This window comes from Solanum verrucosum, unplaced genomic scaffold (genome assembly GCF_900185275.1).
Source record: "Solanum verrucosum unplaced genomic scaffold, falcon-dt-bn FXZP01000238.1, whole genome shotgun sequence".
Lineage (NCBI taxonomy): Eukaryota > Viridiplantae > Streptophyta > Magnoliopsida > Solanales > Solanaceae > Solanum > Solanum verrucosum.
Genome location: NW_026020630.1, coordinates 831,812 through 1,078,815, shown reverse-complemented (window position 1 = coordinate 1,078,815; position 247,004 = coordinate 831,812). Strand labels below are relative to the sequence as shown.

At 31.1% G+C, this 247,004-nt stretch overlaps 17 protein-coding genes and 1 non-coding gene across 27 annotated transcripts; 9 read left to right on the top strand and 9 right to left on the bottom strand.

Annotated features, from left to right (window-relative positions):
* Positions 1–2,551: 2,551 nt before the first annotated feature.
* LOC125811444 (leucine-rich repeat extensin-like protein 4) lies at positions 2,552–5,651 on the bottom strand. Its single transcript, XM_049490936.1, has one exon. The coding sequence runs from the start codon at positions 5,470–5,472 to the stop codon at positions 3,199–3,201; it is 2,274 nt and encodes a 757-aa protein (XP_049346893.1). The 5' UTR covers positions 5,473–5,651; the 3' UTR covers positions 2,552–3,198.
* A 14,002-nt stretch (positions 5,652–19,653) lies between these two features.
* Positions 19,654–22,424, top strand: LOC125811450 (leucine-rich repeat extensin-like protein 4). The gene is made up of 3 exons (XM_049490943.1): positions 19,654–21,245; positions 21,348–21,369; positions 21,442–22,424. Exons 1-3 carry the CDS (start codon positions 19,883–19,885, stop codon positions 21,998–22,000), a joined length of 1,944 nt encoding a protein of 647 aa, XP_049346900.1. The 5' UTR covers positions 19,654–19,882; the 3' UTR covers positions 22,001–22,424.
* An 8,372-nt stretch (positions 22,425–30,796) lies between these two features.
* Positions 30,797–38,899, top strand: LOC125811451 (probable sulfate transporter 3.5). Its single transcript, XM_049490944.1, has 13 exons — positions 30,797–30,974; positions 32,367–32,691; positions 33,285–33,492; positions 34,309–34,480; positions 35,151–35,216; positions 35,310–35,423; positions 35,691–35,807; positions 36,089–36,215; positions 36,639–36,925; positions 37,353–37,540; positions 38,102–38,184; positions 38,355–38,431; positions 38,714–38,899. The coding sequence occupies exons 2-13, from the start codon at positions 32,382–32,384 to the stop codon at positions 38,885–38,887; spliced, it is 1,923 nt and encodes a 640-aa protein (XP_049346901.1). The 5' UTR covers positions 30,797–30,974; positions 32,367–32,381; the 3' UTR covers positions 38,888–38,899.
* Positions 38,900–40,503: 1,604 nt separating this feature from the next.
* On the top strand, positions 40,504–44,817 carry LOC125811473 (probable sulfate transporter 3.5). Its single transcript, XM_049490972.1, has 12 exons — positions 40,504–40,813; positions 41,164–41,371; positions 41,672–41,843; positions 42,084–42,149; positions 42,239–42,352; positions 42,651–42,767; positions 43,020–43,146; positions 43,225–43,511; positions 43,747–43,934; positions 44,053–44,135; positions 44,296–44,372; positions 44,635–44,817. Exons 1-12 carry the CDS (start codon positions 40,504–40,506, stop codon positions 44,806–44,808), a joined length of 1,923 nt encoding a protein of 640 aa, XP_049346929.1. The 3' UTR covers positions 44,809–44,817.
* A 2,111-nt stretch (positions 44,818–46,928) lies between these two features.
* Positions 46,929–55,978, bottom strand: LOC125811461 (E3 ubiquitin-protein ligase At1g63170-like). 4 transcript variants are annotated; one of them, XM_049490957.1, is made up of 6 exons: positions 55,837–55,978; positions 52,637–52,787; positions 50,486–51,203; positions 49,489–49,614; positions 49,111–49,402; positions 46,929–47,741 (listed from the first exon to the last, which is right to left on the bottom strand). In XM_049490957.1, exons 3-6 carry the CDS (start codon positions 51,130–51,132, stop codon positions 47,547–47,549), a joined length of 1,260 nt encoding a protein of 419 aa, XP_049346914.1. In that variant the 5' UTR covers positions 51,133–51,203; positions 52,637–52,787; positions 55,837–55,978; the 3' UTR covers positions 46,929–47,546. The 4 variants fall into 4 exon arrangements, with proteins under 4 accessions (XP_049346914.1, XP_049346915.1, XP_049346913.1 ...); XM_049490958.1 differs by having other exon boundaries at positions 52,629–52,761; XM_049490956.1 differs by having other exon boundaries at positions 52,637–52,761.
* On the bottom strand, positions 53,538–53,640 carry LOC125811984 (U6 spliceosomal RNA). The gene has a single exon (XR_007441936.1). It is a non-coding gene; the product is annotated as a U6 spliceosomal RNA (small nuclear RNA).
* Positions 55,979–72,844: 16,866 nt separating the features above from the next.
* Positions 72,845–78,042, top strand: LOC125811432 (palmitoyl-acyl carrier protein thioesterase, chloroplastic). The gene is made up of 7 exons (XM_049490914.1): positions 72,845–73,106; positions 73,995–74,610; positions 74,710–74,843; positions 75,586–75,699; positions 75,959–76,130; positions 76,215–76,283; positions 77,352–78,042. The coding sequence occupies exons 2-7, from the start codon at positions 74,101–74,103 to the stop codon at positions 77,613–77,615; spliced, it is 1,263 nt and encodes a 420-aa protein (XP_049346871.1). The 5' UTR covers positions 72,845–73,106; positions 73,995–74,100; the 3' UTR covers positions 77,616–78,042.
* Positions 78,043–83,363: 5,321 nt separating this feature from the next.
* On the top strand, positions 83,364–88,271 carry LOC125811435 (serine/threonine protein phosphatase 2A 57 kDa regulatory subunit B' kappa isoform-like). Of its 6 annotated transcripts, XM_049490916.1 has the most exons (6): positions 83,364–83,797; positions 83,897–83,941; positions 84,028–84,084; positions 84,593–84,649; positions 85,137–86,355; positions 87,702–88,271. In XM_049490916.1, exons 5-6 carry the CDS (start codon positions 85,198–85,200, stop codon positions 88,062–88,064), a joined length of 1,521 nt encoding a protein of 506 aa, XP_049346873.1. In that variant the 5' UTR covers positions 83,364–83,797; positions 83,897–83,941; positions 84,028–84,084; positions 84,593–84,649; positions 85,137–85,197; the 3' UTR covers positions 88,065–88,271. The 6 variants fall into 6 exon arrangements, with proteins under 6 accessions (XP_049346873.1, XP_049346877.1, XP_049346874.1 ...); XM_049490920.1 differs by lacking the exon at positions 84,593–84,649 and having other exon boundaries at positions 85,141–86,355; XM_049490917.1 differs by lacking the exon at positions 84,593–84,649.
* A 4,323-nt stretch (positions 88,272–92,594) lies between these two features.
* On the bottom strand, positions 92,595–226,901 carry LOC125811554 (uncharacterized). Its single transcript, XM_049491059.1, has 3 exons — positions 226,891–226,901; positions 97,301–97,418; positions 92,595–94,763 (listed from the first exon to the last, which is right to left on the bottom strand). The coding sequence occupies exon 3, from the start codon at positions 94,653–94,655 to the stop codon at positions 92,925–92,927; it is 1,731 nt and encodes a 576-aa protein (XP_049347016.1). The 5' UTR covers positions 94,656–94,763; positions 97,301–97,418; positions 226,891–226,901; the 3' UTR covers positions 92,595–92,924.
* On the top strand, positions 97,846–104,247 carry LOC125811572 (deSI-like protein At4g17486). 2 transcript variants are annotated; one of them, XM_049491085.1, is made up of 4 exons: positions 97,846–98,209; positions 101,529–101,816; positions 102,842–102,922; positions 103,748–104,247. In XM_049491085.1, the coding sequence occupies exons 1-4, from the start codon at positions 98,044–98,046 to the stop codon at positions 103,885–103,887; spliced, it is 675 nt and encodes a 224-aa protein (XP_049347042.1). In that variant the 5' UTR covers positions 97,846–98,043; the 3' UTR covers positions 103,888–104,247. The 2 variants fall into 2 exon arrangements, with proteins under 2 accessions (XP_049347042.1, XP_049347043.1); XM_049491086.1 differs by having other exon boundaries at positions 97,960–98,209; positions 103,751–104,247.
* Positions 104,796–116,594, bottom strand: LOC125811570 (uncharacterized). The gene is made up of 10 exons (XM_049491082.1): positions 116,529–116,594; positions 114,388–114,464; positions 113,670–113,784; positions 110,483–110,519; positions 110,224–110,293; positions 109,828–109,932; positions 108,629–108,779; positions 108,465–108,547; positions 105,033–105,126; positions 104,796–104,952 (listed from the first exon to the last, which is right to left on the bottom strand). The coding sequence occupies exons 2-10, from the start codon at positions 114,416–114,418 to the stop codon at positions 104,868–104,870; spliced, it is 771 nt and encodes a 256-aa protein (XP_049347039.1). The 5' UTR covers positions 114,419–114,464; positions 116,529–116,594; the 3' UTR covers positions 104,796–104,867.
* On the bottom strand, positions 128,840–133,129 carry LOC125811555 (cytochrome P450 734A1-like). The gene is made up of 5 exons (XM_049491061.1): positions 132,788–133,129; positions 131,364–131,587; positions 130,557–130,798; positions 129,713–130,163; positions 128,840–129,347 (listed from the first exon to the last, which is right to left on the bottom strand). Exons 1-5 carry the CDS (start codon positions 133,053–133,055, stop codon positions 128,889–128,891), a joined length of 1,644 nt encoding a protein of 547 aa, XP_049347018.1. The 5' UTR covers positions 133,056–133,129; the 3' UTR covers positions 128,840–128,888.
* On the top strand, positions 174,318–181,522 carry LOC125811585 (potassium channel AKT1-like). The gene is made up of 11 exons (XM_049491105.1): positions 174,318–174,655; positions 177,872–178,237; positions 178,425–178,482; positions 178,560–178,877; positions 178,973–179,218; positions 179,308–179,406; positions 179,507–179,539; positions 179,670–179,855; positions 179,951–180,145; positions 180,233–180,308; positions 180,511–181,522. The coding sequence occupies exons 1-11, from the start codon at positions 174,465–174,467 to the stop codon at positions 181,398–181,400; spliced, it is 2,658 nt and encodes an 885-aa protein (XP_049347062.1). The 5' UTR covers positions 174,318–174,464; the 3' UTR covers positions 181,401–181,522.
* LOC125811546 (G-type lectin S-receptor-like serine/threonine-protein kinase CES101) lies at positions 181,901–185,554 on the bottom strand. Its single transcript, XM_049491052.1, has 8 exons — positions 184,393–185,554; positions 184,069–184,185; positions 183,535–183,624; positions 183,121–183,305; positions 182,838–183,048; positions 182,522–182,759; positions 182,285–182,435; positions 181,901–182,209 (listed from the first exon to the last, which is right to left on the bottom strand). The coding sequence occupies exons 1-8, from the start codon at positions 185,522–185,524 to the stop codon at positions 181,901–181,903; spliced, it is 2,433 nt and encodes an 810-aa protein (XP_049347009.1). The 5' UTR covers positions 185,525–185,554.
* LOC125811579 (probable histone H2A variant 3) lies at positions 187,960–191,458 on the top strand. Its single transcript, XM_049491099.1, has 2 exons — positions 187,960–188,154; positions 190,971–191,458. Exons 1-2 carry the CDS (start codon positions 188,044–188,046, stop codon positions 191,265–191,267), a joined length of 408 nt encoding a protein of 135 aa, XP_049347056.1. The 5' UTR covers positions 187,960–188,043; the 3' UTR covers positions 191,268–191,458.
* On the bottom strand, positions 191,641–193,489 carry LOC125811558 (3-ketoacyl-CoA synthase 11-like). Its single transcript, XM_049491063.1, has one exon. It carries the CDS (start codon positions 193,461–193,463, stop codon positions 191,928–191,930), a length of 1,536 nt encoding a protein of 511 aa, XP_049347020.1. The 5' UTR covers positions 193,464–193,489; the 3' UTR covers positions 191,641–191,927.
* LOC125811565 (uncharacterized) lies at positions 194,797–198,808 on the bottom strand. The gene is made up of 8 exons (XM_049491072.1): positions 198,387–198,808; positions 197,389–197,526; positions 197,233–197,301; positions 197,033–197,104; positions 196,636–196,718; positions 196,407–196,538; positions 195,859–196,072; positions 194,797–195,119 (listed from the first exon to the last, which is right to left on the bottom strand). Exons 1-8 carry the CDS (start codon positions 198,786–198,788, stop codon positions 195,075–195,077), a joined length of 1,155 nt encoding a protein of 384 aa, XP_049347029.1. The 5' UTR covers positions 198,789–198,808; the 3' UTR covers positions 194,797–195,074.
* A 5,313-nt stretch (positions 226,902–232,214) lies between the features above and the next one.
* Positions 232,215–235,406, top strand: LOC125811561 (myb family transcription factor EFM). The gene is made up of 4 exons (XM_049491066.1): positions 232,215–232,668; positions 233,316–233,906; positions 234,439–234,515; positions 234,689–235,406. Exons 1-4 carry the CDS (start codon positions 232,464–232,466, stop codon positions 235,148–235,150), a joined length of 1,335 nt encoding a protein of 444 aa, XP_049347023.1. The 5' UTR covers positions 232,215–232,463; the 3' UTR covers positions 235,151–235,406.
* Positions 235,407–247,004: the final 11,598 nt, after the last annotated feature.

Below are 247,004 nucleotides of genomic sequence, written 5' to 3'. Positions count from 1 at the left end.
ATTTCATATCGTGATAATTTATTATAAACCATTTCCCCATAACTTATGTCACTTTTTTTCTGTGGCAACAAATAGCAAAGTAGAATCGAGGGCCATAAAGAACATTTTTCAAACTTAAAGGTGCACCCTGCAAGATTTGCACAAAAAAAATTAACTATGTTATATCAACGGCTAGAAGGAATTAAGAGGCTCTCTTCATTTTCTTTTAACACACGTAAATATCGAATCCGAATAAATACTAAAGTTTCAATTCTATTAGATTGAACTCAAAGATATATAATTTAGGGGAAGCGTTCACTTCGATTTCAAATTGGAATCTTTGTTCACCAAGAAGCGCTAAAATCCTTGTAATGAAAAGTGTAAATTTAAATTAATCGAAACATTGAATTCTCGATACAAAATATTTGAATAAAAAAAGGTAGATATAAGTGAAACAATGACACAAAAGATTGAGAATGTTAGTAGCTTAATTGATTGACTACCTAAACATTTACCTTATTGATGAGAGTTCGTTTCTGAGTACATATAAGTTGATTCGAACATCACCATTATTCGGGGAAAAAAAAAAAGGCATGACTATTGAGGAATCCTGAAAATCTGTAAACCTCTCTTTAATTTTAAAAATTAGTAATTGATTAAAGAAATCCAAGTGAGTTTGAAATTTGAATCCAATTAGCAAAGTGATAGTGGAATTAATTACTTTTCCCTAAATTAATGATGGAGACTTCCAATTTAAGACTGAATTTATACTATTTCCCCTTCATCAAAGGAAGACTTGATTAATTTGGTCATTTTTTTCAACTACACCCAAAATAGACATAGATAAAAAGGCCTAAAAATAAAATTAAGCTGGATTTATAAGAATGAGTGTGAATTTAGTGTAAGGACAAAGTTTTACTTTTATACACAATTCGTTCAATGTTTGACGTAACACACATTTTTAAAAATAATAAGTAGAATGATAATTTTATTAAACCATCTTTGATTATTATAAGTCGTGTTAAATGTTATTTATGATAAATATTTCACAATAAAAATAATATATAGGTATAAAATAATAAATTATATCTTGATTTTTCAAACTACACAAATAAAATTGAATGAGAAGAGAATAAACTGACAACATTAAAAGAATTCCCCCGCTATTTAATCACTCAAGAGTATAATGTCCAATAGTTATTCATAATATGTGAAATTCAAAATTTGAAAAAATCACTCTCTCTTATCCAAATTATATGAACTTAGATCAATTTTTTTTGGTCATATTGATATGAAAAGAATTGTAGTATTCAATACTTTTCGTATAGTTTTATAATATCTAATTTGTTATTTTTATGATTAAACTAACTCAATTCAATTTTAATAATTCATTACATTGACTTTTATAATAAGAAAAATAAATAAATATTTATTTTGAGGTGAAGAAAATATTATTTTAAAAAAATTAATTTTGGTGGATCAAAAAGGTCCAAGTGTTGACATCATACACGTTTCCAACAACTGTAAAGTATAGTAGCAATTTGAATCAAATTACCTCAATTCCAGCATATGAGTCCGGAAGAATCTTGACCCTTGAAATATGTAAGGTCAAGATTTTTGCTTTTACTTTTTTTACCAATTGGTATCAATAAAGTTATTATTTTATTTTTTTCATAATCATGATGCTTGAATTAGTTTATCACACATCTTAACTATTTTGTTAGAATAAATATTACGTACATCTCAATGTCATAGGTAAATCACCTAGAGTTTTTTTTCCGTCTATATTGATCTTTGGACCCTGGTTGCTAAGATTTTCTTTTTTATAAGCAAGAAGTTTCTCGCGCATCTTGAAACTCGATTAGTAATATGTTTGTCTTTCTAACCTTAACCACTTAAATACAAGATTGTTGAATGCAACAAGGTCTAAACATTGAGTTTGTGACGTGCTTGTCCCTCTTACTTTCTCCACTTGAATACAAGACTTTTATATGTCTGCGTTTCTAACATAATATGTTTGTCTTTCTAACCTTAACCACTTAAATACAAGATTGTTGAATGCAACAAGGTCTAAACATTGAGTTTGTGACGTGCTTGTCCCTCTTACTTTCTTCACTTGAATACAAGACTTTTATATGTCTGCATTTCTTACATGCTCGTTCTTCTTACCTTCTCCACTTAAATTCTGCAACAAGGTTTAAATCCCTAAGTTTTTAACATACTCATCCCTCTTACCTTCTCCGCTTAAATACAAGATTTTTATCTACAACAAAGTCTAAACCTGCGAGTCCTTCTTACCTTCCCCACTTATATACCAGACTAACAACAAGGTCTAAACCCCTAGTTCATGACGGGGGCCAAACCCTAAACCTTGAGATTTTCACCTATTTCATTGTCTATCCTTTATTTTCAAAATTTTCACCCGCTTCATTAACTGCTAAGTCGCACATTTATTACAACAATGAAGTTGTTGTTTTTAAACCAAAAGATAAGAAGGACCACCATCCAAGTGCAACAATTAACAACTAGAGGTGGTATAAATTTGTAATCAATGAACAAACCACATGTACTTTCCACCTTTAGCATTGATAATAGACCAACTACCCAAAAACTTTACTTGAAATAAATGCAATTTGTACATATTCAACACTATGAAAACAAAACTAGATTTGGAACTTTGCAAGATCAAGAAGATATACATACACTACTACTATAAGAGAAGAAACACAAAGGAATAATCTGAATTCTGAGAATCAATACAAGTAAAACATAAAATGCTCATCATTATACTATAGTTTGAAAAAAAAAAAACCCAAAAAAATAAAAATACAAAGAAAACAAAGTATGATGAAGCTAAAATCTAACAATAAAAACTCACAAAATAGAAAAACCAGATGCAGCAAGCACTGTAAACTGGATTTAAGCCCAGATTATGATCTCTATACATACAATTTCCTGCAAAGTTTCTATCTTTTCTTTGCCAATTTATTCTCTCCACAACTTCAATCTATTTGATAACAATTAAAAAATAAAATCTTCGGAGATTGAATCTTTCTCTCCTCTTTACCTCCTCTTTTTTCTTTCTTTCTGTCACGCCATTTTAACTTTGTGATCACGTATTAGCTCGATTTTGTTGATGGCTTGAAGAGTTCGAGGAAATAATAATTGTAGGGATAATTTTGTGCTTTGAGGATAAGTTAGTGGAAATTTCTGAAAGAATTAATAAAAGGGTGGTGGAGGTGGTGAAGCATATTGAACTCCTATTATTGGTGGCAATGGCCCTTCATATACTGGAGTAGGTGGTGGTGATGGTGGGGGTGGAGAATTGTAATAATAAACTGGTGGTGGAGGAGATGGAGATGGTGGGGGCGGAGAATTGTAATGATAAACTGGTGGTGGAGGAGATGGAGATGGTGGGGGCGGAGAATTGTAATGATAAACTGGTGGTGGAGGAGATGGAGATGGTGGGGGCGGAGAATTGTAATAATAAACTGGTGGTGGAGGAGATGAAGATGGTGGGGGCGGAGAATTGTAATGATAAACTGGTGGTGGAGGAGGAGATGGTGAAGGGGAGGGGGGTGGGGGTGGTTCAATGCAAGGAGGAGGTGGTGGAGGGGGTTCTATACAAGGCAATGGGGAAGGAGGTGGAGGAGGTGAAGAATATACGTATGTTGGTGGTGGAGGAGGAGGTGAATTTGGTGGCGGAGGTGATGAGTATATGTATACTGGTGGAGGAGGAGGCGAATTTGGTGGTGGAGGCGGCGAATTTGGGGGCGGAGGTGGTGGTGAATTGTAATAGTAAGGTGAAGGGGGTGGAGGCGAGTGAGCAAGCGGTGGAGGTGGAGAATTAGGAGGTGGGGAATTTGGTGGTGGAGGTGGAGGTGGAGGTGAGCGTACACAATAAGGCAATGGTGATGGAGGAGGTGGAGATGGTGGTGGCGAATAAACGGGTGGGGGAGGAGGTGGAGGTGATGGTGGAGGGGGAGATGGTGGCGGTGGTGGTGGTGAATAAATTGGTGGTGGGGGTGATGGTGGAGGTGGAGATGGCGGGGGTGGAGGTGGAGGTGATGGTGGAGGAGGAGATGGAGGTGGGGGTGGAGGTGAATAGACTGGTGGTGGAGGCGGAGGAGGTGATGGAGGAGGTGGAGAGGGTGGTGGTGGCGGTGGTGAATAAACTGGAGGTGGAGGAGGAGTATAAACTGGTGGCGGAGGCGAATAAACAGGTGGTGGAGGGGCAGGCAAGGGGGGTGAAAGTGGCGGAGGAGGTGGCAAAACAGGAACAAATTTATGACACCTGAAAGCACTGCAATGAATTTTTTTAGACAAAAAGGCCTTACACTGTCCCTGAGAGCGTTGCACCGGTCTGTTGGGCAAACAATTCCGTTCATCATGAAACTCCGGCAACCCCAAACACACCGGCGGTTCACCAGTGAAGAAATTATAAGAATACGTAAAATTCTCAAGCTTAGGAAGCTGACAAATACTTTTCGGAATTGTTCCAGAAAGCATATTATGTGCCACATTCAATTGCTCCAAATTCACCAAATCACCAAAATTCTCCGGCAACGGACCCATCAACTGATTAAAGCTCACATCAAATACAGTCAGATTTTTCAACAACCCAATCTCCGCCGGCAAACAAGAACGCAACCCATTGTTCATTAAAATCGCCTCATTAAGATTACTCATATTCCCAATACTCGCCGGAAGACACCCATGGAAACTGTTACTCGCCAGAACTATCACAGAAACCGGCGAATTCCCAAAATTATCCGGTAACTCAAACGCAAACCGATTATGATTAATAAAAATGGCGTCTAATGGCTTATCAAAAAGCTGTGAAGGTACATTACCTTCAAATTCATTGAACCTAATATCCAAAAATATCAACTTGGGTAAACTCAAAACAACATAAGGAAACTTCCCAGCAAACCTGTTATTACTCAGATCCAGCTCGAACAGTATCTTCAACTTGCTGAACTTTCTCGGTATTGTACCACAGAAACGGTTTGAATTGATATGGAAAATCCCAAGATCTGTAAGAAGCCCAAGTTCTTCCGGGAGGTACCCTGCAATGTCACCATGGTTAAGGTCAATGCCGGCAACTGTACGGATTTTGGGGTTATCCAACGCCGGAGCACAGAAGATTCCAGTGTAGCTGCATACATTAGGACCAACCCAATTCAGAGTGATATTAAAGGGATCTGAAATGATAGCTTGTTTCCATGCTTGTAAAGCAATATAAGCATTCTTGATTCTATCATTCTCAAACACCATAGATGGATCAATTTTCACATTTTCACCTCTATCACCAAACTCATCTCTGTAATACAAAAGCTGCCTGTGTTTGATGAACTGAGCTTCAGAATCAGTTAAAGGGCCATTTTCAGAAACAGTAAACTCAGCATTTGTGTGTTCAGCAAAGACTGAACACAACAAACAGAGCACAAGAAAAAACAGAGAACAAATGGGTGTTTGTGTTTTCTCCTTCATCTCACATGAGTCATCTGAAAATCAAGAATGCTTGTTTTTTTTATGCTTTTTTTGGTTCAAAGATTGAATCTTTAACCAAATGTGAGATGAAAAAAGTGGAGAAAAAAAGGGATACTGGAAATGGGGTTGGTTCTTTGAGATCTGAGAAGGAGAGAGATAAAGGGGAAGAAGAAGTTGAATTTATTTTAGGGATTTTTGGTGCGTGTGTGTGAATGAATATAGAGAAGAGAGAAAGAGAAACATGAAATTTCCAACTTAAAAAAGGACAGCTAAGTCACAGCTCAAAGCCCACTATTCTCTCACTTTCTTTGTAATAGGTCTTAGCTAGCTGGCTAAACTTCTTTATGTTTCTCCCTCTAATTTGGTTCTTTATTCTTCTAGTAATAACCATTAAGAACCACATGTCTAGATACAACAATTTAGAGGTCGAGGATTAAGGTAAAAGATAAGAAGGTTAAGTATGATCTAATTCATTATAGTAAGATTTAGAGATTGAGTATTAAGGTAGAAGGTTAAGTGTTGTCTAGTTCATTTACAGTCTAGATAGAAAGATTTGGATGTCGAGGATTAAGGTAGAAAGTACGAAGGTGAAGCGTTGTCTAGTTTAGTTCCAGTCTAGATAGAAAGGCTTAGAGGTCGAGGATTAAGGTAAAAAGTAAGAAGGTTAAGCATGGTCTAGTAATAACCATTAAGAACCACATGTCTAGATAGAACAATTTAGAGGTCGAGGATTAACGTAGAAGGTAAGAAGGTTAAGCATGGTCTAGTTCATTTCGAGGTTAGATAGAAAGATTTGGAGGTTGAGTATTAAGGTAGAAGGTAAGAAGGTTAAGCATGGTCTAGTTCATTTCCAGTCTAGATGGAAAAATTTGGAGGTCGAAGATTGAGGTAGAAAGTAAGAAGGTTAAGCGTTGTCTAGTTTAGTTTATGTCTAGATAGAAATATTTAAAGGTCGAGAATTGAGGTAGAAAGCTAAAAGATTAAGCGTTGTTTAATTCCCTTTTTAGTATTGTTATGATTACTTAGCTTTCTTAAGTTAATAGGTAAGTGTTTCTAGTTAACTGTTCAATATTGTTTGTTATCATTAATTTGTTACTATCTTATTTTAGATTTTAGTGCTTATTACTTGTTGTTTTTGTTGCTTCGGTTATTATTTTGTTTGGCTATTGCTACAAATGCTCTTCTTCGTTGTTTGCAACATGACTTTTTTGTGAATTTATTTGTTTTACATGCTTTTTTTTGTTGATATATTTTATTTGATTCGAGGATTTATCAGAAACAATCTCTCTGCCTTTATAATACACGAATAAGATTGTGTACATCCAAATTTCACTTGTGAGATTACATTGATATATTATTATAAATTAATTTTTTTTTTAAAACTTTTAAGATATGTATGATATTCACTAGTTCGTACTATATGTTCCTTGTACATTATCATTACTCATAGGAAGAGAAGGAGACAAGTTTAACCTTTTGGTCTTCAATATTGAATATGAAAAAGAAATGTATTTTTTTGTGTTAATCTTAAATTTGTGTATCCTTACATTAAAATCAAGAGTCATCTAGTGTTTTGTATCTAGATTGGCGTCTGATTGGGTTCACGCTATGTAGGGTCCTATTCGAAAGGAAGCGTTTCCTTCTAAGAATTTTTGTATATCCAAAGTTCAAATCCAAAATTGCTGATTAAGTATCGATTACTCGTTTCTTGTATAAATTTTTTCACCTCTCCACTCAGTGTCCCTTTTTGACTTTGAGATAATTCCTCTTCCGCCATCTACGCCACAAGTGCCTTTGGTTTCTTTTTCTCATTAATGAGAAATAAAGGAAGGAACCTTCTCTCATGGAAAAACTACTTATTGTGAGTAACAACTCACTCTCAAAAAACACTCACACGTAAGAGTGTTAAATGAACGGGTCAAATTAGATATAGATTAATTAAAAATTAGTTAAATTAAAATGAATAACATATTTGATTCGTCTATATATATTTCATCATACTAATAGAATTGGATTAATTAACGAATAATATGAATATCTATTATGTATAGTCAGATGAGAACACAAGCTAAAAATCAAAATTGAAAATATTGTTCATGAAATTTGATTAGTTTCTCAAAATTTCTCTTCAAAGAAATTCGAGTTCCAAAACGGACTCATACTAGTTTCTGAGTGTAATTTTACTTTCACTCACAAAACTTTTAAAAAAAACTGTAAGTAAAATTCATGTCCAAACACAACTTCAAGTTTCAAAAAGTATTTTCAACACATCTTCAAAAATTCATTCATTTCGAACTTCAACTAAATCTATGATTGAACCGTAGCAAAATATATGGTACACAAATTTTGATCCTTCCTTCCAACTTTGTGGTATTTATTTTTATTTCCCTATTGTATAGTTTCCAAATTACCAAACAAACCTAGTCATATCATCATTTAATTTTCATTCATATTTTGGTATCACTATCAACTATTTCCTACTTCTTGTAAATTTTTGGTGAGATTGCACAGCAGATCATAGTACTCTATGGTAGGTACACTTTTAACTTGTGCCTTTGATACATTTTCTGGTTGTAGAAAAAAAAACATTCAATTATCACTTGCAAGTATCATTGCTCGAGGCCATTTATTGAGTTGAAGTACTCACCATCACAGGGTCGGGTTATGGCGGAACAGATAAGATCTCTTTGCTCTTAATTAGAAGCTTCAAATTTTCAAGCTCCGGAAATGAAAAGAATCTTAATAGGGAGTCTTTTTTCTTTTAATGAGTCTTAACTCTTACTCGATACGAATTTGAATTTATTAAGATTTCTCAGGGTTTAAAAAAGTAAAAAGAGATCATAAGAATTAGTATATTTGCTTCTTTAAGAGATCATACTTTTATTTAATTAATTATATCTAATATACATCTTTCATGCATTTTTAAAAAAAGAATTATGGCCAAAACATAAATTTTCTATTATCTTCGATCAGTGGCGGAGCCAGAAATTTTAATAAAGGGATTTAAAATCTGAGAAGTAAACACACGAACTAGTGAAAGGAAGTTCGACATCTATTATACATATTTAAAAAATAATTTTAACCATGTATAAATAGTAATATTTTTCGCCAAAGGGTACAGATAAACCCCCTCATCATATGTTGCCTCCGCCGCTGTCTTCGATGGTAATGATGAGGTCCGATATTCATATATTTGTTTGTTCTGATGTCATATTAAAATTGTGGTCATTTCATAGAAAAATACATTTTGATCTGATTAAATGTGTCTTATGAACTTATTATAATTATACGTTCAAGTGAATGATTATTCAATATATAATAAGTGATAACACTTTTTTTTTATAACAAGAAAATTCGCAATCGCTATTTTTAAAATACGCATAACCCTCAAACCATGCAGAAAAAGATAAAATGGATGTACAAAATAAGCTTCATACGATGAACTCAATTAAGAAAACATTCGATTAACAAGAAAATTCGAAAATAAGCTTCATACGATGAACTCAATTAAGAAAACACCCGATTAACAAGAAAATTCGAATTAAAAAAAAAAATACACGGCTCCATCAACTCAGCCACCAATAATTCTATAATAATTAACATCACAAAGCTTCCTTATATCACATTAAAGTAATTAAATTTAATCCATAACATTATATTACTATTATAATCATATAATACAGTAACTTTTTAGATTTTTTCCCTCTCAATTTAGTGGTTTGCATGTGACTACCTATAGTTTTAGCTTTTATCTTATTAGTACTAAAATAATTGTCAAGTGCTCTTTCAAATCATATATTCCTTTGACAAGTTCTCTATGCCCCCCATGAGATATCTTAGGTAGCTTGATATTTATCTTTGGGTCCATTGTCCACAGTATAAATCATAAATATAAGACGAGTTGAGTTTAATTTGAACAATTTAAAATAGATTAAATTTTATCAAAGTTTAATATGAAAAATATATATGAATTGTGTCGAAATAGATTAAATAATAAATTATATTCCAATTCGTTCAGCAAATTCAATTTCTCACTCTTTACAATTTGCATTTTTAAAGAAAAATGTAAAATCCAATTTATTTTTTCTTAAAATTATTAAGTTCTTTGAAATGAGCTTGTATTAAGTTCTATGAAATTTCCTATTACAAATTTAGTTTTGTATGTTAGAATTTAGGTTGCATTATTTGACCCAATTTTACTCAATAATTCATAGGTCATTTCTAGTTTGATTCCTTGAGTCAATTACACAAATCAATCATAATTTAATCCGTTTAAATTTGAGCAATTTTTTAATTTTCCATTCAACGTTAGATATTCGAATTGAATCTTATTAATTCTTGAATTGTATATTATAGGATCCATTTCTGGAGACGGTATTACTCTTAACATATTTCTTTTTCATTCTTAGGAGCTCAAATTCGATCAAGAACTCTGATTAAGAGTGACAAAATTATATTCATCGAGAGATTTGAACAAAGTTACTACAAAATGAATTTACTTTGCCACCTATTGTTCAAAAAAGCAGTTCTTTGGTGTGTTACAGCCTAGAGGAAGAACCAACTACTTCTCCACTGTGTTAGAAAATATTATCATATATATTTGCTTAAATTGTTTAATCTTGTAGTCAAAATTCTATGAACAAATAATTTGAAAGTAGTTCATAAATTATTATTATTATTATTATTTCCTTAGTTTAACATAGTGTAATTTATTATAAGAGAATGTTCCAAGCTTCCAATCATACCCAATCATTTGATTCCTTCTAAGGTATCAAACATAATTTTTCAAATTTTTGTTGCTAAACTTAGCTGGCTATATACTTTTCTTTCATCTTTTTGGCTGTTTTTAGTAGTTACATTTAGTATTCTTTTCTTGATTCTTTATTTTTTTTAAAAATGAAAATATACAATATTATAACTATATCCAAATATTTGTTGATAAGAGCGCAACATGTGATAGATATATTAGCACACATTGTAGGTTCGAATCTTATCTGTCACAAACAAATGTCTGGTACTTAAGTGGAGAATGACGAACAAATAGATTTATTATTCACCAATTTTCAAATCGTGTATAATTGGTCCTCGGTGTTTCTTGATTATAATTTTTCTACTTTTTGGTTGTTCTTAGTACTTTCTTCTTGTGTTGTTTTCTTGATTCTTTTAATTCTTGTGTAAAAATAATACTATAACTATTCCCCGAAAATCTGATACTAAGAGCACAATATGTTATGTGTAAATTAAGCACGTGTCATGAGTTTGAATCTCATCACAAATAAAAACTTAGCACTTAATGAAGTATAGAATTAGAGAAGATCGGTTTATTATTCACCAATTTTAAGACAATATTAGTTAAACACATATGACATATCATAGGCTCGAATTTTATCACAGACAAAAACCTGAACAAAAAATGATACAAAGGGGCGAGTCTATCATTCACTAATTTCCAAACTGAGTGAGTACTTAAGCAAATGTTGTAGGCTCGAATCATACCACAAACAAAAAATTGACATTTAAATAAAGACCAAAGAATGATAAAGATGTGGGTCTATATTATTCACTGATTTCTAAACTGTGTGAATTAACTCCATGTTGGGTTCAAATCGTACCACAAACAAAAGTTGGCACTAAATTAAGCAGAACAATAGAGGGATGATCCTAATTATTCATCGATTTTCAAACCGTGTAAACTTAGTCCTCGAATATTTCTCGATTATTAAACAATAGTACAATATTATCATAACCAAACTATTTGGTGATGGATTTATGATCTTAATAATGTAAGATTGACAAAAGAATATGGGCCTATATCTTCTCAATTCTTAGCAACTTCCACATGGCTTCAACAACTTTAGGATATTGTAGGAATAATGGTATATACACTAAGATGTTTGTGTATGTGTCAAAAATTAAAACTAGTTTAATGAAATGGGAATATTGATCAAGTCCAATGAATGGAAATACAATTATATTCTTTTGTCTATAATAATTATAATTAGACAAATATTAATCATATTAATATTCTAATTTCATTTTTGTAATAATATACTATTTGGTTTCATACTTGTACCAAATTCTTTATTAAGTATTTAATTGAACTTTGAACATATCTAGAACAAGTAAAACAACTCCCCTATTTTTTTTTATTTTTTTTTGTGGGGTGGAGGGTGGGGTGGGGGGGGGGGGTCATTAAGAGTAAGAAATTAAAGAAGGTATACGTGTTTCATTTGAACAAAATATTGTATCTGCAATATAGCTGTTTAATGAAGAGTAAAGTAATATATCAATCTCATATTTTAATTTTCAACAAATATTATATTGAAATTTGATTCGTCAATAAGAGATGTTTCACACAAAATTTATCAAAAATCCAATTTTTTATAAACTTCATAAAAGATTAACATTATTTGATAATGACAATTAATAATGATATATTTATCTTTAAAAATAACATGTATTCGATGAAATAATGTCACAATAAGGAAAAGACAATGTGGGAGCCAAAAAATCATATGGAAATTGTTATGTGAAAAGATATATGGGTCCCAAAATTCTGTGGCAAAAAATAAAACTTTTGGAATTGAAAGGTTGTCTGCCTATTTGCCTCCTCTACCGACGAAAATAGAACCAAGAATATCGTGAAATAAGTTAACACCACAAACATCAAGGCTCCTCTATGTTTTTACTTTTGATAATAGTGATGTTCGAGTCAGTATTTTACGTATCACAAATAATTTTATGTGATGTTTATTTATTATCTTCCACTAATAATAGATACTAATAATTTGATTAGTTTTATGAGATACTGCATGTTTGTCACCTTCTATTCGAGAAATATACGAGATAAATCTATTGAAATTTGATCTTGAAATTAAACTTCATGATTCTCGACCAACTTCTTTAATCACTAGGTCACACTCTTGAATTTTTTATGTTATTTTCTAGTCGCCTTCAATGTTTGTATTAAATGTATTGTAATTAAGCTATTAATTAATGGGAGAATGTGAATAAATCGACTATGATTAAATAAAAGGTACGCAATAGACATATGGTCATGTATATATTGGTTTGACGTCGTACAATCCTTTTCTTTTTTGAATTTTTATTCTCCCTAGAGCATTGATATAGTAAAATTTACTTTCAAAATATAAAGAAGTCGGAAATTCGACATAGGTTATATAAACGATTAAAAAAGAAGAAGTTAACCTTATATAAATATATAACGTTTCGACAAAAGTGATTCATAGTACCAATCATGACCGTGTACATTTCTTTTAATTTTTAACTATGATTTAATATAAACATCGAGTTCGAATAAATATTACTACATTCTTATTGCTAATATTTTCCCCAAAACTTACATGGCTTTTTCTTCTCTATGAAGCTCCCTTCCTTTTTCATTTATGTTCTTTGTTTGCATTTTTTTTCTTCCTTTTTTTTTATACTTTTTAGATATTTCTTTATGTGGCTGGCTCTTTTTTTTGTTTTTGTTTTTCCCACCTAACTATTTAAATTAATTGTCCCCAACTTTACATCAACCAAACAGTACTTCTGCTTTTGTTCTGGCCATTATACTTATTTTGAACTTTGACCAATGTAATGCTAGCCCCCACCCCCACCCCACATTTAAAAAAAAAAATGTATATATAATATTTGATGAAAGGTAAATCAATTTAACGTATGATATTATTAAAGATGGATTTAAAATTTAAAGATGTTCGAAGCACGATTAAAATGATTTATTTATGATAGTCTAGTCTTCAAGTTAAAAATGAACAAGGGTCATCTAACACAAACATCCTTTGTATATCTTGATGTTCAATCAAATGTATATTCATCTTTTGGAGTATATCTTGATATATTTATTTTGAGATTATCAAGGTCCGATTACTTCTACCTTTCATATAAGTCGACCTTAGGTCACCACTCACCATCAGTGTCTGTTCATCACGGGCTCACAAATAAATAAATTAAATTATTTAATTTATTATATATATACATAAGAATAATTTTAACTATATATATAGTCTAATTTTTGACAAGGAAGATTTTCGATCCCCATACGATAATTTTGACCTTATAAAAACTTTTTATAAATTGAAAAACAAGTGCAGAAAACTCCATGCATGCATGAGTTAGTTATACACAGCTGGAATTGCCAGCTGGCAATTTTTATCTTAAATGACAACGTGGCATATTGGTTATTGACTTGGAATTCCCTTTGATAATTAATAATGTGTCGCGATACACACTCTTGTCCGTTTATATTCTTGTCGTTAGCAAATTATTTCGTATTCGCTCTTATCATTAAAAAATGTTCAATTTTCTTAAGAACGATTAAGATTGTTATTCAAAAGGCTCTATATATGTAGATTATGAAGATCGTTTTATTTAATTTTATTTTTAAAATTTTCAGAAAAATATTTAGTCGTTTTTCTTTGGATGGGTATTGACTAAGCCAACTTTTGTGATGTAGCTTGTAAATCAAATCTGAGTATTTTTGAGAGAAAAAATTATAAGAGAAAAATATGACGACGAACAAAATTATTCAATTTTAACAATAGTTTTTGAAATATGATAAACTTTTTTCTCCGTATTTAATTAAATTATGTCACGTAAATTTGAACGGAATCGGTAAGATAGGTCCCATTTTCCCTCTCATAAAGAGGCGATCCAGCTGTACAAGACGCGTCACGTGTGGGTCCAACGTAACCTTTATTTCGTATAGCTTCTGTTAGTATTATTATGAGCTTATCCATGCATTTACAAATTTATTTATTTTTTAAAAAATTTCGTGTTTGTCTATTCAGTATTTATATCGAAGTCCAATTAAATTAGAATTGCATTGTAAAAGTTTAATATTGGAGGGTAAAATACTTATGAACAAAGACGACTTCTTACCCAGGGTCAGAGGGACTCAAATTCGAAACCTCTGATTAAAGATGAAATCCATGGATACATTTGCAAGTTGCATATACATATTCACTTATACACCTTTTTGTTATATTTTATTTGTCATTTTAGTTCAATAATAAATTAATTAATATAATTTCATGAGTAATATTTGAATAGATAATAAAATGTTTGCAGAGGTTGATCCAATGTACACGTGAAATAACAAAAATTCAATAACTTTTGTCTATATTTTATAAAGGTATCAAGAAAATATTTATCTGTAAATTACCTTATTATTGTATATTAGCTCGAAATCATAGTAAATATTTATAAAATTCAAATTTTAAATTGTTCGTGAATGTATTCAGACTTTATCCCTATTTTTATGGGATGAAAAAGCTATTTTCGATAGATTATTGGATCAATCCACACTCGTTAAAAAATAACAAATATACATATAATTTATTAAATTATCTCTATTAATTAGATATTTTTTTAAATTAAAAGTAGTTGGAAACAATTATCAACTTTGATCTTAATTTTTTTTTAAATATTAATTATTTTGGGATAGTTTTCTTAAGCTAAAGCAATAATTAAAGTGGGTAAGATGGGGTATATGTGTGTATCACACATAAATAAGGGAGTTATAACTTTCATTTTCAAATACAAAATTAATTTTTTGAGTCAAAGTTCAAAATTAATAAATATCCGATATACTCTTGTTTGAAATAGAGAAACTTATTTGACTATTATTACAAAAAAAATAGTAATTTTATTGTAAATTTATGTGACTTTTTTTTAATTGGTCTAAAAATAATATTATTTTTCTTCTAATAAAAAACAATATGCATTGCTCTTTCCTTTATCGTTCATCCATATATTTGCCTTATCACTAATAGTTATTTTTTATTCGGCGTACTTTAAAAAATTATCGTAGTAAAGTGATTTATAATAATATAGATATTTAATATTTGTTACATTTCAAATCACAAATTTTAAAAGTCATTTTTTTAATTTAAATAATCTGTCAAGTCAAACAGCACTACACAAATTAAGATGAGGAAAAAATATTTTTCACTCACACAACTTTAACATCCAAGCTCGCAGTTAAGTTAGAGATCAAGGCACGAGTTTGATCGCACTCGGTACTTTTAGTTTAAATTGTGTTCATTTAAAAATAAAAATAAATTTAGAACTTAATAATTTAAAAATACTTAAAATTTAAAATCATAAATTTTAAATTTTGATACTAAATATGATGAGGATTATGTGCACCTCGCTACAACATATACATTGGCAAGCCTAAGTAACAAATGATTCTTACTAAAAGAAATTAAATTCACCCGATGTTCGATATCTATATAAGAGTCTGAGGGACTTGAAGGAAAATATTTTTATTTACAAACTCTAAAGTTCCATATGTTTATGTATATTTCTATATATTAAAAATAACAGTAACATCCCTACATATAAAAGTAAAAATCAAATTAAACTAGAATTAGGAACCACTCTAACTAACAAATCCTAATTAAACATAATAAGTAAATACCATAAATAATAAATTCTAATCAACTTAGGATTTCTACTGCAACTTTGAATTATTATTTTCAACAGGACTCGCCCTGAAAACTCTCACAGTAAGGTAAAACACTTCTTAACAAAGGTGAGTCCCTGCTCAGAAGAACTCAAATTCAAAACTTTTAATTAAGGATGAAAAATACTTATCATCCCACCATGACCCTTTTCAAATTATTCTTACTAATTGATGTTTGATGAAGCTTTAGTTTCAAGCTAATTTGTGTCAATTCTTAAGTTTCCATCAACCAATTCTTGTCCTTTTATCATGATGATGTGATGATTACTTTGTTTGAATTCCATTTTGACTTATTATCAGTGGATAAAAAAGAGAGTTTGAAATCGACACTATGGGTGGGGGTGGGCGTGGGGGGGTTAAATTAGTGACGGCAATTAGAAGAAGCAATGGTTCAAATTCACGTCGTGAAGTGGTTTGGCATGTAGATAAGAAAAAAAATATTTGTATATTATTTTTTGTATAACTTAATAATGTTTGATAGATATATATGAAATAAGTTATTTATATATTAAAATAATATGTTATTTGATTGATAATGTAGAAATCAGTATACTAATACATATATAAGTTATGAGAAAATCTGTATAGTATTATTTTATGCATGATAAATGGTGAAATCTCCGATTTTCTTAATTTGAGATAGGAATCTTGATGACAAGTCGTGTGTATAGTTGGTCATAAACATAAATGAAGTAGGATGAGAACAATAACATATATCATAAATCTCATGGTGTTAAAAGTTAATTACATTATTTCCATACTCTTTTTCAAATTACAAAAATCCCTTAAAATTTATGAATTTTGAATACATCACTAGACTTCTGGATCTATCATTGGACTTCCAGGTACATCAATAGACGTCCGGATACATAGGGGAGGGATGTATTCGAGAGGGGAGGAATGTATCAGAGAAGGGATAGGACATCTGAATACGAAGGGAGGGATGTATCCGAAAGGGAGATAGAGATGTATAAGTGAGAGGAGAGTGATATATTCGAGAGGGAATTTTTGATTCTTTTTAAATTATAAGAAATTTTAGAGATTATGATAAAATAAGATATATATTTCAGTAATTTTTTCATATATTAAGTAGTTTCTTTTGATTTATTTAAATCTTTCAAAATAAAAATTATTTTTGCTGATGAAGGACAACATATATTTGTAATATAATTAAGGTAAATGCAAACTAACATGATTCCACTATCATTAATTAAAAAAAACATTTAGTGTATCACTAAAAGTCTATATTCTAATGATATTAGTCATAATTTCCCACGCAATATAAATTAGAAAGTCGTGTTTTTTTTTTCTTTTTCTTCCTTTCCTTATTTCCCCATGTTACGCAAAAATGTTTACCGCGTCCAAAATTGTGCATGTAACGAGAACTTGAAAAACAAGTTTCTCTGTTTCAAATTATCTGTCACTCTTGATCTTTCTAAATTTAAATTATATGAGCTTTATGAGTATTTTAAAATATATATTTTTTATCATTTATCTCTATGAAAAAATTTCCACTAGTGATACTAATTGTATAATTTTTAAATATTTAAATTGACTAAATCATTTTAAGTTTAAAAGTTAATTAGATCAATATTTTTAAAAGAGAAAAATATGTATTTATTTTAAAAGGTAGAAAATATTATAGTTGTTAGAAGAATTGAGAAGTCAATTTCATGTTGTTATTACTCGTTACGTTATTGCCAAAAACAGTTCATTAACTGGCCTTCCACTTGTTTGACATTTTGTCATTCTTTGTTTCTTGATTTTCCGCTTGATGTTAGGTATTCGTTTTAAAAATTTATTAATTTAAATCTGTGTCATATAAAATTTAAATTGATATAACATGTGCTATTATATTAGAAAGATTAGAGATCAATTTCTCCTCGTCAATACCTTTTCAATTGAGATTATATATCACATCAAACTTATCTAATGCGATTTATATTTCTAGTGATCTATAAATTTGTTATATATAATTTTATCTAGAGCGCGCTAAAAAGAATAATGACTATAAATTTTCAAAAAAAAGGACTCATTTAAGTGGAAAATACTCCTTAACGATATAAAAAATTTCTAAAATCAAATTCAGAAATCTATCACACAATTCTTATCGGTGACATTTTGTTACTCAGAAAAAGTTTAAAAAATGAGAAATTTTATATATTTTTTCTAATCCTAGATATACTTCAACTACACAAACAAACAAAAATTAACAAACCCCACTTAGTTTTAATTTATAAATTAAAACAAGAACCCTGTCTTTACCTCGCCAAAAAGCCAAAAAGAAACTAAATATAATAAAACAGAAACTAATTGCCGGCCTCATCTCACGGACTAACCTTTAAACCAACACCTAACGTAAGGACCAAAAAAAATAAAAATACGATAACAATCAACTATTTATTATCATTTTATTTTACTTCACGATTTTTATATCTTTTTATTTAGGGAGAAGTTTAAATATTCTATCAACCTTTGAGAAAATGGCATGTTTATGGTATTTGTTAAAAGTTTGGCATGACTATGCTATTTCCGTTTGAGAAAATGTTCATTTATATCATATGTTAAAAGTTTGACTCACCATTATTATTTCCATTTGAGAAAAGACTCATTCATGTACATTATTTGTTAACCGATAATACTTCCGATTTTGTAAAATTATTTTTACACGTCTTTTCCCTTTTATCTATGATCATATATTTAGTTTCAATTCTTCTTCACCTTATCTCTATCTCTCTTAAAATCTATTATGCTAAAATTAATTAATTTTCAAAAAAGAAAGTGACCTTAACTTGGCTTCAACTATGTCCTCAAATTTTGAGTGTGCACAAGTACGCACTTAAAGTTACATAAAATTGAACAATTAGACATATGTGTCCTACATGACATAATACATACATGATGCCACATAGGACACAAAAAATTGTCATGTAGGATGAATGCGCCTATTTGTTCAATTTTATATAAGTTTAAGCGTCTACGTGCGCATATCTAAAGTTAAAGTAATTGTCACCTAAACCAAGTTAAAGATCATATTTATGTATTATGCCAAATAAAATTGATGGATAGCAATTAACTACTATCACTAATAGGTTTTCTTTTTTCTTCTTCTTTTGATGGTGAAACATAGATCCCTATTTTTGTCATGGGAGAAGCTAACAAGAGGAAAATGTCTACAAGTGTTGCTAAAAGTCATAACCATTAGATTATAAATTTACAATTCTCATTTCATCTCTTAAATCCTTAATTCTTTTTCTTTTAAAAAATAAAATAATTGACTCTTAATTATTGACTTAATTATTTGATTATAAATTATTCCAAAACCCTAATGCTTATATTAGTAGAATAAAGATCAACATTGTAAAGTCACACACTTTTTATTATTAAAGTGAAAAAACATTTTTATTTTTATTTTTAAAAAGAGGGAGAATATATAGTAAGCTACTAATAGCTACTCCACATACAACTAATAGAGAAAGTGAGAGGATCTAGTGGGTTTTGAGCTGTGATTTAGCTGTCCTTTTTTATTTTGGAAATTTCTTGCTTCTTACAATAAATAAATAAATAAATTTGTTTTAAAAAAAAATAATTTAAAAAGAATTCCTTTATTCTTTATTCACACAACCCCAAAATCCCTAATCTAAAAATAAATTCAACCTCTCTCTCTTCAAATCTCAAAAACACCATTTTCATTATCTCTTCTTCTCCACAAAACTTCATCTCTCTCATCTCACATTTTGCTTAAAGATTCCATTTTTAAACCAAAAATAAAAAAATTCCCCAAACCCCATTTCTCAAATCCATTTTTCTTCATAGATCTTCACTTTTTTCATCTCACATTTGGTTAAAGATTCAATCTTTGAACAGAAAAACGCATAAAAAAACAAGCATTCTTGATTATCAGATGACTTATGTGAGATGAAGGAGAAAACTCAAACACCCATTTGCTCTCTGTTTTTTCTTGTGCTCTGTTTTTTGTGTTCAGTTTTTACTGAACACACAAATGCTGAGTTTACTGTCTCTGAAAATGGCCCTTTAACTGATTCTGAAGCTCAGTTCATCAAACACAGGCAGCTTTTGTATTACAGAGATGAGTTTGGTGATAGAGGTGAAAATGTGAAAATTGATCCATCTATGGTGTTTGAGAATGATAGAATCAAGAATGCTTATATTGCTTTACAAGCATGGAAACAAGCTATCATTTCAGATCCCTTTAATATCACTCTTAATTGGGTTGGTCCTAATGTATGCAGCTACACCGGAATCTTCTGTGCTCCGGCGTTGGATAACCCCAAAATCCGTACAGTTGCCGGCATTGACCTTAACCATGGTGACATTGCAGGGTACCTCCCGGAAGAGCTTGGGCTTCTTACAGATCTTGGGATTTTCCATATCAATTCAAACCGTTTCTGTGGTACAATACCGAGAAAGTTCAGCAAGTTGAAGATACTGTTCGAGCTGGATCTGAGTAATAACAGGTTTGCTGGGAAGTTTCCTTATGTTGTTTTGAGTTTACCCAAGTTGATATTTTTGGATATTAGGTTCAATGAATTTGAAGGTAATGTACCTTCACAGCTTTTTGATAAGCCATTAGACGCCATTTTTATTAATCATAATCGGTTTGCGTTTGAGTTGCCGGAGAATTTTGGGAATTCGCCGGTTTCTGTGATAGTTCTGGCGAGTAACAGTTTCCATGGGTGTCTTCCGGCGAGTATTGGAAATATGAGTAATCTTAATGAGGCAATTTTAATGAATAATGGGTTGCGTTCTTGTTTGCCGGCGGAGATTGGGTTGTTGAAAAATTTGACTGTATTTGATGTGAGCTTTAATCAGTTGATGGGTCCGTTGCCGGAGAATTTTGGTGATTTGGTGAATTTGGAGCAATTGAATGTGGCACATAATATGCTTTCTGGAACAATTCCGAAAAGCATTTGTCAGCTTCCTAAGCTTGAGAATTTTACGTATTCTTATAATTTCTTCACTGGTGAACCGCCGGTGTGTTTGGGGTTGCCAGAGTTTCATGATGAACGGAATTGTTTGCCCAACAGACCGGTGCAACGCTCTCCGGGACAGTGTAAGGCCTTTTTGTCTAAAAAAATTCATTGTAGTGCTTTCAGATGCCATAAATTTGTTCCTGTTTTGCCACCTCCTCCGCCACTTTCACCCCCCTTGCCTGCCCCTCCGCCACCTGTTTATTCGCCTCCGCCACCAGTTTATACTCCTCCTCCACCTCCAGTTTATTCACCACCGCCACCACCGCCCTCTCCACCTCCTCCATCACCTCCACCACCAGTCTATTCACCACCGCCACCACCACCCTCTCCACCTCCTCCATCACCTCCTCCACCCCCAGTCTATTCACCTCCGCCATCACCCCCACCACCAGTTTATTCACCACCACCACCGCCACGATCTCCCCCTCCACCATCACCTCCACCTCCTCCCCCACCCGTTTATTCGCCACCACCATCTCCACCTCCTCCATCACCATTGCCTTATTGTGTACGCTCACCTCCACCTCCACCACCAAATTCCCCACCTCCTCCACCACCTAATTCTCCACCTCCACCGCTTGCTCACTCACCTCCACCCCCTTCACCTTACTATTACAATTCACCACCACCTCCGCCCCCAAATTCGCCGCCTCCACCACCAAATTCGCCTCCTCCTCCACCAGTATACATATACTCATCACCTCCGCCACCAAATTCACCTCCTCCTCCACCACCAACATACGTATATTCTTCACCTCCTCCACCTCCTTCCCCATTGCCTTGTATAGAACCCCCTCCACCACCTCCTCCTTGCATTGAACCACCCCCACCCCCACCCCCCTCCCCTTCACCATCTCCTCCTCCACCACCAGTTTATCATTACAATTCTCCGCCCCCACCATCTCCATCACCTCCACCACCAGTTTATTATTACAATTCTCCACCCCCACCATCACCACCACCTACTCCAGTATACGAAGGGCCATTACCACCAGTAATAGGAGTTCAATATGCTTCACCACCTCCACCACCCTTTTATTAATTCTTTCAGAAATTTCACTAACTCTTATCCTCAGAGCACAAAATAGTTCCTACAATTATTATTTCCTAAACTGTTCAAGCCATCAACAAAATCGAGCTAATATGTGATCACGAACCTTCAATGGTATGACAGAAAGAAAGATAGAGGAGGTAAAGAGGAGAAAGATTCAATCTCCAATGATTTTATTTTTGAATTGTTATAATTAGGTTGAAGTTGTGGAGAGAATAAATTGGCAAAGTAAAGATTGAAACTTTGCTGGAAAATGTATGTATAGAGAGATCATAATCTTGAATTAGAAACCAGTTTACAGTGCTTGCTGCAACTGGTTTTATTTAATGATCATACTTTGATTTCTTTGTAATTTTTCTTTTTTTTGGTTCTTCCAAACTATAGTATAAGATGAGCTTTTTATTTTCTTTTAAAACTTGTATTGATTCCTCATAATTCAGATGATTTCTTTCTATATCTAATAGGTGTTCTTCTGTATGTAACTTCTTGATCTTACAATCCTCCCACTTGATGTTTTATTTTTTCTTGATGAACAATATTGGTTATTTGAAATTTATTGATTCGATTAACTTGAGTTTGAGTGGGATAGAGCTTTGTGTATCGAAATGTTATCAATTTTTTCAGTCGTTTGTTAAAGGTGAAGAGATTTCAACTATTTTATATGTTTGGACTCAAAAGCAAGAACACCATAAGTAGCAATTCATGATTCGATTTGAGTTGATTTTGTTTTTCATTAACCATCTAAATCGATGTTTTGAATATTAAAATCATATCAAACAAATTGAAGCGATTATTCTAAAAATGTGTGTTATATAATGTCAAAAGGATTATATTCTTGCATAACACGATCAATTCAATTATACTCTTAAGAAAAAAAAACACTATACATATAATCAAGCTACTCCGTCTTTATTTGTTTTTCTTGATTCTTATTGACTTGACACTACATGTTATCGTAAATTAGGTTCATTTTTACAAAACTAATTTCAACAATGTACCTTTTTTTTGTGTGTGTGTGTTGGGGTTTGGGGTGGGGGGGTTGGGGTGATTGAAGTCTCCCTTTGATTGAGGGAAAGTAGTTGAATTGTGTCCTAAATTGGATGTCTTTATCATTTATTTATTTAAAAACTTAGGAAAAGTGAAAGATTCCATTATCATCTAGCTAATTGAGAATTTTGTATTATGAGCATGTGACTTGAGCCCCCGCTATAACATTATCACCAAAAGTTTTATTTGTAGAAATAAAGTACACGAGTTATTTTCGATATTATCTTTACAAAAATAAATAGTATTTTATTTTAAAATTCTAGAAGAAAAAAAAAAGTCTGTCGAGTTCGATTCTTCTTAGTTGGGTTGGACGAATTCAACCAGAAATGTTATGTTTACACACAAGATTACTCTACGTGCGATTATTTAAGGACGACGGACGACTTCCAATGGGAGATGATTCACTGCACAAGGACACTGTAAAGGAAGAGCTTTATCCTAGTGAATAGATGATACTTAGCTCCGCTCAACATAGATAGAAGATCAGACTAATAGAACATGATGGTCATTATAAATTCATGAATTAAAAATATTGTATTATACTCTTTCATTTGTAAATTTTACTTGATATGTTAAAATTTCAAATTAGTTTGGTTGATTTTATCTTCACTCGGTTCAAAAAGACTTTTCTGCCATACCTTATGTAATTCTTTGAATCATTCATAATATTATCGTCCAAAAATTATTTTGTATTTATTCTTGATCATGACACAATTCCACCGGTGAAGTATAACACAAGATCATTGTGTATTATAGTCGATTAAAATTTCATTTATAAAATTTGAAACTCAAAGACAATAAATGTATTACAATTATAAAGGCGTAAAAAGAAATTATTTGTGAATTTTACCATTTGTAAAATTTGAAACTCAAAAGGAGTATGTAACTTGTGTTTTTCTTGACACTATTTTCAATAATGTGCTTTCATTTATTTGTTTTTCCTACACCACAAGTGACCCCACCTCCAGACAGTTACCCTCTTTTTTGGGTCACTTATAAATTATAATTTCGATATTTGTCTTAATGACTCGATGAAATTTGAATTTGTGTATTGCATAGCTTATTTCTAAAGATGTTGCTTTTAACATGATTTTTCATTAAGAGTTTCAATTCGAAATTTCTAATTAAGAGCAAATGAATATCAATCATCCAACCACAATTCATGTTGATAGTTGATTTCATTTCAAACTATAAACATAACTCATTAACATAATATAGTTTGCTTTGTGATGATAAATTAATTATAATTTTTCTCATATTACTATTGTGATATTTGTTATAGAGATTTTATTTAACAATTGTTTTACAAGTAATTTGATTGTGTAAAAGAATATTTTACAAGTAAATTCCTTTGCTTTGTTGTCTTTATTTATTTTTGTCAATATCCTGAAATTCTTTTTCCCTTTGTTTAAATATTCTACAACACCAAGGAAATAATAAAAAAATGTAATCAATTTTCTAATAGTTGGTTGACATTTGAGTCCTTTTCAAAGCACAAAAAAAAGCATATACTATCACATTTTAGGGTGAATTAATTTTTTTTTATCAACCTGCTTTAAATTTTCGATAGAAATTAGCAACAGGTAAATAATGTTTCTAAACAATAAAATTCATTTCTAATTCTGTAAGTGACAGATACTCTATAATTCTATTAGCTATGAGTAAATCAATGATGAAGTTCGTGGTCTAAAAACTTCATAAGTTGCAAGAACAATAAAAAGTGAAGATCATTTACTAAATAATTATCCTACAAAATTTTACATAAAAATGTCGTTATAGCTATCAATTTGTAAACTCTATACAAATCATAAGATTGTAAAGTGTATTATAACACATTAATGGAAGTGATTTTTTTTTATTGCTCATTTGATGTTCGATATTTATATTGAAACACTAATTAATTTGAATTCATACTGTGTAACCTATTTAAGAGGAAGACACTCCTTAACTTGATTTTTTCATACACATGACTCAAACTCAAAAATTCTAATTAAAAATGAAGAATCGTAATTTCTATTCATCTCACCAGAATCGTTATTGCGATTTAATACTGAAAATGGGGTCCAAATCAACATTATACTCATATCACATGGTTTTGCTAAGGGAATTCTCACATCATGTCTACTCTTTCTTGGTGTTTGGATTTGTATGGTTGCATATTAATTAATTAGTTGGTTGACTAAGTGTATTTATACATTTTTAAATCTTGAAAAATAATTAGTGGTCATTTATTTAAAGCCTTAAAAATACAGCCTGTGAGTAGGTCAAGCATTTTAATAATCGATAGGTCAAAAATCTCACATACCCCATTTGTACTTTTTTTTCTTTTTCTTTTTCTTTTTCACTCGAGGTTCGATACTTATAATGGGAGTCAATTAAATTTGAATTTACGTATTAAATGGCTCATTTCTGGAGTGATGTTTCCAACAATATTTTTTTTTTTTAATTTTATTTTAAGAATTCAAACATGAAACGATTTTTTCAAAAAGAATATCATCCACTACCAACCATGTTGGTATACCCCATTATACTGACTCTCCTCCAAACATACTATAGAAAACATAAATAATAATAATAATAACGTATTAATTTCAATAAATTAAAATTGACTATAAATTTTTGCCAATCATGTTATTTTATTTAAATTCGTCAAGGCTTAAATAACCAAGCTTGCTCCAACCGTTAGGTTTGTTTCTTCCGGCTGGTATACATATTTAATTCTTGGAAATCGATAAACCCTAATGATAATATTTTATGTATATATTTTTTAAAATGTAGTGTATAAACTTCTTTAACATTGCTGTCTTTCTAAGCAAATTGCAAATCTCCATGCCTAGAGTTATGTTGAAATTTGTGTCTAAAAGAATGAAAATGCCAAAGTATGGAAATTAAGAATATTAAAAAGGGAGTTGTTGGTAAGAATAAAGATTAAATAATGTAATTTCAAACACATTCTATGATGACACTTGGAGGATAATCAAAACGGACTGCGATAGAAGGTTGAGATTCTTCGACCTTTAATATATTAAGAGTTCGATTGATCGATTGTGAGATGGTATTAGGAGCAATATAAGATTAATATTTGAAATATAAAATATACTAAGAAATATTTGAACTATGATTCATACTTAATATTCAAACCTCGTGTCCAGGTTTCAAAATCCATGGCGTGACCACATATTCCAGGTGTGCATAGGTCAGTTTGGTTCAGTTTTATGTATTATCGGTTCGGTTTATCGATTTTTGATTTTTAAATATGTTAAACCAATAACCAAATCAATAAGAATTTTTTTATCGATTTTGGTCCTTCACGGTTCGATTTTCGGTTTAACCAATAAAAAAAATACTTATAAAACAAGTATATGACTTCTCTAATAAATTTGACGCGACAACACAATAATGTAATGAAAAAAAACTATACAAGTGTAACACAAAGAGAAATTAAGAGGAATATGGTTCTTACTTTAGATTTTGACGTTTTGTATAATGTGAAGTTGTGAACTAAAAGTCACCTTGAAGTGTGAATTGAAGGCTAAAGGATAAAGAGAGTAACTAGTAAGATATTGAGATTAATATATAATATTTATGTACAAGTAAATGTAGTAAATTACTAGTCTTAATGGACTATCGATTTATCCATTAACCCAATATTAAAAATCAATGCCGAACCGACAACTCAATAGTAATTTTTTATTATAAAACCATTAAAAACCCGTTAATCCAATAACCCAATAACATTTTTTTCGATTCGATTTATCGATCGGTTTGATTTTTCACACCCCTACCACACATGCATTGTAGAGCTAGATCAAAGTTATCAACGGACAATTGAAAAGAATACGACCCATGACCTCCCTCTACTCGTGCATGCGTGCAAACGTTCGATGCACGTGTTATTGAAGATATAATTAACTGTAAAAAATAAGATGGTTACATACTTCAATATAATATTACATCGGACAACTATACTGAGTTCAAGTCTCATCATCACCTAAACTTTTTAAAAAAAATCACCTACATGACCCGAAATCAAATCAAACCTTAACGTGAAGGTAACATGTCAATCAGTGAGTAAACTGGATCTTTTTCTACAACAAGAGAAATTGTACATCCAAGGCGCAAATTAAAATTGAGCCTACATGTCTGCAACAACTGAAATTTGGTGCAATATCAGCCAAAATATTACAAGTAGTTGGAAATAGTTGATAGTGATATCAAAATATCAAGGAAATTAAATGGTGATATGACTAGATTTCTTTCACTTGGTTGTTGGGGTAGATTTTTAGTCTGCCTTTCGCCGAATATAAAAATTTTTAGAGTTGTTTATTCTATTGACGTCTCGATGAACAGAGCCATTATTTGTGTCACATCGTCAAATTCGAATAAGGACTTTTATGTTTTCTTATCTCTCAAATGATAAGAATTGAAGCGATTGAGAAAAAGAAAAAAACTATTGCATACACTCCCATTTGGCGGCCTTTATTAAGACAAAAGTAAGAGTGAAACTACGAATCATATATAACATGGTATTCATTCAGAGACAGAATATGTTGTTGTTGTTATTGCTGAATCACTTTCATTACTATGTTGTTATTATTATTTTTATTATTACCTACTTAGTATTATTATATAGTGTGTTTAAATTTTTTAATGAATTTGATCGAACTTAGAAGCACAAAGAAATATAAATGAGAAAGGGGGTTTAAAATACAAAATTAGGTCCAAATTTTCATCACAATTGACCCATTTGATTTAGGCCCAATCTACCTATTAATTGGGCTAGGCCTTTAGCCCATTACATGGACCTCAATTCAGCCCAAAACATCATCCAAACCACTATTTTAGAAGGTAAATAATCTTATAATCTTATTTTAAGTAAGATTTTAAGATTTAAATTATCTTTTTTACTTTCTTAAATTCGTATTAGGATAAAAGTAAAAATGTAAGCATGCACAAGCAGAGCAGAAAACTTAAGTATGAAATGAAAGTATTTATAGAAGGAGTTGGGTAAAAGATAAAAATAAAATTATCATCATTATATTTACTCTTAAGTACAAAATTAAATTACAAAAACACCCATTAAAAATTAAACCATCATATTATCCTTCGCTTATCGATCCTATTTCTATTATATTTTGTACCATAAAGTTTAATATATATCTCGTTCAATAAATAAAAATATTATAAATGAATGAGGTAAATAAAAAGACATTGGCGTGGAGTTTTCCTTCTGTTTCATATTACTTGTTTGTCTTATAAAATAGTTGTTTTAAATTATTTTTCAATTTACAAAATCAAGATGAAACTAATTATTTTATTTTATCTTAACAATTAATAATTTTTAAAAGTGTAATTTAAAATAAAAATAAAATATCAGAAGGTAAATTAGTAAAACTAAAGGAGTAAATGAGGATGAAGTGTGAACAACTAATATAAAGTCAAGAGAGTATTAAATTCAGTAACTAATTCATCTACAAAATGCTATTATTAATTACCTATATATTGTGAAAAATGTTTGAGAAGAATTGTCTAACCTACAATTTTTAAGTTTTTTCTATTTTTGTGGCAAGTGATGCTTATTTATTCACCATCATTTGAAGGTACTTTTCATTTTTTTTTTCCTCTCCAACTCTATATATTTAAGCAATTTTATGTGTGTGGTTGTAATGTTGGCGATGAATTTTCAATTGTCTTTCGATTTAGTATTTTTATTTTTAATTTTATATATTTGGATCGGAGGTTGTCATGAATTCATCTAAATTTAAAAATTTTCAATTTTTTTTGATGGGGTGGCCTGGATTGGTGGTGGTGGGGGGAGTGGCTAAAAAAGGATTTTTTTTTTAATTTGAATTTTTTTCCAAACACTACTTTTAAAAAAAAATAAAAAATTATGAGGTGGCCTAGGTGGGGTAGGGGGTAGAGGGTGGCGTAAAAATGTTTGTTTTTTAATAAAATTGAAATATTTTCCAAAAAATATTTAAAAATTAATTTTTTTGACGGGGTGGCTTAGGTAGGGGTTGGCGGGCCGGGGGTGGGGTTGAGAGGTGTAAGAAATGAAAATAATTTAAATTTGAACTAATTTCCAAAAAGATTTAAAAAAAAAAAAAAATGACGGGGTGGCCTGGGTGGGGGTGGCGGGGGGGGGGGGGTTCGTTTGGAGGTAGGAATAAAAATATTTTTGAAATTTAAAATTTTGATATTTTTTGGATGGGGAGGGTCGGGTATGACGTACGAGGTAGGGTAAGAAAAAAAATATTGAAGGATGAAGTAGAGTTTTGAAAAATATTTTCCTTAATTTTTGAAGGGAATGACTTTTTCTTAAATTTGAGGAAATGAGTTGATTTGGAAAACACTTAAGTCAAATCAAACATGAAAAATTGAAAAACTTTATACCAAACACACCCTTAGATTTAGATTTAGGATTCGAGAAAGTAGTTAATTCTATTAGATTAACAGTAAGACAATTATAACTACTGATTTCTGTTAGATTAGTGAATAGTGGTAGATTTCAATCACTCAACTTGTAATCAATCAACTCATTGTACAATTATGAAAATACAAAATTGTTCTCTCTTCTTAAACTCTCTTATTCTCTCTTAATTTTTATACAAATACAATGTATAATTTGTGTTTGTATAAAGAGAAAGAGAGATTTGATATACAAATACAAATGTTTTAACTCGATTCAATTGTATATGAATTCAAATTTTATGCAGATATACAAACACAATCATTGATACATATATATATAGGTTACATATATATAATTATCTAACCGATATACATATACAATTCACCTCTATCCACTCTCTGTCCTCTCTTGCTCGCCTCTCTCACCTCTCTCCTAATATTGCTCGCCTCTCTCACCTCTCTCACCTCTCTCCTAATCTTGCTCGCCACTCTCACCTCTCTCCTAGTCTTGCTCGCCACTCTAGCCTAACACAAAGAACATATACATATACAAACACAATTTTCATAGACAAAGACGCCCGATTTATATAAATCGCCATGATTTATACAAATCAGATGCTCCATATCAAATATAATTGGGAAAAAGGACAAATATACCCTAAAACTATCGTGAATGGTATGCAAATATCTTCCGTCATATTTTTGGGACATTGGTGCCCCTGTCATCCAAAAACTAGAGCATATATGCTCTTCACTCTAATGGAAGACTAAATATATGGACACGTGACACAATCTTATCCGTCGATCCGATATTTAATAGATGTCGAATCTGTGGATAAGATTATGACATGTGTATGCCCGTTAGTATAAAGGGTATATATGCTCTAGTTTTTAGACGGCAGGGGCACCAATGTCCCAAAAATATGATGGAGGGTATCTGCATACCATTTACAATAGTTCGGGGGTATATTTGTTCTTTTTCCCAACATAATTTGGCTATGGAGTGCAAATAGCAAAATTGTAGCTATAGTTTGTTAATATGATTTTTGCTATTCTTAAAATTTACTTATTATATTTTAAGTGACTTGACCGTATAAAAATTCTTTTACATTACTTAAATTATTGTGATTAATTATGTTAAAGCAATTCTTAGATTCTTATAATCCATTGTCGTTGGGTTATCTTTAGCTATTAACATTTAATCTTTATTTGACATATAATTAGTGGTAGAACTAAATGATTGTTTATCCATATTTATAGCATTTTCCTCCCTTATCTTAACCAGTAATTCCTCTTTAATTAGCAATGTTTCACTTGTGAACTAATCAATTGTTATCTTCAATTTATAATTAGTTACGTATTATATAGGGTGTCCCAGAAACACTGGGACATTCTCAGATTCTATCCTTAATTATCTTATTATCCATGTTAATTTATAATTAATCATATATCTTCTTTTAATCTCCAACATCTGCTACACAAGTACAAAGAGCCAACATTAATCCTGGTATTTATTCATATCATTATTTTCTGCAAATGAATTATGATTACAATAATACTCTTTATTTTAAATACGCAAATTTTCGAGGAATGTTCTTCTGGGAATGTTGTCAAAAATATGAAATTTTCGATGAAAATGTCTCTGAGGAGCCAATTTTTTGATGGATTTCATCGAGAATTCACTTATGTATTATATAAATATTCAAAAGTTACTGGTATTTTAAAAGATATATTGATTCCAAAAATAGGAATTGTTGTTGGTATTTTCAAAAATGAGTTTTTTTTTTTTTTGGCATTACGGAAACACGCAAATTTTCGAGGGTATTCTTATGGGAATATTGTCAGAAATATGAAATTTTTTCTGGAAATTCTGTCGAAAATATCTCCAACAAGTCAATTTTTTTTATGGATTTTGTTGGGAATTCACGTGTAACTTTTTTGTTATTTGTTTATTTAGTATGACAATATTCAATAGTTATTGGTATTTTAAAAGATATATTGATTTTAAAAAATAGGAATTGTTGTTGGTATTTTCAAATATGAGAAAATAAAGATCATACAAAAACAACAACAAAAGTTAATTTTTTTTGTCGGAACTGACTTTTTTATGTTATATTTTACTCTTTTATAACAATTTTTTTAAATCTATAACAATAACATTCATCTTTGAGTTGGGATGAGATAACACAGAGTTTGAATTATAAATTTTATCCTGAATTTAGCTATATCTTTCGCTAAATAAAGTATAAATTTAATTTCAAACGTAATTATGAATTTGCACCAAATGACCAATCCCCATGCCCCATTTATATCTTTTCCTAATTCATTAAAAAAGCACATCGATGCACTACAATAAAAATAACATTTAGCGACAATAAATATACACATTATTAAAGACTATTAAAATATTATCGATATTTATTAATTGTCATTAGATGAATTGATTTATTATATACTCCATTCCGCTTCTACATGTAACTAGTCATGTTACATGCTAAACAAATTTCTTCTTTTCTTTCTTTTGCAAAAATAGCCGGTTATAAAAATTGAGATTAACGAAATACACCTTCCGTTTAATATTAGTTGTCCACTATACTAAAAATAGTTGTCCAATTTAGAAAATAAAGAGATAATTTACCATTTGCGTCTATTTTACCCTTGCTATTAAATACTTTTTATCATCTAACACATTTTTCAAAGCATTAAATTTAATAAAGTCAAAGGATAATATAGTAATATTAACCCCTATTATTTATTATTTCTTAAGGAGTGTGTTAAGTCAACAGTGTACAAATTACCTACTATAACAATCCTTTTATTCTTCTATAAATACATGCATAAACTCCTCATGCTAATCAAATTCCCCCTTAAAAAATTTTTAATTTTTTTTTCTTTGCAGAAATAGCCACTTGTAATGGGTTCTCCAAAGTCTTTACATGGAGTGAACTTTGCACCACCACGTAGCTTTGGGACAGTTCTTAAAGCAAATCTCAAAGAAACACTATTTCCAGATGATCCATTTTATGAATTCAAGAATGAAAAATTATCAAAAAGAATTTTAAAGGGAATTCAATATTTTGTACCAATTTGTCAATGGTTACCAAAATACAATTTTGGGCTATTTAAGTTTGATCTTCTTGCTGGAATTACAATTGCTAGTCTTGCAATCCCACAAGGAATAAGCTATGCAAAACTTGCTGAACTTCCTCCAATTATCGGACTCTGTAAGTTACATTTACTGACAGTATATTCTCGTTCATGTTTATTAATTATTACTACTCCCTCCTTACAAAAAAAATGGTCTTAGTTACTATTTAAACGGTCAAAAGCATATATATTTTTTTAAGATTTTGTAATATTTTGAATTGTTGACTAGTTTGACTTATATTAGTACTTTTTATATTTATTCTAAATATGTATATTTATTTTAAACAGATTGAAGATTCTATGTCTGAATTCACACGAAATATAATATTAGTTAATTTGACCCTCAACAATCTTTTTTGAATGGAGGGAGTAATATTTTGTACATTATTTGTGTAACTTAAACTTTTTATAGCACATTACGTACTACTTATTATCGATTACTCATCAATTTTATTAGATAGAGGTATATATGAATTGAAGAAGAAAAATAAATAGTTTTTCATCCAGTAGAGATTGATCGAGAAGTTAAAGTTTATGGGGTACCTACATTGATTTAACATTATTATATTATACAATAATAATTTTGGTTCACGGTAAAATATTTATAGATTTTTAATACAAATTATTGATTAATTGGTTACTTAATTTATATAAATGATATTTTTTGCAGATTCAAGTTTTGTTCCCCCTCTAGTTTATGCTATTTTTGGGAGTTCAAAACATCTTGCTGTTGGAACAGTGGCAACTTGTTCATTGATTATGGCTGAATCAATTCAACAAAAAGTTAAGCCTGAAGACAATATGCAATTGTATGTTGGTTTGTTCTACACAGCCACCCTTATATCTGGTTTGCTACAAACAGCTTTGGGGGTATTCAGGTAATTATACACACCAAACTAGTCGTTTAACTTTTATATACTGACAAATAGAAAAAAAAAGAAGGCAAATTGCAGAAATCATATACTTTTAAAGTAAAATTACAATTTATCCCTTAAAAGTTTATAATTACAGAAATCCCTCATTTTCGCGCATCAAATTAGTGTATCAGCGCTTATATTATTGTATCTCGCGCATCAAATTAATGTATCAACGCTTATATTATTGTATCTCGCGCATGTATCATCACTTATATAGCTCTGATACATTAATTTGATGCGCGAGATACAATAATATAAGCATTGATACATTAATCTGATGCGCGAGATACAATAATATAAGCGCTAATACACTAATCTGATGCGCGAAAATGAGGAATTTTGGAGATTTGTAAAATTTATAGGGGATAATGGTAATAAGTAAACTAAAAGGTGGGATTTTTGTAATTTTTCCAAAAAAAAATTGTATATTAAAATTATGTTGATTGGACTCTTCGAATATGTGAATGATTGCGTGTTGAATCAACCAAAAATAATAGAGAAAATGGTCAAATGCCCCCTAACTTATATTCGCATTTCCAACTACACACTTCAATTTTACGGTTGTCCTATTATCCATCCTTAACAAGAGGTCTTTAGCCTTTAGTAGAGATCATAAATCTTGATAGGGAACATATACTCCTCTAATGAGCCTTTTGGGGCGTGAATTCAAATTATTTGAAATCTCAAAACGAGTATCAAACATCGAATGGAATAATTATTTACATCTATCATCTAATTAGTTTTTTTTTTTTTCTTTGGTGTGTGTGTGTGATGTAGGCTTGGATTTTTGGTTGATTTTCTATCACATTCAACAATTACTGGATTTATGGGAGGGACAGCACTAGTTATTTGCCTACAACAATTGAAGGGCATGCTTGGCTTGAAGCATTTCACTAGCCATACTGATGTTGTTCATGTTTTACGTGCTGTTTTTGAAAACAGAAAAGAGGTTAGTTAATTTTACAGAGTAAAAAATAGTTTGGTGCACAAAATATTCTACGTTCACGTAGGGTTCGAGGAATAACCGCACTTCAAGGTGTGTGATTAGAAAGTCCACCCTAATACAAACATTAGTGTTTGCTTTTATGGTTCGTGTCCATAAACTATATGTCACACAAAGACAAATTTCATAGAGTATTTAACTAAATTAATTCTATGTAGGATCGAAATTTTGGTCCGTTATTTCTTTTTGTGTTCGACTGTTTAGTAAATGACTCTCTTTTTACTTGCCTTGTAATTTATGGACCTTTTAGGTCATGACGGTCTAAAGATTTCTTTTGAGCAAATTAAAAATCTTACGAAAAAAAGTTTAGATCACGTTATAAAATATTTTAGACGTTAAAAGACAGTCTAATATTTTATCGATTACAAAGACTATATTTGCATAACTTTCTAAATAAGAATAAATAAATTTAAATGATGACCTGAAAGAGGATATTTGCGTAAATCAGACCATGTTCAATATATAAGGAAAAACAAAACTAAAAATGTATTAAGCCAAATTTCACACACAAAAAAATTCTATTTTTTTTGTTACCAATGTGATTTATTTATTTTAATTTTTTTTGCTTTGATACTGACTTGATTTTTTTTTCTATTTTCTATTTATATATAAACAGTGGACATGGCAGTGTGCAGTTGTTGGAGTAATCTTCCTTACTTTCTTACAATTATCTAGATATGTGGTAAGTTTTTTTATACGATATTTTAATTTATATATACTGGCAATATAAAAAATAATTTTAAATTAACCAAAAAAAATAATATTTTTTTTGCAGAGAAAGAAGAAACCAAATCTATTTTGGGTATCAGCCATTGCTCCAATAATTGTTGTTGTAGTTGGCTGCCTTTTTGCTTATTTATTCAATGCTGAAAAACATGGCATAGCTATTGTAAGTTAAATTGCCCTCTTTTTTTAAAAAATAAAAATAAAATTCATTTTGGATATTTTTATTAAATATGATCGCGAAAAATAATCATATGAGAAATTGTCTGATGAAGAGTTCCCTAGCTAGACGATTTTTCATGTGAAATAACTTATAAAATAATAGCATGACATATTGACATGAGTCATTTCGAGTTTAAAATTTAGAACTTCTTTACCATATGTTATCTTATATTTGATTTTTATTTTTTATTTTTTTTTAAACTCAATGCAGGTGGGAAAATTGAGTAAAGGAATTAATCCACCCTCTCTTAATCTTATAAATTTTAGTCCAGAATATATATCTGTTGTTTTAAAAGCTGGGATCGTTACAGCTATGGTTTCACTAGCAGTAAGTACATTTTAATTATTCTCGTTTTTTATTCTTCAATTAATTTATATCGTATTTACTTGTTGTTTTTTTGCTTTGTTATCATATTATTTTGTTGTTGTTATAGTTATTTATGCACTTTTGATTTTCTCTTTCCAAATTGCTCTATCGAAAACAACATTAGTATGCATATACGTTATACACTATCCTTCCTAGATTTTACGTGTGAGAATATTACATCGAGTATGTTGTTGATGTTATTCAATTATTATTTTTGTTTTTTGCAATGGGATATTTTATAGGAAGGAATAGCTATTGGGAGGAGTTTCTCTATGATGGATAATGAACAAATTGATGGCAACAAAGAGATGGTAGCCATTGGACTCATGAATATTGTTGGCTCTTTAACTTCTTGCTACTTAAGTACAGGTAATTAGTTTCTTTGTTATAAATCAAATATTAAATTTTGAACTTATCTATTCAAATTTTTCATTTGGAACTCATATAATTTAAATCTTGGATCTGTCTCTCTCGACAAATAAATCATACTTCCTACTAAGAAGCGAGTGAGAGTTATAAGCATCTCACAGAGGTTGAATCAGAATTTTTAATTTATGAAATCTGGATCACATCTTTTTGTTTACTAACTTCTCGATAGATCATTTATACATATTAAAATAAATATTTCAACACTAATACAAGGTTTAAGCCAAAGTTATTGTGTTCTACTGAACCAAAACTATCACTTACGACTAACATATATGTCCCTAGTTAGTAAATAGTTTCTTTAACTTTTATACACTGATAGTATACCGTAAACATCTACTAATGATTTCTTTTATTTTTTATTAGGGCCATTTTCAAAAACAGCAGTGAACCACAATGCTGGATGCAGGAGCCAAATGTCAAATGTAGTTATGTCATTGTGCATGTTGCTAACTTTATTGTTTTTGGCTCCACTTTTTGGCTACACACCACTTGTTGCCTTGGCTGCTATCATCATGTCAGCAATGCTTGGGTTAATTGACTATGAGAAGGCATATCATCTCTACAAGACTGACAAATTTGATTTCTTGATTTGTATGGCTGCTTTCTTTGGTGTTGCCTTCATTAGCATGGACATGGGACTCATGATGTCGGTACGTAAGCAAAAAAATATTACAGTTATTCAGAATTTTGTTCAAACCCCAGTCGTGAAACTACATTAAGTATCTTCTTCTTATTGTTATTACTTGGGATCTGATTGATACAACAAAAGTCATTTTCTAGTGATTGACCGTAAGAAAAACACTTTTCATCGAATGTTTCTATAGTTCCACTTGTGAAATTTAAAACTTTACGATAATGGCTCAGTTGGATTTATTTTTCTTACAATTATCTTTAACTCTTAACTTTATATTATTTGCTACAACTAACAGTTACACATTCTTCAAAACACCATTTAGTTCTTTTTCTCGTCCATCAAACTATTTTTTAGGAATATATATATTTCATGAAAATGACTTTTATCATACTAAACATGATAAAAACTTACGCGTACTCGATATATGATTATTTTTTTTGTAGGTTGGACTTGCCTTGGTAAGGGCACTTCTATATGTTGCTAGGCCACCTACTTGCAAACTTGGAACCATTACGAATACTGCATTTCGTGATGTAGAACAATATCCTGGTTCTAAACAAACTCCAGGAATGTTGATTTTGAAGCTTGGTTCTCCAATTTACTTCCCTAATAGCAATTATGTTAGAGAAAGGTAAGAAATCTTAACGTCGTTTGTCTGGATATTATTTTGTTGTTGTAGTGAAAATTGCTATACACAACTTATAGGCATCTTAACTTGGCATCAACTGAAAACTAAACCTTCCGTCTTTGATGATGCAGATCTAGACATCTAAGTTCGTTTTCATCGTGTCTATTAAATACTCCAACTTATAAAATAATCGTCTAGACACCTCTAAAATTTATGTATCACGTCAGCGGTTACTACTAAAAGTCATTATTTTCCCATTGAAGTTTCCCACCGGAAAATGTTCAGTGGTTATTCCCACACATATATATACACATATATATGGTAGCTAGATATGCATCCCTAAAGTTGATGTGTTTACTTGTCAGTTAAGGTCTGCAAGTTGGAGTGTCTCTATATATATTATTTCGATAATATAATATGAAAAAAATTTGACCATTATAATAAAATATTATTATAGCATATGAACATTATAGAGAGATCCGACTTAAAACATCTTTATGAATTTCCAAAGTTTAATTATTTTTCTAATGGTAAGATGTTATTTTTGATGGATATATTGAGCAGGATTCTGAGATGGGTTAGAGATGAGCAATCTCTTGAAAATTCCAAAAGAAATGAGATTGAATACTTGATACTTGATTTTGGAGGTATGATTTATGAGCTTAAAATTATTTATTTGAGTTATGACTACTTAACAAATAAAAGGTATAGTTATTTAAAAGAGAAATTTAATAAAAGGTCTTTCAAAATTTTATTTTATTTATTTATTTTTCAATATGTTACTAAATCAAAGAAAATTTTAATGACAATATTGTAGGTGTTACATCAATTGACATAACTGGTGTTGAAACTTTATTTGAAACTCGTAGATCACTAGCAGCAAAATCCATCAAGGTATGTATAATTATATACACTTTCTCATTATTATTTACTCCCTCGTTTTACGTTTGCTTCTCGAGAGTCAAATTACATTTATTTTTACCAAGATTTTGAAAAAGTATTTTTTAACATGAAAGGGATTATAACTTACAGTATTTTCGTATAATTTTCAAACATCAATTAAACAACTGACTACCTCATGTAGCAAAACGTAACAAGTAAAAGTTCTGAAAGGAGATTATATATTGTTGGAAATTCACAACTTTCTAATATGCTTTTTTTTGTTTGTTTGTGTAGATTATATTGGTTAATCCAAGATTAGGGGTGATGGAAAAATTAATTGTGACAAGATTTATTGATGTGATTGGGAAAGAATCAGTGTTTTTAACAATTGAAGAAGCAATTGAAAGTTGCAGATTTTCACTAAATTCTTCAAGCCAGACAAAAAGAGAAGATGTGGAAATTGCTTAGTCTACAAAGAAATTCATTATGTAATATTTTATTTACAATAGGAGGGAAAAAAATAGTTTTAATTTCTGCCAATTGAACTTTTTTTTTTTTGTTTTAATGTTTTTCTACCTTTCTTCCGTTTGTTTGTTAGAATAGATTTTGTAACTTTGATTTTCAATAGTTTTATTATCTTGTTCTTTTCTTTTCTTTTTTGGTATAAATAAACTTCTTGATAGAGTTTATAAGCTATATGACTGAAGTCTATGAGAAGAATAACTATAATTTTTAGCACGTCTTTTCATATTAGCCAAAAAAAAATTTATTATTTATGTTTGTGACCTTTATTCAATAGAAAATCAGCACATTAGTTTGTCTTTCTATATAATAATATATACATATGATAGTGGCTTTGTTTACTTTCGATTAAAAAAAAAAAAACTACCCCAAATTATTATTTTTCAAGTTTTTATTGCATAAAAGATAATTAAAAAAAATGAGAGAATAGAAAGTGTGTACATTTTAAATTTCTCATATTCCAGGTTCACAATAGTTTTTCTTATGTTTCAATTAGTGCTAAAGCTATGTTTCTAATACAATATATTTTACTAATTACTTTTTGGTTGTTATAAATAATAAATACATAGATAGATATTTGCATTAGGTTATTATTGTAAAGAGATAATTTCACAATATTCAAAAGTTATTTTTTGATGGATTTCGTCGGGAATTCACGTTTAATTTTTTTGTTATTTTCTTATCTAGAATGACAATATTCAAAAGTTATTGGTATTTTAAAAGATATATTGATTCTGAAAATAGGAATTGTTGTTAGTATTTTCAAACATGAGATCAGAATAAATATCATACAAAAACAACAACTAGAGTTAAAAAAATAATAGTAATCGGAACTGACTTTTTATGTTACATTTTATCGTTTTGTAACGGTTTAAAAAAAATTATAACAATTTTCATCTTTGAGGTGAGATAAAATAACACAAAATTTGAAGTATAAATTTATCCTGGATTTAGCTATATATCTTCAACTAAATAAAGTACAAATTTAATTTCCAAAGTAATTCTGAATTATCTCACCTTATTTTATGCATCAAATGACCGAACCCCCTATATTTATATATATCTTTGCCTTATTCATGAAAAAAGCACATCGATGTACTATAACAAAAAAATAACGTTTAGCGATAATAATATGAATTGTGTATATTAATATGAGAATCTTAATAATTAGTTATATGATGCAAAACGTTAAACCTTAAACCTTAATTAAAGATGAAAGTTTTATATATGAATTATCTGAATCTTAATTAGTTATATGATGCAAAACCTTAAACCTTAATTAAAGATGAATTTTGTAGTTTATTTCTGCTTTTTTCTCTCTTTCTTTGTGGTGTTGAATTAAATTTTAGGGTAAAATGATTTTACATAGATGCGTATATTTATGTGCTTTTACAAAGTCTAGATTAGTTTCATTTTTTGTAGCATTATATTTTTGACCTTAGATCAAAAAAGTAATAGATTCAGATGAATCGATACACTATATAAGACATTCCACTTCCACATATAACTTGTCACATTAATTATTACATACTAATTAATTAACAACTTTCTTACATATAATCATGAGTTCTCCAAAGTCTTTACATGGAGTGAACTATGCACCACCACGTAGCTTTAAGACAGTTCTTAAAGCAAATCTCAAAGAAACACTATTTCCAGATGATCCATTTTATGAATTCAAGAATGAAAAATTATCAAAAAGAATTTTAAAGGGAATTCAATATTTTGTACCAATTTGTCAATGGTTACCAAAATACAAGTTTGGGTTATTTATGTATGATCTTCTTGCTGGAATTACAATTGCTAGTCTTGCAATCCCACAAGGAATAAGTTATGCAAAACTTGCTGAACTTCCTCCCATTATCGGACTCTGTAAGTTACATACACTGACAACATATTTTTAAAAAGATTTTGAACTGTTAACTATTGTAACTTATATTACTTTTTATGTTTATTCTAAATATGTAAAATTTTATTTTTTAAAAAAATTAAAGATTCTATGTCTAAATTCACACTGAATATTAGTTAATTTGACCTCGTATTTTGGATCAAGACAATCTTTTTTTCGGACGGAGGGAGTAATACTTTGTACATTAAACTTTTTATAGCACATTATGCGAGGGGCGTAGCTATAATTAGTCAATAAGTGATCTGATTGTGTAAATATTTTTAAATGAGTAACATGACTAACTTGTTATGACAAATTATTAATTTTTTTGCAGATTCAAGTTTTGTTCCCCCTCTAATTTATGCTATTTTTGGGAGTTCAAAACATCTTGCTGTTGGAACAGTAGCAACTTGTTCATTGATTATTGCTGAAGCAGTTCAACATAAAGTTAAGCCTGAAGACAATATGGAATTGTATGTTGGTTTGTTTTACACAGCTGCCCTTATATCTGGTTTGCTACAAACAGCTTTGGGGGTACTAAGGTAATTATACATACCAATCGTTTAACTTTTATATACTGACAGTTAAAAAAAATATTGTATTTTCAAAAAATCTTCTAATATGTCAATGATTTCATGTTGAATCAACCAAAAATAATACATTTTATTTTTGAAGGATTCGACATGAAAAGCAACAATTTATTTGAAGAGTCTGAGCAATATAATTTTTTGATCACTTAAAATGTTACCCCTATAATGAGTATTTTGGGGTGAGAATTTGAAATATCAAAATGAGTATTGAACATCGAATGAATTAATTTATTTTGTGTGTGTGTGATGTAGGCTTGGATTTTTGGTGGATTTTCTATCACATTCAACAATTACTGGATTTATGGGAGGGACAGCATTAATTATTTGCTTACAACAATTGAAAGGCATGCTTGGCTTAAAGCATTTCACTAGTCGTACTGATGTTTATCATGTTTTACGTGCTGTTATTGAAAATAGAAAAGAGGTTAGTTAATTTTAATTAATTTGATAAAGTGATCATTTTATAGTTTGGTGCACAAAGTATTTACGTTCATATAGAATTCAAGGAACGACTGCACTTCAAGGGGTGTGATTAGACAGTACCCTAATGCAAACATAAATGGTTATTTTTATGGTTCGAGCTCGTGACCTATATATCACACAAAGATACTAACTTGATATTTTTTTTCGTTCTATTTATATATAAAAAAAAAAAAAAAATCAGTGGACATGGCAGTGTGCAGTTGTTGGAGTAATCTTCCTTGCTTTCCTACAATTATCTAGATATGTGGTAAGTTATTTTTATACAATATTTTAATTTATATACATTGACAGTGTAAATTTTTTTATTTAAATTAACTTTTTTTTTTTAATTTGCAGAGAAAGAAGAAACCAAATCTATTTTGGGTTTCAGCCATTTCTCCAATACTTGTTGTTGTAGTTGGCTGCCTTTTTGCATATTTTTTCAATGCTGAGAAACATGGCATAGCTATTGTAAGTTAAATTGCCCTCTTTTTTCTTTTTTTTATAATTTTATTTTGGATATTTTTATTAAATATGATCAAATTCGTGAAAATAATCTTATGAGAAAGTGTCAAATGAAGAGTTCCCTAGTTAGACCATTTTTCATGTGGAATGAATTATAAAATAATTTGTCAGCTTACACTATTTTGACCTATTCTAACTCGAGTTTGATGAGTCATTTCAAGTTAAAAACTTATATCTTTTTTACCATATGTTTTCTTATATTTGATTTTTAAAAAATAATTTCTTTTTTTTTAACTCAATGCAGGTGGGAAAATTAAATAAAGGAATTAATCCATCCTCCATTCATCTTATAAATTTTAGTCCAGAATATCTACCTGCTGTTGTAAAAGCTGGGATCATTACAGCTATGATTGCAATAGCAGTAAGTACATTTTAATTACTCTCGTAGTTTTTATTCTTCGATTAATTCTGTTATTTCTTGTGCTTCGTTATCATATTATTTTATCATTGTTACTGTTATTTATGCACTTTTTATTTTCTCTTTCCAAATTGCTCAATCGAAAACAACATTAGTATGCATATATATACACTATCCTCTCTAGATTTTACGTGTGAGAATATCACATCGAGTATATTGTTGATGTTATTCAAATTTTTTTTGTAATATTTATAGGAAGGGATAGCTATTGGGAGGAGTTTTGCTATCATGGATAATGAACAAATTGATGGTAACAAAGAGATGGTAGCCATTGGACTCATGAATATTGTTGGCTCTTTAACTTCTTGCTACTTAAGTACAGGTAATTTCTTTTAACTTTTATACACTGACAGTATAACGTAAACATGTACTAATGATTTTTTTCATATTTTTTTATTAGGGCCATTTTCAAAAACAGCAGTGAACTACAATGCTGGATGCAAGAGCCAAATGTCAAATGTAGTTATGTCATTGTGCATGTTGCTAACTTTATTATTTTTGGCACCACTTTTTGGCTACACACCACTTGTTGCTTTGGCTGCTATCATTATGTCAGCTATGATTGGGTTAATGGACTATGAAAAAGCTGTTCACCTTTACAAGACTGACAAATTTGATTTCTTGATTTGTATGGTTGCTTTCTTTGGTGTTGCCTTCATTAGCATGGACATGGGACTCATCCTCTCGGTACGTAATCAAAAAATATTATTATTTGGAATTTGATTCAGATCCTAGTCGTGAAATTACACTAAGTATCTTGTGTGGAATCTGATTGATATGACGAAAGTCATTTTCATCATAAATAACCATTTTTAGTCCGTCTAATTGAAAAATAGTCATTGTCGTGACTTGTGACCTTCTATCATACTATACTAAACATGGTAAAAACTTACGCGTACTCAATATTTTTTATTTTTTGTAGGTTGGACTTGCCTTGATAAGGGCACTTCTATATGTTGCTAGGCCACCAACATGCAAACTTGGAACTATAACAAATACAGCATTTCGTGACATAGAACAATATCCTGGTTCTAATGAAACTCCAGGAATGTTGATTTTGAAACTTGGTTCTCCAATTTACTTCCCAAATAGCAATTATGTAAGAGAAAGGTAAAGAAATCTCTCTGTAATAACGTCATTTGTCTGGATATTGTTTTGTTGTTGTAGTGAAAATTGCTATATATTGAACTAATGGTAAGATGTTATTTTTGATGAATATATTGAACAGGATTCTAAGATGGGTTAGAGATGAGCAATCTCTTGAAAATTCTCAAAGAAATGAGATTGAATACTTGTTACTTGATTTTGGAGGTATGATTTATGCCCTTAAAATTCACAAATAAAAACGCAAGGACGACTCAATAAAATTAGTTATTTAAAAGAAAAATTTAATAAAAGGTCTTCCAAAATTAATTTATTTGCTTTTCAATATGTTACTAAAGCAAAGAAAATTTCAATGACAATATTGTAGGTGTTACATCAATTGACATTACTGGTGTTGAAACTTTAAAAGAACTTCGTAGATGCTTAGCAGCAAAATCCATCAAGGTATGTATAATTATATACACTTTTCTCATTATTTACTTCCTCTTTTCACGTTCGCTTCTCGAGAGTCAAACTACAAATTAAACTTTCACCAAGATTTTTAAGTATTTTTTTCATCATATAATACGAAAAGGATTACTAACTTATAGTATTTCTCGTATAATTAAATTTTAACAGATTGACTCTCATAAAGCGAAACGTAACAGGTGTATATATAGTGTTTGAGATTCACTAACTTTCTAATATACTTCTTTTTTGTGTGTAGATTATATTGATTAATCCAAGATTAGGGGTGATGGAAAAATTAATTGCAACAAAATTTATTGATTTGCTTGGGAAAGAATCAGTGTTTTTAACAATTGAAGAAGCAATTGAAAATTGCAGTTTTTCACTAAATTCTTCAAGTCAGGCAAAAAGAGAAGATTTGGAAATTGCTTAGTCTACAAAGAAATTCATTATTTAGGAGTAGTATTTTATTTACAATAATAGGAAAAGAAATAGTTTTAATTTCTTTTTTAGTGTTTTTCTACCTTTCTTCCATTTGTTTGTTAGAATAAATTTTGTAGCTTTGATTTTTAATAGATTTATTGTCTTCTTCTTTTTAGTATAAATAAACTTCATTTTTTTCAGCATGTCTTTTTCATATTAGCTAAAAAGAAAATTATGTTTGTGGCCTTTATTCGCTAGAAAATCAACACTCTAATTTAATAATGATTCTAAGAGGGTGATATTGTATGTCGATGTTCTTTTATAAGCTTGACAACAAGTAAATGGTTTGTCTTCACTTTTAGGACCCGTTTGACTCCAAGAATACTTGGGAAAAACTTGGGAAGTGCTGTTTGGTCATATACAAAAAAAAGTATCCCTAAATTTCCAAATACTAGACTAAAGAAAAAGTTATTTGGGCCAAGTTCAAATATTTGGGAATTTTAAAAAATTCAAAAATTACCCCAAGATTTTATATTTTATAAAAAATACTCATTATTTATTAATTTCATTTGTTAGTACCTCCTCCGAAAAAGTTTGAGTTCTAATTTGAGTGATAAAATTGAGAAAAAAGAACAATTTGTTTGAATAGGTTATAATTATAACCGAATCAATGGCAAGTATGAATATGTGATTAATGTATTGCTCTTGCATATATTGTTATTTTTTTTGTTGTTGATTGTTATCAATTATGTTATAAGATTATTTTAAAACTCAACATATTTTCTTTTTTTTTCCCATTAAAATTACTAATATAGAATTTTTATTTATAACCAAAATTTTAAGAACTAATTATATAGTCATCCTTTCATTTACACCATTTAAGTGACCCGCCTCACTTAACCCGACCCACTAAAAATATAATATTGACCCTTTTATTTTACTCTTATTCTCCTAAACTATTCTTTTTGTCTCCCTATTCTTTCACGCCTTCCATTTCCGTCAAATGACCCGGCCTCCCCTAGCTCTTCCACCGTCCGGGCTCCCGTTCCTCCCTAAGGTATGCTCCCCTGGCGCAAAGTGTTCTTCTTTTCTTTTTTTAATTTCTCAATTTCAGCCTCTTCTTCCCGCATATCAATAATATCAACCTCTCTGTTTTTTTTTGTTTTTTTTTTTTAAGTTTTCATAACCTCTTTGTTCTCCATCAAAATCATATTATTGTCTTCCCAACTTTAAAAACAATCAAAAAAAATAAATACAACAATCTCTTAGTTTACAATTCCAACGTAAATTTCTATGTGCCAGACTCTTAATCTGCATAACTACGGCTCTCAAAAGCCAAGCGACTTACCGTGAAAAGAGTTGATAATTAAGTGAACATCAAATATATTAACTCACTTAATTTGAAACCTTATTTGGTACTCTAATAAATCAATAAATATCATTTGAAAATAATACAAAGTAAACATCAATTTAGGACAAGAAGTAAAGTTATAGAACTTATTCAAACTCTGAATTTGAATTCATATACAAATAGAATTGCGATAATAAGTCTATATACAAATTTTGCGTACGCTTCTGTTAATATTAATATTGGAGAGTGATAATAAAGCCAATAGTGTTTATTAATATTAAAATGAAATGATATCCACAACAATAAAACATGGCATTGCAATTTTCCTATTCCATGAATTCCAGAGTGACAAATTCAGTTGTGAATAGAAGAGAGTGCGTCTATTCGTGACAATATAGGTGACGGGATGGATAAGATTCCTCCTATTTCGAGTTAGATCTTTCAAAATGCAAAAAAAAATCATTGTAGGGGGCATTTTCCCCTTCAATAGGCGTTAACCAGTGCTAATTTAAATTAGTTGGAACACCAAATAAAATTTTCAACACAATTTTACTAATACAACAACATTTTTAAATCTTATTTGACTGTTATAGAAAGAAAAAAAATCCAACCCCAAATTACTATTTTTCAACTTTTTATGTACATTTTTAATTTCTCAGATTCCTGGTTCACAATAGTCTTTTTATGTTTCAAGTGCTAAAGTTATGTTTATAACAAAATATAATTCAGTTGACTAATTGCTTTTTGGTTGTTATAAATAATAAATACATAGATGGATATTTGCATAAGGTTATTATTATAAAGAGATAATTTCACAAAGAAACTACTGTTAATAATGACAGCTGTTTACTGTTATAAGAAGAAGAAAAAAGTTTATAACAAAGTAGAAACTAAAATTTGTGATAACAAGCATCTCTAGTGTAATCTCAAAAGCAACGTCTGAGGAGAATGGTGTGTACGCAGCCTTACCCTTAAATGTATTTATACAGAGAGAGAGAGAGAGGGAGAGAAGTAATTGGTGTGCTATGTCTGCTTAGATGATGGACACTTCAAAAATATCACTCGGTTTAGATCTTCCAAAAGCTATGCATTTTTTTGAAGATCCAACACGAGTGCAACTAACATTTTTTTGGAAGTTCTAAGTAACATAGCTGGTGAGGCATGAAATGAGAGTATCAACAATGGAATTACCTCTTCTTTCAAGCTTGTTATGGATTCTTGGTATGAACTACAACTATACAAAGTGAAATTCATGTGGTAAAAACAGCAGTAGCAGTAGCAGTAGCAGCAGCAGAAGAAGTAACAGTCAGTTGGGATATACTCTCCTGGCTCCCCATGCAACAAGCTAGCCGCAATGATCTCTGTTTCGACCATAAGAAGGTGGTTTCTGCATCACCTTAGGATTGTTGGAGGGGTTCCTCTTCTACAGAAGGTAGATCTCTGTTCTTGGCGTCAATTTCAGATTTACAGAGGGGGCAAGTCGCATTAATCTTCAGCCATTTATCTACACATTGTGTATGGAAGAAATGCGAGCAAGGCAATTCCCTCAGTTGGTCATTGTCCTCATATTTTGTTAAGCAAATACAACATACCTGTTTAGGTTTAACGCATAAGAGCCGGTTAAGTAGATGAGACTAAACAACTGATTAATTGTGCAAATTCAAGATAACTATTCTCAAACAAAAGTCGAACAGACTCTACAAACTCCTTCCAAAAGTGCAAATTCACCTAAATAACAGCTCCGCAAAATGTATGTAATATGTAACAAACTAATACCAGACCTTGGGAAGGTCGCATAAATCCGAGTTAATCAAAGATCCAGTAAATACAATTAGATATATCCTCTTTGATTGTTTTGATATGTGTGAATAACTAACAATGATCAATACGTGGTCCAATATCTAAAACCTATTTCATGTATATTAGTATTAGGTTTGTCACCTGTGTAGAAACATGAATGCCAAGAAGTAATAACTGAAATCTGATACTATCTCAATGATAAGTTTAAGGTCACATGCTATTTCCTAAGCTATAAAGACTAACTTCTTCAGAAAAAATGCATTATCTCTTCTAGTATTTTGAAAACTTCCATACGCGTTACATATTTCCTGGTCTACTGAATGCCTGACTGGTAACATTGGCAAATCAGATCATTCATTCTCCTCCTTTCCCTTTGCACTTTGGATAGTTTTTACTAAGCATAATATGTGTGAATATTTTTTTCTCACCAGGCCAATAATGCTGTTTTCCATGTATCCCTGTTTTTTGGCAAGTAAAACAAACTTCTACAAAACCAGATCAAGTAAAACAACAAAAAATCCAGTGTAATTTTACAAGTGAGGGATGGGGAGAGTGGTGTCTACATAGACCTTACTCCTACCTTGGAATGTAGGCTGTTTCTGAAAGACTCTCGCCTCAAATAAAGTAATTTAAAGCAAATAATGAAGAACAGAACAGTAGAAATAGCAAATAATATGATAACGGAAGCAAAAGAAAACAACATATGATAATAAAAATCGAATAACAAGATAATAAGGGAGTGATAATAAAGCAAAGGAGACAAAAAAGTAATAATAAAAAACATGTATTTATTGCTCGGCCTTGAAGGAGAAAAAACTACAAAACATGGGGTATTAAGAAAAAAAAAATGACCACAAAAAAGAAACTACATGAAATACTTTATATGTTGATTTTCAACATCAAACGCAATTAGTACTTAAAACAGTCATTTATTGACTCCTTGATAGTGCTAATCCTAAGGGGAAATAGCAGTCATGGAAAATGGGAACGCAGCCGGTTTGCATATAATGGATTGATTAAAATAGCACACATACAAATATTTTAGCTTAGGTAAGATGCAAATAACATCAAATCAAGAAGCAAAAACTACTTTCTGTGAGACTGTTTCCCAGAAACTCAATTTCCAACTCCCAAAGGCTATGAATGGAAAGATGAACTTACCGCATCTTCGCCTGATATGGCACGTTCCTTCTCTGTGCCTGCGGCTACACAACCACCTTCCTCCTCTCCTAGATTTTTACTTTCATTACTGCCAGTTCCATCTGTCTTGACCCTGTACTTGAGTGTGGGAAGAGCGTTGATGGACTCTTCTGTGGCTCCTCTCACTCCATGCATATTCTCACGCACACCAAGGATTGAAATGATACAAGGCAGGCAGCAGCATATCATCGCACACAAGATGAAAGGCATAGCATATCCAATGCAACTAATGGTAAGAAAAGCTATACATAATCTGCAAAGTATGTGGATCTTATGTTAGTTTTGGTGATACCGGTGTAGCAAAGGAAGAACAAATAAATAAAAAGGAAACAATTGTACCTGTACAGATTGGGAGCCTCAGAAGAAGACGAGTGGCCCCCAAAGATCCAAACATTGCCAACAACAAACCACACAGCAAAGAAGCAATCCAAGGCCATCTTGAAATGATCTACCAGTGAACCAAGTCTGGGAAAAAGGAAGCATCAATGCACGGTGAATAATACTATCAATGATATAAGACAGATTCCAAGATCATGGTACTGAAGCGTAGGGGTGGTAAAATTAGTCCATGAAAATATGACCCACCCAGTTATTACTCAGCCCATCTCGACTTCCCAAGTTCAGTCCATCTAAAGAATGGGCTGATATGGGCCACGTATGCAGGCTAAATTGACCCATGAGATACCTTGTCAAAATATTTAAATTAATTTTCTTTCCTTGATATGTTATAGAGCTAAGATAAAGAAAAAGATTTACTGTATTAGTTTGTTCAGTATTAAACAAATTTTAAGAAAATAAAAAAATAAAATTATAACTTGGTAAGAGTTGGGTGAGTTGGATTACGAACTCATTATTTAGCACTTCTTCGACCCAACCCCCATCTCAGCCCAAGTACCTTAGGGTTGGTCAATGACCCATTTATCAATTCAGCCATTTAGACTCGTCCATATTCAGCCCAAACCGCTCACTTGCCAACCCTATTGAGGAGATACTAACTACATTTCCATGAGAATATCCACATGGCTGTGAAAGGATTTGGAAGACAGAAAAACTGAAGTATTCTTGGATACACTTTTTATGACATAATTAAAGGAATTGGAGAAAGGCTAAAAACCTTCAAATAAAAAATGCTAAAATTTCAAGTTACTCATGAAGCAATTGTACCTAGAAAGTCATCTGGTCAAAAGTCGTTCAAGCTAGCTAATATTCTTAGGGCAACAACTGACTCCATCCTGAATTACTAAACATGCTTAGTTGCCTTTTGGATTAATTGTGCCCAACAAAAAAAAAGATAAAAGAAGAGAACACATGGAAGAGAGTAATGTGCAGATATTACCTTGCATTGCTTTGCCTAGTCCAAATATCTGTAGGTGTGTTCCTTCCATCTTCCTCATCCGAGGACCGAGTTAATGAGATAGTAATATAAGAATTTGGCTCTGCAGTGGAATTGACTTGGGGTGAATCTTGACGCAGTTGAGTTGGTCTCTGACCGATGGTTTGGTAACGGAGAAGATAACGCCAGTACAGTAAAGGAAGGCTTGCTGCACATCCAGTTGCATAACCCACAATCCAAGCAAATAATGGAGTTTCTGGGTTTTCCTCTTTTGACAAGGATAAAACAACAACGGCTGCAACAATCTGTCCTAGGGTGAATATTAGCTCAATGGAAAGCCACAACAGAGTATTAAATGGGCTCCAACGACGATCAGAACCTTCAGCTCTCCTAGCGGTAGAAGGGCTATGAGAATCTGATTCATTGGACAAAGAAGAGACGGAATGTCGATTTGGTGGTCTATTTTCATGGTTGGGTATATCCAATTCACGAGGAGAATCATTATCAGATGAACCTGATGATGAGGGGCCACTTCCTTGTTCTACATCAATAACATGTTCATTCCTCTCACGACTTTCTGCTTGCTCCATGAGCAAAGGAAATCTGTCAGTTGGGTTCTCTTGAGTAAGTTCTTCCAAGGTAACAGCCATTCAACCATAAATCTCAAGGACAATATTGCTACTGGTTCATCTACCACCTTATCCTCACAAGCAAAGCTTACCTGGTGATTTTATTTTTAAGAAAGAAAGAATAAAGGCTGGGTAAGAAATGAGAAAGCTTACTCCTTTAATGAGGAAGGATCATTTGCAGAAAATAGTATAGTTGAATTGTTGTAATAATATACGTTAAAAAGTCGGGAAAGTTTACACACATGCATAAACATAACAAGTGGGAGGAGTTGTATTCAAGAGCATACCAGTTGCCCACAAATTAGCATGTACCTTTTAATTCATCAATAACTTTATTGATGCTGCATTTTGTCACATGTGTAAAATATGTTGTATAGTGTCCACATCAGAATAATGTACCATTTGTAATGTATAGAGTACCTATGATGACTGCTAAGTGTAGGACATAAAACATGCCTTCCTTTTTCCCAAGTCTTCTTTTTTCTTTCAATAGGGTCTATAAGAATCAGCCTCCTTACCTTCAAGGTAGGAATAAGGTCTGCGTACACTCTACCCTCCCCAAGCCCCACTTTGTAGGATTACACTTAGTATATTGTTGTTTCTTTGAAAAATTATTTCCTCCAAATTCTTCTCTAACATCTCACATATTACAAGGACAACATGAGATGAATCACTCCATTGGATTTGAAGGTCAAGCTTCTCAACAAAGAAGGCATCTAATGATTCTAGCATACTTAGAAGGTTGGTTGGCAGGTGAAACAAACTTATTGCGACTTAAATTAATATTGCCTTTTCTTTGCCCAGAGAAAAAAAATTCACCTTCCTATGAGCATCAAGAGTTAATTTTGAAATAACCATGTGATGCTTATTGAAATGTAGTTGTTTGCATTCTTAGATACATAAAATCAGCTAATTAGCAAAAGCACCATTTTATGAGGGCATGTGCATGGCTTATTTCTCTATAAATATAGGTTGGGCGAGATCACCGTGTGTAATACACATCTATCTCAAGGTATTGTGGTCTTGTTCGGGAGAATCTTGTGAATGGATGACCGAGAGGTAAAATTGAGTAGCAAGATGTAGCACCAAAGTCGAATATCATCTTTTGAACTCTTATGAATCAAGCTACTCCAAGAATTGAAATCAGAAACCTAAAATCAGATGATTCTCATTTATGAAAACTAAGTTGCACTTTGTAACAACAACAACATAACCAGTGTAGTCCCACAACGTGGGGTTTGGGGAGGGTAGAGTGTACGCAAACCTTACCTCTACCTCAAAGGTGAGGTAAAGTGGCTGTTTCGATAGGCCCTCAAGCTCAAGACAAAAACAGTCTAGAAAAAGACATAATGAAAGTACAACAGATAATAGATAATAACAAAAATAACAGATAGTACCAGAACAGTACTACAATTGAACTACACGAAACAATAGATAGTAATAAAAATCAAAGAACATGAAACTACAAGAATAGTCTTACGACAACTAGTAAGGGTAACAAGACAAAGTACTCCTACCTAATAACCTTCTACCCTAATTCATGTTCTCCACACCTTCCTATCTAAGGTCATGTCCTCGGTAAACTGCAACCATGTCAAGTCATGTCTAATCACTTCTTCCCAATACTTCTTCGATCTACTTCTACCTCTCCTGAATCCATCCATAGCCAACTCATACTTCCCAAAAAAGACACTTCCAGAATTCATTGTCACTGAATACGCAATGTCATTATCAACTCGCAAACATGTTTACCACACTTGTCCGTCTTCAAACTAGTTACACATGCAACAAGCTCGCTACATGCCTACATCCAACATACATGCATCAAATTGAGGAGAGTGTTGAGTTCAGTCACATCTGTAGATAGATTATATATTGGTAATGGTATTCCACATCGTAAAAGATTGTAGTTTTATTATCTAGAAGACTAGAACAAAGTTCACAAATGTAAGACATAATACTTATACATTTTGTCCAATTTCCTCACATCACACACTTGGTATATTTTCAAACATATGGACTCACACCAAACACACGAGGCTCCAGATCCCAAGAAAGAAATCTTCTAAAATATTAACATGACTTACAAATATATATATATATATATATATATATATATGATTAATGCCTAATGATACTGCGTCTGTCTAAGAAGGAGGGGCAACTCTATTCTCCTAGGCTTGCTCAATCTTCCTTTTCTGATTGAAAGTAGCAAGAACTAAATTCTTGGAGAAAAAATCATTTTCTGCTTTCCGTCTCTGAATACTGACCAACATAAACTTCACAGACTACATATACCAGCAACCAATCGAGCTCCTCAATCCCTAATCCAATCAAACCATGATCCATTCACATCCTTTAAGATAAGGACAAGAAATTGCATGAGGCACACAAGCTATGGAACTTAAACCACTTTTTTATAAGGAAAAAATCTGGACCATTTCTTGATTTGCCTACGTCATCCTTGCACAAGGGCCATGCTAATCTTCTCCTCATCGTTCCAATTTTATCAGATGTCCCCATAGGGACACCTGACCACTTTATGTTTTAACAAATAAACTATTAAATACTACAAGTCAGTCGGTCAGTGACCCTTAAGCAAAGGATTTTCCCTTGAGAAAAGAGAGTGAACCAGTACACGACTGAAATTACGCAACAAGTCCAGGAATACTCTGACCCATTTTTATTTTTTGTGAATAAGAGCAGTAACGGAATTAATACAGAATAAGGTAAGATCAAAACACGCACAAAAAAAAAGCAAGTATTATGATCACCCCTGTGGGCTATGTCAGAAATTTTGGGCCATTTTTTTATAAGGTAAGTCACTATGACTGAAATTTCAAGCCTTGAATTGTTAAATTATTTATTTTGAAGATCTACTAAGGGAAAGATTTTTTCTTGAGAAAATCTTAACAGTTACATCCAATAGTTACATCCAATCACAGACTAGAAAGTTATCCCTCTTTTATGGAGATTTACTGATATGAACCTAAATAGAGCAGAATGGACATGGATGATTAGTACAACCCGATTAGGGATTGAAATGATATCATGCTACACTTAATTGCTATCAGAACTAAGAACAATAAAAATTTGGCATTCATCCAATAAATGAAATGGAAAAACAGCGGTTTCGAAACTATGGCACCCTGAGTAGAAAAAATACGACTCAATCACAATAAGCGGGATTCAAATAAAAAATTCAAGAGTGGGGGTTTTACCCTGTGCGCACCCAACGGGTAGCGGCTGCGGGTTTCCCTCGTCATTAAAAAAAATTATTAACACGAATTTTTTCTAACGATATCCAAATTAGAAGAACTCCACAACAACAACGTCTCGATCCCAAACTAGTTAAGCATCTCCATATAAATCCTCTGTATCCATTCAACTCCATTTGGGTACATTTAACAACACTATTAACGAAATATTCTGAGCCCCAATATAGCTTCACAAATCAAATTTCAGCTCAAAATTCAACATAAACGCTCTAACAAGCAAATTCAACCTTGAAGCACTATTCTCTTCTAGATAAATCCTCAAACTTACACATTAATCCATTCATAAAGGTAAATCTTAAAACTAATATCTAAGTTGGAATAACACTACAATCCCAAACTAGTTAAGTGTCTCCATATGAATCCTCTATATCCATTCAACTCTATTTGGGTACATTTATCAACTCTATGCCGAAATATCCAAACCCCCAATATAGCTTCGCAAATCAAATTTCAGCTCAATATTCAACATGAACGACCTAACAAGCAAATTCAGCCTCGAAGCACCATCCTCTTCTAGATAAATCCTCAAATTCACCCATCCATTCATAAAAGTTAAATCTTGAAGCCAATGTCTAAATAAGAAAATCTCAACAACCCCAAACTAGTTAAGCAATCTCCATATGAATTCGCTATATATATTCAAATCTATTTGTGCACATTTAACAACTCTATTGCCGAAATATCCAAACCCCCCAATATACCTTCACAAATCAAATTTCAGCTCAAAATTCAACGTAAATGCTCTAACAATCAAATTCAGCCTCAAAATGCCATCTTTTCTAGATAAATCCTCAAATTTACCAGTTAATCCATTCATATAAGTTAAATCTTGAAACCAATATCTAATTTAAAAGAATCCCACAACAAGAACAACGTCTTGATCCCAAACTAGCTAATCAATCTCTATATAACTCCTCTTATATCCTTTCAACTCTATTTGTGCACATTTAACTACTCTATTGCCGAAATATCCAAACCCCCAACATACCTTCACAAATCAAATTTCAGCTCAAAATGCCATCTTTTCTAGATAAATTCTCAAATTTACCCATTAATTCATTCATAAAAGTTAAATCTAGAAACCAATATCTAAATTAGACGAACCCCACAACAGCAACAACATCTTGATCCCAAACTAGTTAAATAATCTCTATAGAAATCATCTTATATCCATTCAACTCTATTTATGCACATTTAACATTTCTTTCTATCTCCAAGAAATCCAACCCCCCCCCCCCCAATCTACCTTCATGAAGCAAAATTCAGCTCAAAATTCAACATAAACGCTCTACAATCAAATTCTCCACGAAACCCACTACATAAATTCTAAAATCAACCCATTAATCCATTCAAAAAGGTTTAATTTTGAAGGAAAAAAAATCAATATAGGTATCGATAAATCGAAACAATATTAAAAAAAATGAATTAAAAAAATCGTAAAATTTACCAGCGATTATATTTGATGATCGATAAAGTTCGTCAGTATGAAGATTTCTCTGAAATTAGGGCTTCGATTTTTAACTTTTTTATGCGAAAAAGGGCAAAATTTTGTCAGCACCCATAATTGCTCCACCGACTCCTCCTATTAATTCTTTGTATTTGTATGGGATTATTATTTTATATTATATGTAATTATCTTTTTAGAAAATGACATTTTGACATAACTATCCATCAAAATAATAACATGGAAATGTATATTCTTTATTTTCCTAGTTTTACTTGTTCAGTATTGATTTGGAATACACAAAAAAATTAGTAATGATAATTTTATTATATATATTAATAATAAATATAATGTTTTGAAATTTATCAAAAAAAATGATTATAATTAATAATAAGGATAAATTAGAAGTTATGTGATCAATTATCTCTTAATTTTTTTAATTTGTTAAATAAATGTGTACATTTGTGTTTATAAAGGATGAGTGAATTTTTTTCTTTTTTAAAAAATATTTTATCATGCTTCTCTTAAGTATTTTATGTTCAAATTGTTTTGTTATGTTTATTTTTAAGTTGAGTGGCTGAATTGGAAATAGTCTCTTTACTTCTCAAGATAGGAATAAGATTTTTGTGCACCCAATTTTCTTTATACTCCATTGTAAAATACATTGAGTATATTATTATATAGTTTTATATATTTAACTAGAGGATATAATTGTTTTTTCTTTGAGAAGCCAAATATATATATATATATATATATATATATACCACTTATCCTTTCTTTTTTTCTATTCAGTTTTCTTCTAGTATTTTGTTTTTCTAATTCTTTTCCTTTTTATTTTTTTATTTACTTATTTAACAGGTTATACTTAGGAAGTATTTGAGCATATACTTAATTTGGTGCCCACACAATGTACTAGGAACACACAATGCATCTGTTTTGTATTTTTTTATTTATAAGCAAAGAAGATCCAGAGAAAAGGCTCAATTCACAACCATTAAAAAAAATTGAACCTTTAAATTTGAAAATCAGATTTTATAAAATCGTTATTTATTTGAATTAAATGTTGTTGCAAACGATTGTGAATATTCGTAATCGTTAGAATTTATATGTCAATTTTGAGGTTGCTTGAAAAGATTAGAGCTGATTTTGATTGAAATATTATATTGAAACTCGAGGATCAAGAAGAAAAATAATTCATCTCGCACACATCATTTCAACTTTGAGATAGCATATCTAAAGTTTTTTGAGCTGGCTAAACTTTAAATTAAAACCTTTATAAATTATGACTATTTCTATAAATAGGAATTCTAAAAACACACTTGGGCCCTAATACAACTTTCAAAGCCCATTGATATTTATTATCCATCAAATTAGCCCAAAAGCTCATCTGGGCTGGGCTTCATTATCAAGTTAGGGCCTTGTCCAGCTCTATTCATTATGGATTTTCTATTTATTTTTTTTCACAAATTATTACAATTAAAAGTTAAATGGGAAATTTTCGCAAATAGCCACTGTAATAAACTTAATTATGCTTCATAGTTATAGTGCGCATATTTACGGGTTGTAGCTACAGTTTAAGCTGTCTCGTTTGTATAATTCACGGGTTTGTATAATTTGCAGGTTTGTACAATTTGCGGGTACATTTGTATAATTTAGTTATTTTTGTATAAACTCGAAATAACAAATTTATACAATTACAAATATCAGAAGTGTAAACAGTTACACAAATTATTTTATACAAATTCTGAATTCTACAAAAAATTATACAAATTATATGATACAAATTCTGAATTATACAAACGTGTTAATTATACAAAACTAAAAGGTTGAGTTGCATAATTATAGCTAAAAGTAGGTTGCGAATTGTAATTAAGACAAACTATAGCTATGTTAACTAATTAACTAGTATATTTAAGTAAAATTTCAAGATTGACAACTATAATCTTATAATCGAAAATTGACAACTATTCATGGCTATTACTTTCCATTCATGCATGTTCATAAAAATATTGAAGTACTTGGGCCTTCTCTTACTATTGGTCAATAAAAATATGTGTATATAATTAATTTAAATCATATATATTTATTAAGACGAATATATATATATATATATATATATATATATATATATATATATATATATATATATATAAAAGTAGCACCGAATATATGGGCAACAAGTCATTTTTAAAAATTTTATTTTTGATGTGGATATCATAATATATATGGTTTAAGTCATGTGGTTTTTAATGCTTTAGTTTCTCCAAAAATGACCAAAACATTAGAGCCACACACATGAACAATTATTTTAATTAGTTTAAGACATTATTTTTCAATGCCTAATTCAATATTATAGTTGTACTTTATTCCATTGTTGGTATTAAAATTATATGTTTCGATTTACTTGAGTCCCTCCCAATATTTATTAGTAATTGTTCCCACTTACCACTTTTTTTTCTTTTTTTTTATTTGGTACTAGCATTGAATTATTCTAATTAGTTTAGATTTGTCGCATAAGGCTCATTAAAAGAGAAAACATTTTCTATAAGGGTTGTTTCCATTTCAGGAGGGTTAGAACCTGAAATTATGGTTAAGAGTAAAATGATTATATTCATCTTACCACAATTGTTGGTGATATAGACCACAACTAACTACCAATAGATGTATAAATTACTAATATTCACTAATGTCATGCTTTAATCAATTTGATATCAGCGATGGATTCATCATTTAACTTAATAAATTAGATATTTAATCTTCTTATATTAAACTCATTATATTTTTAAAATTATAAGTTAATATGTAATATTTATTATTCTTTTGATGATTTTCTCATATACATATATATCTTTAAAATGAGAAAACATCCAAATGCCCCCTCAAGCTATGAGTGGAATTCCAACTACACACTTATTCTTTACAGGGGGGTCCTATTACCCCCTTGAACTACTTTAAAACCGATCAAGTAACCCCTTAAGTGTTGACATGGCATAGAGAGAACATTTCACTGAGAAGCAAAAAACAATTAAAAAGAACATTTTTATTATAATTAAATTGTATATTTTTCTTTTTTTTTCCTTTTTATTTATTTATTTATTTATATAAGAAAAATTACCCCTTTTAATGGAGGGAACTACTTTCCCTTTCACTTCTATGGGAGAAGAAGATAACAGTCCCAACATTTCCATCTCTGATAGATGATAAATCCTAATATTTGACAGAAAAACTCATCGAACGAGCCGGCGATGAGGAAGAAATAATCACCAGAAAAGATGAACTCACGGACAAATTTGAAAATTTATTCTTGAGCTTCGAAGCTCTTTAATAATGGTTGTCCATGGATTTGTATTTCCTCCTTATTTGTCAAATTTTTTCTTTAACTCAAATCAATTGATCTAGATGTTTTCAAACTCAAGAACTCAACAATGGGATTCCCATAAAGGATTCAATTTAGTCTCTACAATTTGTAATTGAAAATGAAAATTTTCAGATTTAGATTCAAACTCAGCAACCCACAATTTTTTTATTTTTTTTATTTTGACAGCTTTGTAGGTCAGTGTGGTTTTCTGATTTTTGGCTTAAATCTTCACACGAAAATTCGAAATCAATTAACAAGTAATGTGTAGTTTCAATACACCAAACCCAATCACATTTACAAACTTCCAAGATTTGCACAAATTCGATGAACTCAATAAAGAACAATAGTTTTTTTTTCTTCAAATTTTAAGAAATCAATAAAGCCAAGAAAACAATTGAAGATTTAATTAAGGTAAGTATTATAGAAATATATAGTTTGAAGGATCAATTTGTGTGTATATATATAGATTACAAATTTTAAAAGAAAAAAAAAGGAGGTAAAATAGAATAAAGATGAAAGAAGAATCTAAAAAAGTTTTTTTTTAAAAAAATTACTATATATGCCTGACAGCTGGCAGTGCGTGTCCACCACTTCAGGTTATGAATGTGGGTGTATAGTTTTAGGGTGATATTTATATCGTTTTAAAGTAGTTCAAGGGGGTAATAGGATCCCCGTAAAGTAAAAGTGTGTAGTTGGAAATCGAACAATAGGTTGAGGGGTCATTTGGCTATTTTCTCCTTTAAAATTAAATGTTCAAATTTTAGCTTTAAAATATCAAATTCAAATAAAACCTACTACCTAGAGCTTCTTTCACATCAAACCATGAATTATTGATAGCTAGGCCAAACCAAGCATGCCCTTGAAGCTAGAATATCAATAGATTTGTATATGTAACCACTTTATTCAACATTATATTGTTGATCTTTCTTGTTGAACTAGTTTTTGAGGCTATGATTAAAAATAATAGCTTAAACACTTAATTTCTATCATTATCAAGATTAACTTTAATTAGGTTTGTACTTTTTTCTATCTTCATGAGGTGTTTTTCTTGTAAGTTATCTACATTGAAAGAGTGACTCATATTATTAGAAAATCGTCATTTTCCCACTATTAATTTTGGCTACAAAAAGATAGACGATTTTTTTTATTATCATAATCGAAAAGTGTTTAAAAATTTCTTTAAGATGTTTAGCTTTTTATCCATCTAATTTTACGTCTTCCGATTACCAAAAAATTAATGGAATGGTATTGAAAACCTTACAACTATGCGTAGCTACTTTTTGATAAAAATGTCTGTCGAAAAATCTCGATATTCTAGTAATATCATTTAACCAAATCTAAGATAAAATAGGAATAATATAATAATAGAATTAAACCACTTCACTAAATGAAGACCACAAGTAACCTTCAATTATCTAAGTTTTAGTCAATTACTTGTGAAACTATTTCATGAAAGTGTAAACTCTACAATTGGATTTTGCCGTGTTTAGTGTTCTACAAAACTCTAAGATGACTTCTACTTCAATTCTTCATGTGCTATTATATTGTTCATTTTATACTAAACACAATTGTCGTTTTCTCAAAAATCTCGTACTACTAATAGTATTTTTCACTCTTTTCAATTACTAATATAATACGTTATTATCTCACATCAAACTAATTTCCACATGATCCATCACTATGATACACGAGTCTCTTTCTCGAACTAAACTTCACATGGCTCATTACCATGAACCACGTATGTGTCAACTTTGAGATTCATTGTGTGTCATAATTGAAAAAATATATGTCCACAAAGACAATGCCTTGAGTTTTTTTTTTCTTTTTTTGCACATTCATCTCCAAGCTACTTTTGAAAGGTAGTAAATCGAGTTTCACATTATTACTCGGACTATTTCACATTTATTTCATCAAAAACATTTGTTTGTATATTTGTTGTTGAGCTAAATCAGCTCAAAAATATCCTTGATGAGTGATATTGTATGTTTTTGGACAAAACCTTCTAAATATATTTTTCAAAATTATCTCACATCATTAATTAAAGTATTATACATCTTATATTAATTTTCAATATGAGAGTTTCTTTAGACATTCAACAAAAGATAATGTTATGAAAAAGTTTTGTGATAATTTTCTTTAGTTTAAATAAAGAGTAGTTCAAATTTGCTAGAAATTGACAAAGATAAAGGACAAATTGTCACGAGTTTGAGTCGTGAAACTTTTTTTTTAAGTACAGAACAATAAACTTTTCATAGGACTTCTTCTATCACACAAATTTAAATTAATCATATTAATAAATAATATTATTCCATACACCATATGTTTGAAGGAAAAACAAAGGTCAAATGCTTGAAGAAGAAACGTTGGGAAGCACTTCCCTTTCTTTTTTTCTTTTTTATTTTATCCCTTCGATGAATTTTTCTTTTTGATCAATGCTCTACTAACTAGAAAATATTGTTTGAATCAATAGACTCCAAGACATCTATCGAATACAACAACATGAATTTTTTCACAATAAAAAAAAAATCTTATAGAATAATACCGCATCGAGGAGAAGGTCCACAAATCGTGAACTTCTTTTTATCAAAAAAGAATTTTAAATGGTTAAGAAAGGAAAAATCAAAACCCTAATTAGTTTGTGGACAATGACAAAATTAGTAATAGTAGGAAATGGACCAATATTCCACACACCACAAAACGACCAAATTAGTCAATTACTATAGAATTCAACTTGTAGGAACAGTCCACACAATTTTAAATATATTGCTCCAAAAAATATATACAGAAAAAGACACTTTTTAAGCGGATAATTTTTTATGACAGAAGAAATTCACAATCGTTACATGGTAAATCTCATTCTAGTATAATAGCCTGTAAATCACATAAAAAAGATAAATCGTAATAAGCAAGTCTCAGGCGATGAGATCGACCGAAAAATCATCTAGAAGATTTTGAACCTACAGAAATCTCTCCAATTCGTTTTTATTTAGGAAATTTCATGATCAATCAACTCAATCACCTTGCCGGTTATTTTATAGGAATATATTTGAATATTATTTCTGTTTCCTATCCCTATCAACTGAGAAAAAAAATAAGGTCAATTTTGCATTTCTGCTGGCAAAATAATTAGTGCACCACGTTGCACCGAATAATTAAAGTCAAGTAAGAACTAGGAATCATAATATAAAGGTTTTAAATAAATTTGTATAGTAGTTCAACAAACTCTTACTTACCTTTTGTATAGACATTTGTTTGATTATATGAGAATTTTAAATTCATAATATTTTTAAATATTGAGATAACCATATAATTGAAATCTTAAAAAGAAAAATATGTTACATACTACCCCATATACATAAATGATGACTATCGTAAAACGTGTTTTGTGGATTTGATAAATTTCATGTATTTTTATATCTTAAATATTTTTAAACTCGAAAATTTATTTTATTAAAATTTTGAATCTGTCACTGTATATAAATTTATTAAGTAACTTACCAACTAACCAATTTATCAAATTTCCGTTCTTTTTTGTTGGTTGAAATTTGAAAAATGACAAAAAGAGATGGAGTAATATTTAATGAGAAGCTTGCTAAGTTGGTTGTGATTAATACTTTTCAAATGATTTCTTATCACATAATTTGGGATAGAATTAAATGCTTAAAAATACAGTTTTTAGATTCTAGTCTTTTTCTCTAGCCAATATACTTTACAACTATTTTGAATAGACTATTATTAAGAGCTCTATAAACCTAATCATCATGATGATTAATAAATACCTAACCATTTAGCCTCCTTTGTTTGTTGTTATCATATCAATAAACTAACTATGAAATTTATTGCTATATAATTTGTAGCTAATAAAATTTGAAATTTGTCGTTAAATAAAATGATGTGCGAATTTTTATTATATAGTGACACACATTGCCTTTTAGTTTCCATTCGAACTTTAATGTACTTTAGAATTATTTATCTGAATTTACATTTGAAAGTCTCACTTCATGAATAAACTTATTCCACGACTGCTCTAGTCAATCTCCAAAACAAAGCATAACTATGACATTGCTACTATTTATTTTTTCTGATTTCGTCGTATAAATTTCTAACTCCGTCACAAAATTCTATAGAATTTGGTAGATGAAAAAATTAATTAAATGATGGAAGATGAACCCTAGGAAAACACAAATAAATTAAACAGATTAATGAATGATTATTTAATTATTATTTTTTATGGGTAGCCATGATGTGGAAGAATGCACTAAATTGCAAAAAAAAAAAAAAAGTGAGCTAAAGGGAACTTTTATTAGAAGTGTATAATATAATATAACATGACATGATGCCAAGTGCCAACCTAACTAGTTATTTTTTAAAAAAAAATCATTCAAATTATTGAATTTTGGATTAGATGTATTTAGAGAGAATGGAAGTATGTGGATACCTCCATTATTAGTTGTTTCTTCCAGATAAAGAGAAAAAGAAGAAGATATAAGGGTGTGTTTGGCATGACAGAAATATTTTTCAATTTTTTTTTTGTTCGATTGGTTAGAATTTTCACTAAGAAGTAGAAAAAACGAAGAAGAAGTAAGTATCCTCCATCCCCGCCTCCCCTATCACTCTCTCTTCTCATATTTTCCTTCATACCAAATAGTCGAACACACCCAAATTGCTAAATTAGTAAGTATTTCTTTTGTATTATACATAAAAATAGCATTATTTATATTCGATAAAATAATTTAAATGCATATAATTAAATGTATAATTAGATATAAGAAAATGTTGAATATTACAACTCATTAATAAAACATATATTCTACTTGTACCCCAAGCATATATATATGGCCACAAAACGGAGAAGAGAAAGATAAGTTGTGCACTTTAGGCCTTCATAATACTAATCTAAAGGGAAGATGATCCATACACTAGAATTTTTTTTCTTTTTCATATTAGAACTCACGGTTTTTAGCTAGGGAAGAAATTATTTTTCATTCGATATTTGATATTTGCTATTCATTTTAAAGCCCAAATGAATTTGATTACATATCATATCATGCTAGTCAAAGAGAATAACTCTTTGTTTACCACGAGTTTTTTATTTTTAAGATTTAACTCAAAATTTCTGATTAAATTTTTTTTTTTTATTCACTTCACCGCAATTCTCCAAAAGAATTCTATATATTATTATTATATGTGGGCGTGGACATGTGATATAAAAACATCTCCTGAGTCCTGACTTTGGTTCATTCCCAATATATTATTATATACAGTTAGGAATATTACAAATCCGTCCAAAAACTCTACTCATTTCAAAAAAATTATTAAATGCTTATTTGTCAATGTGATTAATTTCTAGAGTTAAATTGAATTAGATTCATTTATTATTTTAAATTTGAATATTTAATAACTACACGAAAAATATTATAAATTGTAATCATTTTTATATCAGCGTGATTAAAAATTACAATATTAGTCAAAATTCGTACAATTTGACTCTTGAACATCGAAATATGACAAGTAAAAGTGAGCGAAGGGAGTAACTAAAAGAACAGATTTAAGATTTAAAACATTCTCCACTCTCATTTCTCTATGAAATATCGGCAGATAAGATTTCTTTATTCACGATGTAATTTAAATTAATAAATCGAACGAGAATTTATTAATTGATTGAAAAAAAAAAAACATGAAGTGTTTCAAGACGTTTTGAATTTTAAAGAAGCAAAACGCCAAATTGTACAATTTTGACCCTCGGAAAGTTCCAAGAAAAATAGAAAGGAATGTACAATTTTGACCCTTCCAATTAACGATTATTACTTATGTTTTTTGTCAAGTACTATTTTACCACTACTCAATTCACAAATAACGATGTCGCCATTGCAAATATCAATTTTATTGTTGGAAAAATAATAATCACAAAATGATAAAAAATACTCTTTTGTCTCTAATTTATTTGATAAATTTTCTTAGTCGATTAAAAAAAAAGATATACCTTATATATTTTGTAATAAATTTAATTTTACACTTCTCATTTTATTCTTAATATTTTCTTTGATTTAATTTATTTGTTTGATTTTAATTTGCCATAAATTTTAAGAAAGTAAAAAATATTTTTGAATCTTGTGAGCTTAAACTATAAATATGTCGAATGTACCAAATATATTTTTAATCTTGTAGTCTTAAACATGTCATGTGAAAAGTTAGAATTGAAAAATTATCAAAAAAGATATTTATTTTTAAATAGACTAAAAATGAAAGTAAGGCGAACATTTATCTATATATGTCTCTGATTTAACAAAAAATTGTAAGAGTTTTTAAAAAAAATGTCAAATCCACTACTAAAAAATCACTACAATATGTTTAGTAGACATTTTCACAGATATTTTGATTGAATTGGTGAAAAAAAAAATATATACTAATGTTTTCACACGAAAAAAATAGGAAGCTTTTAGTATTTCGGTAAGAATCTGTTTTTCACAGTATGTATTTCTAGTGAATTGATTCAATGAAAAAAAAAATATTTTATAACATAAATTTTCCATTCCTTAATAATAATAATAATAATATTTATTTTTAGTGGCGATCAAATATCATGACATAAAATCATAAATTGAAACAAAGGTAACTTAGCAAATGTGTTTTTGCCATATGAAACACCAAATTACAGGTCAATATGAAATTTGTTTAGTTGCCAACAATCTATCAAATGTGAACTATACTCTTATGTTAAATTAAAAAATATTACGTTATGCCATACGTAATTTACACTTGACAGATACAAATTAAAAAAAATAAAATTGGGTCAACTAACCCAACTCGAACGTAATAAGATGATTCAAACGAAGAAAATAATTTATGATAGATATTAAAATTTGAATAAAACGAAAGTGTTAATATCTATATTGCGTTTTAAGAGTTTGAACACTATCCTACTTCAATAAAAAAAAGTGATTATATTATTTTTACTTGTGTAATGATAAAAACAAGTTTAGATGACCGATACATGTGTTTTTTAGCTATAAATTAATCCAATCATTACTAAACAAAAGCCCAAAAAAACGAGTGAGAAACCAAGCTCAAATCGAAGATCGTAAAGTTTTGATCGATAAAAAGAAAAAAATGGGCATAGAGCGGAGCAAATTTGGGAAAGTGGGTAGAGATTAATATTATTGAGTCCGAAAATAGAGTTTTTATTCAAACCTCACGATATAGAAAAGTATCATCATAATAACTCGATTTGTCCGATAAATTATTTGAGAAAGTCGATGTTTTAATTAGAATCAAATCACAACTTATTAGTTTAGTCAAATATTTTTCACAAATTTAACTTACAAACCGTCTAATATTTACTAATTATGGTTCAACACTAACAGACTAAAATAGTAAATCTTAGTCTGATTATAGATAAAAAGAAAAATGAATACTAGCCTTCAACCTCGATTCGATCTAATTTAATTAGGGTTTGAACCTTTCATTTTAAATGTGAGAGGTATGAGATTTATCAAGTTAGCTAGCCTTTAACCTCGATTTGATCCAATTTAATTATAAAGTGTCCAAAATTAAGTTTGATTTGAAGAGTTCCAAACAATTCTTTTAAGATCTAGCTTAATTTCTTCTCTAAATTGAACCATGCACACCTTTATAAATTACTCCATATGTACTGTCTAAATTGGGGAAACATCAACTTTAAGATTTATCAATTTTATCGTTCATGAACCTTCTATTTTTTGCAATTTCTTAATAGATCACATCAACTTTTCAATTTATTTGCTGAATATCCATAGTCCCATAACCTCATTATATATTCAATATGATCGCATAAGTGAGTCGTAAGAATGATAGAATATACATGTGATATTTCACTTTTATATTAGTAGGATAAAAATGTTTTTATCTCTCAATTCAAAATAATTGTTTTCAAAATACATTTAAAAAAGACGAGTAAAAAAACTATGATAAAAAAAAATTAAAAAGTATTAACAATAAAAATAATAAAGATAATCAAAGTATATAAAAAAACAGTAATAATAGAATTTTTTTTTAAAATAATTTATTCGTCATACAAGTTCATGGGTGACTTCAATCTACACCTTTTTTATGTGTGAAAAAGATTTTAGGATGTGGATTTATTTCTTTTTCGAATTTCGATATTCAATATTCACTTGATACTCGATTTATATGAATACAAGTCAAGTAACGATATGAGGTGAGATACATATACATCAATGACTTTAATGTCAACATTTTTAGTTCGTCGATATCTATGGACTATAGATAGAGACAGTGATATATCCAAAACGAAAAAAATTATTAAAATATTTTAAGAGTTATACTATAAGCTGTGCGTGACATTTTTTTTAAATGAAAAATTTGTTAAAATTATATTCACCCAAAGAGTTTATTGACTTTTTATATCTTTTTGCTATTCTACGGATTGATTATTAATTTACGTATAAGAATAATACAGAAATATTGTGAATTTAAGCAGGAAGGTTCAAAATCAAATTAAAATTTATAAATTACAAATCCATTACTGCTTGAGTCGTTAGTGGTTGGAAGTTCCAATGTAGAGACAAATTTTATTACATAAAAAGTTAGGCAGTCAAATCTCTCTATAATATTATTGTTGATTTTTAAATTTTTAATTGTTACAGAGACTATTTGTTATATACTTATAATAATAATATTTGATATTTAAGTAGTAATTTATTGTTATAGATGAAAAAGATACATGAGATCTAATTTCTCATTATTATTTTTAATATCGTAATTCTAAGCTTAATCACATTTTGCATAAGGAAGTAAATTATTTTAATAATGGAAATATATATTCTTATCGATAATATTCTTTGTTATAAACAATGTATTAAAATATTTGGTCAAAATTCCTTTTTATTATTGAGAATCTTAAAGATTCTATTTCTATAAAGATGGTTAATCATTATATTATCAAAAAAAATAATTGTTACACAAAGATAATTTATAAAGAAAGTACTATTATAAAGATGCATGGTTGTTGTTGTTATAGGTAAAAAAAATCGTTATAAAAAAAATAAAATATAACATATATTATCATTTCCAATAAAAACTTAATCGTTATAATAAGACATTATTATATAAGGTTATTAATAAGAAGATTTGACTAATAATATATTTATTTATCCGATCAGATCAATTAAAAAGTAATTTAGATGATACTATTTAATAAATGACATGTTACAAATCATAATAAACTAAATTATTTTGATATTACACACGCTTGTGTATAGTTTAAATCAACTATGAAATCGTAATATAACTATGGTCAATCCTTAACTCTGGCTATGAAAAAGTCTTGTTCGAAGCGTCACTTCCGAATGGATCTATCGTGTGCAAACCAAATTTAATTGAGACTTCAATATAAACTCAGACACCGGGCGAGCGAAAAAAAAAGTATGGCCAACACGTTATGCCATGACATAAAGTTGAAAAAATTAAGATTACACATGGACGACTAAAAGGAAAAGATATGGAAGACCATTTTAGGTGGCAAAGTTAAGCATTATAGTTCAACCATAATAATTAATATTGAAGAGGTGATAATTCTAGAAGCAACTTTATCCTAATAGATTTAGTCGACGTTTGATCGTGAAAATAAATATTTTTTTCAAAAAAAGTTATATTTAAATTTATGTATAAATATATATTAAAAATTGAATATATTTTTTAAAAATATATGAAATATGTTTTAAATCTAAAATATAATTTAAATAGAGTTATTTTATAAAAATAAAAATTTGAGGATAATTTTTTTTAAAACAATTAAAGGTGAAAACATGATTTAGGTGTTTTTTAACTTCAAATTTCAAATATAATTTCAAATTGTATTTGAGAATTTAGTGACAAAACTCCAATTTTTAAATAAAGTAAAAAAATAAATAAAATATTCTCACGTTCGTAAATGGGTCCTTAAATTGTTGTTATTATTAATGGAAGTAAAAGATTCACTCACATTTTCTTCTTTTAAATTATTAATGCATTTGAAAAATTGTGCCCGAAATCGCAGAGACACACTTATACTATATTAAGGTCTTATTACCCTTCGAACTTATTTTATAAATAATCTTCTATTCCTTTTCGGCCTACGTGGCACTATCAACCAAATAGCTTGAAAAAATTGTCAATACGCGCTGGACCCCAAAAGATAGTACCATGTAGGCCGAAAAGGGGTAGAAAATTATTTATAAAATAAGTTCAGAAGGTAATAGGACCTTAATATTATATAAGTGTGTCTCTGGGATTTCAGGCATAGATTGGGAGGGTACTTATGCATTTCCCAAAATTTATTTGGAATAGAGAATTTTTCAAAAGAGCCCTTCGAAGGACGAATGTAGAAGCTCATATACGAGGAGTTCAGTCAAATTTAATAATTTTTATGTCACATGCAAATAAAAAACTTAATTTTGAAATTCGGATTTTAATATTTTGTTGCTTATGGTGTTTCAGAATTAATATTAAAAATGATATATGTATAAAGAAATTATTAAAATTAAAATCTGACTCTGCATTTCCTTCAAAAAAAAAAGTTTTTTTCTCGAAGAAAAACAATATAAAATGCGTATAATTCGTTGTTTTTTAAGAAGTTTATTTTCATTTCCTATTTTTTTAAATAAAAAAAAGTCAATAGAAAATCTCAAGGCAAATATTTGGGGCTTTTTATTTATTATTGATGATAGATTTATTCCTAGACGCAATACTATCCTATCAAATTAAATATTGTTGTTATTAATCCAAGCAAAAGATTCACTCCCCTTTTCTTCTTTTATATGAAAAACAAAAACATAATTTCGACATTTGAAAATTTATTTGTTAAAGAGAAATTTTTTTAAAAGCTCTTTAGAATCGTAGAAGGTAGAAGAACAGTTACTAGTTCATTCAAATTCAATTTAATAAAAAAATTAACTTAATTTCGACATTTGAAAAATTATTTGTTAAATAGAAATTTTAGAAAAGCCCTCTGAAATCGTAGAAGTTAGAAGCTCAAATACGAATTTATTCAAATTCAATTTAATAGAAAAAAAAAAACTTCGTTTCGATTTAAAAGTTTATTTGTAAAAGAGACATTTTCAAAAGTGCCCTTCGAAATCATAGAAGATGGAAGCTCTGATATTCATTCATTCATTCATATATATATATGTATATATATATATATATATAATTACCATTATAAATTATTATGATAAAATTAATACCATTGGAAATTATTATGATAAAATTAAGAATCTTTAGTTTTGTTTCCTATTTCCTGTTAAAGAATTCTCAAGGCATAATATAAGCTTAAATTATTTGGTAACCTTTTTTTTATTTAAAAAATTGTTCCAAATGAATAACTTTTTTTTTAACAAAAAAAATAATAAAAAATTCTACAAAAAAGGCCTTTTGTTTTAGTTGTGTTGAATTTAGAGGTGTGAAATAGGCGGGTTAAAATGAATCGTCAAATTGAGTAAGGTTAAGTTATTAATTTGTCTAAAGCGTATTTGAGTTGAAATGAGTCGAGCTAAAATGTGATTTATAATTCAACCCGCATAATTTTTAAGTTTTAATTATTATCTTTTAAAATATTATTAACAACTTTTAGTATCAATAAAATTATTTTATTCTATTATGTCTATATATAACATATTAAAATTGATTTTTTTCCCCACATTGATAAGATTTCTCATAGGTCAAATTAGACTATATTTCAACTCATTTTTTAATAGGCTAAGCTAATAAATAGACGAATCAATAATCCACTCAAATTTTAACAAATTAAACATGCCATATTTTCATAAATTAATTTTGCCGCCTCTAATTGAATCACAAGTTCTCAAATTCGTTAAAACGGAATTAAATATCAAACAAAAAATTAGGCAAAAGTTTGGAATAACAATATATGAGAAGAGGCTAATTATTCAATTAGCCCCCCCCCCCCCCCCCCCCCACCCACACACACATATTTAATAACACTTTGTTTAAATGGTCCTACATATTATGAATATATAGTATTATATAGTTTTGACGAATATAACACTAAGATAGAAAGATAAATCTATAAGAAAAGTAAAGTACGGAATATTAGAGCTATCAATTAATAATCACATAAGGTAAAAAGATAAAACAAGATTATTAGAATAAGAAAAGACAAATTGAGAGAAGAAAAGACAATGGCGCAACTACAATAAACCGATCATTTCATAAAATGAGACCAATGTAATATAGTTTGAACCACAACACATTTTTACGCGTATATTTTATACTGATAAAATAATTGGTTTAGGAAAATATTTTCACAATGAAGTGTTTACTATTATTCAATTAAAACCCGAATATAGGTTGGCTGATGGCTGTCATGAACTCGTTAATATCCACACAATTTTTTTTTTTATTAAAAAGTATTTATAAGTCAATTTCGTCTTTTTCTTAAATTATCTTGATGTATTTATATAAAATATATTAATATCTATAATTCCCTATAAATAACAATAGTATTAGGCTATTAGCTGTAACAAAAATCTTCAACTAATTAAGTATGCTTTAAATTAAAAAAACAAATGTTGCCACTGAATATTTCAAATATAGAATACATAACCACGTGTTAAGTTAATTATATTATTTAAAAAATGAATTATGAAAAAAGATAATATATAATAATAATAATAATTAAAAAAATAAAAAAATAAAAATTTAGGAAGTCCATAAAGATTTAGGAAATGAAATAAAGTAGAGGACAACCTAGCAAAGCGTAAGAGTAATATAGAAGTTTTTGGAAGATTAATGATATATTATATGCCCACTTTCTTGTATTATTTTTGAAAATGAATATTCTATTGGTGTCAATTTATTTGGTTATTTTTTTAGTCTTAATTTTTTTTATATTTTCTATCTTACTTTTAGTGAAATCTTAAATTAAAAAAAAAGTTGAAAAATATTAACATATAGTCACATAAATTAAGTAAAAGAATTATTTAGGTGTTATATCTTAGACTGTCATGCTATGTAACGATCTTTCACATGTAAACAAGAATTTTGACAAACTGATAAGTATTTTTTATGAGATTTTAGATTTGAGCCTTGCTATTTATTGAGTACATACTGTTTGACACATAAACTAAACATAACTGTTTTAATTTGATCGTCTTACTTTTTTAAAAAAAAAACATTTTTAAAAAATAATATTTTTTATCTTTTTAGTAACACTTTAATATTAACTTTCAACATTCGATACATTATTACCTTAGTCTAATCTATTTGTTTGATTTAAGTTGGTAATCCATAGGAGGGGCAAGTCTAGTGTCAACAACCACGGTAATTCTAACTCTTATATAGGATGGGCCGACCGATCCGCTCTAGATGTGCATTGATCATCTCGTTTCTTCCATCGATAATGCATTCTTGGCCTTAATTGGCTCGTTTATAGAGTGCTAAAAGCAAATCTATACTCTTTATACATTAGTATGAAAGAACATGTTCAAACAAATTGAAACAGAGGTCGTAACGTAGTTTCCTTTTGACCAAAAAAAAAGAAGGAAAAATGGTATTTACGTAAATAAGGGGAAAAATAAGGTTAAAGTTGTGAAGTGAAACGCGAGGCATGAGGAAGCCAGGTGGATAGTTATAAAAATGGGTTAACACTGTATCGTTACCACCCAGATTCCCTTCTTTCTCTCATTTTCATTTTTTTTCTGTTTTTTCAAAATTAAAATTAATTTTATTTTTTTCTCTAAGCTTTAAAACAAATTTAACAGAGAAAAAAGGACCACTTACAAAGATCACAAACCCTAGAATTTGTTCTGAAAATCTTATATATTTTGATCGGGTTTGCTGATCAAATTTGTACTCTTTTCAACAATATTATTATTATTATTTTTTACAACTGTTATACATTTTTAACAAGCCCAAAAAGGTTAGTATTTTTATTTTTATTTTTTTTAAATTTTTTGGTTGATCTGGTTGAATTTTGCTTGGATTATGTGTGGTATAATATAGTGGGGAAAATGTTTGTAATTTAAGCGGAATGTGGAGGATTAGAGTTTTTTTTTTTAAAAATGTTTTGAGGCTCAGATCTGTTGTTGTTAATATAGGTTATGTTTGAATTTTGTTTGTCTGGGTGTTGTAGAGGGTTTTTGTTTGTTTTTGAGGATTTTTTTTGTTAGTTTATAGCTGTTGTTATTGACAAATTGTTTGAAATGGTTCAATTTGGAAATCAGTTCGTTAATTTCAGCTGTACATGCTTAGAAATTTATGATAATAATTGTAGTATAAAGATTTGTGGTGAAAGATGCAAGCTTTGGTGTTGTGTATTGGATTAAATGGAGGAGTGACATTTTTTTTTTTGAAATTCATTGTGGTGCTGGTTTGGTTGGCTGGGGATGGTGATAAGATGAGTGGTTTTAATATGTAGAGGTGGTGATGATGTTTAATTAGTTTTATGAGGATATTGGGTTAGATTTTTAATTGTTATCTGAAACTGTATTAGTGATTTGGGGGTTATGGTGCATGCCTATGAAAGCCTATTGTTTCTGTTTGGCTGCAAAAAGTTTATTTCTTTAGAACTATTGTAAATATTCAAGCTTTTTTTATGAGTAGCTACATGAACAAATTTTAGATTCTTGAATTTCGTAGCTATATAATAGTGATATGTTATCTGGAAACAGACTCTCTATCTACTCGAGGTAGGGGTAAGGCCTGCATATACTGTATGCTCCCCAGACCCTGCTTATGAAACTACAATGGGTTTGTTGTTGTTGATGATATTGTTGTTAAGTGATGTTTTACTTACGTGGTGTTGCAGGAAGAAAGGTGTCAGTCTTTGATTTGTTTTGGTGTTCGTTCGAAATCCATACACAATATAATTGGAACTAAGGGAGACTGACCTGCTAATATACAATAGTTTGTTCATGATGGCCACTGCTGCTACTTGTGCATTCTTCCCTGCTGCTAATCCACCTCCTGACTCTGGAGCTAAATCGTCTGGAAATTTAGGAGGAAGTCTTCCTGGAAGTATAGATACACGGGGGCTTAATGTTAAGAAGCCTTCTTTTGGGAGCCTACAAGCTAAGGCCAATGCACAAGCACCACCTAAGGTGAATGGAACAAAGGTAGGCGTTATGGATGGCTTCAAAAATGACGATGAGGTGATTTCTTCACATCACCCAAGGACTTTTATCAACCAGTTACCTGATTGGAGCATGCTCCTCGCCGCCATCACGACAATTTTTTTAGCTGCTGAGAAGCAATGGATGATGCTTGATTGGAAGCCTAAGCGTCCTGATATGCTCGCTGATCCATTTGGATTAGGAAAAATTGTGCAGGATGGCTTTGTTTTCCGTCAAAATTTCAGCATCAGGTCTTATGAAATAGGGGCTGATAGGACTGCGTCTATAGAAACAATGATGAATCATTTACAGGTATTCTAGGCTTTCATTTCCATTTGTAAAGAATTATTGACTTTAAGTTGTGGAAGCATCTTGTTTTTATAATTTCACGAGCTTGAGTTGGTTTTGCAGGAAACTGCTCTTAACCATGTCAAGAGTGCTGGACTCATGCATGGTGGGTTTGGATCAACTCCAGAGATGTCCAAGAGAAATTTGATCTGGGTCGTTACTAAAATGCAGGTTGTGGTGGACCGTTATCCTACTTGGTAAGTTTCTACCTGTACATGGATGAGATTACGTCTCTGACATGTTGTATTAGATAAAGTTCACCAGTTTTTTGAACAATCTTTGTTGATCAATGTTTTAGGCAATTCAAGATTGAGTGTCATACTCCAGAATTTGTTAATGATGTTTAATAAAAATTTCTTTGAACACACATTGGTGTAATGTGCTTAACCTCAAGTCAGTTTTCTTTTCTTATGTAGTCCTATAGCCTGTTTGGCCAAACTTCTAAAATCAGCTTATTTTGAAGAGTGCTTTTGGGAAAAAAAGAAGCACTTTTGGCCTTCCAAAAACTTGGGCAAACAGGCTATTAAAGTGTTTTCATAGCGTTTTGCTATTGTGTGATATGGGAATCACTTCGATTAAATTGAATTTAATTTGATTCCCTTATGTTAAATGGGAAAATTTTGTTTTACATAATCAGAATATCTCAAGCTCTTTTAGGTGCGAAGTAACCCTCTGTCGTTGATTGTTTTACTCATTTGCCATCTAGCTACTAAGCATTTAATTTCCCTGTTGTGAATTACAGTTGTGGATTATTCATAGGAGCAATATTAGGTTTTCTTACATTTGTTGTATAGTTGAAGATTTGAAGCCATTTCAGATATGTTGGGGATTATTCTTTACTTTTCCTACTGATCACCCTATTAATATTTGTAATACTACATGCACAGTTTCTTTGACATGGGAGATGAAGATCCTTTGACTGATTTCTTTTTTTCACAGGGGTGATGTTGTTCAAGTAGACACTTGGGTAGCTGCATCGGGGAAAAATGGTATGCGCAGAGATTGGCTCCTCCGCGATAGTAATACAGGGGATATATTGATGAGAGCTTCCAGGTAGGGGCATTATTGTTTAATCTACTTCAGTTTGGTTAATTTTGACACAATGATCAGTTATCTTCTAGTAAAATGATCTTATCATTCCTACTTAGGTTTGTCTCTATAAGGTTTCAACCTTCTCGTTGGATTTGGTTGTTTTATGACTATGTCGTAGCTCTTGTTCTTTTCTGTTGCATCTTTGGTAGCCAAACATGAAGCGCTTGATATATTCATTGGTTCATAACCGTGATGTCTTTATGTTTCCATTTGCTTGCAGCCAATGGGTTATGATGAATAAGGAGACGAGGAGATTATCTAAAATACCAGATGAGGCTCGGGCTGAAATTGAAGGTTATTTTGTTGATTCACCTCCTGTTATTGATGAGGACAGCAGGAAGTTACCAAAACTTGATGAGACAACAGCAGACTACACTCGAACTGGTTTAACTGTAAGTTGAAGTATTCATCAATGGTGACTTTGTCGCACCTAAGGACATCATTTTTATTATATTCTGATTTGTTGAAATTTACAGCCAAGATGGAGTGATTTAGATGTTAACCAGCATGTTAATAATGTCAAGTACATTGGCTGGATTCTTGAGGTAAGACCTCAACCGTTTCCTCCTCCTTTCTAAAATAATTTTTTCTTCCCTGTTATTGCTTGTAATACATTATGGTTTATAATTAGGGTATGTTGCATAATAGATGAGGTTAGGTTTCATCGTGTTCTGAAATTGTGTGGACAGGACAATGCAGAAAGAAAAGGAAAACTAAAAGGTTGTGTGTGCACACACACTAACCCAACCAACTTCTGTATTTGTTGGTTTGTGGTGGTATTGGATATACTAAGGTTTCAGATAGAGCTGATATACATCCAGTGATGTGTATACCTGTTAGGAGCCATTTGCATAGTCCATTAAGTTATGAAACACTTATTTGTTGATGTTACTGCTCCTTGCTTGTATGCTCTGTACTGCTTTTCTATTAGTTGCCATGTTTGTTCTTCTCTGTCGTTTTCCCTTTTTATTACTACTTTGATTTGCTTCACTTGAGCTGAGTATCTTTCGGAAACTGCCTCTCTGCCTACACGAAGTAGGGGTCAGGTCTGCGTACACTCTACCCTCCCCAGACCTCACTTTGTGGGATTTCACTCTAAATGTTGTATAGGGCCACCAATTAGTGTGAAAAGTGTTCCATATAATTGAGCACAGTAATAAACTTTTTCCTGTCTTCTAGCTGATAAGTAAAATGTCTCTCTATTTCTTTTATTTTTTATCTAACAATAACTGGTTTCACCCCAGGGGATCTTGTTGTCCCTGTAAAGGAGTAGGTAGTTATCGTTGTGTGGGGTATAAGCATGAAATCTTTATATCAACCTTAAACAGGAAAGCTTAATGGACTCAAGTGAGCATTGTGACATGCATTGTACTGAAAAATCGATGGTCATTAATCTCCAACTTTACTGGCCTTTAGTGCTCATTCTCCTTGCCATTTGCTTAAAGCATAAATCGTTTGTCACAATAGTAGTAATAATTCTTTTGGGATTAGTGGGTTGCAGAATTCCAAAAATCTCAGGTCTAATGGTGTACGTTAATAAAGAAATATTCTCTTAAAAGTGCTTCAAAATCTTGAGAACATCATGTAATTTTGGAACATGTCTTTGGCTGCAGAGTGCACCCATGCAAATACTAGAGGGTTGTGAGCTTGCTGCCATGACTTTGGAGTACCGCAGGGAGTGCAGAAGGGACAGTGTGCTTCAGTCTCTTACCTCTGTACTTGACAAAGGAGTCGGTGACTTCACTGACTTTGGGAATGTTGAGTGTCAACACGTCCTTCGACTTGAAAATGGCGGAGAGGTTGTTAAGGGACGAACTGAGTGGAGGCCGAAACTTGTCAATGGAATTGGGACCCTAGGCGGATTCGACTTCGCCTGAGTTCTTGGAGACTTGATGTAGCTCTATGTCACAATCCTTTGTGAATCCTCCTACTTGTGCTCTTTTGATCTTTATATATATATATTCCCTCTCTCTATATCTATATCTTTATCTATATATATATATGTTTCCTTCTTATCCCTTTCCCCATTTTTTTCTTCTTTTTCCCCCTTGCCTCTTTTCTTTCCCTTAGATATTATTAGTGAAATTATCAGTGATTGTAAGTATAGTCCTTGTGTCTAATGTCTTTATTTCATTTAGCATTATTGCCCTATACACCAAAAACTTTCTTATCTTTTGTCCCCTTTACCTTGCTGGCAATTAAATTTGGCCTAGAAATGACATTGCTGAACTGGACAGCAAATGGAACATTTTTTTTTATTTGTGGCAATTCTTTTCTTTATCTGTAATGCATTATATTTGTTCTCATTGTCATGTGGTCCAATCTCATTTTTGTCATCAATTTAATGTATGGAAGTTTCCTCTTTGTACTTCCTCCTTCCTCATTCCCCCGCTGTGTTTGATTGGTCACAAAGTTTTTAACGCGTATGCTTTCGGAACATATCATAAGTTTGTAGACTTGTGGTATTGTTTAATTCTTTATTTGGTAAGATTTTCATCCCATGTGTAATTGATAGTTATACTACGTATCGTGAAAGATACGATGGTTTCTTTTCATCTGTTCAAATTTTGATAGATAGGATTAATCGATATTTGTGTTGGTAGAGTAGATATTTGGTGGACTTAGTTGATGCATATACATTGGTAAATAATTTTAAATATGAAAAGGTATCATTTGGAATGGTATTAAACAAATATCACTAATAATTATTAATCGATGATGTTTAAACATGCCTAGTTATATCTTGGAGAAGAATGTTACTCGATTAATTTCACTTTTACAAATTTTTTGCAGTTTGTTGTGTCTTTTAGTGACAAAGGCCTCTCTTTTTTGTTGGTGGGTGAGTATCTTTTTATCAATCAAAGTTCAAATTTTCAATAGTAGATAAGGATATATCACAAAAGTAGAACCAGACAATCAACTTTACAGATAATTTTGGATTTAGAATAAGTTGTGGAAGACATTAGACATACTTTTTTTTTTTTTTTACTTTTAACTTCACCTGCTAGACTATATTTGTTACGATTCAAACTCATGACATGTATTTGTTCATAGCCGATCAGACCTCACATATTTAATCTTTAGGTCATACCATTATTGAGTTCAAATAGTATACATACCTTATGCTTATAGATGTATATCGTCCTAAGAAGTTCCTGCGAATCTTTCGAGAGGAGAGGTAGTTTTGTGTGTAAGCATAACATTTTTTATCGAAACTGATAAACACATCATTTTCCTGTTAGGGAGGTACCCATAGCACTCCGATGTCTTATGCACCTCTTTTTCAAAAGCTTGTTAGAATAGAAGTCTTTCTGTCCTTTTCAGATTGCCTTCATCACTTGTTTTTTTCTAACTTCGACTACATATTTTTCAAACAATTATTGAATATCTTTAGAGATCTTTTTTTCTTCTCCATAATTTAACTTTGTATGTGTGAGTTCGCTCACGTTATCAATTTTAAGTGTCCGAATAAAAGAAAAGAATTATCAAGAATCAATCGAAAATAGCCTCTCGATCCCATAAAGACAAGGACAAGACATGTGCATCTTATTCTTTATAGACTTCATTGCACTAAATATATTGTTCTAGTATTTTTTTTCCTTCATATATAATTTGTTATTAATTAAGGCTACTAAAGGATCTTAAAGAAACCAAAAAAAAAAAAAAAACTTCAACTTTCTCAATCTTGAAATTAAAACTATATATTTAAAAGAAAGAGGCTTCTATTGTCAACTAACAAAGTACTTTTGCTTAAATTAATTTTGTCTTCAAAACAAAAAGGAGGATGGAAATGAATGAGTGGTGGAGAAAAAAAGATAAAAAGCCAAAGACCATGTTCTATAATAATATCACCTTGGTATTTTTTTTTTATCTTTTGTCTGATGTCTGATATTCACATTAAAACTTTGTTATTTCGGATTCACACTACGTAAAACCTCATTCGATGGGAAATACTCTTATCAAAGATTTTTTCATACTCAGAGCTCAAACTCGAATCCTCTAATTAAGATTGGTATATAGTAAACAAAATAAAGAATCTTGAAGAACAAAATAATGTGTCAACCATGAGACTTCACATGAGTAGGGAACAATTCATTAACTTTGTCTTAATTGTGAAAAAATAATAATAATACAATATCCAAATATCTCTCTTATCACATGCTATTTGCTCTTTTTGGTACATTTGTCACATGCAAAAGTGAGCCAGAGTGGATAGGAATATTAAGAATAAAAAGAATATTGATTAAAAATTAAGATTAGGTCAATCATAGAATTTACTATAATTAATTAGACACAATTTTTTAGATGTCACAAGTGACAGTTTCTATCTAGTTTAGTTTATCTGCCCATAATAAACTTATTGTTTTTATCTGGTCTTCTTGGATTTCTTATTTGGTGCCAATCATATGTTTTTTTTTTTTTTCACAAAAATAAAAAATAAAAATCTAGACATCAATATTGATGTCTACTTTCCCATAGTTATTTTGTTCCTTTTCTAATTTTTTATTTATTCATAGTGATGTTCAAATTAATATATATGCGTATAATAAAAGTTTATTTATATTTGATATTTATATTAAATTAATAGATTATTCTTTATAAAATTTATTTAGTGTTTGACATTCATTTTAAGCCTTCAATTAATTCGATAAAAAAAAGGCTTCGATTAATTCGATTAAAAAAAAGTTTCGATTAATTTGAATTTGTGCGACGTAATGCCCATTAAAAAAAAGTAAAATAAATTAATTACATCGAATGCATGTGTATATAAATATATAAGATCACTCTAGCTATCAAAATTTAGGTAGTTGATTGTTGAACATACATATTTTTTTAAAAAAATTACTAAGATTTTGATCCTTAATCTACCAAGATTTCACATACTTTATTAACGGTTAAACCACATTTTTAATTTCATGTTATCTTGTTGTTATTTCATTGCATATATTTTTTTGTCAAGTTGAAATCAATTTTAACACAATTAAGATGAGGACAGTGTAACTAATTGACAATTAAGCAATAAGTGGATTTGTTAATTAATTAGCTTTAGAATTGCGATTCAACAATTTGTTTTGGTACACCTAATTAACAAATTGATACACTTAACTCTTGCACTAACTCTAAGGGTGCATTTGACATGAAAATGTTTTTCAATTATTTTATATTTAGTTGGTCAAAATATTTCATTTGAGAAAATAAGTTTTTTAAAAACCAAAAAAATAATTTCCTGATACAAGTAAGAAAAATAAGTGTCGTAAGTATATTTCACGTTGATTGTTGCTCTCTATTCTCAATACTCAACACTCACGACCCGCCATCCACCTCTCATCCCAACTCCTAACCCTACCCCTACAACATGCTATCCCCATTCTGTCTAACTGTTCGTGAGATGATATTTTTTTATTTACTTATTAAATATTAAAAAATAAATTTTAAAAATCACTTGTTTTCAAGAAAATATTTTTTGTGGAATTTTTTTCTTCCTTCATTTCAAACACACCCTAAATGAAGTTTTTTCCTGATAATTAAAGAAACTAAATAATAATTATCACCGCAAACAAAAAGCATATAAACCACCTAATTAAAAACATGTTTTTTTAAATGAAAAGTGCAAGAAAATAAAACAAAAAAGACACATAAAATTAGGCTAAAATAATGGTATGCAATTGGTCCAACATATAATCCACTAGCTATTATTACACATGATTTAATTTAAGTTGCAATGTATTTGGACTAATTAATTTGGATCCTTTTTAACAAAGTAAAAAAATAAAATAAAGTGTATACCGACATAAACATTTGTTTGAAAAACATTGATGTGACATAATCTTCATTTCATTTATCCACGCTTATATGATTAATAATAATTATTATCAAGGCATACACACTCAGAAATAATAATAATTGTTGTTAGTTTATTTTGGGCAATCAATCACCATGAATGCGCTCAACTTGGGAAAATATTCACAAGATGAGAGTTGCGGAGATATAGAAATTAAGATGAATGTGTGATTTTATCAGAATAGAAATGATCATATTCATAAAGATGCAAGTAGCATACGTTGAGGATAAAATGCAAGAAAGTCGCTTGAGATGATGTGACATGTTTTGTGTCGATCTATAGATGGACTGTTCTGTAAATGTGAAATATAACAAGTGAAAGTGTAAAAAGTAGACAAAATAGACCTAAAATCACATAATAATCTCAAAGATTTGTAGCGCAATTGCTTGATATCAATACAGACTTAGCTAAAGATAGAACATAATTAAAGAAAAAGATTCATATAGGTAATAATCACTACTTAAGAATATATTTTGGACTCGGATGAATATATTTTTAACTTATTTTTTATTTTTAATGATATGATGAGTTTAAATATTGAAATGAATATTTATACAATCAATTTCCACTTGTTTAGAACTAAGACACAATTATTATTATATTGTATATAAAACACACGAATAGAAAAAAATAAAAAGCGTGACCACATGATTTTTTTCTTTCAAAAAAGTTTTACCCAACTTTTTCTTTTTAACTACTACATTGTAATTATATTATAATATAATATATTTGAGCAAATTCACTTGGTCGTTCCCATGACTAATGAAATTTACATTGATGTTGACGTCTAAGAATGTGACCTAGTAATTGATAAATTAAAATAAAATCGTGAATGATTTGCCGTTTGAATTTATAAAATCTAAATACTAATGATGATGTGGAAAATAATTGAAGAGAATGAAAGACAAAATCAATTTATAAAACCTAAATATACTACTAATAATTAATAGATTGGGCTAACATAAATATTCATAATTTTTGTGATTGAACAAAAAGAATAAATAAATAAAGGAAAAAAAAAGGATAGTAGAACTAACAAGAATCTTGTGAAATTATACCACGAGCTGAATGTGTCAACAACAAAGTGTGTATCTAAATATGTATATTTTTTTTATCTTCTACTCAAACGTTCGATATTCATATTATAAATTCGAATAGCATTTCTCCATTTTTTCTAGTAATAAAAATTATTAGCGTATCATAAATATTTTTTTTTCTTTTAATAGATCTTTTAATATGTGAATCTGAATTGATCAGAATTATTTTTTAAGAAAAAAGCACTACTAAACATTCGGAAAAAATAATTAAAAATGTTAAATAATTAAAAACATATTTACACTATTATTTTTTTCATCTTTCACCATCAAGGTTGAGCTAATCAAATATTTGTTTCCAATCGACAATAACAGATACGTATAAGCCAAATAAATATCAAAAATATATTTTAATTTTAGGAAAAATCCTTTTGGCCAGAATGATATTTTACCTTTTAAAATATTTTTATCCTTTTAACTTTAATACATTTTAATAAAAAAATAAAAAAAGATCAGTTTATTTTAAAATAAAATAAAATATCATAAACATTTTAAATTTCTGACCAAATTCTGGCCATTTAGTATTATCCTTAATTTTAATAAGTGATGGTTAAAATATGAATGGTGAATAGTTAAGATAACAAACTCGCAAAAAGTGAAAAAAATAAAATAAAGTGGCTTTACGGTTGGTGTAATGAAACAGTATTTGACAAAGTAAATAATGTTAGGAGGAAGAAGAAAAAATAATTAATATGAGTACATAAGAGTCACCATCTAATGCCGGCAATTTCTGTGAAGATACCACTGAGTCATTCAAGCTGTGGCACTTGGATCGAGGACAGAGAAAATGGAAGAGAGAGAGGCCATTGTAGTTGTAGAGTAGTAGTACTACTGCTTAGTTTAAGACATGAATGAACAATCAAGAATTTGAAAGAAATTAGAGTGTGTGTGTGTGTTTTTCTTGATAAAGGTAATCAAGAAAGAAAGAAAAAAAAAATGGGCTCCTCAAAAACCCATCATTGTGTCTTCAATCCCAAGTTAAAAAAGAAAGACATGATGTGATTGCCTCCATTACCTGTTTTTTCTTCTTCTTACCTTCTCTCTTTATTAGTATTGTTAAAAAGTTTCAATCTTTCTGTAATTTCATCTGAGGAATCTTTTGAGGAAATTGACAAAACCCCAGGTTCTATTTTTCACTATGTATCTTAGATCTTTTGTAGAAATGCTGTGATGTTGCTAAAGTTTGATTCTTTTTTGGTTTCTTGAATTGTTGTTGGTGTAGTTTTGGGCAATTTCATAACTTCAGAGCTGATTAGCAGAACCCCAGGTTCTATTTTCACTCTATCTGTCAGATCTTTTTGGGAAATGCTGTGATGTTGCTAAAGTTTGATTCTGTTTTGGTTTCTTGAATAGTTGTTGGTGTAGTTTTGGGCAATTCCATAACTTCAGAGCTGATTAGCAGAACCCCAGGTTCTATTTTCACTCTGTCTGTTAGATCTTTTGAGAAATGCTGTGATGTTGCTAAAGTTTGATTCTTTTTTGGTTTCTTGAATAGTTGTTGGTGGAGTTTTGGGCAATTCCATAACTTCAGAGCTGATTAGCAGAACCCCAGGTTCTATTTTCACTCTATCTGTCAGATCTTTTTGGGAAATGCTGTGATGTTGCTAAAGTTTGATTCTTTTTTGGTTTCTTGAATAGTTGTTGGTGTAGTTTTGGGCAATTCCATTACGTCAGAGCTGATTAGCAGAACCCCAGGTTCTATTTTCACTCTATCTGTCAGATCTTTTTGGGATATGCTGTGATGTTGCTAAAGTTTGTGGTTTCTTGAATAGTTGTTGGTGTAGTTTTGGGGAATTCCTTAGCTTTAGAGGAGATTAGCAGAACCCCAGGTTCTATTTTCACTCTATCTGTCAGATCTTTTTTGAGAAATGCTGAGATGTTATTAAAGTTTGATCCTTTTTTTTGGTTTCTTGAATAGTTATTGGAGTACTTTTGGGCAATTCCTTAGCTACAGAGCTGATTAGCAAAACCCCAGGTTCTATTTTCTTACTTTGTCTCTTAGATCTTTTGAGAAATGCTGTGATATTGCTCAAGTTTGATCCTTTTTTGGGTTTAAGTTGTTGGAGTAGTTAAAGATTTCAACTTTAGTTGTTCAAAATTTGCTGAAACTGATATAGCTCAAGTTTGATCCTTTTCTTCACAGTGCTTACTTTCTTGGCCTCTGAATGTCAGTAATCTACTAATTGATCTTGCTCAGTGTTCCATTTCGTGTTGTGGTGGCCTCTGTGTAAATTCTGTCCCAGATCTGAGATTTATGCAACTGTAGATTTAGGAATGAGATTTTGGTTTTAATGAGCTTTTAGATGAAAAAATTGATATGTGAATTTAAGACATGTAATTCTGATAATAAAGCTGTCTTCTAAACATTCTGGTTATGTTTGCCACAAGATATGCTATTTTCTTCAAAGTTTTGTTGTCTTGTGGTTTGTTTTCTTATGCTTTTTTCTTTGAAATTTGCGTAGGTAGATTATTTTGGAGTGTTGGCTTAGGTTTAGTCTAGCTGCAAGTTGGAGCAACGCTACTATGCTTAAGCAAATTCTTGCAAAACTTCCTAGGAAATCATCAAAATGTGATACGTTTGATTCATCGGGAAGCAATTCCTGCAACAACACCTCAAACCTGGGGAATGGAATTCAATTTACCAATAGTTGCACCGTCATAGCAAACAGGCTGAATGTAGTGAAACGGATGTCGACAGCAATTTTTCCTGCGAGTATTGTGGCTGGTGGTGAGTCTGTGGCACCACATGTGCCCTTTAAAGATGTTTCAAATGCGGAGAAGCAAAGCTTATTTGTAAGCAAGTTGAATCTCTGCTGTACCATTTATGATTTCAATGATCCAGATAAAGATTCCGCAGAGAAGGACTTGAAACGACAAGTTTTGCTGGAGCTGAATGAGTTTGTTGCTTCAGGATCTGCAAGATTCACGGAATCAGCAATTGCTGCAGTATGTAAAATGTGTGGAGTTAACATGTTCAGAACTTTTCCTCCCAAGTATTTCTCAGCTCGTGGTGAAAGTGAAGATGAAGAACCAATGTTTGATCCAGCTTGGTGTCATTTACAACTTGTTTATGACTTGTTCCTTAGCGTAATCGGCCAAGGTTCTCTTGATGCAAAGGTTGCTAAGAAATACGTGGACCATTCTTTTATATTGAAACTGCTTGACCTATTTGATTCTGAGGACCCAAGAGAAAGAGAATGCTTGAAATCAATATTGCATCGCCTTTATGGGAAGTTCATGATGCACCGGCCTGCTATTCGAAAGGCTGTAAGCAATATCTTTTATCGTTTCGCTTTTGAGACTGAAAGACATAATGGGATTGCGGAGCTGCTGGAGGTTTTCGGAAGTGTAATTAGTGGTTTTGCTTTACCATTAAAGGAAGAGCATAGATTATTCTTCTCAAGGGCCTTGCTACCTCTACACAAGCCAAAATCCTTGGGTATCTATCATCAACAATTAGCATATTGTGTTGTACAGTTCATAGAAAAGGAACAAAATCTGGCTAGCATAGTGATAACGAGATTGTTGAGATATTGGCCAGTGACAAGTAGCCAGAAACAATTGATGTTCATCAGTGAGTTGGAGGAGATTTTAGAAATGATCAGTATTCCAGAGTTTGAGAAAATCATGGTGCCACTGTTTCGTCGTATCGGCTATTGCCTTAACAGCTCCCATTTCCAGGTAATATTTCTTAATCAAAACGCTCTTGGATTGCATAACTCTCAAACTATTATGGTCACAATAAAGAGGGAGCTCCATGCAATTGTTATGGTCTCTCCTTGAGTCGAGGGTCTCTCTGAAACCTCTCTACCATCATTGGTACATAATTGAATTGGTCTCGGTGATGTCTAGTCGACAGAATTGGAGACAATAATTATATATGCATGTTAGATAAATAGCAAATTCAATGCTCGGGCTTAAGGTTATGGTAATTTCAACTTCAAATGTTGTGTCCACAACTTTAGAATGGTTTGTGAAGCTTAGGATGTCACCAAGCATGAAACTTTTTGTCATTTCATGCAATTAGTAGACTAGTTTTTGTGTCTTTATATACCATACTGATAGTTTTAACTTTAAGTTGAACGTTAGAAGCTGGCTTCGCGAAAGGAGAAGGAAAAAAGAAGACCTCGGAAGTCAGATTTTGAGATCTTACCCATCATTTTATTGCACCCTTCCTTCCTTTGAAAACTTTTGTCAATATTATGTGAAATTCTTGAAGATATAGATTTCTTATCTGTAGAATTCTTGAAGATTTATTGTTAACAACAAAGCTAGCTATTTATCATCTCTTGATCAACATGCTACGTCTCCCATTTCTTTGCGGGATATCTTCTAGCCTTTGAAAGGGCCTACTCAGCATCTTGTTTATCTTAATATTTATTCGTTGTCAAGGTCTCAGATTCAAAACCCAATGAAGTTAAACATACTGGGTGATTTTTGGAATCTGTCCATTGCTTGGTGGACAGAGTTACCCGGTATTTGTGTTGGTGGGATGTAACAAGTATCCCGTAGAATTAGTTGAGGTACACGCAAGTTGACACGGGCACGCCACGGTTATCAAAATTAGTATATCTATACTTTTCAAAGCTCTAAACTCCAAGTACCTCCAAGAGGCTAGTTTACTTTGTTATACCACTTTTGGCATAAAAGATGCATAATCCTTCTTTTTTTCCCAAAAGAATACTGGAATGAAATGGGTCCAAATGGAGCAGAGTAGATAATACTTATATAGAATATTCATATAGCTGACCAAAGTTTATGATTGAGTTGTAGTTGCTTTTCTTTTTCCCTTCTCTTGTGGGAGAAGGTGGGGAGGGGGTTTGTTCCACTTGTACAAAAAAGGGAAGCCCGGTGCATGAAACATCCCGTCTTCACACAAGGTTCATAGAAGGGCTGCACCCAAGGGGTGTGTGAAATTGGAAATTTGTTTAATATCTGGTTAATTCTTGTTTCTGTTTTCTTTTTCTTCCGAATGTAGACTTTCTTGAATTCATTCAGACTTTCTCCCTCTTTTAACGAACTTGCAGGTGGCTGAAAGAGCACATTTTTTGTGGAACAACGATAACGTCCTTAACCTCGTGATGCATAACAGGCATGTGATCATGCCAATTATTATCTCAGCTTTAGAAAGGAACAGCCAGAACCACTGGAATAAAGCAGTTCTTAACCTCAGTCAAAACGTGAGGAAAGTCTTTTCCGAGATGGATGAAGAGCTTGTACTCGAGTGCCAACACAAGCTTGAAGAAGATAATGCAAAGTCAAATGTAGCAGCTGAGAGACGAAGGTTGACATGGGAGCGCCTAGAAATTGCCGCTAATTATGAACCTGTTACCGTTCCTTCTAATATTCCAGGTCTGGTTAAACCCCCCACCTGTCTCGTTTCTTGCTAATTTGATCTTGATCGATAGAAAGAACCATTTTAGCTCTCATTCACACGGTTTTTATTTCGTGAAGAAGTAAAAAGGAAACATGCATGTCCTGTTTCTTTAGTGTATGGATTTTGTGTCTTGGAATATGGATGTATATAGGAGATGCCACAAGGCATCATGTTCACATTTCAACTATTTCCCAAAGCTGTGCTAAGTGACTTGCTACTACCATTTACTTATTCTTTTGGCTTTTTAAAAAGATAAGTCATTTGGTTGCACTCACTTACACTAGGTAAAGGTAAGTATCGGAAACAGTCTCTCTATCTCTACCTCTACGAGGTCGGAGTAAGGTCGACGTATACTCTATCTTCCCCAGACTACATTTGTGGGATTACACTTGGTATGTTGCTGTTGTTTGGTTACACTCACTTACATCACAGTTTTATTTTTTAATGCAATTGATGTATGCATATGGCTGGATTTACTGTTGAAGTTACAATTTTGACACAAGTCATAACTCAGTAGTTTTGTTCCAAAGTTCTGTATTTGTTTGTATCAATTCAACACTTAATAAATAAAAAAGAGGTTGTGGTCCAAAATATTTAAACGTTAAATCCTGAATCCGCGCACCTAGGCAAACACTACAAAGGTTGGTCCGATTTAACTATTACTTTCTGTTGTATTAAAAGATGTTGAATTAGTCTTGGAAATAAATATTTGGCTAATTCAGCATCGAAGTGACGGAGTGTGTAAAAAGAGAACAATGGATAGTTAATGTATGAAGTTTGCGAAAATAATGATAAAATGCTTTTTTAACTCTTTAAACTATATAGTACAATGTCAAAAAGACATGAAAATGTGAGTAGGTCACAAGCCAGCTAGGGTCATAATATGTTAGGATACATAGACATGTGAACCATTGTTGTCTAGTTGTATTCTTCACTTGCATAGTTGTCTTCCAATTAATAAATGCCAAAAAAAAAAAAATTTAAGAAAAATTGAGAAAGCACTGCAGCAACCAGAGGTATGGGCGTTACGATTAATGAAGTGAGTGAAAATCGTAATATATACACCATAATTTTTTGAATGAAGGATGTTCAATTAGCTATCTTTCAATGCTATAGTTTTAACAATATAATTTTCTGATAGAGAGTGTTCAATTGACCACTCTTCGATCGTTGTAACGCTATCTTGCTTGTTGACTATGAGTGTCAAATGAAAAATAACAAAAACTCAATAGAATAATGAAGATTTGCAAAAAAGTTTACTTTAATAAATATCCGATGAAATAATTAAGGTGCTCGAGATAACCCTATTAATTAGACAACTAACCATCTTCTTAATTCCTTTAGGTCCCCATCATTAATTATTCACCTCTAGTTCTTTAATATTCTAATCAATAATTCATATTCTTAATCCTAGGCATTTCATATATAATTTTTTATGAAGGGTGTTTAATTAGCCATCCTTCGGTCGCTATATAATTTTTCAATGAAGGATATTCACTTAGCTGTTCTTTTGTTGCAATAACACTACCAATATAATTTTCCAACAGAGGATGTTTTAATTATAGCTCCACCCCTACTTGTTGGACAGAGTTTCTTACTATGAGTGTCAATGAAAAATAACAAATACCCAATAAAATAATTAAGGTCTACTAAGATTTTGCTATATCCGATGAAATAGTCGAGGTGACCAAAGTAACCCTATTAATTAGACAACTTACCATCTGTTTTTTTTTCCAGCCTCCAACATTAATTATTCACCTCTACTCCATTAATATTCTTTATCAACTTTCACATTCTTTTTATTAGGCAATTTTTCATATATTTTTCACACATAGAAAGAAAGAAAATGGATGCTCCCCCAAAATATCAAAATATGTCATATTATGATAATGTCCAAAGGCAACATGAAGAAAAAGGATGCCTCTATGCTTGGTTTGTTATTATTTATTTTTTTAGTTTTATTTTATTAGTGAAAAATAATAACAATTAGTAGAGTTACATGAGAATTGACATAATTATTTTATTTTTTCAAGGACATTTTCTGCTAATTTTTTTTTAAAATATTTTAAGTTGAAGTCAACATTATTGTTTGGACTTGAATTTTACTTCTTCTTTTTGATGTGTAGTTGATTAATAGATATATAAGTAAATCTATATAAATATTATCATGTTTATTCTAATTTTTTTTAATTTTTTAATGTGATTTTATAAATCTTGAAAATGCAGTATGTTTGCGATGTGTTGCTGCTTCTGCTGCAATGAAAGGACCTGTTGTTGCTGTTAGCACAAATTAATCATCATCGTCGTTGATTATGTTATTCAGATTCTTCAAAAATATTGTCTGATGTGTGTGATTCTCCAAAAATTATGTATTTTTATATGATTTGATACGAATACAATAACAGTTTTTAAGAATTCGAGCAAAATAGATGCAGAGTAGCTTGTAATGTTGATGTTTCAATAAAATTGGATGTTAATCGATTATGCTATGTTTTATATTCTTGTAATGTAATTAATTTCTCTTACACTAAGTATTGTATCGTTACTATACCTACAACGTTTGTTTTGATTGTTACTTAAAAATGTATTGTATTGTATTGTTAAATGTCGTTGTTACGTAACAATAAAAACCCCTATTTTATGGAATAACTGATTTGGTGTGTTCCCATTGTTACTTAATTTCTTTTTCCAATTATATCTTTACATAATATTTCAAAATACTATTTTACCCTTTACCTTATATTATTTAATTCTAGTCAAATCTCCTACCCTAGAATAATTAAGGATATTTTAGTAAATTTATAAATTACAATACAGTACGATACAATCAAACCAAACAATTAAAATGTTATTAAACAACAACAAACAATACAATCTAGCCAAACATTGTATCTATCATACAGTACAGTACAATAGAGTACAATACAATACAATACATTATGAAACAATGGGTAACAATGATCCAAATAGAGTGTAAGTGAACTTTTTTCATTTGTTATACAATATCCCTATGAATTTATCATTTTATATTATCAGTGCAATTTAACTCGTTATTAAAAAATACTTGCATTATATTTCACGATACTATTTCTTTTGATTATTACATAATTATAATCTTTACTTGCACAAAATAAAGTGTAATCTAACATAATTTCTCAATTTAACTCCTTAACAAGCCGAATCATGACATAAATCAATAATACCTGCACAAAAAATCTTGTGTACACCACTGATTTGGAGTCGGGATGTAGAATAAATATAACCTCATTGTATCTTTTTTTTTGTTTGAAATATGTATACATAATTCAAACTGAAAGCAACGAGTTAGATTGAACTTGCAGAACTTGTTCTAAATCCACACCTTTGAGCTATTTCATGAATGAAATCGATCTTTTAAAGCGTTAAATATCTTTTCATTAATTTCTTCTTGAGGAGGTAAAGGTTGTGGATTTCTAAGACAATCAACAAATCTTCGAACACAATTGTAGATAGGTCGACACCAAAGAAGAAGAATCCCTATTTGTCCAATCATTCCCCCTGTGAAAGCAACAATAGCTAGGGGCTCCATGTTCTCGCGATTTCTTTTTTTTTTTGTTATAACAAGTTAAATTATATTGATATATAAAAAAATTATATTATTAAGATATATATAACTTGAAGGGGGAGTTTTTTTTTTCACGTACGTTAAATTTTTTTTGTTAGGTGTTATTGTTTTGGGTGAATTACTTTTATTTATGGTTTTCATTAATTGTAGTTAATATAGCTGTGAGAAATTTATTGCCTATTACTCCATTAGTTCATCCTTCTTTTATTTGTTATGTTGTACTTTACGAGAATCAATTTGATTAATTTTTAAATTTTAAATTAGATTATATTTATTTGATATTTTAAAATAAAATTCTAGATATTAAAAAAATTATACGAAAAGTACTATAAATGTAATATCAATATGATAAAAAAAATACATCGTCAAAATTCATATCGTTTACACTCTAAAATAGGAAACTATGACAACTAAAGAGGAATGGAGTAACTATTACTACTATTATTTTTATTTATATCAGTTTAAGACTTTCAAAACTGAGAAAATTTGAGTTTTTCTTTTCAAGAACAAGTGATTTTCTTACTAGTTTCTTATATTCAAAATATTATTCTAAAAATATTTATATATAATCTAGACAAATAATATGAGACATATGGACAGGAGTGTGGGGTTGAGGGTGAAGAACTTGTTTTCCAAATTTTTTTAACCAACTTAATATGGAAATGTTTTCCTCCATAAGTGATGAGTATTACCGACCAAGATTGTGGTGAGATAAATAGAATTCCTCTACCCTTAACTAGGGTCTCAGATTCGAGTCCTGAGTATGAATAAAGTAATGAGTATTACCGACCAAGTTTGTGGTGAGAGAAATAGAATTCCTCTACCGTTAACTAGGTCTCAAATTCGAGTCCGGAGTATGAATAAGTTTTAGAGGATACTTACACCTCTTTCTCTTCTAATTAATTGTATGAGTGAAAACAGAAAAAGACAATCTTGAACTATAAGAATTTGCTTTTGATAACAGAAACCAAATAAAGTATAAAACACATTTCCTCACAATCACTGAGATAAGAGTTATTGGGTTATAATAAGCAAACCCTATTTTACAATATATGAAGCTAGTTGAGATCTCTAATCTTACATCTTTCTACAATATTTTCTAATTCTATTTCCAAGAGAGGAACCTAAAAAGATAATGAAAAACTTCGAGAAAGGGCACTAACCCTAGTGGCAGAGAGTAGAGGGACGGGTCCATTACCATCGTTTTGAACCTTCCTCGAGAACTTTTCAACTCGAAAGAAAATAAAGGGGATTGGGGTGGCTATACATCTAGAACTGTTGTGTACTTTGAACAACCTCTGTTTTACAGGTTGTCTTGTAATGTCCAGTTTGATTGCACTTACTACAGTGGACAGTATGCTTTTCACGATTAAGATTAAGATCTTCCACGCATAATCGCTTCTTTTCAGGTCGTCCAGGTGGGCGACGGAACTTGGGTGGTCGGACTAGTCGGGTTCTAGACCATTCAAGTTTATCAGGGATGGGGTGTACCTCTTTACTATAACACTCGCGATAACTAGCTGCAGTGAAATATTTATCTGTGAAGGCATACACATCCTTTTTATATGATGTGAGAGCAGCAACGGCATGAGAACATGGTATCCTATACAACTGCCAATCACGGCAAGAACAAGATCGGGTACCTGTATTCACAATGTCTGAACGCTCTGCTGAGATAACTTCAAATTCAACTTCATCTGACCTTAGCACTTGATATGTGGAAGCATGAGTTCTTCCGTCCATAATGCGTTTCTCAGCAGATGGAGAAAGGGTAGAACTCCATGTGCTACTCCTTGATCGCCGAAGCTCAAACTCTTCTGTTAACTTACAGTGAATACGTTTAATCACCTGAATAATAGGAAGCTCACGCGCTTCAAGAATCCATTTATTGAACTCATAAATGTTTGAAGAGAAATGACCATATCTTGTTCCGTCAAAATGTATTAATGCCCAGTGTGAAGGAGGATACTGTTGAAGCCACGTTGCGGCATCTGAAGAAACCTCCTCAATTTCAGCCATTTTCTCTTTAAACCCCCTGGTGGACGTGGAATACGCAGCTTTCCACAGGAGTTGCACAAGCCTTGAGTTCTTGAAATCACTACTGATGCTTTCACTCAGGTACTGCATACATATTGCATGACAAGAAGAGGGAAACTTTCTTTTCACAGCATCTGCAATACTTTTCTGTCCATCAGACAGAAAAGTAAGAGGTGGTATCTTCTCAGTGCTCATCTCTAGAGCTTTGCGTAACTCTAACAAGAACCACATCCAGCTATCATCATTTTCTTCATCGACAACACCAAAAGCAAGCGGAAACACTCCACCATCACCATCAAAAGAAGTTGCTGATAGTAAAGTACCTAAGTATTTGCTCTTAAGCTGGATACCACCAAGACAAATAACAGGCAAGCAACCATTCAGGAACCCATGAAGAGAAGCATAAAAGGAAATGAAGAACCTCTGAAACCGACTATCTGAACCAGCTGTAAAAACCTCAGCATGACTTCCAGGATTTGTCTTCTTAATTTGCTCACAATATGCAGGTAATAGACAGTACCCTTCTTCGGAAGATCCATATATAGCTTGCAGCCCTCTTTCCTTGGCTCTCCAAGCTTGCTTATATGGTATAGTTATCCCATACTGTTTATAGATATCATGCAAAATGTCTTTTGGCTTGTAATTTATGTTATCACGCAAACGCTCCTCTATGAAGTTTACTATCCAATCAACAGAAGCCTGATGATGTCCATTTTGTGCATTTTTCCCGCAAGTATGTGTTCCCTCAAGGCTTCTTATAGTAAAGGTAGGAGCATTGGGAAGCTTAATAGCACGAATACGCCATGGACAACCTTCTGAGGCACATTTTGCAATGTAGCGAATCAGGTCACTTTTTACTATGCGAAGCTCAAAATGTTGTGCAATAGCAGCCTCTTTAATTGCATTGCGGAAGGCCTTGACATCAGGAAACTCTTGGCCAACAAAAATGCTTTGATCCTCCATGGAATAGCAATCTATGAGATCGCCACTTTTAAATGGCTAAAGTCCCCACTTAACTTATTGGGAATTGACATGTGAAGGAACTGAAGAAAGCAGCCAATGTATCCAAACCTGAATATTCAACAGGACACTTCATTAGCAGGCAAGCAGTTCGAAAATGCACAAATCTTTCATGAATCCTCTCAAGCCTTGATCAGAAAAGACCAAAAGGGTTATATGTAGGGTTAAAAAGATCCAGATACAAAAAATTTGCAACCATGCACATTAAACAATGTGACTTCTGATCGACCTAGTTACTAGGACAGGTTAATGTCATCACAATCAATTGTGTCATTAACACAACACATGCAGGTATAACAGCTGTTCAGGACAATAATTCTTTTCCAAACTACTTTCAGTAATCCGTCGAATAAGCTCGAATACCCATGTATCCTTATGAACTATTCAGAAAAGGGAAAATTCTTTTGTCCATACATTAACAGAATAACAAATATCTGAACTTCTACAATCCAGATACAATTTTTTCCTGGGTTGGGGGTGGGTGGGGGTTGGAGGTAAATGGCGTCAGGGAAATTAACCCATGTACAGTGGAACAGACAGTAAACCTTGTAAAACCAAAACTTTTTTTGAAAACAATCAGAGTCATCCTTTCGGTCCCACCCACATCCCCAATATATTCGCGGAAAATATAGTATTTGCAAACTACTATGGTTAACTGAGATTTAATTCTTGATTATATCACCGTAATACACAACCAAAAGAATCTTGAACAAGTTTACAAATATAAGAAACATTTAGGCAGATGAAGCAGACACTCCTAGATGATGCTCCACAATCCCAGAGTTCTTAAGAAAACAGACAAAGGAAGACTTTACGCCTATCAAGTCGTAGGTGCTAGGTCATTAAAATTCACACCTCTGAAACCATCTTTCCGGGAAATATAGGCATTACAACCTTAGACATGACAATGTAACAGCACTAAGAACATCACAATATCACTGTCTGAGACAAGGGAGATTTCAGTCAATGAATATATCAGTTAGACCTCTCTACTTTTATGCCGGGATACAACTACGCTATATGGCTTGCTGGCTTGGTCTTCATCCAATCGTTAAATCTCATTAATTTTTAAGAGCATTTAGTCAGACTCAATTTATCTAGTTACAAAATGAAAAGAACAATTTTCAATAAGATTAAAAATGAAAAGAGCAGTTCCTTGGACATAATGCAAAAAATCCCATTTGAAATCATAATATCATGTTTAATAGTATGCATCAGTTGGCTATAAGAGATCCTTGCAGAATTTTGGAACAAATCAACTTTGTAAGCATACTGGATTCTAAAAAGACAAACAAATGAAATAACTTCATATGTCCAAATAAAAGCGACAAATTGAAACTAAATACATTTCACTAGACGCAAGCAAGAAAGTCATTAACCTGAACATAGAATAAATGCAACAGGCTTGAGGTTATGACCTGTTGCATAATCCCAATCATATCATACTCCCGCTAAAGATCATCCAGACATAAACTCTAGTAGAATAGAGAAATATTCAATCCACATTAAGGATAAAACGATCGATTTTTTGCTTTTTATATGTCCAACAATGTGGGATTTCATCTATAATGATGAACTGATGATATTTCTACAATCAAAGAAAATAATCAAGCTGCTAGCCCAACACACACAGTAAAATGTCCCACCTAATCCATTTCACATTCAGTTAGAGGTCTTCAAGTGCAAACTCTCTCTTTTTTGATGATAACCAAGAAATTTGATGTCTCAAGCTTTGAAACTTTGTGGATATAGGTTCATCTCTCTACCTTTCACAGGTTAACTACCACCCTTGATTCCCTAACCAAGCTTTGAGCTCGCATCTACCACACATCTTGCACGAGCATTCACAGTATGAACAAACAAGGTATCTAACATTCCTTCATAGAAATTACTCTCCTCTGTCAAACTCAAGTAAATTGGTTTCCAGAGCCTTCCGCCAGTTATTTGGCACAGGAATGCATCGAACCAAAACCTAGCAGCTCTTTGACTATGAACTTTAATCCTAAAGCTCACTCAAGTTTGTTTCGATGAAAAAAATTCAGCTGCACATTGTACCTCCCCAACCCTGTGCCAAATCTAATCGTGTGTGAGCAACCACTCATGAAAAGTCAACCTAGATGAACTCCATATGACAGAAAAACATCAGGGATTGATACGACTAATTTCTGATAAAAGCATTACTAAAATACTACTGCTAACCATTGAACAATACAGAAAAGAAGAACCTTTCTAATATAATACTACTGCTAAGCGTGTGGCCTAGTGGTCAATGCAGCAACATGAGGTCTTACGTTCAAATTCCAGCAAAGACAAAAACACTCGGTGATTTCCCATTTGTTGTTTTAGCCTCCTGTTCCCGTGGGTTTAGGTAAGCTGGCTCGAAAAAAAAATAAGCATACAATACTGCTAAATTCTCTGTAACTTAAAATATAGTACTATATACCCGAAAGAAAACTCCAATTCCTCAATACAGAAATAAAAACTAGAGAATTGTACCCATGAAAAGAACATTTCCAATCGGAGATAATTTTAAAACTAATTTTATCAAGGAAAATAGTAAAAAATGGGGCAAAGTTGCGAGCTTTTACCTAAATCGGAGTAGTATACGGCGGCTATGAGCTGAGAAACAGTAAATTGGCAGGCGTCGGAGATTGATTTGGGGATTTCCGGTCACCGTTGCCGATTTTTCGAAACCCTAATTCGATGCTCACAGAGAAGGAGAAAAATATTTGTACTTACCCGTATATTGCATTAATTGTAAAAGACAAATTTGCCCTTTCTATTTTAGTTTTATCCATTTGTGGTAAAATATATCGTAACCTTCTAAATTTATCAGTAAATTTAAGAGTATTTCGATATTTGAATTAAGACAGATTTAGAAGTCGAATGAAAAGTTTTACCCTTTAAAGAAAGAATTATATAACATGCGAATAAAAATTAATCGACTAATATATTATCCATTAAATGATTTTAGACAATAGAGAATGAAGGGACCCCAACATACCCTAACCCTCCACATGATTTATTTTGTTTTTGTATGACATAAGACTAACAAAAATATTACAACAATCTAAGCAGACAGCAAACTATATGTTCATTTACCAATTTACCCTTGTCTTTTTTCATTTTTTTGTGATTTCCATTTTTACAAAGTTCAAACCTTTTTCTCTTTGCCAGAGAGACAAATCAAGAATCAAAGGCTATTTGCTTTTACCAAAAAAAAATAAAAAATAAAACATAAAAAAATGGACTCAAAAAGACAATCTTTTTCCTAATCCCAGATTTCCCTTATTACAGAAATTTCAAAAAAAAAAAAAAAAAAAGGAGTCAAATGGGAGAAGAAAGCACCTCAAATTCCAAGCCTGATGATAATAATAATGCAGCTAAAAATGATGGAAGCTATGAGACACCAGTTATATTGAATGTATATGATCTCACCCCTGCAAATCAGTACTCAGTTTGGCTTGGCTTTGGAATATTTCATTCTGGTATTGAAGGTAAGACAAAAGATTTGATCTTTTTGGAGAATTTCATTTTTAAAATCTTGTTTTTTTTCTGTGTTCTAGATTCTAACATTGTGTGAAATTAGATTTTTTGTTTCTTTGATTTTGCTTGCTTCTTGTTGTTAGAATTTAGATTTGTTATTGGATTGTTTGTTGTGGGGTTGTTACTTTTGAGCTCTTGGGAAGGGGGATTTTGGAGGGTGGGTGGAAGGGGGGGGGGGTTGGGTTGGGGTAAGGCTTTACCATATCCTGAAAAAAGAAGAAGAATTTGTTGTGGGGTTGGTTGTTAAGGAGTAAGGGAGTTTTTGGATTATTAGCAAGATCTTTCTGTTTGTTGATATTGAGTTTTGAGTTATTAGATGAAAATGTTAAGTAGGTGGTGTTTGTAAGTTTTCTTGATCTTGTTTGTTTCCTTTTGATAATGGAGGGTCTCGAGTTCAAAACTCCTTGCATGCTATCTCAATGTGGTTTGCGAGCTATTACACGTGAGTGGGGTTTACCTTGTGCAAACGTGAACGGTAGCGGAAAAAAATATGGAATCTTTTGTTATCCAGTGTTAAGGTCATGGGTGGGTTGAAGTCTGAATCAATTGTCACTGAAGTAGTAGGTGTTGTGACGAAAAGATGAAAACGAAAATCTAAAATAAAGAACACCAAGTTTAACGTGGAAAAATCCTTCAAAACGAAGGTAACCACCACGGGATCGACAAGATCCGAATTGCTTCACTATAACAATAAGAGAGTTACAATTATTCTTCTAATGGCTACACAACAAGTGCCATTAGGGGGTCTAGAGTTCAAAACTCCCTGCATGCTATCTCAGTGTGGTTTACCTCTTCTGTGTGGTTTGCGAGCTATTACATGTGAGTGGGGTTTACCTTGTGCAAACGTGAACGGTAGCGGAAAAAAATATGGAATCTTTTGTTATCCAGTGTTAAGGTCATGGGTGGGTTGAAGTCTGAATCAATTGTCACTGAAGTAGTAGGTGCAATGGGAACTTTGCACCCACCGGCTTTAAACCTTCCCGATCTATTGAAAATCTTAATGGATCTTGGGTGCAAAACCCTTAAGCCCCAAAGGTGAGAAAAAGAGAACGAAAGAAAAAGATGTGAGGCTGACTTTCGTTATCAAAAATATTTATTTGAAAATGATTCTGAATAAGTGTACTCTTGATCTTTCTAATATCAAGTTGATGATGGGGTGTTTAGCTCATATCAGAGATGTGAGATCTTTGATACTCCCTCCGTTTCAATTTGTTTGTCTTATTTCCTTTTTAGTCCGTTTAAAAAGGAATGCCTCTTTCCTATTTTGACAACTCCTTACTTTCAACTTCCACATGATATGTTTGATACCGCAAATATTACAGTAATTTGGGTACATTCAACAAATCTTTACTCTTTCGTTTAAAACCACAAGTTTCAAAAGTCTTCTTTACTTTCTTAAATTTCGAAACAAATTGAAACGGAGTACTACTTTCTTTGTTGTTGGGCAAAAAGAGAAAGGCTTGTAGATTTGCACAGATATAAGAGATTAGTGGGAGTCGTGTAATACGTGTGGTATTGAATGATTATCAACTTAGTGGGTAAGCATGAAGCCGTAAATTTTGCAATGGTCATCGTAAGTGGATGCTGGGATTTTGTTTGTCGTTGTCAACGAATAGGTGAGAGTAAAAGGAATAGCTTATATATATTAGTTGCTTGCTAACTGAGGAGCTCATGGAACGTGCAAAAGTAAACAACAGTTTACCAGTCCATGAAATGGATCTCGTCTGTTTTACTTGTTTAACGTCTCTCATTTCATTCTTCCCTACAATTTACTGAATTTTTAAACTTCTGAGGGTCATGCTTGTACAAGCATTACTGTCGCAGGACAAAAAATTCTGCTAATATGGTGTGTAGATATCTTATACCATTGCTTCACCTTCCCAGATTCTTGAGACATTGAAAATGTTGAGAACTGCCAACCCCGAAGATGGAAATATGGCACTTCTCTACCCCAACTAACATTTCCTAGATTCACCTGTTATATTAATGTTGTTATACATAAACTTCCTAATAATTATTACCCAAGAGATCCTGATAAGAAAAAATTATGACCAGAGTTGCAAGACAGTAGATGCAACTTATTTTGCTCATACAGTCTGGAGTATTCAAGATAAGCCATTTCTTTATGGAAGTTTTATATTCAGCTTAATACTTGGAATAATATAGTATGTCAACCGCTAAAATTTGTAGTCGTTGTGTTCAGGGATTACTGATCTGGTCTCCTAAATTATTTGTTAGATAGATATCTATGAGTTTCCTATATCTTGAAAGTGGCAGTTTCATACAAGTATTGATGGAACTATTGAGAGGTAGTGAGACCTGAAGTTTCAGTTGTCTCAGGAAGATAAGAATTCTACAACCTTCTTTCTCTCTCTCTCCCCCTGCTGCTCCTTATCCCAGGCACTTTTCGCTCCACAACACACAAACTATTAGTTTAGTTAGAGAGATGAACCATATACTTCTTTCCTGCATTGAGTCCTTTCTCCTCCAGCACCTCATTTCTCTCTCTCTCCACACCGATTCCCATGGACTTTTGTCCTCCTTTAGTGTTACTATAGCATTTCATCCACGAAATGCCAGAGAGTGGAGCTCTTTCTCCACGATAGTGGCATCCACGTTTACTGCACTGTGAGAAGGGGAGCCTTGGAAGTAAAGTTGTCTCTGTCTGATCTATGGGTCACAAGTTCGAGTCGTGGAAGCAGCCACTAATACTTGTATTAGGATAGACTGTCTACATCACACCCCTTAATGTGTGGCCCTTCCCTAGACCCTGTTAACGTGGATTCTTTGTGTGTGGGATGCCAGTGGCATCTTTGAGCTTTTACATTATCTTAGGATGGGTTGTTTGATGATTGGAGGTTAAATCATCACCTTCAAAATTTGGAGCCATAAAAGTTCAAATAAGAAACATAAGAATTTTACATTGTAATTTTGCATCAAGAAAGTACATAAAACCCCATAGTGGTGTCTAGTATGATAAGATGAATCTCAAACTGGTCAAATTACTTGAGGAAAATTTGTACACTTATTTGTCATCTAAAGAACTTAATTCTTTAACTAGCTATGTTCTTTTCAAGTAAAAAGAAGAAAATTTTCAATTTGGATAAACTCTTTAGGTTCTTTTGTATGTGGAGTATGCAATTTAGAACTAACATATGCTGAATACATTTATATAAAGCTCTTCAATATAGCATATTAAATTACCTCTTGTTGATTGGAGTTTGAATTTGTTTTTGCTCTCTGCATATGCCAATGGAAAAAAATTTCCAGTCCATGGTATGGAATATGGATATGGAGCGCATGACTTTCCCATAAGTGGCGTGTTTGAAGTGGAACCTAAGAGCTGCCCTGGTTTCATCTACAGATGTTCAGTCCCATTGGGTCGTATTAAGATGCCTCCCTCTGAATTTCATGCATTTCTTGAGGATGTGGCTTCTGAGTATCACGGGGATACCTATCACCTCATTTCCAAGAACTGTAACCATTTCACAGATGACATAGCACAGAGATTAACAGGGAAAGGGATTCCTGGATGGGTGAATCGGCTTGCCAGGGTTGGTATGTATATTTGGTCCACTAAATTATTATCATGCCTTTTTCTGAATGCTATGTAATGATTTCTTTATTACTCTATTTGTTATGTCTGCTTTGCGTCTGTATGTTGTTATGAGTTACTTGAGCCGAGGGTCTTTCATAAACAACCTCTCTACCTCCACAAGTAGGGGTAAGGTTTGCACACACCCTACCCTCCCCAGACCTCACCTAGTGGGATTACACTGGGTATGTTGTTGTTGTAATAAATTCATTTTCCTCTAATTTTCACTTCTTTTTGTCCACATTTATTGTTTCTTTGTGATATACTGGCATAAAACTGCAGTGAGCATTCAGGTATATGATCTACCTTAGGCATCTGAGGGTGTGTGGCAATTTACTAATTCTGAGATTTGTAGAAGGCACAATACTATGCCTCTTTATTTTGGTGCATCTGAAAATCTTGTCTTAATGTTGTTGTCTGCTCTAATTGACTTTTGTGAGATTGAAGTGCTTGACATACATGCTAATGATCTCATCAAGTTATATATGCAATTTGATGGAGTTAAACTCGTCCAATTCTTGTGAGCATGATATCTACAAACCATGTAAATAAAGGGGGAATAAAAATGCAATTTCATTATCCTTTTGTTTGGTTCTTCATAAAGATAAATAGTCTCTCTACTTAATGGATGTGAGGTTTCTTACTGATCTTCGCTAGTGGCGTTAAGTCTTTTTTTGCTAAACAAAGATATTTCATTGGCAACAAAATTTACACATTACCTTAAGTCTTCGCAGCGGCGGAGCCAGGAATTCAAATAAGGGGATTCAAAAGAAATGTCCTACACCAAGGGGATTCAACAACTTATTTATTTGTAAAAAAATCATTTTTATCTATTTACATAATATAATTTTTCAATAAGGGGGGTTCAATCCCCCCCACCCCGGTCTTCGATGTCCCTTTCATATTTGGATAACCTCTCAATGCAATTACCATATATGGCGAGTCAATGACACGTGTCTTATAAGGTGTTGGTTATTTTTAATTTCAGGTGCTTTCTGCAGTTGTCTTCTTCCTGAGAGCCTCCAAGCGACAACTGTTAAACAGCTTCCTGAGTACCATCATTGTACAGGTAACATGATCCATATCCTTGTAATGATAAATAGAAAATGCAATAGCTATTCTGTGAATCGGTATTATTAAAAGCCCTCGCTTTGTTACTTAAAACAATGAAGCGAGCGAATCAAAGGGATATCACTTTATGGATGAAGCCACGGGCTTTGTAAAAGTGTGTGCTTCAAACAATGACATGCAAAGTGATCCCAACAAGAGGTGGCCAGTTCATTCAATCTCATCTTTCAGGGGTTTCATTAGTATCGGTATTACTGCATATTGGACATTGCAAATAGTTATTCTAATTGCAATTTGATCATTCTAGTACGAAATTCATATATGTTCGGTCTGTTTTAACTTTTATGTCATGAAGGATTAGGGTAGAAGTTAAGTAGTCGAGTGTTATCGCACTTTAGGTGGGAGAGGCAGGGTGCTTGCCAAATCTCCTCCTTATTAGTAGTATTTAGTAATCATGTAGTTTCTTATTCTTCAATGTGTTTTACTATCTGTTATTTCATGTGCTTCGTATCTGGATATTTTTCTTCTTCCAACTCTACTCTAATTAACTTCTCTTTTGAGCCAAGAGTCTATTGGAAATAGCCTCTCTACCCCCACAAAGGTAGGAGTAAGGTTTGCATACATCTTCCCTCCCTAGACCCCTCTTGTGGGATTACGCTGGGTATGTTGTTGTTTTATGGCATGAAATGTGAATTGTTACCTTCACTTCAAGTCCCATGGATTTTGTTGTTTTCTTCCGCTTTTCACTTTTGGAATCACTGCTTTGTATATATCAGTTTTCTTATACATGTTCACTCACTCAATAACAACTCTTTCTTTTATCCAGAAGAAGATGGAAGTGGATCAATGACATCTACAACGCCCCATGAACCAACTGAAAGTGAAGACGGAGATCAAGATAAGCACTTGTTGTCATCTCCAATCGGAAGTCGTGAAGTGGCTTTCATAAGAGAGACCCAAAGGTGAAAACATGCTACCTGCAGGAGATTCAATATGTATTATTGGTTTATTAAAGGCTATCGACTTATCCCATAGGGCCACTGCTCAAATTCTCCATTTGCTTGCTATATGTATTACTAGTTCATTGATTTTAAAACCTTTTTTGCTTTTGGTTATTAAGGTTTCCTTTAGTGTGCAATATGTAGTAGTTCAAAGTGACAGGATTGTGATCTATTGAGTTATGCCTTTGTTAGAGGTCACAAATATCCATGTAAACATTCTGAGTTTGGAAGATGAAAACAAGCCAGTATTTGTGAAAAATGAGATACCATACATTTATTTAATACTACCAGATACTCATAGAGGAAATGATCTCTTAATTAGTTACAGTTTGAATAGAAAGTTAGTAACTGTGGAGTGTCATCTTGCTTTTCGATGGATTTAGATTTGGTGGTGATCCATTTCTGAATGCTTTGCACTGCTTTTCTTTTTAGTTATTATATTTCTTCATAGTCGTTTTTCCTGCACTTGAGACGAGGATCCTTTGGAAACAACCTCTCTACCTAAATAGGGAAAAAAATTGCATGCACTTTACCCTCCCCAGTCCTCACTGGTAGGATGTCATTGGGAATGTTGTTGTTGTTGGTTTCTTGTGGCTGTTGTTTTGATAACTTGTCTCTTGGAAAAAATAACTGCATGCTATTTAATCAAAGCAACAGGGAGTTTTTTAGCTTCCATATACTACTAAATTATCAAAATAAATCATGTCAATGGACATAATTTTATCTCTCATCAAATGGTATTAAGAATTAACACCCAAAACATCATTATCGTTGTGATTAGATAATACAGCAGTAGGCCTAAAATGACCGCTGAACAATGTAAAGACGCAAAATATTAGAAGGTGAATCAGTCAGTCTGCGTTTCTGCAAATTTTCAACACATTAACAATGATAATGCTGATTCTCCATATTTGTGCAATGAAAGTTGCCCAACAGAAGTACAACTTATGATTTTCCCTCAAGTCCCAATTTTGAAGTTAGCCAACCACAAACTTCATCCATCTCCTCTGGGATTGTATAGTGGCCAAGTCTGTCAAACACAAGTCAAAGAGTCGGTGATATTTCTAGTATCAAGGACGGAGTAGTATCAGAACAGGTAGAAATACATACGATGTGTAGGATTTGAATGCCACATCTTGAAATCCGCATGAACGTAACTTCTGAGAAGACTTTTCACCATAGTTATATGGAACAACATCATCTCCTGAGTAAATCAAACATAAATATATCAGGTAAGACTATTAGATCAAGATCTAGCACCAATACCACTCTTTGCAAAAACTGTCTTGCTATAAAAGGCACAGCAGCAAGATTGTCATGTGATAGAACTCCCACCCCCCACCCCTCCCTGGTCTATAATAAAAAGGAAAAAAGAAAATAAAATTATTTTGCACGTTAAAACATTTGAAATAAGAAATGCAAATTCTGATAAATACACCTCTATTCATAAATATTATTAGAAAGGAAAAGATGAGAGCTGGAAAGAAAATACTATCCTAGGGAAATGGTTATAGCAAGAAGGAAAAACTTCGTTTCATCAGTTGAAAGAGTGCCTTTTTTTTTTTTTGCAAGTCCAAAAGGAAGAGAGAGAGTGCTTGTGTTTGTGTCTATTAAGGGAATAACAAAGAAAAACCTATAGATATTATATAGGCATAATACATAAATAAGCCCTTTAACTTGGCCTCATTTCACATTTATACCCTCCAACTTTGGGTATGCACAAATAGACACTTAATTTCTAGAGGACTAGAGTAAAAGCAATTTTTAGATTCTTCTATATTTCCCTTCTATCAATTTCTTAAGGTCGTTTTCCTTTCTAAATTGTAGGTCTCTCCTTATATATAAGGATCAAAAGTATCAATCAAAAACAACATACCCACTAAAGCCCCACAGTGGGGTCTGGTGAGGGTAGTGTGTACCCCTACCTTGTGAGGGCAGGGAGGTTGTTTGCGATAGACCCTCACCTCAAGGAGATATGAAAAGGAAGCAGTAATAACAAGCCTTAACAGCAGGAAGATAATATAGATAAACAAAGTGAAAGAAACAACCAAGTAGTACTCGAAACCTAAGGATAAGGAAACATAAAAATGATACTAATACCCCTGTTATGTAATAAATGATATTAATATGCTTGGCAACCTACTATCCTTCCTACTCTGATACTCGACCTCCAAACCCTCCTATCAAGGGTGTCATGTCCTGTAAGCTGAAGCAGCGTCATGTCCAGCCTAATCACTTCCTTCCCAAGACTTCTTTGGCCTACCTATCCCTCTCCTCAGGCCGACCACGGCCAACCTCTCACACCTCCTCATTGGGATACTGGCACATTTCCATACACATGTCTGAACCATCTCAACCTCCCTTCCAGCATCTTGTCCACCACGATGCCCACTCCCATCTTGTCCCGAATCAGAAATATCAATCATCAAAGATATTACTTTCTTTTTTTTTGAACTTAGTAACTTGGTATTATATCACAACCAGTACATGGGTTGTACTGAAACCTTATATACATATGTATTGCAACTTTCACTGCCCTGAACCTAAATTGAGTCTAGAACATCAACTATAGAGATAGTTTCATTTGAGTATATACCTGATTACACCAAAAACATAACAACATAATGCAGTTTAGTTTAACCTTCTGCACACTAATTCTCTATGCTCTCAAAACACCTAGAATTCCTCGCTTTCCAGGTTGACCATCATATAGCAGCAGGGATAATTCTCCATCTATCTCTGTTTTTAGCATGTACTCCTGCTCCCTCCCAGCTCTTCAGAGCCTCTGAGACTTTCCTGGGCATGGCTCCATAGCTTAAGGGTGTAAGTGCAGTGTAGAAACAGATGGTTCACCGTCTCATATGTTTCCTTAGAAAGAAAGCATCTTGAGCATAAGGTTATCCCTTTCTTCATCACATTGTCCTGAGTCAAAGTTGCTTCTTTGGCAAATAACCAGATGAAACAGGATATTTTGTGAGGTATCCTATTTTTCCAAATTTGCTTCCATGGCCAATTTAGATTATGATTACTAGGTTGGTCCATCATCTTGTAAGCTTTGTTAACTTTGAATACCCCTTTGTTGTTACCACTCCACCATAATTTATCCTCCCCAGTATGAAGCCCATTAAAGGTGTCCACTGTGTTAAGGAATTCAGCAACTCTCATAATTTCCCAGTCATTTAGCTGCCTCCTAAAGGCAAAGTTCCACCCCTGTGGCGTCCATAGCTCTGCTATGGATCTTTGTTGGAACAAAGCTAGATTGAAAATATCTGGAAATAAAGCTTCCAAGTTACCTTTTTCATGCCATTCATCCTTCCAAAACTTGGTCTTTCTTCCATTCATCACTTTTTTCTTTGAGTAGTTGTTCTTCACCTCATCCCACATGTCTCTTATAGATCTCCATAAACTGACCCAATATGGATTAGTCACCACCTTTGTCATTCAACTGTCTTCCTCTTCATATTTGGCACCGATGATCAGCTATATGAATCCTCTATATCCACCATTCCACTCTATTCAAAACTCTTTCATACCAATACTGATAAACAACATATTGTCAAGACAAAATTAAGGGTTATCTATCTCATATTTCATTTTGAACACTGTTTCATATATCTCAAACCTATCCTAACCTTGAATGGCTAAACCAAATGTAAGTGTTACAACTAAGCTTATTAAATGCTAAGCAGTTGTATCACTTATATGGCTTCCTTGATTTCATCGTTTTCTGTTATTAACTATAAATTGCATTCTTACAGATTGTAGGACTTCTAGAAATTTCCCTCCATGTGATTTTATGCTATCATCCCTATTAGTAGTTAGTACCTTAATAATCATATTGTCGCATACACATATTAGTGAATTTGTGGAGATCTAGTAAAATATGCCAAATCATTTCAAGTAATCTTCTCTTATTTCATCCTCTAATGTGCTACTAGAACGCTTTACCCCATTTGATTATGTTTAATTTTGTACAAACGCACATCCATCTTAGTACTGTATTTTTAAAACACTCATCTCATGAATATGGTGGGCTCTAGAGGCCCAACATTTGTTCTCGATTCCCCAATCATCTCATGTAGCTTTGCACTAATGAGCAATTACAGCCTTCTTCCGATGAGAACAACTGGGATAATTGATCAACAAAGGTGCCTCGAAACAAAAGAATTTGACAGCTTGTGTTTTGTTGGACAATATAGAGATGTTTTTAGATCATTAAAGAGAAATGACAAGAAAATTCTTCAAATTTATGCATAGATCAGGCAATGAACAGTACTTATCATGAATGTGAGTATGTGACAGATGACGAGGCAAGGAACTTCACTAACAAATATAAAGCAGCCAACCCACCCCACCCCCCCAAGGTAGGGTGAGTGACAACTTAAAAAGTAGGGAAACTTAGGGACATGTTCAAACTGACTAGGCAGAAAAATGAAGTATTTTACTCTTCTTCTTCTTTTTTTGAGAAAAGGCAAGTAGAAGAGAAAATGAAGCATCCCTGATCAAAAAAAAAAAAGAAGAGAAAATGAAGCATTTGAGTACCTTTGCCATGACAAAGAAGAATGGGCAATGATGTAGCACGGTTTACAGCCCCCTCTACCCCTTCTAATTTGCTAGTGAGAGTCCTGCCAGAATAGTAGCAGTCAACACAAAAACATCATAAATGTCTCTGAAGAGATTACAGACAAGATTGCTAGAAGTCAAACTTTGCACAGGGAAGCCAGCCACTTAATCCAACAGCTGCACTCAGATTGACAGGGTACGAGTTGCCATTCTCATACTTCCCACGGACGAAGCAAGTGGCAGAGTAAAGGGAGGTTGCTGCGCCCATGCTAAAGCCTCCAACCCCAAGTTTGACTGTAATACACAAAATAACAAAGCAAAGAATTTGATTCCTTTTTATAATGAAGAATAAAAAAGAGACATTATTAAGATCCCTTGATCATAATGGAGAGAAGGTTTGAATGTTTTTTCAGATGTTACTGCTAAAACTTAATGGATGTCTAAATAACAACTAGGTAATGGGATAACTAAGTTAGAAATAAGGAAATTCACTCTTGCATAACAATCATATAACACAACAACTTCCGACATGTTGGACAGGAAATAAGAAATCCAGCTGGTTGTGCAAATTGATAGCCCCTAGCATGTATTTGTGTTTGACACTGTCATTATGGTTAATACATCTAAATGGTACAGCCAAACAACTTTTACCCCCGCCCCCCCAAACACACGCACACCAAAAAGAAAAGAAAAACAAAGGGAGATTTCATATTCACAAACACCAGATCAGAATGAGGTGCGTTAAAGTTCAAGTAGTAGACATAGTCACACTAAAAAACTCAGCAGCATGAAGAGTAACATTTTGAAGTTTAAAAAAAAAGAGGGAGAAGGCAAGCTAAAAACCCTTTATAGCCTGTTTGACCAAGTAGTAGACATAGTCACACCAAAATCTACTTCTTTTGAGAAGTGTTCTTTGAAAAAGTACTTTTGGAGAGTAGCAATTTGTGTTTGGCTAATCAATTTGAAAGTTACTTTTGCCAAAATTAGAGCAACAATTTGTGCTTGGTCAAGATACCAGAAGTGCTTCCCAAAAACAACTACTTTTTTCAGCTGCCATCCACTACTCAAAAGCTCTTATTGTTTTCCTAAAAGCTAGGTCAAACATCTCAACTCATTAAAATAAGCATTAAATGAACACTTTTGGATTCCCAAGAGCTTGGTCAAATGGGCTATTAGTCCGGCATCATCATATATAGCGTTAAAGCCATTGCTTTGTCGCTTAAAGTGTCGAAGTTATTCGATGCGAGGAGTTATTGCTTCATGGGTGAAGCCATGCACTTTAGAGAAGTTGGTGATTCAAATAATGGTACACAAGTTAGTATAACAGGTGGGAGAAACTTACTATGAGGGGGCTCTGTAGCCAACAAACTTGCCACATATGCTGCTGAAGCATCCAAACCCTCGTTATCGTCAATAGCATTTTCAGAAAGGTCATTGACATCAAACCCTGTTACAAAACATGAGAAAAAATAACGCTTTCTTTATTCCTGGGTTTCAAAGCATGACTTCCAACTTAAACTAATTCCAATGATGGATTGGACAATGCTTTCAGATGAGTCGCAAATTAATAGAATTATCCAATTTACACATCCTGCAATGTACATCCACGCCAGGATTAAAAGTTCGTTTCTAAATTATATCCACATTGGAAAATGATGGGCATAATCTACAAGCACAAAGCTTACAGGCAGTAGAAGGGAAGCCTCCAAATAACATAATCTACAAGCACAAAGCTTACAGGCAGTAGAAGGGAAGCCTCCAAATAAAGTTATTGGTCGTTGGGGGGCAGTTGGGCAGATCCATTTAATCTGCAGCATACAAAAAAGAGCAAAATCACGCTAAGCTACCACAACAACAAATGATTAAGGCATGGAGATGAAAAAGCAATATACCAGAGCCTACTAAGAGATTCTAATAGCAGAAAGTTATGAGATTTACATGTTTAAGAGTCAACAAGAGATATTTTCAAGTACAAAAAGCAATATTTGGATCCTTACATTGGGAAGAGGAAGGGTCTCCAAGAGGCTGGACCAGCTGCCAGGAAAACCAAAAGTAAATTATAAAAGGTTTAGTTAATATGTTTGAGATGTTTATTTCACAGAGACTCAAGTTATATATAGCATACATATTACACCGTGTATAGCAAGGAAGAACATTTAGAGAAGCTTGACATCCAAAATAAGGAACTCGTGTAGTCATAAATAGCAAACAATTGACTCAATATTTCAAGAATTATAGCTCACTTTCATTGCAACAAAAGAAAAGGATTCAACCAACCATAAACTTAGCATGAAACAACCAATGTCATTGCTAGATATATTTCAATAAAACTGAGATACTTAATATAAAAGAATGCAATCATACTTATCCTAAAGCTAACATATAAGTAATAAAATGACTAAATTTCAAATTAAATGATGAATTATATCCTTAAAATTAGGATACTTCCTATAGCCTACCTGGACTTACCACTAAGAGCATCACATTAGAACCAATCACTAAGAGCATCACAATATGGAACCCAGTAATAAAAAAGATTGAGAAAAAATTAGCAGGATGCCAGAAGAGGTATTTGTCAAAAAGAGGCAGAGATGTATAGGTCAATATCACACCACATGCATCCAAACATATTACATCTCTACTAGATGCACCTCCTGCTACCGTTACCAAAAAGTTGGAGAAACTATAACAGAATTTCCTCCGGACACAGGATGTGCTAAAAAAGTTTCACCTCATGAATTAGAAAACGAACACGTCCTCAATAAACTATGGATGGATTCGAAGATCTCAAGGTGTTCAACAAAATGCTCGTAGGGAACCCACTTTGGAGGTTCAGCAACAATAGCATAGGCTTTTTGGAGGACAGCACTACTCAAAGCTACGCACCTCATCCATGAAGGGGTGAAGGAATGAAACTATTATGTTGCCTTGTGGATGTGGATTATGGAGGACTACATGAAGGTGTAGGAAGTTCCATGAAACTTTTAAGTGTGAAGTAGGAAGTGGAACTGGTGCAGAGATATATGCTGAGTGAGACAACCTGAACTATCTTTAGCATATGAGTCAAAAAATACAATAATCTACCAGGTTAGTAGATACAAGACAGTGGAACTTTTTGAGCCTTGTCCTTCAGAGGAAACTTATATGATTGGAAGATTGATGAATTTCAAAACCTCATCCTCACTTTTGCATGGAATATTTCATCCTCAATGCTCCCCAACCCAATAAATGACAGTTTCCAGGTCACTTACAAACATGTAGCAGTTTGTGGCAGCATTTTTGGAATGAAAATGAACAAATGAAAAAAACCATAGATGAAAACCTTAAGTGTGTAAGCATAGCAAACTGTATCTTGAGTTTTATAAATAAATACTTTGATCAATTAATAAAACAACAATAAAATGTTCAAAAATCTTGTCTTCTTCTAGCTCACTTCAACACATTGAGATCACCATTTACAGCATTTGCATTGACTGCTTCTTTCAACTCACCCTACAGGTGCAAGGATTTGGCTAAAAATAATTCAAATAACTAAAAAACTAGAATTATAAAAATATGCCTAAATTATGGTAGACTATTTGGAAGGAAGGAATGCACAAATTTTTGAGAGCAAGTTTGAATCTGTAATTATTATTAAGTACAAATGCATCTCACATTTTTTTTGGTGTAACATGGCTATTACAAATGATATATAGAGGTCATGATAGACTTCTTGAGTTCATTGCACATTCAACAGTGATATTGACTTGGAAATATCTTTAAAGCAACTTCTGGTTGCGAAATTTTTAATACAAATATCTTTTAACAATAAAAAAAACACGCCTAAATAATGATTTCACCTAGCTTTTATTTTGATTTCAGATATCATTGTATCTGTCTCAAATTTCTCAATTGATTTTGGTCAAAATTACCCAAAATCGATTTACCATATCCGGTATGGATCCCACATCCATGTCGTGTCAACACGGGAGCGGTACCGAAAGTGAAGAGTCCGTGCAACTTAGGTCATAACTTCAACATTTTCTTTATGTTAACCGAGAACCCTGAGGGCTAGTGTCTCACGGTTCAAAATTCAATGGATAATGGGTCAACCCCTCTACACTTCTCCACTTAAACACCATGCTTTTGTCTATAGCAAGGTTCGAACCCATAACATGCATCTAACCACGTGTCGCACTCTTACCACTAGACCAAAGTTCGGGGGACAAAATCATAACTTCAATATTTCTTTTGAACACGTAAGTAATGGATATATTGATTAAAAAGTATCTAGCAGTCAAAAATCATAACTTTAAAATTAACACTGCTATTAAGGGAACTCTATGCCTGAGGTCAGTTATGGTTTTCAGGTTAGTCTCCTTATACAGTTTGGTTTCAGTGAAACGTATTTTGCTGCTTCTTCTTTTTTTCGCTCTTTATCTTGCTATTATATACAGGTAATTAGTCTAAAAAAATTCTGGTATACAGGGTTGCTGTTACTGACTTACTGTAGGAAATAGGAGAAGGCAGTTATTGACCTATGTAGCAATTTAGCTAGCAAGTTTTTCCAAGTAGAACATTGATAAGTGAGTCTTACCAGACAGAAAACTCGCATGATTAACAGTATTCTCTTGACAAGTTGATTTTTTCTAAAGTTCTTTCCTCATCTATTTCCCAAGTTATTATCCTAAAAAAATTACCTGTCATATTAAAGCAGACTACTCTAAGAAGGATTTCAGCACATCTATGTCTTTACCTACATAAAGTCAATCTTTGTATATCAATTATTTTGGTTAGTATTCTATCTCTTCAAAAACTAAAAGTAACAAAATTACTTTTTTTTAGCTTGGACTAAATATATTTGCAAACTATTAACTTAAATGAATGCTTACCATAATTTTAAACATCTTTGACAGTACATATCTCTCTGATGATAGGTAATTTAAGAATTCTTTCTCGGTCACTATGGTAGAACAATGCAACTAACACGACATATAGGAGGTACTGAGGTAGTGAATATTTAGACGTATTTTGTTGTTGAATAATGATAAAACTTTCAACCTTACCAGTTTCAAAAAAAAAAAAATGCTAAAACTTTCCTGATCCAACATCATCCAAGCAAATCACTGAGAGACAGATATTTACTGAAACAAACGGATCTTGAACAAAGAAGCAAGAGGTAAAAGGAAAGTGTTACAAGCTTACCTCGAACCATTGTCACCAAGGCCATGCAGCCAGACAATGGTTGCCTGGTGTTTACCTTTGGGCTTCACCACATAAGTTTGTCCAAACTCAAATGCCCTTCGAGCAGTTCCGGCAACTGTAATAGATGCACATGAAGGGTTACTAGTATTAGAACTATTGAAGGAGACAAAAATAACACGTTACTGGTACATCTTCAGATGATCAATAACACTCTTTTTCCTTTGATGAGTAATAAATGCGCCAACTTGAAAAAGGAAAAGAAAAGAAACTTTGAAACGAACTAGTGAGTCAAGAGGATATAGACACAAATACTTTTCCCTGTTATTCAGTCTCATTTCTATACTTTTTGTGATCTCCATGATGAAGACACAATAGTTCACAAACTTTTCTTTGCTTACCATTATATATGCAAATTAGTAAAAATGCACTGTAAGAATATTTAAGAGTTTGGTCATGCCGTTAGAACCAAAACCTTCCTTTCTTTTTTAAAAAAAATGTATTGTGAAGCCATATTTTTTTCGTTCAGCATCTTTCATTATTGACACCCTGAGAGAATAATAGGAGACGAAGTATTCCAACAAGACTGCCTCAGAAACAGCAAGCTAGATTCTGTTATTTCGTTGCATTTTGGGAAGGCGACCTTGGGATACCATTGAAGAAAACAAAACAGTACAATCTGCACTGGCCATAAGACACGAAAACAAACCATAAAACTAACCAGAACCCATGGAAGCCCCAGTGAAACTCATACTGCTTCCACTATATTGTCCGCTAATTTTTATCAAACAATGGCACCTGCAAACACCAAAAATCAGCTTTGCATATAAAGGCATCTGAAAGTTTGAACTTAGAACTATAATTACTCAGCAATTATCAGTATAAAGTGTCACTGACTTAGCATTGCAACAGTTCCTGATGCAAGACTGGACATATTTAGGGGGCAGCAAGGGTGGAGTATCAAATTCAGGAGGGCTCTAAATGATCGGGAATCACGAGAAGTGGAATTCTTTAAGACATTGGAAGAATTCAATGGTCTTCCAGATAGAGAGGATAAACTACAGTGGAGGTCACATAGGGATGGGGTCTTTTCAGTCAAATCTGCTTATCTTTCAGCCAATAATTCAGACCAGCAGATTGCAAACTGGCCTTGGAGATATATCTGCAAAAGTCAAAGCCCCTACAAAGGTCTTATGTTTCTCTTGGATGGTGACAAGAGAGGCTTGTTTGACTAAAGAGAATTTAAAAAGAAAAGGTTTCCAGTTTTGCTCTAGGTGCTCTCTTTGTGGCTCAAATACAGAAACCAATAACCGTTTGTTTCTTCATTGTTCTTTCACTGACCAACTGTGGCAACTTTCCTATATATTGTTAGACTCAAATGGTGTATGCCAGCCAACACCTGTGACCTACTTAAGAGTTGGAAAAGTATCGGAGGCATAGTTAGACAGAAGAAATGGTGAAGATTGGTTCATGCTTGTACTATATATGGTGGACAATACAGAAGGAGAGGAATTCTAGAGTTTTTGAAGACAGCAACAGTTGTTTACAGAATATCAAGATAAAGTGCTCTCTTCTGTTTCATTTTTTGTGCAAAGAATGTCTAGCAGAGGAGGAAGATTCTTTAACAAATTTGATAGGTACCTTGTAATTGTTTTGATGTGTAATAGTTGGTTATGATCTTCTTCCTCTATGTAAATACGGTTTTGGCACTGCCCTAGTGCTTATTATTATTATATACTTGTCACATTCTCCCAAAAAAAAAAAAAACTATCATTGACGTGCACCTTTGCTACCATTAGTCACATTTTACAAAAGATTATCTTAAAATAGTTGAGTAAATAAAATTTAGACAAACGTGCACCTACTGCCCTCTCCAACCACTCCCCCCTTTCCTCTCCTGGCTAAAAGCTTCAACCTTTAAAATCAATGGTTTCCAAACATTTAAAACTAAATGACCAAATAAAAATTCCAGAATTCCAAACATCATTTCAAACAGAAAAGGAAAAAAAAAATAGAACAAAAATCTTTACTTACATAACTACTCTCTTCACAAACTACACTTGCATAAACTATAAAGCATCGTTGAGCCAACAACATAACCAGTGTAATAATTCCATAAATGAGGTCTAAGGAGTATGGTGCGTACACAGCCTTACCCCTGCCTCAAGAAGATAGAGAAACTATTTCCGATACACTCTCAAAACAAAAGGATATTCCACAAATGAGGTCTAAGGAGTATGGTGCGTACACAGCCTTATCCCTGCCTCAAGAAGATAGAGAGACTGTTTCTAATACACTCTTGGGTTAAAACAAAAGGGTACCTAACCATCCATCCAAATACAATATAACTAAATACTGGTGTGGAAGTTATTGCTAGGCTAAAAAGGAGATTTTTCTGATATGGGTAATCTTAGTAGCTCAGTTGATTGGCTACCTGAACTCCCACCTTGTCGGATGAGTGTTCGACTCCCCCTTTCCTGCCCCTCTCTTCACTAAGTGCCCATCTACAGCTCTAGCTCAACTCCCACCTTGTCGGATGAGTGTTCGATTCCCCTTTCCCTACTCCCTCTCTTCACTAAATGCCCATCTACTCTAGACCTCAATTGCTCAATTCTTGGAGGGCAGCTTTACCCAATATTGCAATTACAGTGAATTAGTAGCTAACAAAATCTAACCATATTAGCAAAAAACAAGCAAATTGAAAATCAATCTCAAACCACAAGCAATAATCTAAACAAATTTAACAAAGAAAGACGAAAACCTTTCTATACAAAACCAATTGCATTTGCATAATTTAAAAAAAAAAAACAAAAAAATCGACTAAAGCTGGAGAAAATTAGGGCTTTATGATGGTGTTCTTACCTGAATCTCTGGAAGAAAAATGGAGAGCCGGAGATTACAAAGACGAAGAGATTTTATTTTATTTTTGTCGTAACGTTTATAGTAAATTATTTCAGTTAATAATTAATTGCCCCTAATTTTTATTTTTTATTTTTTTACTTCAAATAAATTAGCCTCTAAATTTGGATCTCAACTTAATTTTACCTTCACATTCAACTACTTTTTTTAAAAAAAAATTTCCACTCGATATTATATATATTTATATTGGGATGTTCAATTAAATTTGACTTCACAGATTGCACACTTCATTTGTAAAAACAACATTATCTAACAAGATTTAGTTAAGGTTGGGAGGATTTTGAATCATATCACTATAACTTATGCTGATTTTAGACAAATATTTGATTGGAACTGAAAAATATTGCTCTTTTCTTTTTTAAAATACTTGTCATTTTTTTCGTTTTGAAAAGTCGATTTTATTAATGAGCTAAACTAATTTAATATCAAAAAGGTCTATAAATTGTAATTTTTTATATATTGATAATTTAAGAAATGATTTTGAATATAAAATTGAGTTCAAATTAAGTGGGTGTTATTGAAAAAGTTTAAACGTAATGGACAGAAATGAAGGTTAATAATTCAAACTTCACAAAACAAAAAAAACTACTTTCAGTTTTAACGTATGCATTTAAAGATTGATATTGTCAACCCAAGCTTCAGGGCAAAAACGTCAAATACATAAAAAAATTTGTCACAAATTCGCTACCAAAATCTTAAAACTTCAATCGCGTATGTTTGAATTAGGTTCCTACTTCCTAATATATAAAGTAGTAAATTTTTACACAATGGTTATAGCTTAAATGGTGGTCCAAATTGGCTATTTGTGACAATGAGCCAAACCTAAATATAGATTTTTTTTCTTGGGCCTATTATGATTATAGCCCAATCCAGATGAAGCAGAGCCCAATTTATATTTATTTCTTCTTTTAGTGAAAATATGTACTAAAAGTGGCAAATTTGATCACTATAAATGAAGTTTTTTGTAAAATCAGTTTATATTGCAGATTATAAATTGTGAAAGTGGCAAATTTGATCACTATAAATGAAGTTTTTTGTAAAATCAGTTTATATTGCAGATTATAAATAAATAAATGTGTCATTTCTCTAACAATATATATGTCTTATTGGGATGTCGATTATATAAATAAAACACAAATTCTTTCATTTATCTCCTAATTCGACTACGATTGTATTTTTTGTAACAGGATACAATTTGATGCGAACTCACCTTGATTTGTGACAATGTTGGTACTAGAGTTACTTTAACCGGGTTTTGTGTATACATCAGGTGTATATAAGTTTAGTAATATTGAAATTTATAAGTAAGATGGATCGGGCTAGGCACCACATTTACTTGTGTGGGCTTAAAAGAGTCCAATAGGTAGCTATTGGGCTTCCATTAGAATCATCAAGTGTAATTATAAGCCCAATAGCAGAATTTGGTCCATTAGTACCTTGTTGTATAATGAAGAGACCATGTAATTGCTTCTGCATTCAATTCAAGTATTCATAGCTAAAAACAAAAAAAACTTTCATTTTCTTATTACCTTATTGTGTTTATCCCATTCAATGTGGTTAATACTTTCAATATATAGTAGAAATTGGTAAATTTACCAATTCTAGATTTGTCTTGTAAAGGTAAATATGATCATATTCGCAGATAAGTTCTGTGGTGAAATGCTTAGATTGTCGTACATTGAGCTATGATGTTTGTTCTCTTCTCGCTTATAGAGGAGATAACCGCTTACTCGAAAAAATCAAACTTAACAAAAAAAAAAACATCTTATTCACACAGAGTTAATTTAAAATTAGTTTATTAATTCATGTTACCAAAATGACACACTTGATTATTCATGAGTGGGGGATTAATAATACTCATGTTAAATAGCCTTTTCATTGGTGCAAGTCTCCCTTGAATAGAATAACAGTATATGCAATGCAATCTCAATAAGTAGATACGAAGAACATAGTATGTACGCAATCTGATTCCTATTTTAATTAAGTGGAAAGACTGTATCCAATAAACCATCAAACTAAATAAAAAATAATCCACAAAATTCCAAAGTATCAATCCAAGGTCAGAGGGCATTAAATTTTTTGATATGGGGAGCAGAAAAAATTATTGATTTAGATTTATTATATTAAAGATTGATAAAGATACTTAAGAAAGAAACCTACACATGAGTTGCACATTTATAAAAAAGTGGTTCCACCAAATCCTCTGCCATTGTCTTTTTAGCATCTTTGATGATTGCTACTCCCATGTGATTATGCTTCCTATCTCACAGGAAGAAAGTAGGAGAGTAGTAAATGAGTCTAGGTTGGGATTTTAGACCTCCATCACCTAAATTATTGTCTTATATGAATAAATTAAGATTTAAAAAATATCATAAAATAATTATTTTTAAAAAATAAGAATATGTTAAGATTGATAGACATGAGAGGGAGAGTCTATATCTCTATATTCATTTCATTCTAGACAAACGGTTATAAAGCGCCAATAATTTAGGTGAGAGGCGATCTAAGAGGATCATGCATGAATCACACGTTAAGAAAATGGTAAATGAGATAAGGGATCTTAGCTGGTGAATCAAGAATTGATAAGTTGATGATTTGAGCTATATCGAAAGTAAGTGAAAAACACTGCTAATTGTTTTTTAAAAAGATAAGTAGAGAGTAAAGAAAATGGTTTATTTGGATTAATTGTCTGATCCAGATTGTTGAAGCTTCTCAATAGTTTGTCTAGAACCTAACGACTTTCTTAAACGAGAAATAAGGTAAGTGATCGAGTTGACAAGTTAATAATATAATAATAAGAATTTCAATTTATGAAATTTGTACTAGATCAATAAGTTGAAAGTTTGAGCTACATCAAAAGTAAGTAAAAACACTACTAGTGTTTATTTTTATATTTTTAATTTAAGTGGGTAAACAAAATAAAGACAAGAGAGGTTAACGACTCTTAATCATTTGTCTAGAGGTTAACGACTCTATCAGACATAAATCATACGCTAGAAATTCGAACTCAATCAATAAATTGAAAATTTGAGTTATATAGAAAGTAAGCTAAAAATATTATAATTATTTTTTTGGAAAATTAAGTTGGGGTAAAATAAAAAAAATTAAGTGATTAATTACATTATCTCTTGTCATCTTGTGACATATTATGACAATACTCAATTTGGTCCCCAATTTCACACACAACACCACTTAGGACATGTGACATTTACAATTGCCATATGACAACATGAGATAGCTTTCATCTTCTTTATAGGTTTTTCAGAATTTGGCAAGTCATTTTCTCTTTAATTATTGTCAATGTCGATGCAATAAATTAAATTACATAAATAGCATAGGTACATTGCATTTTTAGCCCACCTCAATGTCACATGATACCTATGCCTTTAATTTGAGCAAACATTAAATTACAAGAACAAAATAATATAAATGCAGAAGAGAGGCCAATAGAAATTTTTGAAATTATATTTATATAGCCATCATTATTTAGGACAAAAAATAATGCAACATCATGGCAAAAATATGTCAATATTCTTGGAATGGTTCAGTCTTGTTTTTTTTTTCTTTCAGTTTTTGATCAATACCTGCTTTTTCACCAAACTAATTCTGAATTATGTCGAAAAAATTTCATATTTAACTTGAATTCGATACGTCTAATTTATCTTTATCAAATCTTACCCCCCAAAAGAGAGTTCTAATATTTATTATTTAGTTTCCATCTGGCAAAAGAAAAGGATTGCAGAAAAGATATATTTCTTATCTTATTAATAAGGAGAAGTAATGATAGGGCCAGGTAAGATATACTAAAGATCAACTAAGTGACTCTCTTGTTTTTTCTGATTATTAATGTCATTAATGTATACTATCAGATTTCTCTATAAGAATACTATGCTATAACAATTATATTTTTTATTGAATTAATTTTTTATATTTTGTTATACTATGGTTCTCTATGATATTATTTTACTATGGCAATAAAAAAAAATACGAAGACAAATAATATTATTATAGAGAAATTTTACTGTATATCAGAATCTAAACAATACAATTTTGAACCATAGGAAGTAACTAAGAATGATTATTCCTCAATAATTAAAAATAATTAAAGAATTATGGCCCTTTGCCCCTTTGTCACAGACAAGAACATTAACATTTGGCAGACACAAGCCAACTTATTTTCTCTGGCATGAATGCTTAAATAGGAGACATTTATTATTTATGAATTATGACAATACTAATAATAAGTTGTTATTATTATTATTATTATTATTAATAATAATAATAATAATAGTAATAATAATAATAACCCCAGATCTTAAGTAACCATTTACTTGGGATCTCTGCTATCTACAAAATCCTAAAAAAAATATCCATTAAATGAGCTGGCTTAGTTCCTTTGGCTATACAAATTTGCAGAGTATGTTTTAGAAAAGTATAATATATATATATATGTTCTTGTTGTCATACATTGTCAACTCTATGATATTTTGGATTCTTTTTTCAAGATATATATATATATATATATATATATATATATATATATATATATATATATATAAAACAATCAAGAATTGTAATGGGAGCAATATAATATTTTTTCTCTTTTATTAGGAATCTCGAATTCAAGATAATTCAACAAATATATACGTAAGAAAATTTTGTTTACCCATTGTATACTTTTTTAACGTACGTAGGATAAAGGTAGACTATCACTTAAATAACGTTTCATCTTTTAATAGATTTTGTATGGGTATGATAATTATCAAAATTCTAGATATCGAATATCAGATAAAAATAAAAAGGATATATATTAAAGGTCTACATCCTTAACTTTTTAGCTCACATGATTTTGTGTCTACTTATCTTATTCTTGTTGGCAGTTAGTTGTCAGAAGTGCAAACCTTTTAATTCTTGTTTAGTAGCACTAATAATTGTAAAGCTTTTCAGTGCTAATTACCTGATTAGTTACAGTGTTGAACATTCCTTTAAGCCTTTTAAGACTAATTTAAAGTAGCCAATTAACTTACTACAACAAATCATTATATTATACTCTATTAGTTTTAAAGCTATTTTCACTAGACAAATCTATTATTTAGAATATAATATACTACGATTATTGGAAGTATTTTTTTTTTTTTAACTATTTGATATTTAAAATTCACTATTCTGATTAATTCAAAATTTGGATTATAGGTTGCCTAGCTCCTAAAAAGTAAAACGATTCCTATCTAAAAGTTTAAATTGTTATAAAGAGTAAATATCTAATTACTTAATTATACTATAGTACAATATGTCCTTCACATATCAGCCATTTTTTTCCATGAGATTTGAACTCATGACCTCATGTTTATACTATGTTGTATTGCATGATTATCTCATCTAAAAGCTTAAACTGTTAGATAAAGAGCACATAATTTCCTATTGAAATTATCTCCATTTTGAGGACTTTGAAATTTGAGAGACGTCTGACTAAGGGTGAAGAACTCTCATCATTTCACCACACGATAAAAAGTCAAAAACTATTGTACAAAGATCAATAATTCTTTTTTTTATTCAATTTATTTAACCATCCCCAAAACAATATTTTGAATTATATATGTTTAATAATTAAGTTAACTAATTAGAATGTTTAGTTTGTCTTCTAGTAATTGTTGGGAACATTGAACTTAGCTCAATATTTAGAAGCGTGCTTACTAAAAAGCACAAAGTTTCCTCTTATGTTTAAATTCTTAATTAAATAATTAATTAGTACTAAGAATATTAGGATATTAATAAAATGACAATGAAGAAAAGGGTGTCCATTTTGAAAAATATATATAATTAATCATGCTTAATTCCTGTTTGTTGCATGTGGCATACAGTATAATTATAGGCACCTAACTAAGCAATTGACTTCATCTAATTAATTAGTAGTTTGTTAATTATAATTTGTAACTTCAAGTGGTACGAAATTGATTAATGTGTTCCTAAGTTTAGCATACACGATGACAATAATAGTTAAGGTGCATATGGAAAATCGACTACGAAGTATAATGTACATTAAAAAAATGATCAGGAATGTACATAATTATTTATTAGTTTGTTAAGGGAAGTGCTAAATGGTCAGAAAATTTGGCCAGAAATTTAAAAAAAATATTTTAAAATATACTGATCTTTTTTCCATTTTTTAGTTAAAAGGTATTGAAGTTAAAAGGGTAAAAATGTTTTAAAAGGTAAAATAAATTAGGTAAAATATCATTTTGACCAAATTTTCTGGCTAAAAAGATTTTTTCGTTTGTTAATATAATAATTAGTTTAATTTGTAACTTCAAGTTGTATGAAATTGATTAATGTGTTCCTAAGTTATGCGTACACAATGTACAATTAATTTAAGGTGAATATGTCAAATCCACAATAAAGTACAATGTACATAATTATTTAGTAATTTTTAATAATAATTAGTTTGATTTGTAACTTCAAATTGTACAAATTGATTAGTGTGTTCCTAAGTTATGCGTACACAATGTACAATTAATAATCAATTAAAGATGAATATGACAAATCGACTATGAAGTATAATGTACATAATTATTTAGTAGTTTTTAATAATAATTAGTTTGATTTGTAACTTCAAGTTATACAAAATTGATTAATATGTACAATTGATAATTAATTAAAGGTGAATATGGCAAATTGATATGGAGTATAATGTACATAATTATAAATTAAAGGGCGTGCAAACTAGATGCATAATAAAAATTATTAAAATTATTACTATCTAAATAAAATATTAAAAAATCAGGTGGCTATGATTCTTCCTAGCACATAACTCGAGGCTAACGACGCAACAATAAAATGCTAATTAAGTGACATTATTATGAAACATTGTGCTGCCTAAATACAGCCTATAAACAATACTATACAAAGGGTTGCGTTTAGGAATTCACAATTATTTTCTCCGTCTCAAAATATTTATTGCTTTTCTTGACCCTTATCAAAAATGATATACTCCCTCTGTCTCTAATTACTTGTCCACTTTTCCTTTTATAGTTGTCCCTAATTACTTGTCAATTTTGACAAATTAAGAAAGGGCAATATTTTTTTACCTATTATACCCTCAATTAAATGATTAATTACTTTGAAAAATGTAGAACTTTTCTTCCACTTCATAATTAATAGGGCTAAAATGGTAAATTCACTATGTCATTAAGTGTTTTCTTAATAGGAGTGTCAATTGAAAAGTGGACAAGTAATTAGGGACAGATGAAATATTTATCTCTACGTGGTAGACATAAGATTGCATACACTCAATCTCCATACCCTTATGAGATTACACTCAATATGCATGTTATTTCTGTCGTTTTTTCAAAATACTTATCGTGTTTTTCATTTATACGCTCTTTACAAAAGCATTAATTAGGAGCAGTGTTTGACTCTCTTCGTTGAATATTTATTCTATTTATGTGCTATAATTGAAATGTTTTGTCTTTAAAAACAATATAATTAAGGATAAAATAAGAAAAATAATTAATTTTACTTTCAATCTCTAAAATAACAAATATTTTGAGATAATTATTATTATTTTTAAATTAACATTTCACAATTAGAATTTATTAAAGGAAACAATTATGGAACGTTACACATGCCTCAAGGCATGCTTTGGTTCCTATTAACAAAACCCTATAAGACAAATTATAATTAATTTTTTTTTTTAAAAAGAAATGAATGAGCTAGTAAGAGAGATTAATATAATTAATTGTGTTGTGTTTTACCAAGTCCCAAGAACATGCAATTTCATGGGGACTAACAAAATTCTTAGAGCATGATGAGAAGGATTAATTTAGAGAAAGCCAAAAAGTAATACAAAAAGGGAATTTTGTTGCTTTTGATCTTTGCTAAATGCAAAATTACAAAGCCCTAAAAAGTTTTTTTTATGCATGCTTAGATATAAACAACCCCTCACTAAAAACATATTTTTGGGTATTGAAAATGTTCTTTACTTTTCACATTTATAATGTTTATAGATCAGTTTGTACATATTTTGATTAATTTATCAGATTGTTATTTTAGAATTTTAAGATTAAAATTGATAATTATTTTTAATTATATTCTTAATATCAAAGAAGTATGTAGAATATTTAGAGGAAAAAAAAATCAATCTACCTTTATTAAATATGGACAACTTAGTAAAATCACTACTTCTATTTATTATTTTTCTTTATGAATGTGAAAAGAGTCAAAACGACAGTTAAAATAAGATGAAAGAAATATTTGTCATCTCTCACTAGCACAAAATACTTTGTAAGTCTACATGTAAAAAAAAAAGATAAATACTTCATATGTCCCTAATTACTTGTCTATTTTTCCTCTTTTACTTGTCCCTAATTACTTTTCCATTTTGACAAATCAAGAAAGGACAATTTTCTTTACCTATTATACCCTCAATAAATTATTTTGAAAAAGGTAAAACTTCATGAAAACTTAAGTTTTTAGTTCATCCACTTCATAATTAATAGAGGTAAAATGGTAAACTCACTATGTCAATAATTGTTTTCTTAATAGGTGTGACAATTTAAAAGTGGACGAGTAATTAGGGACAGAGGAAGTAAAAAGAGATCACTCGGTATGTATCTGTCTTCACTTAAATTCAAACTCTAAACTTTAAAATTTACACATATTTCATCGACAATTAGTGTAATGAGCTGATTTCTGTCGTTATGGAAAAGCCAACGGGGAAAAATTTTGGGTCAAAAAACTTTTTGGTAGTAACTTGAGAATTCCTAGCCTAGTCCAGATTTGGACGAAATCGAAGTCATGTGAGTCTAGGGAAATCTGGTAACGATTGGGTGATTTAATAAGGAATTTGATTTCATGAGTAGATAACTAAGACGTTAAGGAGTCCGTATGACTTTACAAAATTGAATTCGGGCGAGTAGAACTCCCAAAATTGATCTTAGCGTGAACATGTATTTTTGGAGTGTCATGGGATGAATGTGTGTTGTGAATGGGGGTTTGGAATCCTTAAATTTGCTCACTGGTTTCGTGCAAGCCGCAGTGGTGGGTTGGGGGCCTCCGTAGCGGGACAGTCACGATTTAAGTAGGAAATAAATCTCAAAATCATTTTATTCTACACTTTTCGACTCTGAGAGCTAGGGAACGACCCAGGGCAAGTTCTTGACAGTTTTCCACCTCTTCTAATACTAAATGTAAGGATTTAACTCCCCTAATCCGTATTTCGATCCGTAGAACTTAGTTTCTTGGGTAATTATCAATGGCGGAGGGTTTTAATCTGGATTTATGGTGAAAAAACTCTAATTTGGATATTAGGATCATGGGTTTGATCTAGGGTTGATAGAATTGATTGTAATTCAGGTAATTAGACATCGTTTCTTGATTTCTGTGTTATATTGATTGTTTGTAGACCAAGAACAAGCGGAAAGAATCCAAAAATGGAAGAATCAAGTTTCTTAGGAGGATTCAAGTTTCATTCAAGGTAGGTAATGGTTGTGATTTCATGTTAGTGTGATGTATGTTAGTACCTACTCCATTATAATGCATGTATGTATGAAAATATTGCATTATTGATCACATTAATCGTAAATGAATATGAGTGAAGAATTGTATGCCATGAATCAACTCTTGATTGTATGATTATGAAAATGTACATTGTGATTTGTGGCTTGTTGAATGGATCGGGTGTTACGTTTCGACACACTAATTGGGATCGGTTGACATGTACCGGCATAAACATTGGAACGACTGTCACGATCCGACACACTAACTCGGATCGGTTGCCACGTACCGACATAAACATTGAAACAAGTGTCACGATCCGACACACTAACTTGGAACGGGTACCACGTACCGGTACACTAAGAGTTTAGATATGGGTTCCATGAGAGGACCATTGAATTGTGTTATGTATCTATTTGTGATGATTACGTTCATATCTAATGATGATTGATTTTGGAAGATTGTATGTTGCTCTAAAATGATAACAATGTATATTATTGAGAACGTGAAAAATGCTACATTGATCCTGAAAAAATGGTTAATATTGTATATGTTCAGCATATGCCTATTTATAATGTTGTGGTTACTTGCATGTGTTTCACTTATTGGGATAGCCGCGTGATCCTACAAGTACATTGTGGTTGTGTACTGATACTGCACTTGCTTGTTCTTTGTTGAGTACATGACATCTTCAGACGGCTATTAACAGACCTCGCTTAGAAGATCAGTGATCAATCGAATTCAAGGGTGAGCCAGTTCTTCTGGGCTGCCATGAGTTCTCTTTTTGTTTAAGTCCACTCTTTTCGGACTCAGACTATTTGTTTAAGGTGTTGTTTAGTAGCGGGGTTGTACCCCTTGTATTCTTGGACTTGTCGTTAGTAGAGTTTTGGTACAATGACTTTCAAGTTCTAGTGGTTGTTCTTCCGCATTATTTTGGCTAGTTTATTTAAACCTTTGGAGTTTATGGGAACTCCGTATTTCTTTTGGTCATTGAAACATGCTTCCGTATCTTTAAATGCCTTAGTTTGATTTAGTTGTGTAGTTCTTGGTTAGCTAATTAGTATTAATGGTTCTCTTACTGGAGGGTTAGTGTGGGTGTCAATCACGACGATCTGGGTCGTGACAATTCGATTGCACGATGCATTTCCTTTTCTAAGTTATTGAAAAGGGGTACCTCAACTTCCAAGAATGTACTTTGCAAAGCAAACTTAAAGCAAACTCTAACTTTACACATTGCAATAATAATTTGTATTTTTTTTTGTTGCAATAAATTCATGGACTTTGTAAAGTAAATAGACATAAATCTCCTCTACTACTATAGTCTGAAAGACACTTCAATAAATTATAGTAGTAGTACTAGTAACTCTTTATCATTAGTACATGTCAGTATCAAATAATTGAAATTGTTCATTAATCATTAATGTTATATACCCTTAATTATTAGGGAGTAAACCTAAGTGGAAAATTCATAATTGAATATGGTGTACTACTAATAATCAATACTCTATTTAAGAAAAAACAAAATAATGATATTCATTTTCCTTCTTCACCTTTTTTACATTTTTTGTTGAAATTAATTAATTTATTTTCTGGTGTTACACTCAAATAAATGAGTCTTCAATAATTTGATAACTTTAGGCGCAACTTCCTTTCAAATATTCGACAATTCATTCGAGAGTTGAGATATCAGTCACAGAGAATTGTTAATGTTTTAATGAAGTCACATTCTATGTGATTTTGGATGTGCTTAAAAGTTCAACTATGTCAAAACACTATAACATTTCTTGAAAAAAGAAGATTTTCTCTATTGCCCCTCAATTGTTTATAATATTGAATTTTCTTAAAAGTAGTGTTTATGTTTTTTCACATTTGGTCCAAAATCCAATGTGTGCTTGTTGGGACTATAGTAGCGGCAACAATGGGCTCATTAGCGCGATTCAATGCCCAATTTTTGTATTGATTTTACCAATCTATTGGTAAACAACATAAACTAAATTTTATTTGATCCTCTTTTCATTCTTGCACCATCCAAAGTAACAAGTGGCAATTATACCATTGTCTCAAAAGTTTGTTTTGTTGGTCCTTTTGTTTTTGGTTTCTCATCCGTTGTTCGATAGTCACTTTGAAGTCCGACAAATCTATATTCGCGTAGAAAAGTTTCACTCTGGAAGTGTATGATTCTTTGTTTATCTATAATCATGATATTGCAGTGTTGCAGATTCAAGATTTAAAATCAATGAATTCTAGGATCTGACTAATTAATTGATTCTTCTATGTATACAACTTTGTAGATTCGCGATCCAAAATTAGACAATGTGAATTTGACCAAATCTTTTACATCTGCCACTGATTAATCGAATCTTATATTTCCTTTTTAATTAATTTTTTTTTTAAAAAGAGATGCAACAAAACTACCATTCAAGAAAAAGAAGGATATAGATGAGAATATTACAAAATTGTACTATGGCTTGAGCCCATATACATACATTACATATACATTTACATAAGAGTAGGAAAATGATGGAAAATCTACTAAATTGAGTCACTATGTAATAATAATCCTAACATAAACATGCCGAAAATCCAAGAAATTTTGGGCAAAATAAAAAGACAAGGCATGATGATGACTCTACTTGATTGGTTAGTTAGTAGTACTACTATTTGGTGAACAAAAAAAAAAATCAAGAAAAAAAGGAATAAAATAAATTTTCTCCCTACTCCTATAATTAATCCTTGCAACAACATAATTAATTTTTTTTTTCTTTTCTCCAAGAATATATGCACTCACACACCAAAAGGAGACTAGACATGTTATGAGCTTTTGTCAATTGTGGGGTCATGAGTCAACCGTTGTTTGAAGATGATGGGTGCACCATATTGAGGATGAAGTAGCATCAACACAGTTGGAGCGTGTTTATATTGTGGCGATAATCGTAAGACGTATCGCTGAAGTATAATTGCTAGAGTCAACTTAGTTTGCAAGATGGCTAAGTTCTGACCTATGCATTGGCGAACTCCAAGCCCAAATGGAATGTACCCCATAGGATGCTTAGCGGCTCGAGCCACCCCTTCGGAGAATCTACAAGGGTTGAACTCGTTAGCATCGTTACCCCATATAGCTTGATCGTGATGAATCGCTAGAATCGGAATCAATACTTCGGTCCCGAGAGGGATTTTGCATCCTCCGAGATCCACATCAGCCTTTGCTCTTCGAATCGTTGCGACGATCGGAGGGTAAAGGCGCAAGGACTCATTGAGAATCATGCTCAGCTGCAACACCAAATCATACCTCAATCAGATAAATAAATTTAAAAAACAAAAAAAAAAATATTTTTTTATGACAATTGGCAGCTTTTCAAAATTAATTGGTACTGAAGTAATGTTGTACTTAGCCTCTACTGGTGGTGATGGAATCCACACAAATAATTTAATAATTTGCAAGTACAATTAGCAAATTAATATTAAACTATTCGTTACTTAGTATTTACATCAAATCAATTAATTAACTATAGTCAACCGATATACATGACTCCTTTTGTCCTATTTTATATAATGAACATTCTTGTTTATATTTAGAAACAATTTCACTCAAAATTTTCCAAATTTATTCGATTTAACGAAGAGATTGTACCTACCATTTTAAGCTTGGCAAGATCATCTTTGGAAGGTATGGCACGTGAGCCACACACTTTGATCACCTCGTCGCATGCTAGGTCTTGCCACTGTGGATGCATAGCTAGTAAGACGGTCGTCCACGTCAGCAAATTCGACGTCGTTTGTTCACCAGCAAAGAAGAAAGTTTTGCATTCTTCAGCAATATCATTTGCAGTGATCATGGAGGGATTATTATTATGATTATGTGTTGACGAACTATGATGAATTGGGCTGTTAATGGATGATGATAATTGTGATGATTCCTTGATGCTTGCTTGGATCATAAGGCCCAATAAGTCTTTTGGCCCATTGTTTTCTTGCATCTCATTCTTCTCCCAATTATCTGTCCTTTCTTGAATCAAGGTCATTAACAACTTCTTAACCTCCGTGTCAAGTTTCCATGATTTGATGTTTCGCTTTGTGGGTAGGAACCTATTGACAAAAATAAAATAAAATTAGCATTTACTCTTTGATTATACTAAGTAATAATAGTAGAACTAGCGTTCACTGGTCACTTTGAAAAATAGCCAGTCGCGGATTTTCAAATATCATGATAATGTCCTAGAGTTTCAAATTCCATTTATGCAAAATGTGCAAAATCCCCAAATAGCCATTTTCAACCCCTAGCCACTTTTTGCCTTGTTTTTAAACAAATAGCCACAAATTCCATTGGTGAAATTCGAAGGCAATATCCTGGAGTATCACTGATAGAATTTGAAACTCCACGACAATGGCTATATTAGTCCACTGAATTAACGGGAACGGAACTTAAAGAGGGATCTCGAAAAAGGTCATACGAAACGAGAAATAAAAAATAATTTGCACCTGTAGCCAGGTATGAAGACTTTTTGAAATGCTTCAGAAGCAAGGACCATTTGTTGAGCTTGTAGCCTAAAAATAGCTTTTCCTTGTTTATAACTATGGCCAAAAGCTGTTTGTGCTACAATGTCTTCTGTTAGAGTTTGAAACCACTCTGATACTTCAATTTCTATCTCTCCATTCTTTAAATTTGGTGTCAATTTGTCCAACATTTCAATCACTTTGCTAGCTGCCCCTGGTACTAACAACTATACAAAAAAAATTAATTAATTAATTAACATACACTTGTTAAATGAAATAAGAATCTATAACATGTGACTCTTTTTTTCATTTTTGAGCCTCTGGTGTGTGAAATTCACTAATTCGACTAATCCAGAGTAGTACGGTAAAAATTCCACTATAGGAGGTTACTCCATAGGATGAAATTCACAAATAACTACTTTTCATCCCATGTATTTAAAAAATAGCCAATTTCTAGAATTTCAAAATCCTCGAGGGAAACTCGAGGATAATGACTTGAAATTCACTTGTGGAATTTGAAAGTCTAGGACAGTGCAGAAAAGTGGCTAGTTGATAATTTTTTGCAAATAGCCACACTTTTAGCACATCTATTTGAAAAATAGCCTATATCCTAGAATTTTAAAATCCACAAGTAATATCCTAAAATTTCACTTGTCAAATTTTAAAACTTCAAGACATTGGTTATTTACCAACCGCCGAAAAGTGGTTAGTGTTATTTCTACCACTCCATTCTGAAGGCCCGAACCTAATTTTTAAAAAAATGGTGAAATAAGAAAGGAAATTTTAACTTACTTTGAGATTTTCCATATGGAAAGTAGGGGTAATAATTTTCCTATGATGAGCCCATTTTTCACCTTTGAGACTAAGAAGACCATCTCCTTCAAGTTGTCTTATCAATGGATGAGCTTCATTTTTCTCATAAAATTCAGATTTTGTAGTGAAAATTTCTCTAATAAGATCAGGATCAGCCACAGCCAAACGTGGTGTTGGGCCAAACCACACTAGAAATGTTGCACCTGTAAAAAAAATTAAAAAAATTAAACTTAAACCCGTCAAAAAAATGTATAATTACTATATACTAATGTATATTAGCTAGCGATTGTAATTATTTTTGGCCAAACAACCAAAAATACATTCATAGTGTTTTCACCCAACTCACTTGTCTGATTTCTCATACAGTCGCTCAACTAATACTTATTATTATCATCAGCGAGATAATAATAACTATTATTTGAGTGATTATCTGAGTAATCAACGCGAAGAAAAAAAACAAAAGAGTAATAATGAGAAGGTGGAGAATTTTACACAAAAATAGAAATGACAGAAAGCAATATGTATTTATGAAGAAGTTAAACACAAAAACAGTAAAGAAAAATGAAATTGGCAAAATCAGTGATTCAGTATTTTCAGAGAGGATGGATAAATGTAGACCCTACAATAAAACAGAAAGGGGAAAAAAGCAAAAAAAAGAAATAAAAGAAAATGCCACTTACAAACATTATAAAAACTTCATCATCAAGAATTATAAGTTACAACAAAATCTAAAAGAACCATAAGGACAAAAAAATGAAACAGAAAAAAGAGATAAAAGTTCATGAAAACCCCATGACTATGATGTTCCAAAACATCAAAATTCTTTTATAAAAATTGGACCACAAAAAAAAAATCTCTAAATTTAATTATTTTTTTTAAAAAAAATTCTGCAACAATGTTCTGAAACACTGAACTTCACAACTCCACCAACTCATCAATATCAGAAAAGAAAAAGGACATTTAATTAAAGAAGTAAGTACAAAACAAGAAAGCCAGCTTTCAATACTTGAACCTCAAAAAAAAAAAACTTTATTTTTGTTTAGTTAAATCCTACTTTAATTTGTTTCAAGAAACTCCAACAATAAACACTCCCAACTTTTCAAGAAAACTCAAAATTTGCAAAAAAAATAAAATTGAACACTTTTTAATAGTATCAAGAAAGTTTAAAAGACTTAAACTTTATAACAATACTTATAACCCAATACTCAAAAACACAAAATTTGCAAAAAAATGAACACTTTTTAATAGTATCAAGAAAGTTAAAAAGACTTAAACTTTATAACCCAATACTCAAAAACACAAAATTTGCAAAATAAAAAATGAACACTTTTGAATGGTATCAAGAAAGTTAAAAAGACTTGAACTTTATAACAAACCAATAAAGCAAAATTTTAGAAACTTACCATAAATTTTCTTCCAATGATGATAGAAGGAAAGAACTCTTGGTAGAATATTGTGTGATAAAGGCATAGTTTGAGAAGAAGCCTTTAACATTAGACTAACAATTTCTTTAGCATTTCCAATGAAGAATTTATAAGGTGGACCTCTAATACCTTGTTTAGCAAAATGTTTTTCAATTTTTCTTGGTCTTAACCATAAATTACCAAAAACTCTTATCATAAAAATTGAAATCAACAAAGAAACTCCAACAATCTTCAACCAATTTTCCATTTTTTTTTTCTTCTTTTCTAGTTTGTGTTAATATGTTTTGTTTTGTGAGTGTGTTGTTCTCTTTTTAAATGAAAACAAAGTATTAGAGGAAAAGAGAGAGAAGTTTGTTTGGCAAGGCCAACGGCGTAGGGGCCGCCATTGGAATTATAAGGGTCAACGAATTAAATAAAATTATAAAAAAATAATATTTAATAAAAACTTTTTTTGAGACAATATTGCCCTTGTCTTTTTCTATCTAGTTTTTTTTTTTTTTTTTGTCTGTTGTTTGATATTCACATAGTAGTAACCTACTCTTCTTTTTTTTTTATAAGAAATCGAGTTCAGAATATGAAGAAGTTAAAGATATTCTAATATATATAAAATATTTTAATAATATAAAAATTTTACGAAAGAGAATTTTAATGAACGCATTCAGGCTTACCTAGCTCTGCCTTCGTTCACATTGAAACTTAGATTTAGGCATTGTTAAGAATTAAATTGAGAGAAATAAACATTTGTGTAGGCGTCATGTTGAATAATAATGGTTATGGGCATGGGAATTAACGATTAGAGGTAAATATGTGTTTAAAATTGAATGGTATTAGTAAATATATATAAAAATATATAACTAACGACGAATATAACTTTCTTTGAAGAGTAAGTACAACAATAAATCTGATTATTTTTCTTCTTTTTTATTTTTTTCCCACTCGATATATGTTATTCATATTAAATTTCAAATTCAAATATTAGTTGGAACACATTTCTGAAGGCAACACTTCATTTTTAAAAATTCAAATTAATTTTTTTTTTTATTAAGAACGAAAAAGTCTCAGCTATCCTACCACATAGTCACATTAATATTCCATTGAATCTATTTTGGCTTTTTTCAACTTTACACATATATATAAACAATGTATGAAAATGAAAAAAAACCATTATATTATCACATTTGTGGTTTCAGCAAGAACCTACCAACATCAAAATTGATGGGCTGTCTTTATATAGCTCAAGTCTTATGACCATTTCTTATACTTTTTTTTTTCTTCAAGAAAAAATCAATTTTAGCTCAAAAATCTTGAATTCCACTATGAATTTAATTGGACTTTATTGCATTGACCAATTTTTTTATTTTTTTTGAAAATATGGAGATTAACATTAGCATATAAAATAATAACTATGTTTTGATTTAAAGATAATTGATGTCAACCAGCGATATGAATATTTTCACTAACTTATGTCGTTCTATTTAAGTTCATTTTGTATTCTATTTTACAAAGATTTATCATGATAAATTTATTATTTTTACATTGATTTTCAACTTACTGTCATCAGCGACAAAACCATCTTTATATTTATGAAGTCAATTTGACTCGGTCAATAATTTTGATCTAAATACTCTATTATTCGGTTGAATTCAAGTTTTAGCTTAGCATTTTGCTAGCTTTAATATTATGTTGGTTCAACTATTTCTTATGCTTGAAATAGCTATACAACAACTACTTAAGCTTACTTTTTCGATTTACACCCATTATCTCAAGTTTTGAATTAAACTAATCAATGGTCATAAATAATTTGCGAGAGAAAATTAAAATTTATTACTGAATAATTCGTAGATAGAGCATAAAGATCGTAAAATAATCATTAGGCAAAAGTAATTATAATTCAGAATTGACAAATTAAAAGAGTTCACCTATAACCATAACCATTTTACTTTATTCAAGTACTTTAAGACCAATAATGTGAACAAACTCAGATAAGTAAAATTATTTTATATTAATGTGGCATGCTTTAGGAAAAATGGAATATTAAGCTAGTATAAATGCTTGCATAAGATGATGGTATGGATGATCTAATTGTTGAGTAATATTATTTTAGTATGTGTTTTGATTAGGTGGATGGCAATTTTAATCACAAGCATCAAATTCATGGCAACCTTAGGAGAAAACAGACAGGCATGAGGTGTAAACTTGCTACTATTATTTTAGGAATATGTTGTCACATGTTATCTAATTTTATGCAACTACTAACAACCCCCTCCCCTCGCCCCCCTAAAAAATTTAAAAAATTGAAGAAGACAGATATAAATATAAAAGAAGAAATAGAAACTTACAGATGGAATGTCAATCTATAAGTACTCAACCATACTTGGTAAAAAATAATCACAAATGTTTTTTTAATTATTATTAATATTTTTCTCTCGTTGTTCGATATTCGCATTGGGACATGACTATATCTGGATTTATGCTGGAAAGGTTCACATTGAGAAGTAAAGTTAGCATTTTCTAGTAAAGACGACTTTGTATCACAGAAGATTCAAACTTGAGACTTCTATTAAGGATGAAAGAGTACTTACGACTCCAACACAGTTCTTGTTGGTGTATAAATTTTTCTTAAATCATAACTATATGAACATCATGCATTATTTATTTAACAAATATAATTGAGTTCTACCATTCCAATTCAATAACGAAATTTCCTTGAGGATAGTAAAGATAATATATATGTATTTGTGTGTATATATACTTATCTTTTCTTGAAAGTCGTTTTACTTAGTGAAATTTTCATGTTTTTAATTCTCATTTTCTTAAGCATGGAAAAATATATATATCCAATTTTAACTTTTAAATCTCGAATTAGTGTGAAAATATTAATAAAATATTTTTAACGTTTTATTGTATAATTTATCCCCTTCTTTTTTCTTAATAAAAGACTTTCTTCATAAAGTTGAAAATTTGTTAGTATGAGCTGTATATATTTATTTCAATAGGCCACCCATTATTACTATTTTTAAAAATGTTCTTGCTCGCCATGCACAAATTTTACTACCTAATAAAATATTATTTGGGGAATTAGCATTTTTAATTCCTTAGTGTTGATAAATTCTTATTCTGGTCCTTCTAATTTATAATAATTCAGAATACTTAATTAACCCTATAATCACACTTTTGATCCTTTTGATGGTGAATCTTTACAAATTTAACAAATTATCAAGTGTCGAAGTATTCAACTATCAACGTATTATGTTAAAACTGTACTGTTATTTCATATTGGATATATTATAATTCTAAAAATAGTCGAATTATCACATCTTTATATACAAATGGATTTAAAAAAACACATACATTTTAGTTACTTAAAGAAAAAATATACTTAATAAAAGATTATTATTATTAAACCCATAATTTACCAAAAATTGAGAGACCAAAAGTGCAATTATCTCATATTTTTTTGATTAATTATCCCAATTTACTTCTATTAAATATTTCTATACTTTCTTTTAATCTATTAGAAACAACTTCTCTACCTTCACAAGATACAAGTAAAAGTGATACACACCATCTTTTTTTAGATCTTGCTTATGAAAGTACACGGGATATGTTGTTGTCGTTGTCGTTGTTATAATTATTTTATATATCAATAAATTACTACAATTATTACCTTGTAAAGAAATAGTTTGACCTTGCTTACATAATTGTTAGTTATGAGTCATAAGAGGTAATATAATTAAATTTAAATTATATCCACTAATTCAAATGACGTGCTCATTACTCTTATTATTATTAAAATATAAAAATAAATATTTTTTCATTCAGGCTGGATGGAATTAGTTGAAGAGTCATTTCAAGTATATATAAATGTAAACAAACTAATACTTTATGTGACACATACAACTTTTCTTTGCTTTCAATGGCCAAAATTCAAAGTTTTTTTTTGCAATTTTGACCTAAAACGCGTAAATGATTTCCATGCATTTATATATATATATATATATATATATATATATATATATATATATAATGAAATAATAAATAGATGATATTAAATGTGTCTTGCTATACATCATAAATAAATTAATAGTTATCAATATATGTGTGTATGACATATGATTTGAAGCAAAATTATTAGTTAAGTCAATTAGGTCGTTCGTTTACAACTTTATTTTGTTTTATTTTTAAAAAATGGTTTAACCATTCGATATTGGAAGGGATACTTTAAAAAAAAAATATATTGGAAGGGATGAAGTGCAAATATAATCACTTTTAGGGCTTTCATTTAAAATCAAAATAAAAGTCACTTTATTTGACTTGATCATTCTGCTAAGAACGGGCGATTTCTTGAGCAACTCTTAGTTCTGCTTGTATTTAAAACTAAATTATATTATAAAATTCTTGAAAAGTTCATCGAAAATATTCTCAACGAGCTGACTACTCATTAAACTTCACTGAATATTCTATTGTTTTTTTAAAAGTAGTGCATGTTGAATCGTACTCGTATGTCTAGTTCTTGTTATATTGTGTAGATTTCATAATACATTTCTTGACGATTTTTATGATTCGAACGAATTTCAATCATACAATCATTAACTTTAATTTCATGTGCCATGTGATTCACAATGTCAAAACACAATTATTCATGCATGAGGGGGGGGGGGGGGGGGGGCTGTTATCAAGTAGTTGTTTGTTATGTTCTAAGTAAATCTAAATATTATTGTATTTTAAAAAAAAAAAAAAAATTATAATTGTCACGTTATTAAATAAATATAAAAAATTATACTTCTGATTAAAATGACCATAAAAATTAAGTAGGCAAAGTTAGATACCCATGAAAGTTAATTGGGTAATTTGAATGACTTTTAGAAGATATATTAAACAAAATTGAGTGACCATTTAGGCATTTAACTCCAAAAATGAGACTTTTAATTCGGTGTTTCCATCTTTAAATTCTTGAAGTTAATCAAAAATATATTTGATGAGTTTCGTCGTAAATTCATGTTTTTTAAGTAGTGCATACTAATCTCCGACTAATTGTTATTATACTAAGTAAACTATCTAGTATAAAACATTTCTTATCAATTTTATTTATATATTTTCATGATACAGACATAATAAAAAATCATTAGTTAAGAATGAACGAATTCCAACTAAACAAAAATTTCACACCTTGTCAATGGTCCAACTTGACTATTTATCAATTTTTACGTTACATGTGTGATTCACAATGTCAACCACAATTATATGTATGAAATCTCCTGAAAAAAGAAGAAGACAAAAATGGAAAAATAAGTATTATTAATAATTGTCTGTATTTTAGGATGAGAACACAAAACATAAAATGAGAAAAATAAAAAAAATTGTAACTTTCTAAAAATGTTATAAATAGTCAGGAACTCAGAGGTGTGTTACATTATTTCCTAAAACTTCAGGACAAAAAATAATAATTTAAATCGAAACTTTATTCTAGAGAAATTATAAATATATTGAAAAAATTGCGTGACTTAGTTAACTCAGTCCTTCAATTATCTTTTATAGTGATAGTTTTTTAAAATATACATAATATAGTGATAGTTTGAGATTTTATACACGGATACACTTATTATCTACACATATACAATTAGATGAATATATTGTATACGCACGAATACATTTATTACGTGTGTGACAATATATTTCACTATTATTATATGCACGCTAAATAATACTATTTACCAAATTTTCCCTAAATATACATTGACTTATTGTTATGTTGTAAACTTGCCACGATATCTTTTCCCCTTTGAACATTGACTATATTTTATTACAAGACAAATGTTCACATTTCTATTCTTGTTAACTAATTAAATGCTAAACATTATAAGTCATGTGATACACAAATAAATTTGCTTGCTCTAAAGAATCAAAACTTTAATTTAGAGTAGGTTTAGTTAATTCTTAGACATTTAATACCAATCTAACTAATTAATAGTCATATGCTAAGCGTTCAACATTTTTGACAAACATGTTCCTTGGAAATCTATCATAAATATTAGATTTTCGATAGGAAATTCATCAAAAAAATACTTACGACGAATATAATTTCAATAGTTCTATCAGAAATTTGATTTTTCTTATAGTATTGGGCTATGTTTTTTAAGCAAAAACCGTGTAAGATATCATTGAAATATATGTATATCTACTTAATTTCAGTCTATTATATATAGCGGTGACTGGTAAGTGCTAAATACTTTGTTATGTATCATTTGTTATAAATTATGTAACATATATGATATGTATCTCTACTTGTTGAAATTTTCTACCAAACACTTAAATCATAAATACATAATATGTGTATTTTTAATTTTATTTAATGTTAATATTGACCTATTGAGCTTCCAAATGTGAAAATGATGGATAAAGCAATTAGCAAAAAGTGGACCAAATATTTCTCATGTATATTGAGTGAAAGGAACAAAGAGCATTACCTAAAGGTACAAGTAAAGAATGTAGAAATTGTGTTTGACTCAAATTCCCTCAACCAAATAATGAACTTTTTTCACAAAAATAGAATGTTGAATGAATCAATTTTCCAATTTCCATAAAGACGATACATTTATAGTTAGGTAATTAATTTTATTCTCTAGAATTAATTAGACAAACCATCAAAACATTTCTCAAATTAGTTGGATGAATACATGTTCCACCATTGAATTATATATATGCACACAACACAAACACACATATAAAATCACTTGTATTAAAACCTTGAAAATTTCCAAAAAAAAAGTTATTTTCTATATTTCAATTTTCATATGTAAAGTTTGAAATTGAAATAATAAATCAATTTTACAATAGATATTTTTTTTTCAAAATTTTGAAACACTAATTACATAATTTTACTTCTTGAACATGAATATCTGAACTAGCGAGTCATTGTTCAAGAATTCTCATTTAAACACCTTATATCGATCATCCACACACAATATTTTAATCCATGTATTTCAACAATAACATATTCTTATATAATTCGATTGTATAAATATTTTTCACATCGTCAATGCAAAAGAAGTTTTTTTTTTTTTTTTTTTTTTTTTTGGAATGTTGCTCTTAAATTTATGCACATGGGAACAAGGGTGACTATTTAAGGGGTCACTAGTGATGTGGGGATATATGCTGTGGAAGAAGCAACAAAGGAGTACCCACAAAAGGGCAACTTCCCCCAAATCTTGTCTTAATAATCCCAAGACATGTTTGAGCCATGTGCCCTTCATGGGTCCTACCTTATTATTCATACAAAAACAATATCAAACATTTTTTTAAAAAATAAAAAATAAAAAAAATTTCCTCTTACTTGTCTCTCATAACTAAAATAGTGAGGCAACTTTTTTTTTTTTCTCCATCTTGACAAGATTGAAGTGCCTTATTGTCATTATTGTTAATTTGTTTTGTATCAAATCTTGGATTCATCTTTACACTGTGCTTTGTTTTTAACATTTGATTTGAAGTTTTTATTTTTTTTATTTTTTTATCACTATATGAAATATTTAAGATGTAGTGGCAGTGTCTAGTCATGTGTCCTATATTGTCCTAGTGGTTCTACACTAAGGTGTGTTTGGTAGTCCTATATGATCATGTGCCCTTATTATGGGGGGTAAAGACAAATATATTTCTAAACTATCGTAAATGATATGCAAATACCCTATGTCATACTCTTGGGACATTGGTGCCCCTGCCACCCAAAAACTAAAGCATATATGCCCTTCACTCTAACGGAAGACTAAATAGAGATATGTGGCGCAATTTTATCTCTCGATCCGATATTTAATAAATGTCGGGTCAATGGATAAGATTATGATACATGTATGTCCGTTAGTATAAAGGGTATCTATGCTCTAGTTTTTGGACGGCAGGGGCACCAATGTCCCAAAAGTATGACAGAGGGCATCTGCATACCATTTACGATAGTTCAGGGGTATATTTGTCCTTTTTTCCTTTTTTTGATAGGTAAAAAGAAAATATTGTCCTAATACTCAAGAGCATTTATATATAATTTAAACAGATACAATTACTATAAACAAATTGATATTAGCTACGAACTCCACCAATGATCTATCATAACTCGTATCTAATATAATGTTTTGATAATTTATCATTAATTCATCGATAAATATAAATAGCGACAAGTTTTATTGTTTTACTATAGAATTTGTCCATGACTAACTTCACAAGGAAAATCTTTGTGGGCATGAGTTAACTTAGTTGGTATAAGGTGATATGAGTAGAATTCAAATGAAAATGTTATGATTCATAAATCGAACTTAATTTATTTAGGATTGAGGCGTAACAATTATTGTTGCCATCATCCAATGCATGTTTACAGTTAAATTAATGTTCATTTATTGACAAATTAAATGATGTATCAATCACAGAGCTCATAAATCAATATTTATCCATTAATGTACAAAATCCATCATATTAATAAGTAAATTACTATTGGCTTTTTTAGCTTTTATAACTATGAGTACTCAAACAGAGATATCAATTCTGATAGAAAATCTATTTTTGTCCTAAATTTATCTGTTCATGGCCCAGCTTTACTATTACAATTTTCAGAACTTTAGAAGGACAAAACAAAACATAAAAAGAGGTACTGACAAATTTGCTACTGTTATACTTCAAAATCAAATTAAAACTTTTTTTTAGAGGTTAATTTATATACACGTTAGTATTTACCTTATAATTCATACATATTTATCTATTTTAGCAGGTAATATGTTGTAAGAATACTTAACTATAGATATCCGCTGAATGACCTGTAAGAAATTATTTACATGTATATAGAGTATATATAACTTGAAGTTTACCTTTGTTTGTTATAGGAGATAATATGTCTTTTATTTTATAATAATTTCACAGTTTAAAGAAATTTACTTAGATACATTCTTTGATTGATTTGACTGTGTAAAAAATTCTTTATACGAATAGTGTGATCTTCAGAACAACTCAAACTTAAGAGTAATTTTAAATTATAGTCAATTAGGATCTTTCGCGCTAGAGCTTCATAATAAGATAATGTGAGATGATTTGCTAATAAGAAGATAAATGAAGCAGAATTAAATGACAGAAGTATTGAAAATATTTCTAAATTTGACATAAATTATTAGTTTCATGTCCGAATTATTGATAGCCTTAAAAACACTTTTCTACTTGAATAAATAAATTTAGACACACCCCGATCTACCACATAACATAACAAGTGGTCTCAAACTCTTGTAGGAGTATGAGACTCTTAATAAAAAAAAAACAAAGAAAAGTGTTGAAAACACTCCTAAATTTGACGATAATTTAGGGGTGTATTTCACTGATATTGCAAAATCAGCGGTATATTTAAGTTCACTTAGTTAAGTTAAAAGATATTTTTAAAATTGTCAATAGTTTGATGATAAAATGAGTAATTCATACCAAATTTAATAGTGTTTTCAATACTTTCCTCAAAGAAAATTGATGAAAAAATTGAGTAATTTCGAATAATATAGTAGGAAGGAAAGGACAAAACAAGAAATGCAATGAACACATAATATTTGGCATTATTGAAAATGACCAAAATAAATTTAACAAACAAAGGCTGCAGCTGATGTATGTACCTTTATATGATTTATATTTATCCAATTTTAACTTTTGCTTTATAAGTTCTTTTTTTTCCTTTCAATTCTTTTAGTCCCACTTTAATGTAGGATTGATGACAAAAAAAAAAAAAAGCTGTCAATTTATCAGGTAAAAATCAATTGTCATGTTGTTATATTGGAAATATTTTGGCTGCTCTTATCTACAATTATTAATTTTAAAAGTTCCTTTTTATAGAAAATAAATAAATTCAAGAAATTAAAATCCATTAATTACTTCATTGATTTAAAGGGGAGTTTGATGTAATGGTAAAATTATTTTTATATGTATTAATAGAGATTATGGGTTCGGATCGTGAAATCAACCTCGCTAATTGCATCTAGGGGTGAGAAACGCACCCACCTATTTAACTTAATGTATTTGAATTTTTGATCCTCTCAATTCAATTAATTTAAAACTTAAGGTAATACATAGTTCAAATTGACGCATACTTTTTTTTATTAAAATATTCTACGGATTTTTTTATATGTTATATGTAGTCAGAATAAAAGAAAAAAATATTGTTAATTATAAGAGGAGAAACACATAAATTAAAATTTAGTAAGAATTGAATAACTTAGGCTATAACTTATTGTGTAATCCATTTTGACTCAAGTAACTTTTGGATTGGCCAAGGACATCCTTCCTTATTTTTGATCCGTCCAAAATCAATTCAACTTTGTTATTTAATACCCCTATTCATGTAACTCCACATCTCCGGTGCTTCTTTTTCCGAATCTTGCATGAATGCGAGATGCTTTCATGTACTGTACTATTCTTTTTATATCCTTGATTAGAGCTTGTGATTATTAATTAACTCTAAAAAAAATTTATACATTTAAATGCATTTAACTTTTTTTAATATGTATGAGGCAAGTGTTGGTCGATTAAGAATTTGCACATTCAGAAATGAAATATGAGTGAAATGAGGATGTTGAGATGAGGTTGTGGACATATAATGAGAGATAAGATTATTAGACATGAAGTTATGACAAGATGAGTATGATCTTAATGGTGGACAAGATGAATGAGTTGTGACTGAGATGATTATGCCCCGATAAGAAGGTATGAGAGGTTGACTATGGTGGGTATGAAGAGATGTAGAGATAGAACCGACGAAATATTGAGGAGATGTGATTAGACAGAACATGACATTCCTGCTACTTACCGAGGATAATATCCTAGCTAGGAGAATATGAAATCGGACATTAAAATTGAATGTTAATAAATAGTCTAGCATCAGTCTAATTTTGTTTATTATTAGAGTATCAAAGATCTAAGAAGAGGACAATCAGAAAATCCTGTTGCAAAAATAAAAGAGTACAAAATTTCCACTTCAAAATTCCATTTATAAGTCCATATAAGGGAAAAGAAGACAAAATTTAAAAGTTTGGGAGACAAAAATAACAGAAAAATTCTAAGTGTACCAAAATTGATCTAATAATTATTGGGATGATCATATAATTATTGAAAGTGCATGTTATAAAACTTGTTCCTATATATGTAAGACAAATTAAATAATTGAACAAAAAGCTCTCTTTTTGTATAGTTTTCTTTTCATAAAATAAAATCAGAGAAGAGATTTAAAAAATGAGACAAACAAAAATAACTGAAAATTTCCAAAATTGATCTACTAATTATTGGGATGATCATATAATTATTAAAAGTGAATGTTATAAAACTTGATGATCCCATATATATAAGACAAATTAAATAAGCTCCTCTCTTTTTTTCTTTTTCTTTTTTTATATATATAGTTTTTCTCTTTTTAAAACAAAATCGAAGACTTTAAAAAATAATATAATTTAAAAGGTGGAATTATTAGATTTTGTAAAGACAACCAACAATTGAGCAAAAAAAGGGATATGCTTAAAGGTCTACTAGCAAATCTCAACCCCACCATATCACATCTTTTTTATTGCATAAAAGATTAGTTCAAATTCATCCTTTAGACATGGATAAAGAAAAACCCCATAATACCCATAAATAAATTAATTATGTCATTACTTATTAATAGAAACTTTTAATTTGCACTCCAAGCTAAGAAAACTTTTTTTTCATTCACTTTTTTTTATTTTTTATAAGTCGAAATGGGTTAAGACTTTATTTGTTTGCATAGTTCTGATTAGATCTAAGTGTTTAGGATATATAACAAAATCTCAATATCATTATGTCTATTTATGAATTTTTCACCAAGAAGACAATTCACCACGACTTTAGATATTTACTTTCACTCATAACTACCCCCTCAATCACAACTATAAATGTCGTCAATTACCATCACCTACCATTCGCCACCTATAACCATCATTCTTAGCCACAATCATTATTATCATCAATCATTATAATCAATAGTCACTATCATTAGTCACTACTTACAATCAACACTATCAACAGCCATCACATTTCTAATTGCTATTGATAATCATCATCGTCTGCCACAAACATATTTCATTAATCACAAATTCTATTTGGCACTGTCATTAGTTATCACTGCCAATTTTCTATTTAGTATATATATATAACTTAAATCCTTATTCTTTTAACTCCTATAATTAATTCATTTTCAAGATCCTTAAATCATGCTTACATACTCATCCTTAATAGGTTAATGGGGCCTCAATAGACCTAGATAAGTAGCAAATTATAGTTATTGATTTTGGATTATCTTCTTTAATCAAGATTTCTGTTAAATGGAAGTTAACATCATTCAAAATCTTTTTAGATATAGTCAAAAAAGTTAGTAACATTAACATAATGGTCAAAGAATCAAATTGGAAAAGCCATTCAATCTAAAATAAATCATTGTAACTTCATTTATCATTCAAAAACTCAAATCAAATCCATAATTACGCATGAAATCAAAAGATTCTTCTAATTATTCACAAGTCACAACATGATCAAGAATCCATAAAGTATGTTTTACCACTCTTTGAACTTCCTCTTAAAACTACTATTACCACTCTTGAACTTTTTCTTTTTTTTTAAAAAAAAGAAGAGCTTATTGCTACACTTTAAAAGAACAAAAATTACGGTGGAATGGTAAAAGTTCTTTTATTCTTAATAAGAGCTTTCGTGTTCAAGTCCATAGTATTAGGGGTTTTGCCTGATTTTCTTTTCATATTTGAGTTTTAATTTTCATTAGAAGGAAAGTCAAAACAATACCATAATTGCTTTAATTTATCCTGAAAGGAAAATATAATTCTCTTTCATATTTGATTTATTCCTTTCTTGGAGGAAAAATTTGGAAGTTTATAAATTGAAGACTATTCTTCTCATACAAGAACACAAATGTAGTCATTAAAGAATTTTGTTTATGGGGACTAGGGAGATTATTCTCCCAGTAGAGTTTATGTTTTTTAATGACCAAATCATATTAATTACATGTTTTTAGTATGTTTTTCTTTGTCATCTAATTTATCACCAACATAATTTATAATTATAAGTTTCCGCGTGATACCATGATTCTTTGAACCCAACACATAGCAGGAAACTAAATCTCTCATCCCTAACTGACATGGGACATTCAACACCGTCCCTCATGCTCAAGACTGGACATTTGGTCACGACTTTGGAGCCCTTTTTAAAATTCGTAATCCAAAAAAAATAAACAATAATTCTCATGGCCAAACAGCTCCCACATATCTATCGAGTTTAAATCTTATATCCGCATATGCATCTCTCTATATAAATATATATATTCAAGTTCACCCATAGATACTGTTGATTATAAAGTGTGTAATCCAAATTCATGCTTATCAAGTGATTGAATTTAGTCAAGAAAGGTTCATTACTAGTACAAAAATGATCATGCTCAAATTTGACTTTGAACTCTTATTAGCAAACAATAATTAGAATTAGGATCAAGTCAAGCTCTATAATACTATTCAAAACTCAACTTCACTAATTCAATTGTCACAATTGCTTAATCACCTTTTTTTTTTTTCCTTTCCTCATAAGATTTTTTATGACTTAGAGATATATCGAAAATAATCCCTCTATCTAGTATAGGAAGGAATAAGTTCTGCGTAAATTTTATCTAAAATTCACTTTAAAATTATATTGAATATGTTAATAATGTTTTATTACTTTTTTTTGAGTTGTTTTTATCTTGAATAACAATACTAGCTATTATAGAGTTCAGAATTGTCAAGAAAATTAAATGAGATGGGATAGAAGGAATCCAATATATCTTTTGTATGGTTACATCGATTCTGAAATATGATGGGAAAGTACATGAATTTTTATTTTTTTTTAGATAAATTTTGTTTCTCAAATTTGTGATTAAAAAAAAAGCAAAAAATATGTTGAGTAGAAGAATCCAAAAACTAACCAACTTTTACTGTTTGCAACTTTTTTGGATACAATTATGGGATGAAAAATGTGGCTTGCCTCAAAAGGGTGTGTTTGGTACGATGGAAAATATTGTTTAAAATAAATTGTTTTCTAGACAATAATGAAACAAATAATTCATATTTTTATTAAATATAGTGGTGCAGTCAGAATTTTAAACGTGTTAAAACATAAAAAAATAAATATACGAAGAACTCAAAAAGATTTTAATGAGGGTCCACTGATAAATATACGGCGATGGAATTTTCCTTAGGCCTGGATATTTGGAGTGCGTATATTATAAAATGAGGGTCCAAAGTATGATAAATTGTGTAGGGATGGACTTTTCCACGATACTATGAAAAGAAATGAATATACATTGGATCTAACATAACCTTAAAAGTTACTAATTTATAAGGAGAATAATTTCAAATTTTCGATCGATATGGGATCAAATATCGGGAAGTTTCACTTTCAAAATTTAAAAACTTTGGGATAGTGACTATTTTTCAACAACAAGCTAAGGCTAAAAGTGACCTTTTCATATACTTCACTTTGAAATATATAACTCTAGGATAAACACTATTTTTTATACAATAATTGAAAAATGATTATTTGTGAATTTTGTTACTACCTATATAATTAACAAATACAAAAAAAAAAAAAAAAAACTCTTAAAAATAAGCCATAGCAATTAATCCTACATATATTACTCCACTCCACTTAAATAATTTCTACATAATACAGACTTAAAGATCAAGAGAATTTAACCATTCACATGTATATATTTATGCAAAAAGTTTAACTTCACCTTCCTTATATGTACGATAATATTTTTAAAGAATAAAATTTAATTAAGCTTCCATTATCATACTTAGAATGGAAATCTCATAAAGAAGGGTTTTTTAGGTCGTTCTGAATAACTACACGTAGCCTACTCATTCGAATCCCAACAGATGAGACTATCCTTCTATGTCACCCGAAAGCCATTCTCAATCCTTCACACAAGAGGAACCAGGTTCAACTAGCGCTTCGCACTAGCTATCATTGTCTACATAATAAGTATATGGACCAAACCGCTAGACGCATTTAACCTTTTTTCTTACAACTTTTCACATGATATTAAATATTCGTTTTAGAACTTAACTTATTCAAATGTACACCTGAGAAAATTCATATGAAAAATAATATGTTCTCTATTATTCTTCATTAAAGATGATTTCATTATCAAGGCTCAAATTACGAGAAATAAAGTTAATGTAAGATGGTTTCGTCCACGCAATGAACAGTGTGACGGACTCTATATATAGTGTAGGGCCTGTAGGCTAGCTATGTCTAATCATGAGAAGGCAAGTGTCATCCAATCATATATATATATAGATTTTTTTTATAAAAAAAAATTATTTCAATTTATTTGTTTTAATTTAAATTGATACAAAGTTTAAGAAAGTAAAAACAAAAATCGAATCTTGCGATCTTAAATAAAAGATATGTCCAATATACAAAAATAATTTTTAATTTTGTGAATTTAAGCATCTCATATGAAAATTTGAACTAAAAAGTTGTTAAATATAAAAAAAAATTTAAAAAAAAATTAAAAAGAAAAATAAGATGAAATGAAGTGAGTATTATTTACCGGAGATTATTGACTATTTATTTTTATTTATGTCTTAAGATCATCTCTATTCACTAAACATTTATTCTATATAGATTAAGGTATTTGTAATCTCAACAATTACTATTCAGAACAAAATAGAAAAAATAATTTATTTTGTAAAAATATTAAATAATTTGAAATAATTAATTTTTAAATACGATAAATAATTTGAGATGGTGAATGGAGGTGGGAACGGGGGTGTGAGAGTAATTTGTCCACATTTTTTCTATTATATTGGTTTTGTCTTTTTTGTGAAGGTACATCAATTCTGATGAAAGCTTTATAGCCTTTGTGCAGGTAAAGTTGAAAAAAAAAAATAATAATAGGAGGACAAGTTAAATAGGGATAGGGTAATAGGTTTATTAACCCCCACCCCTTAAAAAATAAGGGAAATTATGTAAAATGACAAATATATACGTAAAATATATTACGTAATATAGCCATAGTTTTAATTACTTTTAATCCGTGGTTATAATTTTGTGAAATTTTACTATTTGATTTTCTAATTGTATAAATTCAGAATTTGTATAATTCGAACGCTGATTGTATTAATCCAAAATTTGTATATTGATTGTATAAATTCAGAATTAGTACATGATTACCCTAACTATTTGAATAAGATTTATGAAAAAATCATAATAAATTATCATGTTTGTATATTATATTGGCAAACGAAATATACAAATGAAGTTCTGAAAAATTCCTAAATGTATACTTATAGAATTTGTATATATTTTCACCCTATTTGTATATTCACAAACGAAATATACAAACTATAGTCTTCATTTGTATATACTTGTCCTGTTTGTATATTTGCAAGAAAAATATAACAGACAAATAAAATATACAAACCACATCCTTCATAGCAAACAAAACTAAAGATATGGAGTGCAATTATCAAAACTATAATTAATAGCCTTATAATATTTATTATCTTTACTATTTCTAAAATTTTCTAAAAAAAATATGTTTGAAGTTTCCAGCTATAAATTTGCTTTTATTGTCCAATATGAGACCAACTATAAATTTGTTTTTATGGTTGTTAATTGTACACACATTTAATTTCTTTGTTTTTCTTCACTATCCTTTGATACCCTTTTTCTACCTCTTTTTTTCCTTTCCTAATTATATATATTTTTTATTTGATGTTCCATAATTTCTTGTAGCTCTAATTAATTTGAATTCATAACGTCTAGCATATTAAAGTAGAAAAAAACTTATATCCAAATTTTTGCCAATTATATCTTTATTAAATAGTTATTTGGTAAACAATCTTTTTTTATTATTTTGCCTTGCAACTTATGAATCTTTTAGCATAATATTTGAAAATTTATTTTGAACAACTTAAAATTCGTATAAAAAGTTATCAACCTTTAAAATATTGTAAGGGTCATATGTGTAAGATTGAATGATAAATATTAGATTCGAAATTAATATTACGTGAAAAGGATACACTTTTAATGACTATATTTGTACAACTTTTAAACATAGAGACATAACTTAATTGTGACCTAAAAACGTGATACCTCTTATATATGCTTTTTACTATTATCTCTTAATTTCTTGAATTTCGATGCCAATCAAAATCACCTTCACATAATTAGTATAATATTAAAAAGCATACTATAAAGTGAGAGAGAGCATGCAAATAATCCATGATTAATCTAATTACAAGTTGCAACCTTAAAAGTTGTAGTAATTAATTTCATTTTTTTTAATATGATTTTTATTTTTACTAAATTGACAAGGGTAGAAATGGAAAGCAAAAAAATTCACAAAGTTCAATAAAGTGTGTTAAAAAGATAAAATTGTCAGGTTGGTTTGTTAAGTACACAAAGATAACAAACTCTGTCACTGCCAGTTAGAGAATCTTCACGGACCAATCCGTACTTTTTATCGAACTTCTCGTCTTTTTTAAAATATTATTTTCTTTACCAATTTTTGCTCAGATACCCTTCGTTAATCGAGGCATTTGTTTTTCTTGCCTTTTCAGTTAAACCCCTCAATATTTTGATTAATGTTTAATTACCACCTATATCTTTTTATTTTGATTTTATAAATTTACTAACTTAATTAATTCGAATTCATACGGTATATGATATATTTAAAGGAGAGAAACACTTAACACATTTTATCAAGTGTTTCTTCATTTTCATGATTTGAATTTGAGATATATGATTGTGAGCGATATATATAGATATCTTGTCCGATGTCATGGGACATTGCTTTGTAGAAAAAGGGAAAAAAATCTGAAATATATCTAAATTTTTACTTAAATTGTTATAACACTCCCGAACTTTGGGCATGTCTTATTACCCTTGCACTATTTATTTTAAAGATATATAAGTGCCTAGCTTCATATGATGCAAAATTTATGATGTTCACGTGAGCACCTATATATTTTTGAAATACACTATTAAATAGTGCATGGGTAATAGAACATGCACAAAATTTGAGATTGTTACAACAATTTTAGTCAAAGTTCGAATATATTTCAAATTTTTTTCCCTAGAAAAAAATTACATTTTTTCTTTTTCAATGTATGTAATTTTATTTTTTGTTTTCATCGTCTTATAGATTTTGAATGTAATTATGTGTCTAATTTTTAAAAAATGCTGCATTTCATGATACATGTTTTGTCCCTTTAATACTAACGTTGTCTGCTAATCTCTTTTCTTCTTCTAAATTGTTACACATATAGCCATTTTTTTAATTCCTGTAATTGAAAAATAGCCACTATTATAAAGTTCAAATTCTATATATGAAATTTATGGGAGATTTGAAACTCCATAACTAGTTATTAATGATATGTTCGAAAAGTGATCACTAAATGCTATTTCTATGTAGAAGTAAATAGAAAATTTTATTGCATGAAAAAAAAGAGTGTACAAAAAGTCAAGTTACAATCAATGAACGGTGATCAACTAATCTTTTACGGAGAAGGGCCTAAAATGCCCTCCAAGTATTTGAATTGGTACAAAACTATCATCTTTTCATCTTTGGGCCCCCAAATACCCTGACGCCAACCTTTTGGCTAACATTGAGGATATTTTTGAGCCAAAAGGTTGGCGTCAAGGATATTTTAGGGCCGAAAGAAAGATGAAGGGTAGTTTTGTATCAATTTAAATACTTAAGGGGTATTTTAGGCCCTTCTCCGAATCTTTTACCAATTTTTTTAACTCTATATGTATATGAAACAAACATATAAATATATTACTCCTTCCGTCCAACAATAGTTGTCTATTATACTATTTTAGGATGTTCAACAATAGTTGTCCACTTTATGAAATCAATAGATAATTTTGCACTTAGTTCCTAATTTACCTTTATTATTAATTATAGTCATTTCCCTATTGCAGTTTTGATGACATTATATTTATTATATTCAAAGTGTGATATAGTAAAATTACTCTTTTACTTATAATTTCTTAAGAAGTGTGCAAAGTCAATAGTGGACAATTATTGTTGGACAGAGGTAGTAAATATCTTAGACACTCTTAATAAAATTCAACGATAAAAAAATTCTACCTCCATCATTGAATTTACCTTCTTTTTTTTTTTAACTTTATAACATAGTGAAAGAGGTAATCATGAACACAAAGTTTGTAATTTTATGTCCCAATATAATTACTTTATAACATAGTGAATCAGGTAATCATTAGAGTTGTCAAAATGGGTCGGCCCAGCCCCATTCGGCCCAAGTCTCGAGGGCCAAGGAATTTGAAGGGCTAGGGCGAGCCGGCCCTTCATTTGGAAGGGCCTAAAAATTCTCAAACCAGCCTAACCCTAGAAGGGCCGAGGGTTGGGGAGGGCTAACCCTTCTTTTTTCAGTTTTTTTTTTTTTTTTCATTTTTTTCTTTTCAAACTAATAATTCTATAACATCAAGAAAATGAGAAGATTTTCAAATTAAATATGGCAAACAATGGTGTTGTTTCAATAACACTCGTAAAAAATCTAGTATAATTAGCATATATCTCACATATCAGATGTGCGAGCGATAAGAGAGTGACAAACAAAATGTGAGTGAAGTGAGGGTGCAAGATTGTCTATGTATCCTAGATACATGCAAATCTACTTGGATAGAGTGTATTTAGAACAAATTAACTTAATTTTGAGTTCATATATTCCAAGATACATGTATCTGGACGTACCAAAATCTAGTAAGATTCATAATATTACAATGTAGTGTGTATTTAAGTAATTTGATTATATACTAGTGAGATTATTGTAAGTTATCCTTAAATAAAAAGTTTGGCCCATGGGTTGACCCTGGCCCGGCCCCAATCAAGCTTCAAGGCCAAGGGATTATATGGATCGGGCTTATAAGCCCTAGTTTTAAGTGGGCTTGAAAAATTATATCCCAACCCTTCCTCAATAACGGGTTGGGTTGGACCGGCCCAATGGGCTAAGCCCGTTTTGACGGCTCTAGTAATCATGTATACAAAGTTTGTAATTTTATGTCCCAATATAATGGTGTCAATGTTTTGCCATTTGTCATTTGAAAATGGACAGAATAGCAAGTTGGCAAAGAACAACAATGACATTTCAGAATGCTCAGGTGGTAAGCCATATATATATATACATCATGAGAATGTGCACTTTCCATTTTACTTCTACAATTAATTTTTTTAATTTTTTTTTATAAAGTTTCAAAAATAAATAAATTAAAGGGTAAATAGGTAAACACAATTCTTCCTATTTATGATTTTTTAGAAGCATGTAAAGTAAAAAATGAATAGCTAATATGCAATAAGAAAAAGAGAGTATTAAATTAGAAATTTGTAAGTGTAAACTCAAAGAATGTTGAGTTGACAAAGATAATATTGATTCCTTTTAAGGATTGTATTTGGAGTATTATAAAAACCATTCAACCAGTAATCTATTTGCAAGATAATACTTAATGCAACTCTTTTTGCTTAAAATGATCTAGTATTTGGATATATTAGTCTGACTTATTCAGATTCACCTCGCATAAAATCTATTAAAATGGAGAAGTGTTTACTATCATATATATATATATATATATTTGATAGTCGCACACTTCCACTTAAGTTCTTTGCGAAGATCAATTCTTTGCTCTCATATTAACACACTCCTTTTATATAGACTCTTCGTCCAAGTTATAAATTCAACAATAGGTGTACAAGTTCGATAAAATTCATGTTTTAGAATTGGATATTTTACATATAAAAGAAAACCAAGTATTAACAAAATCATCAAGCTATTTGCCCATTCACTAACTCATTATCTCAACTTATGTAGTAAAACTCACAAACGTTTAAATTTTCGATCAGTGCATCGTCCACGCCCAACAAAAAAGTAGAAAGGGGGAAATCAAAATGATCTTTATTTGGCTTCATGATCAATAGAGTGACAATATAATCTAGTAATCATAAAAAGCAAATCCAATTGCCACCCCACCACCACTACCCTCCCTAAAATGAGGATGGCAAGAAAGAATTGAGGAAAAGGCAATGAACTTTTAGATTTCACTTACTACTCACTCCCTCACTAGTAAGTGTTACTTGCTGCAAAGAAAAGGACAATTGCTTCCTATCCTCCTCTTTGTGCTTCTCCCTTTGTGAGCTTAACCACATGCCACTATGCCCCAACATGTCCTCTTACAAAGCACTCTCCCCCCTACACCCTACCCCAACCCCCCTCCCTTCTCTTTTTTCCCCTTGAGATGAGGTAGGACAGTCATACAGAGGCGAATCTAGTACGAGTCATCTGAATCCAATATTTTTTATACATAATATGTGTGCATATGTGGTTACACTCATTTTGGATCAGCTAACTATAGATTCTGAATTACCGACAGTTCTCATTTTTTTCCCCCAAAAAAACCCGCGTATTTTTAATAATGACGTGTGTACTAAATTCTTAATTCTCATCCATCACATCTCATGATGATGATCATGGTATACCCTTTACCCTACCATAAGAGTATCCATGTTGGCTTCTTGAAATTCCATATCATCACATGATAGTCCATGTGACACTTGAGAACTCCCAAATTTATTATTCCAAATTAAAGACCTCTCTATGTCCCTTTCACTATATTATATATCACTACCTACATTGTGTCATCTTAAATATATGTGACCAAAAGAAAGAAAATAACACTTAGCTTATACATGTGATTCTAGTTTTGCTAATACTTTAGTTTTTGTATTTTACAAGTCATCTTACATAGATGTGGATGTAAGAAGACAAATGGATCTTGAAGAAGTGAGTTATCATGAAGAATGAATTGCCAATTCACAAAAAGAGAAACAAAACAGTAGGGACAAAAGGCAAATTAAGGGGTAACCATATACAAAAAAAAACTAGTAAATAGAAGATGAATCTTGAAAAGATGTATGATAGCATTTGGCTTGTGGATCAGCAATATATATACTCAACCTTTTTTCTTTTTCTCATACGATGCTCGATACCTACAATAAAATCGAACTTGTTAGATTTATTTTAGTTCTTTTAGTTTTAAACTCTAACAACATTCTTTCCTTTTCCTAGTTTTGAACACAATAATTTACTGACAGGATTATATCAGAACTCGAACTCAAAACCTCTAACTAAGAACGATGAAATACTTATCGTTCCACTACATCCGTATTGACAATATAGCAATTTTTGAAACATGTATATAGAAACAAACAACCACCCACCGACAATGAAAGTTATTAATTGTTGCCTTCAACTCACCCCCCAAAAAAACTTAAAATGGGCCCATTAATTTTGTAAATGGGCCAAGAAATTATTTTTTCTTGTAGAAGTGTACTTTTGAGGCCACACCCCTCTATCTAGTTTTTGAACATGCTGGTGAAGTAACAGACCAGCTTTTGTACACCCACTTTTGGGTTGGAATGATGGGGATGGCCTAGTGGACAATAACATAGTGTATTTTCAGTCCATTAAAGAAGTGGGGTTAGAGTGGGCCACTTTGTACAAATGGCCTCTTTTCAGTCCACTACTAAATTATGTCCATATAAGTTCAATAATAAACAAAATTTAATCTATAAAAAAGTTAAATAGTTACTTGTAAAGGCAAATTTAGCCCATTGGACTAATGATGACATTATTTAAAAAATAGCCTAAAGTATAGGGGGTAAGGTGAGAAGTTTGCATAAATGACCTTCTCTTGAGGCTATTATATTATGTCATCGTTAGTCTAGTGGATTAAATTTGTCTGCAAGGAAGATTTTTTTTTATAGAATTACTTTTAAAGGCGAAATTTAGCCCACTGAACTAACGATTTAAAGAATGGCCTAAAAAAAGGGCCAATGAGTGCTAGTTATGGGGTGGTGTGGGGGTGGGGGTAGGGGTAGGGAATGGGCTTTATCTTTGGTTGTGATTTGAACAGACATGGATAGAGACACATCAATTGAGACTAAGTTGATAAGGTGCACCCCAACTACTTAAATGGATCATTTGTTATTTTCTGAATTTTTGTTTCAATGTTTAAACTTGGACTAGACAAATAAACCAAACATCTCCATTTAACTCATGTCTGATTGTTTTCATACAAGTTTGTTTAAACATCCAGAAGAAAGGAAAATAGTGGTAAATGTACTATTGTATTATCAACCAATATAAAGTTTACGCGTTGAGGTTGTACCTGAATTCCCTTTACACAATAAGAAAAATGTTTGGTGTACTGTAATATATTTTCATGGTCAAGGTACGTGCAAAGGAAATTTGAGTACAACCTCAAGTAGTGATGCTTTGATCGAATAATTTAAAATTTTGAATCCACCTTAAGTGTTAAAGATGCTTTGGCATCTATTACATCTTTCATTTTATAAAACCATATTTTATCGAATACATGTTTTAAAAAGGAGAAGAAATAAAATCTTTTTAACACATTAGTTTATAAGGGCAATTAGAATATGTGCATACATGTTTTAAGTTCGAAATTTCAATGAGGTGATATATAAACATATTTGAATGATTATAATATCAAGAAAGAAAGACTTTCAATACATAACATAAATTACATAACACATCAACTATACCTCTTGATTAAGTGATTTTCAACAAGTCATGTCATTAACGACAAATATATAAATAGATATCAATCTTTTCCTTAGAATAGACCAAAAAGAAAAGAATAATAATAGAGTACACCTCACCTTGATCATAAGAAGAGCTAATGAGTGGGCTTTTTCAAAGGTGTCCCACAAATAGAAGGCCCAAAACAAAATGAAGCCCATATGTCTTTTTTTCATAATTACATGTCTAAAGACTATTTGTCTTTCTAAGTGGTTGATGAAATGTTAACTTCAAAGGAACAGGTTCTTTGATTGAGGTTCATTAAGATTTTATGTTATTTTGTTGGAACTTTTATACAACAAACTTGGCAACTCATGAAGGAACCATAAGCATGCTATGTTTTGGACCTTTGTGTGTCAAAATTTACTAACAACTTTGATTTAACTTATCAGAACCCACCTTTGTTCCATGGCCCATAAAATCACACAAGGCCAAACTCAGTCCATGACAAAACCCACAAGTACAAAAACCTAACTTTGGGGCCCATATTTTTGCGCTGTTAAAATTAGAATTTTAACTTTTATGCACTAACAAGTCAAATAGCGGAGTTGAAGAGAGGAAAGGAAAGGGGATTCAATCAAAGCCTCTTTGTTACTAAGAAAAAAGACAAAATCAAATTCTTTTTAGTTATATATAAATTGTTGAATCTTTGACCTAGTGTGGTGGTAAATAGAGTTCAAACACAAGTTCGAACGAGTCTCTACTTTGACATCCTAGATTGTTTTTTTTTTAATTCTGTAAAAAATTTGGGCTACCCAGTCCGATAATTACAATTAATCCTTCCCTCCGATTGAGAATTAGAGAGCTAACTACTCTTCCTCAACTACACCAATTTCATATTGATCAAGTAATTACATGATCAAACAAATAAACTAAAATCGTATAATTACACTCAATTACGTTCAAATTCAATTACATATATCCTTTCATAATGGGCCAAAACATTTAGCAAAGAATGGCCCATTATTGTCAATCTTATTGTGAAATGAGCTTCAAGTTACTGGTATTGTGCAAGCCTACTTAATAATGGAAATTTCACTATGGGCTTTATCTTTGTCAATGAAACTTAGGAGTTGGGCTGATAAGTTGTAACAATAGCCCATTAAGCATACTTTTGTTTTATGGCCCAATCAAATTCAACACAATTAATAAGGTATAAATTTTAGGAATCACATAGTTTTAATATGAAATTACAATCTATCCCTATTTAGTTTGTAATTACATTAATCCCTGAAAAAGTAAAACAAACTGGATACATAATATGTAGCTTGAATACATTAAAAACTAGCTCAGATACATTATAAAATAAACCGGATACATAATATGTAGCTCGAATACATTAAAAACTAGCTCAGTATTTTTTCCATTAATGTATTTATTAAGAAATTCACTGACCACTTATTAATATTGGACTTTGAACACAGTTATTATTGTATATTAACTTGAAGTCGCGGTTGAAATTCATGAATTTCAAATTTTGAATCCACATCTGGATCCTTCCACTTTTAGCCAGGACTTCGAATCCTAACAATGAAGAAATTCATGATATGAAGCAATTCCCCCTTAAACGGATCATACCCGATAAAAAAATGCAGTAATCAGACTAGTGAAATTAGGATATATACCAAATATTTAAATAAGAGATGAATTTAGAATTTGAAATACAACTTAGTAACTATGTTTTTTCAACTCTATCTTTATAATTTTCAAATAAAATATTCTCGTCCCTCCTTTACAAATAGTATAATGAAACAAAACTTTATCTTCACCTCCTACTCAGAAATTTCAAATAAAGTGAAATATATTTAATTTCTACGATGAAACGCCTACCAAGAAAAATCTGTGCTAGATATTCTAGAGGAAAAGTAAAAGTCAATAAACTCAAGTCAATAGTTATCCAAATCATAAAAATCAGTGACAAATTCAAAATTTGACAATTAGGCCCAGATAAGTAAGAGTATTTGTCAATAAGGCCCATTAAAAGGAAGTACAAATTTGTCAACAATAATGTGGTCCAAGTATTAATAAAGATGGTCCAGGATATTGTGAATTAGATGTTTAATTAGATTTTATCATCAATGTTCTACTTGTGGAAAATTTGGTTTATCGGTAGAATTTAAGTTACATATATCGTTAGTATAAAAAAAATCATCAGTAATAAGACACTTTTATCTGTTATAGTTACTAACTTATTTTATTTTTATATTACAAATCTCACATTCTAGAAGAATAGGTGACCTAATAAAGAAAATTTATTATACAGATAATGTGTATAACTTAAACTCGTGTCCTATTGTGATGACCCATAATCTAATTTGTCACTGTCTTTTGCAAATTGGGTGGGCCTGGGACTAAATATCTCTAGAGTGCTAGATGTTACGTCGAATGTGGAAATGAGAGCAACTTGGCAAGTGTGAATAGGATGGTAAAAACTTGCATGCACCGAGTAGGGGGAGATGGAGCCTAATAGTATCGGGTTCATCTTGTACTTTTTATGTGGAATATAAAATCATATGTAGAAGTTTATTAAAAATGCAATAAACAATAGGTATGATCCATAATTTTAATTTCTTAACAAGTTTAATGCTAATAATTAACCTTAAAGGTGGATCCCATAGAGTTAGAATTAATCTTCTTTGACACTGAATAATTATATCAGTCCAATGAATACAAGACATGTCTTATATATACACATTTATCTCCAAAAACTATGGTTAAAGTTATATGTATCCCCCTTTGAAATTTTAAACTTTTATCATCATATTGTCTGATTTGATATAAATATTCAATACAAATAAGTATTTATATATATAAAAAAAACAATGCTACTTCAATAGATCGTACACTTCGTGTTTTGATTACTTTGACTTCTTTAATAGGAGGTTTCAAATTTAAGTTCTTGAGAAAACCGTCTGCTTAAATAAAGTGTATATCATCCCCAACAATTCAAGTGCAAATTCAAATTAACTAGATTAATAAAGTTTGGATTGTATGCTTAAAGCAAGAAGAAATTTGAATTGAAAGTCGATATTTTAAAGCAAAAAAAGAAAAAAAAACTTGGATAGAAAGTTGATATTTTAAAGTTAAAAAAGGAAACTCGAATTAAAAGTTTATATCTTATAGCCAAAAAACAAAAATCTTTAATTAAAAATCGTTCAATGATGTGATCTTATTTTTTAAAAAAGAAAAACTAAATTTAGTAAAGAGCAAGGGTCATACTACCATGCAAATATAGAGTGATACAAAATATCGATATTTACATCGAATTATATATATATATATATATATATATATATATATATATATATATATATATATATATATATATATATATTAGTTAGTTTAATATAAATGTTAAAACAAATATACATATGAGTATCAAGTAATTTGGGACTTAGGACCAACCCTTAAAGAATCAATGTGGACCCTAAATGGCTAAACAACATCCTTCATTGATTTTTGACCACAATATATTTCTCAAAGTCACATCATTCAACTAATATAACATTTTCCCGCTTTTCAAATTATTTCTTTAATTTAAAGGAGAGTTATGGAGCAACAATAAAATATTATATATGTAACATATAGGTCGAGATTTTAAGCCATAAAATAATATTTATGTTAGACGATTTAAATTACATTTCTTTGTATAAATGCGATATATTTTGTGTAATAAATTGCTTTTAAAAATTAGTTTTTTTACGATTAAATATTATAATTATATTTTTCTCTTCAATATAGGTGACATAGTATGTGAAAGTAAACATAAAATAGTAATAGAGCACCATGAGTGGTTTGGTAAGCCACCCAACTAACATGTAGGTGAAGACTATCATTTGAATTTTCTAAAGGTGTGCCTCGCATTGAAATTAGTTGTGCGAGGCTTCTTTTCGCCGTGAAACATAATAGTGAACCCAAATTTTAAATTTTTAAATTCACAAATATACGAATAATAATATTTGTTTTACTTAAAGCTAGACATATAGATTAGTCTCTGAATCTACTTTACACAACTAAGTAGATACTACACTATTTAAATAATAGATATCCCACTAGAAATTGATTAGTTGTTAGAAATTTCTGAAAGCAAATTTATTGAAGTTGTTTCTGATGAACTAATTTTTGAAAAAACCTATTCGAAAATTATATTCACTTTTTTTTTTCTTCCAGTAACGAAGTGAGATATTTAAAAAAGAGATAAAAGGATAGCCATGCAATATTCTTATGATTAAAACTAGCATCTTTTCTAAAATATGTACAAAATCTTAAAATAAAGATAATATTAATAAAAAGTAGATTTCATACTAAGAATTTTTGAAATGCATGTATCATCCACACTGCCTCTATTTATTTTAAGAATGTTTACCACTTTTGAGTTCCTAGGTGCTTTATTAGCCCTGGGAAAAGGAAAATATAGGAGAAGGACTATTTTTATATGAAAAAAAAAGAGAAAAAGGGAAGGATGGTCATACTTTTGGGAAATGATGGCTACTTTCCGATTTTTTTTAATTGTCATAGTTTTCTTTTTAAGAGTCAAATAATATAAATTTTGACTAACATTTTAAGATGTATTTTTCATCATATAGATATGAAAAAATTGTAATTTATAGTACTTTCTGTATAGTTTTTGAACATGCAAAATTTTATTTTAATATATCGAATTAATATAATCTAAAGTAAAACTGAAGGAGTACTTTTATTATAGTGATTAATAAAGTTGTCCAACATTTTTTCATAGAAAAGTATAGAAATTAATTGATACTATTGCTCATGGATTTAATACAATTTGTTCGCAAAACAGAATGGTTAAGATTAAAGGCACATCTAATTTTAGGTTTTTCATTTTTGACCCTTAAGTTTTTGTTTTGTTTTTTGTTAATTCAATATTTTAAGTAAAAGAAAAGTGATGAAAATATCCTTGCGAAAAAAATACTCATGATAAAAGTTTAGAGAAATAAGAAACATAAATGGTGTAGTGTATATAACTAGTAAGACACAAGTTATGTTTTATAGGAAAAAAAAAATCATAGGTAAAAATTATGTCTTACAAGACATAAGTTCAATTATACAACAAAGTCATCTGTTTATACATGCAGATTTTTCGTAGGCACTTCTAGAGAGTCTTTATATTTATAGAATTTAAGAGATGATTCTTCATAAGAGTCATGTTCTTTTATGAACAGATGACTCTTTATCTCTTTAATGAACATATGACTTTTCAAAAATGTCATGTTCTTTCATGAACAAATGACTTTTCATAACAATTATATTCTTTCACGAATAAATGTGTCTGTTCAATTTAAGACCTTTAATTATTACAAAATATCCAACACTTGGTTCTCTAAATTGTTGTCTTTCAAGTTGCAATTAAGATATTTGTAGGCAAAATTTGCAAGACACAAGTTATATATGCATTACAAGACATAAGTTTAGTTTTAGAACCCACAAAGTTATGCCTCTAATTAGTTCTCTAAACATTTGCACAAATCTAACTTTTGTCTTGCAAATTAGATACTACAGACAAAATTTATGAAGTATAAGTTATGTCTTACAAGACATAATTAATTTTAGTTTCAGAACTCACAAAGTTATGCTTCTGATTATGAATTAGAAACTACACAACTTATGTCGGACAAGAACTTTTACCTTGGGAAATTAAGTTATAGTTAAGGATACTTTGACCTATAAATTTCATTGAATGAAAAACATGAACAAAAATTAAAAACTCCCAATTTATAGGGATAAAAATTAAAAAGCGCTCTAAAATAAAAATAATCAGTAAAAAAATTGAAGATTAAACTTAATCTATATAAGCCCATTGCTTGTCTAACGAAGACTAGGCAACGGATAAGATCAACTCAAACAAATAAAAAGACGACTCTAAGATTTAAAGTCGATGATCTCAACTTTTAATATTCTTAACATAATAGAAGACCTTAGTCAATCCATGTGGTGTGTCCTTAACGAACATTAGTGACAAAGACAACATTAATTTGGTATGTGGGCACATATCATGTATATATAACTTGTTTATGAGTTCGAGTGTTCAACAGAAATTGATAATTTTGACATAAATCTCGTATATATATTTTAAAAAATTACTTAATACGTAAAATCTTGTAAGATACAATTTCTAGAATTTAGAACGCATAAATTCAAAAAACTCATTCTAATCTAGTAAGCATAATAGTGAGTCCTTTTTCCTAGTATATAAGGTGCTACGACAATCTTTATCAAGTCTGAATAATCATCGACAATCAATTTGCAATTCCACTCAAATTTGCAATTTACCTTAATTTTAATAATTTTTTCACGTATATATATATATATTTTCGCTTTGAAAATACTGAATTCAAATGATTTCGTTATAAAAAAGCTTCATGCGTTAGAGATTATAAGGAATAAATTTGGCATCCACATTCAACGGTAATGAAACTATAGAAGTAACATGCTTTTTTTCTAAAAGGGAAAAAGAACGTACATTTTTCCTCGTTCGTTCGTTTGGATGATTAAAAAAAAAAAAGGAAATATGATGATTGAGGTTTAGCTTTTACGTTTTTTTTTTTTTTTTAAATTTAACTATTCGATATTCAAAGATTAAATTTTTGATTAATTTAAATTTATGTCGAGTAAGTTAAGATAAAACATTTTTATTGAAAAGTTTGACGAAGGATAAAGCAACAAAATTTCTACTAAAAAAAATCGAAGAACAATTAAAATAAATACACACAAAAAAAATAAAGAGATTCAATATTTTATGTATATATATACACATAAAGAAATATATATGCAATGTGATTTTTCTGATAAATTGGAAGAGGCTTGAATGTCATGGGTAGAGAGATTTTTATTTTTCTGTTTCTCATTTAATGTTCGATAATTATTTTAGAACCTCAACTAATTAGATATGTACCCAATCAATCAAAATTTAATTAAAGAAATTACAAGAGAAAAGGGGGTTGTGTGTAGGGGTGTTCACGGTTTGGTTTGGGTCGGTTATTGGTCAAAATCAAAACCAAACCACCTTAATCGGTTTTAAAATTATCAAAACCAAACCAAACCAAATATAATATACATTTATCGGTTTGGTTGTTTTCGATTTTGGTTTGGTTTGGTTCGGTTATTCGGTTATTAACCATACATAAAAATAAAAGAAACAATTCATTCAAAACGTGAAAAAAGTGACAATAATCCATTCAAACAAAAAAATAGTTAGAATGACTGGCATTACAGAACTTTCAATTATTGAATTTACTTAATAAAACTTCAAAATTCACTATTTTGCATAGAAGGAAGAGACAATGACATTTTTAGTCCCACAAAGAATTTCCATAGACACTCATATACATGAAACCAATAAGAAAAATGTTCTCACCGTGGACATTTTTTCTTTCATAAGTAAATTATAAATAAATTTGATGAAACATATATAAAATCTTTAAAATTGTTTATGAATATAATATATTATGTATGTATAATAATAAAATTTATGTATATAACTTGTTGGTTCAGTTCGGTTATTTCTTCAATTTTTTCCGTACAAAACCATAACCAAACCAAATACTATCGATTCTTAACAATCTAAAACCAAACCAAACCCAAATTAAATCGATTCATTTAATCGGTTCGATTTAATTTTTTGATTTGGATCGGTTTTATCCAAACCATGAACGCCCCTAGTTATGTATATGTGGGGGGCAGGGGGGTGCAGTGTAGTGAAGCTTTTAAAAAGTGAATCGTTCTCTTTAATATATCAACATCAAATTTATCTAAATTCAATATTATTTTAATATAGACCATAAAATATGTACAATAATATAAAAAATACTATAGAAAATAAATATATACTCATAACTTTAAATATATAATAATCTAATATTAAATTATAAAATTTAAATCCCAAATTCGTGGCTATAACAAATTCGATTTCCCATATATCTATGGTGTCGGTTGAGAAATTAAAGAGACATGGAATTATTTAATTATTTTATGTATTCACTATTCATCAAGTGAATTAATTTTTTTTCATTTTAATTCAAGAAACAATTATTAGATTTCAATTTCAAACAAGTTGCAAATTTCAATCACCTATAATTAAAAAAATATTAAATATTTTATCTAGGCACCATGATCGACATGCTATCACTAGCTAGGGCATAATTTTAATTGAAAGAACCAGGGAATAGATGTATATTTAATAAATTTGTTCGATTTTGTTTTTTTCTTTTCATTTAATTTGAATCACGTAAAAAAAATTAAGAAATTAAAGAATTTTAAATAAAATTTATTTAATAAAGTTAAAATTAAAGAATTTTTTTTATAAAAGAAAAAAAACATTCATTTTTTTAACGTATTAAAAAGGAAAGCAAGACAAACAAATTAAAAGAAAGAAAATATTAATTATGATTTTATTTTGAAAAATAATTCTGACAAAGTAATTGTGGTAGCTAATATTTTGTAAGAAAATATATAATTTGGTACTCAACATTTTTGGCTATGACGTGTTGTCGATTGACATTACCGATCCAATAAATGTGAAAATAAAGACAAAATTTGCGTCAAATAATGATAGCATGGGCGGAGTTAAAATGTCATATTGTGTAGACCTTGTATTTATATTAAAAAAGAAATTAACTAAATATATAAATATTTATTAAAACTTAATAACAAAAGGAATTATTGATCTAACTGCCATAAAATGAAACTTGCTTAAGCTTTTCAATATTCCTTGAACACTTTTGATACAATTTTTCTTTTATGTAGAGATTATTGAAAATTCATAAATTTTAAAATAGTTATCGACCCATTTTTTTCCTCTTGAGCCTCTAACTTATGAGCCTATATACCAATAGGTTCCTATTTTGAGTTGAAAAAAATATTACTTCATTTATTTAATTAATATTTTTTTCGTCTACTTTTTCATATATATATATATATATATTTGTTATTAATGCTTTAGTTATTTTTCAGTTCATCTCTGAACATTAAATGACATGTAATAATTATGGATGATATAATAAAATATTTACTTTTTTTTTTTTTTTAAATGTATCAAATTGAATATGAACGAGTAAACATTCAACGAGAATAATTAACAATTTTTTTCAATTATCCCCCATATAGTGACAACGTGATCGAAACACTTGTCTCATTTGTACACTTTGTTTCTTAAGTCAAATTTTGGAATAATGCACAGAATGGCTCAAATATATGAGTTGTCCAAGGAAACAATTCTACATTAGTACTCTCCGTCTCAAATCATCTTTCACTTTCCGAAAATCAAATAATATAAATTTTAATTAATATTTTAAATTATAGTGATGTTTTTCATTCAAATAATATGAATTCCACCTATATGGATGTTGATAATTAATCCATTAACTCATTAGCTTGTCCTTTTCCTAAACTCTACTCATAACTTACAAGACAAAATTTAGTTCAGAATGTGATAACGAGAAAATTTATCTATCATATATATGAGGATTCCAACAACAAGTAACACAAGTCATATTGTTGTTGTTGATCAACTTCCTATAAGGAGAAATTCGTAAAATTTTCAATTAAATATGAAAAATTAGTGAAATTATCATCGAACAAAATAAAAGGCGAAACTTATTTTAAGATGGAGGAATCCATATATAATATTGTCAAGGGGTCACATTAATTTCCCTCTCCTGATACCTAACCCTAGAAAAGTCCAAAGGCTAGATATTCAACTAATGCTTTGAACCCATTCCATATAAAATCTAAATAGTGTTTTTTTTTAACCAACCAAACAACCCATGTTCATTCATTTATTTAGTTGAAATCATAATATTAATTATTCAAAGTTTAATTATTATTACAATTAGTCAAGCTTCTTGGAAGCAAAGTATGTGGGGTGGGGGGTGGGGGGGAGGTGCATACATGATTTGTCACTTCTTTTGGCTAGACTTTTAAGTTTTGTACGAAAATTAATATCAAATATCGACTGATAAAACATAGAAGAAAGTCTAGTTAATTAATACATTTACTGTTGCCATAAAATCCCCCTGCCCCAATTTAGTGTCAGAGTGAAATTACTTAATTTAAAAGGACTTTATTGAATCTTTTCTTCGCTTGGAATTTGTAAAGTATTTGTTTTTCTTTTTTAAATATAAATTTCTGAATCTTTTTACATAAGTATCAAAAAACTTTAAATATATAGAGCAGCAAATTAAATAATGTAGTTCAAAAGTATTTTAAATCATACATGATATCTTTGTTCTTTCCCCTTGATAATTCATTCTTTTCTACTATTAATGAATGATCTTTTTAATTTCAACACTGCGTCACGATTCACTCAAAAATAAAAATAAAGAAATGGTAGCATCAAATTACATCAACAACACCAAACTTGTCATTATTTTTCTACATTATGATGACTTTCATTTATTATTTATTTTAATTTCTTTATTTAGGAGACCAATTCCTAGTTTGTTTGATGTGTCATCATCCCATTTGTTGCATAATGCAGTTCTTTTATTCTCAAGTCAACTATCTTACTACTAATTAATCTTTTAAAATCATAAGTGTAATCTTTATGATTTATTTATTACATTTATTTCTTTTATTATTGTGACGAACCATATATAATAACTCTCACTAATGTTCTTATTGACTTATAAGTAGGCAATAATATATTATTGAAAATGAAAACATCATTTTTTTTTCTCAATAATTAAATGATGTAATCAATTATATATTTCTAATAATTCATATGGATAGACTTGAGATAATTAACATAATTTTAATCTCCAACTATACGTCAAAATTCATATATTAATCCAAATGTTACTGGGAATTAATGAACAAACAGACAAACAATAAATATATAATGATAGTAACATAAACGGAGAGTGGAGCTAATTAGAGATATGAAATTCTTAATTAGCCTTTGATTAACGTTGAAATAATGAGATAATACATAACTAGATTTCATGTGGTTATGAAATTCTTAAGACTCCGATTAACAATATATTTAATGCTTAAGTATTAAAAACTATTTATTTCATTTTATATGATGTTGTTCAATGACGTGGAAATATTTATTAAAATTTATACTATAATGTAAACAATTTTTTTAAATAATGGCAAAAATGTAATTAGTTTGGCAAACAAATACACCAAATATAAGTTGGTACTTGGTAGTGACGTGCATGAAGTTGAACTTTTCAAAATCATTGGGATTCAAGCCCATAATATGTATTGTTCGCTTTTTGATCCAAAAAGTTTGCTTCTCGAGCTACACTTTTATCGAGCTCAAAAATGCTATCATATGTATATACGTATCTTATGCCAATGTGGAACGTCTTAAGTGTAACATGCATCATCAGATTCTTGACTGTTTAAAAATTTGTTAGTAGACTTCTTTTGTCTTTATTGGCCAACCCTCTATAGATTATGGGTGTTACATCCTCACCTCAAGGACTCAACGTCCTCGTTGAGCTTTGCCCCTCTACCGTACAAGTCTCAATCAAGTCCATGATATGGATTATTCACTTTGATCCAACAAACCTTAGAGATTTGCCTCCACAATGCTTCCATCAAGCCTAAAAATACCTGAACTATGTGAACTTGTTATATATATGCTTTATAAAGATCTTCATTTTCTCTTTCATTTGATGTGAGAATAATTCCCTTAAGAATATAATATGCACCCAACATGCTTTATAAAGATCTTTATTTTCTCTCTCATTTTAATGTGAAAATAACTACCTAAAATTATAATTATATGCACTCATCATTGAAAAGTTTAACATAAAAATATTTCGATTTTTTCTTCGATCCACCCTCATCGACACGCTTTCCGTTATGGGCTTCACAAAACTAATTCTCTCATTAAAGAGTGCCCTATATAAAATTATTTCTTGATAAAATAATATTAGTAGTAGATAATAAAATAAATTGAATTCAAATATAACAAGTGAATTTATTTCTAAAATTTAATGAAGGAGTGGATGGATCATTGCATTTCCAAGAAGTCAACTGTATAATTGCCAGATTAAGGCTTTTTAACTGCTCAATCTTGTACAGAAGTTGACTATCTGTGGGACCCATTTATCTTTTTTCCTATTTATGGTCGGTTGATTAAAATAAATAAATAAATAAATATAAATAAATAAATAAAATAAATCTATTTTTTGTTGGGCAAATAATAATTAAATATATCTTGAAGGGCTGTTTTCTAGGCACATTGTGAAGGTCGCCTTAGTAATTGGGGTTGCCACTCGGTGCATTGACTCTTAATTAGAAGAATCTGATCGGTAGAAATTTATTCGTACTCGATATTTTATCCAATAGTTTTTCTTAGTTGATAATTCAAGTTAGATGAATAATAACATAATTATTGTGAAGACACGTATTTAACATTATATTCATTATTTGGTGAAAAATTATTTAGTCGAGGTTGTTTGAAATAATATTTCTATTCCATAAACATATTTAACCTTTGGTTATTTGAAATGTATTTTTTTATTCATAATTTTGTGAATCTTAAAAAATATTATGGATTTTTACGTTATAAACTGCCCATGATTTTATGTTAAGTTGTACTATAATTTCAAATTCAGGAATTATTTGGTTTTGTGCATAAAGATCTCATATTTCATAAAAACAAAAACGAAGAAGGGCTTAAAATGCCCTCAAGTATTTCAATTGATATAAAATTACCCTTCATCCATCTATCGACCCTAAAATGGCCATAAAATAGCCCTGACGTCCACCTTTCGGCTAAAAAATATCCTTATGTCTAACGGATCATACTCATTAGGTGAATGAAGGGTAATATTGTGCCAAATCTCATAGTTTAAGGGCATTTTAGGCCCTTTCCGTTAAAATAATTTGATATTACTTAATATATAAGCTCACATGATTGACTTGATTTTGAATTTCATAGTAAATTTAAAATTATAACAAGGTTAGACATCTACTCTCTACACTCCTCCCTCCCTGGCCCTTCACTTCCTATCTCTTCCATTTTTTTCTATTTGGATTCTTGTCCACCATTTTATTTTATTTATAATTTATGACAAACAAGAGAAAAAAATGAGGAAACTAACGATGCATTCATATAGAAATAATTAGTTCAATAAAAGATGACTTAATTAAGCAAATATGTACAAATATTATATTTTTCTTTTGTGTGTACCCAACATTAAAAATAAAGGAACAAAAACAATCATTTCTCTTATCCCACCCTCATCCCATCATGACAATAATACTAATTAAAAGAATATAAATATGTGAGTTCATTTCAAGTTTGAGTCTCGGATATCCTAATTAAGAACAAGAGATTAAAAGAAGGAATAAAAGAGAAAATGAACAATACATTTTGATAATTTAGAGAAAATTTTATATTAATGAAAATAATATTTTTTTTAGATGACAATCAATCGGGGTAAGTATGGATATTTGTTGGATCCCCATTTATGAGTTGGGTTACATTATAATAAATTGGGTTTGATTTAAAATAGGCCAATAAGAAGATATCATGAAATTAATTATTTTTTCAATATTATTTTCAAGTGTATCGGGTCAAAATATGAATCATAAGTGATTTTATAGAAAAAATGAATTTTTTAAATATCATTTTTATTATTTATTTGAGAAGGATTTAAATTTGGACCAATCACATTAAGCAATATAATAAATAAATATTTAATAATTTTACTTTAAGGGAGCTATTAAAAATAAGGGCAAATATGAGTCAAAGGATTAACATCGAGGGTATTTTTGGGCCGATAGATGGATGTAGGGTAGTTTTGTACCAATTTAAATACTTGAGGGGCATTTTAGACCCTTCTCCGAAATAAAAAAGACTAGGACATATATTCCATTCTTTTAATAGGGTAAAATACAGTTCTATAAATGATCTAAATATTGTATATATATATATATATATATATATATTTTAAATTTTATATAAAGGGGTGATTAATTAATTGAAGATTAAATACGTCTAGGGCCATATCAGGAAGACCAAAAATAATCAAAAGCTTTGAGCACGAGCTATCTATAGATCTGACTTTATTTTTCGCTGAAAAAGCGATAAGAATTAATCGCTCGCCTACATCGATAAAAATTATCTCTCATGAACGATATAAAACCAATTTCATCAAAATTTAAAGAATCTATGATTAAATATATTTATATCCATATACTTTAACATTTTATTTATAAAATTAAAAAGTAATTAAATTTTGATAAATTACAAAGTATAAACACCACAAAAATATGAAACAATTTTGGTACTAACAAATGGACGAACAGTAGAAATTAAGATTTAATGCAACTCGAATCGTATTCAAACTTTTTCTAAAAAAATATTTTGTTCCACTTTAATTACTCTCCTGATAAGGCACACACATTTTTGTTCCACAAAATTTGTGTCAACTTGAATATTAATGGCCACCTTAATTAGAGGGGAAAAAAAGAGGGTAAGGTAGTTCGAATCTTTAAAAGGAAAAGACAAGAAAATTATATTTGTCTTGCTTGTGCACAAAACAAAGTGCCCAAAAAAAAAAATGATAATCAGTGACGAAGCTAGAAATTATATACGAATTTATGGAACTTCATTATATATATATATATATATATATATATATATATAGTGTCGGATTTTAAAATGTCATTAAGGAGTGTTAATGGTTATAGTAAAAAATATACTCCCACCGTACAATAACATTTGTCCACTTTACTAAAAATAGTTGTTCAACGATTTTTGTCTAATTTAGAAAATCAAGATATAATTTTCCTTCTGTGTCTACTTTACCCTTGCTATTAAATACAAGCATATCATCTAACGCATTTCTCAAAGCATTAAATTTAATAAAGTCAAAAGATAATATAGTAATATTTCCCTTATTATTTATTATTTTTTAAGGGGCGTGTCAAGTCAATAGTGAACAACTATTATTGGACACATGGAGTAATTATGAGACAAGTAAGACTGAACACATAACCTCGAGGAATTCTTACAATACCTTAACCACTAGACTAAAATTTAACTTATGTTAAGAGATATCAATGTGTGTATATATATAAATGGCCAAACACATATGCAGACCCTTAAACTTGTCCCTAAATTTCATTTTGACACTCCAACTCAACCTTGTTCCATTTTAACCCTTCAACTCTAATTTTTATGTTCCATTTTGGCACTTCTAAGTGATGTGGCAGAGAGTGTGCATCACACATTCTCTAAGAGAGTGAAAGACAAAAAAAAAGTATTTTTTTAAAAAATAATAAAAGATTACCCTTCAACTCTATTTCTTTTATGTACCATTTAACACAAAATACTAATTTTATGATTTCTTTATTTCTATATATGTTATTCAACTGCAATTTTGCATTTTAAAATTCGACGATCATCTATTAATTATTGTAAAAAATTAAAACTGACGGATTATCATTCTTTTTTTAATAAAAAAAGTAACAATTTCTTTTTAAGAGTTTTCCTATATTTTTGCGTGAAAAATAACCGACGAAAGTGCGTCGATTTTCTTTCTTAAAAAAATCAATGACAACCCAACGAAGTCTATCGAGTTTCAACATTTTTTTGTAGTGTTATTAATTAGCAATGAACATGAGTTTTTTTTTACTCGTATATAGTTGAATGAAAAATTAGAAAGCTGATATTTGAGTTATTCCAAGTAGACTAGATATGAAAAAAAATATATGTGATGTTATTTTAAATTAACTAATTGTTTTTTAAAAAAACCAACACACTTTCACCGATTATTTTTTCACACAATAATGTACAAAAACTCTAAAAAAATTTTTTTTTCTAAAAAAATGATGTTCATCCATTATTTTTTAACACAATAATGGCATGTGAAGTACACACATCCCACTTTGTTGATTCTTTGGAAAGAAGTGCCAAAATGGAACATAAAAATTGGAGTTAAAGGGTTAAAATGGAACAAGGTTGAGTTGGAGTGCCAAAATGAAATTTAGGGACAAGTTTAAGGGTCTGCATATGTGTTTGGCCTATATAAATTCATAAGCTCTAAATTTAGGTACGCCTCTGATGTGTGATGGTCATGACGGAAGACAAAATCATTAAAGAAGTTTGGACCCGATCCACGTAATTTTTGCTTGACCTTCTATATTGAACTCAATTCAATAAAATTTTCATATCCGATAAATGCTATAAATAATGGACAATTAATTTTGCTATTCTAAAATTTATAAATTTAAATGAATCGTAACTATTTCAATTTTACTCGGTCCTAAAATACTATATTTAGTACGTTTTTTAACTCAAATTTTTTATTTTAATTAAGGAGTTCCATTGTTTTGTGTTGACTATAAATTTCAAATTTCATTTGTGTTTTTCTTGAATTCCTGGTCAAACAAACATTACATAAATTAAGACAAACCAATCGAAAAAAAGTTACTAGTCTTTATATAGTAATAAAATAAAAAACAAGAAAAGTATATAATCCATGATCGATTCGCCGACATTTTTATCTTTTTATTTTTTATGAGTAAAAAAAAAATAAAATATTTGCCATACGTGTCAAATAAATGGCAAAAAGGTTACAACAAAAAACCTGCAAAAGTTCCCCCCTTTTTCCTTTTTCTCACATTATTCAAACCTTATTATACATAACATTAATAGTGAGTACAAGTTTTGAATCAAAATTATTGAATTTGAATTAGATGTATTTGTAGTTAAAACCTATAATTTTTTATTTATTTACAATCACACTATTCATGGACTTTATTGTTTTTGTAATGCTAATTATGTGACATTATTTTTATTTTAATCAGTTTTAAAAAAATAATATTTTTATATTAAGTAATTATTTAATTCTAGAATTTTATTTTAACTTAATGAACTGATTTATGGTCATATACATTCCATTAACTTAATTATGTTAGATCTTAAATTCCTAATATCCTTCGTTCTTTTCTTAAACTCTTGATTAATTAATATCATAGAAATTGAAACAAACAAATTAAGGAAGTATTAGTCTTTATATAATAAAACAAAATTGAATTCTCATTTAATTTTTACTGAGTTGATTTATATCCAAATAAATTTTATTTAACTTATAAAAAATATTTTGAATTTTCACTTAATTCTTATTGAGTTGATTTATAACCACATAGTTTTTTTTTACTTATAAAAAAATATTTTAAATTCTCATTTAATTTTTACTGAGTTGATTTATAACCACATAAATTCTATTGACTTATATTATATCATAATTTTCAAACATCCCTTGCTCTTTCTTAAATTCTATATTCGAAAAGATATTTTCATATAAATTGAAACAAACTGATCAAGAGAGTACTTATCTTCGTATAGTAAATGAAAGAAGAGTATACTCTATATATTTGCCATACATGAGCACAAGCAAATAAAGAACAAAAATATGATTTCTTCGGTACTCGTAATTAGAAGTTTCAAGTTCAAGCTCTTAATAATAAAAAAACAATCTCATTTAAAGCTACACTTTCAAAAATAAATCCTGAATTAAATGAATTCAAATTTTATTTCTTCAGTACTCTTAACTAAGGGTTTCAAGTTCGAGCTTTTAAAAAAAAAAAAAAAAGCCTATTTAAAGAGCCACTTTAAAAAGAAATTTTGAATTACATAAATTTAAATTTAATCAGACCCCAATATATATACATTAAACACCGGACTCCAAAAAAGGGCAAAAATAAAATAAAAAGTGTCAAACTATAAAAGTTCCTCTCTTTTTCCTTTCTCACATCAGTCAAAATAAATACACATAACATCACTAACAACATGTGTTAAAAGATTCACGAGAGAGACTATATTGGTAGGTGTCTCCTAAAAAAAGAACCTTTTTTCCTCTATAAATAAATTTCCCTTTTTTTCCATCTATTTTTCTCTATATATATTGAGCAAAGTTCATAAAAACTAAAGAGGAGACACATAATTTTTTTTAAAAAAATTAATTTTATTTTTTAGAGTTATGGGAGATAATAGAGGACTTGGTGTTTTGGGAGTTTCAATGTGTGGTGCAGCACAAGAAATAGAACAATTATCAAGAGAAAGTAGTCATTATAGTCTTTCTACTGGAATTTTACCTTCACTTGGTGCAAGAAGTAATAGAAGAGTCAAGCTTAAAAGATTTATTATTTCACCTTATGATCGACAATACAGGTTCTTTATTCTTCTTTACTCTTTTTTTTGGAGTTTAATTGTTTCGTATTCGGAATCTACTGACTCGACTAAATCAGATTCGTGTTCATGTGTTATGTGTTGTGTGTAAGATAAGTCAAGGGGCAAGCTTATATCTATTCTTTCTCTTTTTTTGGAGTTGAATGATTTCGTACTTGGAATTTACTGACTCGACTAATTCTGATTCGTGTTCATATGTTGTGTAAGATAGTCAAGGGGCAAGCTTATATCTATTTCTTTTTTTGGTGTTGAATGATTTCGTATTTGAAATTTACTGACTCAACTAATTCAGATTTGTGTTTGTGTTGTGTAAGATAGTCAAGGGGCAAGCTTATATCTATTTTTTTTTCTTTCTTTTTATCATTTTTTTTGAGTTTGATTAATTTAGATTCGTGCGACTTAGGATGGTTAAGGGCAAACTAACTTCTTCTATCGTTCTTTTTAGTTTAGACATTTTTAAAGTTTTTTGAGTTTAATTAATTCAAATTCGTGTAGCATAAAGTCGTTAAAGGATGAATCTTCTTTGTTCTTTGTTCTTCTATCATTCTTTTTAGTTTAATTATTTAGTATTTTGCTGGTTCGATTAATTTAAATTCGTGCTACATAAAACCGTTAAAGGGGGAGTGTTTTCTGTTTGACATTTCTCAACTTTATTTTGTTTCTATGTCTATGGATGTTCATAATCTTCTTTTGTTTGACCATTGAATATTGGGAAAATTCTTAAAAAGGGCATGACTATGATGAATAGTATTACTTAAAAGCAAAAATAAATGAAAATACATGGTTGATAATTGTGGGATTCTAACCAATTTAGGATATAAAATAGTTATTAGAGTCTTAGAAATGAAAAAAACTCAAGATACAAAGTTCCTACCTTTTAGTGGGCCTTGCATAACGATTAAAATTTCTAAATCAGGTTCAAATTATAAAAGAGTCAAAAACACTAAGAGATTAATGAAGTTAGCAAGAGGTGCACGAAATCGAATTGAACACATCATTTATCAAAAAAAGAAGAAGCTTGAAACTTAACATTTTTTATTAATGGCGGTGTCAACCAACTTGACTTTTTGAATCGAGTATTTATTACCTCCCACTATAGTTAAATGTAATTCAACACAAATACAAATAATAATATTGAAATTTGAATCCTGATCTATCTAATTTTGTAAATAAAGTTTATAAGATCTTCTAGTATGCTCCCCCACATTTCTTTTTTACAATATAGTACACCTTGTGCATTATTGAAGTTTTTTGAAGTCTTTGTTCAGTTGTATTTGTTTAATTTTCTTGTGTGTGGGTTGTTGAAATTAACGTCTATGGAATTTTTTAAGCCTCCAAGACTATGCTTTATATATTATTTTTTATCTCCAAGACAATAAAATATGACCTTTTTTTCTTCTCACCCCCATGAGGATCAATAGTGTTTTTACTTAGTCTTCAAAGTAACTCGATTCCTCAATCTATTTGTTAATGGTTAGAGATGTTCAGCTGCTCGAGCAAGCCTTAGCTATCGAGTTTTTTCTTATATTTTTAAATCTCTCTCTCTCTCTCAATTTTGATTTTACTAATGTTTGATCTATGAATTATTCTTGATTTTGTGAATAGGATTCTTTTAAAGGTTTGAAATTAGATACTCCTTCTCTTTCAAAAAGAATGTCCCAATTTTCATTTTAGTATGTTTTAAAAAGAATGACCTCTTTCCTTTTTTGTCAACAATTTAACTTTAACTTTTCACGTGATAAGTTTAAGGTCATAAGATGAAATGACATTTTGGTACATTTGACATAACTTTAATTTAGAACCACAAGATTAAAAAGTCTTCTTTCTTTTCTTAAACTCCTTTCCAAATCAAATTATGTCATTTTTTTTGAAACGGAGGGAGTAATATTTTTCAATAATGAGATATGATTTGGATAATATTTTAAAATTTTTTTACACTATTTTCTTTTGACTTTTTGTTGGAGAAAAGTTAGAATCTTTGAGTAAACATGAAACATGTGTCTATAGATCCGTCCAATGCTTTAATTTTTTTTTATTGATGACGATGGTAAATTGAAATACTCTTAGTTATTCAGTTATTTCAACAAATATTAATAGGCGTTTAAACATAAAAATATGATATTTGAAAAAAAAGTAAGACATATTCAAATTTGTTGGGTTGTTCTTTTCTTTGAAGTTATCGAAAATAATCTCTCTTACAGTAAAAGTAAGATTGCAGACTATGTAAAAATTATATTTTTTTCGAACCTCACTTATATATAGAATTATACTCGATACTAGTTATTGAGTTGTTCTTTTTTCTTTTCCTGGTGGGTGGGGAACAAAATATCATTCTTTTGACTGGCCCCCCTTTTCTGCAGAATAAACAAAAATCATCTTTTCAACTGTAGTATTTTTGTCTTTTCTACCCCTACTCCAGTTGCCTCTTTTGACACAAAATAAAACCCTTTTTCTTTTATTGCTTTTTTTTTTTCTTGAACCAATTTATGCGTATCTCGATTATTTTATTGACATATGTTATTTTCCAACAACACAAATAAAAAATTGGTGGCAAAGGTCGGTTTTAGTTTGTTGACTGTTGGAATTTGAATTCTAATCTCCCACGATTTTCATCCTACTTTATGTATCACTAAGCCAGTCCCTTACAAGCCTTTTATTTTATTCACTCTATTGCTCACACTTTTCAAAAGTGTCGAGTGGTGCATGTAGGATTCTTCAAAAGTCCAATACGGAACATTTTTGAAGAATCTGAGCAAGATAGTTTAATGGGACCATAGTGGTATGAGATGAGCCTAGTAACTTGTATGTTTTAACATATTTGGTGATTTCAATCATTTGACATTGTCTAAGACATCACAAATTGGCAATTACTATTCTAAATTTTTGGCAACATTGTTTTAGTTTGCCAGTAGGGGAGCCTTGGAGCAACAATAAAATTGTCTTAGGTCACAGGTTCGAGCAGTGGAATCAACTACTAATGTTTTCGTTTGCCAAGTTACTTGTACTTGCTAGTTGCTACAACTTTCTATAATGTGCTAACAAGTATATCATGTTGCACTTAATCATGAGTCATTGTTCTTTTTTCTTTTGAGATTTTGATTGCTTATTAATCCTGTTCGTCGTTTAGTAGATATTTGATGCATTGAAATGATCATGGATTTTTGCTATAATCAGCTCAGGTTGATATAATGTTTGTAGGTTATGGGAGACATTTCTAGTTGTGCTGGTTGTTTACACTGCTTGGGTGTCCCCGTTCGAGTTTGGCTTTCTAGGAAAACCAGAAGGACCACTCGCTAAGACGGACAATGTAGTCAATGGATTCTTCGCGATTGATATCATTCTTACCTTCTTTGTAGCTTTCTTGGATAGAGCCACTTATCTTCTTATCGATGAACACAAAAAGATCGCTTGGAAGTATATGAGTACTTGGTTCTTATTTGATGTCATATCAACAATCCCTTCAGAACTTGCTGTGAAGTTTTCCCCAAAACCTTTACGTCAGTATGGATTATTCAATATGCTTCGTTTGTGGCGTCTAAGAAGAGTTAGTGCATTGTTTGCCAGGTACTACAGTCAGACCTCTCTATAACAACGTTGTTTGTCCAGATAATTTTTTGGTTGTTATTGTGAAATGTTGATATAGAGAACATAAACATGAAAGTCGATTCCAAAGAAAACTTAGCTGTTATAGTGAAATATTGTTATATAGGACGATTGTTATAGAGATGCCTTTTTTTTTTGTTTGAAACAGATTGGAGAAAGATAGGAACTTCAATTACTTTTGGGTTCGATGTGCAAAGCTTGTTTGTGTAAGTACATTTCTCCCTCCTTTGATTAAGCGTTGAATCAATGTTGTTCTAATCAATGTGTTGGTTCTTCTCTATAGGTCACTCTTTTTGCTGTTCATTGTGCCGGATGCTTTTATTATCTTATCGCGGCCCATTATCCTGATCCAAAGAAGACATGGATTGGGGCCTCTATGGATGACTTCCTTAATCAGAGCTTATGGATTCGTTATATCACTTCTATTTATTGGTCGATAACAACACTCACTACAGTCGGTTATGGTGATCTGCATCCAGAGAATACACGGGAAATGATCTTTGATATCTTCTACATGCTCTTTAACTTGGGATTGACAGCATACTTAATAGGAAATATGACTAACTTGGTTGTACACGGGACGAGTAGGACTAGAAAATTTGTGAGTAAAAGTTATCTTATTGTTTGATTGTTTTATCAGTAATTCTATAATTTTGTATAGTTTCTAAAATGCATCTGTCCAAATTGCTGCATCAGAGAGATACAATTCAAGCTGCTTCGAGCTTTGCACAGAGGAACCAATTGCCCGCTCGACTCCAAGATCAGATGCTTGCACACTTGTGCTTGAAGTTCAGAACAGACTCAGAAGGGCTGCAGCAGCAAGAGACACTCGAGTCTCTTCCTAAAGCCATCCGTTCAAGTGTTTCACATTTTCTTTTCTACTCTTTAGTAGATAAGGTTTATCTGTTTCGTGGAGTGTCAAACGATCTACTCTTCCAGCTGGTAACTTCATGAACCAGATATTTAATCGCTGTCCTAAATCTTTTAAGCATGTTATTCTTTAATATTTGACATTTTCTTCGTGATTCAAGGTCTCCGAGATGAAGGCAGAGTACTTTCCTCCCAAAGAGGATGTCATTTTGCAGAATGAAGCACCAACAGACTTCTATATTCTTGTAACAGGAGCTGTGGTAATTTTAAACCTCTTTTTTGTTATCTGAACGCGGAAATTTTCATGTATCGTGGTATTTTACTTGCATTAACGAGTCTAATGTTGAACCTATCTGACAGGATCTAGTGGTGCTTAAAAACGGAGTTGAACAGGCAAGTTTCATCTATCATGTGCCAAAACCTTCATAATTTCAATGCGTTCACTTGATTCTTTTTGACTAAGCACATATATATCTTTTCCGAAATCACAAGTTGTGAGCTGATACCAAAATGGATATTTCAGGTTGTCGGGGAGGTCAGGGCTGGTGATCTTTGTGGTGAAATCGGGGTTCTTTGTTATAGGCCTCAACTATTTACAGTACGAACGAAGAGACTGTGCCAGCTACTACGTATGAATCGTACCACATTTCTGAATATCGTCCAGGCCAATGTTGGGGACGGGACAATAATCATGAATAATCTCCTTCAGGTATGAACGCCTCAAACGTTTCCTAATTTGGATGATTTCAAATAAAATGCTTTGACTAAACATGGCTGTTATGTTTTTCTCTTTTCGCTGAGCAGCATTTGAAGGATATGAAGAATCCAATTATGGAGGGTGTTCTACTTGAGACCGAGCATATGCTAGCGCGCGGTAGAATGGACTTGCCTCTCACCCTTTGCTTTGCAACACTTAGAAGTGATGACTTATTGTTGCATCACTTGTTGAAACGCGGTCTTGATCCAAATGAATCAGATAACAATGGAAGATCCGCATTGGTTAGTTCCCTTACGATCATCTGTTACCATAAGCTTGGATTCTATGTAACTACATTTCTCATTTCCCCCTGTTTTTTCTCTTATCAGCATATCGCTGCGTCTAAAGGCATTGAGAACTGTGTGGTTCTTCTGCTCGATTTTGGGGCTGATCCCAATAGTAGAGGTATGCTCCATTTCTTTTTTCAAATTCTGTTATTGCCAAAAGTTTGTTTTTGTCCAAACATTAGAGAGTTTATAGTCAAAAGCACACCTCAACTATAGTTTTTTTTGCGAGTTTCACACTCTATCAGTTGTCTCCTTTTCCTATCATGTCCACCGACACAGCCAGATATAAGAATTTGATTTTGTTTCTTGTGTATACACAGATTCAGAAGGCAATGTGCCATTGTGGGAGGCTATCATGGGGAAGCACGAGTCAGTTATCCAGTTGCTCGTTGACAACGGTGCTAAACTATCAGCTGGTGATGTGGGACATTTCGCCTGCGTTGCTGTTGAACAAAACAACTTGAATTTGCTCAAGGAGATTGTCCGTCATGGCGGGGATGTCACGCTTCCCAAGATCAACGGTTCATCAGCTCTCCATGTTGCTGTTTGTGAAGATAACATAGAAATAGTAAAGTACCTCTTGGATCGAGGGGCTAACGCTGATCAACCAGACGAAAATAATTGGACCCCCCGGGACCTTGCTGAGCAACAAGGACATGAAGACATCAAAGAACTCTTCGAATCCAGGGTAATGATGAGAACTCGATCCGTTGATCCTATCCCCGAGGAACGAGGGGTTAGATTTCTTGGGAGGTTCAAAAGTGAGCCAACAATCACCCCTGCATCCCATGGAGTCTCATTTCTAGGACTAGACGGATCATTAGGGCGTTCACGTCCTAGACGTAGGTCTAATAACTTCCACAACTCATTATTCGGGATAATGTCAGCAAAGCAGACCAATGAGCACGACGTGCTTTTATCTACAAACGACAGTAATGTAAGTGTCACGACAATCAAGACTTATGCTCCCCGAGTGACAGTGTGTTGCCCTGAGAAAGGAGACAACGGGGGAAAACTCATTTTACTCCCACAGAGTTTTAAAGAGCTACTTCAACTTGGTTCTAGTAGATATGGTATCTCTCAAGCCAAAGTTGTAAGCAAAGATGGAGCTGAAATCGACGAAATTGAGTTGATCAGAGATGGTGATCGTTTAGTTTTTGTTAGCGATAAAGATAACAATATTGATGAAGCTAAATCATCAGAATTGTAGTGAGTTTAGGTGAAAACCAAAATTGTTCTTTATTTTTGTAGTGAATTGAGTGTAAACTAATTCACAGCCCATTTGTGGATCATGTAAAGCTCAGAATGAGAAAATATATGTACATTCAGTTACCTCTTTTGTCTAATATACAACTATTGATAGTTCAGAAACTCCTCTCATATTCTCTTTCGACTTATATAATCAATGAGTGTCAAGTGTATTCTCTAACATTTTAAATGTAACTGGTGACGTTGCTATCAGGCGGGAGGGGGAAGGTAATGGTGAAGTCTCCATTGCCATAACTTCGCCTTGCCTTATCTCATTTACCATCTTTGACTTAAATTCTGGATCCGTCTCAAATATTCTACTCACAAAATGCATCATAATGTAATAGTATCAAAGAAACAGGACTCGAAATTAGTCCTATAAGTATGTACTTGAAGTTGGTAACTTTTTACACTTCATCAAAAGAATGTTAAATAAGTTACTTCCCAGTTGACCATCTTGTCTTATCTTGCTCTCAACTCTGATATTGATAGCCCGTTTATCGAGTATCTGACTACTTCTTCGGAGATCTCTGCATGTTGATCCCCTCTCTCGATGAAAAACCCTGGTCGTTCTGGTGGTGGTGGTGGTTGTTTTGTATCATTCATAAGCATTGAAACAACATTTGACATTGAAGGCCTATCTTTTGCATAATCTTGCACACAAAGGAGTCCCACATGAATGCATCTCATTACTTCATCGCGCGAGCATGATTCAATTAGTGTTGCATCTATTAGCTCCAAAGCTCTCTCTTCTCTCCACAATTCCCATGCCTAAAAACATAGTACTAATAGTTATATGTTTCTACATTTCGAGAGATATGTTCATAATTTAGTCTAGAAACTTACCAGTCCTATAAGGTTTAATGGATGTTCGGAATCATAGCAGCTGTTGTTTTTCTTGCCACTAACAATTTCTAACAGTAAAACTCCAAAGCTGAATACATCCGTTTTCGTTGAAACAATGCCTCTCAAGGCATACTCTGGAGACATATAGCCACTGAAGTAGTATCCGAAAAATGTATTCAGAACTTCAAGTAATATTATATAAAAACTTGTATATGAAAACATTGCTTATTTACTTACTGTGTTCCAACAATTCTTTTCGTGTTTGCTTCAGATTCTTGTGTTCCAAATATCCTCGCCATGCCAAAGTCTGATATCTTTGGATTCATTTCCGCGTCAAGTAAGATGTTGCTTGCTTTTAAATCTCTATGAATCACTTTCAACCTTGAATATTTATGCAGATACAGTATACCCTGAGCAATCCCTTCGATGATTCTGAATCGTGTGTCCCAATTTAGTAGCTCCTTTTTGTTAATATCTGTTCATATCATTGTAAAAAATGAAATTTCTTGACAAAGTTGTTCTAATTGTTGAAGATGAAAAACATGATATTTACCAAAGAGGAAGAAGTCTAGGCTTTTGTTGTGCATGTAATCATAAACTATAATCCGTTCTTCGCGTTGAGTACAGTATCCTAGAAGCCTAACAAGGTTAGTATGTTGAAGTTTTGCAATCAATAGAATTTCATTCTTGAATTCCAATAGGCCTTGTCCTGAACTAGTCGAAAGTCTTTTTATAGCTACTTCTTGCCCATCAGGCATTTCTCCCTGAAAAATAATGACTCGTTTAAGTATTTAAGCTTACGCGAATCATATTCATATAAAAGGTTTCATGTTTACCTTGTATACTGGTCCGAATCCACCTTCCCCGAGCTTATTTCCTGGTGAAAAATTGTCTGTGGCGATTGCTAGGCTCTCGAGGCTGTATAACTGCACTTCATGGCTCATTTTCTTGTCTATTTTTCTCTTTTTAGATATATTTGCTGTTTGATTAAGCAATAGCAAAGCTGTTGCTTTTGCTTTCCCTGATAGTGAAAGAGGAAGTTGTGGGATCAGAACCCATAGTATAGAGCATTTCTATATTGCTCGGACTTTTAAAAAATGCTGTTTGGTGTGTGTCAGATCCTTCAAAAGTAGTGCGTTTTTTTTTTTGAGGATCTGACAAGAGTACTGTGGCAGCATTTTACCAGAGTCCGAGCAACATAGTTGAGTTTTACTGGTGCAAGCTTCTAGATAAATTCTTCGAGCGCTCACCTTTTCCGTGTAGAAAGTAGCATAGGGCGAAAAATCCTACGAATGGTGTCAAACCGCTTGCAGCTATAAGCCATACCCACCATTTTCTTGCTGCATCAACAACAAAACAACATAACGAGTGAAATTCCACAAGTGGAGTCTGGAGAGGGTAGAGTATACACAGACCTTACCCCTACCATGTGAAGGTAGAGAGTCTGTTTTTGAAGGACCCTTGGCTCAAGAGCAACAAATCATAGTAGTTATGGAAACGGAGAAAAACGACAGTGCAGAAAACATGACAAGTAAAAAGGAAAACAGTGTAGAACATTCAGGAAAGGAGCAGTAACAACATCAATACAGATGATGTAAATGATCTTTTTCTGGATATACTCGAAACAAGGACTAGATTGTGTAATGATGATACTACAAAAGAATACGTGCCTAAAACGTATAGTTCTTTCTTAAATGAACTATATTGAGGAAACAATCAAAAAAAGGTTTTCACCTTCAATCATATACAACAGTTCAAGAGAAAGATTTAGGCACAATACATACAAGTTCCTTTAGACGATCCTGACGTTGAATTAGGAGATGGTTCTGGTGCTAAATCTGGAGGAAGTGAGACTGTGCTTGGTACATCTGTGCTGTTCCGATTTCTTATTGGCACCAAATCTATGAATACACATTGCACAATTCATCGTTAGAGTCCGCTTTACTAACTCTAGTTACTTGCTAGACATAGAAACAATGCACTTCCTTGGACCACAAGAGTCTATTGTACGCAGCCTTACCCTGCATATCTGCAAGAGGCTGGAGCCCGCGACCTCCTGGTCACACGACAACAACATAAAAAAGACAATGAGGTAAATATGAATATACCTCTTTCATCAGCAAGAATGAAAACATCTGATTCAACTGAATTCAAAATCGATACGTTACTCCAAATATCACAACCAGTTCTAGTAGCTGTGACAGTGGCAAAAGCAGCACAAGAACAGTTTTTCTCACACTGTCTCTTGCAATCAAATAAACTCATGTTGTTGTTTGCAAACCTAAATCTATTACCAGAGACACTATTTGGACTCCTCTTGAACCACGAATCGTTTCTGATCGAGCACCCAATCGATTCTTCTGTCACAACACAACCAGCACTAGGCTTGTAAAAACACACCCCAAAAGGTCCTGCTGCTCCTCTTTCCTTAATAAAACCAAATGTATCCATTACATATCTAGACAAAGTTCGAGTCTCACTGACCGAATAAGTCACATACTTCTCATCCTCTGTCGAAACAAAATTCAAGTTAACATACTCATAGTGTGATACTCGCGGTACATTGACAAACGTCTCATTTCCCCAGCGTCCACTCATCCAAAACACACTTTCCATCCACCATATTATCAATTGGTCAATGTCATTCGTGTCTATACCAATCGTAAAAGACCCCGAGGCAGGTACATCTTTGCTTATCCAAGAAGTCAGTGACCATATCTGTCCTGTTTTAACATTTCTCCCAAGTTTCATCCCAGGTAATAGTGTATCAGTAGGATAATCAAAACTTTGCCACAATGTTTTATTCTCTGAACCATTAGTATTCAATTCCACCAACACAAAATTCCCATTGTCAAATAGTGTAGCACTTGCATTTCTTGATGTTACATTATAAGAACTTAACATAATAAAACTATCCCCTCTATAGAAAATTTTCAAATTTCCACCATCATCCAATGTGAGAGTGTTACCTGATGCATATTGTATCGGATTATCGCGATTTGCAACCCAAACGGGGCGATCATCACCGGGGAATAAGGTCATGTTAGAAGGTAAATTGTAGAATATGCCAATATAATGTGTTTTATTGGCATCAAGGCTAAAAAACTCAAGTCTGAATTCCTTGTTTGCTGATTCCAATTTTTCTCCAACTCTAAGGTGTTGGCCTTGAAAAATTGTGTCTTTTTGGGCAAAAGAAATGTTCATGAAGAGGAAAAATAGTAGGATTTTTAGGCATGCCATTAAAGAACTATTGTTCTAGTATGAAATTTTTTTGTATAGATATTTGAACTATGTTCTAACAAAGTTATTCATTTTGTTGTTAAACTGTTGAAAAGTTGACCTAGTCAAAATTGGCAAGCAGAACATTTTCGATTGATTAGGAAGATTATTGGAATTTTCTTCCTTTTTTGATGGTCTTAGCTAGCTTCCATTTTTTCTTTTCGGTAATTGTAGTGTCTGCGTACCGCAACTAGCTAATTTTATGGGATATTATATACCTCCCAACAATAACAAGTATCAAGTAACTCTAAGTTAGATTACATGCACCTCGACTAATTTCATGCTATACTTTCTACCTCACACAAACAATAAGTACTAGGTAATTCTAGATTAGCTTGCGTGCACCTCGACTAATTTGACAGGATACTTGCTATACCTCTAGGTCATCTTGCGCGCACCTTGACTAATTTCACGACAAACTTGCTACCTTCCAAGGTACCATGTAGTTACTCTGGTTTAGTTTTTACGCACTTCAACTAATTTCACGAGATACTTGCTACCTCCCACCAACAACGAGTATCAGATAACCCTGTGAACCAACAAATAGGGAAAAAATCATCTAGTAATATTTTTGTTTTTACTGGAATTTGAATATAAGAACGTTCTTAATTCATTGACAACTATGCCACACCTTTGAGTGTGCCATCTTCCATTATATATTCAACGATTGATTTATATTACATGATTATGACGGAGTGATAAATACTTATAATTTTACATATATATATTTTAAATTTTAAAACTCTATAAACTTGATTGGGTATAGTTCTATTACGTACAAAGTGGTTTGGGGACCAAGTTGACTAAATGGTAGTATATACTTTTTCCAAGTCTTGAATATTTTAGGTTGCAGCTGGTGTTGACTAGTTAACGTGTTCTTTTTACTAGAATTTGATTATTTATATATATATATATATATATATATATATATATATATATATATAGTGTAAATAATTAAATATATATTTAATTATAGTGTAAATAATCCTTGCATTATCAATATAAAATGAACTAAATCTAGGTGGTCAATTAATAAAGTATTCATAAAATGACAACATATATTAATTAATCATGGTCAAGTCAAAAAAGTACATGTGCAAATATATATTATTATATAAATATTGATTGAATCTAATTACTCGATAGTAATAAGTTTTTACTTTAAAGTATATTATTCTCTATGACTATGAGAGATGATGTATACTCATTGAGTTTTAGTTATTGAAAAAGAATTTGAGAAGTTGTGATTCAACAATATATAATATATCTTCAGTTTATCGTAAATGTGATTCTAGATAGGAGAACATAAATATCAAGAATTAGGATAAAAAATTAATAGATAGTCGAGCGATTCCTTTCTTTCTCGAGGAGAACGTGGTCCTGTCTTGGAGTACCTTATTAACTCCCTTTGCTCCTTTCCATTATTATTATTATTATCAGTAAGAGAAGGAGAAATGTGGAGAGAATTAGAAGTTGGGGAATCGAACCTTTATGAACAAGTTGAATTTTCAGATAACCAATCAATTGAGTTGCTGAGATTCTCCTACGATTAATTCTTTTAGTTTGGTTATCTTACTAATTTTTTTTGTCAATATTCTTTTTCTTAGTATATTAATATTCGAGCTTCTTCTGCTCTTGTATTTTCAAATGTTTTTTTTAGAAAAATTGTGGGTCTATCCGAAACAACTTCACTACCTTATATAAAATAGAAATAAAATGTGATTACACTCTTATCATCCTCAAACCCCATTCCTGGAATCACACCAATTTTTGTTATATTTACTTTTGCCATATTTTGTATTTTCATTTATTTTAAATGTTTCAAAAGAAAATAGACTACAATAATTATCTACTTCGTACTTGACTATTTAATATTTACCAGGAGCGATAATTGGTACACCAGAAACGTGTTCTTCCCGATCCTCTCAACGTTCTAGCTAGTGTGCACACAGAAAATGAATCGAGCTGTCTCACAATATTCTGAACCCAACTCATGTACTAAGTTAATGAGCGAACAATTCGAAACTTCTAACCATAAAGAAGATATACTACGATTGCATACATGTACCCTCGATACAGGCAAAAAAGAAAGCAGCCCTCACCCCAAAAGTCCAGCAAAAATCAACTAGGCAACGTAGTCTTATTCGATGAATGACATAGGAAAGACATAGTAAAATATAATAAAAATAAAAGAGAAGTTACAAACTTGGAGTTTCCAGGTGTAATTTACTCTTTTACCCTTCTCAATCTAGTAAACCACATGCTTCTCAAAAGTAATTTCACTCACAACTCAAGGGTAAAATGGTCAAAAAATCTTCCATTAGATTGCGCCCCCACCCCCTTCCAGCTCAGTCCCAATCACATTTTATTTATATATTTATATAATACTATACACTCTCATCTCTCTCGACTGTGCTGAATTTTTTTCGATCAAAAAAAAAAAATTGAATCGGAAAATCACCCAATTTCGACCGGAAAAAATGTCGGGAAAAGGAGCTAAGGGTTTGATTATGGGGAAAACAGCGGCTAATAAGGATAAAGAAAAGGAGAAGAAGAAACCCACTTCTCGTTCTTCTCGTGCTGGTCTTCAGGTGTTTTTTTTCTCCTTTTTTTTTCTGGGTTTGCTCTTAATTCTTCATTTTGTGATGTTTTTGGATTGATTGTATGATTTATGATCGTAAATTAGGGTTTTTGATGAGTTGTAGTTTCTGGGTTTGTCTTTTTTAGGCTGGAAAATTCAAATTGGATTTAAAGTTCTCTGTTTTACTGGCAAAGTTGTTGAATTTGCATAAAAATGTGTAATTGGAAAAGTTTTCTCATTCTTTTGATATATAGTTAAATTTTTATGATCTTCATTGTGTTCGATTATTCCATATGGAATTGATTTTGAAAAGTTTGCGCATTTTTATTTGTTTAAGCTCAATTTTGTCTATGTTTCTGGTCCTTGATGTTGCGCGTTTAAGCATTGAAGTGAGGCACAAAACATGTTGAGTGCTTTGGCTAGCTTATCGTGAAGGTTCTAAGACATACTTCTCCTTGCGAATGAGCATAATTTTGAAGTTGCGACTATTAAAAAATTGATATTTCACTTTATTTTTGTTTGATTTTTTCGTTTATATATTTGTTATTCATGCTTATGATTGTTAATGTTGGACTACACAAACACATTTGTATATTTTTCCCATTTGCGCCTTTTTTCATTTAAAGTCCACATTTTATTTGCGGTTTGTGTTTAAAGCTCCAAAGGACTTTAGAGCTTTTTTGTGCTTTTTGCTTTATTACCACTATCTTTTTTGTGTTTCGTAGTTGTTCTTTGTTGTTGTATTTAGTTTTTTTTTCCTCAGATGTAGTTAAGGACTTGGGGGATTATCCCAACCAAATAGATTTGGCTCGGACCCTGTATATGTGGTAAAAAATCCACTAAATAAGTACTCCCTCTGTCCCAAAATACTTGTCACATTTCACATTTCGAGAGTCAAACTACTTGAACTTTGACCAACACTTTAAAATATATTTTATCATCATATTGATATGATAAGCATTGCAACTTAGAGTGTTTTTTCGGGTAATTCTTGAATATTTGAATTTTAAAATATTGAATTGATCTAATGTAATGTAGCTCCAAAGATTAATCAAATTGACTATTGAAAAGAGAAACGTGACAGCTATTTTAGGACGGAGGGAGTACAAATAATAGAGTTTGAACCTATTAAGTCAAATAGGTTGTAGTAGAATTCCAAACTCGAACTCATACTGTTCAAATTATTGATCTGCCTCTGATTTTCCCCTCTTTTTTTTGGGGAATGTAAGGATTTCTTTTATTACTTTGCAAGGTTATTAAATACGACTAAACAAAGTGTATGGGTAATACATAGTATTAGAAAAGGTCTGTCCACTATTTGATAATGGCTACATATTCTTTTGATGTAGATTACGTATATATATATAACCTTTATTCTATTCAATATGATATTCAGCTGAACTGGAACCTTTGTCCTTTTTTATTTGTTTAATATTAAATTTCTCCCATGAGACTAGTCTTTACCCCACACTTGCAAATAATTCTTTATTTCAATTTAATTGAGCTGAACTAGAGCCTGTGTTCTTGTGTACATTACACGCACTTTGGTTGGGTTGAGCTTTGGTGTTAGAAGTGCAGAGAGGTTAAACTATCTTTTTTACCTTAGGCAAAGGCTGAAGAAGCTCTCAATGAACTAATCTTGAGATTATCTAGCGTGTGTGATGGACTTAAGTTTGTGGTTTCTTTTTCTGTGGAAATGGTTGATAATCAAAGCGGGACCCCAATAAGCTACTTTCTATTTCCTATGGTTTAGTATAAGGTGCCCAAATTTGTGCATCATGCGCTTTACGGGTTTGTTCTTATCGTTTATAAGGACTGTGTTTAAGAGCTGTTAAAAACATGAAACATGGTAGTATATAATCCTGGATATTCACGAGTTTTAGGGGATTTTCAAGAAAGAGATTCAAAATAGTCAGAAATGTGGAAGCAGAAAAAGAGCCATGGGAGATAAAGGTCAACCATAATTGGCTACATACATCTTTATCTTCTTGGGGACCTAATGAGCATTGACATTGTGGTTCGTGCAGCTTTGGCTCAGGGATGTCTCCTCTTCTATCCAGACAAAATTTGATTTTTTTTGGCAATGGCGGACTTATTTCGGTTTGATGGTTAGGATCAATTGAACTTGTCATGAATGAACTTAAGGACTTGGTCTGCCTTTTTTATAGGACTTGAGACTGATCTTTTTGCTGTGGTCGTGAAGATATAATAGCTTTGGCAGCGATTTTGAAATTGTAAGTCAAACCAATTAGAAACTTGTTTTCTAACTGGTTAGCAATTGTTTTTATCCCTTTTTTTTGGGCGGGGGGAGAAGAGGGGCGGGAGTGCTGGGAGCTGGTTTCTATCCAGTGATAAATTTGAAGATGCAAGAAAGTCTTGCGAGCGGTAATGGAGAATGATACTGTATAATTTGGTCATTCTGTTTTCTCTAAGCAATGCACAACTTGTGTGAACAGTAAGGTCTGTTTGGCGATAGTTTTATTCCAGGAATGTAGTTGCTCTTCTTGACTATTGAATTGACCCGTGCTGCATGCCTGTAAACTGCTCAACAATTAGGCAATGGCCATGAAGTTAAGGGCCCTTTTCTTGACTCATCCATTTTAGTAACATTGATACTTTGTCGTTTCAAAGCCGAGGCATCCATATAGTGTCCTATACTCCTATATGCATCCTGGCAATGACATTCGAGAGCAGTACTGGTGTTATACTACCCTGTGTACTAATGTCTTTGTATTTTTGTTCATTCATCTAATTTGATTAATAAGAGGATTATGTGACACTGGCTTTCCTTGTGGTTTCTAAATTGTTTGTCTTGTGCCTTCTCAGTTTCCTGTTGGGCGTATCCATCGACTCCTGAAGGAGCGAACCAATGCCAATGGGAGAGTGGGTGCTACTGCAGCTGTCTACTCTGCTGCAATCTTGGAGTATTTAACAGCGGAGGTATTGGAGCTGGCTGGAAATGCAAGCAAGGATTTGAAGGTGAAACGTATCACCCCAAGACATTTGCAGCTAGCAATTCGAGGCGATGAAGAACTTGATACTCTGATCAAAGGAACAATAGCTGGAGGAGGTGTTATACCGCACATTCACAAGTCGCTCATCAACAAATCTTCTAAGGAGTAATGGAAGTCTGTGTGCTTGCTACAACTAGACATAGAAATTGTTATGTTGGCATACTCTTTTTTCGAAAACTTTAACCAGTTGGTTTTGGTGTCTGCAAATGCATAGACATAGAATTGTTATGCTGTGGCATATTTCGTGGTCCTTAGCTGACATACTAAATTTAATGTGATTGCCTGATTTCTTCTATTGTCTCTATGGATGTGAATTGTGAATGTTGGAAGGCTTCGAGACAGTGACATACACAAGATTATATGCAAAAATTGTCTTATTATCACAATTCGTTGGATAGTTAAGATGCGTGCAAACAAACTTGAACATCAGTAACAACAACAAAAAGTAGGAAATTTTGCTTCAACTTTCATAGTTCATACTAGATACATTTGTCAAAGAATTTGTAACAATATTAGAAAAATGACAATCAACATTATCCTTAAAATAATAAATCTATCAAAGATTACAAGCTTTCATCAAAACTCACAACCTAATAAGGTTTCAAAAATAGTTGATTGAATTCTAAAACAATTGGTAACATCCAAAAGACAACAAAACTCTCTTATAGACAACTAACAAATTGTCCTTTACTATGTCTGTTTAAGTGTACCAACTACCTTCAAATCTTGGATCCGTCTCTGTCTCTGCTTTCTGATCAACATTAGGTATTTAAAAATTTGCTACCCTTGGAACGTCCACGGGGAACTTATCTATCTCATCCATCCATGGATTCACTTCCTTTACTGGCTTTATAGTCCTCAAAGCCTTCCATACAGCACTATTACACTTGAATCCTGAACCAAATCCTATTTGCCACACTCTGTCACCTCTCTTCACTCGTCCCTTAGCTTCTGTATAAGCCATCTCATACCATAAAGAGCTACTCGAAGTGTTTCCAAAACGATACAATGTCATTCTTGATGGCTCGAGATGCCTTTCAGTAAGATGCAAATTCTTCTCTATTTCATCTAAAACAGCTCTTCCACCAGCATGAATGCAGAAATGCTCGAATGCTAGTTTGAAATCAGGAATATAAGGCTTCAGCTTCATCTTAAATAGTTTCTTCCCAACAAGCGTAGCAAAGAAAAGCAACTGTTCTGATATCGGTAACACAAGAGGTCCAAGAGTAGTAATGTTGGTTTTTAAGGCATCTCCAGCCACTGCCATGAGTTCTTTCGACAAAGAAACACCTAGTTTCCCATTAGCATCTTCCTCTTGTGTAACGGAAGCAAAACACTTGTCGTCTGCACCTTTGTTTGTACGAACAGCGTGCAAAAGTTGGTATTTTGATCTCCTTCTCTCTGTTAATTTATTTGAAAGAAGTATAGCTGCACCTCCCATTCTGAACAAGCAATTTGACACTAATTTTGATCTGTCATTTCCAAGATACCAATTGAGTGTGATATTCTCTGTACTAACAACCAAAGCATATGTACCTGGATGCACTTGAAGTAACTTTTTAGCAAGATCAATAGCAATTACCCCTGCACTGCACCCCATTCCACCTAAATTATAGCTAGCTATGTTCCCTCTAAGCTTATAATGATTTATAATCATTGCAGATAAAGACGGCGTTGGATTAAACAGGCTGCAGTTCACAATCAATATCCCAATGTCCTTCGTTTTCATGTTCGTTTTAGCCAATAGACCATCAATAGCACCAAACATAACAGTCTCTGCCTCTTTCCTAGCTTGTTTCAATGACGGATTTGGTGGTATGTTGAGCAAAGCCTCAGGGAAATACGTGTTGTCCCCTAGCCCTGACCGTTGTAAAATCCTCCGTTGGAAATCAAGATTCTCCTCAGAAAATGCACCAGTTAGCTTAGATTGATCCATGAAAGTCTGCATTGTGCACTTAAATGCTTCACTAGGCTTGTAGCAGTTAAAGTCCACAAGGTATACAGGGTGAGGACGCGTTACAATGTAGACCGTTAATACGATTACTATGAGTGTTGAACATGAAATTACAGAGATGAGATTGTATTGAAGATTGTCCCATAATTCAGAAAGATCTTGAGGAGTAAGTGTTGACATGTGAGCAGCAACCACAGCTACTAGAGGAGTTAATAAGAGGTACATTCCATGAGTAATGAGGTAATGGTAACCAAGTTTTACATATTTCAACTTAACTGATTTGTTGTAATCTGGCAACTTGTTTGATGAAGGTGGCATCAAGGGTGTAGTTGCTTCTTTTGCTTCTGTCATTTTTCTCCCTGTTAAAAAACATTTGACACAAGTTTAAGTTAGTGGCGTACGCAGAATTTTTCGTAAGCAGTGTCAAAAAGAATTAAATGATTACTTTGATCGATATGTGTTTCATTGAAATTTACTTTGATTTTACACAAATAGTTTGAAATACAATAAAAATCTTATTCCAAATTCTGATTAAAGGAGATCAAATCCATCATAATCTTGTTATTTCTTGATTTAGAGCATTAGAATGAAAAAAAAAGGAGGTGCATAGCTTGTATCAATGCCAAACAATAACATATCCAGTGTAATTCCATAAGTGAGATTTGGAAAGGGTAGTCTATATGCAGACCTTAACCCGACCTTTTGTTGGGTAGAGAGGATATTTACGATAGACCCTCGGCTCAAGTAAAACATATCAAATCAGATTTGAGAAGAAAATACACTATTTAAGAAATGTTGGAAATAATTTGTATTAATGCCAATTAAGGAAAATCCAATCACCATTATGTATGATTAACAATACAAAATTCATGGATATATAAACATTACATTAAAAATCAGAAACACCAAAATACAATAAAAAATCCAAGAGAAAAAACTAACCTCTAAATGGTTGACAAGAAACCCGAAGAGTTTTCGGACAAAGAATATATCACACCCTAAATCGCTTCAATCCCCTCTAGAGAAGCAAAAGAGAGAGAGTTTACACCATAACACCAAGGCAAACAATAAGTTGTAAAATTGTGTTAATCCATTGAATAATTTTTGTTACAAATATGGGGTTGTGAGAGTTTAACGGTTAGATTAAAAAATAAAAAAATAAAAATTTAGAAAAACATGGAATGCCATTAATTTAAATGGATAATACTACCTTATGTAAGGCCTTTTTGTATTTTGACAACGCGAATCTATAATCTAGAGTCAGTAGATTTAAAATAAATACAATTAATTAATTTTTTGTACATATATGAAAAAAGGAGTTAGAAAATAAAGGATTCCACTAAACCCACAGAACTTTGAATAAAAAAAGTCATACAAGGTAATTACCTATGTGTTTCAATATTCACTTTAAAGAAAAGGAAAATATGTCACTATAACATGACACATTTAAATTATATACATTGATAATTTGAAAATTTCAAGATTTCACATGATCTTAGTAGTTTAACCTATTATAACATGTTAGAGTTATCCTTTTGATTAAGTTAGCAATTGAAACACACATGTACGGGTGGGAGGTAACATATATCTGGTGGAATAGCCAAGCTACACGCAAATTGGCCCATACACCACTAAATAAAATAAAAAAGTAACATAATTTGGTGCAATGAACAAAATAAATCTATTTAGTGTTAATTGAGTTCAACACAAGCATTATCATTGCTATGTACAAACCACATTTTCAACAACATACCCCGTATAATCTCACAACTGCAGTTTGGGGAGGATAAGACATACATAGACCATACATCTACCATTGTGGGGTAGAGATGTTGTTTCCAATAGACTCTCGGTACAACGACACATTACCAAACTTGTGAATGTCGTGTCTTTCACTCATCAAACTCTCAACAATTTTGAGAATGGGAACCAATATATGAACACCACAAAAATAGCCAAGATTCAATCCAGCTTGAAGTCTTCAAGCCATATAAGAACTTCATTCCTCTACAAGTCCAAAAAAAATAAAATATTCAGATAAAAAATGACTTTAAAAAGTGACAAAATGAAGTTTATGGGTTCCTACATCGACCTCAAGTTGATATACAATAATAACTAGGTAAAAGTCAAATATTTATAGATAAAAAATGACTTTAAAAAGTGACAAAATGAAGTTTATGGGTTCCTACATTGACCTCATATTTATAGATATTTATTGAATTTCTTGGTCCCTGTGAACCCGTAAGTTAGGCTATAGATCAGCCAGCTCTGATTAAATTTCAAACCTTTCATCAAATGAGAATACCAGCAATAGATAATGTCCCAGACATAATATAATGTCATACGAATCTTAAGTCGATCAATCACCGTCTCAATCTCAAACTAGTTGGGAACATCAGAATATGGTTATGATTTAAATTTAGGGGTTCTCTAGATAACTTGGCCTATTACTAGCTAAGATCATATTTCAGCCAATTTGAGAACCATCGAAAGAGACCATCGGAAGTCAATGTAGCTCTAATCTCCCGGATGATTACAGGGCATGTTCATGTTTATGCATCTTAAATTCAGATAGAAACATCATGTCCAATTTCTCTAATAACATTCTAAAGAGCTCGCGAGGGTCATAGTTCGTATCTAAGGGACTGATAATAGGAACCGGAAGTACAAAGAACTAAATAAAGCAAAAGAGGAACTTAATCAGGGATGAAATGAAACAAACAATCATCCAGAACATAAAACATACCATTATAAATTTCCACGTGCGACCAGGATCATTGTAGCGAGCAAGCATACAACCAGATCGAGGCTTGAGACCATCTCTTATAAGACTAGATCGGAGTTGTTTCTCCTTTTCTCGAACAACATCATCTGTTGGTTTGCCACTAAACTTTATTGCAGCAGCGATGCCTCCTTCCGTTTTCCTTAAGCTAATACCTTCTTTACTGGGAGCTGGTAAGCTATTCAAAATAAAGCTTTAATTTCACAATTGTTCTATTTGACAAAGAAAAGAAGTAAAGTTCAAATCTCTATAGCAGACGCGGACGAGGCTTATGACATATATATGAAAAACCACTAAGTTTCAACAAAAATTGAAATATGAACTCGTATTCTCAAAAGTACAGTGAGATTTATGCTAAGAATCTTAAAGTTGAACTGATAAGAGTTAAAAGTCTAGATCCGCCTCTGTGCTTACACATGCATATTCTACGTTAGGACAAAGATTACTTACTACTTTCACTCCAGTGTGAGATGTTTATGTTTTCTCTTATTTTAAATAAGAAAACATGTTACCTGCTCAAAGATTTATCCGATGGAAGAACTATTTGGATCGACACTTTAGAGTTTTCAGCATCCAATGCCTGAGTGAAGACAGGTGTAGTCATCGGTATCTTCTCCGTTGTAGCATTCTTTCCAAATATGTACCTATATTTAGAGGAGTCAACGATCTTCAAAATCTGAAACACAAAACACCATAAAAGATACCAAAAGAAAAGAAGAAAAAGGAGTCGTTTTATCTCACCCGGCAACATCATTGAAACCTCTATTTCCTGCGAGATTGTCGCCTTCTGTTTCTACAACTATGAAAGGATCATACTTCCTTACCTGTATTACACAAATGATAATTACGAGCATTTCACAACGTAAAGTTTAGAACATTAGTTGGGATTCATCATTCACCCCTAAACTGAACAACAATGCTATGCACAGCACGACGCAAGCACCAACTACAGTGAACTCAAAACTTAAGAATATAGAACTTCAAATATACATAATCTTAAAACTCTAATGCAATCGTTCAGCTAGTTTTTTGGAGGATCCGAGCAACATAGCTAAAAGTAGCAGAAACCATTCAAAGATATAAGTAAAGAAGCAGTTCTTAGCTTGAAGTACGATACTATAAGATAAATACTACGAACCTCATAAGCTGCTGTTCTTCTTAGTATCTGATAGCTGGGTGTTTCCAAGTCGGGGGTCTTGTAAATTCTTAACTGCTCGATAATTGCAACTCAAATTTAAACAACATCTGGACAGTAATATGGGCACACAAACATTTTTTGGAGAGTCCGAGCAATATATACAGCTTGAAAGCATAAACTAAACCAATTTGATAGCACACCTGTTTTATGACTTCGACCAAACCTTCTAGAGAAAAATAATCATTATTCTGAATCGAATCCCAATAGTCCTACAGATTTCAACAAGAGTCGGTAACTAATCCACAAGGTGATCCAATTATTTAGAATTTGCATCAAGGAAGAGCGAGGAAGCAAACCACGTGGCTGTTAAACTTGTTTGTTTTTGGATTGACACCCATAACGGATGTCCCCGTGAAGACTAATTCAGGTTTCCATGGAAGAAGAACGAACTTCATCACCATAGTCCATCTTGTAGTTATTTCATAAGGCCCTGTCTACAACAAACTCAATCACTCAAAAAAGTTCACGTTCATAATCAATGCATTACACTCCTTAGCAGTGTCGGAACCCGAATTTTCACCAAAAGGTTCAAAATATGAAGAAGTAAACATACGATGAAGTCAAAAGAGGTTCAACATCCACTAACCAATTTTCCAATATACTAGTACCACTTTTAATGTTCGGTTACCTGTAGTTATTTGAGCCGCCTAAACAAATTTCATACACTATCCGTATATAGAAGTTAAACTCATAATCCATATTCCAAGATACTAACACCACTTTTTATGAACAGTTACTTGTAGTTACCTAAGCTATTAGAGTAAATTTTGCACACTACCTTACTACTTTTTATGGACGATTACTTATAGTTATTTGAGCACATAGAAAGAATCTTATGCATTGTCAGCGTATACAAGTTAAACTCGTAACCAATTTTCCAAGATACTAATGAACTGATAGAGTAACTAACCATTTGCACTTTCTCTCCCTAATTTGTTATGGTTTTTAATATATGCCCTCATAACAAACAACCTTTTCGCCGGATATAGTTTATTTTCTGTATAATAATATCCCATAAGTTATATTCGTACATGACTTTAATAGATATAAGTTCGATTTCTAAAGGGCAAAAATTAAAAACAAGCCCATTTGAACTGCAAACATACAATTTTATGAAGTTAAACTCATAACCAATACACATATACTTCCTACATTCCAATTTATTCGTCTGGTTTTGACTTGACACGAAGTTTAAGAAAGTAAATCTTGTAGCCTTAAATATGTCAGTTGTCAAAACGAACTAAAAATAAAAAAGTAAGTCAAATAAATTGAAACGAAACGAGTAAATGCTAACCTGTTTAGCCCAATGAAGTTGAAAATTAGGCCTAAACAATTGTTTCAACATGGCAATATTAAACAAATAGCCATCAATTGAATCATGTTTAGTAATTGGGTCTCTAAATTTCACATAATCATCATAAGCCGTACGATTAATTCCTTGATCATCAAATAAATGAGGCCAATCTTCATATAAAAATTCCACTAATTTATTCATATCAACTGTTGGGTTTTTTACTGGACTCTGGTTATCAACTAAACTTTGATAAATTTTGAATTTTTTTTGAGATTTTATAGTTTTTGTTTTGTTTTTTTTGGGGGGAGTGAGGAAAACTGAAGTAGGGTGGCATTGCCGGGAAATGGGTCGCCGGTGAAGTGATGGCCGGAAAATCAGGTCGGAAAGTTGTGAGGTGGACATTTTTAAAATTTTTTTTAGTACCGTTCTGTATTTTTTTGTTTTAAAGGGATGTGTTTTGGTTTTCGTGTCATTAATATTGGCCATAGAAAGTATTGGTGGGGATTTTCTTTGCAGCTAAGAGCATCTCAATTCATCTCTATTTAACTCTTTATTCTTTATATTTGAAGAGTAAAATATAGAATTAGCATTCTAATCGAACTCTATATCACCTCTATTCTTCATATTTAGAGAGGTGAATAGTAATTTTTTAAATTTGGAGAATTATTATTCACACTTTCTATTTCACTTTTTGAATATTTTATTATTATTTATATTACTTTCTAATTAACATATTATTTTACCTATAATGCCATTAATTAAATATCTACTATTCATACTTCTTTTAAATGTAATATAATATTTTAAAAAATACATTATTTAATATATACTACTTTCATCCAGATTAATAGTATTTTTTTTTTTTTTAAATTTTCGTCGATAATATAATTTGATTTTATTATTAATTTTCACTATAAAGAATACACAAAATTAAAATGCTAAGATGAAAAGTTTAATTTAAAAATACAACACATAATATGATAATTAAAATACAAGATAGCAATACAATACATAACATAATAATTTAAATGCAAGATAAAATACAATACATAACATAATAATTAATTCGCGATGAAACAAGAATCATGCCGAAAAGATGTTGAACGTGCATTCGGAGTTTTACAATCACGTTTTGCAATTTTTGCAGGATCGTCACGTGTTTGGAGAAAGAAAGTGCTACATGATATAATGACTACATGCATTATACTGCACAACATGATAATTGAGGATCACTGTGATCTTAATGCACAAATTCAAGATGTCGTAGAGGCTCCAACTCCAACGACATAAATGGTGGTAGATGAAAATCTCCGATTTAAACAACTTCTAGCTAGACATAAAAAAATTAAGGACAAAAATGCTCATTTTAAACTCCGTAATGCATTAATAGAGAATTTATGGAAGCAACGTAATAATTTTGAAAATTGAGTGTTTATGTAATTGTATTTCACTTTTATTTGAGTTTGTCCATTAATTTGTATATTATATAATATTTTCTTGCAATTTATGTTATTTAAAATTTAGAATAAAATATAATTTTATATTAAATAAAAAAACAAAATTTTCTATCACATGAAAATTATATAAAGTAATTATTGGGAAAAAGAAATAAAGGATTTATACTATGAAATAAGAAAATAAGAATGAAATAGAAATAATAATATAATATTGAAGAGAGAGAAAAAAAATTATTTTATAGAGAATAAAATAGAGAATTGGATTGGAGTTGGTTGTCTGAAAAAATAGAGAACTCTATATTTGGAGAGTAAAATAAAATGTAGGGTTGGAGATGCCCGTATTTTATGTTTTTAATTTCTGCTTGGTGTCTGATGTCCATATTGATTATCGTACAAAATTTTAAGTGTATTTTTGTACTTCTTTTATCCCAATTTATGTGACACTTTTTTATTTTTCGAGAGTCAAACAATTTAAGTTTGACCGGAAATTTTCTCGTGGGAATCTTTAATTTTTTTGAAATGAAATTTATATATTTGTAAATTACGTAAAAAGTACTATAAGTCTTAATAATTGACAATTCAAAATAATTAAAAGATATATGAAAAATTTACGGTCAAATATAGACTTGTTTGAATCTCGAAATTCGAAAAGTGTCACATAAATTGGGACGAAGGGAGTACTACTTTCAATCTATTTTAATTATCGTGTTTATTAAAAATATTTGCTATTTTAGAAAATCAAGATATAATTTATCGAAAAAGAATTACATATATTTTTGTACAATCACAAATAGTTTAAATAAACTCTCGTTATACTTGAATCTTTGACGGAGTGACACATGTATGAATTGTTATTTATGATTGAATTAATTTTAAAAAGTCCATAGATAAATTTGATTCTGACTTCATAGAGCCGGTGAAACGGGGATTGAGAGTGGCATATTCACATTCCTCAACCAACATAACACACTTCCTTACGTGTCCACACTTTGCCAATTTCCTTTATATAAGCATAATATGATGATTTTTTTCCCCATATCTTGTCAAAAGAGATCATATAATATCCAATATCATATTTAATATTTCTATTGTCTAAGAAGATACATATATAATGTCTAGCATTTTTAAGATTATTGGATCCTATAAGCGAAAGTTGTGTTTTATGTTGCTCAGATTCTTCAAAAATGTTAATAGGGATGTGTCGAAATCTTCAAAAGCAGTGTATTTTTTGAGAATCCGACATGGGTGCGGCATCATTTTTGGAAAATCCAAGGAATATAAGTCGTGTTCATATGGAGATGATGATGACGACGATGACAAATATGACTATGCTCTAGCAACATATTTAGAAATAGGTATCGGCGATTATGATGGACACTATGACTATGCACCTACAACATCCTTGGAAGGAGATGACAATGATGTTGGTAGAGACTATGATTATGCTCCTGCTGCTGGTGATGTTATCATATAACATGTATTTTCATACTAATTGGTGACATCATATTATAATAATGAGGAAAATATAAAAAAATAGTTTTTTTTTTTTTTTTTGTATATTAAGCAATAGCATGCATTGCTCTATTAGTTTATTGTATCAAAAAACCAGTCAAGGCTTTTTTTTTATTGAAAAATTTAGCACACATCATATGAAATCAGCTTAATTATGACAGTGCAAAGGTTTAGGAATAAATTAAACTTATGAAGCTAAATAGATTTAAAAAATCAGTTTACATCTACATCTGGGACATGACAAAAGCACTTAAATCGTTCAACTTAAGCAATCAACAAAAACAAAAATATACCATATATAGTTAACTTATCTAATGTCTAGACGCAGTCAAACTTCAAGTGGTATATATGTGTCTTTATTATAAATAAATATCAAAAGAATTAAAGTTAAGAAAAGTCACAAGCAATACTCATGCCAATCACAACAACTACAACAATTAACACTATAATCGGTGTAATCCCCTAAGTGGAGTCTGGAGAGGATATGATGTATGCGAATCTTATCCCTATCTTTGTGGGATAAAGAAGTTATTTCCTGTAGAGTCATTATAGTAAATAACATTTGGATATCTGAATGACTCATTCTGAATTGTATTTCATGAGGGTTAAACTAAACACCGCCAATAGTTCACCTTTATTTGACATGAAAAAGGTGGACACAAATTTTGAACATTTGGATACATGATAGTAAACTTCATTATCCAAGATTTTTATTCTCATACTCCTTCATAACCCGAACAATTAAATGACCCCATACAAGAGGGATTTTACTTGATGCATCGAGAGGATTTCATTAACGAGTTCGGCTGATATGATAGGGATTGTCAAGTTCGAATGAATTTGACGGAAATTAAGCTGATTTTCTGCTTTTTGTTTCGATTCGGGGTGTCGATTAGAGGCTTCAAAAGCAGAAATTTGAGTTCTTTTGAGTTCAATTTTGCATAAATTGAGCATTGATTTGTGAATAACTTTGGTTCGGTCACTAAAATTAAATATCATAACATTATTCTTCATTAATATTTTTTATGTGACACTATTATTTACGAAAATCAAGTTGAATGATATATAGTTAGTTAAATATAAGGCAAGCATGCCCACTAGGCCTTGAGTGTGCGCATGTTTTTAGTATAAATATGTAGATATTTAATAAAACATTTAGACTAGACAGTGTGTTATGTGATATTGTTTTAACTAATGTGCATTTGTCTTTGATGATTGTCGTTGTTGTCTTTAAATCCTGAATCTGTCTATGATAATCGTACATATGTGGCATGCCAACTAAGCATCCACATAAAAATAAAACACACTTCCACGTGCCATGCAAACCACGTCCCCTCAAAAACTTAAGAGAGAAATAAACTTAGAGAATATGTAACCATTTTAGCACTTATTTTAGTCATCACATATACAATGACACGTAAAGTCATCACTCAGCCAAGCATATGGTTGTGCACATTCTTGAGGTAACATAACACACTTCCTAACGTGTCCAAGCAAGTTATCTAATAGTTTTCTCTTTCCTTTATATAAGCAAATGGTTTCTTCACCAAAATAATACACAAACACAAATACCATAAATCTTCACATCTTTTCAAAAGCTAGAGGTACTAGTACATCCAATATCTAGCTCAATAATTTTCTAAGAAATAGAATGTCGTCTGGGATTTTCAAGATTTTGGGATTCAAGAAGAGAAGGTTGTGTTTAGATGGAGATGATGATGGTGAATATGACTATGCTCCTGCAGCATGTTTAAAGAGAGATGGTGATGATGATGGAGATTATGACTATGCTCCTGCAGCATCCTTGGAAGGAGATGATGATGATCGAGATTATGACTATGCTCCTACAGCTAACTTAGAAGGAGATGATGACAGAGATTATAATTATGCTCCGGCTGCATGGATAAATTCATTGAAGTTTTTTGGTGGAGACTAATTTAGAATAGACACAACATTTTTGGTCAAACTTATTGTTGTCTAATCAAACATAAGGAAGTTTTAGGTAGGAATAAGGAGTTAAGAAGTAAGAACTAGTCCTAAAAAAACACAAAAAGAAGTTGGATAATAGTTCAATCCACTCAAATCTTTGTTTTAATTTCTTTATTTTTTATAATTTGTTTAAATACCTAATCATTATTTTTTCTTTTGTTATGTCTACTATATAATATATTAAATAAAAAAAAGAACTTATAAAAATATTTTGCTTAAATATTTTATAGGTCAATTTAAATTATATATTATCCCAAATTTTGAATAAATTAAATTAGATAAATTATAATAAATTAAATTAATAAATAAGTAGATTATTAATCCGTTCAAAGAGGAATTAATGTCGACATTTTTCACAATATCTCTAGTGAAAGGATATGGAACATACTTGTCTAGGTGGTATGCCAACTCAGCATCCACGCGCCATGCAAATGTTTCCACGTGCCATCCACATAGATTAGGTGTTGTTTGAATCTTCGAATAAGATAGAATATTTCATAATTAAAATTAAGATTAAATTTATAACTTATTCGGTTGAAAGTATAACTAATTTCAGAATAAATATATACTTAATATTTGATGTTATTTTATCTTATTTGAAAGATGAAATAAGTTAATCCCAAAATTATGATTCTAAGATTATACTTATAAGATAAATTTGTCCAGCAAATCAAATGACGCGTTACTTCCCTTTCAATAATACTTTTCAAGGAATCAAGGAAGAATTTGCATGTGGCTAAGAGGCAAGGTTATGAAAGTGTAAAGCCAGCAACAATGATGGTGATGGTTTTTAAAGAATTTAAGTGATATACTGTCACGCCCCGAGCCTACACCCTGGGCGGGACCGGCACTCGGAGACCATTGCTGGCCCCAAGCGAACCCTTGGCCTGGCTTTCTTAACTCAGCGGAAACCTACTCAACAGAATAACTCAATGCTATGCAGAGGCATAAACAACTTAAATGATACATATCTGGCCAAAAAGGCAACTCGAGTCTCAAAATAGAATACTTACATATATACATAGATAAGAGACTCAAAACTAACTGACTGACTGTCTATGAAGCCTCTAAAATACTTGGATGGATGTTGGGACAGACCCCACAACACCCTAATAAACAAAACTAAGAGAACAAAATAACTGAGCCCTTTGGAAGCAAGGAGGCTCACCACTGACTCTAGAGTGCCCAACTGGATCAACGGCGTGCAGGATGCTGATCCTGGGTACCTGCGTCTGCATCATAAAACGATGCAGGCCAACTGGCATCAGTACGTGGAATGTACGAGTATGCGAGCTGGACCGCTAAAAACAACTTAAGCTTGAAAAGGGAACAAGAGATCACTTACCTTGACTCTGAACGGCTCATATACATAACTGGACTCAAAGTAAAGCAATAAGACACGAGCCACACATATAAAACTTGTAAAAGAATGTAAACAACTTAGATCGTTAAGGATAAAATGACAACAAACTCCACTTTTCTTTTATAAATATAAAACAGCTTTTGTGGGAGGTTCTTTAACCGACAACCACCACTACGAGCCTTAGTGATGATACAACGTTTTACCTCACGTTGCCAAAGGACCATCCTATACCTTGCCATCGATATAGGACCTTACTTTTGCTTAGTGGATCCACTAGCCTAATCTTGCGTGATCATCTAAAAAGAATGATACGACAAGTCCCATGTTGGCGCATGGTTCTTATGGAGAGTTGAGTTAATATGAACTCGTGTCCCCAATTCGGTGCTCAATACTACTCCCAAAATACTTTGGCTCATGCTTTTAAAATAACTTCTTTCTTTGATTGAGATACTTACTCAAAACTTTAGCCCAAAGGCTCCTTTGGGGAAAGAAAACAGGATTCCCTTCTTATTCAAATATAATAGCATTTACAACCTCCTTTGGGAATACTTAGTTCCCTAATAGCTTTCTCTTTTTTTTTTTTTTTGAAGAGAATTCAACTTTAAACTCATGACTTAGCTTGAAACTAAGACTCTTACTCGACTTGAAACTTCACTTGACTTGGAACTATCTTTCCTTGAATTGGAATTATGTATTCAAGGTGTTCGATCACATGTTATGGAAGGATTCTTGAACGCTTAGACGCACTTTGGAACGTCGAAAACAACTATAAAACATAGGTGAATTACTTTGGAACATGTATGAGAAAGTGAGAAAAGAAGAGGGGAAACTTGGCTGAGACTTCAGATTTCTGGTGACACAGATGGGACTTACGGTCGCCATCGACGGACCGTAGATGGACTTACGGTCCGTACTGCAGGTCCGTAGATTGCGTCAGAGATTTTCCCCAGAATTTCATTTAAGAAAAAGACTAAGTGTTGACCTACGGTACGGACTTACGGTCCGTAGGTCAGGTCACGGACCGTAGGTCGCGACCGTAGATCGACGCCCCATAACCCCAACTTCTGTCCCAATCGACGGTTGACCAGTACGGACCGTCGATTGATATACGGTCCGTAGGTCAGTCCCGTGGATGGGGATCGACAACCCTGAATTTGCTGCGAATGATGGTGATTCAACTTTAAAAAAGGTCATAACTCTTAGAATCGTAATTCCCTCAACATACAATAGGTTTCAACTTAAATATACGACCCAATCATGTCTCACAACGTACAATAAATTCAACAACACCACCAACAACCTCAACAACAACTAACAACTAACAACTTCAACACTTCAACAACAAACTCCCAATCTTTTCTCAAAGCATGGAATAAACTTGAGGTGTGTGGGGGGGAAAGGATCAACCCACACGGAAAAACTCACATACCTTGATAGGGATCACCCCCGACGAAATTCCACAATGGTCTTGACAAATCTCCTCTTTCTTCTCTTCTTCTTCTTCTCCTTCTTCTCTTCTTCAATCACAAGAACCCTAACTCTTTCTCTTACCAAAAAATGGGACAAAAAATGATCCAAAGATCCTCCTAATACAACAATATGAGCTCAAAAGAATTGGCTAGGGAAAAGACTAAAATGCCCTTAATGATTCCCGGACGGATCTCCTTGTCAACTGCCCAACTTTCGAAGGTCATAACTCCCTCATACGAACTCGGAATCGAGCAAACTCGGTGGCGTTGGAAAGGTCATTCCACGAACTTTGCAACCATAACTGGAATTCCACCTAACTCATCCTGAGCTAGAATTTATGGCTGTTCAAAGTTGGCCAAAATTTCACATTTTCCATACTTAGCCAAAATTTCCAAAACTTTAAATTCTTTCCAAAAAAAATGAAAATTTCCAATTCTAAGCCTCTTCAATTATTTCATATTGCCGGATGTTACATATACATTGTTAGATCGTGTTCAGATGGAGATTTATGACTATACTTCATCAGTATATGTCACACTCCGAGCCTACATCCTGGATGTGGCCGACACTCAAGAACCATCGCTAGTCCCCAAGTGAATTCTTGGCCTGACTGATTACTTAGTGGAAGACTTACTCAAGTAAAATGGAGACTCCAAATACCAAACTTAACTCGTATAGTCTCAAAACAGTTTAACTCATTAAATGTTTGAAAGTACTTAAATAAACACAAGTATTTATCTCAAAATCTCAAAGGAACATCGACAAGGGAGAACATGGAAAGACTCATCAACTACTACTGTCTATGAAACCTCTAATAATACGATAGATGTCTAGACAAGATCCCGACAATCTAACAAGAGCAAAACAATAAGGTGAAGCCCTCCGGAAAGCAAAGAGGCTCACCAAAGCTAGCTGGAATGCAATGGGATCAATGGAGCACCTATTGATGACCCTAAACACCTGTATCTGCATCATAGATAAGATACGGGTCGTATGACATCAGTACATTGAATGTACGAGCATGTAAGGGAAAAACTGAAATATAAGCAACTGAACTAATACTCTGGAAGACATACTCACCTCATCTCAACTCAAATGTGAAAGCAACAATAAGAGATGCAATATATAAAGCTTTTAAAACAATAGATATCAACTCAATATATATAAAAATACAATAATAAACTCTTTACTCTTTGGGAATTTTTCTAACCAACAACCATCACTATGAGCAACGTGATGATACAACGTCTTACTCACGTTGCCAGAACTGTCATATACCTTGCTGGGGTATAGAACACCACAACTAAGTAGATTCACTAAGCTATTGTAACACCTCGGTCTTAGAAAGAACTAAATTGGAAAGAGCTAATTTGAGATTTGTGCAAGTTAGTCTTCAATTGTGAGTTTTGGGTCAACTTCAAACGACCATAACTTTCAGTACAATATGACTTAGGTGGCTCATGAGATGTCAAATGAAATATCTCTGATTCTTCTTTCCAACACCACCGAGTTTGCTAAATTCCAAGTTCGTATGAGAAAGATATGCTCGTTTGAGTTTAGCCCGTCCAATTAAGGAAATTCATCTGAATTAAGGAAGGGTATTTGGTCTTTTCCTTACCCCATTAGCCTTAAACGTTTTTTTTCACCCAAATAGGGGTCTAAATTGATTGAGATCATTTTTCACAATCCTAAACACGCTTAGGGTTTTAGAGTGAAGTTTAAGAGGAGAAAAAAAGGAGAAGTTCAAGCGTTCGTTCAAGATTCTAGCGATCTTCGAGAAATTTTGCCAAGGATTTGATTCTTACGAGGTATGTAAGCTTTCATAGTGATGGGTTCATTTACCCTCACACCAATCATGAGTTTCTTTATCAAATTTTATCCATGAAAATTCGTGTATTGAGGTTCTTGATGAATTTCTTAAGGTTTCGTTTTCATTCCTTGTAAATGAGGTTTTGAGGAGTTCTTGAGGCGAGAGTTTTGAGTTTTAGGGTTGTTCTTGAGGAGATTTGAGTAGATTTTTGTTTACTTATGTTGGGTTAACAAATCTAAGAGAGTTTGGAAGAAATCAATCGATTTTAGGTGAATTAGGGCAAAAAATTGAGAAGAAAAAATTGTCGAAACTTTTTGGAAAAAGGTTGAGGCACCGCGCCCTTGATGTGCCAGAAGAGTTGGTGTGGGACGCCAGCAGTGCGCCAGAAACAACCCCAGTAAGGGGAGGCTTAGCGCGATGCGTTATCCCTGTGCCATAAGTGTCAAGCCACTTTTCTTCTTCGTTTGCGTTCTGCACTTGTTCCTTTGAGTCGAACTTTCATTCTCTTTTTAATCCTAACTATTTAAACCTTTATTAATCATCGATAGATCTTATATATCATGAATCATAACTCTTGAATTCACATTCCAAATTCAAGAAAAGATTAAAAGTCATGTTTGAGAGAGTCTATTGAGTCAGTGGCGTTCTTAGGCCACATTGTTTCTGGTGATGGGATTCTAGTTGACACTTAGAAGATTGAGGCAGTGCAGAACTGGCCTAGACCCACATCTCCAATTGATATTAGGAGTTTCGTGGGATTCGTTGGTTATTATAAAAGGTTTGTCGAGGGGTTATCATCTATTTCGTCCCCGTTGACAAAGTTGACTTAGAAGACAACAAAGTTCTAATGGTCGGAAGCGTGTGAGAAAAGCTTTCAGGAATTGAAAATATGGTTGACTATTGCCCAGTGTTGACCTTACCTGAGGGTACACAAGGCTTTGTTGTGTATTGCGATGCGTCCAGAGTTGGATTGGGTTGTGTATTGATGCAGAATGACAAAGTTATAGTTTATGCCTTCATACAACTTAAGATTCATGAGAAGAATTACCCGATCCATGATCTAGAGTTGGCTGATGTAGTGTTTGCTTTGAAAATATGGCTTCACTATCTCTATGGTGTTCATGTTGATGTGTTCACCGATCACAAGAGTCTTCAGTATGTATTCAGTCAGAAAGAGCTTAATCTTAGACAGAGGAGATTGTTGGAGTTACTTAAGGATTATGACATGAATATTCTCTATCACCCAGGTAAGGCTAATGTTGTTGCTGGTGCTTTAAGCAGGTTATCTATGGGTAGTACTACCCATGTGGAGGAAGGTAAGAAAGAATTAGCCAAAGATGTGCACAGATTTGCACGATTGGGAGTTTGATTGATGAATGAGCCTGAATCATCACTAGTGTCCAAAGTGAAAGAGAAACAAGATCAAGACCCTGTGATGCAATCCAGATTGCCTCAAGACCATTCACTCAAAGCCAAGTTTGGGAACTTCAAAGTATGGAAGGATTGTTCACAAAGATGAGGTTCTTCAACTTGAGTTGATGACAAAGAAGGGATTTCATGCCTTGAAAAGTGTCACGACCTAGATCACCATGATTGGGACCCACACTAACCCTCTGGTGGGAGAACCACTACCACAACTCGACTAAGTAACTTAAAAAAACTAAACCATTTAAAGATATGAAAGCAGGTTTAAATGACGAATTAAATAAGGAGTTCCCATAAACTCTGAAAGTCTAACAAAAACAACTACGCATAACCCTTGAGGAAATTCAACCCATAGACCTGAAAGTCATAGTACCAAAACTCTACCAATCAACAAGTCTAAGAAAAATGGGTGCAACCTCGAAAACTAAGTATAAGCAAAGTCTGAACATATAATCTGAGTTCGGAAAGAATGGACTAAACTAATGATGGATCCATGACTGCCTGAAAGAACTGGCTCACCCTTACATCCGGCCTCGATCAATGATCTCCTAACTGAGGTCTATCAGTAGCCGTCTGAATATGCCATGTACTTAACAAATAAAGAGCAAATGCAATATCAGTAAAATCACGGTGTACTGGTAGGATCACGCGGCTACTCTAGTAAGCGAAATATAAACAAGTAATTACAACACAGTAAACACACATATATATAAAGCATAGTTCAATTATCATTTTAGGAGCAACATAAAATATCCTAATAACAATGACAGGTAAATATGAATATAATAATCACAAGTGGTTCTCTCATGGAACCCACACCCAAATTGTTTGTGTGTCGGAACGTGACACCTGATCCATTATATATGTATTAGAAACGTGACACACGATCCAATATATGCGTCGAAACCTGACACCGGTCTAATACATGTATCGAAACGTGACACCCGATCCAGTTTACACAACCACAGTCTCAATCACACCCATAATGAACTGTGCACATAGTCACACAGTCAAGTAAAAGGTTTATGACATGTAATTGTTCACACATACTCATTTCATTAGATTTGATTCATGTTTCCCTATTCAGATACATGCATGCATACAATGAAGCAATTTACAGGCATATATCACACAACAAGAAGTCGAGCCATCACCTACCTCAAAACCAAGCCTGGACACTCCTAAGACACTTGAGTCTTCCTTTTCCGGAGTCTTGCGTTCTTGGTCTAAAATAATTAATTAACGCAAGAATCAATAAACAAAACTTAATTTACCCGGATTATAACAAAATATCAACCCAATGTCAAACCCATGATCCTAATATTCAATTAGGATTTTTCCCACCATTAACTTCAGGCCAAAACCCTCCTCCAACGATAATTAACAAGGATTCTAAGTTCTAAGAATTGAAATAAGGATTAGGGGGTAATTAACTCACCTTTGATGTGAGAATTCATGGGAATTTGATAAGAAACTGCCTCGGGTCGTCCCTTAGATCTTAAGAACAAGATTTTGCAGAAAATAACATTTTTGGGATTTTTCCCCAATTTAAGTCGCGATTGGCCCGACACAGCGGCCCCGCCCTGGCAGAATTAATTCCGCCCCAGCGCCTTGCACGGAGACAGAAACTCAGAATGTGAGTTCCAAGATCTTATTTCGCAACACACCTTCAAACCTTGACATTCTAAAACTATTCTTTCACGTCAAGCTTAGTTTCGGGAGTTCTACTCGCCCGAATTCGATTCCGTAAAGCCGTACAAGCTCCTTAACATCTTGGATATCCACTCACGTGATTAAACTTATAATTAAGTCCCCCATTCATTACCGGATTGCCCTAGACCTTACCTGACTCAGATTTCATCCAAGTTACTATTCAGAAGTTTTCTGGCCCAAATTCCTTCCCCATTGACATTTCTAGAACTACGGGAACAAGTCGTTACAAAAAGTATCATATGCGCGTGGAAGGAGATCCTAATTTAGCAATACCATGTTAGGATTATAGCTTGAAGTGTGGGAGGTCTATCGAAACAAGGAAGAACAAGTGAAGAAGCTGCCTCATTCGGCTAGCTGGAGGCCACTTCGGCGACTCGCCTAATGGCTTAGGAGAGGGATACAAGATCGCCTAAAGTTCCAAGGAGCTACAGAGAAGTTGCCACATTCGGCAAGCTGGAGGTCACTTCGACGACTCACTGAATCCCTTAGGCAAACACGACCCAACTCGCCCTTTATCATTTTTAGGCAACTTTTGGGCCTCTTATGTAATAATAGCCTAAAACTATAAATAGCTAGTTTGGGTCTTATTTTTAGGTAGACTATTTTGAAAATGAATTATTGATGAATTGGATCTCCATTGAGAGACTTGAGAGCTTAGTGAAGTGTAACACCCCAGAAAATTTTTGAACTAAGACTCAACCGTTCTTCGTAGTGAGTGAGATTTTACCAAGGAATTTAAAATTTCTTAAGTGTTAAGGTCACTAGATGTAGCACCTTTAGTTTCAAAAAGAATTAAATTGGAAATAGCAAAATCTAAAATTTTGCAAGTTATGCTTAAGTATGAGTTTTGGGTCGACTTCAAACAACCATAACTCCTAGTTCAGGATGAATTAGGTGTGCTACCAGATACCGTAGCGAAGATCTTTGAATTATCTTTCCAACGCCGTGGAGTTTGCTATGTTTCGAGGTCGGATGAGTGAGTTATGGCCTTTTGAAGATAGGTTGTCCAGTTAAGGAAGGTTAGCCGAAAATAGAGAAGGGTATTTTGGTCTTTTCCTTACCCAATCAGATTTAATTCGATTTTAGTAATATTTTAAGGGTCTAATCCTATTAGGTTCAGTTTTATAATCCTAAAATTATCCTAGGGTTTTAGTTGAGAGTTCAAGAAGAGAAAAGAAGAGAGAAGAGGAGAAAAGAGGAGAGGATCAAACGTTCGTCGAGATTCTTGCGTGTTGTAGCGGATTTTCGCCATGGGTTTGATCCCTAAGAGGTATGTAAGCTTCCATAGTATTGGGTTCTTTCACCCACATGCCAATCATGATTTATTCAGCGTAATTTCGTTCTTGAAATTTATGGATTTAAGTTCTTGATGAGTTCTTGATAAGTGTTCTTGAAGTTTATTAAGTTTTGAAGTAAGATTCTGCTTAGGTCAACTTTAAACGACCATATCTCTTAGAATATTAAGAGTTACGTGAGTCATAACCTATCCAATTAAAGGTAATTGAATCTACTTTCTAACCCCACCAATTTCACTTCAATCCAATATCTTAGTAAAAAGTTATGACTATTTTAGTAACCTATACAGTGCTGTTACGAATTAGCCGACGGGAAAATATTGAAAATAATCGGTTTTTGTCTTTTTACCTCCAAGAAAACCATCAACGAATTTCTTGACTAATAAAAAGCTCAAAACAATCAGATTTTCATCTTCACTCATGAAAATCATAATTTTTGGCTATATAGATTTTAAGAAACTAACTCGAGAATCTCAAGAAAGGTCTTCTTGATTGTTTACCTTCAAGCTAGGGTTTCAAGACTTCTAATCAAGTTCTTCTTCAAGATTCTTCAAGATTCTTAAAGATTCTTCAAGATTTTTCAAGAATCTTGTTCTTCTAGGTATGTAAGGCTATCATAGTGTTGGACTAGTTCGTCCTCACGCCCTACCTCTACTTTCAGATCAGTAAAAGAGTAATCTAAGATACTTTCCCTAGATTTGAGTATTCTTGAGATAAGTTGATTTTGAGTTCTTGAATTCACGTTTCTTTTAAAAGTTATATTCCTAATTATCAAATAGCTATATTGTTATTGAGATCCTTCATATCATGAATCATAACTCTTGAATTCATAATTCAAATTCAAGAGAGAGTTAAGAGTAGAGTTAAAGAAAGCCTTTGAGTTCAATTGTGAATCTTTTGAGATCAACTATTGATTTGAACTAAGTTTTGAGGAAGTAAGTCAGAGAATGAGAAGAGTCACATACATGAGTTTCATAGTGTTATGTAGACCTATGAGTCAAGTCGTTCATGTTCATAAATTCTTCATGAACTCCAAAAGTTGAGTATCTTTGAGAGGGGTAGTATCTTCAAGTTCTAAGTCTTGAGTATTGAGTTCCTAATCCATTTTGAGATTATATTTCTAAGCATGGGACTATTACATGTTACCCATAAAGTCTTTGAGTTGAATTGTTCATGCCCATAATTTTGCATGAATCGTATAAGTCGAGCAGTCTTAAGAAGAGAAGTATCTTTGAGTCCTTGAGTTGAGTCGTTAAGGCTCATAATTCCGCACGATCCCTCTGAGTTGAGCATTCTTGAAATTAGTAGTATCATTGAAGTTCTTGAGTTCCAAGTATTTGAGTTTTATCTATGGTTATTGAAAACCTTGCATTGAGTAGTTCATGTCCATAATTTGGTATGAACCATATATTAAGAAGTCTTTTACAAACGTTTTTACTTTGTTTTAAGACTTAAGTTTTGAGTTCAGTAAAGAGTAAAGAGTAAAGTTTGAAGTCCTTTTCTTCAAAAGTATATGGGGACTAAGTATTCCCAAAGAGTTTATAAATGTTTTCACATTTAAATAAGAACGGAAACTGAGATTTCCAAAGGGCTTTCGGGCTAGTTTTCAGAAAAGAGTAATAGCTTTCTAAATGAAGCAAGCAGGGAAACTGAGATTTCCAAGATAGCCTTTGAGCTAAGTTTTTGAGCAATTATCTCAAATCAGCAGAAAAAAGTATGTTTTTAAAACATAAGAGCTAGTATATTTTGGGAGTAGTATTGAGCACCGATATGGGGGAGAGTTCAGACAACTCACAGCCCCCATAAACCATGTAGCCATCATGGGTAGAAAAGGGTCATACTTTTTAGATGAACCCTTTTCACATAGACTAATGGATCCATTAGTAGTTCAGGTCCTATACCTTTGGCCTGGTATAGGATGCGCTGGCAGCGTGAGGTAGATCGCTGTATCATCACTATAGCTCTTATGTGATGGTTGTCGGTTAGAGAAACTCCTACAGAAGTTATTGTATTTTTATATACATCAATTTATTGTATTTTTATATACATTTCAGAGTTATGTTGTATCCTTGCATACACACAGATTTGACAGTATGTTTTTAAACAGTTTGTTTCTTTATATTGCACTTGTTTTAAATTGCTTTATGTTGAAATGAGTTCAGTCATATTTAGTTGAGTATTCAAAGTTGAGTACCCAGAATTGAGTATCCAGAGTCGAATATCATATCTTTGAGTCGAATATCATATCCTTGAGTTGAGTATCTAATCTCGGAGTTGAGTATCTTATCCTTGAGTACTTCTGAGTTGAGTAAGTTTGAGTAGTTTTGAGTACCCTTGAGTATTCCTTGAGTTGAGTAAGTTTGAGAACAGGTAGGTATGTTTCATTTCTATCAAGTTTCAAGCTTATGTTTATGTTTTAGAATTCCTCTTACATGCTCGTACATTCCACGTACTGAGCCATTTGGCCTGCATCTTTTCATGATGCAGACACATGTATTCAAGATCATCAACAGGAGCTTCGTTGATACATCCGAGAGTTCGAGTTAGCTATGGTGAGCCTCTTTGCTTTCGGAGGATTTCATTTATCTTTCAGTTATATCAGTTGTTAGGATGTCGTGGGTCTTGTCCCGACTTCCATCTTTATCAGTTAGAGGCTTCATATATAGTCAGTACAGTTGAGAAGTCTGTATCATTTATTTTATTAAATGTTTTAAAGACTAAAGTTGCCTTTTTATGGCGAGTTGTATATATTTTATTATACAGAGTTTTCTTTGGACTTAAAGTTTGTATTTAAGTTTTATGAACTTTTATTTCAGTTTTTAAGCTTTGTATGCTTGAATCAGTTTTCCGCTTGTAGTCAGTCAGGATGAGGGTTCGCTTGGGGACCAGCAATGGTCTTCGAGTGTCGGCCACGTCCAGGGTGTAGGCTCGGGTCGTGACATGAAGCTTCTATTGAACTTAGTTTAGAAACGGGGGTTGCTTGGAGATTCAATTTCATTGAGGTTTTCGTAAGAGATTCGGTGTTTGATTCGAATTAATCGATTAAGGTCTTTAGGTTTAATATACCTTTAGGTTGTTTTTGATTTTCTTTTCTTGTGTCAATCTATTTATCTTGATTAGGTGTTTGTTTAGGGATTGTAATTGGAGGTTTTAGGATTTAATACATCCTTTAGTTGTCAATTGTTACATATCTTGTATCTCTTCTTCTATCTTTATTTCTTGTCTTTAATTCCTGCATTTTCATTCGTAATTCGTGGCGATAATTACATCACCATGTTTTACTTGAATTGAAGGCAAATGTTCATAAGCAGAAAGTGATGGCTTTTGAACAAGGGAGAGATAATGTATTGAGGTATCAAGGTAGATTGTGTGTACCAAATGTGGATGAAATCCAAGAAAAGATCATGGAGGAAGCTCATAGCTCCAGATACTCTATGCACAAAGATGTATCGTGACTTGAGAGAAATCTATTGGTGGAGTAGGAAATCTATTGGTGGAGTAGTTTGAAGAGGTGTATTGCAGAGTTTGTTGTTAAGTGCCTGAATTGCCAACAAGTCAAGGTAGAGCACCAGAGGCCTGGTGGTATGGCTAAAAACATAGATCTTCTGGATTGGAAATGGGAGATGATAAATATGGATTTCATTACTGGTTTGCCACAATCTTGCAGGCAGCATGGGCCACCTAACTCTTTATCTGCTGAAAGTTATGGTTGTTTGAAGTTGACCCAAATCTAAAAACTGAAGTTTAACCTGTACGAATCTCTAGTTGGTTTTTTCAAGTACGATATGTATAGTATACTTAGAGGAATTTGATAACGGTGATGATGAAGACTATGACTATGCTATCACAACATTCTTGAAAAGAGGTAATGATGACTATAATTATGCTCTTGCAACATCAATATCCTTAGAAGGAGATGTCGATGATGGAGATTATGATTATGATTATGATACAGCCGCATGATTTCATTCATTGGAGGTTTACAATTAATAGTAGCTAGATTTAGCAGGGGCGCAACATTGATTGTAGTGAAATTAAATTTATATAGTGTCTAAACTATGATTGTTAAATATATTATCATGGCTTATACATTAAGACCCCATAAATTAGTCAATCACTTAAAATTTGTGTGAGTTAGATCTAGTTACCACTGACAATTGCTTTTAGTGGGGACTACTATATCTTTAGCGGCGATTAAAGTTTCCACGAATAATATATTTTAAAAGCAATAGCGACTAATAATTATTTTTAGTGGCGACTTAAAGTCCTTTGGCAACGACTAAATTGCCACAAAATTGCCACTAATATAGTCTTTTAGTGGCGACAATTTAATCTTTTGGTGGCGACAGTTTAATCTTTTGGTGGAGACAATTTAATCTTTTGGTGGTGACACAGTTGCCACTAATACAAACTTTTAGTGGAGACAATTTAATCTTTTGGTGGCGACAATTAATCTTTTGGTGGTGACACAATTGCCACTAATACAAACTTTTAGTGGCGACAATTTCATGTTTTGATGGCGACAAAAGTTGCCACTAATACATACTTTTAGTGGCGACAAATTCATCTTTTGGTGGCGACTAAAGTTGCTACTAATACTTATTTTTAGTGGTGACAAATTCATCTTTTGGCGGCGACAAAAGTTGCCACTAATAAAACTTTTAGTGGCGACAAATTCATCTATTGGTGGCGACTAAAGTTGCCACTAATAAAACTTTTAGTGGCGACAAATTCATCTTTTGGTGGCGACTAAAGTTGCCACTAATACAACTTTTAGTGGCGACAAATTCATCTTTTGTTGGCGACTAATGTTGCCACTAATACACACTTTTAGTGGCGACAAATTCATCTTTTGGTGGTGACTAAAGTTGCCACTAATACTAACTTTTAGTGGCGACAAATTCATCTTTTGGTGGCGACTAAAGTTGCCTTTAATACGTACTTATTTGAAAAATGAAACTCAACTCAACTCTACTCATCCTCATCCGCATACTCAAGTACTCAAGTCTGGAAACAAGTTTTAAAATATTGTAAAAGACTTCTCAAAAGAACTCTCAAGACTTTACTCTTATTATCTCTACCTTGAATTTGAATTATGAATTCAAGGGTTATGATCGATTCATGTCATGAAGGATCTCTCGATGTTTAGATGTAGTTTAGAGTAGTTAGAATCAGAAAGAAGTGAAGGTACAGTTTAAAAGAACTCAGATGGGACAGGTGACCCTGGTGCACTGAGTGGCGTGGGGGGGCCAGCCCCTGAACTTCAGAGGCCAGTTTCTGGCGCGGCGCGATAACTTTGACGAATTGTTTCTCGTTTTCTAACCCTAATACGTCTAGAATTGAAATTTTTTTCCAAACCCTCTTAGATTCGTTTATCCAACTTAATTACATAAAAATCTACTAAAAAATTCTCAAAAACAATACTCATTAACAAGATCCTCGCCTCAAGAACTCAACCAAATATTGTAATCCAAGAATGAAGAACAACACCTCAAGAATTTCATTCAATCTCAAGAACGAAATAACATATGGAATTCACATGATTGGTATGTGGGTGAACGAACTCAACACTATGAAAACTTACATACCTCGATTTGGCGAAGCAACTCCTCGGTTCGCAAGAAATCTTGATCGTTCTTCTTTTTCTCCTCTTTTCTCTTCTTGAATTTCTCTCTAAAATTCTAAGCGTAATTTAGGATTGTGAAAACTGACCCAAATCAGTTTAGACCCCTAATATATTACCAAAATGTTTAAAGTTGATGGGATAAGGAAAAAAATCAAAATACCCCTCATTAATTCGGGTAAATTTCTTTAACTGGACAGACTAACTTCAAACGGGCATATCTCCCTCATACAAACTCGAAATTTAACAAACTTGATGGAGTTGGAAAGAGGATTGAAAGACCTTTCATTTAATATCTTATGGACCTCGTAACTCATCTTGTACTGAAAGTTATGATCGTTTGAAGTTCACTCAAAACTCACAACTTAAGCATAACTTACCAAATTCTCAATTTGATTCTTTCTAAATTCAACTCTTCCTAATAGAGAGGTGTTACAATGTATGCACCCACACAACCCACAACTTGTCTTTTTTTTTTACATACATTTCACAGAAGTTTTCATAGTGTAGCCTGATTCCATCTATGAAGGTCTAGTAGGTTAATTCCACCAGCAACCTTAGGATGACATAGTTTTTTCCCAAGCCACAAGTGCCTTTTTAAACCCATTAAGGCTCCCAGTCCAGAGAAACTTTCTGCAAACTAATTCTATCATTTGAATCATCTTTTATGGTATTAAAAAAATCTCAGACCAGTATATCTGAATACCAAATAACACACTTAATAAGTTGTATTCTTCCTAAGTACGAGAGGAATTTTTCAGTCCATGTAGTGATTTTACCTAACATTTTTTTCAAGCAATTAAAGGTTTGCACTATTTAACATTAAGTTTCTTGGAGCTCAAAGGTATGCCTATGCATTTAAAAGGTAGCTCACCTTTTACAAAACCTAGTGTACTAAGTATAGCCTCATGTTCCAAGTGATGTACCCCTCCAAAGTCTGAAATCCTCCTAAGCTGCTTTAGAAGTCTTGTAAAACATTCCATCACTAGCATAAAAAGATAAGGGGATAGAGGATCCCCCTGTCTTAGGCCTTTTTTCGCGGAGAAGGATTGAGTAGTACTACCATTCACCAGGATAGAGTAAGAAACAATGGTCACACATTGCATAATCCATTGCACAAACTTTTCAGGAAAATTCAAATCATGGAGAACCTGCTTTAAGTAAACCCACTCCACAGAGTCGTAGGCTTTTCTCATAACAATCTTAAGCATGCACCTAGGTTTAACCAATTCATGACTATTATCAGTAGGCCAATCCATCACCTACTAATGCATTAGTAGTGATATAATTGCTACTAATGCTTCATGTTATTGGTGACTATTATATTTTAGCGGCGACTATAGTTGCTTCCATTGCGTACTTTTAGTGCCGACTTGTATATCTTTTAGGTCAATATATTAGTGGCCACAATAATTGCCAATAATACTAATTTTTAGGCGACTTATTTAGTATTGGCGACAATTATTTGCTAAGAATACTAACTTTTAGTGGCAACAAACATAGTATAATGTACACCGTTCAAGTCAAACTTTACTAATTTGTTGGGAGTTACTATAGTGGAGCATCACAGTAAAAGTTTATCCATATGCGATAGAGAAAATGATCAAAAGCCTCCCAATTTCTTCAAATCCTAAAGTAACTTCTTCTTCCATTTCCTTCAAATTCCTAAAGTAACTTTACCATTACTTTAAACACCAAAATCCACTGAAATTGGATTGTGAAGAACAAAAATGAACAATGATAGCGGAGCTCGTCAAGTGATATTCGAGCTTTGTTCGTCGGAGAACAGGAAAAACAAACTAACAAGATTTGTACATATTGTTGCTTTGTCGAGGTTTTTCTTGGTTCAGCGGAGGGGAGGATTTTGCTGGTGGTTTGGGTTTCGCCGGAGGCGGGGATAGTGGTGGCTGCGGTAGCATTTTACCGGCCAGTCGAGCAACGGAGAGAGGGTAAACTGAAAAATAAACTAAACAATCTATAAATAAATTAGAAAACATTCTAATTTGGGAGTTCAATTGGATTTAATGTAAACTCAATTTGATTTTATTTTTCAAATTTGATCCAAATCCCTTTTTTGGGTGATATAAATACATGTCATTTTATCTTTAATTGATTTGATTGGTTTTTATAAGTATTTTATATGAGAATTTAAAAGCTTGTGTGAAATCAACAATAATGAATCCGGTGAAGATGGTGGTGGCAATGACGGCTTAGAGATGGTGAATGGTGGAGGAATTTGGTCTTTGTTGCTATGGAGAAGAAATATACTCCATCCGTTTCAAAAAGAATGACCTCCTTTCCTTTTTAGTCTGTTTCAAAAAGAATGATCTCTTTCCTTTTTGGGTAACATTTTAATTTCAGCTTTCCACGTGGCATGTTTAAAGCCACAAGATTGAAGGGCAATTTAGTACATTTGACATAACTTTAATTTAGAACCACAAGATTTAAAAGTCTTCTTTATTTTCTAAAACTTTGTGCCTAGTCAAACCAGGTCACTCTTTGTGAAACGGAAGGAGTAATAAATAAGAAAAAAAACATATATTTGTCAAAAGAGATATTAAAAATAATGTTTTAATATTTGTTTTTTGTGCTCACTCTCTATAAGAGAGTGAAATACACTCACTTTGCCAGCTAAGCATTCAGGGAGGTAAAAATTTCAATTTTAAACACTACAGGGGGGTGATAGGACTCTCGTGAAGTCAAAGTGTGTAGTTGAAATTTTGAATATAGATTGGAGGGAGTTTTGACCATTTTCTCTATGTGATATTAATAAAAATATGACATACATCTTTATATAAAATAGGGATAAGACACAATTTCCTCTCTAGACTATAATTGAAATTTCAGAGACACATCTTAACTAAACTAATTAAGGTCCTATTACACCATCCCCCTCCCGAATCCATTTTTTTGTAATTTCGTGTATACTTTTTTTTTTGTATCCGTAGATGATTCTTGTCTTGTTAGTTGACACTAAACACGACAACTAAAGATTAAATATGAATTTGGAATAACCTCATAAAAGGATATATATATATATATATATATATATATATGAGTCGATGGTGGTACAAGTAATATATAGTGATTTTAAAAGTTAAGTGACGAACCCACAAAGACTTATGATCAACGGTTATCAGACTTAACTAAGTAATCAATTAATCGATTAGTATTTTCTCAAAAGTGGGATGATTTTTATTTATTACTATTATAAAATTGTAAAACTATCCAATTAAAATGTTTTAAACAATGAATCATTTCAATCAAAAAATTGTTTTCCATGTGTTGCTCTTGTGACACCCCTTACATAGCAACTGTTACTTGTCTTCACTATTCTCACATTTTCATGTGTGACACATTGCACTTCTTCGTTAATATATTCTAAAAGCTCTCAACATGAACGTACATAGACATGATAAATATATCAATATAAGCTCAAATATAACGAATTATGATCAAAGATGCAAATAAAGTACTAAGATATATATATTTGTGTCAAATATCATAATCTAAATTATTATTTTTAATGGAAGCATAGTTGATTGATATGTAAAATATTTCATTATATATATTTTTATTTTTATTTTTGTAAAATTACTTTTAATTGGCCAATTGATTTCCAATCTTCAACAATACTCTAAGTACATCTTTTGCTAAGAGGCCGACCAAAGTGATTCTAATTCCATTCTCCACTTAATTTATCATGCTTTGGATGCTTTATTTATTTATATATATATATATATATATATATATATGCTCATTTATGCAAAAGAAAAATACTAAAAAAAAATTAAAAAGAAGTCAAAGCCCAAATAGAATATTAAATACTAAATACGTATATCTTGGGAAGGGACCCGTAAATTGGCAAAGTCCACACAAGATTAGCAGGATCGTCTCCTTCATTCTACATTGATTTTGACAAGAGTTGACTTCATGACTACACAATAAAATTTGTTAAAAAATCATATTTTCAATTTTATATAAATTGTTGAATTCACTTGATATCAAAGAGGATATTAGTATAGTGGCCAATTATTTTTTAATTGTAGATCACAAATTTATTACAAAAGACATCAATGATTGAGGTAATTAAGAAAACTTTTATTTATTTTGAGAATGGGAAAATGGTAAATAATTAAAAAATGAAAGAACCTAATTATCCAAAATGGATTTTTATGGGATTTAATAGAATAATCAGTTTATTCATTATTTGAATACTTTGCCAATTAAAAGATTCTTAAAGAAGGCCTTACAACCCGTAAATGTACATTTTATTCACTTTCCACAAAACCTAAAAAGAGAATAATATTTCATTATAATGCAAAATATATAGTTAAATACCAACCTTTAATTTGTATGTTTATCACTTTATAAGCTTAGGATAGGATTGAATAATAGAATTTTGAATTATTGATAACAAATATTCAAATTGATTTGGGTACTATAGTTGGGGGTATATTATTGGATAAGACGGAATAGGGATATTGAAAACATCCTAATTTGCCCCAATATTATTCCAATTTGTTTTTACCATTCAGAGAGCTTTGGAATAAAATGAATGGATTTCACATGTTCAAAATTGGTAAGAAGTAACATTTAATTATACGATAATTTGTTTTTTAGATGGGTTGGTCTTTACTTTTTTTATCAGAGGTAGAGGAAGAGTGTTGACTACGTGTTTAGTTGAAACCGTCAGTAATTTTAATTCAAACTCTATATTTATTTTTTTAAAATTTCATTGAAAATGTACATATAATTAATTTAGGACCTCACAACTTTAAAAAATTAAAATCTAGAACTCATAAACTTCAAATATTGACTTCAACTCTGATATGTGCCCCACAAATAAAACTTATGTCTAGCGGGACAACTTTAAGGATACGGAACCTAATTTGTGGAATGCTAATTTAGGGGTGTTCACGGGTTGGTTTGGATCGGTTATTGGTGACAATCAAAATCAAACCAACTTAATCGGTTTTAAAATTATCAAAACCAAATCAAACCAAATATAATATACATTTATCCGTTTGGTGGTTATCGGTTTCGGTTAGGTTTGGTTCGGTTATTCGGTTATTAACCATACACAAAAATAAAAGAAACAATTCATTCAAAATGTGAAAAAAGTGACAACAATCCTATATTGGCCTATAAGGAAGAGAAAATAACATTTTCAGTCACACAAAAAATTATCATAGACACTCATATACATTAAATCAATAAGATAAATGTTTCATCTTGGCCATTTTTGCTTTCAATAATAAAATTATAAAGAAATTTTAATGAAAATATGTATAAGATCTTTAAAATTGTTTATAAAAACAATATATTAAGTATGTATATTAATAAAATATATGAATATAATTTATCGGTTCGGTTATTTCTTCGGTTTTTTTGAATAAAACCATAACCAAAACCAAATACGATCGGTTTTCAAAAATCTAAAACCGAACCAAACCAAACCCAAATAAAATCGGTTTTATTTTATCGATTTGGTTTGATTTTTCGGTTTGGATCGGTTTTTATCCAAACCATGAACACCCCTAGATGCTATGATGTGAAAATATAAATTATTCCCCATGAAAAAATTATTTACCTTGAGGAGCAAAAATTAAAGATCAATTGGCACAAATCCCCTCCTAATTTACCCTTGTACTTTTTACTCTCAAAATTACTAAATTAGTCCCACAAACTATTAACATTATTATTTATTTTGTGCCATTTCATCCTAGGATGATTTATATTTCTCTCGAATTAGAGAATTTTTTTCCCTTTTCCCTTATTTTATACATTATACATAAAATAATTTGCTAGGCCTTTTGAGAACACAATTATGTTTCCATCATGCATGATTTGATTATTTTGATTAATAGTAAATTAAGTTGTCCTTGACTTGCATATCCCATGCCTAATCATGGTTAGGAAGATTAATAAGTATGCAATTAGTATATCTTGCTAATCAATATTATAAATTTTCTTGAGGAACATCCACTAATTTTTATATGTAGGAGATCACACTAATTAAAGTACTAATAAGTACGTATATATATTTGAAAATAAACGAATCTCTACCACCAAGTAAACTTTTATATTTCCTTCAAAAGTATACTTTAGCATCATATATATACACCACTAATCCTCTCTTTTTTTCCCACTCAATATATGGTATCCGTATAAGAACCTGATTAATCTGAATCCACGCATTGTTGGCTTAAATCAGGCCGTGGCCGTCTCTCCCAACAAGATGTTTTTCATTTCTAAGATTTAAATTTGAAACATCTTATTAATTAATTAAGGACGGAGAAATCTCAATCAACTCATTTCATCATCTTAATTTACCAGTATTTATAATGATATAATTATTAAAAATATTTGAATTTTCGACAGAAATTTCCGAGGAAAATCTGCTGAAAATTGACTATTATTCACGTGTTTTTACCAGTTAGATCTTTTTTCTTGACATATTATAATGAAATACAAAAGAAAGTTCAATTAGAAAATATATTTAAGTTATATACGGATAATGTAAATATATTCGATATATCTTTAACAACAAGTTGATTATTATCCTATCATATTCGCTACTAATGCTTATCGAGAAATTTACATATATATAAAAGTAATTTGACCATGCAAATGTTTTTCATGTTATTGATGCATAAAACTTAAACTCAAATAAAATATATAATTTTTTGAATGAGTTTGTAAAAAAAATAAAAAATTATCAGTTAGGTAGAAGTATTTAATACTTTACGTGCCAGAAATCATAACATGCATTTTCATATGAGCATATAATGCATGCAAGAAAAAAATAAAAAGCCAACCAAAAGTTGGCAGAAAGGAATATTTTGGAAAACAATTGGAAGGAGGTGCTTTAATTTTTCTCTAATACAAATAACATTTTTTCTATTTTAATTTGCTTGTCTTATTTTTTTTCTCGGTATGTCTTTTTTTTAAAAAAGTATATCAATACATACTCCTACTCTTCAGTAGCGGAGCCACCTTATTGCTAGGGGTTCATCCTAAACCCCTTCGACGGAAAATTATATCATTTATACATGGTTAAAATAATATTTTAGGTGTATATTGTAGACGTCGAACCCCTTTCAACTACTCCGTGTGTTTATTTCTTCAGATTTTAAACCCCCTAATTAAAGATCCTAGTTCCGCCATTGCTATTCTTTACACCTAACATTCTACGTGATATATTTAAAATCACAAAATTTGAAAGTTATTTTAATACATTATACATATTTTTCATTTAAAATCACAAAATAAAAAAAATTATATTAAACTCTGCACCAAGTTAAATTAAGATAAATAAATTAAAACACGGGGAATAGGCTTTCTTTTTTAGGAAAAAAGATATTCCATAGGCTTTCTTTAATCTTTAATGTGGCACTTTAATATTGCACCAATGATACACAGAAACGTTAATCTTTTTAATAATTATAATTTTGTTTAATTCTATCAAGTATAAAAAAGGTACTTAGCTTGTCTTAATTTGAATATTTATGCTCTGTAAGTGTATGACTTTTAGACAAATAAAAGTATATTTTTAACTAGAATATTTCTTTCGTTGATATACTCATTATTTTTAAAAAGAAAAACATATTTTTTTTGTTAACTTAAACTTTTTAACAATAGAAAGTTCAATAAACAAATTCGTTTAATTTCTTGATATTAATTATTTAGAAAATCATTATTGGTGGGATTTTTATATTAAAAGGAATATACGCGGGTTTTCCCTTTCTTTTTTCTTTTTATATTTATTTTCGATTAATTAAAAGTTAGATATATTTAATCAGATATTATGAGGATTGAAATTAAAAATTCTAAACAATTTAAGGACCAAAAGCGCAAATTTTCAATATGTACATAACATACACATATATAGCGGTGTCCATTTTTCACAATTATTTAGTATAGTATTATATTACATAAAAATTAAACTATGGTGGAGTTTTCCAATTTAAAATTTTGGTGGGGGTGGGTGGGGGTTGGGGGGGGGGGGGGATAGAACATTCTAAAAATTGGACTTCCAGACAAAAGGGATATTCAGAAGGACCATATATTATGGGAATATAATCTAAAAAACGTGTCACTAGGAGAATCCCATGCATAGGACAGACAAACTAACCTTTAAAAAAAATAAAATAGATATACACTGACAGAGCAAAAAAATTACAATCCTCAAAGCATTTTACACGTTACGTTGTCAAAATTATCATATCAAATTTGTTATAAATTTTACCTATTAATTATTATAATAAAAGAATCTAGACATCGACAATGTAAGCGTAAACTCTTTTTTGTTATCACTAAGAATAGTGGCAAGATGAATATAATTCGTTCATTCTTAATCAGAGTCTGATATGAACTTCAGATGAAAATTTTCGTTCGAGAGCCAAAAAAAATTCTCTTTGATAGATTGTGTGTTACGTGAATTGAGATTAATAATCAGGACTTTATAGTATAAATATCGAACACTGAATAAAGAGGAAAAAGAAAGGGGAATAGGAGAAGAGAATCTTCCAAAAAGTTATGTTTTGGAGAGTTGAGAGAGTCTTGTAAATGAAGAGTGATCATAGAAAGCAACAAATTAAAGCTCCATCATTCACCCAATTACACTTCAAAACACCTCTTTTTTTTCTTTCTTTCTTTTGGCAAAGTCCAAAAGCCAAGGAATTAGATGCAGTCTCTCTCTTTCTCTTTCTCTTTCACTTTGTGTAATATTCCTCTAATGAAAAGGCCTATGTTGTTACTGTTACTATATGAGTGGAATAATTAGATGTAAGAGTTTTAACTTTTTTCGAGGAGTATATTTAGATATATTAACTTGGTTTTTACTGTCAACTGAGTAAATATTGTGACTCGCTCTAATTGTGTCTAGTGGACATTAAATGTTGATGTAACACATAATTTTTAGAGATATCTAGATGATTTTAAGTTGAAGTGTTTAGCTTATAAAATAGTGGAGACAAATTGAGTATACATGTGTCTATTCAAATTAAATTGAAGTATTTGTAAGTTGAGATTAAATTTAAGTACTTATTTATATATATTTTTTTATATATATAATATTAATGTATACATAATCAGTTATGATGAAGTCTTGTATTTGAGCGGTAAGAATAGAGTTCTCCTTGCAATAATGTTTCTAGCATAATCAACTCTCTAGGATTAGAATTTAAATTAATCGAAGCAATGAATTCGGGATATCAAATACTTGAAGCACGGAAAAGGTTTACTAATCTTACTTTGTGTACTGCTATGCTAAGTGAGCGTCTAATAGTCATTCTAAAAAAGTTGTACCCAACTATATGCTACCACTAAGGTGTGTTTGGTAGGAAGTTTTCTTAGGTAATTGGTTGGCTTAAATATCTTGTAAATATTTTTAAAATGATTTTTTTTTAATTTAAGAAAAATGACTTTTCTAATATAAAATAAAATAAATTTCTAAAATTCTTTTTCAACCTTATCACCCAACCCAAATTTGGAATTCAACTCCCGACTCCAACCCCATTCTGAATCAGGGCCAAGGTCGAGAATAGGGCCTCAAATCATGACAAGAAGTCAAATCTTAAATCGAGGTCATAATCAAAAGTTGAGAATCAAGGCTAAGATTGGGGTTAGGGTCAAGGTCAAGATTTTAAACTCGAGTCAGGATCAAGAGTCATGAGTTAAGGATTGAGAGTGGGGTCTTGTATCAGGGTTTGGATTCAGGTTCTAAGTCATGGTCAATGTTAGGTCCTAGGTTGCGTGTTGAGGTTATGTCATCATAGGTTGGGAGTCAGGCTCTAGGTCGGTGTTGGGTGTCAAGCTGAATTTGGGGTCAGGTCAGATTTCAGATCCTAATAGAGGTATGCCTCTGTTTTAAAGGGTGGGGATCCGGATATGATGTTATAGCATTTGTCTAGATCATATATAAAGGCTCATGATATGATATATTTTCTTACTAATTACCAAACATCAAAAAATACGTTAAAAATCACTTATTTTCTAGGTGATATATAAAATATTTTTCTTTATATCAAACACACCCTAAGTTTAATTATGGTTAATCATAGCATGCCGTATATACCAAAGGATGTAGAATATGAATGAGATCCATGCATTCTTAATCAGTGATCTCAAGTCAATTTTTAAAAATGAAAAATTCTTAATAGGGATCGCATCCCTCCTAATCTTATACTTTACAAATTTAATTTAACTAAATGACTGAGTTTCATACACCAAATGATTAAAAATACAATAATTAAGACATGACATAGTGATACCAAAGTTGAAATGTTACAAATAAGATAACAAATGGAAATTAGAATTAGTCTATATAGAAATATGCTCTTTTCATTCCAATTATTCATGCATAGTTTTAAAAAGATAAATGAAATTCTTGTTCCACTAACTGCAATTCTTCTATTCACAAAATAAGATAACTACCTCTCCTCAAGTTACAAATGAATATTAAGAGGTTTAATTTAAGGAAGCTGTGTGTTAAAAATGAAGAACAAAAAAAATCCCTTTTCTTGAATGGTCATCTCATCCAAACAATATATCCACAAATAGCTAAAAAAAAAATCATAATGAAAATAGAATGTTAGTTTTACTTAGGATGAATAGAAAGGGTGTAGTGATCAACGAAATATTTTAGAGAGTCAATATCTAACTTTAAACCCTATGTCTGAATTTGAACTAGATTGAAATTCGGTTCAACTTCAAATGTTAATCAAGTTTAAAACTTGAAAAATATAATTAAAAAAATTTTGAATCCGCGATTACAAACATAATAAGATCCAATTTCATTTTATTTTTCTCAAACTTTACTATGGTATGATCGATGATTTGAGAAAATTGTGCTAAAAGTTTGGTCAAGATCCAATCTTTCTCAAGAAATATTATAATTTAATTAGAAAACAATATAAAGAATCTAGGTACCTTCCTATCCACTTCATTAAAGTTATTTAGCAGAAGAAGATTCCCCACAATCCCTTAAGCTCCCTTTAATATACTTTTTAAATTCTTGTGAGACATAATTTGTTCCTTTTTATAAGATCCTTCACTCTTACTTACCTTTCCTTAATTTAGAGTCGTAGAATTGGAATTCCAGATATTCTTTTCTTTCAACCAAATATTATATTCTTTTGTAAATCAATGAATTTGAATAGATTAGATATTCTCTTTCACACACACATTATATGTGCACTCAATTCTATAAAACAATTATGTAACTTTTGAAGCAAATAAAGAAAAGTTCTTTTGGTTTTTCGCTCAATATTCGATATAATATATTTGTATCGAGATTTTTGATTAAATTTAAATTCACGCATCGCAGGATTTATTTTTGAAGATAGCATTTTCGATAGTGTTTTTTTTTTTCATTTCCAAAAGTTTAAATTTCAGACATCTAATTAAAGAATGGAGAATCTCAATTGATGATAAAAGAAAGTTGCTTTCGTTGATTGATACTTAAGCACCATCTTTAATATGTCCTCCTTTTTCTCTCCCATGCTTACTATAACATGGTTTTGAAAAAGACAATGGTAGCATTTTTTATCCTTGAAATTCTAATTTTGATCTTTATGACAATTGAATCAAACATATTTAACCTTTTTAAAGCATAATTAATATTTAATCAATTAAAAATATATGTTAATTTTGGCCACTTTTTATAATTGTGGTCTTAGAACTATCTTGTGCACATCTAAATTTATAAGGTATTTGTTACCTCCTACCAACACAATTATGTAGATATCATGTAATTTTGTCCAGCAAATCTTGAATAGAAGAACAAAAATTACCAAGTGTCTTTGAGTTTTCGATCCCTTAATTTTTTATGGAAAAATTATACTCCCTCCGTTTCAAAAAGAATCACCTCCTTTTCTTTTTAGTTTGTTTAAAAAAGAATGACCTCTTTCCTTTTTTTGGTAACATTTTAATTTCAGCTTTCCACGTGGCATGTTTAAAGCCACAAGATTGAAGGGCAATTTAATACATTTGACATAACTTTAATTTCGGACCACAAGATTCGAAAGTTTTCTTTATTTTCTAAAACTCCGTGCCAAGTGATCAAACCAGGTCACTCTTTTTGAAATGGAGGGAGTACTAATAATTAGACTATTTCTAGAACTGTAGTACTCTAAAATATGAAGTATTATCCAAACTTAAGAAAAAACATGAGTAATTATATAATGTAATGGTTAATATATAGTTTGTTAAATTTATGAAGATTCAAAATAAGAGGGATCAGGGATCATAGGTGCACATTTCAAATTATTGAAGGTTAAATATGTCTAGCTAAATATCACAAGGGCTAAATCACAATTTATCAATATTTAAGGGATTAAAAGTGCAAATTTCCCTAAATAAATAAATAAATAGAAGAACAACATAATGGATGTATATGCTAGTGGGGGGAAAAACTTTATAATTAGTTAAATCAACCATAGAAATGGAATCAAGATTCACATTATTAATTTAAAGAATTGGTGCATTTGAAGAATTTGCTTAAAAGTACATTTGTAAGTACTACTATCAACTCTATACACCATGAAAATAATTTAATTATTAATTACTATTACTATAGTTGAATATAATTTATTTTCTTGAAAATGTTTTTGTTAGTGGCATACTGTCTGTAAGATACCCATTAAACCCAAAAGTAGAATTGTATTTAGAATCTTGAATAACACAACTTACTAGATGAATCTTTTGTAGCATATTATTAAGTTAAAGATGTAGAAAATTTGTAAGTTAAAGATTAAAAGAAGCTAAAAGGAAAAGGTAAACCCTATGAGAAGAAGGAAGAAGAAGAGAATATCATCTTTTATTTTGAGTGATTATAGAATTTCATATAAAGACTGTCCTAAAGTACCAAAGCTTCCAAAATCAGACTCTTTTCTTTTCTCTAATCACATGACACCTAAATTGATTCCTTCGTTTACATCTCAACCATTTAACTTATATAATTATAACTTTTACATTATCTTATCGACTATAATATGTTCATGAGTTAATTACTTTATATTTTTCAGAAAACTAATTATATGAGTGGTTAGAGCATTGTATACATTGATAGATGAATAATCGTGAACATAATAATTATTAGGTGATAGCTAGGTCAAGGCACGAGGTGATTCATCATGCAGTCATGCTCAAACATGATATAATCGCACGATAGAGATGATTTATTGACATTGAATTCTCATAAATAAAATGAAAACGAGGTTTGTGTCAATGATCAAGACCTCGCAAATAACAATGCTCACAGCTTTTCATATGGGGTTCGAAACCCAAATATAATCGTTGAGTGAATTATACCTCTTGTGTGTTAGTTGACCTAAGTCGCACCCTTACTGTTGGAATGAGGCTCGACGTGGCCTCTGAATTGTAGGTAGATGAGTTTTAGCCTCATACAACTCGAGCCTTAAATATGGAAAGTATAGAAGAGATCGAAAAATTCAGCAACAACTAGCTTTTGATCAAAGGCGGGATAAAACTTGCTTCTTCCCTATCCGCGCTACTATTGGAATGAGGCTCGACGTGGCCTCTGAATGATAGGTGGATGAGTATTTGCCTCATACAGCTCGAGCCTTGGGGAAAGTATAAAAGATATCAAAAAATTCAACAGCCAGATGACGATCGAGGGAGGGATAAACTTTCTTCTTCACAAGCCTATCCCCCAAAAAAAACCGATCCTGATATCCATGGGTTTAAATTCTACAATCATTGATGGTATGAAAGAATATTTACTGAATTAGATCACTTATAATATTATTATATTTTATGATAAAGTATATAAAATAAATTAGCGGCATAATAAGAATAATAACTGATCTTCCATAACATGTTAAAATAGACCGGTAATATTTGATATATAAATAAAAACAGTTGTTCATGACAAATCCTAGCCATATATACCTCAAGACAACTTACCCTTTCACACTTTCATGACTACCAACAAATAGCTTTTTGCCTTTACTCTTTACAAGAAGTTACTATCCCTTCTTTTCTCTTCTTTTTTTTTTAATCTTTTTTTTTTCTTTATTTTCTTTATCCTTCCCTTTGCTTTTACTTTTCACTTTTTTTTTCCTCTTTCAAGAATCTTTACTTTATTCTCCCTCGAACTTAACCCTCTAAAAAGACCACCATCCTCTTCACAAATATTTGAATCCACCTTGTGTTCATAAACAAACAATTCCTCCCTTTTTTCCTCTCTATTCCACACACACCACTTTGTGTTTTCAAAAACCTAACACCTTTTTTTTTTTATCATCTTCCTTATTTGAACATGAATACAAATCCATTTGTTGTTTGAGGATTATATACAGGAAATATCTGAATAGACACTTGTACTTGCACGGAATTTTAAAGCTAGACCTAGCTCCTTTTTTTGAGTTTTTGAAAAATATATATTGGCAATCATGAATATGGCATCATCAAATTCAGAATTAAGCCTTGAATGCAAACCCCATCAAAGTTATTCTATGCTTTTGAAATCATTTGGTGAGAAAAATATTGATCAAACACAAAATCTTGAAGAATTCTTAACTCGACTTGAAGAAGAAAGGGTCAAGATTGATGCATTCAAACGTGAACTTCCCCTTTGCATGCAACTTTTAACCAATGGTACGTAATTTATTATCTCTTCATTCGTTTCAACAACTAGTATCCATCTTCTGATACGTATACTGATTGTGTAAATAATTTTATACGGTCATAATAAATCTTACTTTAGCTTATTATAAGGTAGACATGTCTTTCTTTGTGCACAAGTTTATGTATGAGATGTATCAAAATCAAGAATAGTAGGACTCAAAAATTATTGATTATATCATTTAAGAGTATGATGATTAAGGAAACTATTCAACATAATTGTTATATATAAGGTAATTATTGGTATATCTTTATGATAAGTATTATAATTGATAACCTAATAAAAATGGTACGCAACATGCTATAACATGTTAAACTACATTGATATGTATTAAAGTTTGTGTATTCATAGGTATGATATATAGAACTTAAATCTTTCATTCAATATATAGCACATATGCTAGCTTAAACCTTATTAATAGTCTATTTTTTTTATTACTCGTTGCCTTTTCAAACCTGTTATGATAACTCTCGGTCTCTCGAAAACAACCTCTCTATCTTTCAAAATCGAGGTAAGATCTGCGTATATCCTATCCTCTTCAGACCTGACTTGTGAACTTACACTGCGTATGTTGTTGTTGCAAGTCTAATATTGGTCCTTTTTTTTTGGGAATTAACAGCTATGGAGGCTTCAAGGCAACAACTTCACTCCCATAGGGAAAGTAATCATATTGGACACATGAGACCAGTTCTTGAAGAATTCATTCCACTTAAGAATAACAATGCAAGTGTTGAATTAGGAGGTGAAAAAATAGTGGCAAATAACACATCTACTATTGTTGATAATAAGGCAAATTGGATGACTTCTGCCCAATTATGGAGTCCACCAAGTGATCATCAAGAAACAAAGCAACAAGTACAAATATCAACTACTTGTAACAAAGAAAATGATCATCATAATATGGCCTTTTCTGTTGCCCCAAAATTATCATTGGACAACAACAATTCTTCATGTCCAAGTCCAACAACACTAGCACTTGCTTCATCTAATAAACAAAATAATAATGAGACATTATTACAAGTGGAAGATAACAATAATAATAACAAGAATTTGGATATTCAACAAGACTCTCAAGGCATTGGAGGTGGTACCAACAGCACAAGTACAAGTACTCAACAACAACAACCACATAGAAAGGCAAGAAGATGTTGGTCACCTGATTTGCATAGGCGTTTTGTTAATGCTCTTCAAATGTTAGGTGGTTCTCAAGGTAATAACATATTTGTCTATACCAATCTTTTTTTATTCATTTATTCTTGTTTTATGTTATATATACTGATGAAGGAGAGTCTTGGAGCAACGATAAAGTTGTTTTTGAGTGACCTATAGGTTATCGATTTGAGCCGTGAAATCACTCTATCCAGATTGGGTGGTGCGACTCTTCTCTGAACTTTGTGTGAACACGAGATGTGTTGTGCATCAGACTGCACCCTTTTTAAAATTATATACATTGATTATCTAAATAACAGTACACATATAATTTTAACTTGTGAACGACGTAATTATATAAAAGAAAATACATAATCATTGCAAAGGAAAAAAAAAACTCTCATTTTGGTAAATCTATCTATTTAGATATGTTTCTTGTTATAGTCTAGTCTTACATGTACTTTTTATTGGTCTTTCAAACTTTTAAACTGTTTGTTTATAGTCAAAAAGAATTATCATGTCATCATTTGGTTGTTTTCTTTCTTACTTTGCAAGCAAGCAATCTAATCTTTTTTCTGTGTAATGATTTTCAGTGGCCACTCCAAAACAAATCAGAGAGTTGATGAAAGTTGATGGATTGACCAATGATGAAGTTAAAAGCCATTTGCAGGTATACATGTTAACCAATTGCAACCTCCCCTCACCCCACACACACAACTCCCAAGAAAACTAACCCTACATAAGTTTGATTATTCTTTTTATTTTATATTTAATAATATACTTTTATAATCATAAAAATGTCATGCCATATTTAAGTTAATTCGTTTTAATTTAATTATACAGAAGTATAGACTTCACACTCGAAGACCAAGTCCAAGTCCACAAGTAACAACAGCACCACCTCACCTAGTGGTTTTAGGTGGCATATGGGTCCCACCAGAGTATGCGGCCGCGGCCGCACACGGTGGTGCACCACCTACAGCCACATTTTATGGACCACATTCAACTAGCCATGCACCATCACCTCACTATATTGCAGCCCCACAAGCAATAGCTCAAGAGTTCTATAATACGCCACAACCATTACAATCACTCCACCACCTCCAGCACCACCAACAATTATACCATCCTGGTAATCACGTGTACAAGCCACAATCAAAATCACATTCTCACTCGCCCGAATCTGATGCCCGAGGAACGAGTCAACACGGTGATCGGTCATCGGAGAGTATCGAAGACGGAAAATCGGAGAGTTATAGTAGTGAAAATGGTGGAGAGAGGAAGGTTGTGGTACACAAATTCTAGCAATTTTTATGTGATTTTAACTTAGTTTAATTTAGTGATAATTTATTAAGATTAGGTTAGATAAATAATTAGAAGGTTCTTGTTGTTGAAGGGGAAAAATATTGCTTCCTTTTTTTTGTAGTACTACTACTCAAAGGAAGGGTAAAAAGGGAATAATGAAAAAGGTAGTGTTTGTTTTGTTTGAGATTCTCATTGTATGCTTTAATATCCTAATTGGATAAAGTTTGAAAAATCAGATTTATTTGGTTTTCTTGGAGTTTTGTGGGCCTTTTTGACAATTTTGTCCTTTTGCTCAGTTTGAGAAATTGACATTTACTTTTTTAATAAAAGAATAAATACTTCTATCACTTGCATTCACATAATACTTTGATAAGCTTCCTCTCTGTCATTTCATGTGACAATGATGTTTAATTTTAATTAAGATGTTAATTTGACTTTTAAAATATATTAGTGATAATTGAAAAATTAAATAGTGATTGAAAAAGGAACAAATGTCACATCAGAGATTAAATGTGAATAGTTTGATAGATTCAAATTCTTGAAGGAGTGAATATTATATAAAAATCAGTTAAACAAGTCTATTCATCTCGAAATAACTTTATGTGTGTGATGTCTGAAATTTTATATGACTAAAGTTCAAATACATGATTAAATTTTTGTTTGAAATTCATACAAATATAACAAAAGTTTAATTGTTTTATTAATGAATTTTAGGCATATGTAAATTCAAAACAGCGTGTTTGAATCGCTCTGATGAAGTACTAAACATGTAAAAAGAAATTGAACATATTCAATAGTACTGATGTCCAAATATGATACCTTGTAAAAAAATTACACAATAATTTTTTGTAATTCACACTCTGTTCTTTAATTTTTGTCTTTTAAAATAATTAATTTTCTCGTGGTACATAAGTTTATATTTTCATATTATAATATTTTACAAGTTATGCTTAGGGCATCTCCAACCCAATCCTCTATTTTACTCTACAATTATAGAGTTCTTTATTTTTTCAGACAACCAACTCTAACCCAATTCTCTATTTTACTCTCTAAAAAGGATTTTTTCTCTCTCTCCTCAATATTATATTATTATTTCTATTTCATTCTTATTTTCTTATTTCATAATATAAATCCTTTATTTCTTTTTTCCCAAATAATTACTTTATATAATTATTAATGTGATATAAAATTATTTTTATTCTAAATTTTTAAATAACATAAATTGTAAGAAAATATAATATAATACATAAATTAGGGACAAATTCAAATTAAAGTGACATACAATTACATAAACACTCAATTTTTAAAATTATTATGTTGCTCCCATAAATGCTCTATTAATGCATTACAGAGTTCAAAATGAGCATTTTTGTCCTTAATTTTTTTATGTCTAGCTAAAAATTGTTCAAATCGGAGATTTTCATCTATCACCATTTCTATAGTTGGAGTTGGAGCCTCTACTACATCTTGAATTGGTGCATTGAGATCACGCTCATCCTTAATTATCATGTTGTGCAGTATAATACATGTAATCATTATATCATGTAGCACTTCGTTTCTCCAAAAACGTGACGGTCCTGCAATAATTGCAAAACGTGATTGCAAAACTCCGAATGCACGTTCAACATCTTTTCGGCACGATTCTTGTTTCATCGCGAAATATTTCTTTTGTTGGGAATGAGGATCACGAATAGTTTGAACAATTGTAGACCATTTAGAATATATTCCATCAGCTAAATAATAACCCATATCGTATACCATCACAACCGTAGTCACAACCGCAATCACAACCACAATCGCAACAATTCTCGGAATCATATCCTAATTTTTTTCCAAATAGTGCTAAATCTGGAAAAGACCTACCGGATTTCTAAATTATTGTTGTGATCAATTAATTATTATGTTATGTATTGTATTTTATCTTGTATTTAAATTATTATGTTATGTATTATATTGTATTGTTATCTTGTATTTAAATTATTATGTTATGTATTGTATTGTTATCTTGTATTTAAATTATCATATCATGTATTGTATTTATAAATTAAATTTTTTCATCTTGCCATTTTAATTTTGCGTATTCTTTAATGAAAATTAATAATAAAATAAAATTTTATCATTCACAAAAATTAGAAAAAAAAATTAAAATACTATTAATTTGAAATTAAATAGTATATATTAAATAATATATTTTTAAAATATTATATTACATTTAAAAAGGAATTATGAATATTAGATATTTAATTAATAGAATTATATGTAAAATAATATGTTAATTAGAAAGTAATAGAAATAATAATAAAATAATGAAAAAGTGAAATAGAGAGTGTGAATAGTAGTTCTCCAAATTTGGAGAACTACTATTCAATTCTCTATATTTGAAGAGTAGAGGGAGATTTGGAGATGGGTTAGAGTGCCCATTCTCTATTTTACTCTCCAAATATGAAGTATAGAGAGTAAAATAGAGGTAGGTTGGAGTGTCCATTCTCTATTTTACTCTCCAAATATGAAGTATAGAGAGTAAAATAGAGGTGGGTTGGAGATGGTCTTAGCGCTTCTTTGTTCTTTATGGACCACTGAATTAGTTCAAGGATCCACCTACCCAGTATGTTTTAAGCCCATAACTCTTTTGGATTGGGATAATACTACATATACTAAAATTGGGCTATAATGAAAACGTCCAACAAATTATGGAGGCCCAATCGTAGGGGAAAAAACAATTTTCCAATTTTTCATATTTAGTTGATCAAAAAAAAAAATTTAGAAAATATTTTTTCTAGAAAAATAAGTTACTTAAAAATAAGTAAAATGAGTTCCGTAGTGAAAACAGAGAAAATAAAAGAGACGTTTCATTTTGATTTTTGTCTTCACTCCCTCCAACATACCTCATTCTTCACCTCCACCTAGGGCTAGACATAAAATATCGAAAATCAAATTGCTGAACCGAATTGAAATTTTTGACAATTTGGTATTCGGTATGGTATTCGGGAGTAAAATTTTAGAATTATGGTATTTGGGTTTGGTATGAGACATTAGTACCATTTGGTATTTGATATTTCTCAAATATCAAATTATTTACTTAATGAAGATCATGTATCAACATGTCTATTACTCATTAGTACAAGTCCAAAGAAGAAAATTAAAAAATAAACATAAACAACTCAAGTACATGTCTATTAGTTGTATCAATTTATTTTTCTTGATATCTTCTTACTTATTGATCTTCTATTATATTGTACCTCCACATAAAAAAATAGAAACGATTGAAAAAATAGTATTAACTTTGTAATACAATCAGCTACAACTTCAATACGGTATTACCGAATACCATATCAATCCAAAGTTAAATTTACCGATTACTGTACCAAATTGAAATTTAAAGTTTTAGTATTTAATATCTATTTTTAACTACTAATTATCGAACCTGAAATTTGATATTCCCAAATTGAATACCGAACACTCACCCCTACCTCCACCTCTATATAGGTTGTAGCTCCTATCCCCACCACTCTACCGTCTTGACACTCCATCTCTACCGTCCTTAGTATTTGTTAAGAATATATACAAATATTTTTTGAATGAATTTATTTACTTAAATATTAAACTTTCTTAAGTAAGAAAGACCACTTATTTTCTTTCAAAACATTTTTCAGAAAAATATTTTCCACCATGACGAGCATACCCTAGACTTGGACAAAAACAACCCTTTTCTTTTTTTAAAAAAAAAGTGTAAGAAAAGGCTAAACTAATTTAAAATAACCAAACCAACATATAATAGGACTTTTAAGAATTTTTAAATTGTTAAATTAAATTTGTTAGAATTCAAACTCAATACCTTTAATTATGGATAACGAGATTTCACTAATTCCAACATATCCATTTGTTTCGGTGTACTTAAAGGTTAAAAAATAATGCATTAGTGACTAGGCATGAGATATCCATTTCATTGAACATCAAAGAAAAGTAGAAAAAATAAATCATTTTTCATCATGGAAATTGTCCTTTCTCTATCATTACTATTATGATTAAGAACTAATGTCAAATAGCTAATCATAAGAGCTAATGTCAAATGGGTAAAATATTACAAGTACTAGAAATTTGTTGATTCAAACTAGTTCGAATTCACGTCAAGTAAATTTATATTAAGATAAATAAAATGTTTCATATAAATAAAAATTTTATTCTTAAAATGCATACATGATATTTTTAATTAAGAATAATGAGATTTCACTTGTTTCAGCATATCATTCGTTTCATTGTACTATGAGATTTTTAAAAAAATGCATTAGTGATGGGGGGACCTATTTCATCATTGAAACATAAATTGTCCTTTGGCTATCAATTACTACTATGATTAACTAAGCTGGAAAATATCATAAGGATAATATTGCATGTACGTTAAGGTTGTATTCCATAATTAGAGATTCGTTGACTCGACTAGTTGAAATTCATGCCAAGTAAGTCTACTAAGAAGATAAAATGTTTCATATCAAGAAATTTTTTGTTCTTGAAATTCAAATTCGATACTTTTTTTTTTCCGCTACAAATCCGATACTTTTAATCGAGTACTGATATTCTTCTCTTTCTAGCACATCCTTTCATTTCTTCGTACTTTAAAGTTCAAAATAATGTCTTAATAGTGACTACACATGAGATCCAACTCATTGAAGGGGTAAAAAAAGAAAATCATTTTTCATCATGGAAACTGTTCTTTCACAATCAATTAATAACTAATATCAAAATTAAGGGTAATATTACATGTCCATTAAGGTTCTATTCAATAACCAAAAATCAATTAACTCGACTAGTTGAAATTCACACAAAGTAAGTCTACTAATTAAAGAGGATTTCATTTCAAAAAAAATAATCTATTCTCTTAAAACTCAAATTCAATATATGTTTAAACAAGAATAACGTGATTCCACTCATTCCAGCACTACACATTAGATCCAACACATTGAGGGGGGTGGGGGGTGGGGGGGGGATCATTTTTCATCATGGGAACTAATGTCCTTTCACCATCATCAATTACTAATACTATGATTAAGAACTAATGTCAAAAGGGTAATGATTACTAGTATCTATATATACTAATAAGAACATGCAAATATATATTTTTCATGATATATTCCTCAAGGAGAGGCAAAAGGAATGTCAAGATTTTATTACAAGATAGTTTGATTAGACTAAAAGTCATAAAATGCATTGCCTTTATATTATATTGTACATTGCACTTTGTAGTTGTAATGAGTAGCCTTTTTTTCCCCTATAGCAAATTGTGACAAAATGGTTTTCAAGCACTTAGGTCCAATCACTATAATGCTCTTATAAAGTTTGTATATACATGTACAACTTTAATTTCTTTCCAGTAAGTGTACTAGTGGGATCAATTCCAGCAAACCAATTTTTGTCTCCTTTTGAAATGAAAAGAACTCCGACAAATTCAGAATTTAAAGTAAAAAAATTTATTTCTAGAGTTTTTAGCGTTGAACTAATTATGGTTTTAAAATTAGGCATATTAATGTTAGGAATTTTTGAAGATTAAGGTTTGAAAGGACCAAACAACGATAAATGATGAATCGAAAACATAATTAATTACCCTATTAAATTTGATGCACATTTAAACTATTACTAACTAGTTCTAAGGGTATTTGATTCGATTTATTCCTTGACGATCATCATACATATTTTTCAGAAAACTATTAAGTTCAGATGAACTGATTTGTTTGCATTATATCTCCTTCTTCAAAGGGGAGTGGGGAAATTATGATTCAATAACTTTCAATAGATTTTGCTATCATTGAGTAGTTGAAAGTTTTAACCTTCACGTCTTTTAAAAACATTATTATAAAAAATAAAATTTTGAAAAAAGGGGAAAGAACAAAGATATGCATCTTTTAAGGTAATCAATAGTTGATTAATGTAAAAGCTTGTTATAGTTGTAATCTGTCATCTCATGCGGTTGGATAAAATGCGTGCCACCTGTTTTTTCTTTTATTCAATAAAATGATAAGTAAAAGAAAAACGGTGAAATATTATGATGAGGTGATAAATATTTTTACTTTACTTATAATTAAAAGTTTTGAATTTGAATTTTGATAATAAAATTATCTAGATATATAAAAAGTAATTTATCTTTTGATATGAAAATTTTCGTCACGAATTTGAATTATTCAAATCTGATAATGGGCATCAATCACCAGGTTATAAGTAAACAAAACATTATATTTTTGGTATGTGTATATAGAATTCAATTTAACTTATTGATTATCACATATAATTCAATTAAGATATTGTATGAAAATATAATATATTTTATTTCGATTCTCCTTTGAGAAAAGGAGGAACCTCTCTTATAGATTTCTTTTATCAAGTTATCGCTAGCAATCAACTCATATCCCTTGGTTGGACGGGGCCGGAGTTTTTTTATATATAATTTAAATTTGTCACCATAATTAAGTAAGTTCAATTTTATAAATTATTTGCTCTTTCAACCATTGAGATTCAAGGAAATAAATTGAGAAAACAAAACCACATATCTTTTTCCTTGTGTAAACGCTAAGATCTCATTTATTTGTACTTAATAAGATATGAATCTTAATTATTGACATTAAATTAATGAAGTGCATTTGTTTTAAAGGTTTGAATCTTAATTATTCAAATTAATTCATTACGTGCATTTATTTTATTTCCTTCTAAAACCTTTGAATGATACTGGATAGATTTTAAATGAATCAGATGTATAATAGAGTCTTAGTATCATTCCAAGTTTCAAACTCATAAAAATATTATTTCGCAAAAGCTTTTATGCCTCTGAGCTTCTCTCTCGGCAAAATTTTCATGTCGCTCACTTTTCTTTCTCAATCAAATACCATTTTGTTCTCATCTTAAACTGGTAAGTTTTCATAATCTTTATAAGTATCTTTTTTAGTATTTTTCTAATTCGATTCTTCGATTTTTTGCTAGTTGAAAACAAACAATCTTATTTATTTAGTGTTCAAATCTAGGGACCATATCTTGATATTCAGATAGGCTTTAAGATTCAAACATCTAGATCTTAATATAGGTTGAGGATGGGGTTGGGAGTCAGGTTAGGGTCGGTTTAGGTCCCATATCAAGACCGAAGTTAATTTGGGGTATAGGTGGGGTTAGGATCGAAAGTAAGGTCTCAAGGTGGGGTCAGGTTTGGGGTCAAGAGTTGGGTCATGGGTCAGAGTTAAGAGTCGAGTCTTGGATCAGGATCAGGGTTAGGAGTCAATTTTTTAAATTGATTTTTTAGCACCAAAAATCTAAAAAGTGGAAGTTGACCTCGTGAGATTTGGATTCCCGATTGAGGTTGAGAATCGGATCAGGTTCCAAGTAGCGGTCAAGTCTGTGTTTTCGGTCTCAAATCGGGGTTAGGAGTCGAGTCCTAGGTCAAGGTCGAGTTCTGAGTTAGGGTTGGAAGTCGAGATGGAGTTAGGTTTGTATTTCGGATCTCAAGTAAAGATTGGAGTTGGGTCTCAAATTAGAGTCTGTCTCGAGTTGGGTTCAATTTAGTCCAACTCCCGAATTGAGAGTTGGGAGTCACATCTTAGGCCGCAGTTGGAGTCGAAAAATCACTTTTAATTAAAAAAAATTGACATTCTCAGACACTCGAAATCTAAAATATTTCATTATAGATGGTGAAATTCCAACCATCCCGCCACAATCCAGATTAATCTTGACTTTAATTATGAGCCACCACTACCACCACTTTGTTTATTTATATAGAAAGGCTACTAATACTCTTTGCCTTTTGCTCTTCACTCTTTTAATAAACTCTTCTGCCTCTCTATATTTGTGTCCTCTCAGATCTGCAACAACAAAATAAAGAGAAAAAAGCAACAAAAACACCCTTTTGCAGAGAAAATAAATATAAACTTTTATATGGAATCTTTTACTCATTTATTTATTCAATTCTTTTACTTGTAAATTTTTATCTACATTGTTTTTTGTATATATTAAATATAAAAGCCTGCTAATGATGAAAAAAATAATATTATCTCCACTGCATGCTTAAAGCTCTTTTTTAGTCTTTAGCTTCTCTTTCTTTTAAATAAATTAAAAGTTCTCTTTTTCCTTAAAGGTAGTGAGTGAGTGCAACTATTTATTTTTTTTGGTACTCAAGAGTTCAATTCTATTTTTTTTTCTTTATCTTAATCACATATCTTATACATTCCCAACGCTAAAAAAATTATTTCAATTTACGTGACACACTTTTTTTTTTAATCGATTAAAATTTTTTACCTTTCACCTAGTTTAAAATTATCGCGCTATACCTAAAAAATTCTTTAATTATAAAAGATTATTTGATTTGAAATCAGGTTATCACAAAATAATTATGGAATTATAAATAATGTAACATTCCATATGAGATACTTCTAAAATTTGGTATAAATAAACTTATATTGATATTAGCTAATACCAATTACCAACCAATAAACATTGGATCGATGTAGTTATTTCAATTTTTATTTTGGGATAATATCTTAATCGCAATAACCAACGACCCTTAATTTTTCTTAAGATGGTGATATACAAGCCAAACTTATACATATTTTTTAATTATTTATTTTCACCTGCAATTTTCATTAATACATATTAATTGTTTAATTTTAATATATTAAATTATTTTTTTAAACTTCGTGTTCAATTACATTAACACTTTAGTGGAGTGTAAAATAAAATGGAGTGATTCAGTACTATACTTTCTTCGTCTCAAATTATATGCTGCAATTTCTAAAAGTAATTATCACAAAGTAGTTATTTTTTTCATTTTATCCTAGTAATTAGTTTTGAATACTACAAACTCCTCGGTATATGAATATTACATATAAATAGAGTAAATATTTAATCTAATAAATATTTTTAAAAAGTCGTATATATAAAATCATAACAAATAATTTGAGACGGAAGGAGTACGTACGAGTTCCCAAAACTCTATTTATTCCCTTATGAGGTGTTATTTTAGTGCTTTGTTTCTACAATTCTCTCTTTCCTTCATTCCTTTTGCTTTTATATAAGTGTTGTTAAAAAGGTTTTGTTTTGCTCTTTCTGTTTTATAACAAAAAGATTATTTTGAACTTCTTTTGCTACTCTAATTTCTTAATGATCTTTCTCTCCACTTACTCGACGAATTAACTTTAGATTTTGATTTCGCCTCCGTAAGAAAGTTTCTCCTCTTCTCTCTTAAAAATCTAATCTTTTGATAGTATTATATGGTTTTTGGTTCACTTAATTAGTGATTCAAGCCATTTTCTCATGTTTATTGATATGGAACTCAAATCTTGAAGGCTTAACTTCAATCGAGTGTTTATCCGAAACAACTTCGATCTTTACTCTCATTAGAGAGGTAAGTTTGTATACATACTATTTTTTCGGGTGAAATTTTATTGATTTGTTATAATTATGATTGTACCAAGTATTCAAAGATATTATCTATAAAAATATATTTTTTATTTTTACCTGTCTTTTCTACTTATTATATATTTTTATTTGATTTTGCTGCCCCAACTACTCCTTTAGCTTAAAAGTCAAAACCAAACTATATATATTATATTATATACCAAAGTCACGCCAAAAAAATTTCCCTCATAAATTTCACAATTTGTTTTCTTCCATAAATAATGCTTTAATTTATCTGTTATAAGACATCATTTTTATTTTTGAATTTAAGTTATATGTATCTCGATCAAAATGTGATAGTAACTTGAAGTACTATTTTTACAAGGTTATTGATTAATTTTCAACATAAATTTATTCGTAATTATCTTATAATTGATGTGATTATGTAAATTTACATCTTTTACCCCACTTTTTTTACTAATAATATTAATATATTATTATGACATATCGTTACATGTTATAACTTGCTATATTTATTTTGGTTTTTAATCTAATTTATGTAATTATGATTTGATAGTATGAATTCTTTTGACACTCTCAAAACTACATTCAATATTTCTGTTTTTTTTCAGTACTTTATACCTACTACATTAAAATAAAATAATGTTGGTCATTTTTTGCAGAAGCTTAAGAAGGAACACAACAAGTGAAGGACACAAATTCAAGAGTTAAAAGATTTTACGTAAATTACAAGGTTTTTTTCCTTCTTTCTTTGTCTATTTCCCTTATATATACTTCCTCTCTTTCCGTTCCTAATTTATATGACACTTTTTAAAATTTTTTTAAAATAAATTTAGAAATTTAAATTTATAAGTTCTGAATTTTAAAAGGATAATTTATTAAGTTCGGGATAAATTATTTAGACATTAATTTAGTGAATAGCTAGGGTATGGACCAATGTTATTAGGTTTGTGAAATTTCTAACTCCGACCTTGATGATAACACAATTTTATATTAAACTTTTTTATTCATAATGAAATGAATATTATAACCACATATAAATATAATAATAATATATTTAATATAATTTCACGCAAAATTTAGAGAAAATAGAATGTATGTCGCTCTTAATTCTTTTGTATGGCTGATTTAAATGAATGTTAATATCTTTTACTTTGAATTTAATATTTTATTAATCTATGACTTGTAAAATAAAACACGCACTTACTTTATACCAAGGAAAATTCAGAATTTGAAGACTCCATATGCACCACATATGATCTCAAACCTAAATTGAAAATAAAAATAATGAAATTTAGCACTTTAGCTAGATTCAAATCATGATAAATCTCGTTGGTGGTTCCTCTACCGTGTATCACCAACACAAGAACACTCTTATGCTCTTTATGAGTACATTATTAATTATATTTCAGTTTTTATCAGTTTCTCAAATATACATATATAATTTTTTTCGAAGTTAATGATTGCATGTGCAGCTTCACTAGTAAAAGTGGGTTCGCCTCTAAGTACAACGATCTTAAATCAATAGTAAAATTATTTTCCTATGACTTATAAATTATGAATCTAAATCATAAGAATAATCATTAACTTTTATATCAGAAGAGATTGTCTATATCATACTTTTTAAAATATACTCTAATATTTTTCATTACGAAATACGAAATAATTTGTGCACCAGATTAACTATTAAGGCAATAGGGGTTGAGGGGTCAGCTATATGCAGACTTTTATAAAAGGAGTAAATGAGAGTCTAAAATAGAGCGTTTCTCTGTACATTCTCATCATTGCCTTTTTTTTTTTAAGTCTTTTTTGGCCTTTAATTCTCAACCATATCTTCTTTAATATCTTGGGAATGAACAGAACTAGAGAATTTACAGTATATTTTTTATTTTATTTTATTTTCTAAATTTATTAATCGGATTAATTTAAATTTATTTTTTTTAAAAAAAATTGCTCCTTCTCAAAAGTTTATTCATTTTCAAAATTCAAATTAAACATGTCTATCTCAAGTATAATTAATCTACTGATTTTGCGTAGGGTGTTTAGAAAATAATCGTTAATTTCTAAAGAAATTATATTTTTATTTTGAGTTTTTCTTTCGGCTGTTTTAAAAAGACCAATTTTTTTTGATAATTTTTAATTTTAATTTTTCCCGAGACATATTTTTGATTATAAAATTTAAAAAAAAATTAGATCAAAGAGGGTATATTCTAGCCACAAAGGCTTATATAGATGGTGCGACAAAAATAAAGATAAAATAATTAAAAGTTTCTTATAATTAATATTTTCTTACCTACGTGATATATAAAAGAAAAATACGTCAAATCATTTTAAAATAAGAGAACACTATTTTCATCACACGTGATGAGTATTTTTATTTATTATTTAAAGAAAAGGTAATGAATGTGACCTTTGCGTATGAGTCTTATTTTATGGTCCCTTCATAAAATAGAATAAAAAATTAGTA

Excerpts from the sequence above, each read along its gene's own strand:
- LOC125811444 (XM_049490936.1), bottom strand. The coding sequence starts at position 5,472 with ATGAAGGAGAAAACACAAACACCCATTTGTTCTCTGTTTTTTCTTGTG.
- LOC125811450 (XM_049490943.1), top strand. The coding sequence starts at position 19,883 with ATGAAGGAGAAAACTCAAACACCCATTTGCTCTCTGTTTTTTCTTGTG. Across the intron at positions 21,246-21,347 it reads CTCTCCACCTCCTCCATCAC|CAGTTTATTCACCACCACCA; the intron begins CTCCACCACCAG and ends CACCCCCACCAC. Across the intron at positions 21,370-21,441 it reads GTTTATTCACCACCACCACC|TCCTCCATCACCATTGCCTT; the intron begins GCCACGATCTCC and ends ACCATCTCCACC.
- LOC125811451 (XM_049490944.1), top strand. The coding sequence starts at position 32,382 with ATGGGTTCTCCAAAGTCTTTACATGGAGTGAACTTTGCACCACCACGT. Across the intron at positions 35,217-35,309 it reads TACAATTATCTAGATATGTG|AGAAAGAAGAAACCAAATCT; the intron begins GTAAGTTTTTTT and ends TTTTTTTTGCAG. Across the intron at positions 38,185-38,354 it reads CTTGATACTTGATTTTGGAG|GTGTTACATCAATTGACATA; the intron begins GTATGATTTATG and ends ACAATATTGTAG.
- LOC125811473 (XM_049490972.1), top strand. The coding sequence starts at position 40,504 with ATGAGTTCTCCAAAGTCTTTACATGGAGTGAACTATGCACCACCACGT. Across the intron at positions 41,844-42,083 it reads TTATTGAAAATAGAAAAGAG|TGGACATGGCAGTGTGCAGT; the intron begins GTTAGTTAATTT and ends AAAAAAAATCAG. Across the intron at positions 44,373-44,634 it reads TAGCAGCAAAATCCATCAAG|ATTATATTGATTAATCCAAG; the intron begins GTATGTATAATT and ends TTTTGTGTGTAG.
- LOC125811461 (XM_049490957.1), bottom strand. The coding sequence starts at position 51,132 with ATGGCTGTTACCTTGGAAGAACTTACTCAAGAGAACCCAACTGACAGA. Across the intron at positions 49,615-50,485 it reads ACTAGGCAAAGCAATGCAAG|ACTTGGTTCACTGGTAGATC; the intron begins GTAATATCTGCA and ends CCTTTTTCCCAG. Across the intron at positions 49,403-49,488 it reads GAGGCTCCCAATCTGTACAG|ATTATGTATAGCTTTTCTTA; the intron begins GTACAATTGTTT and ends CATACTTTGCAG.
- LOC125811432 (XM_049490914.1), top strand. The coding sequence starts at position 74,101 with ATGATGGCCACTGCTGCTACTTGTGCATTCTTCCCTGCTGCTAATCCA. Across the intron at positions 74,611-74,709 it reads CAATGATGAATCATTTACAG|GAAACTGCTCTTAACCATGT; the intron begins GTATTCTAGGCT and ends TTGGTTTTGCAG. Across the intron at positions 74,844-75,585 it reads GTGGACCGTTATCCTACTTG|GGGTGATGTTGTTCAAGTAG; the intron begins GTAAGTTTCTAC and ends TTTTTTTCACAG.
- LOC125811435 (XM_049490920.1), top strand. The coding sequence starts at position 85,198 with ATGCTTAAGCAAATTCTTGCAAAACTTCCTAGGAAATCATCAAAATGT. Across the intron at positions 86,356-87,701 it reads TTAACAGCTCCCATTTCCAG|GTGGCTGAAAGAGCACATTT; the intron begins GTAATATTTCTT and ends ACGAACTTGCAG.
- LOC125811554 (XM_049491059.1), bottom strand. The coding sequence starts at position 94,655 with ATGGAGGATCAAAGCATTTTTGTTGGCCAAGAGTTTCCTGATGTCAAG.
- LOC125811572 (XM_049491085.1), top strand. The coding sequence starts at position 98,044 with ATGGGAGAAGAAAGCACCTCAAATTCCAAGCCTGATGATAATAATAAT. Across the intron at positions 101,817-102,841 it reads GAATCGGCTTGCCAGGGTTG|GTGCTTTCTGCAGTTGTCTT; the intron begins GTATGTATATTT and ends TTTTAATTTCAG. Across the intron at positions 102,923-103,747 it reads TGAGTACCATCATTGTACAG|AAGAAGATGGAAGTGGATCA; the intron begins GTAACATGATCC and ends TCTTTTATCCAG.
- LOC125811570 (XM_049491082.1), bottom strand. The coding sequence starts at position 114,418 with ATGAGTTTCACTGGGGCTTCCATGGGTTCTG. Across the intron at positions 110,294-110,482 it reads AGACCCTTCCTCTTCCCAAT|ATTAAATGGATCTGCCCAAC; the intron begins GTAAGGATCCAA and ends TGTATGCTGCAG. Across the intron at positions 108,548-108,628 it reads GGCTGGCTTCCCTGTGCAAA|GACTCTCACTAGCAAATTAG; the intron begins GTTTGACTTCTA and ends CTATTCTGGCAG.
- LOC125811555 (XM_049491061.1), bottom strand. The coding sequence starts at position 133,055 with ATGGAAAATTGGTTGAAGATTGTTGGAGTTTCTTTGTTGATTTCAATT. Across the intron at positions 130,799-131,363 it reads TCCATATGGAAAATCTCAAA|TTGTTAGTACCAGGGGCAGC; the intron begins GTAAGTTAAAAT and ends TTTTTTGTATAG. Across the intron at positions 130,164-130,556 it reads GTCTTCATACCTGGCTACAG|GTTCCTACCCACAAAGCGAA; the intron begins GTGCAAATTATT and ends TTTTGTCAATAG.
- LOC125811585 (XM_049491105.1), top strand. The coding sequence starts at position 174,465 with ATGGGAGATAATAGAGGACTTGGTGTTTTGGGAGTTTCAATGTGTGGT. Across the intron at positions 178,483-178,559 it reads GATGTGCAAAGCTTGTTTGT|GTCACTCTTTTTGCTGTTCA; the intron begins GTAAGTACATTT and ends TCTTCTCTATAG. Across the intron at positions 178,878-178,972 it reads CGAGTAGGACTAGAAAATTT|AGAGATACAATTCAAGCTGC; the intron begins GTGAGTAAAAGT and ends TTGCTGCATCAG.
- LOC125811546 (XM_049491052.1), bottom strand. The coding sequence starts at position 185,524 with ATGGCATGCCTAAAAATCCTACTATTTTTCCTCTTCATGAACATTTCT. Across the intron at positions 184,186-184,392 it reads CATTCTTGCTGATGAAAGAG|ATTTGGTGCCAATAAGAAAT; the intron begins GTATATTCATAT and ends GTGTATTCATAG. Across the intron at positions 182,760-182,837 it reads CCTAGACTTCTTCCTCTTTG|ATATTAACAAAAAGGAGCTA; the intron begins GTAAATATCATG and ends TGATATGAACAG.
- LOC125811579 (XM_049491099.1), top strand. The coding sequence starts at position 188,044 with ATGTCGGGAAAAGGAGCTAAGGGTTTGATTATGGGGAAAACAGCGGCT. Across the intron at positions 188,155-190,970 it reads CTTCTCGTGCTGGTCTTCAG|TTTCCTGTTGGGCGTATCCA; the intron begins GTGTTTTTTTTC and ends GTGCCTTCTCAG.
- LOC125811558 (XM_049491063.1), bottom strand. The coding sequence starts at position 193,463 with ATGACAGAAGCAAAAGAAGCAACTACACCCTTGATGCCACCTTCATCA.
- LOC125811565 (XM_049491072.1), bottom strand. The coding sequence starts at position 198,788 with ATGTCCACCTCACAACTTTCCGACCTGATTTTCCGGCCATCACTTCAC. Across the intron at positions 197,527-198,386 it reads AACTTCATTGGGCTAAACAG|ACAGGGCCTTATGAAATAAC; the intron begins GTTAGCATTTAC and ends AGTTTGTTGTAG. Across the intron at positions 195,120-195,858 it reads GCACGTGGAAATTTATAATG|AGGAATGAAGTTCTTATATG; the intron begins GTATGTTTTATG and ends TTGGACTTGTAG.
- LOC125811561 (XM_049491066.1), top strand. The coding sequence starts at position 232,464 with ATGAATATGGCATCATCAAATTCAGAATTAAGCCTTGAATGCAAACCC. Across the intron at positions 232,669-233,315 it reads CATGCAACTTTTAACCAATG|CTATGGAGGCTTCAAGGCAA; the intron begins GTACGTAATTTA and ends GGGAATTAACAG. Across the intron at positions 234,516-234,688 it reads AAGTTAAAAGCCATTTGCAG|AAGTATAGACTTCACACTCG; the intron begins GTATACATGTTA and ends TTAATTATACAG.